The sequence below is a fragment of the Leptodactylus fuscus genome, chromosome 2 (genome assembly GCF_031893055.1).
Source record: "Leptodactylus fuscus isolate aLepFus1 chromosome 2, aLepFus1.hap2, whole genome shotgun sequence".
NCBI lineage: Eukaryota > Metazoa > Chordata > Amphibia > Anura > Leptodactylidae > Leptodactylus > Leptodactylus fuscus.
The window spans coordinates 255,601,103-255,889,460 of NC_134266.1; the positions used below are offsets into that span (position 1 = coordinate 255,601,103).

Here is a 288,358-nt window from a genome sequence, read left to right on the forward strand (position 1 = left end):
GAATCCTACCACAACAGGCCTAGCAGTCTTCACAAGGCCCCAAGTTGCCATGAGAACCCATGAGCAGAGCCCTCGTCCTCTGACTGACGTGCCACAGTCACTTTTGACCCTGAAGGGTTAAACGCTTGATCGTCGGTATCCCCATTAATGGACATTGGCTGCAGTTGCAGGACCCGCCATATTTGCTCTCCTGAACTATGCTGTACATGTATGCCAGATGCTGGGAAGGGGTTAAAGAGATCCTGTATTACTTATGAAATAATAAATGGGAAACATCTCTTCTTTGTCCTGTTCCTCTGTTATTCCTCCTAGAAATGTATAACTACATTGACAATTGGGTGTTACTAGTTGGAGAAGAATCATAGTAATAAGTGCAAACTGTGCAGGAAATGGAAACACCCAGTTGTCCATTTATACATTTCTAGGAGGAATAACAGAGGAACATTACGGGAAGAAAAGAAGCCCTAGAATTGGTATTTTATAGGAAATACAAGTATTTGCTGAAAAATCTTTTAGAGTCATAAGCTTATACAGTTCTTTCTAGGCTGCTGGGTAAGAATTTTTCTGCCACCCACAAATGGAACGCCGAACGTCTCGTGTAAAGACATTTCACTGCTGACTTGTTATGGGGTGTTTTATTTTTGGCCGGTGTGCACAGAGACAATGGTTGCATTCAGTCGGAACACTCAGAGACACCTGGAGGGGTGACAACACAAACATCTCACAAAGCTCTAGTTAGGTATATAGCAAGAAATGAGACATTACTATGAGGCTGCAGATAAATAGTGCCGCAATCCTGCGAGCAATATGCAAGTGCAGACTGAACCATGTCAGCTCAGCAATGTCATACATTTCATTCTCACGGCCTGGGGCCGATAAGGGAACTTGGAGAGATTCCAGCCTCACAGGCTAAGGTAGTTGGACATCGTACAAGAGCTAACATTGAGATCATGTTAAGGGGCTATCTAGTCCTGTGTACATGATACTCTTACATTGCACTAGGTTCACATTAGTTTTGTATCCTTATGCAAATGAGGCAGTTGGTGCACTGAGGGCGGGCCTTCAGCCCTGGGAGCTCTGCTCTTGCTGCTCCAGTAGGATAAGTGATGTCATAGCAGTGGAAAGACCATCTCTCCTTGCATGGGGTGGCACAGTAAGGAGATAGTAGAGGTCTGAATGGCAAGAGCACTGGAGTTTAAGACCTGACCACAGTGCACCAACTGAATCATTTGCATAAGAGTGCAATGCAGGGTGGTGACTGTTAAATATACATAGGGGAGGTGATAGACCCCCTTTAAATCAGGAGCTGAATAGTGTAGTATGAGAATGCTTTTAGTGAGCCCGGACAGTCTGATGTGTGGGATATCAGCGATGCCATCAGAGTCCGTTATCAGGCGGAACACAACATGTATGAGAAGATAACCTGACCACAATAAGAAAACCATAGCTTGGTTTTTGACCAGTCCCAGGCCATAGAACGTTCCTGCATTCGTGGTCATATTCATTGGCAATTGATTAAGACAAAAGATGTCACTACTAAAGTGGTTAGAGAAAATCTTTAATATTCAGCAAAATTTGTGATCATTTTTATTTGCAATAATGTTTAACTTTTAGTCTACAGATTTAAACATGGAAAAACCCTGTAATGAACGAGGCAGCAAAATCACATACCATTAAGGACTGGGCTTCACGAAGAGTTTCGACATGACTCCCATCATGAGAGCAAAAGATCACTGTATCACCCTGCGATTCCTTCACTCATGTTAGTGAATGGAATTGCATTGCAACCCCAAGGGTGCCATTCACTAACATGAGTGAAGAAATCACAAGGCAACATGGCGATCTTTCGGTTATGGTAGTCGCCATGCAGCTCTAAAAAAAACCGCAACATTTTGCAGCCACTGTGTAGTGGATTGCATTCTAGCAAATCCCATCCCCGCAGTGCAGGAAAATGCGCACTATGCACGTGATGCCATTTCCAAAACCGCTGGTGGTTTCCCTATAGGTATAATTAAAGCAGAAAACCTTTCAGTTAAAAAATTTGCAGGGAAAACCTCAATGTGTTGCCACCGCGGTTTTTCCCAAAGTCCTTTTTTGCTGCGGGACAATTCATGGGGCCTTAATCTCAAACTTCCACAGCTCAGACCAGTGAAGTTCATGGACTTCATGTTACTTTATTTGCACAATCTACATGTCAGAAAACTTCACCCGCATTATGTATACCGCAATGAATTCAGCCATGCAACACACAACCACTACATGTACGGACACTCATACACTGCCCAGTATACCTCTTAATATTGGGTCGGTCACCTTCGGGCTGTTACTTAGTAACCAGGGCACATGCTGAAATAAACTCAGTTAATTAAATCCCGGAACACCAAATGCAGATCTAATTAAGTGCAGCGTCCGGGAGCCGGTCATGTAGAAATAATGCCATTTGTCAGGGCTGCTGAATATAGTGCTGTGAAATTTGTGTTAGTCATTAAAGATTGCAGAAAATGGCAGATGCAATCCAGAAATACTAATTACTGGTACATTTTACATCTCTCGTGGCGTTACACCATGATCATCAGGAGCGTCTGCTGAAACGTAATTCTCAGGCACAATGCACAATCTTCCATCAGAAGACACTAAAAGCCATGATATAATTAGTTTCCTAGCAAGAAACCTTCAAGGTGGAATTAACGTGAAATTGAGAACTGCTTCTTATGTAATATAACAGTGATCGGCAGCAGAGCGCGGCGCACATATCACGACTGTGTACAACTACAGCCCTAATGCAACACCTATAGTTTGATGGGGCATTAACGTACCTCTGTATGTCTCAGATTTCATATGAAGCCATTCGGGCAGATTTATTATTATTCTATGCCAGTTTTCTGAAGTAAAAAGGTCACAAACTTCAGGTTTGCAACTTCTTAAACGCCAGTTGGGATATAAATCGTCGCCACTGATGGTTTTGCACCATCCACACCATTTTCTCAAAAAGGGGGCATAGTGAGGGCATACTGGGGACAGGGTTAAGGGTCATTGTTTAGCTGACTATAATGCAGACAGTTATATACAGTTTGGGAAATACGGCCCATGCATAGACTGGTATCCCTGGTGGACTTGGGGCACTGGAGGGAGACATTAAACTGTTGGGACAACTGGAGAAGGAATTTATACTGTGGAGACAACTGGAGAGGGACATTAAACTGTGGGGAACTGGGGAAACCGGAGGGGACGCTATACTGTGGGGGCAACTGGAAGGGAAATTAAATTGTGATGGTCAGTGGCGGATCCAGGGTTTGCGGGGCCCTGGGCAATTGACTTTGGCGGGGCCCTACGCGCAGCACGCCGCAGCAAATTAGGCCCCGCCCACTTTTATGTTGACTCCGCCCATTCTCATTCATTTTTCATGTGATTCCACACAGTATAATCCTCCTACAGTCACCCGTAAATTATATGTCCCCCCTCCATCTCTCCCCATTTTCATATACACCCTTCATCTACCCCTAGTTTCATGTCCCCCCCCCTCTATCTCTGTCCCCAGTTTCATGCCATTCTCCCCCTTTATCTGCCCACAGTTTCATGTCCCCCCCCCGTCTCTGCCCCAGTGTCATGCCGTTCTCCCCCCTTCATCTGCCCCAGTGTCATGCTGTTCTCCCCCCCTCTATCTGCCCCAGTGTCATGCTGTTCCCCCCCCTCCATCTGCCCCAGTGTCATGCTGTTCTCCCCCCTCCATCTGCCCCAGCGTCATACTGTTCTCACACACACTCACCTTTCGTCGTTCCCCCGCAGCTCTCTCCCTCATACACATATTGTAGGCGCGATGTGACGTCATCACATTGCGACTACAAATGCCGGAGCTCAGCGTTAAAACAGGAGCTGAGCTGTGACAGCTCCTGCTTTAAACGCCTATGTATTCAGCTCATCGGCGTCCGTAGGGACATGCTGACCCAGGACCGGCTCCAGGTTTTTATGGGCCCTTGGGCGACAGAGCCTCAGTAAAGGAGGCGGGGGAAGTCGAGACACTGTGCGTCGCAGATGAAGCGAGTGACGTCATGCAGGAGTGTGGCGTCACTAACGCCATACCTCCCAATTTTCAAAGAGTAGAAAGAGGGGTAAAATGTGCGGCGCGCTCTGTGCAAATCTGGCTCCACCCACTTTTATGTTGATTCCACCCATTCTCATTCATTTATCATGTGCTCCCACACAGTATAATCCTCCTAAAGTCACCCGTAAATTATATGCCCCCCCTCCATCTCTCCCCCAGTTTCATATACACCCTTCATCTGCCCCCAGTTTCATGTCCCCCCTCCATCTCTGTCCCCAGTTTCATCACGTTCTCCCCCTTCATCTGCCCACAGTTTAATGTCCCCCGTCTCTGCCCCAGTGTCATACTGTTCCTCCCTCCCCTTCATTTGCCCCCCAGTTTCTTTGGGCCCCCTCCATCTCTGTCCCCAGTTTCATGCCGTTCTCTCCCCACCCCTTCATCTTCCCCAGTGTCATGCTGTTCCCCCCTCCCCTTCATTTGCCCCCCAGTTTCTTTGGGCCCCCTCCATCTCTGTCCCCAGTTTCATGCCGTTCTCTCCCCACCCCCTTCATCTTCCCCAGTGTCATGCCGTTCCCCCCCCTCCCCTTCATTTGCCCCCCAGTTTCATGGGCCCCCTTCATTATGTTCCACCTTAATATTTGATACAAAACAAACACTTACACTCACCTTCTATCACTCACCTTCCATCGCTCCCCCGACGCTCCTCTCTCTCACTCCAGTCACATACGCGATGCAGGAGCTGTGACCTCAGCTCCTGCTTAGCTGCGGCCCGGCTTGCGTGTGTAAGCGTGATGTGATGACGTCATCGCGCCTACACACGCAAGCCGGGCCGGAGCTTTAAAGCAGGAGCTGAGCTCACAGCTCCTGCTTTAATCGCGATTCAGCTCATCGGCGGACGGACGCCGATGAGCTGAAATCGTGACAGGCAAGTGCTGGGGGGCCCCCCAGAGGCTCTGTGGGCCCCGGCACTTGCCCGACTATGCGGAGCTGACCGGGACCATTTTGTTAGGGCCGGGCCGCGGGGCCCCGCTAAGCGCGGGGCCCCGGGCGGTTGCCCGGCTCGCCCGGCCCTGGATCCGCCCCTGGTGATGGTAACTGGAGGGATTTTATATTGGAGGAGCAAATGGAGGGGACATTATACTTTGGGCGCACCAGGAGAGAGACTTTATACTGTGGGGGCAACTGGAGGAGACATTATACTGTAGCATACCTCCCAACCATCCCAGTTTCCACGGGATATTCACAATTGTGGTGACGTGTCCCGCGGTCCCGGTTGGCAGGAGGTATGTCCCAATTTCAACTCAAATCTGCGACTAAAGCAAGGAGCTGTCACAGCTCAACTCCTTGCTTTGCCGCGGCGCTCCAACTAGTGGCTGTGTAAGCGCGATGTGAGATGATGTCACATCGCGCTTACAACTCTGTGAGTGAAACTGCGGAGAGAGCGGCGGGGGAGCGAGGAAAAGTTACGGTAAGTATAAGTGGCTTTTTGTGTTAAAAATTGAGGTGGAACATAATGAAGGGGGTCCATGAAACTGGGGGCAGATGAAGGGGGGAACGGCATGAATCTGAGGGCAGAGATGGCGGGACATGAATCTGCGGGCAGAGATGGAGCGGGGTGGGCATGAAACGGGACAGAGATGGGGGGACATGAAACTGGGGGAGAGATGGAGGGGGGACATATAATTTATGGGTGACTGTAGGAGGATTATACTGTGTGGGGGCACATGAAAAAAATGAGAATGGGTGGAGTCAACATAAAAGTGGGCGGGGCTAAATTTGCAGCGTCACATGTTTTGTCCCTCTTTCGGTTCTTCAAAAGTTGGGGGATATGCTGTGGGTGCACCAGGAGAGGAAATTTATACTGTATGGGTAGCTGGGGGGGGGGGGGGGATATTACTGTGGGGGTAACTGGACGGAGACTTAATGTGGGGGACATTCTGTGTCTGGGCCACCATAGGGACATTATACTGTGCAGAGGCACAAAGAGATATGAATGGGAATGGACGGCGCCATAGTGTAAGCGTGCCGGACTTGAGGCGAGTCTCACTGCACACAAGTCGCCATGGCGCGCTCACGCGTTTCATCCCTCTTTCAGTCCTTTGATACTTAGCTGCGTCTACACTATTATATATTGGTCTACACACAAAGGCAGAAACTTCTGAATGTTTTCAAGTCTATGCTCATTTTCCAAACACATCTATATGTGCGAATAAAGTGGGACGGTGGCCCCATGGAATCAGGAATGGCAGTGGTCGTAGATATGGCAGAAAACATTTATTTAATTAAAAAAATATTTTTTTTTATTAAAAAACAAAACAAAAAACAGTATTTATAATGTGAATGTTACTTTTGTTCGTTTAAATAAAACTATCACGTTTTGAATACAAGAAAAAAATCTTGGCTTGTAAATCCAGAACTACAAGGAAATATCTTCTCATAGAAGAGCCGGGACCGTGCAGTCAGGGATCACGTGATCAGGACACGCCTGACTCATTAGCGACATCTACTGGCTAAACAGCTCCAGCGCAAGATCACTAGCCTAGAGCTGTGCGTGTCGTCACTTCCTGGAGGGTTCCGTTACTATGACAAGGAGACGCTGTAGGTTCAGTATGAGACTCTGTGATGGTTTCTTACATCCTCGTGACTTCTAAGCTGGGAAGGAAATCTTATAGGAAAGTGAGAGGAGCTGTAGTGGGTGTGTACAGGGCGGGGTGTGAGGAGCTGTAGTGGATGTGCACGGGGCGGGGTGTGAGGAGCTGTAGTGGGTGTGCACGGGGCGGGGTGTGAGGAGCTGTAGTGGGTGTGCACGGGGCGGGGTGTGAGGAGCTGTAGTGGGTGTACACGGGGCGGGGTGTGAGGAGCTGTAGTGGATGTGCACGGGGCGGGGTGTGAGGAGCTGTAGTGGATGTGCACGGGGCGGGGTGTGAGGAGCTGTAGTGGATGTGCACGGGGCGGGGTGTGAGGAGCTGTAGTGGATGTGCACGGGGCGGGGTGTGAGGAGTTGTAGTGGATGTGCACGGGGCGGGGTGTGAGGAGCTGTAGTGGATGTGCACGGGGCGGGGTGTGAGGAGCTGTAGTGGATGTGCACGGGGCGGGGTGTGAGGAGCTGTAGTGGATGTGCACGGGGCGGGGTGTGAGGAGCTGTAGTGGGTGTACACGGGGCGGGGTGTGAGGAGCTGTAGTGGGTGTGCACGGGGCGGGGTGTGAGGAGCTGTAGTGGGTGTGCACGGGGCGGGGTGTGAGGAGCTGTAGTGGGTGTGCACGGGGCGGGGTGTGAGGAGCTGTAGTGGGTGTGCACGGGGCGGGGTGTGAGGAGCTGTAGTGGATGTGCACGGGGCGGGGTGTGAGGAGCTGTAGTGGATGTGCACGGGGCGGGGTGTGAGGAGCTGTAGTGGGTGTGCACGGGGCGGGGTGTGAGGAGCTGTAGTGGATGTGCACGGGGCGGGGTGTGAGGAGCTGTAGTGGATGTGCACAGGGGCGGGGTGTGATGAGCTGTAGTGGATGTGCACGGGGCGGGGTGTGAGGAGCTGTAGTGGATGTGCACGGGGCGGGGTGTGAGGAGCTGTAGTGGATGTGCACGGGGCGGGGTGTGAGGAGCTGTAGTGGATGTGCACGGGGCGGGGTGTGAGGAGCTGTAGTGGATGTGCACGGGGCGGGGTGTGAGGAGCTGTAGTGGATGTGCACGGGGCGGGGTGTGAGGTCCTATAGATAAGACCCTGCTGTGTGATCTGGTGACCCAGACGCCATTATACTCATCAGGATGGGGCTGCTGAAGAGTCATCTTTAGAGTCTGGGTAAGGGTAACCCTGCACGTGACTGTCCTGCCATTGGGGATGGTTTGGGCACTCTTATGTACGGTGCAGTTGGACAAGGTGCATTACATGTCACCACTGAAGGGGGCGCTAGAGTTCCTGGTGATCTTGGAGTCAGTACCTAGAGTGTGACCCCCGGTTACCACTGCCAAATACGCTCCTAATCCTCTTATACCCTGGTGTAGGCCAGTTAGTGATATACAAGTGTATGCGTACAAGCCTTTGGGTGCAGCCAGGGATCACTGTCCATAGAACACGCGTGTATTGTCTGTACAAACCCTGTAATACTTGTATGTTTTCCTGCAGATCCACAGATATATGATGGAGGACGTGAGGGATCCAGGTGGCCATGTCATGGAACAAGACGAAGCAGCGCGAGTCATCCAGAAGGCTTTCCGCAGGATTTTAGTAGGTGTCTCCAGTAATGATGGCTGGGTACATGGTCATCATGTAGGGATGTCTCTTTCCTCACAATCCTCACTATTAACCAGGATAGAGAGACCCCCACTCTGGTAGACTCAGCCCAGCTATGTACATTGTTCCCAACAGTCCCAGGAAATGGGTAGGGAGGAGACCTGGTCAGCCATACAGGCAGTGGGTTTAGGTAAAGTTAAACGGGGTGTCTGACCCCTTTATAGTTCATCTTCTGGTATTGGAAGCTGCTGCACTGGATGGTATCGCATGCAGCACTGCTCCTGCCGAGACTACAATGCTGTTGTGAAGCTAACCTTAGGCCAGTTGCAGACGACTGTGGCCATGTTCAGAGTGCTATCTGTGTATTTCACTGACCCATTCATTTCTATGGGCCCGTACACATGACACGATTCCATGTGCGGGCTGACACTCCAGGTAGAATTAGATAGGACAGGTCCTATTCCTCTCCTACTTTGCGGTCCTTACGTCCATGGCTCCTATTTAATGCAAAGTATGCACACCAAAGACATACTGATAGGGAATGTAGACTGTGAGCCCTATATGGGACAGGGACCTGCAATATCTGTAAAGCGCTGCGGAATATGATGGCGCTATAGAAGTAAGCATAATAAATAATGCAAGGAGCTGTGGAAGAACGGCCCGAGTATGGGCGGTACAGGGAGGACATCCTTGTGTGCCACCCGTGCTTTTAATTCACGGCAGGCTGGTTGCAGCACGGTTACTTACTTATATAAGAGCGGAGCTGCACACACTGCCTGGCCATTTGCAGTTTCTGACACAGAGGCTCTTAGAACAGATGATCTGTATGGGGTCGAGATATCAGACCCTGACAGATGACATAACGATGACCAATGGATAGGTTATCAGTATGAAAATTCAATTTGGGGCCAAAACAACTCCTTTAACTTCCAAAGTAGGCAGTTTATGTGCTTTCCTGGGCAGGTCATGACTGCGGAGGGCTAGAGTGTCTCCAGACTATACATGGTCACCTAGTCACATGAATGGCCGCTGTGTAATATTATATGATGAATGCAGCTGTCAGGCCACTCATTTTATTTATTTATCTTAAGGATCAGATTGGACAACCCCTTTAATTCTAAATAAATGACCTGACCAAACTTTTATGAATAATTGAATCATTAACAATAATTACTGGTGCACCATTAGCCGAGGCCACCTTATGATCATCTAAGGCTACGGTCAGTGCGGCAACCTACATATATATTGTGCACCTAGCGGATGGGCGGGGCTTCAGCTGCGTGCGGTTGTCATTCTCTCCCTTAGTGACACATTTACACTATTATTATTATTGTTCTCTTTCTCCAAATTTTTTGATACTCCATATTTTGTTCCTGTAACATCCAATGATGTTTCAGAATCAGGTATCAAGTGCCTCACGGCTCAGCTTATTTCAGGACGTATTGTATGTTACTTGGGACACAAGATCTTAGGGTTACACCATACATAGGGCCACCTAGATGACAGAATGACAGCCCCCACTGCCAGGCCCCTACTATCTCGAATCTTTCCTAATATAGAAAAACCTATTTTATTATTCTCTTTTTCAACCTTTTTTTTTTCAGGACATGAATGTATTCAGATATTTTAAGAATCTCATCAGCTTCAAAGGCCAAGGGGATCCAAAACTTTTACTGAAGTGCATTAACCCCGCAGAGGTGAGGACCCAGTCCCCTGCTCTCAGCATAGTCATCCTCGCTGTTACTTCTGTATTGTCTTGTATTCTGTTGCTGGTAATCTATGACCTATTCTCTAAGGAACGCTGCGCTGAGCACACTTAGGAGGATGAAGCTGTTTCTGGCATTGGTTTCTAAGGCTGCTGCCAGGAACAGCAGATGTTTAGTGTTCTTGTAGTGTGTTTAGATATAGAAAGCGTCTTTATATATATAAGACCTATTATAGTCAGGAACACTGAGCGTACGGTGCGTAATTCTGTCTGCATCAGGAAGGTCTTGTTTGTTATTGTCCCGTGAGGATTCACTTGAACCCTCAGTAGTTCAGACTGGCACACTGTTTGTATACAGAACAGGCTGGATTTTATTCTGTTTGCATTCGGTCTCGATTGTAACTGAAATTACACTATAACATGATCAGTCTTGGTGAAAGAAAAGTACAACTATCACAATATCCATTATATTACAGTGCACAAAGGGGTATCCTGTATTAGACATTAGCTGGGTATACAAATCTGATCAGGTTGTCTCTAGCAGCTGAAAATCTCATCAACCTCCAACCCCTGGTATGGGTAATGCGCTGGGGCCATTCTCGGTTTAGGTCATTTCTATTGAAAGCCTTCTCTCTAAGTGTTTGGAAATCGCAGCGTTTCCGCTGTGGGTATTTTTCTGCAATGTGTGGAAGGGATTCACTAGAATTTGTAGCAGAAGAATAAGTTCAGGACTTGTTCTCCCATCCGAAAAGTAAATAAACTCCCAGCAATGGAAGCTGCTACACCTAACACAGGAGCCAAGTGCCTATGCATGTATATATATATCACTATCAGTACAGTAGAGGCTTGTGCTTAGTCTGCTTGTAGGGCTAGTTCACACGGGGCGCGGAATGGCGGGTTTTGGTCCTGATTCTGACGCAGGAAGCCGTGTCAAAATAGGACCAAAATGCGCCTGCCACGACTGTTGCGGCTTCTGACAGTCGCGGCTTCCCGCTCCGTATTAGGCCCAAATAAATGGGCCTAGTCCGGAGGGTGCTGCTGCGAGACGGACGCCGGGGGTGAATCAGCCACGGAATCCGCCTGAAGAAAGGGCAGCTCGCTAGTAAGTTAAGCTAGTGGTCTACATAGACCTCCATTGTGAGGGAGCGGATTCTGACGTGGATTCAGCGCCAAAACCCGCCCCCTCTTGCCCCATGTGAATGAGCCCTTATAAGTCTAGACATACAGCGCCACACATGTCCATGTGTTGCGTCAGGTATTGCAACTTGGCTCCATTAAAATTAATGTGGTTGAGCTGTAATGCCAGACACAGTTTTTAGGGCTCATTCACACGGAGTAAACGCTAGCTTATTCTGAACGTAAAACACGTTCAGAATCAGCGGCGTATAAAGCAGTTCCATTCGTTTCTATGGGAGCCGGCATACGAGCGCTCCCCATAGAAATGAATGGGCTGCTTCTTTCACTACGAGCACTCCCATTGAAGTGAATGGAAAGTGCCGGCGTGTACGGCTAGCTCTGCTCCTTCCTTCTGCCGGCTCCCATAGAAATGAATGGAACTGCTTTATACGCCGCTGATTCTGAACGTGTTTTATGTTCAGAATAAGCTGGCGTTTACTCTGTGTGAATGAGCCCTTAGAATAAAGCAGCCATGTTTTTGTAACCTTGGACAACCCCTTTAAGTGGCGATCTTGGTTGCTGACGGTAACAGATCAGATCATGTGTTTAGTGCATATGGTGCGATCGCTGGCTCCTGTCATTCACATTCAGCACCAAGGAGGAAAACTCGACGGGGAAACGCTGATGTACTTATGACCTTTACTTATTACAGTTTACAGAAACTAAGTGAGATTTATGGCTGTCACCCATAATGATAGGCTCTTATACCTGTAATAAGGGCTTTGTGTGAACTGGAAGGTGAAGCTGCAGGTTGGAGCCACATTACAGATCCTTCTACTGTAGGGGATTCAGTAAGGCTTGGAAATTGCAAATGGCCCTGACTCCCGTCACACGACCAATGGCTGTATCACCCTGCGCCACTGAGGCTGCTGCAACTGCAACTTCTAGTTGCAAAAAGCTCAATCCATGTGATTAAAAACCACAAAGTCAGGGTCCATTCACTTACATGGGTGAAAGAGTTGTAGGATGACATGGCGGCCTTTGCTTTCACAGTGGGAATAGCGGCCAAAGTTGCCGTATCGTCCTAGTCTAAATGGCATTAGGACAAATGTTCTCTTTAAAGGTTTGCAGCCCCTGAACCTGCAACATATGTTATGCTGTTGGTGCTTAGGGCCCCAAACTTGGTAAGCTCAGCCCCATCCATCATTTGGTTGCTGAGCCATAATACGTTGTAGTGCTGGGACTCCTTTCTGGTGACTCCCGGTGCTTGCATATTGCAAAGTTGAAGCCAAAGCCAATCCCCCCCCCCACTCCCCTGCACACACAGGGATACATTGCATGTCTACAACTGAAAATGCCGGACCAAAAAATTTGGAGTTGCAGCACTTTTTAGGCCAGCGTTTTTTTTAAGGCCACTGCAAACGGAGATTCTGGTGCAGATGTGAAAAGCATTATAAATCCACAATCGTATGATGGATAGGACTAAACTATCCAGATTTTGGGACCTAAACCCCTGCACATGCTGCCGAACTTTTTACTTGGTTGCACAAAACTAGAAAAATAAGTGTTTATATTTCTAGAAATAGCGCCTCTCTTCTTCATAGTCTGTAACTGGTATTGCAGCTCAGCTATATGGAAAGTAAATGGGCCCCGGTAATATCAGATCCATGGAGAGCAGCGATGCCCTTTCCTCTAACCACATAGAAACCATTTAGTGTAACAGCGCCCTCCAGTCTGGGCCGCTCCAGCTGTTGTAATATTGCCTTGTTCTCCATTGTACTTATAGGATACATGTAATGTTTTCCTTCTTCTTACAGGCTGGACTTATAGATGCAGCTGCTGGTGTACATGTCAGGTTCAGACTAGGAGGGGTAACTATTATTTTGATTTGACAATTTCACTATGGAGCATGCACAGTATACAATATACACAATATAGTAACCTGCAGCTTGAATACCCACCATGTAGAAACAGTACACATTATACTGAAATCCCCTCCTAGGAGTGAATACAGGAATGCCAGAATATGTTATTTGGGGTTTTCTGGCATTGTAGTATTGATAACTTGTCTTTAGGATAGGTCATCAATATCTGATCGGTGTGCGTGCAACACCAGGACCCCCACGGATCAGCTTATAAAAAGACCCAGAGTGAGTGATCGTCACTGAATACCAAACACAACACCATACATTCTGTAGAAGTAAGGGGAAATTAAGTTATGTATGTGGGGAGGGGGTACTTAAAATAAAGTTTGAGAAGAGCCCCTTATCTCTTCTAACCCTACAGAATATTGGACCTATAATCATCATGATGATAAAAAGTGGACGTGCAATTTTAAGGCTAAGGCGTCGCATTGGGTTATCCCCATAGACATATATAGGGAAAGCAGGAACGCAAACGCAACGGAAAAGCTTTTCTGCAGCATTTTATTTTTTCTACAGTGTTTTTAGCTGTAATTCACTTTGTGGGACGTTAGGTTAAATCAACACGCCTATCACCTACCCACAGAATAGATGATAAGGCCGGGTTCACACTGGGTTTTTTAGTCTGGAATTTGACGCGGAGGCCGCCTCAAATTCTGGACCAAAAAACGGGTAGCCGCGACTTGGATGCCAGTGCAGTGCAACGGTATCCAGTTGCAGCACTCCACTCCATTTTAGTCCAAATGAATGGGCCTAGTTGGGAGGGAGTGTCTTCAGGCGGATGTCCGGCCTCGGAATCCGCCTGAAGAAAGAGCATGTCACTTCTTTTTTCTGCGAGGAGTTTGTTCCCACTCGCGGAAAAAAGAAGCGACCGGCTCCCATTGATTTCGGATTGATGGCAGGTGAAATGCATTTTTTCGCAGCCTTTTTCACAGAAAGGAAACCTCTGCAGACTCTTCAATCCTATTCTACCTATAAGAAAACATCAGCATTTCCGTAGGTAATATTGGCATGCTGGGATTTACAAATATGCAACGTTTTTTTGGAAATTGCAGCATTTCTGCTGCAGGTATTTTTCTGCAATGTGTAGATTAGCCAGAATCCCATCCACTTTGCAGGTACAGTAAAATATCATGGCTGCATTTTCACAAAGTGGGGCCCTGGACTGAGCCATGAATATTTCTGGGGCTTGTGCTCATCATATCTACATTTTTATATATAACATTGCGCTGTATTTTTCTCAGAGCAGCAGTGTAGCGTATTATTTTGGCTGTGTATAGGGCAGATAAGATAATATTTCCTGTGTGATTGGTTATCTCATATCTGTAGTGATATACTGTATATAAGCTATCAGTCAGGTGACCACCTCCTCGCTTGCTGGCGACCATATCCTGCCCTGCTCTTATCATAACCAGCTGTATATCTTCTCCTATGTGGGATTAGCCTTCAGCTGGGTTTCTCAGCCTTGTGCTATCACATTTCTGACTATAACATCTTATCTGTAATAAAAGCTTATAGGAAAGCCGAATAAAATAGACACTTCCATGTGCCCTCTAATACTTAAAAGCAGAACTAAACATTCAGACCACTTTTGATTTTCCGCAGGATTTCTGTTATTATTAAATGTCGTAATAAATGTTATTAACCTCCTTTATGTGAATCCTACTTTTTTCACTTTCCCTTGCTTTGTACTGAGAGCTGTCCCTGAATCTCATTGTGTATGGAGTAGGGGGCTGTGTGAAATGAAGAGAAAATGAGGGTGGGGTTGGGGTCACTACAAATGGCTGTATAAATCACAGTCGGGATTAGGATATTTTTATCATATATATTATACAGCTGCTGACCTCGGATACTCATCTACCCCAGATCTCCGGTTCCAGCGTTGTGTCCTCTATTCCATCCCATGTCCACACTTACCAATCTGGACACGAGACAACTCAGGTGACTGCTGCAGCCAATCAATGACCTTAGTGGTCACATGCAGTGACATCGCCGATACCAAACAAGTGACCATTGAGGTCGATGATTGGCGGAAGCTGTCACCTCCAGACCATAATACCCATCCATATGCGTCATGACGCATATGGATGCAGGACCCAGTAATGTGACATCTGGCATGTCACGCAAGTAGGCCCCTAAGCCTTCCCGGAGATGTAAGTAACACTGTTTTTTATGTTCCCTCACCCCTCCTGGGCCTCCAATCATTATACTTGGGGGTCCGAGAAGACCCCCCCAAGTATAATAGTGCTTGTGGGGCCCATGGCACGGTAGTTACGCCCCTGTCTGGTTCCCAACCCCTGCTATAGCTATACCTCTCTGTGAGCGCCTACCTGCCATTGTTCTCACTGTGCATGAGACATCTGATATTATCACTACCAAGGTCTTACATATTTTTATTCATTGCTGTGACCAAGCCCAAGGTGTGGGACATACCAGAAATAACATTGTAGTATGCTTTAGAGATCTGTATACAGTTACATACACAGTAAGTCATATACAGTATACAGTTACATATACAGTAAGTCATATACAGTATATAGTCGTATACAGTTACATATACAGTAAGTCATATACAGTATATAGTCGTATACAGTTACATATGCAGTAAGTCATATACAGTATATAGTCGTATACAGTTACATATACAGTAAGTCATATACAGTATATAGTCGTATACAGTTACATATACAGTAAGTCATATACAGTATATAGTCGTATACAGTTATATATACAGTAAGTCATATACAGTATATAGTCGTATACAGTAAGTCATATACAGTATATAGTCGTATACAGTTACATATACAGTAAGTCATATACAGTATATAGTCGTATACAGTTACATATACAGTAAGTCATATACAGTATATAGTCGTATACAGTTCCATATACAGTAAGTCATATACAGTATATAGTCGTATACAGTTACATACACAGTAAGTCATACAGTATATAGTCGTATACAGTTCCATACACAGTAAGTCATATACAGTATATAGTCATATACAGTTACATATACAGTAAGTCATATACAGTATACAGTATATAGTTGTATACAGTAAGTCATTGGACATAAACATTAGTAAGGGTAAGACATTTGTGTTGCCGTATGTTGGAAAGACTCTATAGTAATATCCGATCTATCCCTAGTATCATTTCCACAACTTCTACTCAAGCTTAATGATTGATAATATAAATCTTAATAATAAGATGATAATTCTTGGTTTCCTGTGTATATCCAGACTAAATTCCCCCCCAACATATATTACAAGTTGTTCACTCACCGGCCGATTGTGGATATGTGCGCCAACAGCCCCAAGGATTACACCCAGCAATGTGTGAAACAACTGCTGCCGAAACAGATCCACAACCATGGGGCGATCCTCGAGCAAGACCGCCGCGGCTGGTACACGAGAGTGGAGAACAATGGCTGGAGGCTCCTGACACTCAGGGTAAGTAATAAGCCTAGAGGTGCCCCTACCTAGTACAAAAACAGTGGCCATCTATCTAATATATGTGGGGGTGCCCTGACTACACCCCATGGCAGATGATGGATCAGCTAGATTGGATTTCAGTCGCTTTTTTTACATCTCTCTATTAAGAACCTGTGCCCTGATCTGAACCAAGTGTATAAGGAGAAGTACCGGAGGAATATCTGACAGCCAAACAACCATTTGGCTAATCCAAATGCTCACACTCTGGAAAATGGTTTCTACCGTGTAAATTTCCGCGCAGCTAGCCACGACAGGATGCCGGTCCTGTGCATCAGCATCCCATTGCGGCATCCCGCTCCAGATTAGGCCCGAATGAATGGGCCTAATGAAGAGTGAGACTCGCGCTGCGGACGCCACGGCTGTCTCAGAAGAAGGGGCATGTTGCTAGCGGGGAAAAAAAACGCTAGTGGGAAAAAGAAGCGAGCAGCTCCCATTGAAGTGAATGGCAGCCTTTTTTGCAGGCGGATTTTGAGGCGGATTCCGCATTTATTTTAAATACTCCTTTAGTCATGCAGTAGAATACAGTACAGCTTCTGCGGGATCCTCAGTGAAAGCTGGCATATAAATTTAGGCTGGACATAGGCTTTCTTTTTGTGGTGATGAACTCAGGCAGATACGGCCTCAAAATCCTGACCAAAAACACGGCTCCTATTGAAATCAATGGGAACCGCTCAGGAGTTTTTTCCGGGAGCCGTCTCTTCCGGGTCACAGAAAAAGGAAGCAAGATGCTCATTCTTCAGGCCGAATCGCCTCGCAATTCGGCCTGTAGACACTCCCTCCTGCGGATTAGGCCCATTCATTGGGTCTAATCCGGAGCATAGTGTGTGGCTGGATGCCAGTGCAGTGCATCGGCTTTCAGACGCGGCTACCCGGTTTTTGGATTGGAATCTGAGGCAGCCTTAGCCTCATGTTCCGATCCAAAAACTTACCCTTACAATGGGGATCCATCCTGAAGCCTTTATCAGCAGTTACCTAATATCCAGTATCTCAATAGCAACCTGTACTGGCAAGAAAGATTCAGACCACAGAGCGGGTGAAGGGTCAGAGAGGCTGCTGTAATGTGCTGAGAGTGTCAGGAGGCTGCCCTGCACCATGGCCAATATCCGTCTACTGATAGTGATGAAATCTGTGCATATGTGTTCTTATATGTTATAGTAGAAGCGACACAGCACACATAATACACAGCAATACATGGAAGTTACCGGAAATACAGAGATATTGTACAGAAAAGTGTCAGCTCCTCACCTACCAATAATTGTTGTTTTCCTTCCTCTACCTGTAGAGGAAGAAAATGTCCAGGAAAACCTCATAGTCCTCTAAAACCAGGGGTGTAACTTAAGGGGGTGCAGTTGCATCAGGGCCCAGGAGCCTTAGGGGGCCCATAAGCACTGGCATCAGTATTGAGATTGCAGCTTCCATCTGGCCCATAAACCAAGGAGACCCACAGATTACCCCTAACCACACTAAGGGGGATTAAACTCCTTAGCACCCGTAACCATCATTATCAAGAATTCACTGTAGGGATGAGGTAGAGGGCCCCGGACCAAAGATCACACCGGGCCCACAAGACTTTAGTTACGCCACTTCCTAAAACACCCCTCTAGTTTAAAGCAGGCAATACAATTTAGATAACTGCTGACTGCTATTCTTCCAACCCATTATACATATATAACTGGAAAAAGTAGAGTAAGTTGATGCCGAACACCTCAAAGGGATCAGGCATATTAAAATCTAGTATGTCCAATCCTTCTTTCTCTCAACATCTGCTGTTGGGATGAGCTTGGATTATATGGCAGATTATATGGTAGACCGGTTCTGCTGGAATGAGAGATCAGCTGATGTGTATGACCACCCTATAACCATTAGTCGTGGAGGAGGGGGATGCGGCTGCAGTTATTGTCCTTTTGCTGTGAAACATGAGAGGAAGCAGATGTGAGGAGACATCAGGTTGGTTCAGAGTTGTAGACAAGCACTAGCGTCCACTCACATCATGCACAATAAAATGGTGCAGTACATGGAGGATCACAATCCACACCCTCAGGTCCGTGTTATCAGATACAGCTTGTGACTAGCAGACGGGCCCATGTATGCCAGAACTGTCCAGCTCATGTCTATGCTCCTATACCTTATCACTAATCCTTTCTCTGTCTCCTCAGCTCCCTAGAAGTCTAGATGAAGTGACTGCGGCCGAGAATAAGAAGAGGATCCCGTTCAGCCACAGCAAACTGCAGAGGAGACAGGAGCTTGTAAGAAAGCAGAAGCAAAGGAAGATCGACTGGCTGAGAAAGATGTGAGTAGATAGTGGACCTTATATGACCTTAAAGGGAATGTGTCACCAGGAAATCATCTGTTGTATAAACCAAATTTATATATTAAACATATATATATATATATATATATATATATTTTTTTTATTTAATTTTCCATGTCGCTATCTATATTTAAATAAAAGTACTATCCTGCAATTTTAACTCTGGCCACTAAGCCTAAGGCTAGTTTCACACTACCAAGTTTCACCTGTCCTTGTGTTGGCCGAATTTACCGCCCTGCACCTTTATGTCTGGAGGAGTCTTAGCAGTATAGTTATGTATGATACTAGCAGTCCCAGTGGTATATTGTATTATAACCACTATAGGAGTGTAGGTCACTGGGAAGCAGAGGCAGGGACTCCTAGGATCATAGATAACTAGACTGCTATACTGTGAATTCGGGTTAATAATAGACTGACACATGCCAATTTTTATTTGCAGCAGTCACTTCATTTACATTTACATTGCAATAGGAGATAATACCTCTATAGATAACACCACTGACCCATCAATGCATCCACTACTGATACTCATATTTAGGAGGGGAGGGCCAGAAAAAATGCATTTCTACTTACCTGTTCACTCGTACTACAGCTGTTCCTGCAACATGATGTCACTTTTTTTTTTTTTCTAGTCCTCCCCTCCTTCCTGCATATCATTTTTTTAATCTCGGGCAACCCCTTTCAGACATCTATATGCAGGAGGATTATGGCTACAAGACCCAGATCCCCTGCAATTCTACCGACATGTATCTTATCCTATCCTACTAATATTATAAAAAGTTTGTGTGTTTGGATGTTTGTTCCTCAATCATGCAAAAACGGCTGAATGGATTGGAATGAAATTTGGCACATAGATAGATTGTAACCTCGATTAACACATAGGCTACTTTTTATCCCGGTAAATGACACGGCTTCACAACTGTTATGAATTTATGTTCACATACTGTGTTACACTGCTCCTGCAGCAGCTTATCTCAGGTTCTGATAAAGCCAGGTCTGTTATCTCTCTATGTAAACTCTCAGCTAACCCTCTGTCCATTCTGTACATGTATTTACATATTATCTGATCTGCTCCAGGCAGTGCTGACACACTGGATAGGAAAATACCTTTAATCCAAAGATCCAAAGTGACAGTTTGCTACTTGTAAATATGCCGGGAAAAAGAAAATATAATTTGTTGCAAAATTCTAAAACACCAACAGCTATGAAGGGAGCCAGAAGTCACAGACTTCTCCTCAAGTGGAGCTGAGGGGGATCATTGGTGCCAACGACACACTCATTATATGGCATCCCAGCGAGTTACCATCGACGGCAGCAATTTGCTGAATATAGGCAGATCATTTATGCCAACAACACGCAGACGAAGTCACGGGCAGAGGGTAGTGGTCTATAAATTGCCCCGGGTCCCAACTGTGCAAAACTTGTGTTCCAGATATCGCCACCATGTGGCAGTCCATACTACGGCATACAGTCAGTGACTATGACTTTATCATTGGATCTGGTGCTTTACACTTACTTGCACAGCAGAGACCAGGGAATGAATATGCCAGGAAGAAGGGACACGCTATGTCCGGAAACACGTAGCCTTTTTCATGCGATATTTCTGACTGTCTACCTGATGTTGCTATGTAACATTTTTAATTGGAATTTACGAATAAAAGTTATGTCTTAAGAAAATCTTCATCGTGCTGCCTGGTGGAGCTGGATTTTTTTATCACTATTGGATTCTATTGCCTACTGGTTAAGTCCTGCCAGTTTCAGAGTCTCCCAGGAACACATCGTCTTTAATTATTTACATCTTATGGGTGAGCTGAGTCTTCTACTATCTATGTGTTCACTAATGCAACAAAAATCACCTGAAAAGAGTTGTTTTTTGCTGGGTCTCACCTGTACTGCAAAGGTTAAAATCCAGGTGTAAAACCTGCAGCAATAACTAACCTACAGATCACTGTACTGTGCGGGTTTAGTTGCAGAATACAGAATACAGATGACACCTCATCTCCAGTGGGTTACACGCCAGCAGATAACTTAGCACACACTGTGCTACCCGGGCCTAGGCCTAGCTCAGTGATACATGGGCAGTCTGGAGATTGAAGACCTACAGAAGCAGCTTTATAGTCATCTGAAAGAGACCTTGTCAGGTAAAGAGCGGATATTTGTACTGGAGTGTACCATGTAAAACTACAGGGTGTTTCTAAGGGAAGGTAATGTTTTCTGAAAATTCGGTCCTCTCTCACAAGTGTAATGACCTGCAGAGACCTGCTTCATGTCCCATTCTCCGAACCCCCCCAGCCTCTCCTGACCTGGTTAGGACTTCATGTGGCTGATACTGAAAATGTCAGAGCCAGCAAGGACCACAGAATGTACATAGAGCGCCACCTGGTGGATACAAACACTCATGTTCTAGGAGGCTTACATCAGACTAACTACATTCACAATGTAATATTAATATCTATCTATCTATCTATCTATCTATCTATCTATCTATCTATCTATCTCCTATCTATCTATCTTATATCTATCTATCTGTCTATCTATCCAGTGGCAACATTAGGGGCCCGGTGACAGCTGCTAGCGCTGCTATCATTATACTCGGGGGTCTTTTTGGACCCCCGAGTATAATGATTGGCGGACCGGGAGAGGTAAGAAACATAAAAAACATGTTACTTACCACTCCATGATCCTGCCAGGCCTCCTTTCTGACGTCTCTGATGTCACATGAACCCGGCCTGCGTCCCGGGTCATGTGACGTCTGACGTTGTTGAACAAGGACGGCAGCGGAGAAGACAGCGTAGGAGCCGGGGGACAGGTAAGAAACAGTAGTTTTTATATGTTTTTATTCCCCCGGGTCTCCGATTATTATACTCTGGGGTCTGAAAAGACCCCAGAGTATAATAATTGTTTATGGGTGTCCACAGTGGGACATAATACTGTGTGCAGGGGCCACTATGGGGGATAATACTGTGTGCAGGGGCCACTATAGGGTATAATACTGTGTGCAGGGGCCACTATGGGGATAATACTGTGTGCAGGGGCCACTATGGGGTATAATACTGTGTGCAGGGGCCACTGTGGGGAATAATACTGTGTGTAGGGGCCACTATGGGACATAATACTGTGTACAGGGGGCCACTATGGGGTATAATACTGTGTGCAGGGGCCACTATGGGGGATAATACTGTGTGCAGGGGCCACTATGGGACATAACACTGTGTGCAGGGGCCACTATGGGGGATAATACTGTGTGCAGGGGCAACTATGGGGGATAATACTGGGTGCAGGAGCAACTATGGGGGATAATACTGTGTGCAGGGGCCACTATGGGGGATAATACTGTGTGCAGGGGCCACTATGGGGGCTAATACTGTGTGCAGGGGCAACTATGGGGGATAATACTGGGTGCAGGAGCAACTATGGGGGATAATACTGTGTGCAGGAGCCACTATGGGGGATAATACTATGTGCAGGGGCAACTATGGGGGATAACACTGTGTGCAGGGGCCACTATGGGGGATAATACTATGTGCAGGGGCAACTATGGGGGATAATACTGTGTGCAGGGGCCACTATGGGGCATAATACTGTGTACAGGGGGCCACTATGGGGTATAATACTGTGTGCAGGGGCAACTATGGGGGATAATACTGGGTGCAGGAGCAACTATGGGGGATAACACTGTGTGCAGGAGCCACTATGGGGGATAATACTATGTGCAGGGGCAACTATGGGGGATAACACTGTGTGCAGGGGCCACTATGGGGGATAATACTATGTGCAGGGGCAACTATGGGGGATAATACTGTGTGCAGGGGCCACTATGGGGCATAATACTGTGTGCAGGGGCCACTATGGGGGATAATACTGTGTGCAGGGGCCACTATGGGGCATAATACTGTGTGCAGGGGCCACTATGGGGGATAATAGAACGCACAGGAATGTGTAGGAGGGGGTCGGTCGAGGTCGTTGGTGTGTGGGGGGGGCCCATGTCATAAGTTCGCCACGGGGCCCCGCCATTCCTAGTTACGCCACTCTATCTATCTATCTCCTATCTATCTATCTATCTATCTATCTATCTATCTATCTATCTATCTATCTATTATCTATCTATCTGTCTATCTATATCCTATCTATCTAGCTATCTATTTATTTATCTATCTATATATTTATCTATCTATCTATCTATCTATCATCTATCTATCTATCTGTATATTATCTATCTATCTCCTATCTATCTATCTATCTATCTATCTATCTATCTATCTATCTATCTATCTAGCTATCTATTTATCTATCTATATATTTATCTATCTATCTATCTATCTATCTATCTATCTATCTATCTATTATCTATCTATCTATATCCTATCTATCTATATCCTATCTATCTATCTATCTATCTATCTATCTATCTATCTATCTATATATTATCTATTATCTATCTATCTATTATCTATCTATATCTATCTATCTGTACATTATCTATCTCCTATCTATCTATCTATCTATCTATCTATCTATCTATCTATCTATCTATCTATCTATCTATGTATCTGTATATTATCTATTTCCTGTCTATCTATCTATCTATCTATCTATCTATCTCCTATCTATCTATCTATCTATCTATCTATCTATCTCCTATCTATCTATCTATCTATCTCCTATCTATCTATCTATCTATCTATCTATCTATCTATCTATCTATCTATCTCCTATCTATCTATCTCCTATCTATCTATCTCCTATCTATCTATCTATCTATCTATCTATCTATCTATCTATCTATCTATCTCCTATCTATCTATCTTTCTATCTTTCTATCTATCTATCTATCTATCTATCTATCTATCTATCTATCTATCGTATATATCCTATCTATCTATCTCCTATCTATCTATCTATCTATCTATCTATCTATCTATCTATCTATCTATCTATCTATCTCCTATCTATCTAGCTATCTATCTATCTCCTATCTATCTAGCTATCTATCTATCTCCTATCTATCTATCTATCTATCTATCTATCTATCTATCTCCTATCTATCTATCTCCTATCTATCTATCTATCTATCTATCTATCTATCTATCTATCTATCTATCTATCTATCTATCATATCCTTTTTCAAAGAGATGATGTTTTGTTCCCAGTAGTACAATATTCTTACCTTATTCCCTCCATTGGCAGAAGTTTTCTGGACATTATATACTGTCAGTGACATTACTCATTAAGTGCTTTATCTTCCATGTCGTCATCAGGTATTATGAAGGAAGTCTTCATGCGCAGACCACAGAACCTAACACTGCAGTCCTGGTCCAGCGAGCCACGCAGGGGGTCTTACAGTCGGTGGAGGAGCGGGGGATAGAGTCAGTCCTGGACTGGGAGGTGGACGAACTGCTGAACTGGACTAATGCCCTCAACTACGATGAGTAAGTATGGAGGTGTCAGTGATGTCCTGGTACGGCTCTACAGTGTCTGGTGTAATCTATAGGAAGTTCTTCTATGTCTGTGACCCTCCCTGTATAATATAACTATTAGAGCATATAGAAAGAGAGTGTGAAGATGAGACAATCCCTTTAGGATGCAGGATAGCCCAGCTCACGTCTGCAGCCTGTGTATCTGTAAGATAAGAGTGTATGTGACAGATATAATATGGATATAATGAAGATCCGCAGCTTGATCATAAAGCTGAATGGAGCCAAATAAATGGGGGAAGTGATGAGAGTACAGACAAGTGAGCTTAGTTCAGTGATGGCGGCTGTACGCTCACATGTCCACAGTGTCCCCTGGGATGCCACCATGTAGACAGCTGGATATCACCTTTGGGGTACTACTGCCCCCTCTCACTATAGCCCCCCCTGACAATGCTGTGTGCAGTTCCCTATAACAGCTGACAATAAGATGAGGATTTTAGTCAGCGTGCCAGAAGGAGAGAAATAATCGGAGTCCTGGGAACCCGAGCTGTGGCAATAAACAGAATATACTCCTAGAAAAGCTTGTTAGCAGAGGAAAAACCCGTGAGGACATCTGTGTTTACTCTGTGGCGGATACTACTCTGTGGCGGATACCTGTTATGTGCCGGAGAGATATCACAGAGCCGCGCTATATCCCTCTAGTAGTGCAGCCTTCATGTCTCGTACACCGTATACCTGTTTTACACCAGCAGATGGGTCTTCGTAATGAATCCTGGCCCCATTTAATGTCATGTGAAGCCAATTTCTGCTCTGTACACAATGTCCCCCAGACATCACTTGCAGTCTTTCCAAACATTGCGTCCCACATCTTGTTTTCTTCCTTGGATTATAAAGCTGAATGATTTCCTTTACTATGTCATGTCTCCTGTAAGTAAGTGGGACAGGCCTAAAGCGAGTCTAGGCACCATGGAACCATAGTCTCTTGTATAGTATGTAGAACTCGAACCTAAGCACTAGAGATGAGCGAGTAGTATTCAATAGAATACCTCCCCTGCATAGGTATTGGTGTAATCGGTGGAATACCAAGGGGTTAAATGCAGTAAAAATTTGATGCCCCTCCCACCTTCCCTGGCGCTTTTTTATATCAATAACTATGCAGGGTATTCAATCAATTATAAACGCTCATCTCTACTAAATACCTGTTTGTGTGTGTGTATATATGTGTATATATATATATATATATATATATATATATATATATATATATATATAGCTTTATTATAGGTCAGAAGGAGTGCGAGGACTTATGAGACCATGAGTGCCCTGTTAGGAACTCTAGGAAAGGGATATATAAATAAATCCTCCTTAGAAGAAAAGGAGAACTTGCTCTAGCACCACCTTTCAGAAAGTAGCTCCCTATAGATCAATGCCTGCTTTTCCTGAAATCTAGGCACATGCACTGGAATGAAAACTAAATCATAATATCTCATCCAAAAGGAAAAAGGACGCATCTGCAGCCTTCTATATTGGGGTTATTGCCGCTCATGAGCGTAAAGCAGGGTACTGGCTGGGTGAGAGGTCATAGATGTGGGTTAGACGGGGTACTACAGTATGTCTCATTAAAAAGATGTTTCAATGAGGCCACTTTGCAACCTACAGGGACTTATTAGATTGGGAATTCCCTGCTAAGAACTTAAGGAATATGCAAATAAGTATTCCTTGGTAGAAAAATGAAACTTTCTCTAGCACCACTTTTTCGAAGGAATCTCCCTATAGATCAATGGTATTCCTGAAATCTAGTGACATAATATGAATGTAACCAAAGAGGTCCTATTTGCATATTCCTTTCCCAGAATTCTTAGCAGGGCATTCATAGACTAATAAGTCCCTGTATATGGCAAGGTGGTCTCCAAGAGATAACTACATCTCTTTAAGGAGACAATTCCCCCTTCTGACCCATGTCTTCATGCAGTTGTACTCTTCCATTTCCACTGCAACTTGTGTGGATTTCAGTTTAGTCCCCAAGAGATGAGTGTACAGGGACGAAATTAGCCCTTTGGAGGAGGAGTCCTGGAAGTGATGGTACGGCCCCCGCAGAGCCCTGATCCTACTGCAGGGACCTGCCATGAGAATATAGGGCCCATAGCCCTTGTTGGAGACATGTAGCCCCTTGGATTTTACCCAGCAGTATCAGTGACCTCCGAATGGTTCTGAGTTACAATAATAAAGATGATATCTGGACAGAGGTGGCGCTGTGCTGAGATTTGGTAGTTGCGTTCAGGGCTTTAGGATGTGACTGGGGCCTACCTCTATAAGCAGCAATGCTGTAGCGCCTTCTTCTCTGAGATTTTGGTCATCCATGTAAGTTTGTCTATTTCTTATTCAGGTATATTAACAACTGGAAATCGATAGGCACCAGTAAGTCGTCCTGCGCGTTCACAGGTAAGGGATCTACTTCTGAATCCGCCGAGATCTTTAAAGTTAACGCTGCACAGAAAGGGTTTATATACACCAAGATACCAGGTCACTCCTGCCATAGGCTATAACCAAAGTCTCAAGTCACACGTGACAACACAAACTGTCTCCATCTTCTAGTGGCCATAACAGGCAGGGTTTGGTTCAAAGCAGACCTTTAAGAATGAGGCAGACATAACCTTAAAGGGGTTGTCTGGAACTATGATACTGTTATCTGCAGCCTCTTCATTACTTACCAAGCATAGCGCTGTACATTGTATAGTGGCTGTGCTTGGTATTGCAGCTCAGCCCCTTTCATGTGAATAGGACTGAGCAGCACCATGGCCATGTGCCAATGGATGTGACATCACTGGCCTGAAGAGGAAGTGGAGCTCAATAATATCATAGTCCTAGACTACCCCTTTAAAGGAACTGGACACTTTCTGATGAAATCCCTGTCTATGGGGTGATATGTAGACACTGGTCCCATACTGACCTCTTACCCTGGGTGAGTCCTTCTCTGCAGGTGCTAAAAGAAGTAACAGGAGACTCCACTGCCATGTTATACCTACACTGAATGCAGATGAGGACTCGAGGGAGGTCACTTGGGTAAATTCAGTGACTGTCACCATCCTGGGAGCAACATAAAGGGAAACTTCAACATGGCTGCTGCCATATGGAAATAGGAGCATTGTGTATGCATTACTCATCAGATTACTGGAATTTCAGATATTTCTTAAGGAAGTGGTCAACCCCTATATACAATCAGATAGGAGATAGATAGGAGATAGAGAGATAGATAGGAGATAGAGAGATAGATAGGAGATAGAGAGATAGATAGGAGATAGAGAGATAGATAGGAGATAGAGAGATAGATAGGAGATAGAGAGATAGATAGGAGATAGAGAGATAGATAGGAGATAGAGAGATAGATGATAGATAGATAGATTGGAGATGGAGATAGATAGATAGATAGATAGATAGGAGATAGATAGATAGGAGATAGATAGATAAGAGATAGATAGATAGATAAGAGATAGATAGATAGATAGATAGATAGATAGGAGATAGATAGATAGATAGATAGATAGATAGATAGGAGATAGATAGGAGATAGATAGATAGATAATAGATAGATAGGAGATAGATAGATAGATAGGAGATAGATAAGAAATAGATAAGAGATAGATAGATAGATAGATAGATGATAGATAGATAGATTGGAGATGGAGATAGATAGATAGATAGATAGGAGATAGATAGATAGGAGATAGATAGGAGATAGATAGATAGATAATAGATAGATAGGAGATAGATAGATAGATAGATAGGAGATAGATAAGAAATAGATAAGAGATAGATAGATAGATGATAGATAGATAGATTGGAGATGGAGATAGATTGGAGATGGAGATAGATAGATAGATAGATAGATAGATAGATAGATAGATAGATAGATAGATAGATAGATAGATAGGAGATAGATAGATGGTTAGGAGATAGATAGATAGATAGATAGATAGATAGATAGATAGATAGATAGATAGATAGGAGATAGATAGATAAGAGATAGATAGATAGGAGATAGATAATAGATAGATAGATAGATAGATAGATAGATAGATAGATAGATAGGAGATAGATAGATAGATAGATAGATAGATAGATAATAGATAGATAGGAGATAGATAGATAGATAGATAGATAGATAGATAGATAGATAGATAGATAGATAGGAGATAGATAAGAAATAGATAAGAGATAGATAGATAGATAGATAGATAGATAGATAGATAGATAGATTGGAGATAGATAGATAGATAGATAGATAGATAGATAGATAGATAGATAGGAGATAGATAGATGGTTAGGAGATAGATAGATAGATAGATAGGAGATAGATAGATGGTTAGGAGATAGATAGATAGATAGATAGATAGATAGATAGATAGATAGATAGATAGATAGATAGATAGATAGGAGATAGATAAGAAATAGATAAGAGATAGATAGATAGATAGATAGATAGATAGATAGATAGATAGATGATAGATAGATAGATTGGAGATGGAGATAGATAGATAGATAGATAGATAGATAGATAGATAGATAGATAGATAGATAGGAGATAGATAGATGGTTAGGAGATAGATAGATAGATAGATAGATAGGAGATAGATAGATAGGAGATAGATAGATAGATAGATAGATAGATAGGAGATAGATAATAGATAGATAGATAGATAGATAGATAGATAGGAGATAGATAGATAGATAGATAGATAGATAATAGATAGATAGATAGATAGATAGATAGATAGATAGATAGATAGATAGGAGATAGATAAGAAATAGATAAGAGATAGATAGATAGATAGATAGATAGATAGATAGATAGATAGATAGATAGGAGATAGATAAGAGATAGATAGATAGATAGATAGATAGATAGGAGATAGATAGATAGATAGATAGATAGATAGATAGATAGATAGATAATAGATAGATAGGAGATAGATAGATAGATAGATAGATAGATAGATAGATAGGAGATAGATAAGAGATAGATAGATAGATAGATAGATAGATAGATAGATAGATGATAGATAGATAGATTGGAGATGGAGATAGATAGATAGATAGATAGATAGATAGATAGATAGGAGATAGATAGATAGATAGATAGATAGATAGATAGGAGATAGATAGATAAGAGATAGATAGATAGGAGATAGATAGATAGTTGGATAGAGATCTAGATCTTTTTGACATGTGAATGAAGTCCATGTCCATTTCCAGCAGATGATACTGAAATAACTATCATTTTGTTGAGTCTTCCTTCTCTCGGAGACGTCGCTCTCTCCCCCTGGGATGACGTTCTCTGATACATTTGCAGTTTTCGTCTCCTGCAGGATATTTTGATCCATGGCGCTTAGTCTGCAGTGAAGCCGTTTTCTACAATGGATGAGATGTATAACTGGAGTTTGATTAAGTCGGACTCTTGGGGGAATAGGCTCCATTTTTATTCCCTTTATAACAGTGCAGAAAGTGTTGTTTATCTGTCCGACTTGTGAGCACGCCGCATACATCCAAGTATAGTAGCTAGGCAACCGGAGGACCGGGGAAGAAATGAGTAACGCGCTACTTGTGCATCGCACAGCCTGAATACAGGAAAATATGTGGAAATGCAAATAGGCAGGACTTCAGTGGCCACAAGGATCGCGGCGGCGGCGGCGTACCGCACATCACCTTCAGGTGAAGCAATGGCAATTTCATAGAAGTCAATTGTCCCATTTGCATCAGTTTTAATGGGTTCTTGTAGACCCGGCTCAGTTTCTGCAGGAGCCCAAGATCTGTTTATTGTATTAGTCTGATCATTAAAGGGGTTTCCAGGCTAAATAATTGATGAGGAGAGGTCATCCATTAAAGATCAGCAGGGGTCTGACACCCAGGGCCCCGGCCGATCAGCTGTGTGAGGAGAGTGCAGCATGAGCGCTTCAGCCCCCCAGTACTTACACAGCACTAAGCCGTACATTTGTACAGTGGCTGCTCTTAGCACTGCTACTCATCCTTATTCACTTGAATGGGACTGAGCTTTAATCAGGGCATATGAATGATGAATGTGATGTCACATGGCCAATGAAGTGGAAGTGGCACTCAGGGAACGCAGAGGCCACAAACCTATATATTGGTCTGCTCTATAACATGCCGCCTGCATTTTCCATGTGACAAACTCAGGCCCAGTTCACATCTGCGTTGGGGTTTCTGTTTAAAGAGGGTCCGCTTGGCAGGGGTGAACCATGGGGTTCTGCCACCTGAGGCAGATGTCAGAAAGCCGTCCCCCTCCTGGAGGAGGGGCGGAGCCGAGCAGAAGGGGGCAGGGCCGCATGGAGGGGCGGGGCCGAGCGGAGCGATAGTCTTTAGCAGGCAGAGAGCAGGCACGGAGAGGACCTGCTCTCTGCCTGAGCGTGAGGGGCGGCCGCTGGAGCAGTGCTGCTCCAGCGGCCTCCCCAATCAACCGCTCAGTGATGGTGACCCTAAGCCAGTCCAGGACAGCTTGTCCTGGACTGGCTTAGGTCAGCAAAAATGCCGCCCTCCCCGGGGCCCTGGCACAGCGCCGCCTGAAGCGGTCGCTTCAGGTCGCCTCATGGGAGGTGCGGCGCTACCGCTTGGGACCCCCCTGAATGGAAAACTAATCTGCTCAAAAAAAGTGGTTACCATCTGAATCCTGCGGACCTCATAAACTATAATGGGGTCTGCCAGGTTTCCGCCTGCTTTCCGTCAGTGAAGCAGAATGGGGAATGGGCACAGATGTGAAGCCACCCTGAGACTTCTATACAGGGAATCTATATGTGACAATACATGACTGTAATTCATTTGCAGGAACAACATTTGTGCGCTCTCCATACGATCTCTACGAGTTCTCACAGCGGTCCTCACCGGGCTTGTCCTCACTGGCCACCAGTATAGAAAATGCGGAATAATAATACAGATCTGAACCTGGGAAACTGAACATGGCAGTAGAGGGGCGAGGAGACCCCTTCTTCTTCGTTGTCATACTCTCAGATATCCAGACCACATTGTTCCATTTACAGAAGTTTTTATTATTAACAAAATCTACATTGCTGAAATAGATCTGACCAAATGTTTCCTTCTTATACATAATGAACGGACATGAGGAACCTACTGATACATAATACATCATAACATGAACTGAAAGTGTAGCGACAATACTAAAAAAACAAACAAACAAAAAATTTGCATAAACAGATAGTACAGATGAATATAAGAAACTTTGTAACATGTCTTATTAAGGAGATCTGTTTTCCTTTCCATTTATTAGGCTGTCAATCTATTTATTGCCTCGTTCTGTGCACTGGTAGCCTCTTATCTGTAGCATAGCGGTACTAAAAGAGATACCTGACTCACAAAGTAGCAGAGAGTAGCAGCAGCAGTATCCTCTCCCCCCTCCCTTCTTCATAGACTAATATGTACAAATAGCTCTTTAATAAACATATGGCAAAGTTTCTTATCTTTGCCTGTACTTTTCATTTATGATTTTTCTATTTTAGAATCGGAGGTACGCTTAAAGGGGTATGTCCATCTTCACAGTCTTTTTTGTTATTGCTCCAGTGCACCCAAGTTGGAAAATTATGAATTTCTTAATGAATGTCTTAAGCTCTTACAAAGACCAATGTGTCTCCATCGCAACATACAACAAACAATCTCTGTGTAGTCTTAGGGTAAGTTCACAAAGGGTTTTTGGTCAGGAACCTGAGGTGGAGGCCGCCTCATACGGATAGCTGTGATTGGATGCCGATGCAGTCGCGCACTCTGCTCTGGTTTAGGCCCAAATGAATGGACCTAGTCAGGAGGAGGGAGTGTCTTCAGGCCGATGTCGCGAGGCGAATCCACCTGAAAGAATGAGCATGTCACTTCTTTTTTCCAGGAGCCGGAACAAACGGCTCCCGGAACAAAAAGAACTGACATTGAAATCAATGGGAGCCGTCTTTTTGGTCAGGATTTTGAGGCGGATACGGCCTCCAAATCCTGACCGAAAACCCCCCGTACTCTGGAGACATACACCCTGCCATGTGTTGTCTATTACTTGTTACTGCAGCTTACCAAATGTATGGTATAAAAATGTATGGAAGGGTGTGTGACTGGAAGATCAGACTACATGGTGTTTTATGTAGTCTGTTTTCATGGCGACCTACTGGCCTACACATGAGCTGTAGACACAACATTGCAACAGACTGACAAGGCATCAGTTTTCTATTATAGATGTACTGGAGCAATTAAGAATTGCTAATGAAGATGGACGGGCCCTTTAAAGAATATTTTCTCATTAAAAAAAAAAAAAATAGTCAGAATTTTGGTTTTTTTGTCAACTTTTTACACCTATTTCAGCTACTAAAATGCCCTCCAATGTGAAGTTGGAAAGGATGGACTGCGCCAAAATTCTGTCCCCCACAGTAAGGGATGTGTTCCGCCTTCCATAGGATATGGGGGCTGGGGGTGTATTCGGGAAAGTGTGACCACCCCTGGGAAAATCCTAAATCCTTCTGGATCCCGACTGACTGGGAATAAATTCCACTTTACAGTTTATCATTTCAGAATTTACATAAAAAAAGAACAAACCGGGTCCTGGCAATGATGTGACGTTGTCATCAATGAAAATTCTAGTTATGGTGCAATTTCTACTTTGTATAGGAGGAGTGGGGAATGAGATATTTCACACTGGATACTGGAATACTGATATATTCCTGACCACTGGCGATGTGCACTATATAACAGGTCAGAAGGAACTGCTGCTTTTTTTTCAAGAAACAGCGCCACTCTTGACTATAGGCAGTGTAGAGTATTGCAGCTCATCCCTATTCAAGTGAATGGAACCAAGCTACAATGCCAGTCTTATCTATATTATCTATATGACACACAACCCGTAGACCCGTGTGGTGTTGTTTCTGGGGTGAAGGGGGTCCCGATTGGTTTTTATCTCACCTGAGACAACTCCTTTCACTTGGAACGTCTGCTGTATATGGGACCAGCACATACTGTGTCCTCTGGTGAAGGAATAGAACCCAGATTTGACCATTACACCCAGGCTTTCCAGCCAGGGAAGAGCTTGCTGAGATTTTTAGGATCCATGGCCTGCTGGATGAGAAGATTGACTTGTCCTTCTGCATTGAGCACCGTCCCCTCCTCCACTCCCTTCAGCTTCTCCTGGAGTCGCAAGAGGACACGTTCCGCCACTTTATTGAAGCTCTGGGTGTCATTACTTGAGAAGGAAAGGACAATGGTCAGCCATTGCAATGTACAATATTATACACTATTCTAGGTCAGGATGCGAGCGTGTGCTCCATGTGGACAATGACTATACCAAGCACAAGGTCATAATGACAAACCATTTTACACCCAAATATAAATTACAAATAATAGTCGGCTTATCTTTTACTGTCAGTTATATGGAGCCTTGAAAGTGATGTCTGCCTTATACAATGCCATAGTGTTAGAAGGGATCTCCAGAAATCATCTGTAATCTGTGCAAGACCCCAATGGTAAGCGTTCAGTGTGCCAGCCAATGCCCATTGCCTGTCTATATAATGCAAGAACAAACTGGATCCTCCAATGTGGCTAACAGAAAATATAAAACATACAGGTCCATGGACACCAAGTCTATAGAAGAAATACATTACCAGCTGTTCCTGTTGCACTCCGGGTCCTCAGGTAATGTTGCATTGAGCTCTGCTTCATCCTGCTGCAGGTACAGAGCTTTCAGAGGATTCATCGTCCAGTCAAACAAGGGGTCATAGAGCAGGACCTGCCAAAATGGACAGAGGTATCACCTATTGGGCGACATCTAAGACATAGTAGAGTATAATGGTACAAAGCAGGCAAATGGATACCATAGAATGGAAAATGAATACTAAAGCTGGCTTAAAGCCCAACTCTGAAGGAACCAACTAGTTGGGAAGGACTAACACAAACCTCAACAATGGTCAGCAGGGCATCCTGAGACCTTCTCATAACTTCCATGGTCTTCTCACAACATCTACCGTGGGAAAAATTTAGACCAAAAATTAAAGTTACAAATGTCCCCGATCATAATAATACACCTTAGTATATGATATATTGTCCAGAAAAATATAATTGGTCACTTTATTAATGAACTTTCAGACACCAGAGGAGATACCAAATGGCATGAGAGAATTCCAAATTAATATGTATTAAAATACATCAGTTGGTTTCAGTTGTCATCATATGAGTATCCGATACCTTCTGAAGACGCCCTCTACTCCAGTAATGCCCATGCCATCCACAATGTCCCGTGTTAACCGGAAAGGAACCGTCTCGGGTGTTGGAAGGATTTTTCCTTGCTCAAAGGCGACACCTACAAAACAAGATTCTTCCATCAGGACACTTCGCTATCAAGATACCTATCTCATGGGTGCTTTTAAAGAAGACCTTTCTCCACCTTCACCAATTCTAGGTCTTAGCATCTGTGACCTCCGCTGATTCCAGCACAGTTGGATTTTTTTCTCTAGCCCCCACCATTCCTGAACAACCAGCGTAGTTAGTTTTAATGCCTGAAATTTTTTTTTAAGCTCTGTAATGTCAGGAGGGCGGTGTCAAGCAGGGGGCATGATTCAGATCTTCAATCAAAGGCAGGTAGTGTCAGAGTACAGAATCACACCACTTGTCTGCTCCTGCCTGACACCACCCTCCTGACACTACAGAGACAAAATAGTATATCAGGCACCAAAACTAACAACACTTATTACTCATAAATGTTGAGGGCTAGACAAGAGTTGTGATTCTGAGATCTGACATTGGCTGCCTCTGATTGGGGCTCTGAATCACGCCCGCTGCCTGACACCGCCCACCTAACATTACAGAGTCTAACTAGCACATCAGGCAACAAAACTAACTGTGCTTGTTGCTCGGGAATGGTGGGGGCTAGAGAGAAAATTCCAACTGTGCTGGAATCAGTGAAGCATCGACTATTAATATATGCTAAGAACTAGAGTTGGTAGAGGTCCTCTTTAAAGGGGTTTTCAAATTCTTGATTACTGAAGACCTATAATGGGGCCAGAACATCACTATTAGATTGGTGTGGGGTGGACACCCAGCATCCCCAGTTATCAATTGGTTCTTCCCATCTTTGCACGGGTGTCTTCTGGGTACTCCAGTTTCCTCTAACATACCAAAACACATACTGGTAGGAAATGTAGCTTGTGAGCCCCCATATGGGACAGTGACTGACAATGTCTGTAAAGCCCTGCGGAATATGTTGGCGCTATACAAGAAAGGAAATAACTGGTTGGGTGAATACCACTTCTACTTCACAGGCCATGTGACTTCATGTTCATCAGCCACGGATGGACATATATACTGTAACAATAGTGCAATGAATTTCTTACTGACCTAAATCGATGTGAACAAGTTCCGCCGTCTCCTCATCTATGAGAATGTTCTGCACATGTCTGTCTCCAAGTCCAACTATGTAGCCAACTGAAAGCAAAGGAAAAAGTGACATGCATCCATTGGCCTCAATAGCCAAGGACTTCAGTGCTACAATGTAATGCAGACATTATACCTATGGACGATGTCGCAACACTGCGTGTGTAAGCCAAACGCTTCTCAAACCAAATGGCCGGATCTAAGAATTTCTCCATACAGAAGTAGCGGAAGACAGGGCGAAAATGTTCAGAGATGTCTAGGAATGTTTGATACTTATCTTCAAATCGAGCTCTCTGGACGTCCTACCAAAGGGTAAAAAAAAAATAACATTAGAATATTTTACCAATAAAAAAAGAAATTTATGAAGGGCCCTTTAGTGAACATCAATTATACAAACATTTACATCTGTATTGAAGCCTGAGGCTGCACCACTGACATCTGTAATGGTAACACAGTCCCTGTTTTCTGTCCAGGACAGAGACCTTGTGTGGATTTAAAGAGGACCTTTTTCCACCTCCACCAATTGATTCTGGAACACTTGTAATGTTTTCTCTAGTCTCCACATTCCTGAGTAATCAGTGCAGTTACTTTTGGTGCCTGATAGTGGGTGGTGTCAGGCAGGAGTAAGCAAGGGGGCGTGACATAGGACAATGTCAGAGCTCAGATCATGCATTTTACCTGCTCCTGCCTGACACCACCCACTTGATATTAGAGAGTCTAGTTATCATATCAGGCACCAAAATGAACAACACTGATAGCTCAGGAATGGTTATGGGTAGAGTAAAAATTCCAACAGTGAAGCTGAAGTTGGTGGAAGTGGTGAAAGATCTTTGTTAAAATCACCATTTCCATCAATATCTACATCCTAACAGGCTCTATCAGTGGATCGTATGTGAGGACGTTGATGTGAATGGTGTTTTGGGTCAGGAAGTAGCACCAATAGCACTGCACCCGGCAGGCTGCCATGAGAATCTGACAGTAGTGCAGCCTCGAGTGACTTGTTCACCATAGGTGACTTACACATTTACATAGACGTTACAAGAACTGACCGTCAATTTCCTCTGACAATGTAAACTGCTGTAGTCACCAGGCCGGTAACGTTTGTGCGCACCGTCTTCTGCATTCACCAAATATTCACCGATGGGGACTGTACCGGAGCACCACTCCAGTACGCCGCTCCTCTGAGATAATGGCACCACCTGACAACATAAAAGTGAGAGAGACAATGTTACCTGCTACTGACAATGGGAGCTGAATACAGAAAAGTGCCCCTAGTGGTGGCCAAAGACTACAGTTATGCACCTGGGGTTCAGGACATCGGTGCCCTATACCAAAAAGATGGAGATGCAATCTTTTATTGAAGCCTCTTAAGGGGAAGCTGTGGACGGACAACAATGTTTATGCCAATCTTTGAACATTTGTTTCACAGATCCGTGTATGATACGTTATTTTCACCTCAATGGGCAAATTGGAAGTGACCCACAAAAAATAGAGCATGTCCTATTCTTTTCACTGATCATGGACACCAGATGGCCAAAACACGCGGTCATGTAGATAAGCTTTCCCCAGCATGAGCTTGTCTTCTCAATTTTGAAGTCAGGAGCCAGAAGAAAAAAACACAAGGGACAAAGTGGAGGGGGTGTTTATATTTTTTAGATTGGAACACCACTTTTCAGAAAATTGGGCATGGCTTTGGCTTAGCAGAATAGTATATGATAATTCTCATAGCTGAGATAGTTTTGAGTTGGCAAGAGACGTGTAAAGAAGAAGCATATACCTTTAAACAACTCAACTGAATCTTGCTCTGCTGCAGAGATCAAGACTGGCAGATCTTGATAAACCTTTACTTAACAATGTCGCTGTTTTCTGCCTGAAACCCCTCCCTAAAGTTCCTCCCACTAGGAGTCTCCCTCAGTCCTAATTTACAAACACAAAACTGGAACAGGCCAGATGGTTATCGACACTCAACATATCCAACTACAGGTTCAAATATAAAAAATATATACCTTTATTAACACAATGTTAAAATTATATACATCAATATAGAGAAATACACATATACTGGACAGATGCAAAACACCGTATAAAACAGTACACATAGATGAATCTTAGTGAAATAGTATTGCACATATATATATATATATATATATATATAGTAAGATGAAGTACACCTGATGCAACCTCCACAAACAATTTATTAAATAATCACACTACCCGAATGCAGCTAAACTACTCTCCTGGTATTGACTAAGCATGTACATAGTCATAATATCCTGATTGCAGAAGGAACACTCTCCTTAATTCCACATAAAGTCAGAAAATGACCAATAATATGTATTTCCAAAGCAGGAACAGGGATAAACCCATGTTTACAACATATTGTCATCAGGGAGGCAGCCGCAGGTATAATGCACACATAATGTAAAATACAATAAGGATAGGTCTACATCAAGAGGAAATATGCCATCTTACCCATATAGAATCACTGTGATGTAAAGCAAGAACACCTAGTGTCTGTTTGTCAGCCCGACGCACGTTTCGGCACGCTAAGCCTTCTTCCGGGGGAGTCCCTTCTTCCAGGCGACCCCCGGAAGAAGGCTTAGCGTGCCGAAACGTACGTCGGGCTGACAAACAGACACTAGGTGTTCTTGCTTTACATCACAGTGATTCTATATGGGTAAGATGGCATATTTCCTCTTGATGTAGACCTATCCTTATTGTATTTTACATTATGTGTGCATTATACCTGCGGCTGCCTCCCTGATGACAATATGTTGTAAACATGGGTTTATCCCTGTTCTTGCTTTGGAAATACATATTATTGGTCATTTTCTGACTTTATGTGGAATTAAGGAGAGTGTTCTTTCTGCAATCAGGATATTTATGACTATATACATGCTTAGTCAATACCAGGAGAGTAGTTTAGCTGCATTCGGGTAGTGTGATTATTTAATAAATTGTTTGTGGAGGTTGCATCAGGTGTAGTTCATCTTAATATATATATATATATATATATATATATATATATATATATATATATATGTGCAATACTATTTCACTAAGATTCATCTATGTGTACTGTTTTATACGGTGTTTTGCATCTGTCCAGTATATGTGCATTTCTCTATATTGATGTATATAATTTTAACATTGTGTTAATAAAGGTATATATTTTTTATATTTGAACCTGTAGTTGGATATGTTGAGTGTCGATAACCATCTGGCCTGTTCCAGTTTTGTGTTTGTATATCTATGTTTGTGGTTTAAGACATGCTAGGTTTGAAGGGCTTAATGAGGGAGGGAGGTAGGATTGAATTATGATGGGTTATACCTATTCCTCCAATAGATGTGCTATACTTTTGGTATATTTATCAGTCCTAATTTGCTGTTCATTCCCTGTTACTTGGGAAGAGACTACAGGAGCGGGAGGGGCAGATCTCTCTTCACAGTCTTTACAAGTTTACATACAGCTTTGCTGCTCTGGGCTACCTGCCTGTAGACTGCTCAGAGAGGAGTCTGCAGCTTCTCACAGTGAGTGTAAGGAGAGTCTATCTACTTCTGACTAACTGCTTGTGTTATTGCTGATGGGATGTTAGTCAGACAGCAAGAAACTTCCTTTATTGTGCTGAGATCTTTCTTTTTCTATGTCAGGGATCTTTTTATTTGTCCAGGATCTCTTATATTAGGTTCTCTTCGGTTTTTCTCAGCTATTTGTTTGCTATTATACAGTTACTTCCAACAGAATTACATGTAAAGAAACCAGGAGTAGTAATAATGGAAGGTGGTAGAGAGTAAATTGCTCTGTATAGTAGATGCCCGCCATCTCAGAGAAAAATGTGCTGCAGCTATAATGTGGCTATAAGAAGCAGACGCCATGTATGAAGACTTATACACCCAGAGAACAGACCGTCTATCTGACCTCCTATCAGTATGGGGGGAAATCCACGCAAACATGGGGAAAACATACAAACTCCTTGCAGATTTTGCTCCTGGCCGGATTCGAAGCCAGAACTCCAGCGCTGCAAGGCTGCAGTGCTAACCACTGAGCCATCATGTTGCCCCTAGCAGGACCCTTTTGATGAAATCTCAGGTACCCTTTAACAGAACACTTGCTACGACTTTAGTACCATTTACAACATAACTAGTGGTTGATAAGACTCCTAGGACACTCGTAGCAATGGAGGATGCAGATATAATTGAATATAGTGATAGCTGGTGCCAGACGCAAGCAACGCCAATTACCATCACATTGATCACCGTAGAAGTTTGTCACCTTGTATCTGCGGATGGACAGCTTCCTCTTCCTGGTCTCGCTATCCCTCTGTAATAACGTATTACACATCTGGAACACCTGCTGCATCACGGCGTCTTGCCTCAGATCGTCCCGGCCCTGTCATTGAGATCAGAAGAAACATTCTCATCACTCTTCCTGCGTAGGAGAAGGCTAAGCCTCAATTAAATGCTATCATGGACATACTTATTTCTGAAAAACATTCTACAAAATTCTCCCTACGCAGCAAATCACGCTCCAGTGTCACATTTATTGCTTCTTAGGTCCGCAGCCAAATTTAATTCTCCGCCACTTGAGTTTTATGCTGACAAACCATTACCGCTTTCCCACAGTCTTCGAGTCTCTTAAATGCGTCTCTGTCAGTCCTTGTCTCATTTTAATGTTCGTGTCGAAGGAACGAAAAAAAAAAATTGCACTGTGTCAGCAATATGTAAATATGAGCCTAGGACAGGATGGCTGCGGGCCCGTCATAAGCCGCCCTTGTAAATATGACAGCTTTATACCGTCTCAGATCTCTCAAGTCTTATGAATATCAAACACTCCTTCAAGACCGGCTCCCGTCACAGTTGTTATCACAAGTGCGGTAAACAGCACAGAAATCTGCCAATATGGTCTTGCTAAATGGATTTTAACGGAGCTTTTCAGGCTAAAGATAGGTCACTACTAATATAAGACCTGTGGTGGTCTGACACCCGGCACCCCCGCCGATCAGCAGCTGATACACAGAGAGCTCAGCTCAGATTTTTTCATGAATACATTTAGAAGAGACACATCAACGGTGGATGGAGATTTCTGAAACTGAAACCTCACTCGGATATAGATTTAGCGGACTTATTTCATTTACGCAGGTTCAGGATGCGCGGCTATGTAGGTACCCGAGGACTAACACTATATTATACTTATATTCTTGTCCAGATTTCCCTTTGTCGTCTCCTACTCTAATTCTCCGTTGATATCTTTCATACAGCACACACAGGACAGGAGATCCTGCTCCATAACTCTCTCAGAAGCAGCAGCAGCATGGAGGATATTGTTCAGCAGTACTGAGTAGAATAAGGGTTTGTTCACACAGAAGAATTTGGAGCTGATTTTGAGATTCATTCAGTCTCAAATCATCTACAAATTCACATGCATGGCACTGCAAAATCAGCTTCAAATTCCAGCTGAAATGGGAGGCAATGATGGACACTTCTTACAGTATTTTCATCGTGTTGAAAAAACAAAAGTTCCTGCTGAATTGTAAGACCAATCAGATAGAAAACCCGCAGTGGTAGGCCCCTTGCAGACAAACATGGTGTGGGGCAGTGGGCGATCCTTGTATTTCACAGATAGCACACGGACTCATTCTTTTATTTATTTTTTTCCCTATCAGTATGTCTTTAGAGTATGGGAGGAAACCCACACGAACACGGGGAGAACATACAAACTCCTTGCAGATATTTTGTCCTTGGCAGGATTTGAACCCAGGACTCCAGTGCTGCCAGGCTGCAGTGCTAACCACTGAGCCACCGTGCTGCCTACACTGACGCATTCTTTTCTATGGGCCCGTACACATGACTGTGAATGTCACGGTTCCTATTTATTTAATGAAAGGACCCGCACAGTCATTTGCAACTAGCCTACGGCTGATGCTCGGCTTCAGTTTTCCAGTGTGGGTTCTACAGGGCTAGTATTTGGTGAGGAATCTACGGCGGTAGACCAACTCAAATTTCTCTTCAGATTCCTTCTATGTGAACAGCTCCTTACTGTGTATTCAGCCCTGGAGACAATAAAACACTTGGCATCTGCTCCACCTCCCCCCTTCATAGACTTATATGGGAAGCGTGTAATCTGATCCCTCAGTAAAGCTGATAATCTGTCTCGTTTCTAGAGACGGATTGCTGCAGTGTTTGTCACCTAGATAAAAAATTGATACAATATTAATATTACTTTCTACTATTGAAAAACAGACGTTTTCTTCCCCCTTTTTTCTACATTTATCCAGATTTTAACATTTGAATAAAGAAAACGCGTCCGTTTTTCAAATTTTTTAAATAATTAAAAAAAAAAAAGACAAAAATAAATCCCTCTGTATCACCAACAAAAGACCCAAATGTATTTGAATAACCCAAATGAAATGTGCCTTCAATTATACCCAAAAATCTGAACCAGGGACAATGGAGCGGTCATGAAGTTGTTCTCTAGTGTTGAGTGAGCAATACTCGATCGAATACCTCGCCGGCATAGGAATGCGTGTAATCGGCCGAACACCAAAGGGGTTAAACACTTTGAATATGTGATGCATTTAACCCCTCGGTGTTCGGCCGATTACACGCATTCCTATGCCGGTGAGGTATTCGATCGAATACTACTCGCTCAACACTATTGTTCTCGTGTTCTTTGTCTATTAATGTAACAAATTATTATTGTCCCTATTATCTGTAAATAAATTAATATTCAACTACCCACCGAGGATCCCGTCATAGAGACCACTGAAGACTATCAAGAACATGGAGGACCTCTGATCCCCTGGAGTAAACCCATCAGGACAATTCCGCTTTCCCTGGATGTTAATTCCTAACAAACTACACTTATTGTATCAGACACGGCTTCAATAAAACTTCTGTTTGCCAATAAAAATGTGCGAGCTAAAAGCTCAGATCCTGGCGAGCAGATCCGATGCCACTACCTTGACAAGCTGTCGTCTCTCCTTCCCGTCTGAGCCCACACAGTCAATTATTTTTGGAAGATTCAGACCCCCAGCCAAGCGGAACTCAGGCTTGAAGGATGTAATTGTCACCAAGTTTTCATACTTCCCGCTGGGATCAACCTGAATATGTGAGAGGAAAGAAACTCAGGAAATATCACCTGTCTTCTTACCAATTTACACTTGCGGCATAAGGATGAGACGTACGAGATGTCATCTCCATTGTGGGAAAGTGAATGTGACCATGTGTTAGATTTGACTTCGTGTGCTATATTACAGAAACTGCATGACTGAGAGAAATATGGAGGTTCTTTGTATCAGGCCACAGGGTTGTGTGGTTATGATGTAGGCCAGAGCCAGGGTGGACTTGATGTTTTTTTTTTTCTCCATCCACCCAGTTCGACCTAAAACCAATTTATTCCATAAATTAGGATTATTTTAGTAGTCTGAAATTCAGGGCTCCGCAGTGATACAGGGTGCAAGAGAAAAGTCATAGACATTGGGCATTTGTCACCTCAATTACCAACAATGTAATGTTCCTCTCTAGAGGACAACAGTGAGTTTACATAAGAAGGGCCTGTATGTTATTAGGTTTCTAGCCGGAGCAAAGCGGGAGGACCAATGCGGACCGCACAGTCTTCTAGCCTTAGACCCCCTCCTACCTTAAGTTCCATGGTCGGAATCACAACGTCCTTTAGGTTACTCAGTTTAGTGATGGGCTGGTCAGATGGGATGGGGATTCCTTCTGTGGTTCAGAAGACATGAAGATTACTACTTGATGTACACACGACAATGGACAGTCACATGCAGGGTGCTCTCCACTTACTGCGCTGATTTTTCCAGTTGCTGGCGTCCATGTTTGCCAGTATTATGTAGGCGTCACAAAGCCTCTCAACGTCTCGGACCATGTGAGGTCTTTGTTTCTTTATGGTGTTGACTATATTGCAAGCAGCTTCCATACGATCCTACAGGTATACACAATATGTTACACACACACTCATATTTGGGTTAGGGGTATAATTTCAAGTTGGGGGTATAATTTTGAGTCATCTGTGCTCCTCTGGTACATTTTGCAGCATTTACACTTCCCCTTTCTATCTCTGTCATGAAGCTTCCCGTCATTTCCATCCCATGTCAGTGCCCCCACATAGTAATTTTGCCTCCCTTGCCCACTTTTGTGCCAAAGCCTCCCCCACAGAATCCTTGTTTGACTGTATGCTGCTGACCAGCTTTTACCATGGAAGAGTCAGCTCTTTCCTTTCTGACAGTGGAAGGCTGAGTATCATAAATCCTCTTACTACAGTGCACCAGAGGGCACAGTCGTAAATTTATGATCTACAGCAGGGGTAGGGAACGTACGGCTCTCCAGCTGTTGCAAAACTACAACTCCCAGCATGCATACTTGCTCTGCTGTTCTTGGAAGTGAATGAAGCATGATGGGAGTTGTAGTTTCACAGCAGCTGGAGAGCCGAAGGTTCCCTACCCCTGATCTACAGACTGCCAGGCACTACAGGAAATCACAAAAATGATCAAAGAGAGTGACTGGTGGGGTCCCCTTCTAGGGACATTCCCTTCCCCTGTAAGCACCCCCCACACACATAGTAATCATGACCCCTTTTCTACCGCAGCTTCCCACACAGAATCTCTCTTTGACTACATGCCTCTGACCAACTGGGATTTTTTTCTTCTCCTTTCTGACGGTGGAAGGCTGTGTATCATAAATTTTCTTCACTTGTCTGCTGCAGTACATCAGAGGGCAGGGGCAATACATTTAGGACGTACAGAAGTCAGCATTCAAAGGAACTTTTAAAGAATATCAAAGAACTAACCGTAGAGGCTTCATTTCTACCCTGTTGTAATGCTGTGAGAATCTGCACTGACACTAAATGCCACCTATAAATGTAATAACCCAATTGGTCTTACAAGAGAGAATGTGAACGGGCAAAAATAAAAAATCTGGGCCAATGCGCATCACTGTGTGCGCTCCTGATGTGGGGCCGAGCTTGTAGCAGAATGGATTCAGATGACACTCAGTGACCTCCATTATACATTCACGCCTATGGCAGCTTTGGATTCGTTCTGTTCCTATGACACGGAGCAGGATAGGATCTACTCCATCATCATCCATAGAATACAATGAGATATAAATGATAATGGCGTGCACATGGATGTCACCCAAATGTATTCCACTGCTAACTCGGCCCCACATGGTAAGCCCGCTCTGTCGTTGTGCATGGGGTCTAAGCCCTGTTGTCTACATAGTCACATGGAGAATATAGTTCATAGATGGTATCATACATGGTGGCTTGGTCATGATGATAATATAAAGTCAGGTGAATGACATAACAGAAGATTCCCACCTCATCGGTCTGTGATATCTTCTTTGGGGCGTTCTTGGTCAGTCGCCCCCGTTTCGCTACCTCAGACTTCAGTAGGAGATCGTCTTTGTTGGCATTCGCCAAAGCCAGTATGATAAAGAGAGTGTGGTAAGGATGATCCAGCGAGGTCTGACTGATCACCTGTAAGCAATGGGGCAGGTCAGTGACTACATCAGGTGTACAGGGGTGTACAACAACCCCCCTTCCCTAGTGGTTTGCCCCATCACAACACTGTATAAGAACTCTCCAGCGACGTCTCCATCTTCTTCTGGGACGTCCTCTTTCTGAGTCTTCTTCCCGAGCTGGGTTCAAACCTCTAGGCCTTGGGCAGAGCCGACTGCGAATGCCTGCGGCCACATGAGAGATGGCCGTTTACACAGTAAGCGTCCATTTTATTGTGGCCTGTGGCCATGCGCAGTTGGGCTCTGCCTGAGGCTTAGAAGTTTGAACCCAGCGCCGGAAGAAGACTCGCAAAGAGGACGTTCCTGAAGAAGATGGAGACGTCGCTGGACAGTTCTCTTGCTGCATTGGGGACGCCCCCAGTGCTGCGAGATAACTCATTTGAATACCAAAGAAAACCCGTATTTCTACCGTTTTAGTGGTAGAATCCCTTTAAGATCCTTTTTGTCCTTCACTAGTCGGACCATTTGTACGTTCTGTGATACACCAGACGTATGGACTAACCCATAATAGGAGTGAACATAGTACCAGATAAATTTAGTATATTAGGTATCTGTAACCCTCGGCGTTCTTCATTTTCAATGATCATTTTATCTAAAATTCTTCACTTTATCTATTTTCTCCTCGGTTTTGTTTCCCATTACTTCTACCAGTTCACATTTCATGTTTCTTTCTGCTTCTGTCTCCTTATTACTTTGCATTCAGGTATCACCTCGCTGACTTGATCATTTTGCTCTTCTTCCCGTCGTCCCCATTGTCTTTATGTTCTGGCTCTGCCGTACGCGGCCCCCTCTAGTATTTGTCAGCAGAACTTCCCGGCCCATTTCTCTGCGCCTTGTTATTAGATATAATATGCTACGAGCAGGATCAGCAGAATGTCTATTATTCATTCTGCCATGTCCCACTTGTGTATTTCATGCTGGGCCCTTCCAAGACACCGTGTACTTCCTCACAATAAGCACATTAGCCATTACACGGGGACTGCGGACTCATCTACAATCTCATTACACATCTTACCTGTCCTGGATATTATCTCAATGGGGATGACTGTTATGTAAAATGTAATAAGAAGAGGAGATGACTGCGGACAAGTTACAAACTATACCACCGCCATCTCATTAAGCGACTCATTTATAGCTTCCCCAACACCTAGACGCCATAGAATTACATTATTCAGCACTTCATGGAAATCCTGTCTCCCCATCTTCTTGGTCCCCATGCGAGCGGCCAGCTGGTACATCAGAGGGAGGAACTTGTGGGAAGGAATCTTCTGGGAATCTTTCTAGAAGAGGAACATTACATTAAATATTAATAGTGTACGGCAAATGCTATATCCATTTTATGTAGGAGGGCTAAGGGAAAGAACGGGCTGTACATAGCCAAGTGGTCGGTTTTAATTTGATCCCTTGGTTGGCTGCAAAAATAAAATTTATATAAAACCCTAAAGTTCAGTGAGTTGGCAGTGGAGGAGTCGGATCTATTTGGTGCAGGATTTATTGTCCCATCACTCAACTATTGACCACAGTAAAAAATTGTCAATCATAGCCGGTGGCTGGAGGAGAAAGCCTGCATGGAACAGATCACTGGCTAAATGGGTAGTGGTCATCCGCTCTGATGGAGGGTGTGCGGCAGGGCATAAGGAGCTAATGGTGTTAAAGGGATGCTATCATTAAAAGTCTTTTTTTTTATCCCTAACACATATGAATAGCCGTAAGAAAGGTTATTCTTCTCCTACCTTTAGATGTCTTCTCCGTGCCGCCGTTCGGTAGAAATCCCGGTTTTCTTCAGCATGCAAATCAGTTCTCTTGCAGCACTGGGGGCGGGACCAAATGCTGTGAGAGAACTCTCCAGTGACGCCTCCATATTCTTCGGGAACAGCCTCTCTTCGCGTCTTCTTCCAACGTTATCTTCAAACTTCTAGACCTCAGGCAGCCGATTGTGAATGCCTGCCGGTCACAGGAAAATGGCCGCTTACAATACTGTGTAAGCGGCCATTTTCTTGTGGCAGGCAGGCAAGCGCAGTCGGCTTTGCCCTAGGCCTGAGGACTAGAAGTTTGAAGCCACTGCCGGAAGAAGACGCGAAGAGAGGCCGTTCCAGAAGAAGATGGAGGCGGTGCTGGAGATTTCTCTCGCAGCATTGGGGATGCCCCCTGTGCTGTTTGAGTGCTGGGGCCTGCCCCCAGTGCTGTGAGAGAATTCATTTGCATGCCGACGAAAACCGGATTATATACTGAATGGCGGCGTGGAGAAGAATAGCCTTTCTTAAGGCTATTCCTATGTGTTAGGGACAAAAAAAATGAGTTTTAATGATAGGATCCCTTTAAAGACACTTATGCCTAATCCATAGGACAGGGGATAAGTGTCCGATCACTGGACCAAAAGCCTTCTTGTAAATGTAGTATCAGTGCACTTGTGTGACCAGTGCTCCATTCACATCTATGGGGCTGTGGGCGCTGCCACACATTGCAGTTCCATAGATGTGAATTGTCCATGGGTGGTCTGGCCCCCCGTGATCGGATAAATCTACTAATATTCTTCTAGCCTGGGCATTTTGTCACATAGGTTTGCCTAATCTGATTTTTTTTTTTTTTTTTACTTTTCTATGCATTATAGCAAAGGGGGAGATCATTTGACTTTCACAGTCATTATTTTTATAATACATTTTTAGCAACTTTATTTTTTTTTTTCAGCTCCACTTTAGGGGACTTGAACCAGCGATCAATAGGTCACTTCTACCACTACTGTATTGAAGCCTATAGTAACATTCGTGTATAGCTACTGAAGCCTGCGATCTATAGACATAATGGAGATTGCGAACAGCTCTTGGCTATTTTTGTCCAGAACGGTAGCGAGCGTTTCCGACCACTTGTTCTGTTCAAACCAGGGTGTAAAACACCCCAGCCCTCATGGTTGGTGGGGTCGCATCGGTCAGACATGGGTACGTTTTTTTTGAACTTCTTGTGAGCGTAGAAATAACTTAATAGAATAGTGAGAATACATTTATGGCAGATACCTTCATGATACTGTTCACTTCAGGCAATCCAGAATTCTCCAACCATAGGGAGCATAGACGAAAAATCCACATGTCGTGCTCCTCCCCCGACACCAGGCAGCTGATGTAGTTCCTTATGGCCGTGCACAGAAAGTGTTTCCTGTCCTCCTTCAGAGCAGAAATCGCACATTCATCTAATTCCAGTTCTCGCTGAACCTTTATAGTGTATCTGACAGGTAAGAAAAGATCACAGCGGTGAGTAGTGACCAAGTAGAATAACGGGGTGTAGGAAATATTCATAAAGGGTTAATTTAGTAAGCAAGGTGAACTGGAGTCTAGGAAGGAAGGGAAGGAATTAAAGGGGTTATCCAGTGTCTAATACTGATGGCCTATCAATAATAAAATAAAGGTTCGACACTCGAGACCCCCGCAGACAATGCCGTAAGCTGCGCTGCTCACTCACCGTACACTCTATAGCGCCTGGTTTTGATACCGCAGACCTGTCCCATTATAGAGCAACGCTACAATTCCAAAACCCACCGCTACGAATCGTATGGCGCGTGAGCATGTAAACATTACTGGGAGCCATACTGTCCCCAAACTGCAAATGTGTGGGGGAGTCTCTGTTGTTGGACCCTCGCAGATCTAAACATAGTCTATCCTAAGCATGGGTCATCAATATTAGAAACTGGACAACCCCTTTAATGTCTACATCCCTAGTGGTCTAGGAGAAATAACTACATCTGGTTAACCAGGCGCACTGTTGGCCCAGGCATACCTCACGAGATGAATCTCCCAAGGACATACTCATACTTGCGTTATGTTACTCACCTCTCTTACACTCCAGTATTTATCCCTGTTCTCTTTGAGCCTCCTGGCTTACGTTAGGGACTGCTGAAACTAGGACACCAGAAATGACTACATCTCTATTGGCCCAAGCATACCTCACGAGATGAATCTCGCAAGGACTTACTCATACTTGCGTTACATTATATTACTCACCTCTCCTGCACTCCGGTATTTCTCCCTGTTCTCTTTGAGCCGTTTGGCTTACGTTAGTGACTGCTGAAACCAGTACGCCAGAAATAACTACATTTCTGTTGGCCCAGAAGGAGGAAAGGGGTTAAAGCCTAAATCCTTGGTGGTCTAGAAGAGGGAAGGGCTTAATGCCTATATCCATGATAATGCCTATATCCATTGGTGTGCATACATGAGGCACTGGCATCCTAATTACATCATGGAAGTCAGATTTGCATATTCTTCCCATGTTCCTTTGCACAATGGAGCGCTCATGGCTTAATAAGACTCCACACACCTAAATGGTGGTCTCTCCCTATGGAGTGACGACATCCCATCAACCCTGTCTAAGCCTCTCACCTCTGCCAGATCAGTCCTCTCTGCGCCAAGCTGATAAGATGCAAATACATCGACACAGCTGTCCTTGGCTAAGAGACTGTACCTGGTATAATCCCAACATCATTGCAAACAAAGGCCTCTGAGAAGGTCGGCATGATGTTAAAGGGAGCGCCCTCTATTGGATTGCTTGACTGAGACTCTGTCTTCCTAATTGCATCATGGAAGATAGACTTGCACATTTTCAGTCAGCGCCCTCTATTGGTGTGCACGCCTGAGGCACTGACATCCTAATTACATCATGGAAGACAGATTTGCATATTCTTCCCATATATCCATGGTAGTCTAGGACAGTGAAAGGGTTCATTTAAGTAACCCTGGTGGTCTAGAGCAGCAATCGGATAACATGAGCTTCTCTAGTGGTCAAGAACACTAAGTAGTTAATGTCAGCGTTGGTGGTCTAGGACAGTATGGGGCTCATCCTGACACTTAGCAAGAATTGTGCATAAATCCCGCCCAGCAATGTCTCCTCTGGTACATGAAGTTGAATGCATTGTATTAGTCTTTAGCTACCTGATATTCCCCTACACTGATCAGGAGATGACAGAGACAACAGAGCTATCCAGGTGGCGTCTCTAGAAGGCCCCATATAGGCCTCTGAGCAGTGTATTATGCTGTCAGTATACAATGTATGGCTTCCTGCAGTGCAACGCCAATTATTTTTAGAATACAAACCTTCCCTGCCATGCAGAATAGAAGGGTGTAAGCCTGGCCTAAACCATGAGGCCCATACAATCGGAAATAAATCTCTCCTTAACGTGACAAGACTCTATTATTTTATCTATCTAATCTAATGTTCCGCTATGTTACCCCCTCGCCTACTATCCGGAGCCCCCGGTGAGTGCAATTACATGCCGCAAGGCAGTCCCCGAAATCTGAGACCTTTATGTACTGCCGATACTGAGAGCTCAGCCGTAATGAGCAATTATTCCACAGCTCGGTGGTCCCAGCTAGAAGCGGACACCTAGTCTGCGCTCACAGGGACATGAATTAGGATTCTTATTACATGCCGCACACCACGGCCGGTGCCGGAGCAGCGGGCGCACAGATGTGCTCAGGTACCGTGTCTACAATAGAAGTTTACACACTTTATGGGGCATGTTATAGCTTTTCACAAAGACTATCAGTAAAATCCTCTCCTGCTGCACTCCAGTAATAGAGAGTGCACCGAATGATAGAAGACAATATGCAAGTGTATGCATGGCCGCTGTGCAGAGAGCTGGTCATCCCCTTTAACTTAAAGGGGAAAACTTCCTCCACGATGTGCTCGTACACTCGTCCATAGCAGCCCAATCTCTGCCGCAATCGCATGGGGACGGATAAAAAGGAAAGTATAAAATATATAAAAATATGTATATCCCTTAGCAAAGCCCACACAGTTCCTGGCCCCCGGCAGATCACGTGATCACCAAATCAGAAGTGGAGCGGCATCATGGCAGCTCCCATAGCTGTATACAAAGTGATCGGCAAGACAGAGACAACAATAAATTTGTCTATGGAAGGTCCGTCTGTTGTAACGTCCATGCTGGGGTAAGAAGGGATCGCCCGGACATATAGAACATTACCGAAGAGTTGCAACCTAAATGGCAGTGAATGTTTTATTTGGGCAGTGACTGCTTCAATCACTTGATCAGTGTGCCCCCTACAGACCATACAGTGGATTAGATGCTACTATATAGTCACCTGTTAGTCTGGACCTTGTGCTGTCGCATTAGCTCCACCTCCTCCTTGGCTTTCGCCAGTAACGCCTGCTTGTTTTCGAATTCGGAGGATTTCATGTAGTTATCGATTCGCTGGTACTGGGCGTCTGAGAATCGGGCAAGTGACAGGAAAGCCTTCATCCTCCCTTCCTGCAGGCGCTCACAGCTGCCGGTGCTGTAACTCTCCGCCACGTCCACTGCCTGCACAACAATAAACAAGGTCACCAGCGCCGGCAACGCTCAACTATCGATTATGAAATCTACACGGCCGCGCCATCTCTCTTATTATATTCTAGGATGGTACCATGGGTCTTTACCTGGTCATGAAATTTATACTGCAAGATTAGAACAAGGAGGCGATTCAATCCACAAAGGCGTCAATTCTAGAGTCTAGTGAGGAGCGGGGAATTTATTAAAGATCCAAGACACACAAAATACAATGGAATATCCTGACAGTGATATACTATGCTGTCTACAATCTGTCCCCTCCATGTATCTGTCCTACAAGATTTAGGACCTTCCCATACATACAGGAATTTTTTCCCCTGAAATGGGGTTATTGGCATGAGCCTCATGGGGTTTTTTGCCTTCCCCTGGATCAACACTGTAGGGGATTGTAGGGTTATAGATTGGACTTGATGGTCTGATGTCTTCCTCCAACCTCATCTACTATGTAACTTGTTTTCTATCAGCTCTATACATAATACGTATCCTGTATCCTGTAAACTTAAAGGGGCATTCTTATGTGAAAGGTATCCATAAGACAAGAGATAACGTGCAGACCCTCACCAGTCAAGGGAAAGGAAGGGGGTACTTTGTCTCCCATTCTGAATGGAGCGCTGGCTGGACAACTGGACTGAATCTTCGCCACTACCATTGGGATGAAAGGAGCGGTGCAGATACCACCAAACACCGCTCCATTCAGAATGGGGGACAAAACATCCCTGTTCTCCTCATCAGTGGGGTCTCAACAGTTTCAAGCTATTCCTCCCACCCCTATACAACATGCACACTTGGCTGGGTGAACGGCAGTAAGACGTTGCCAAACACTTCTGATGGCGGCTTTTTCTCTTCTAAAAATAGAAGGATTAGGCATGCTGAAATCCAACAGCCTGATCCTTCTGTCTCTTGACAACTTGTCCCCTCCATATACATTAGATGATCGACCGGTCAAGCTAAAGTCGGCATGTTCAACTGGCATTAAACCAAGGCGTATGGCCACGTATAACATGTAAGAAGATCCTACCTTCTCCAGATAGTTCTGCATAATAATTGTGGGACTCTCCAGACAGGTTTCTGCCAACCAATTCCCACATAACCTCAGACATTCGATATAGATCAGCTGAAGGCTGGGATCATTCGCAACCTGGAAACGAAACACGTACATAACTAGAGATGAGCGAACACTATTCGAAACAGCTGTTTCGAATAGCACGATCCCATAGAAATGAATGGATGTAGCCGGCAGGCGGGGGGTTAAGCGGCTGGCCGCTGGCAAAGTCGGCGTTTCGGCCGCTTCCATTCATTTCTATGGGAGCGTGCTATTCGAAACGGCTGTTTTGAATAGTGTTTGTTCACCTCTATACATAACAGAATAATGGACAACATTAAAGAGGTAGAGATCCAAAATAGGCTGGTTACGCCTAACACCTACATGTGTCTCAGGAGTGAATTACAAACACATGGCTGCTTTTTTCCAAAAACAGCGCCACACCTGTCCAGAAGTTATATGTGGTATTGCAGAGAAATTTCATTCATTTTGATAGAGGTGAACACTCATGGACAGGTGGCACTGTTTTTTAATCGAACCCCTAGAATGAAAATTCATTTATTTTTACTGTACAGTAAGAGTATATAGAGTCCCTGTCTGTAGATAGAGATGACCTGAACAAGGAATTACCGACCTCAAAGCTGTGGGTTTCCAATTTGTCCACCATTTGTCGGAGTAGACCCAAGGCCAGACTTTGCTCCTTTTTAGCCCAAAAGACTTGAGCTTCTTCAAGCTGCCACTCCGATACAAGAAATTGTGCAGTGTTATGTTGTTTGATCTGGAACATGGCCTTCTCTGGGAGCTGTGAGGGAAAGGTGACGGGAAATGTAAAATACATAGCGGTCGTATTATCACCTTCTGCTGGTGCGTTTGCTACATGTTCCGTCCATGCTCCAAACTAAGACTAAGCTACATGGCGGCTGCATTGAATCTATTGCTGCAACTGTAGCCAAACAGGTTGCATACACAAGCATCACAATGCCATGTGACTGCTAAGGTCCAATTACAGACCTCATCAGTCTCTGACATCATTCAGGAGGCCGGAAGAGGATGAAGACCCATGCCGGAGCCGAGGAGAGGTGAGTATGATTGTGATATGAGTATTTTTGTGTTTGCTCACCTCTCCTAATTGTCCTCTGGGGTATGAAGAGACCCCATAGTATAATAATAGCAGCTCTTGTTCGGACATTGTGGACAAATCTTGCAAGACAAATTTCACAAAGTTCGCCCAACACATACTTACCTCCTGTAGACACTCGTGTCCCACAACAAGTAGACAACTGTATAAACAGATGCCGATACAGTGGATTATGAGGTCGGATTATGGGGGCAAATGGGCAATTACTTGATGTTGGGCCCCAAGCTACAACCCAATACGCCCATATCATAATCCGCCTCTGGAGTGTGACTTGTAAAGGGGGAGTGCCATAACATTATCAATATTAATTGAGGTAAAATGCCCGATTAATTGCGGCCATTATTTCCCAGCTCTATTAGAAATTGGGGTTGCAGCACCCTCTGGCACTTTTTTCAGGGAATCATGGCGATCCTTTGGTCATATGCTAGGGGTCCTAGCTCCATGGTGCACGGTGGGTGTTCCGTGCACCCCCTTGTGTCATAGATATTACGCTAAGGGGTGCACGACACGCCCACTGTGCACCCTGGAGCTGATTTGCATATCGTATTCCACAGTAATTAACAAAAAAGTGGGGGTCTTTCTACTAACGATTAGCAGCACCTTTAAAAAGGCTATTCAGGCATATCTTTAGCTAAAAACATGAAAATCTAGTGATAGAACCCTTTTAAGGTTGTGTTCACGCTGCTCCTATACAACATAGTGCTGCATGCTCTGACGGATCCGGTTATAAACTATATTTCACAATGCAAAATAGTAAAACTAACCTGGGTGTTGTTGGCGAGCCTGGACACTCGGGATAACTCCACTAAATGTTTGGTGAGGATTTCATTCAGACAGTCTGGACTGGAGACGTTTTTCTCCAGCATCGTCTCAAGGATGACAGATCGAAGCGCAAGGACAGGCTCCTGGAAGCCAAAATCGCTGTCTTTAAGGAGCTGAGACTGCTGCTGCCACTTCATGTAGAGGTCATTTAGGAGGTGCTCAGTGAGGGGTCTGAAAGACAAAAACTAAGCTATGACCACATTGCATTAGATCATACGTTATTCTTAAAGTGTACCCGACCCGTCACCAAACCTTCCATAAATTAAAGGGGTTGTCCAAGAAGGTAAAGTTAAATGGATACTGATGACTTATCCACAGGACAGGTTATCAGTATAAGATCTCTGGGGTCTGACACCCAAACCCCGCACCGCTCAGCCACAAGTCATATACAAGGTAGAGCAGTTCTCCGCCCCAACCGCTATAGTGTAAAGAGCCGTAAGCTGTATACAGATATACACTTTATCACTCGAACTGGGGAACGGCAAACCTGCTCTTGTTGACTGAAATAAGAGCAGAGCTTCTGGCCATACACTTTGTATACAGCTTCCAGTAGCCAAATCAGCTGATCGGTGCGGGGTCCACGTATCCGATAGTTTATCACTTTCCATTTCCATCAGACAACCCCTTTATTACATTGTGTGTACATGAGTGACACTATATTGGCCATTATAGGACATATTTTGCATTATTTAGCAGTTTTCCCTTCTACATGTTATATCTGTAATTTGCAGTTCTCTCTGAGCTGGTGGGTAAAGACTAGCCGCCATACACCGCATACAGTACGTAAAGGAGAATCCGCTCTGTAACTGTCTCTTGCTCAGAAACAGTCCCAGGACTATGTAGGACATGTATAAGTACTGACTGTAATGACATGAATAAAGTGCTTTGGTTGTGATAGAAAGCTCCTGTTTAGTTCCAGTATCAGACTACGCCAAGGCTTTCTTCTCGTCTCGTGCACTTCCTGCTCCTTGTACAATTCATTTCTACAAACTTGTTGAAATGTTAGCGACCATTTAAGTCTGTGAGCTTTTGGCATACCTGGAAAACATCTGCCCAGCATTTGCTAATTCCCCAATGGCTTGCAGCCTGCACAGCGTGGGATACAGAGAATACACGGACTCCAGGCTGCCGCTACACAGATCCTCAACTTCTTTAACCCTATAGACAGAAAAAACATGTTGAGCAAGGACTATTTACATTCAGCCTGTATTAGACACTTCCTTCTAATATCATTGAATTTGTTGAGTTAGAGCTCCCCCTATAGGCCAAAGCATATTATATCAATGCACCGATGGCGAGGCATCAAAGTCCCATACGGCAACGGAAAGCAAATATAACTCGTCGGCAGCGTATTACTTTTGTATTTCTTAGGCTACATGCACATGACCGTCAGTTTTGTCAGTGTGCTGTCCATGGTTTTAACAGGTAGCCCACTGACCCATTCTTTTCTACGACCTCATACACATCAGTATGTGTTGGACTGGACACAAAACTCAGGACAAATCCTATACCTGTCCATTTTGTGGTTTGGGCTCATTCATTAAAGGGATCATTGGATACCTTTTTTTTCCTCGATAACACGTAGGAATAGCCTTAAGAAAGGCTATTCTTCTCCTACCTTTAGATGTTTTCTCTGCACCGCCGTTCAGTAGAAATCACGGTTTTCTTCAGTATGCAAATGAGTTCTCTCCCAGCACTGGGGGCGTCCCCAAATACTGCAAAAGAACCTCAAGTGCTGCCTCCATCTTCTTCTGGAACGCCCTCTCCCTGTATCTTCTTCTGTCCTGGGTTTCAATCTTCTAGGCATGCGCAGTCAGCTCTGCCATCGGGCCTTGGGCAGAGTCGACTGCGCATGCCCACAGCCACAAGAAAATGCTTGCTTACATAGTATGCGGCCATTTTCTTGTGGCCGCTTACACTGTAAGCTGGTGTAAGCGGCCATTTTCTTGTGGCCCTGAGCATGTGTGTGGACTGCACATGCCTAGAAGATTGAAACCCAGGACGGAAGAAGACGGAGGGAGAGGGCGTTCCAGAAGAAGATGGAGGTGGCGCTGGAGAGTTCTCTCGCAGTATTGGGGACGCCCCCAGTGCTGTTTGAGCGCTGGAGCCCGCCCCCAGTGCTGTGAGAGAACTCATTTGCATACAGAAGAAAATCCGGATTTCTACTGAACGGCAGCGCGGAGAAGACATCTAAAGGTAGGAGAAGAATAGTCTTTCTTAAGGCTATTCCTACGTGTTAGTCAGAAAAAAAAGGGAATCCAATGATAGAATCCCTTTAAAATGTATGGGTCCGTGGAGGTCACAGATGGACAAGGATACTATCAATGTGCAGCCTGTGCCATATTCTCACACACCCATACATGCAACAGGTGGCCCCGCTATGGACCAGCTGTTCGGATGTGCATCCGCTCTATCCTAAGGACAGGCCATTAATAAACAATTAATGGAAAAACCTCATTAATGCAATTTGTACAAAGGATATATAGACAATGAAAGGAAAATTCAAGGAAAAATACCTGGCAAACTTAATATGATCATGAAAAGTAGGGAATTCTTTGTCTCTTAGGGACTGTAACGCACAATACAGAGACTCGTGATAGCCCGGTCCTGCAGCGTCATTTCTAAGAAAAAAGGGAAGAAGATGAAGTTATACATAGGACAACTACAGACATGCAGTAGACATGACGTAACACGGGAAGGCCAGGCATTACTTATAGGGTGGGCTCTCATCCCACTTCATGTTCCGCCATGCTGCCTGAAAGTGGATCTCCTGCAGCTCGGCAAACCACTCGGGGTTCTCATGCTCCAGGCCCCGCAAGTAGGTGGACAGCATGTGGCACAAGCCGAAGTTCTGTAAGGCCTGAAAAACAATGTCATTGTGAAGAAGAGACAAAAACATAAAACCCAGAAAAAGAAAGGAAAGATATATATTAAGGCATCACTTCAGGTGAGACCCCAACCCAGCAATGCAAAATCTGCAACAGGAACCCATCACTATGTGGCAAGTATGTTAAAGAGAGTCTATCACCAGAAGCCAGCATATAAGCCCAGGTTTAGCTCCGCCCACCCAATAGTGTGATCCTATCAGAGAATGGCTCAAGGACCTGTGCTGATGTCATCACGGGTCCTTTAGTCTACTCTGAAACTAAATTCGTTCATAGTGGTCGTGAAGTTACGTAATTTACCGGGATATTTTAATCGGGGATCCAATCTATGTATGTGACAAATGTCAGCCAAATCTGTTCAGCTGTTTTTGCGTGATTGAGGAACAAACATCCAAACACACAAACATCCACATTTATAATATTAGTAGGATGATATTAAGACATTATATTGTCTGAAAGACCATTCCTCCAATAGTAATAGTCGTCTACTCGCAGTGCCCTTCTTTATCCTGATTTTCACCTTCTTTAATACTTCACTTCATCACAGTGACCTGTTTTTCTAGCATGTGTTGCTGTGTAAACAGGAGGTCTCTCTGCCAGACAGCTACCATATGATTTTACATTCATCAAAGTCCTACCCCCTGTCCTACCTCTTTTGTCCCAATGCCTCCCTGTTCCTCCTCTGCCCCTCACATCTCAATCTGCTCCCTTCTGCCCCCTCTCACATACCGCCCATAGTTCTCGCCTCTCTGTCACATCACCTCACCATGCTCCCATTACTTTCCCCAATATTATGAACAGCGATTGGTGCAGCTTCCAGGACCTTTAGTGATGTTATTTTCACAGTCTAAGGCCCTGGAAGTTGCATTTTATTATTATTTCTGGTACTAGACGTGGCTACAGGAGATAGATATGGGTGACAGCGTCCATTGTAGCATATTTTAATGAGGACCACCTTGCATTTTAATGAGGGGTGGGGTGTCACTTTAAGAATATGTTCTTAAAAACTGAATCTATCTATACCTAAGCTGGCCACACGCATTAGATGTATGTTGGCCAAACCTGACAACATAAGAAGAACCAGTCAGCCATCTAATATGTACACGTGGCCTCCTGACTGTCTCCTGATGAAACTTGTCAATGGTCAGCCATGATGGATTTCAACATACCAGATCTATTTGTTTTCCGGGAGAGCAGTCACTGTCTAAGGTGTCTAATAGAAAAATACTCCCCTCTCCACCTTGAGTCAAGTCTGGATATTTATGGAGGGATTGTAAGAGATTGCTATTCCGCCAACCTGTATCTCATTTGTATTACTAGTCACACACATATAAGGGGTAGAATTACTCTATTAAAAAGAACAAAAAGATGTCTGCCCACAAATACCTGCATGATGCCAGCCTGGCGTGTAGCTGGGGTTAGATTGGTCTCCAGGTCATAGGTAACCAAGGCTTTACCCCACATAGCTTCATGTTCATATGTTCGGATTCTGATGCAAAGAAAGAAACGCATGAACACAACATATCCTAGTCAGACAAGGAAGAAAAACAGCTGCAACAACCCAGCTTTACAAGAATCGGAGTATGAAAGTGTTTAGAGTAAACCTGCTCACTCTTCTGTTTTAGCAAATACTAGCATTCCCTATGGAATAGCAAATTTCCTCATAATTCTGTCCTGTTCGTCTGCTGTTCCTCCTGGACACGTATGAATAAACTAGCAACTGCCTGGTATTATGACACATTGCACTGATTAGACGGTATCACGCTGGGCAGGGCCCTCAACTGATAACACCAAGCTGTCAAGTTTCCCAAAAAATTCTAGGAAGAACAACAGAGGAACACCATGACACACAGATCAAGATGTTCCAGAACGGCTTATGGCTGTTTTAGTAAAGGAAGAACAAAGGTCTCTATAATCCTAGGATGCACTGCTCCACTGAATTCAGCACAGTTGGAATTGTTTCTCTAGCTCCCACCATTCCTGAGCAACCAGTGCATATCGTTTTAACACCCAATATGCTAATGAAGCTCTCTGTAAAGTGGGCAGTTCCAGACTTTCTACTACCTCTCAGGCCCACCCATCTTACTCTGGAGTCTGATAAGCATATCAGGCACTAATGTTGACAGCATCGATTGCTCAGGAATGGTGGGGACTAGAGAAAAAAGTATAACTGCACCAGAATCAGTGGAACGATGACCATCAAAGGGTGCAAAGCGTTGGCATTGGTAGTTCTTTAAATACTGGTCAAACCCCTATAAGTCAAAACTTCAGCTATGATGTATGTCTCACCTTGCAAGGGGATGAAGCATTTTTCCTCCTCCACATCCATACAAGCTGTCAGGCTCTCCAATACTTCTGTAAATGTCCATCATGAGATCCTAATACACACAAAATAAGAAAAATCTATCCGAAGTAGATTCCCATACAGATACTTCTCTGATACAAACTAAATTACACTTTTTTTCAATTTTTTATTTTATTCTTATGGTATTACTGACTCTATTTTCTATCTTTTTTTTTTCAAGATGGCGCTGCGTGAGTGGCAGCCTGATACACAGACTCCAAGCTGAGAATAACCTTATTTTTCCTTTCTTACTCTTTTTGTCTGTATCTTCAAGAATCCTCTAGACAAGTACCCTTGCACTATGAATAGCTATTTGGAATGGAAAAACCTGCGGACTATTTTGTCTTTTTGTCTATTGCTTATGCTTGGAAGATGCCTGCAGTCGGCTGAATGGAGTGTACATGTGGTGGCTTTGTTATAGCCTTGTTACCATCCCTCCACGAGCTAAGGGAAGCATGGACAACATGAGGCAGACAAAGCATGGAGAAGAAACTTGCATTAAATTGCAGACTCCTTCTTTCAAGGAAATGTTTTGGCGTCTAATGTTTAAGCTTGGAAGGTGCCTGCGGTTGGCTGACTGAAATTTCTTTTTCCTGTGGACACGTGGAGACTTTGGCTTCAGACTTCTTTGAGCGTACAGAACACATGACAGCAGTAAGAAGAAAGGAGGAGGGCTTGTGATAAAAGAAGGTACACTTTTGGGGGGGTATTTTTGTGGTTAAGGAACAATAGTGCTGATACGAGAAATTGAGCTATCAGATGTGAGCATGAGATCTCACTACCTGCCACAGGAACTACCACATGTTATTGTGATAGCTGCATATGTCCCTCACCTCTGCAAAAAGATGATTCTACCTGTTTACATGCTGTGCCCCCCTGCTTATGTCCTCCAACCATGGTCGAGCTGTATTATCAACATCACTTCGCACAGAGAACTAAATGATCCTGAAACTTTTTCTTTCTAGTTGCTATGACTCCTAGTATCTCTCTATCTGCCATGATCTTGTATGTGTTTTCTCTTGCTATATACTACTGTACTATCCATGATGCTGTATCACACTGAATTTCCCCACGGCGGGACTATTAAAGGATCTTATCTTATGTGTGCCCCCTTAAAGGGAGTGTCACCAGAACTCAGCACACCCACCTAGCCCCGCAGATAGATAGGTTAGGATGACCTGAATCATACAATGTTTTCCTTGTGAATTGCAGAGTTATTGCTAATTTTGTCAATATGCAAATTAACTCTTTGGAGCAATGAGGGTGTCACTACTTAACTTTTTGAAGCAATGACAATCCCCTTGCTGGTCCAAAGAGCTTTTTTGCATGTTGACAAAAACAGTGGTATCTCAGGGTCACTGTATGATTCAGATGAGCCTAACCTAGACCCTGTGTGCTGGGTCTCTGGGTTGGTATGCTGGATTCTGGAGACAAACTCTCGGTAAGAATCAGAATACTAAAGCAATGGTCAGAAGGCGGCAAAACGTCCCATGTCTGCATAGATTTACATTGAATACATGTGCAGACACTGGAGTGTTTGTAGTTTCATAGGATCATCATACGGTACATATACTATCAACTTAAGAATCCAATAATGTAGAAATACCTGCAAACTTATCCCAGTTTCCTCTTTGCTCCTCTCACTCATACTGACAATGGTCATGGTTTGACTCTCCTCTTCAAACTTGAGGGACTTACGTGCAGAGGACTTGCTCCTAAAAACACCAGCAGATTGAATAGTTTAAGAGGAAACCGGCTACAAGTAAGCCGTATACATAGCATATAACTAATAAGCCGAATTACAATGACAATTCAAGAAAGGAAAAATATTCTAACTGTGCCAGAATCGGCAGAGAAGCGACTAAACAGACATGGGAAGAATATGCAAATCTGTCTTCCATGATGTGACGATATCCCCTTAACCCTGTCTAAGCCTCTCATCTCTGCCAGATCAGTCCTCTCTGCGCCAAGCTGATGAGATGCAACAACATCAAAACAGCTGTCCTTGTCTGAAAGACTGTATCTGGTATAATCCCAACATAATTGCAAACAAAGGCCTCTGAGACGGTCGGCATGATGTTAAAGGGAGCGCCCTCTATAGGCTTGCTTGACTGAGACTCTGTATTCCTAATTACATCATGGAAGACAGACTTGCACATTCTCAGTCAGCGCCCTCTATTGGTGTGCATACTTGAGGCACTGACTTCCTAATTACATCATGGAAGTCAGATTTGCATATTCTTCCCATGTTCCTTTGCAGTGGAGCGCTCATGGCTTAATAAAACTCCACACACCTATATGGTGGTTCTCTCCCTATGGAGTGACAATATCCCCTAAAAACAGACAGTAAGAGTGGGACTTGATGCAGGTGGTGAAAGGTCCATTGTAAAATACATAAATGAGCACATGAGTAATATCGCCAACTACAACTATATTATAAAATAAAAAAAGATGTCAGTAGTGTATAACCCAACATTCTGGGAACAGACATGATTAGTCGCACCCAGAAGAACTTACTTAGCTTTTTGTTCTCCATCTAACTTGATCTTGTCTGCATAGATTTCAGTGTACAGCAGAGCAGTAAAGTGAGCGGCACAGGACTGTACTGCCATGGCAACTTCAAGGTAATTTAGATCAAGCCAGAAATTATCATCAAAGGCTGTTCCTTCCCCTGGCCTGAAATAAGAGGAGCACATAGTCTATTCTTAGGTAATATCAGAAGATGGTTAGTGAATGCAGTATTCGCTAATTTTCCTGTATAAAGTACGTACAGAAATAGCTCTATATAGTTATATATTTCAGCATACAACGTGAGGAGATATTTTTCAACATACCAAATATAAATATATATATCTCAAGTAACCCCTCTTACCGTCTTTGCTTCCTCAGATACTCTACAATACTGAGCATTGTTCTCCTAGACGCAATGTTCACTGTTCCACGGGTCAAGCCTTCCGATTCTGTTTTGGAAATTAACATAGGATTAATTCCTTCATCCTACGGCCATATAAAATCTAGAAATGTGCAATTTTTGATGGCAACCAAATATTACACATGAAAGTGGTGGTTTCTTGGATGGACGTCTCAACAGCAGTGCAATTACAGGGGACACAGTAAAGACTGAGCGCCATAGTCCCACCATATTATTCCCTTTGAGGCCTGCCTGTTCAATGCTACCTGTATATACCTATATTTAGTAACCTTCCCTGGTGGTGACAGCCTGGATAATATTATTTACCAAATCCAAGAAACAGAGCCCTTCCATATACAGATACCCTGCATCATGAAATGAATCAATACAGACGGATGGACATTTATTTCATAACAGCATAGCATACTTAAATGGTCACTACGTTTTCCAACAACTTAGTCTCATTTCGTAGAGAATGTGATTCTGGACCAAAATGTAATGCACTTTATTTCAAAATGTTGCCGTTTTCTGCCTGAACAAAACACTCTAAAGTTGCTCCCATAAGGAATCTCATTTCTAGTTAATTTGCTGTTCACTCCCTGTTACAAGGAAAGTTCCGTCCTTAGTTACCTTGAAACTGAAGATTGGTTCACAGTGATGGGGCTGGTTTTCTTCACACAGTGAATGGAGTGGGGAGGGCTTGGCCTCTCCTCTTAGCTTGTTCATGCCTGTACTTAGCTTTCTTTGAACACTGCCCAGAAAACATTCTGCAGCATTTCACAGCTTACAATGTTAGAAAAGTCTACTATGTATTTGTATTGTTTTAGTTGCATCATAAAATAGATTTGCAGTTCATTGTTCCTGAACTTCTTATATGATGTTCCCCTCGACTTTTCTCAGCTATGTGCTTGTTATTGTACAGTTACTCCTGGCAAAATGACATGTAAAGAAACCAGTAGTAGTAGTAATAATACATGGGGGGGAGGACTGTTCTGTAATGTACACACCTTCTGCATCAAGGAGAAAAGTAAAATGTGCTGCAGGCATAATGGGATATTAGCAACAGAAAAACTGATAGGACATCATTTATGAAGGTTTATACACCAGGGCAGGCTGCCCAGCAAGACCCCACACATATGACGCTGGCTCTGCAAAAGCAAGCATGCAAAAACTTGAGGCACCCCATGTACACAGCAAACATGTAAGAATGATATACGGCGTACCTGAGTCTGAACTTGCTGGAGTGGCGGATCGGCTGGAGGTCGGTGTAGGACGGCAGCATGATTTGAAAAACTCCTGGATATGCTTTGATAAAAGCGTCCGCCATGTGTTATCGGGGTCAGAAAGTAAGATATTATGTATGATATAAGGCAACATAGCCTGGCAGAAGTCAGCTTTGACCTAGAAAGTCCAGGGAAACAAAAATTACATATATGCATCATATGTAATATGGGAATATATAACAACAATTCTGAGGTGAATAGGGAATAAAGTGTTCAGGGTCCGACTACACATCATTGCTCCATTCATTTGGAGTACATAGGGGAGCTAGTGCCCCCCATACTCCTGAAAGCTGCAGGTCCACTATTCTTAGGACTGGAAAAAATTTGGGCAAAAAGTTGCAATGTAGTCAAGAAAATCAGTCCCGGTGACCTAGTCATAACAACAAGAAACTCATACCATGGATTCATAACTCACCTCACACATCGGTTCCAATAAAAGAAGAACCTCACTTCTCACTCCACTACTTTTAAGTAAAGCGCAAGTCAAGCTCTTGATCCAGTCCTCGTGGCTGCCATTTTGGGGAATCCATAAACTGTGATCATCCACACTTTGAAACAGACCATCTGTTTGATGCAGATCTTCTCCTTGAAGGACCTAAAAGGGTCAAGAGAGTTGTATGGACTTTTGTTTTTGGGAGAAGGGAATAACCTCTTTCCAGACACCTCTATAGGATAGGGTACACCGTCTACCAATAAGTATTTGGACCCCTGTGGTAGAATAGAAAAACACATTTCTTCCTATACAATAGTTGATTTAAAAAATCAACTTTATACCTACCCAGTGGCTATACTCAGGCCGCATGTGCAGATTTTTCAGTGAGGCCAAAGTAGTACCCCCTGGGTTCAGGGTCCAAGCTCCAGGAGCACTAGAGATCAAACTCACCTCTATGTAAGAATGAAGGATTCTTTTATTAATGTGGTCTCAAGCAGGAAAAAAACAGGGCTATGTGGGACATTAAGGATATATTCACACAGAGTTTTTTTGCAGGTGGATTTTGATGTCGAATTTTGATGTCCTATTGACTTCAATGGGAGCCGCTTGCTTATTTTCCACTAGCTATTAGCGGAAAAAAAGAAGCGACATGACCTATCTGTCACAGATTCCGCGGCTGAGTCAGCTCCAGTGTCTGCGGCTCGAGACATCGAGTGCAATGGCATCCTGTCGTGGTTAGCCACGCGGAAGTTCACAGGGTGGAAACCATTTTCCATCATGCGAACATACCCTTATATTCACACAGAGTTTTTAGCAAGCTGAAAAAATCTGTTTCAGGAATTAGGAAACTTTTTTTTTTTTTACAGTTCTTTGAGGCGTTTTTACTTTTTCTTGCTCCAGCATACGCATCAACCTGGAAACTTCTCTTTAAAAAAAAAGCTAGCAGTTTTTGCATAAACCGTGTCACGTTTTTTCCCTTCGGGAGCCTTCAAACGGAGTAGACGCGCTTGTATTTTTGCAAAATATACGTGTAAAAATAAGACTCCCATTGACTTCAATGACATTTTACAGGCGTATTTCTACACGTGTAAAAAAATATCATTGAAGTCAATGGGAGTCTTATTTTTACACGTGTATTCTGCAAAAATACACACGCGTTTACTCCGTGTGAAGGCTCCCTCAATGGGTTTTTCCAGGCAGATCCGCCTGCAGATAGGTCATGTCGCCTTTTTTCCCACTAGATGAAAAAAAAACATTAGAGGGAAAAAAAACTGCTAGTGACTCCCATTGACATAAATGAGAGGCGTTTTTTCAGCTGGATTTTGAGGCGGATTCTCTTCCGTGGGAGGTTTAATGTCCTAAATCGAGCTGATGGGTTCCCTTTAAGATTCATGGAGAACTTCTTTGCAATATACAAGAGCTCTCTTTCCGAAACAGAAAGGAAAACTGATCCTCTAGCACCACCTATTGTCCGAGCTTTGTCTCATATGGTAGGTGCTATTTCTCCCAATGTGTCTCCCCTTACACATGCATAGCTGTGTTTCCCAAAGGGTGAGGCGTTAACCACCTGACACACAAGCGATTGTGTATCCGAGCTGGGGGCCTAGTTTATCATGGAATGTACCCGGATGACATCCACTCGCTTTCCATGATGCGTTCACGTCTATGGAGCTGACTGATCCATTCCTAATCCCTAACAGGAGAATGTGAATTGTAATTGCAAATCCACACCATGACATAGAGCGCTCCATGACTAGCGCACAACTCGATTATCTTTACGTGCACCAGATTTTCCATTGCTGGCTGCAGCTGAATTTCACTTACCTTCTTTTTTGGAATACGGAACGGTTGCAGGTACACAAGCATGGGGTCGCCAACGTCTTTGTACAACTCCCAAAACTGACAACCAGTTTTTGTGGCCAAAATACTCTTCAAACAAGTAGCGGCGGCCGAGCGGACGTGGATACTAAAAAATAGATATGAAGGCGAGAAGGAAACTTCGTTTTAACCAGGGTGTCAGTGATGAGATATCGGCCCAAAAACAGCAAGCCGCAGGCTAGTCCCAGTCATTCAGAGTATTCTCTGGAGACAAATATTACTATATTAGCAGGACCCACATGTATGTTTAGATTAAAGGGGGTACAGCCTTACTTAAAGGGCTTTTCCAGGACTAGGATACTGAGCTGCACTTCCTCTTCTCATGAAGTTAGATTACCTCCTTTGGTCATATGGTCATGCTAGAGTTTAGCCCCATTAATTTGAATGGGACTGAGCTGCAGTGTAGCCATCTGACAAATGGACGTGATGTCACTTCTTTAGACATGGAAGTGGAGCTCGGTATCACAGTCCCAGAAATGCCCATTAAAGGGATCCTATCATTGGATACCCTTTATTTTCTGATTAACACGTAGGAATAGCCTTAAGAAAGGCTATTCTTCTCCTACCTTTAGATGTCTTCTCCGCGCCGCCATTCGGTAGAAATCCAGTTTCTTCTTTATGCAAATGAGTGCTGTCAGCACTGGGGGCGGTCCCCAGCACTCAAACAGCACTGGGGGCGTCCCCAATGCTGTGAGAGAAATCTCCAGCGACGCCTCTATCTTCGCCTGGAACGCCCTCTCCCTGTGTCTTCTTCCGTCCTGGGTTTCAATCTTCTAGGCCTCGGATACAGCCCACTGCGCATGCCCACAGGCCACAAGAAAATGGCCGCTTACACCAGCTTACAGTGTAAGTGGGCCACAAGAAAATGAACGCTTACACCAGTTTACTGAGTAAACGGCCATTTTCTAGTGGCCTGGGCATGTGCAGTCGGCTCTAAAGATTGAAATGCAGAACGGAAGAAGAAACGGAGAGGTCCAGAAAAAGATAGAAGCATCACTGAAGATTTCTCTCGCAGCATTGGGGACACCCCCCAGTGCTGTTTGAGTGCTGGGGACCGCCACCAGTGCTGCAAGAGAACTCATTTGCATACCGAAGAAAACGGGATTATATACCGAACGGCGGCATGGAGAAGACATCTAGAGGTAGGAGAAGAATAGCCTTTCTTCCTACATGTTAGGAAGAAAAAAGGGTATCCAATGATAGGATCCCTTTAAGTAAAGATGGCTTAGTCACCAGAGTGATGCAGTACTGGTAAACAAAAATGTAGTGACATATCCCTTTTATTTTATAATATGTTGCAGTTCCCTTTATTGACAGGATCAATGAAGGTCCCAGTGGTTGGACAATAACCAATCATAGTCCCTAACATACAATAATAATACAGAATATAACATAATTATAATACGGGAATATCCCTTTAAATATCTGAAATCATGGCGTCAATGGGATTATCCACCATCATAGTACAAGCAATAATCACACCCTGAACAGACGGATTATTACAAGGAAAACTAGTAGAGAGGAATCCGCCGATCTGTGAGTGTCAGTTTAATAGAGACGTAGCTCAGCATGGATGTGAATTATGGTATTTAGTGTGACACCAGCAGACTGCGGGGAGATACGCACCAGTGATCTGTCAGGGCATTATTTATTAATGTCAGGATAACAAGTACACACTGCAGCGCCTCGTCTTCAAAAACCTCCCCAGCTTTGCCATAGAGCAGCTCCTTCCTGTGCTGTAGTGCTATGGTGCAAAAGTCAATAGGTCCCAATTCTCCGAGGCAGCTCCCGACGGCTTCTGCAAACGACAGCGTGTAAGACAGTAGACGGTTACCATGTCAGGAATCCTAATAGAGTTTAATGAGACCCTATGGAATAGCAGAGCTGTAATGGCGGACTCAATGATCCGTGGACTCAGATGATGTTATTAACAGATGGGGAAGTTACCAGTAATGTGGATGGGAGGGGATTAACCCAAATTATCGCACGTATCATTTATGTAGAATAATTGTGTTTTCGCTGATGCAGCTTTTGTTGCTTTTATAGTCTTCTATGTATTGTCTTTATGGCATTGGACTCTTCTACAATCTGCAGATACTACTGCCCAGCTCAGTGGTCTTTGGATGGTGCAGGGGCAGATCCTCAATAATTGCATCTGCTGTGAAACAGACTAAGGGGGCATTCACACTACGTAACGCCAGCATGTATCACAGCCGTACACGCCGGCACTTCCCATTCACTTCAATGGGACTGCTCGCAGTGAAAGAAGCAGCCCATTCATTTCTATGGGGAGCGCTCGCATGCCGGCTCCCATAGAAATGAATGGGAAGTGTTCGGCAGCCCTGCTGTAACGCCGGCGTGTACGGCTATGATACACGCTGGCGTTACGTAGTGTGAATGCACCCTAAGGGTATGTTCACACGGAGGAAAAGGTGGTGGAAACCTTTTCCGCCGTGTGAACTTGCCATGATGGGATGCTGACGTAGCATCTGTATTCTGTTGCGGCATCTCGGTCCTGATTAGGTCCGAATGAATGAGCCTAAACAAGAGCATACCTCGAATCAGCCATGGGATCCGTGGTAAGATAGGGCATCTCGCTTCTTTTTTCCGCTAGCTAGTAGTCAATGGGAGCCATTTTTGCAGGCGGATACCATGTCAATATCCGTCTGCAAAAAACTCCGTGTGAACACACCCTATAGCTACATTCACATCTGTGCTGTGGTTTCCATCACTGGGTTCTGTCAGGGGACCTAAACAATGGAGACCCAGACCACTGAAACATCGAATACAGATGGACTATAATGGGATCTGCTGTAAAGTGGTGGAGAAAAAATTCCCCCATACAGGACTGTTCTCTCTGCCGATTTTTAGCGGTTTCGTCAGCAGAGTCTCCAACAGAGACTGATGCAGATGTGAACTTAGCCTAAGGCCACAGATAGCAGAAAAGCTGCATTTTTTATTGCAGATTTTTCTGTGATTTTTAGAGCCAAGCCAAGAGTGGATTTAAAGAGGACCTTTCATGGTTTGGGGCATATACGGTTTTATATACCGCTAGAAAGCTGACAGTGCGCTGAATTCAGTGCACTGTTGGCTTTCATGATCTGTGCCCTGGGTGAAGAGCTAGCGGTCCCGGTACCATAGGTCTTCACAGTCAGAAGGGCGTTACTGACAGTCAGTCAGGAACTTCCTTCTTCACAGCAGTGCCTATCACGCTGTACAGTGTGAGCGGGGAGGAGTGCTCCCCAGTACTCATCTATGGATGAGTATTATCAGGAAGGGGGCGTTCTTCCCCGGTCACACTGTGCAGCGCTATAGTCTCAGCTGTGATGAAGGACAGTCCTGACTGACTGTCAGAAACGCCCTTCTGACTGTGAAAGGCTACGGTACCGCTAGCTCTTTACCCGGGACACAGATCGGGAAAGCCGACAGTGCACTGAATGCAGCGCACTGTCGGCTTTCTAGCGGTATATAAAACCACCTGTGCCCCAACTCATGAAAGGTCCTCTTTAACAGAAGGGAGAAGTATAAGAACTTCCTTTATCTTTCCCAGCACTTGAAGCCACTTTTGGCTTTGGCCTCAAAAAACACAACAGCAAAATCTTCACCAAAAAAACGCAGCATTTTCACAATGTGTGGCTTCATCCTCGGACCTTATGCACATGACTATGCTGTTTTTCATGAACCAAACATCTTTAGATCAATTCAATAATGGCCATTTGATGGCTTTTCTAAAACCCATCTCTCTCTATGGGTCTATTCACATGCCAAACTACCAGGAGACAATGCACATACTCACCCAGTACATCTTTCCCATTATCCAGGTCAGCCGCATTCTTACTCAACTCTAAGAGACTCATCACCAGTTTCGGGATGACATTATTCTGAGGATTTCCTGCGTGGACACAATATTCCAGTTACTCTGAGTAAAGTCAATTCCCTGGACAATTTCCTGCATATCGCACAATACCTTGGAAGTTGCGCACAATCTCTTTCATCTCATCCTTGTGCTGCTGTAACTGTTTTCTTAAGTCATTCAGTCCTTCCAGTCGTGTAAGAGGAAGGGAATCGCAGACACTTACAGACAGAAAGTGATTGACTTCCTGGAGAGAAAACATTACCATTAGATACTGAGACGAGGAAACCTAAAATCTCAAAATATATCTCTGCAAAACGGAAGGTGCGCCCAAATTCAGTGCACTGCCAGCTTTGCAATGGTATATAACATGTCATATCATGAGAGGTCCTCTTTAAATTCGAGGAAGACGTCTCTGTTACTTTGGGACATTACCTCTATCAGGGAGAAGGCTCCTTTGCTGTATTTGATTTTCTGCTGAGTCTGACGCAGGTTCTTGAACAGGGGATGGTCAGGGAAGGGGTCCAGAAGTTTAATGGTGTGGTAGAGATTTTCATTGTCTTGGCTTTCGATTACCAGAAAGGACAGTAAGTCGCACACCTGTAGGTAAGTTACAGAAACACAGGGAATATTGTCATTTATATTGTGGTCGATGCCAACTTGCAAGAGCTGTAGCTGGGAAAAGTGAGAAGAGATGTGATGGTTTCCTCAATAATCTCATTGCTATATAAATCTGTACACCGTGAGCTCCCCCTGGTGGCCTCTGCGGACAGCCTGAAATTAACCAATTTAAGGTCCCTTGTAGATGACTGTGAGCTGCCCGCTGGCCGTGATCAAATATCTTCCGTGTACTGCCCGTGCACCGGCCGTGCTTCTGTAACTCCTAGTCATTGAATGAATGGGGCCATGGAAGCATGTCTGCAAAACCAGACAGGAATAAGACTTGTCCTGAGTTTTGCGGCCCGGACTGTTGACCGGACTGATCTGCGTAATACACGGTCATGTGGATTGGCCGACAGAAATGAATGGGTCAGTGTGCAATCCAGGAAAAACCCAAATAGCTCAATGACCTAGCACACAGTCGTCTGCAAGGAGGCTAAGGGTCTGTCCAAAATGTACCAATTTGTCTAACAAATGACCGAAAAACTAAAGCAGTGACAGTCACATGACTAAATAATCACTCCCATTCTGCCAATAGACTTTGCATTTCCTGGTCTGGTATGACACACAGGAATTGATCGTTTAGCCAATGACAGGCTGAGATAGGACACTGCTGCGGCCAATGATGGGCTGAGATAGGACACAGCTGCGGCCAATGATGGGCTGAGATAGGACACAGCTGCAGCCAATGATGGGCTGAGATAGGACACTGCTGCGGCCAATGACAGACTGAGATAGGACACTGCTGCAGCCAATGATGGGCTGAGATAGGACACAGCTGCAGCCAATGATGGGCTGAGATAGGACACTGCTGCGGCCAATGACAGACTGAGATAGGACACTGCTGCAGCCAATGATGGGCTGAGATAGGACACTGCTGCGGCCAATGACAGACTGAGATAGGACACTGCTGCGGCCAATGACAGACTGAGATAGGACACTCTGCGGGCAATGATAGGCTGAGATAGGACACTGCTGCGGCCAATGACAGGCGGAGATAGGACACTGCTGCGGGCAATGACGGGCTGAGATAGGACACTGCTGCGGGCAATGATGGGCTGAGATAGGACACTGCTGCGGCCAATGATGGGCTGAGATAGGACACTGCTGCGGCCAATGATGGGCTGAGATAGGACACTGCTGCGGCCAATGATGGGCTGAGATAGGACACTGCTGCGGCCAATGATGGGCTGAGATAGGACACTGCTGCGGCCAATGATGGGCTGAGATAGGACACTGCTGCGGCCAATGATGGGCTGAGATAGGACACTGCTGCGGCCAATGATGGGCTGAGATAGGACACTGCTGCGGCCAATGACAGACTGAGATAGGACACTGCTGCGGCCAATGACAGACTGAGATAGGACACTGCTGCGGCCAATGACAGACTGAGATAGGACACTGCTGCGGGCAATGATAGGCTGAGATAGGACACTGCTGCGGCCAATGACAGGCGGAGATAGGACACTGCTGCGGCCAATGACAGACTGAGATAGGACACTGCTGCGGGCAATGACAGACTGAGATAGGACACTGCTGCGGCTAATGATGGGCTGAGATAGGACACTGCTGTGGCCACTGACATATTTTTGCAACATAGGGCCCCACCAAAAAGGATTTTCTGGTCTCTTTAACCCCTTCATCTTGCTAAACCACCAAGAAATTAGGTATTACCCCACAACCACCTTAGACCTCTACAATTGTTACTGTTAACTTCAAGGATCAGAATAACAGTAAACTTTAGCAGCGATGTGAACTTACATATACACAAAATTGGAACAAGATTTTACCTGCTCTTGAACTTCTGTCTGACAATTTGCCAGAGGGATGAGACTTCCCACAATGACGTGCAGATGGCTCTCCAGTGCATCCTTACAGTAAGTGACGGCCACTCTACACACCCGATGTAACAGGTCGAGACACAGCAGAGTGCTGCGAGTGCAAACATCACTGCTAGGGCAAATAACTCTACAATAAGAAACAAGAAAAATAACGCTAACAGGTACTGCTGAACAAGGCCGGGGCTACACATTGACCGCAACACAAACTTAATGCAAACCTCCAATTATACAACGACTTTATATAAACGAATAGTACAGGTGAAGAGAAGAAACTTTGTAATGTATCTTATTAATGAAATTGGTTTCCTTCACCACTTTTTAGGCTCCTCTCCTCCTGTTTATCTAACTTTTTAGCCCAAAATATAGAAGTCTATGGAGACGAGAGGGGGCAGAAAGCGGCAGATGCCAGTAGATTCATTACCTCAGTCTGTGCAGTGCTGGAATCTTACCTTGAAATAAAGCAGTGTCAAAAAATGTACCCTCACTTAGTATAGCAGAGCTTAGTAGTTACTTGTGTGTCTTTTTCAGCAGCCTTCTACTTTCTCCATACACTTCAGTGTAAAAAGTAACTCAGCTCGATAAGTGGAGAAGGAAACAGATTTCTTTAACAAGATGTATTGCAGAGTTTCTTATAGTCATCTTTACAATCCATTTCAGAATAGTTGTTTTACAATTGGAGGTATACTCTAAATGGGTTGTCCAGGATTTTTTCTTATCGCCTATTCTCAAGATAGGCCATAAATATATGATAGATAGGGAGGGTGACACCCAGCCCCTGGACCGATCATCTGTACAGAGTGAATATACTTCTTAAGTGTCAAAGTGCAATTTTGTTGCCAAAAAAAACAACTCTTAAAGGGATTTTATCATTGGGAAAACTCATTTTTAACTAAGCATATATTTGCATAGCCTTTAGAAAGGCTATTACAGACATACCTTTTGTTTGTTAATCCTCCCAGCCGTTTTTGCATTAGCCCGCTTTTATTGATATGCAAATTAGCCAATAACGAGCACCGGAAGTTCAGTGAGCACTGTCTGCTGTGTGTACACAGGGGGAGGTGAGAGCAGGGAGGCTGGAGAGTCAACATCATCACCAGCAGCCTCCCTATAGACTGACAGTAGAGTCTTGGGCAGCTACAAAAACCATAAACTCTGTACACAAGGAATTCCAGACAGCCTTGCTAGGTTTGTTAGAAAACCAGGCATTGATCTATAGGGAGTTACCTTTCAAAAGATAGCACTAGAGTGAGTTTTACTTTTTTTTTAAATTCAACTTTGTATATTCATTTCCCAGAATTCCTAGTACTCTGTAAGACTCCACAACACAAGAAAAAGGATCTGATCTACTCTACACACAAATACACATCACAAGTATCAAAAACATACCTGCTATTAATATGGTGGATCAAGGTGTAGATGACGTCTCTGAGGACAAAGGCCCACGCTCCACCTAAGCCATCTTTAATTTCCGCCAATACGAGATTAACAAACAGATGGTAAATGATGAGAATACGATGCTTTTTGTGGATATTGTTGCTTTCTGCAGCCTGTTTGCATATGGACAGCAATATCTTTTGGAAGGCGTCCTAGAAAAAAAATACATAATCAGGCACACCGGGATCCTTTTTGTAAAATCCACTAGGCTATGTTCAGTTGTAGCGGATTAGCTGCGGAATTGGGGTGCAGATTCCTTTCAAGGCCTCAATCATGTATAGGGATAACAATCTGCACAGAAGTTGTAGTATCCTGCGGATTGTGTACTTACAGGAGTTTTCGAGAGAATGGCTATAAGACTTTTCTGCTTGCTCTTGTGACAACTGCTTATATAATTTAATGTCGCTTTTATCACGGAAGAAGAAAAATATGGAGGGTTCGGAGCTGGATCCAGTTCTCTAGAGAAAAGAAACAAAAGATTCAGAAGTTTATTTAAGATTATGAGACTACTTACAAGGAAGACACAGGTAATAAAAGATTTGACCAACGTTACTAGCCACTAAATAGGAGGTGAGGTGTGAAATATTATTACCAGAATACTCCTTTAAGTCTAAGGCTGTGTTCACACGGAGGAATTTGCTGCGGATTTCGCCCCTGAATCCGGAGCAGATTCTTCCCATATCCACCTGCCATTGTTTTCAATAGGAGGCAGAGATAGCAGCAACGTGCGGAAATAAAAGCGTCCTGCTTGATATTGCCCCGGATTCCGTGGTTGATTCCACTGCTGGGTTCACAGCTCGAGACTCCCTCCTGATTAGGCCCATTCATCTGGGATGATAAATTATGGTCTGGGAGAAAACCTCAAAAACTTCCCTAAATAAGGTTATCCCTATAAAAGTGATTTGATAGACTAAAGTGTTTGAAAACCCCTCAAATGTTTTGTATTAGTTAAAATATTTAGAAAGTTTTTCTTTTTTAAAGGGGACCTTTCACCACCTCCACCAACTTCACCTCTTAGCACCCTTCAATAGTCACTGCTCCACTGATTCCAGAACAGTTGGAATTTTTTCTCTAGCCCCCACTATTCCTGAGCAATCAATTCTGCTAGTCTCAGCACAGTTATGCTCTCTGCGGCCGGGTGGGCGGTCCTAGGCTGAAGCAGCTAGTCAGGGACCGCCCACCTGTTATTAGAGAACATCATTGTGAAGCAACTACAGAAATGATTGCTCAGGAATGGTGGGGGCTAGAGAAAAAAATCCAACTGTATCGGTATCAGCAGAGCGGAGCCTATTGAAGGATGCAAAGAGTTGTATTTGGTGGAGGTGGTGAAAGGTTCTCTTAAAGTGAAAAATAAGTGAAAGTGAAATAAGTGAAAAATCAGCTAGTCTGCTCCTGGCTCACACTGACTGAATGGGAGAGTTGGGAAGTGTTTTATGAGGCTGATTTTTCAATATGTTGGACAATGTCCCTATAGGATAATGTGCAACCTAAATTCACACCAACCCATTGCATGAAGGGATTGTGCGGCTAACCCTCTGTCCCATCAGATTTACCTTGTGTACTGCAGAATCCCTCCCCCGCTTGCTTCTCCGTCACTTGGCGGCTCATGTAAAGTCATCAGTAACTCCACAACAATGTCTGGCAGATTCCTCTGAAATAAGTTGTCTATTTGCTACAAAGAATACGTAACACATTTCATTTATTAGAATACAAGTTGTATTTCTTTGTATTCGGCGTAGCCAAAAACTATTATAAACTGATCTATTATACTGCAAAGTTCTTTTAACGTGGCATAAAGGAGACAGATGGCAACAAGTTCTGGACTTTGAGACTTTCTGAAGTAATAGGAGAAACTATTACAGTAAATAAATACCTCTGTCCCTAAACAGTTGTCATCTCGCAGCAAATCATAGACCTTCGATGCAACTTCCCTATTGGTCTTCTCACTGTCACTGGAACATTCTGATGTAAAATATGGTAAGATATGCACTAAAATTCTAGGGAAACAATCAGCAAGCAGGACCTTCCAGTCTTCTTCAATGCACTGAGCCATAGACTTGATTTCATCAAACTCACTTCTTATGGCTAGAGGTGGAATTAAGACTTTGTAGCATGATCTGTATTGAGGAGAAGAAAGGTCATAAAGGTCAAGAGAGAGAAGTATTTATCTAAGAAACAGACAAATCTAAGACAGATAGATATGAGGTAGATAGATAGATAGATAGATAGATAGGAGATGGATAGATAGGAGATAGATAGATAGATAGATAGATAGATAGATAGATAGATAGATAGATAGATAGATAGATAGATAGATAGGATAGGAGATAGATAGATAGATAGATAGATAGATAGATAGATAGATAGATAGATAGATAGATAGATAGATAGATAGATAGATAGACTATGTGTTAACTGTTACTAACCTGTAGAAATCTCGGAGATTGGGGTAATCTAACAAAGTATAAGGGAACGTTGACACCTTGTATTCTGGTTGCTTCATTCTAAGCCACTCAAAAACCAAGTAATCTAAATGTGAGGTCATGAAGTCTTTCATATTTCTGTATCCCAGGGTGGTAGAAACTTTTTCTAAAACCTGTGTGTATGGAGAGATGTCACCTCATTGTTGGCATAAATATACACAAATAACATACAGGGGCATTTCCATCTCCCACAGGATATACTAGAAATCCCTTATAGAATCGGATCCCATTACAGGGACTTGCTTATATCTTGGGTTACCCATCCCCTACCCAGTATGAATTAAGATGTGACTGTGCAGGCGGTTTTCTCTATTAACATATATAGGACTTCAGAGAAGAGCTGACCTGAGAGAGCCACTCGTCTGGCCCCTCTCTATGATATGGGGGTCTTTTGGCTTCTACTAAATTGTTTTAGTAAATATTTGTATCAGAACAGAATAATTCTGGATCATCTGTTGGTAAAGTTCACAACTAGGTCTCCTGGGTCCCATTTCCTACTTATATCAGGTCAGTCATCGTGTTAGTTTTGTGTATATATTACCTGCTGTTGTACTTGGTACTATGTATGTATATATGAATGCGCCCTTCTCCCTAAGATACAGTACATTAACCCTTTGAGATGACTTACCTTCTTGATATGCTGAGGATCCAGGTTATTTTGTTTCACAGACTGACATATAGCAAATAGAGCCTGCTTCTCACACACCGGGCTGGAGAACAGGATCACAGAGACCAACATAAGAAGTGTAGAGTTTCTGTTATACTTCTCATCGGGAAGATCCTCTGGGTCCTGACCACTGCGAGACTGAACAGAAGGAGATAGTGAAAAGGACAGAAGAGCTGTATTCACAAAATAAGTAAAAGCATCAACTAGAAAAATTATTGAATTACAAACAAATCCTGCGTGTAGTCAGATCCCTCCTTCATATGTAGTTAGATCCTGAAATCATATGTAGTCTGATCCTGAAGTCACATATAGTCTGATCCTGACATCATATACAGTCTGATCCTGACGTCATATACAGTCTGATCCTGACGTCATATATAGTCTGATCCTGACGTCATATACAGTCTGATCCTGACGTCATATGCAGTCTGATCCTGACATCACATATAGTCTGATCCTGACCTCATATGAAGTCTGATTCTAAAGTCATATGTAGTCTGATCATGAAGTCATGTAGTCTGATCCTGACATCATATGTAGTCTGATCCTGACATCATATGTAGTTAGATCCTGACGTCATATACAGTCTGATCCTGACGTCATATACAGTCTGATCCTGACGTCATATATAGTCTGATCCTGACGTCATATACAGTCTGATCCTGACGTCATATACAGTCTGATCCTGACGTCATATACAGTCTGATCCTGACGTCATATATAGTCTGATCCTGACGTCATATATAGTCTGATCCTGACGTCATATATAGTCTGATCCTGACGTCATATATAGTCTGATCCTGACGTCATATATAGTCTGATCCTGACGTCATATACAGTCTGATCCTGACGTCATATATAGTCTGATCCTGACGTCATATATAGTCTGATCCTGACGTCATATATAGTCTAATCCTGACGTCATATACAGTCTGATCCTGACGTCATATACAGTCTGATCCTGACGTCATATATAGTCTGATCCTGACGTCATATATAGTCTGATCCTGACGTCATATATAGTCTGATCCTGACGTCATATATAGTCTGATCCTGACGTCATATATAGTCTGATCCTGACGTCATATATAGTCTGATCCTGACGTCATATACAGTCTGATCCTGACGTCATATACAGTCTGATCCTGACATCATATATAGTCTGATCCTGACGTCATATATAGTCTGATCCTGACGTCATATACAGTCTGATCCTGACGTCATATATAGTCTGATCCTGACATCATATATAGTCTGATCCTGACGTCACCTATAGTCTGATCCTGACGTCATATATAGTCTGATCCTGACGTCATATACAGTCTGATCCTGACATCATATATAGTCTGATCCTGACCTCATATGAAGTCTGATTCTAAAGTCATATGTAGTCTGATCATGAAGTCATATGTAGCCTGATCCTGACATCATATGTAGCCTGATCCTGACATCATATACAGTCTGATCCTGATGTCATGTAGTCTGATCCTGCAGTCATATGTTACTTCCATCTGATTCTTCTAAGCATTCTGACATGTTAAATGAGCATCAGCCAAACCTAGCAACTTTGACCAAACCAGCCAATCCTTTATGGTTGGGTATTGGGGGCTCAGGAGGAACAAGTGTCAGCCAAGCACTCCTATGGTGTATTGTCAATTTCATTAAAGTCAGCAGAAAATATAGGAAGTGGAATAAAACATGACTCCAGGATCAGACTACACTATATACAAAATAGATAGATAGAGATAGATAGATAGATAAATAGATAGATAGATAGGTGATAGATAGATAGATAGATAGATAGATAGATAGATAGATAGATAGATAGATAGGTGATAGATAGATAGATAGATAGATAGATAGGAGATAGGTAGATAGACTAATGGATGAATACCAGGTAGCACATTCCCTCTTGGACCTTCATGTAGACATTATTAAAACCCTTCTGCTGCATCTTGAGGGGGAGAGCCTGAGACGTCACATCCTGGAAGAGCCTGGTAATAAGTCATATAAGAGATGTTATTGCAGGACAGTGGGGCACCATAGATAATTCTCTCTACATAGCAGCTAACAGTACTCCCTTCTTCAATGGCCCTTTCTCCCTGACACAAGGAATCCATGAGATCAGCTAGAACAAAGCATGACTGCTAAAGCTCAAGCCATACTGCTTACTTAAAGGGAACCTTTCACGACCTCCACCAATTTCAGTTCTTAGCATCTGTTAATAGCTGCTTCTCCACTGATTCCTGCACAATTGGAATTTTCTCTCTAGTCCCCACTATTCCTGAGCAACAAGACTAGTTAGTTTTGGTGCTATTTACCGTATTTTTCAGACTATAAGACGCACCTAGGTTTTAGAGGAGGAAAATAGGGAAAAAAAATTTTGAAGCAAAAACTGGTAAAATATTTAATATATGGGAGTTGTAGTTTTGCAACAGCTGCAAGGCCACATTGACAGGTGACCCTGCAGCTGTACGGGGACGCATAGAGCGTTTTTTTTGCGGGGCCAGCTGTACTTTTTAGTTATACCATTTTGGGGGATATCTATTGCTTAGATCACCTTGTATTGAAAAAAAAAGAGGAGGTGATTTAGAACTTTTATTTATTTCATATTTTTAAAGCTTTTTTTTTTTTTTTTTTTACTATTTTATTTCCCCCCGGGGGCTTGAACCTGCGGTCACTTGATCGTAAGTCCCATAGACGGCAATACAACTGTATTGCCGTCTATAGGACATTCTGTGTATTAGTATTATGGCTGGTCATAGACCCAGCCGCAATACTAATATATAGCAGTGACAGGCCCGGGAGCTTCATTAGGCTCCTGGCTGTCACCCGAACAGGTCGGCGCCTGCAACTTTACAGGTACGGGGCCGGTGGGGACCGGGGAGAAGGGGCCGCTGATACTGACCCGGCATCCGCTGTACTAGAGAGGCGGATGCCGGGGAGGGATAGACGCCGGGGCCTGAGACATCGCTACGATCCTCTCCCCTGCATGAAGCCAGCGGCGGGGGCACGGAGGAGCCCCTGCCGCTGCTGGCTTCATGCGGGGCAGAGGAGCGCAGCGATGTCGCAGGCCCCGGCACCTGTAATGGCGTCTATCACTTACCGGCTTCCGCCTCTCTATTACAGCGGATGCCAGGCGCCACCTTCAGACTATAAGACACACCCTTCTTTTCCCCAAAAATTTTGGGGAAAAAAAGTGCGTCTTATAGTCCGAAAAATACGGTAAGCTCTGTAATGTCAGGTGGGCGGTGTCAGGCAGGGGGCGTGATTCAGAGGTTCAATCAGAGGCAGCCAGTGTCAGAGCTCAGAATCACACCCCTTGTCTGCTCCTGCCTGACACCGCCCCCCTGACAGTACCGAGCCTGAATAGTATATCAGGCACCAAAACTAACAGCATTGACTACTCAGGAACAGTGGGGGCTAGAGAAAAAATTCCAACTGTGCTGGAATCAGTGGAGCAGTGACTATTAAATGATACAAAGAATGACATGCTATAAAAGTAAATAAGTAACAAACTATACGTCTAAATATACAATATTAATAATTATAAAGTAAAATTATAAATAATGATCATTCTATTTTGAAGCTGGAATTGGAGTCAGTTAGGCTAACAATTCTACCTGTTGGCAGCCTGGGCAGCTAGCATACGGACTTGCTGGTGGGTATCTGCAAGGAACTCTGCGAATGCATCTCTTACAGAAAGATCTGTCTCTCCCACACTGAGGATGGCCCACTTGTTCTGAGGGTCAACCTGTAACACAAACCATGCAAGAAGTAGTCATTAAAATAAAAAAACGTGTACTACTGCCCTAAACGTTCCCTATAGCATTTAAAGGTAAGTCCCTCATGTCACTGGGAGAGCCATAGATCACTGAGCTCTGTACTCTGGGTCTCTGGTACCCCTATGGAAATAAGTGGAGTGGTGTGCATGCTGCCCATCCCCCGTACCCTGATTGTTCAGAATCCTACTGATTTGTACGTCATATAACTTAATAAAATAGGAAAACCCCTTTAACTCTGTACCTCTATTAGAGTCTTCATACAGTTGACAAGTGCCACGCGGACCATTGCTGTATATTTTCCATCCTTGGTCAAATGCCTAAGGACAATAGGAATAGTATAAAATAGATGGAAATCAACCTGTGATAACAAATAACTTCATGTCCGCACGCTGTTTGGGACACCTACCAGAAAGCGTGGATGACATTTAGGAGCTGGCCCTCTGCGTCAGACGTCTCCTCTGTGTCCTCTTCATTCTGCCCCAAACACCTTATAAGAGGAAGGAGACTTCTGAGAATGCTGGCACATACCTCCTGGTCTCGCCTGTAGGTGGAGCAGACATTTCTACAAGAGGAGTAAGAACAATGGAGGTTAAAGGGGTATTCCCAAGACGCTTGTTCACTAACCTGCAGGCTGTTGTGCTCTCTTCACTTCCTGCTTTTCTCGGCACATTGGTGGGCAGGGTTTCACTTGCACAAGATTGGTTGTAAATGAATTACCACAGTGTGAAGATGGTATAGCAGAGCTGGATTTGAGTCAGCTTGCATTACATACAGAGGTAACTCCCTATCTCAGCCCTTATCAGCCAAATTCAATTAAACCGACTGATAAGAGCTCAGAAATCTCGGAGCTCTCACCTCCCTTATCTGAGAAGCTCCGCTACTTATCAGACACAAACAGCTCAGAGCTGCTCCCAGCCCCTCCTGAGAGCAGGCAGCTACATCACCTGACAAATGAGCAGATAATCCCAAGGGCCATAGAAATGGAGTGTAAACAATGAAGTGAATAAATTAAGATAGCGGCCAAACAAAGCAGTTTTGATAAAGCAATGCATTTAGGAAAAGTCTTAAATCCATATAAACTAGCAGGATGTGATGGGACAACCCCTTTAAGGGGTGTACCCAGATATCATAGGACCCCATGATGAGCCCCTTCCTGTAATAATTCTGACGAATTTGCTGCTCTGTTGCAGAGTCACCGCTCTTGTTCTCCACGCTGGTCTGTATTGCCGACACTGCAGGATGACATCACGTGACTCCGGATCCATACAATCACTATGGCTTGTGACTGGTGACGTCATCCTGCAATGCTGAGAACACGGACTAGTGAGGAGAACAGGGGCTGCCGCTCTGCAATGGACGAGCTGAGTATAGCTATATTTTGTTAGAACTGCCCCCACTACTAGGGAAACGTTACCTTCTCTGTATGACCCCTTTTATGATAATACTACCTGCAGCCACCAATAGGAGGCACTCCGTGCATGGGAATTTGTACAGTTACCACTCAATGAAAACTGTAGACATCCCCTTATAGTGAGCACTAATAATGGTGGTGGCAGGAAAATGCCTGGACTATATGTAGGGAAGCAAGAGTTTAGCATTGTGCCCTCTCACTATGGGCACCATAGCCGTTGTGTGAGCTACCTCCTAGGCAATCTAAGGGATCCAATATACAGACTGCCAGGCAGGCTCGATGCATATGGTTCTGTCATGTGCGTGATGAACTAAAGGTCAAGCTAGATGGGAAAAACTTACGGAAGAGATTTCAGCACAATGTTAATGTCATCTATAGGCAGAGCAGCATCTTTCACTGGCAGGTCATTCAGCAGCTGTAAGAACTGCAACAACAGAAAGGAAAATGTAAGAAATATTAAAAAGTTTAGTGAAACCATTATTCTGATCTGCTAAATTAACATTTCCGGTCATCATTTTAGTAAAGCATAACTAAACTTTGGGACAACTTTGGATTTTCTGCCAGCATTTGTGTCATTAATACATTTTGTAATATACTTTATTAACACATTGTGTCTCCTTTCTGTGAAATCCTGCATTTTTCACTCATCCCCTGGCTTCTGTATTGAAAGCCTTTATAGTGATATATGCTGTTTGCTGAGAGGTAGCACTCTCGTCTTACCATACGGAGATGCAACGGTTTGTTCGTATCTAATGAGGTATCAATGAGATTCAAGAGTCTTCTCCTTATGTCAGAAGGTCTGAAATTCACATTATGACTTATGGCAGCAGATGCACAGAAGCATAGTAACTGCAGTGTCTGGGACAGCACCATCTCAGGTTTGGTCAAATGTTCCTCTGATAATGGACTCACGGCACCTAGAGCGATAAAAAGAAAACATCACTATGTTACCATCCAAACACCTAGCAATGACCTACCAAGCATGTCGCAATGCTATACATCTATTATCTCTCTATAGCAAAAAGATTTTGCAGTCCAAAAATATTGATGAAGATTGGCCATTAAAGTCAGATTGGTGGGGGTCTGAAACCTGGTACACCGATACACACAGAATGGAGACGGTAGCAGACAGCTCCGTTCTCTCTCTAGTGGCTGAACTGAGTCACTGCAGTTTGGTTCGTATTCAAGTGAATGAGAGCTGAGCTGCAGTACCTGTTCTGACCACTACAAAGAGAACGGAGCTGTCCACTTCCTGCTTTATTCTCTTTGTATCAGATGCGGAGACTAGTTGATCGATGGGGATGCCGGGTTTCAGACCCCATTAATCTAATAATGGTGACCAATCTGGTCATCAATAATTTTAGCCAGAAAAATCTCTTTAATCGATGTGCTCCCTGACTTATCATTATTGTTGAACCCAATAATGATCTCTTACACCTGTCAACTGTGGTGTGAATAGAGCCTTACGTGTCTTGTGTTTGGCAGGAATAATCTGATTTTCGGTTTTCATGGGTTTAGAAGGTGACAGATTTCCTACCAGTAATATTCTGTAGTTCTCCACCCTCTATATTTTCGGTGGCTTCGGTAGAAGAGTGGTCATCAAAGAAGTCTGAATCTCCTTGGTCATCTATATCCATTCTTGCCTCCTGTCTGTCTGTATCCATGGGATCTCCATCCATGCCCTCAGCTACGTTGCCGTTGTTGCTCACCTGTAAATGCATTCATATTTTTGAACACATATTAGATTATTGTTTTATTATTTAACAATGTATACTGTTTTTGTAATAGTTTTTATTTTTATTAACAACCATATGGCCTTGGCAGCTTGCATTTAATGCAATACCTAGCAAGCTGCAGAATGCCATTCACTAGCAAATCAGACAACTCAATATCTAACCCCTTTCCTTTCCTAAACGTTCTTCTAAATTTAGATTTGATCATAAATCAGCTCAGAAGATCGTTCAGGAGAGGAGACCAAGCAGTAAGACAACCGGTCCAGTCTGATAGATTTACTAGTGAATGGCATTCTGCAGCGCGCAATGTAGTGTATATACATGCTGGCTACAAACAATGGTCCAAATTTTTTAATAAAAACGATTTGACAAAATTTAATTCTTTGCCAAAAAGATCTGTTGGTAAAATTTCATCCAGATGTGAACTACAGATAACGTGAAACAATTGCACACAATTCCTTTGCAAGGAAACATTGAGGCGGAGTTCAGACGGGGTATTTTGGTCCGGAATTTGAGGCTGAGGACGCCTCACATTCCGGATCAAAAAATCAGTAGCTGCGACTGGATGCCGATGCACTGCAATCGCGCACTCCGCTCCGAATTAGGCCCAAATGAATGGGCCTAGTCGGGAGGGAGTGTCGTGAGGCAAATCCGCCTGAAGAATGAGCATGTCACTTCTTTGTTCCGGGAGCCAGAACAAACCGCTCCCGGAAAAAAAGAGCTGACCGGCTCCCATTAATTTCAATAGGAGCCATTTTTTTGGTCAGGATTTTGAGGTGGATTCCGCCTCAAAATCTTGACCAAAATACCCCATCTGAACCCAATCTGAAGGTTGCATGACCAAAAGTTGCTGTGAATCCCTAGTTTTATAAAAAAAAATGTAAAAGCTAACAATGAGACAAAGAATATAGGCTAAAAATCGTAGTTTAGATAGAATAAGATAAGTATAATATAACTAAGTTAACTTACTAAGTGCCGACATATTTCACACAAATCTGTTAACATTCTTGGTGTTAGGAGGCGAAGAAACAGATCTGTAGAGAATCGAGCAGGACCCATCTAGAAATACATAAGCAATAGTGTAGTAAGCGGTGTAAGCAGTAACTTGCATTATACCGGATACATATATGTGCACTGAATTCAGCGCACTGTAGTCGGCTTTGGTGCCCGAGGATATGAAAGGTCGTCTTTAAATACTGAAGACGCATTCACCATAAGCATTACCTTTGTGCAGTTGCAGACGCAGTTCAGACATTGGGACATCAAAGCTCCCAGTGATACAATTTTGAGTTCCTCACTTAGTTTTCCCTTTAATATGGAAGTGCTCTCGCCGGCACACTGCATCAACAGCTGGAAAGAAGAAGCATAAGTTAAAATTTAGCAAAATAATCTTTCACCATACTTGCCACCATCTAGATGTGAATTTCAGGGCGACCTGGCACCCACAAAAATTTATTGAGTTGTCACATCCCACTCCTTTTAGTTTGCCACACCCCTATTTGTTTTTGTTTTTTTTAGGGACAGTGTCACATATGATATAACTGGATGATTTGCCCTTTTACACGGTCACCACTTTAAAGAGGGCCTTTCATGGTTTGGGGCACAGGCAGTTCCATATACTGCTGGAAAGCCGACAGTGCGCTGAATTCAGTGCACTATCGACTTTCCCGATCTGTGCCCCAGGTAAAGAGCTTTCGGTCCTGGTACCGTAGCTCTTCACAGTCAGAAGGGCGTTCCTGACAGTCAGTCAAGTACATCCTTCTGCACAACAGGGCCTATCGCGCTGTACTGTGTGAGCGGGGAGGAACGCCCCCTCCCCTCCTGATAATACTCATCTATGGACGAACACTGTGTTCAGAGAGAGGGAGGTGTTCCTCCCCGCTCACACTGTACAGCGCGATAGGCGCTGCTTTGAAGAAGGACGTACCTGACTGACTGTCAGGAACGCCCTTCTGACTGTAAAGAGCTACGGTATCGGGACCGAAAGCTCTTTACTCGGGGCACAGATTGGGAAAGCTGACAGTGCGCTGAATTCAGCGCACTGTCAGCTTTCCAGCATTATATAGAACTGCCTGTGCCCCAAACCATGAAAGGTCCTCTTTAAGTAAGAGCCTTGACAGACAGATATGTTCTCTCGCAGCACTGGGGGTGTTCTGAATGCTGCGAGAGAACTCTCCAGCGCCGCCTTCAGGAACGTCCTTCTCTTCACGTCTTCTTCCAGAGCTGGGTTCAAACTTCTAGGCCTCGGGCAGAGCCGACTGTGCATGCCCAGAGGCCACAAGAAAATGGCCGCTTACTTACTGTGTAAGCGGCCATTTTTCTACCGAATGGCGGCGCAGAAAAGACATCTAAAGGTAGGAGAAGAATAGCCTTTCTTAAGGCTATCCCTGCATGTGATTGACAAAAAAATTTGATTTTAACAGTAGAATCCCTTTAAATCAGTTCTTACTATAAGCAAAAATATAACATAGGTGTTTTGTTTTATGTTTAAAGATATGACTATCCATATAAAAAAAAATAAAATCTTGTAACCTTCCAGTCTTCCTGGTGGCCAACCTGGGGCCACAGTAGGCTGATACTTCATTTTTCTGCAGCTGACTTTACAGCTTTTCTGGATAGACTGTAACAGAGTCATCTCATTATAATTTCCCATACACAATCTACAAGTTGATAAATCTATAATTGCTAGGGGTTCAATTACTGGGACCCCCACCAATTTTTCTATTATTCTACCCTATCTAGGCCTTTAGCAGAACAAACACCCTGCCATTCAACAATGAACTGACTCTGCTCCTTCTGTCCCAGTCTGCCCAGGAAAGCAGAAAAATGAAACATTACATATCATGTTATTGTAGGTGCTTAAGCAGCCAGTGTAAAAACTGGAATATTCAATTTTTCTAATATATTTGTCACATACAAAACCAACAATACAAATAAAAATATATTTAAAATTTTTAAAAAATATATATATATCAGTTTCTAATGAAGCTTTCCCTTTAATCCTTCCTCTCTCAGTACGTGCAATTTTGCAACCAACAAGCAAATATTTTTGTCTATTTTCAGAAATTACTAGTTTGGTGGGGCCTTCATGCGCCTAAATGACCACCTACCTTGGCCTTCTGGAAGAGACTGGACTGGCAGGCCTCATCTTCACTGATGACTTGTGCATGGCAGTAACACGCTAACACTCCAGTCAAGAGACTCGCACATCGGACTAAGGATTCAGGAGGTGTAGTCTAGGTTAATCCAAAAAGAAGACTATAAAGATAGCATTCACATGCAGATTTTAATGCATTGATCTTGAGAATACATCAGTCCTGGCCCTTCTGCAGGCGGCCCCTCCATCAACCACTGAAACGGGTTATCACATGTCCTTTTAATACTGATGGCCCATCCCAATATCAGATGTAGGTCACCAGTGTCAAAAGAACAAGGAGTCCTGGATATTCCCTTTAAGAATCAGGCTATCGTTGGGTTTCAAGACCACACAACATTTGCGTATGAATATGCGCATTTGCATATGAATACATAAAATGCGACATATGCGATTTGCATATGAATACATAAAATATATGTATATATATATATATATATATATTTATTATGAATAAAATGCAGATTTTAATGAAAATGGAGCTGCAATGCAGAATAAGAAAGACATCTTTGGAAAGCATAATGTGTAGAAGCCGACCTACAAGGTACTGTTATTAGTCTGATACTGTTCTGTTTCCTGCTGACAGACTCCCTTTAAGTCAAGGTGAAGAACTGGGTTAAAGACAATGGATGATATAGAGACCCTTATAGAAAACCAAGGAAAAAAGAAAGCAAACACCAATATGCAAAACAAAAACTCGCAGACCTTTTAGCACCAAGTAAGCGTAAGTAGAAGAACTACACACAATAGCCTCTTATACCTCTGAGGAATAGCTGTTGAGTAGCTGCTCGGAGACGGTCAGTAAATCGAGCTCCAGCTTCTTCCTGAGACCCTGATGCACAGTGAGACAAGGGGAGATCTTTTCTTGAAAAGTTGCAGAATCCGGCCGACCTGATAATATGTTCATGTCATTAAAAGAGGAGACAAGATAGAGTTCTTCAGTATCTGAGAAGACAGCTGGGTCACTTCCTTTTTGATGGTGTGAGCTGAAGAGAAAAAATAATAGACCCGATGTATAAGTAGTTAACAGCAACAATGAACTTTACAATGAGAAATTGACCGTGACTGTTACTTGACGCAACAGAGAGTTAACCGAGACTGTTTATGTGTTGAAAAGACACTGTATATTAGTATAAAAAACAAAAAACTTGCAAGTCTTCAGTAGGTGATACCTTTTTTAATGGCTAACTCATAATGATGACAGAATATAACATTTCAAAGCTTCCTGGCTTCTTCTTCAGATATATCTAAAAACACTTTCTAAAGGCTGCATATTTATGTATAACAGGACACAAAGGGATAGGACACATAGGGATAGGATTTCAGGAGGGCGGGGGAAAAGGCTAAATTACTTTACTATATATGCAAATAAAAACAAATAAACAATTCCCAGTTCCCAGGTTCTTTATCTTTATGGCTGTCTTAGTTCAGTGATTTGTATAGAATGACATGAACCCATGTGAGACATTCATTCCATTATCCAGAGTTTTAAATAGGGTCATGCACTTGTATTTATGAATCAGTCGCTGTATATTAGTAACAGTCACATAAAAATACAGAAAGTAAACACATCATAAATCATCTTAAGGGCGGATTCCTACTGTGCCCGGTCTCCACTTTGTGGGTTTCCTTCTTCTGCCCGAGAAACTGGACAGGAAACGGAAACCGGCAGTCAATGTCCTCTCCGCAGCAAAACCATTTTTTTTTTTTTTTTTTTAACCAAACACAAAGTCCTGCATGTCTGGTTAAAAAGACTGTATCACCGCGGAGAGGCACAAAATGCTCACGGGCGGACACTTTGCGATCCCATTCAAGTGACTGGGTTTGAAAACGGACTGCCGTTTTCCATCTCCTGTCCAGTTTCTTGGGCAGACGACAGAAACCCACAAAGCGGAGACCGGGCGCCGGTGTAAACTCGCCCTATTTTTATGCATTTCTACTCACCACTCCAAAAAACTTCCGAAATAGTCCATAGCAGCGCTGGAATTCTTCATGGTGAGGCTAACAAGAGATTTCTGAAAGGATGGCTGGGAAAAGTACCTGAGGATGGAAATAAGCAGATAACCAGTCAATGGCGTAAGCAGAGCACCGGGGCTCACACTTGTATGTGACAGAAGGTAAACAAAGAGATACTTTAGATACTACTAAAAATCTGTCTAAGAGCTAGTAAAGGTGTATGGCCTAATCTCATGCTCAGCTATATAATACACTGCTGTACTATTCTGGTACGGTCAGCCTTTATGGTCAAGACCTGGAGACCAAGCAAAGTAAATGCTGAACATTCAGCTAACAACTGTCAAAGGTTGTACAGCCATCCTAAGTTAGAAGCAGCAGGATAACCATCTATGTGAAGGAATTACACAGACTCTACCGCAACAAGATTATTTTTAAGAACGTACTACATTGCTTATTACCACTCACTGGTTTATTAAAGGGGTGTGCTCAGTGACGTCCTCCATGTCATCATCTAGATGACCAAACAGTAACCACTTGATGACTTCTTCCTTCAGCAATCTTTTACCGCCATTGCCGTCATGTGACTGTAGCTCCAGTTTTGATGTAAGATGATCAGGGACAACGCAGGAGGTGAGGGCCAAACACAAGCACTGCACTGCGGAGCTATAAGAGATGAATACAGTAAGAGAGTATATGTACGTTTTAGTCTATAATCTTAACGCATTTCACAAACCTTCCAATATTAGTCAAGGGATACAAGTGTAGGGACACATAAAAATCACTGAGGGCAATGAAACTAAAATGATATATAACTATAGGGCTGGACAGAACTGGGGAACACATGGGCCTCTGGGATCATTACTGAGGTATGGTGGGTGGCACTGAAGTATTAACTGCTTATAGGAAAGTGTATGTGAGAAGATAGAAGAAAAGGGTGAGGAAGCAATGGCTGACTACAAGAAGGGATGGATATGTGTAAGATAAAAGATTTCCTTATGCCCAATTTCACTCTGGAGCTGGCACCTAGACCTCCTTAACCAGGCTTTGTACCCTAGCCTTCAGGGATTCTGTGTCATTTGGCCTACCTAATCCATAGCCCTGGTTAGAAGTATTATTAACTGAAGCTACCTAGATGGTTTGCCAGCAGATCCTGAGAAAATCTTCCAGAAATCCCTGTCTGCAAGCACGAGACCTCCTTGTAAGATGATGCCGAGTAATGCAAAGCTGTCCACCTCAGTCTGCGGAGAACTTAAACTACGCAAAGTAACGGCCCAGATTTTTGTCCAAAGCTTCTGTAGATCAGATTTCGGGGTGACTGTCACTTCTTTCTTTTGCTTCTGGCAAAGTGCAACCTCCTTCAAACATCTCAGCACGAATGTTGCTTTCTCTCCTCGTCTCTGCTCTGTCAGGAGCTGGTGAAGGACGGAGAGTAATGGCGTCAGCTCGCTGCTTGGTAGGCTCATTGGATGCCGTGCTATCAGACAGGCCGCAATCTGTAACCTTGGGGGGAAAAAAATGGCAAAAATAGAATTGAGCAACATTCCTAACGAAAATTTTTGTCAATGATAGAAAAGTTATAAAAACAATTCCCAGGTTACAGGTTCACTACAATACACAACTGATGCAATATAGACTGAAGATGACACTTACCATGGAATCACATCAAAATCATTCTTGGATTTCTGAAGTTTATCACGGACTACTTCCCAACCCAGTTCTATTCTCCTTCGCTTGCTTGGGGCCCCACTGTCTCTCTGGGTCACAGCAAAAGATGCCTGTGTGATTTCCAAGATGCGGGTGTCTTCTGTAAAAAGCTGAGAAGCAAAATGTTGTTATTGAGATTTGTATTTAAAGGGATTCTACCATTAAAATAAAATTTTTTCTCCCTACCACGTAGGAATAGCCTTAAGAAAGGCTATTCTTCTCCACGCCTCCATACGGTAGAAATCCCGGTTTTCGTCTGTATGCAAATTAGTTCTCTTGCAGCACTGGGGGCGTCCCCAATGCTGCGAGAGAACTCTCCAGCGCCGCCTCCATCTTCTTCAGGAACGGCCTCTCTGCACGTCTTCTTCCGGAGCTAGGTTTCAATCTTCTAGGCCTCGGGCCGAGCCGACTGTGCATGCCCGGGCAAAGAAAATGGCTGCTTACACAGTGAGCTGTGTAAGCGGCCATTTTCTTGTGGCCTTTGGGCATGCGCAGTCAGCTCTGCCCGACGCCTAGAAGTTTGAACCTTGCTCTAGAAGAAGATGTGCAGAGAGGCCGTTCCTGAAGAAGATGGAGGCGGTGCTGGAGATTTCTGTCGCAGCATTGGAGACGGCCCCATTGCTGTTTGAACACTGGAGCCCGCCCCCAGTGCTGCAAGAGAACTCATTTGCATACAGACAAAAAACGGGATTTCTACCAAACGGCAGTGCGGAGAAGACATTTAAAGGTAGAAGAAGAATAGCCTTTCTTAAGGCTATTCCTATGTGTTAGTCAGAAAAAATGTGATTTTAATGGTAGAATTCCTTTAATACCAATAAGTACCTACAGATTTAAAGGGATTGTCCGAGACCTCAGCAAATTAGGTCGTCATATTCGCTTTATCTGGGTCTCGGAAAACCCCTTTAAAGAGGAACTTTCATGTCTTCTCAGGTAGGGAGTGTTTTATCAGTATCTTCCCCCGTTGCAGATATATCGGTGATGTTAGAGTCACACATCGGTACAGAATAACATATAGTAAAACATTACCTGATGACAAATGTCTGCCATTAATTCCACTAAATTCTCCTTGACGGCAATGTTTCGAGATCCAGAAGAGTATTTCCCTCTGCTGCCGATCTGACTGATCTCACCCATCAGGGTATCATACAAATTGTACAGGTTGCGCTGCCACTTATCACCATCGAATGCATAGGCACCTGAGGAGCAATAAAATGTTACAGTCAATCCCTTAGACCAGGGGTCCTCAAACTTTTTAAATAGTGGGCCGGAGGCAGAGCAAATCGCACAGACATCAGGAGCGGTGCCCTCCAATAGTTAAAGTGAAGTGCGCTCCATGGCCTGGCCCGAGCTCCCCAGGAACTTCATTATAAATGCACGCCTGCCGGCGTTGTCGGCGGGGCCAGACAGAAGTGCTTGGCAGGCTGCATGTGGCCCTCGGGCCGCAGTTTGAGGACCCCTGCCTTAGACTGTCAATAAGATAATCAATGGATGCTACTCAGATAATACTTACATAGTATATATTTTTTTATAGACATAGCAGAGTTGAATAGGCTATGTTACAATAAGAACTCTCTGAATTCATAGACTGCAATGGAGCACGATTACTAAGACTGGCGTTTCATATGCCGCTCTTAATAAAGGCCCCAACTGGTGCGGGGCGTTCCTGATTTATCACAAGGCTCTTAATAATTCAGGAGCGTGTCTGTGCACTTGTTTGGAAATCTAGCTATAATAAATATGTCAGGCCGAGGCGTCCCAACCCCCTCCACCCTCTTTGCAGAGAGTGGTGAGAAAGGGGCAAAATGGGGAATCAAGTATTTCTATTCCAAAAGGAACAGATTCCCAGCTATGGACAGCGCTGTTTCGGCCTATTGGGCCATCCTCAGCATACTGAAACAGCACTGTCCATAGCTGGGAATCTATTCCTTTTGGAATAGAAATACTAATTTGGCAATTAAATCCGCATCATGATATTAGACTTTATAACTGAGTCATGCATGATGTTAAGGAGGCTGCCCCCTAGAGGGCAGCGTACAGAGTGCACTGTTCTCCTAATTACATCCTGGAGAATAGATTTGCATATTTTTTACCCAGAATCCCTAGCGGAGCAGGAATGACTTGTAAGTCTCCGTACTGCCTATGTAGGCACACACTCTCCCTGATATATACTGGATTATGTATAAAACCAGACTGTGTTAGAACAGCAGTATTTCGGAGTATCGCACCTTCCTCTACAGTTTTGGCTCCCCTTGGGTGATGGATGTGCAGCATCAATCGAAAGAACTCCACAATCTCTTCTTTCAGGGCATCTTTAGGCCTCTGCTGGGTCCATACACGCAGCACTATGGGGAAGACGTCTTCCCCCAGTTTACACACCCTCATGCGGTAATTCAAGGAAGCTGTGGTGAGGAATATGTTCAGAGCAGCAAAGATCTGGTCCAAGCCGGGAAGGTTTCTCTCGTCTCTAAAAACATACAATGTACACATGAAACTTAAAGGAGTTGTTCCATCACAAGGATCCTATCTATACTGCTTGTTAATGTGGATGTAAGACTTTTCCTAAATACATTGCTTCAGCAAAACTGCTTTGTTTGTCCACTATCTTACTTTATTCACTTCTTTGTGGCCCTGACTTAGCTGCACATGAGTCAAGTGATGTATCTGCTGCTCTCAGGGGGGAGGGAGGAGGGGCTAAGTGCACGGGAGCCAGCCTGTGTATCTAGCTATTCCTGTGTCTACACCACGTGACCTAGCTTCCTGTTAGCAGATAGGGGAGAGGAGCTGTTTTCATTTCTTCTGTTCTCCCAGTTATCAGGCTAGCTACTTCAATTGTGTTCATTATGGCAGAGACAGGCAGTCTCTGTATGTAACACAGAATGGAGATGCTGCTGCCTGTACTTCATAGTCCAATATGGGCGGGCGGAGCTACACACTAATTTGGGGGCGGAGCTAAACGGCAGGTTGCATGTGAAACCCCGCCCACCAAATGATGCAACAAAACAGGAAGAAAGAAGATTTTTCAGCAGTGAAGACTGGTGAGTATGCGACGTGGGAATACCCCTTTCACATAAAAAGTGTCTGACAATTAAAGGAGTAATTCACATCTGTTGATCACTACAGCTCAGTCCCATTCATGTGAATGGGACTGAGCTATAGCAATGAACGTGATGTCGCTTCTAGAGAAGAACAAAACAGCCATGTTTTCTAATCCTGGATAACCCCTTTAAATGATGTTGTTACAGATTTACCTATTCGTTTTTTGTATACGAACTTTGTTTTATAAAACATTTCTCTGTGTTTTTTCCCATATAATAGACAGTCACCTGACCCGCTGCATCACCGCAGAGAAGAAGCTGAAGAACTTGGAGTGCATGCCCTCGGTCTGCAGGCAGCTGCCCCTGGTTAGCGTCTGGACTATACGAGCCACCAGCAGACGGTTTATCGCACTGTTTGGTCTCAGGTACAATGTACAGTAAATGCTCAACAACTCTGCAATGCAAAAATAAAACACGACAAAATAATTGCATCACATTTTCCATCCTAAAGCTGGCCATACAAGGGTCAGAGGTACCTGCTAATACCAGCAAGATTGATAGATGATCTTATGTGTATGGGAGCCTTCCAAATCGCCATCAATGGCAGATGTCTCAGTATAAGAAGGATCATGCAGGATCCAACATGTCCGATCACCGCCTATGGTTCAGCTATCTTTATGACCATGTAAATGTAGGGTAAAGTGACTTGTCTTCACTGTGTTGCAATCTAACTGCTTACAAACTATAACTCCCATCACGATGCATCTGCAGATTTGGTGCTTCCTTTAAAGGGGTTCCCTGGGTTTTGTTAAATGGGATTGGCCACAATATTTTAGTACGGGGAAGGCAAAAAACAAAACATACTCACCTATCCCCAGTGCTCTGGTGTCCTACGCTGCTGTCCAGTCCCACAGTGCCCGGGGGTCTGTCCCCGACGCAAGGCCCCAGATTGGCCTCAGCAATCATGGGCGTCGGGACCTTCCGACCCAAAAACCCTAGCACAATGCGGAGACCAGACAGCAGCCTGAGATCCCGAAGCACCAGGGACAGTATGTTTTGTTTTTTTTTTCACCATCCCTAGCCTCCTGCCGCAATACTAAAATATTGTGGACAAACCCCTATCCTTAAAATAGGTCATCAGTTGAAAATCAGAGGAATTCTGACACCCCAGACCACATGGATCAGCTGTTTGAAGTAGTGGTGGTGCTCTCAGACACTACACAGGCCTTCTAACATCATGTCATGTGGCCTGTTTGCAGCTCAGTCCCATTCAAATGAATGCGCTAAGCTACAATACGAAGCACAACTCCTATACCAATGCACAGCGCTGAGCTTAGTTTTCTGTGAAAAGGTTGTAGCCCTTAGCTGAGCACTGATGTCTTTTCAAACAGCTGATCAGCGAGGGGCCCGGCCAAGGTCATCCCTGAAATCCACTATGTATACATTTATTGCACTGACACACACATACCCGTCCATTGCTGCGGGGTGATTTCACACCAGTACTTCCGCACTGTAAGAATATCTTTCAGAAGGATGCTGCTGTAGTCGGCCCCATAAGCCGCGCACGTCGTGGAGTCTTTCACAGTGTCAGTCACGTGAAGTAAAAGCTCTGTACATTTTAACCGTGGCGCTCCTGGAGATATGAGACAGAGTGATTGGTAGAGTCACTGGATATACAATTTAGAATAGTCACCGCTCCTTAGAGAGGGCCTCTACTAACTCAAACTCTTTCAATAGTTACTGCTCCATCGTCTCTGGCAAAGTTGGAATTTTTTCTCTCTCCCCCACCGTTCCTGAGCTATTGGTGCTGTTGTTTTCTGCACCAAATATCCTAATAAGGATCTTTACTGTCAAGTGGGCAGTCCTGGGCACAAACAGACAGATAGAGGGGCCACACGGTGGCTCAGTGGTTAGCACTGCAGCCTTGCAGCGCTGGGTCCTGGTGTTCAAATCCCGCCAAGGGCAAAAAACCATCTGCAAGGAGTTTGTATGTTCTCCCCGTGTTTGCATGGATTTCCATCCCATATTCCAAAGACATATTGATAGGGAAAAAAAAAAAAGTACATTGTGAGCTCTATGTGGGGCTCACAATCTACATTTAAAAAAAAAAACAAAAACAAAAAAAAAAAAACAGACAGATAGGGCCCGTCCACCTTATAGTAGAGAGCATATTGGTCGCTGAATGGAACAGCATCAATTGCTCAGGAAAGGTGGGGGCTAGAGAAAAAAATTCCAATTGTGCCAGTCATTGAAAGATGCAAAGAGTTAGAGTTGGTAGAGGTGGGAAAAGTGACACTAAATCATACAGCAATTGGAGCTATGGTGTGCCAATCCAAGTGTCTGAAGGACACACACAGTTACACCAGATATTATTACATAAGCAAAAGCACTGATGCCCAATATTAAAACATAACATTTATTAATTCCTATATAAAATACCTTGATCCCTTATAAAATATCCTTGTGTAAGGACAACAGATAGTCAAGCTTTCAGACTCAGCACATGAGTATTATTCTTTCCTCACCCATGTAGCAAAGCCCAACCGTCTATCAGATGTAATAAATAGAAACGGTCTTACCAGGTCTAGTCGCCGGCAGGAGTACTGTGGACAAAGGGTTAATTCAGGAATTAACCTTGTGATGATAATTCAGGAATTAACCCTTTGTCCACAGTACTCCTGCCGGCGACTAGACCTGGTAAGACCGTTTCTATTTATTACATCTGATAGACGGTTGGGCTTTGCTACATGGGTGAGGAAAGAATAATACTCATGTGCTGAGTCTGAAAGCTTGACTATCTGTTGTCCTTACACAAGGATATTTTATAAGGGATCAAGGTATTTTATATAGGAATTAATAAATGAAAAGTGACACTACTAAACTAGTGCTAGACAACAGACCTGTGGATAGTTCTAACTTCATCAACTCTAACTCCTTGCATTGTTTGATAGTTACTACTCGACTGAAACGGTGACGACCACAGAAAAAATAGATGTCTACTGAAGGATGCAAAACTTTGGCGTTGGTCGAGGTGGTGAAAGGTCCTCTATAAGAGATTACCAGGCCTCCAGTTTAGCACTCTCTGCAGTAGACTATGCACCCCAAGTTGTACAGACATGTAATATTACAAGCGCAGACCTCTAGGGGGCCCCAGTGTACAGTAATAAGGTATTGGTCACTTACTTTTATTTGCACACCGAATGAAATATTTAACCAGACTGCTGATTTCTTGCATTTTCTTCTGTCGAGCGGCTTGTGTTGACTGGGAGACATTTGGTTTTGCAGATTTAAGGCTTTCGGTCTCCTTGAATATATATTTCTGTAGGAACCTGTCAAATGCAGAAGATGTAGTATATGTAATGCCAATATCTTACTATATGTCACTTAGAGGTTAGATGAACACTCTGTATAGCAGAATGGAGATCTGATCTGTATGAGCGCTCGCTGCTGTGGTGGACCCAGACACATCCCTGTATTATGTGGATGGATATTCATTTGCAGCTGCCAATATCAAGCCAAAGGTGATTTCTTCCATTGTTAACAGATCACCAGGGATCAGATACGTCGGACACGCAGTAATCAGTCTGTTTCAGTTACGCTAGGTTTACATTAGGGTGGTCTCTGTCGTTTGACTATGATGGGGTCCAACTAAAATTGTCAGAGAAAAAAGTCCTCCATTTTTTTTCCAAAGTTTTCTACAATGGAGTGGACTCACAGATGTGAGCCCAAACTTGTATCTCCAATAAATAATAAATAAATAAACCCTAACCCGAAAATAAGTCCTACCTTGATTTGGCAGGGTTTTTGGAGTAGCCTTGAAATATAAGCCCTACTCCAAAAATAAGCCCTATTTATAGTCAGCACCTCCAGCCATAGCTTATGTCACGAGACGGAAAATAGGCATACCGTGGCTTCCAACCATCCTGGACAAGTGAACCGCTAACTCCCGCCATAGCAGGACAATATTCGCTCACCCACTCTTGAGACCCGCCTCCCGGGTCCCGCCACCACTATATTGTGGGCTTGGCTACCTAAGTGCCATCCCCGATTGCTCCCACAGATGTAGGCACTCCAATACCCCTTCGCGTAAAGGAAATACATGGAGATAAATGTGATGAGATAAAGCATAAATATGTGATTGTTGTGCAAGGAAAAAAAAATAAGACCAACCCCAATAATAAGCCCTAGCCCTCAGAGAAAAAAATAATATAAGACCCTGTCTTATTTTCGGAGTAATAAGGGTAAAAAGGTTGTCTCAATGGGACAAAGCTCTATTTTTCAGGATTTCAATATTGATGATCAATCCTCAGGATAGGCCGCTCATATCAGATAAGTGACGGTTGACTCTTTGCTCCCTTGCTGATCAGCTGTAATGTGAAGAAGCCTCTTAAAGGTCAGGTACAGGTACATGTTGCTCTATCCCATTCCCTTGAATGGTGTGGAGCTGCAATAAGCAGATTGATAGAGATGGTGGGAGTCAGTCCAGACCGCAGATACCACATCCCAATCCAATAGCAACCACTTGACCTGCATAAAGTAAGAGCTGCCAACAAAGCTGCAGCATTTGTGTGATATCAGATGCAACAAAGTTTCTACACGTATCTGTGTATTTGGTAAATCCAAGGTAACAGTTCAGACTGCAAATGTATAATGTCACACACTGCATCACTTATTATCTATCAGATGAAGAATCACTGACCTGAATACAGTATCCCAGTTCAGCTGTTTACCGTGGCGGGCGTCAGAGTTGCGATCTAACTGCTGGACAGTCTCCTGATCTCGCAGCAGACGCTTAAACTTATCAATTTCTTTCTAAAATGCCAACAAATTATATTAAAGGAAAACTGAAATATTCTTGATATGCAAAGACAACGTCATAAGAAACAACGTCATTGCTCAAACTAAGCAGTCGCACAAGGATTTTGTCTATTCTTTCCTAAAGCAGATTTTAAGGGTACCTGAGATATCTGTGGGGTCCTCCTGAGCAATCTGTTCCCTGGCTGGAGAAGTCTTCACACATGGTGTCATATCAGTTTATCTGCTGTTAATAACCCCATTATGGCTGCAGCACACATTACTTTTCTCCCTGAGGCTGGCGAGTACAATAAGGAGCAGTCTGCCCCCCCTTCCTCTATCCATTATTACTACTACTGGTTCAAGGAGCAGTCTGCCCACCCTTCCTCTATCCATTATTACTACTACTGGTTCTTTACATGTAATCCTGCAAGGACTAACTGTAAAATAGCAAACAAATAGCTGAGAAAAGCCTAAGTGACTATAATATAGGATACCCAGGGACACTGGACTGCAAATCCAGGTTCTGGTGCAGCTAAAAGGATCCCTGACACAGAAAAAGAGAAATATGGGCGCAAACAGGAAAGCTGCTTGTTGTCTATAACTAATGTCCTATTAGCAGTAACAGAAGCAGTCACAAGTATACAGAGGTACAGAGTAACCTTTCCTTACATTATAGTGTAGTGTCGCAATGAGAAATCGTTTTGGCACCGCTATCACTACACTGTCAAAAGGGCAGCCACTACAAGGATTTACCCCCACTACCAACACCACTTTCCCTAACAATACAAAGCTATGGAACACTACTGTCAAAATCTCAAATTCTGCCAAGCACTGATTGGGAAATACTGTATTAGAACACCTAAAAACACGTGGACACCATACCCGTCTTTCCGTGGCCTTGTCGGTTTCCAGCTGCCGGCAACAGAGCAAGAGCTCGTGTAAAGCGAGACTCATGGTGCTGCAATTTCATGTGTTGTGGAGCAGCCTGGAGGAGCAGCACCAACTAAAAATAAGACAGAAAACAGTGCCTTAGCGTACATGAGACTTAGAATTAAAAAAGCGCCATAAAACCTGAATCACAAACCATCAGAAAGAGCAAAATGTATCCAACTCAGATACTCTACTCATGACCTGCTTTTTCATGTTCGCGAACCAAAAATACAGGGACATTGTCTCAGCCCCACCAGCCCTACTGTAGATTTTATAAGGCCCGATTTCCATCTGCGTTTGGTTACCTAAGGAAAGCCACAGATCCCATAGACTATAATGGGGTCCGTGTGGTTTCCATATGAAAAACGCGGAGAGGGAAACGGAAGGGCCCGAATGCAGATGTGAACTGGGTGTTAGTGTTTACAGTGCTCTAAAAAAATATACATATAATAAAGAGAACAGACTCCATGTTTGCAAATTATCCCTTTATTGTTAAACTAGGCTCTGCCCGCGAGTTGTTGTTGGCGTGATCCGCTTATATTTAGCCAATTGCTGCTGTCTATGATCCTGCTACCGGGTCTCAGCTCTGCTACATCTTTGCATAAGCACAGCATACTCAGCTCTGCCTAAGCTCGGCTACATCTGGCAATTTGGATTACAGGGGTTTTCTTATGTCCATGTCTCAGCAGCTTCTGTGTTAGAAACGGCTGATCGGATGTTGCTGAAATTTGCCACAGTCCCCCCAATCAGAGCCTGAACCCCACATAACCCCATCTTACTCACACAAACTCTACACCCCATATACTCCTCTTGCCCACACACAGCCTGCATGTTCTTTACTCTTCTGACCTTCCATGAGACTCCATTTTCAGCAGCTTCCACATTGTCTGGTTCAATACTATATAGCTCCGTCCACACAGTAGAGTGATACTATCCGAGAACGGCTCAAGGACCTTTGATGATGTCATCACGGGTCCTTTAGTCTAGTATGAACATAAGGTTGTTCATAGCGGTCGTGAAGCCATGTGATTTCCCGGGATAAAAAGGAGCCTATATTTTAATCCAGGTTACAAACTACCTACATGCCAAATTTCAGGCAAATCTGTTCAGCTGTTTTTTGCGTGATTGCGGAACAATTTTTGCGTGATTGCGGAACAAACATCCAAACACACAAACTTTCACATTTATAATATTAATAGGATAGGATAGGATAGTAGGATAGGATAGGATAGGATAGGATGTACAACACACTGCAAGACCAGGCCCCCTCCCTGGTAGCTTGCAATATTATATGGTGAAGCAAAGCCCAAAAATCATTGCGCTCTATGATAGGACAATTGTCACATTGTAAGGCACACACAGCAAAATGCATTCTCTTACGCACGGCCTCCGGGCTGACACTGGCTCATGTCTACGGCCAAATAACTGCAATATATAAGCATGAGTCACAGAGCAAACAGGGATACAGCAGCAGGATCACCCCCCTCCTTGGATGGATCCCAACACAATTCACACTCCAGCAATAGAAACACAGAATACAGCGTCAGATAAAAGTCAAGAAGTCGCTCATTCTACATTTTCCTCTCCTAATGTGCTTTCAATACTAAAACAGTGCCACTTTTGGCTACAGGTTATGCGCAGTACTGCAGCTATTCCCCATTCCTTTCTCAATCCCTCCCCACTGCAGACAATTCTTGTGTTTTCAAGCTTGTTTATTTACCCTGCCTTCCCAAAATCAGAATATTTTATTATTTGGTCACCATAGCTGTTTGAGGACTTGGTTTTTGTTGGACAAGCTGTATTTTTTAACAAAATAATTTAATGTTCTTCAAAAACTGTAAAAAAAATATATATTTGTAGGGAGGAGTGGGAACAAGGGTGGCCTGGGGGAGCCCATATTTGTCAAGTGAACTGAATTTGCTGGAACTGTCCTGATTTTTCGGAAACGTTCCCAGCAGATCTGTCATGTCTCAGTAACGTTAGGTTCTCACTACCGTTTGGGTTTCCGTCCTTTGGGTCTGCTTAAAAAGACTATAATGGATATAGACTATAATGGAATCTGCTGGGTGTGGCGACTGGATGCCGGTGCACTGCATCGGCATCCCGTCGCAGCTAACCGTGCGCAAGTGTTCACATGTGGGAATGCGAATTCAGCCGTGTGAACATACCTTATAGGGGTGCATTGCTGTCATTCGTCACAGGATGACAGCAATGGACATTAACTGTAGAAGAGCAACGAATACAGAAAGACCCCCCTTCGTGTTCCTTCTACTGACTCTAATGTAAACAACATGGCGGACACTTTCTTCTGTCATGTTTGTTAACTTTTGTAACAGTTCTGCATGCAGGATTTTTTTTTTCCATTGGAAAAACATGACAGAATAAAGCTTCTATTGTGTTTTTATATGTGGGTGAATGTAGACGGAAAACCCCATGGATGGGGCTCCATTTATATCTGTCATTTAATGTCCGTTGCTCTCATCCTGCGAGCATTGCAAATATAGGTAGAATAATACAGCACTACTCCTTTAATTCACAGCATCGCCAAAGTGGTCACCATACAGGCCTAACCTTAATCTCATCCACCGCCGGCATGTTTGAAGTGACATCCGCTTAGGCTGAGTTTTTTTGGACTGGATTTTGACGCGGAGGCCTCCTCAGAATCCGCCTCGAATAAAAAGCCAGTACAGTGCACTGGCATCCAGTTGCAGCATTCCGCTCCGGATTAGGCCCGAAGGAATGGACCTAGTCTGGAGTCAGAATCCGGTCCAAAAAACTCTGTGTGAACTCAGCCTTAGATTACGCTTATGCTTGCCATATATTGCAAATTTTATAATCTGCTGAATCTTCTGTGGATTTTACCCAATGCTCAAGGTGAAATCTACAGAAAAATTGGCTACTAGGCAACAGACTAAACCTATGCGGACCCCAACCCCATCATATAAATAGGGGTCCATATACAGTATATGATACTCTGTACTGACCTATATGTATATATCCTTTCCTATCCTATTCCTATTCTAAATTGAAAAAACCCATTGGCTCCCGAAAACTACTATTATAAATGTGAAAGTTTGTGTGTTTGGATGTTTGTTCCTCAATCACACAAAAACTGCTGAACGGGTTTGAATGAAATTTGGCACATACATAGTTTGTAACCTTGATTAATACATTGGCTACTTTTTATCCCGGTAAATTACATGTCTTCACGACTGTTATGAATTTATGTTCACATACTATATTACACTGCTCCTGCAGCAGCTTATCTCAGGTTCTGACAAAGCCAGGTCTGTTATCTCTCTGTGTAAACAATCAGCTAACCCTCAGTCCATTGTGTACATGCATTTGCATATTATCTGATCTGCTCCAGGCAGTGCTGACACACTGGATGGAAAAGCCCCTTTAATCCAAATCGGCAGTTTGCTAATTTTAAACATGCCGGGAAAAAGAAAATACAATTTGTTGCAAAATTCTAAAACAACGGCAGCTATGAAGAAAGCCAGAAGTCACAGACTTCTCCTCAAGAGGAGCTGAAGGGGATCATCGGCGCCAACAACACGCTCATTATATGGCATCCCAGCGAGCTGTGAGATGCCGAAACAATCACGGGCACAGCGCGGAGAGTACAGCAGCAGGACAGGTTGACAGCTGCCAAAACGCCGGAGCAGGCAGATCATCAACGCCAACCACACGCTCATTATATGGCGTCCCAGCAAGCTGCTGAGATGCCGGAACAATGACAGGCACGGTGTGAGGAACAAGTTCAGCAGCAGGACAGCTTGAGAGCTGCCGAAACCCCGGAGCAGGTGAACTATCAATTTGCTGAATATAGGCGGATCATCGACGCCAACAACACGCAGACAAAGTCACGGGCAGAGGCTAGTATAACATAAGTGCTTAAAGAGAGTCTACCAACATCAAAATGGCAAGGAAGTAGCAGTCGGGGACTAACCAGGATTGCTGAGACTTCTAGTTCCACACGAGTTACCTCCATAAGGCAGTGCACACTATATTCCTCTTTTTCGCAGTGCGATGAACATACCCCAGTAGTTTCGGCTCAATGCCTGGTAATTGCTAGTATAGTATATGTAATCCAGTATACATGCCATTGATGGGAATAACCCCATGACAGTTCTGCTAAACAATCATCACATACAACAAACACACAACATTACACAGTAACACATGACCATGTGACAGAGTAAACAACAACTTCCAAACTTCCCTGCCCGCTGAGATACAGCTGCAGCACTGCATGTATAGATTTTACGACAGACGTGCATTTACGGCTTGTCTGGCACAGGTAGGGTACCCCCTGTTTTGGGTAAGGCCCCCCTGTCCCGTCCCCTATATTACCTGCTCTCTATCCCGCAGATTCCCCAGTCTCCTCCACGCTGACTGCTGTGTCACACACAAAGCCCTCCGCCACTTTCACTTTCTCTTCCGTCCAGCAGGTGGCGCTCGGTCTCCTGTATGATGTCTGCAGCTCGGTGAGGCCTTAGTGTATGTCATATATACTGTACAACGTCATCTATCTATATATACAGATATCCTCCTATATAATATACACAGTTATATCTGCCCTACAATGTATTCTGTATACCATAAACACTGACAGCCCTGTAATACACATCTATCTCTGTCACATGGCTTATTACTAGTAAGAAATGGCAACAATTTGACAAATCCAATGCAAAAATATTCAATATTTTCCAGTACCTGAGTATGTTTCTTAGCCATCTATAGTCTTTATTTACTGCTTAGATGTCTTTCATTTATATCCGAGTCTGGGAAAGCTGGGTGACAACTACTTTGGCTATCTGTATATCTCGCAAGGGTCTGCTGGGACCCCCACAAAATAGGAGAACAGGGGGCCACAAGTGAATGGAGTTCTCAGTGAGTGTATTCAGACACTGTATAGTTGTCAAATGTCCTGAATTTACTGGGACAGTCCAACATTTAGGAAGTCACCATAAATCTGAATATTTGATAATAAGATTTCTATCAGGTCTCATGCATGACATATTTAGGGGATATGTTACTGTACATAAAGTTTGTTGGGTATTGGCATGTTTGCACTGTGTATCCCCAGGGTTAGGCCCATTGCAGACGACCGTGTGCTGCCAGCAAGCCGTGAATTAAACTTTTGACATGCCCCCCCCCCCCCCGACCGACATCGACACCGAAGACCTCGACCGACCCCCTCCTTCACATTCCTGCGTGCTCTATTATGCCCCATAGTGGCCCCTGCACACAGTATTATGTCCCATAGTGGCCCCTGCACACAGTATTATCCCCCATAGTGGCCCCTTCACACAGTATTATGCCCCATAGTGGCCCCTGCACACAGTATTTTCCCCCATAGTGGCCCCTCCGCACAGTATTATTCCCCATAGTGGCCCCTGCACACAGTATTATTTCCATAGTGGCCCCTGCACACAGTATTATCCCCCATAGTGGCCTCTGCACACAGTATTATCCCCCATAGTGGCCCCTGCAGACAGTATTATGTCCCATAGTGGGCTGATCCGAACAGTACTCACTCATCTCTATTACTCACCTACCTCCCAGCTCCTACGCTGTCGGCCTCCGAAGTAGTCCATCTTCAATGACGTCAGACATCACATGACCCGATACACAGGCCGGGGTTATGAGACGTCAGACGACTCGGCCGAGAGGTAAGTAACAGTGTTTTTTATGTTTCTTACCTCTCCCGGGACGCCGATCATTATACTCAGGTGTCCGAAAAGACCCCCGAGTAAAATGATAGCAGCGGTAGCGGCTGTCACCGGGCCCCTAATGTCCCGGGCCCTGTGGCAGCTGCCTCTGCTGCTATGGCGGTAGTTACGCCACTGCCCATGTGCCACCTGTGCACCAGCCGTGCTTCTGCAGCCCCTTTCAATAAATGAGTAGGAGCCACAGAAGCAGGGCTGCAATATAGGACATGAATAGGACTTGTTCTATATTTTGCGGCCCAGATTGTCGGCCCGCACACATGATTGTGTAATTCAGAATCGTGTGTATGGGCTCATAGAATGAAATGCACCAACTAAGTATCAATGTATAAATAACACAAAGAATTCTTTTGATTTTAAATCTAAATTTATTACTACAAAAATGTTTTTAATTGTAAAAAATATTGGTATCAGGAAAACAAACACATAAAAACATTTAAAAACACACAACAAGAGTGGAGGTCGCACTGGACTGAGCAGCTCCAGCAGGTGTATAATCTGCTAGTGGTGTAGGGGATGAGAACAGCCGCAATAAATGTGTGTATAGAGAGGCCCAGTATTTAGTATATATAAATGGAAATAGGCTCCTATTTCCCACAGTATCACAAGATCAGGGCACTTAATTGAAAAAAATATATCTGTAGCATTGCAAAAATCATACCCCTATCACCACTATATAGTAAGAGCATATAAGGTAACAGAACCAATGTAAAGTTACACACACATGCCAGTATTACATAAGCCAACATACATAGGACAAAATGTGGAGCATATACATGAATCACTGCTCACCAGCTGCGACCTCCACTCTGAGCCCCGACGGACCGTTTCGCCCCTGCTTCTTCTTCTTTGTTGTTGTTGTCATAGAATGAAATGGTTCAGTATGCTATCTGGAAATACAGGGATAGCACACTGATCTCGGCCATGGTCATCTGCAATGAGGGCTTAGACTAAGGCCCCACGTTGCAGAAAAGCTTTTTGTTGCACAACACAGCTTTTTCTGTCTTATGTTAGGTTCACACTAGCGCTTGTTCTCCGGTTCATTGGGAGACCTGAACCACAGAGAGGTGAACAGCGGTTACACAGACCTTGGCTGACCCCATTGACTATAATGGAGTCCGTTGGGTGTTTGTTGTTTTAAAATTGAAGGCGGCTTTGAAAAAAAGTTGTCCATGCAGGAATTTTTTCTCTGCTGATTTTCAGTGGACTCTGATGCAGATGTGAACCTAGCCTCGGGGTAAGTTTGCACAGGGTTTTTTGGGCCGGATTTTGACGCGGAGGCCGCCTCAGAATCCGGTCCAAAAAATGGCTAGCCGCGACTGCACTGCACCGGCATCCAGTTGCGGCATTCTGCTCCAGATTAGGCCCAAATGAATGGGCCTATTTGGGATGGAGTCTTTGCATCACGGAATCCGCAGCAAGAAAGGGCAAGTCACCACAAAACCGCTAGCGGAAAAAAGAAGTGAACGGTTCCCATTGAAGTCAAGGGGAGGCATTTTTTGGAGCCGGATTCTGCATCAAAATCCGGCCCAAAAAACTCTGTGTGAACTTATCCTAACTCAAGAGCCTTGGCAAAGGTCACATTGACCGAAACATTACACTGACATTTTTTGGATGGCCAGTAAAGTTTGGTTTGTAGTCACCTACATAAGTGTCAATCATTTTTTGCTTATTGAATACGGATTGAGCCCCTTTCTGTGCACCAGACTGATATTGTGATCTGAGTGATGTATCATTAGTGTTTAATGGATCCATAAAAAAACAGAAGCCGCATCACAAGTCAAACATATGTTTATTTATCTCACTTATATAGTGTCGTCATATCCTACAGCGCTTTACAGACATTGTGGCCGCTGTCCCATATCGGGCTCACAATCTACATTCCCTATCAGTATATCTTTGTAGTGTGGGAGAAAACCAGAATAGCCGGAGGAAACACGCAAACACGGGGAGAACATACAAACTCAATACACGTTTTCCATAGTCAATAGACATGATTCCCATTGTTGCACCTCCTATATTAAATATGCCTGCTGTGGTAAAAGGAGATAAGGTGTTGAAAGAGGACAATAATCTATGGCGGGTGATACCACTGCATAACAGAGCATCTGATGGACATGTGAACAAAGCTGGATGGGGTATTCCCATATAGGGCATTTATGGCATTTCTACAAGACATTAAGAGTTCCCGTGTCTCAAAAGGAGAGATAGCCGCACACATGCAGGTCTCTCCATCTCTTGGCTACAGTGAAGGTAGAGATGACCAATCATGCATGGGTCTCTGTATTCACTTGTACTGGTATAAGTATTCCCACCTCTGGGATCGCATGTATTCTGAAAACTAGAGTCTCCTGAACCTGAAATAATGATGTGAGATGGTCAATCGTACATTGGTACTTGGACTGGAGTTCGTATACAGGTATTTACATCTCAGACATTAATAACATATACATACAATATGACATAAATTCCAGGTATTCCTACTTCTGCGAACCATAACTATCTGAAGAATGGCTTCAAGTATTTTTGGACCTCCATGACAAGAGACTGAAGAGACCGACATACACATGGCCATCTCTTCCTTTGCTGTGTCCGCAAAACTGGGGGTTAGAGGACCCCCTATACTCAATAAATGTTGGACCTGTTTAAGATTTTTTTTTTTTTTTTTTTTAGTGTGGGCCTTTCCTAGTGTTGAACTGCAGTCAGTGAGTATTCCTGCTATATACCATTAATATTGCCCAACCCGTGTTCTCCGTTCACTCAATGACCTAAGACATACATCTTCCATTATCAGAACCTCCCACGCTCGTGTACAAGACTTCTCCCGAGCTGCACCACTTCTCTGGAATGCTCTACCCCGGACTATCAGATTAACTCCCAATTTCTACAGTTTCAAGCGGAAACTAAAGACGCATCTTTTCACACAGGCCTATCACAATTACTAATGTAAACCCTTCTGTACTGTAATTAGAATCCCCAAAATTAACCCTCCTCTGTCCCCACTCCCACATTACCCCACATGATATGATGCCGTTTCAGGCTAACTTTATATGTCCAGGCACCATACATATGTTAAAGGACACGACTGCTGACGGCTCATACAGTTTTGTTTTGTAATGACAGTAACCTCTATTACAAAATTGTCTGACCACTGTATAAGCAATATCACCCCTGCTGCCTCTTGTGTCACCCCCTCTACTTCATAGATTGTAAGCTCTTGCGAGCAGGGCCCTCAGTCCCATTGTGTGATGTGACTATCGCTTTGCAATGTATCATTTTATCTGTACTTGAACCCTACAAACTGTACAGTGCTGTGGAATATGCATACCTCCCAACTGTCCCGATTTCCACGGGACATTCACAATTTCGGTGTCCTGTCTCGCGTTCCCAGTCGGCAGGAGGTATGTCCCGGTTTCAACTCAGCTCCTGCCTTACCGCTGCGCTCCGACTTCTGCATGTGTAGGCGCAATGTGATGACGTCACATCGCGTCTACAACTATGTGAGTGACCAGGGAGAGAGCTGCGGGGGGGTGGGGGTGGGGGGGTGTTGGAAGGAGAGTATCAGTGGTTTTTTTGTGTTAAACATTGAGGGGAACATAATGAAGGGGACCATGAAACTGTAAGCAGATGAAGGGGGGGGGGACGGCATGAATCTGGGGGCAGAGATGGAGGGACGTGAATCTGGGGGCAGAGATAGAGGTACAATGATCTGGGGGCAGAGATGGGGGACATGAAACTGGGGGCAGAGATAGAGGTACAATGATCTGGGGGCAGAGATGTTTGGACATGAATCTGGGGGCAGAGATGTTTGGACATGAATCTGGGGGAAGAGATGGGGGGACATGAATCTGGGGGCAGAGATGGAGGGGACATGAATCTGGGGGCAGAGATGGAGGGGACATGAATCTGGGGGCAGAGATGGGGGACATGAATCTGGAGGCAGAGATAGAGGGGACATGAATCTGGAGGAAGAGATGGGAGACATGAATCTGGAGGCAGAGATAGAGGGGACATGAACCTAGGGGCAGAGATGGAGGGGACATGAAACTGGGGCAGAGATGGGGGACATGAATCTGAGGGCAGAGATGGAGGGACATGAATCTGGGGGCAGAGATGGAGGGGGGGACATATAATGAAAAATGAATGAGAATGGGCGGAGTCAACATAAAAGTGGATGGATCTAAATTTGCTTAGCGCACCGCACATTTTGTCCCGCTTTCTACTCTTCATAAGTTGATAGGTATGGAATATGTTGGCGCTATATAAATAATATTTATTATTATTATAGTATGAACATAACATATGCGGATAATAATAAATAACACCATATTAATAACAATATATGTATATATACACACACATATATACACACATATAATACACATATACAGCTATATAGATATCTATATACAGCTTCTAGCTAAGGATTCTGTTCTGAGCGGAACTCTCTTGCCGCTGCTCTCATCCGGAACTGTTGTGGCGGTGCCGGGCGGGGGAAGTGTTCCAGGGTTGCACCGCACAGCAGCGCGGGAGAAGCCGTGCACGGAGGAGGGGTTGGGGCTGAGCGCTGAGTTTGGTGAAGGCTCCGGGCAGTGTCTGCCGTCTCGGATGCCCCTCTGCAGGGGTCGCCATGCTTCTGCCGTCCGATATCGCCCGGCTGGTGTTGGGTGAGTCCTCACTGTTAGGGCCACAGACAGGAGTGCGCGTCTCGTTACCCACAGGCCTCCCCGCCATTACGTATGTTTGTATACAGGTCACCTGTCATTTCCTCTGTGTACATGGTGACCCTGTGTGATTGTATACAGAGGCATTGTATGGCCTGTGGCTCTCCAGCTGATGTGCAACTACAACTCCCAGCATGTACAGACAGCCATAGGACTGCAGGCTGCATGTTATTGTTGTGCCTATATATAGGGGTATATATGTTATATATGTTGTATATAGGGGTATATGTGTTATGTTAGTACAGAATTTCTATTTTAGAACTTTGAGAGACTTCGGGAAAATGTTTACAATTTTTCTTTGCCTGGTACCCTGCCGCTGCCTTCTCCCCCCGCCTGGCACCCTGCCGCTGCCTTCTCCCCCTGCCTGGCACCCTGCCGCTGCCTTCTCCCCCTGCCTGGCACCCTGCCGCTGCCTTCTCCCCCTGCCTGGCACCCTGCCGCTGCCTTCTCCCCCTGCCTGGCACCCTGCCGCTGCCTTCTCCCCCTGCCTGGCACCCTGCCGCTGCCTTCTCCCCCTGCCTGGCACCCTGCCGCTGCCTTCTCCCCCTGCCTGGCACCCTGCCGCTGCCTTCTCCCCCTGCCTGGCACCCTGCCGCTGCCTTCTCCCCCTGCCTGGCACCCTGCCGCTGCCTTCTCCCCCTGCCTGGCACCCTGCCGCTGCCTTCTCCCCCTGCCTGGCACCCTGCCGCTGCCTTCTCCCCCTGCCTGGCACCCTGCCGCTGCCTTCTCCCCCTGCCTGGCACCCTGCCGCTGCCTTCTCCCCCTGCCTGGCACCCTGCCGCTGCCTTCTCCCCCTGCCTGGCACCCTGCCGCTGCCTTCTCCCCCTGCCTGGCACCCTGCCGCTGCCTTCTCCCCCTGCCTGGCACCCTGCCGTTGCCTTCTCCCCCTGCCTGGCACCCTGCCGTTGCCTTCTCCCCCTGCCTGGCACCCTGCCGTTGCCTTCTCCCCCGGCCTGCTACCCTGCCGCTGCCTTCTCCCCCTGCCTGGCACCCTGCCGCTGCCTTCTCCCCCTGCCTGGCACCCTGCCGTTGCCTTCTCCCCCTGCCTGGCACCCTGCCGTTGCCTTCTCCCCCTGCCTGGCACCCTGCCGCTGCCTTCTCCCCCTGCCTGGCACCCTGCCGTTGCCTTCTCCCCCTGCCTGGCACCCTGCCGCTGCCTTCTCCCCCTGCCTGGCACCCTGCCGTTGCCTTCTCCCCCTGCCTGGCACCCTGCCGTTGCCTTCTCCCCCTGCCTGGCACCCTGCCGCTGCCTTCTCCCCCTGCCTGGCACCCTGCCGTTGCCTTCTCCCCCTGCCTGGCACCCTGCCGCTGCCTTCTCCCCCTGCCTGGCACCCTGCCGTTGCCTTCTCCCCCTGCCTGGCACCCTGCCGTTGCCTTCTCCCCCTGCCTGGCACCCTGCCGTTGCCTTCTCCCCCTGCCTGGCACCCTGCCGTTGCCTTCTCCCCCGGCCTGCTACCCTGCCGCTGCCTTCTCCCCCTGCCTGGCACCCTGCCGCTGCCTTCTCCCCCTGCCTGGCACCCTGCCGTTGCCTTCTCCCCCTGCCTGGCACCCTGCCGTTGCCTTCTCCCCCTGCCTGGCACCCTGCCGCTGCCTTCTCCCCCTGCCTGGCACCCTGCCGTTGCCTTCTCCCCCTGCCTGGCACCCTGCCGCTGCCTTCTCCCCCTGCCTGGCACCCTGCCGCTGCCTTCTCCCCCTGCCTGGCACCCTGCCGCTGCCTTCTCCCCCTGCCTGGCACCCTGCCGCTGCCTTCTCCCCCTGCCTGGCACCCTGCCGCTGCCTTCTCCCCCTGCCTGGCACCCTGCCGCTGCCTTCTCCCCCTGCCTGGCACCCTGCCGCTGCCTTCTCCCCCTGCCTGGCACCCTGCCGCTGCCTTCTCCCCCTGCCTGGCACCCTGCCGCTGCCTTCTCCCCCTGCCTGGCACCCTGCCGCTGCCTTCTCCCCCTGCCTGGCACCCTGCCGCTGCCTTCTCCCCCTGCCTGGCACCCTGCCGTTGCCTTCTCCCCCTGCCTGGCACCCTGCCGTTGCCTTCTCCCCCTGCCTGGCACCCTGCCGTTGCCTTCTCCCCCGGCCTGCTACCCTGCCGCTGCCTTCTCCCCCTGCCTGGCACCCTGCCGCTGCCTTCTCCCCCTGCCTGGCACCCTGCCGTTGCCTTCTCCCCCTGCCTGGCACCCTGCCGTTGCCTTCTCCCCCTGCCTGGCACCCTGCCGCTGCCTTCTCCCCCTGCCTGGCACCCTGCCGTTGCCTTCTCCCCCTGCCTGGCACCCTGCCGCTGCCTTCTCCCCCTGCCTGGCACCCTGCCGCTGCCTTCTCCCCCTGCCTGGCACCCTGCCGCTGCCTTCTCCCCCTGCCTGGCACCCTGCCGTTGCCTTCTCCCCCTGCCTGGCACCCTGCCGTTGCCTTCTCCCCCTGCCTGGCACCCTGCCGTTGCCTTCTCCCCCCGCTTGGTACCCTGCCGCTGCCTTCTCCCCCCGCTTGGTACCCTGCCGCTGCCTTCTCCCCCCGCTTGGTACCCTGCCGCTGCCTTCTCCCCCCGCTTGGTACCCTGCCGCTGCCTTCTCCCCCCGCTTGGTACCCTGCCGCTGCCTTCTCTCCCCGCTTGGTACCCTGCCGCTGCCTTCTCCCCCCGCTTGGTACCCTGCCGCTGCCTTCTCCCCCCGCTTGGTACCCTGCCGCTGCCTTCTCCCCCCGCTTGGTACCCTGCCGCTGCCTTCTCCCCCCGCTTGGTACCCTGCCGCTGCCTTCTCCCCCCGCTTGGTACCCTGCCGCTGCCTTCTCCCCCCGCTTGGTACCCTGCCGCTGCCTTCTCCCCCCGCCTGGTACCCTGCCGCTGCCTTCTCCCCCCGCCTGGTACCCTGCCGCTGCCTTCTTTCCTGCCTGGTACCCTGCCGCTGCCTTCTCCCCCCGCCTGGTACCCTGCCGCTGCCTTCTCCCCCCGCCTGGTACCCTGCCGCTGCCTTCTCCCCCCGCCTGGTACCCTGCCGCTGCCTTCTTTCCTGCCTGATACCCTGCCGCTGTCTTCTCCCCCTGCCTTCTCCCCTTGCCTGATACCCTGCGCTGTTTCTTGATGATGCCACCATTAATTATTCTATATAATGTACTGGGAAGCAGGAAAAAAAATCAGAATGGGGTGACTTTGAAGAAAAAATGCATTTCTGCGACTTTCTTACAGGCTTTGGTTTTACGGCGTTGACTGTGCAGCCAAAATTACATGTCCCCTGTGTTCTGTGTTTCGGTACCATTCCGGGGATACCAAATTTATATGGTTTTATTTACATTTTAACCCCTTAAAAAAAAATCCAAAACTGTGTTAAAAAATTTTTTTCTAAAAGTCGCCATATTCCGACGGCCGTAACTTTTTTTATACTTCCATGTACGGGGATACATAGGGAGTCTTTTTTTGCGGGGCCAGGTGTATTTTTCAGTTCTACTATTTTCGGGAAATGTTATTGCTTTGATCACTTTTTATCCGAATCAAAACGGCGGTTTTGTCACTTTTGACTTTTTTCCCGCTATGGCGTTTACCTACAGGAAAAATATTTTTATAGATTTGTCGAGCGGGCGATTTCGGACACAGGAATACCTAACATGTATGTGTTTCACAGTATTTAACTACTTTTATATGCGTTCTAGGGAAAGAGGGGGGATTTGAATTTTACAAGGCTCCCGACTGTCATGGAATCGTAACGTTGGCCCTGGAGCTTGCTCCAGGCACCAGCGATCACCGGCAAAATGGCGCCTTTGACCGCGGCGCCAGAGGAGTTAATGCCTCCGATCCGTCTGGGGACCGATCGGAGACTTTAGCGCCAGTTGTCTACTGCGTAAAGCAGTAGACACCCGGCATGCGCCGTACTATTACGGCAAATGTCGGGAAAGGGTTAAAGTGGATATCTAGTCAGAATGAACTTCTGTAAGGTCACAGGGTGAAGTCGGTGACCTCATAAATTGTCCAACCCCTGCTTTATGTAATATGGGGGATAGAACACCCCGTTCTCCTGACCAGCGGCGGTCTCTATGGTCGGACCCTAATGATCTGACCCTAATGATGGGAAACCCCTTTAATTGGGTCCATATCATAAAAGAATTGGCAGTATGCTGTGAAGATTTGTAGCCAATGCCATGACAAATAGTTGCCGCTACTTCTGCCCGACCTTTGTGTATCTCACACAGGAGCAGTTTCTGGGAATCTTGGCTGTGTAACATCCTAAGGCTTCACTTCCGATAGATTCCTTGTCCTCGCTCTTAATCGTCTTCTGTATTTTCTCTTCTATTTGGCTACACATCCATTGCTTGTCTTTTTCAATTGTAGTCTGTTTTTTGCTTTTCCCAATGATGATGTGGTTTTTTTTTGGTTTTTTTTAGGTTATCTACAGCAAGAGAAACTGACCTCTACCTGCCAATCCTTCATTGCGGAGAGTCCGAACCTTAAAGAGTATGCAGAACATCATACAGAAGATGGCAACATTCCAGGATGCTTGCTGGTAAAGAAATGGATTGTGTGTTATTTTGTTTGCTGATCTGCATAGAGCAGGATCACTAGAAGATGCTGTAATTGGTTTTCCCGTTCTGTGCCCCGGTGAAGAGCTATCGGTGCTGGTACCGTAGCCCTTCACTGTCAGAAGGGGGTTTCTGGCAGTCAGTCAGGAATGCCCTTCCTCATAGTAGCGTCTATTGCCCTGTACTGTGAGAGGGGGCATTGCTTATTGCCCAGCCATGACGCTGAGCGGTGAAGAACGCCCCCTCAGTACTCGTCCATGGACTCTACTATCAGGAGGGGAGGGCGCATTCCTCCCCGCTCTCACAGTACAGCGCTATAGGTGCTACTGTGAGGAAGGACGTTCCGGACAGACTGTCAGAAACTCCCTTCTGACACTGAAGAGCTATGGTACCAGCACAGAACGAGAAAGCTGATAGTGCGCTGAATTCAGCACACTGTCGTCTTTCTAGCAGTATATAAAACCGCATGTGCCCTGGGAGGTGAAAGGTCCTCTTTAAAGTGAGCCCCCCCCCCCCCCCCCCCCCGGATGATTGACAGCCTCCTATATACACAGCCCGATACAGGGAAAAGTGTCAGTCTGTCTGTCTGTCTGTGGCCAAGGTAATGAAGTCTCTCTGTCTCCTATACTCCTGAGACCTGGACTGTCAGGCTTTGTGCACGTCTGCCTCGCTCTCTCCATCACAGTGTCTGCCTGAAAATTGGTAGAGGCAAAATCCCTGCACAGAGAACTTGTTTCTATACTGGTTTCAGTTTTAAAATATTGACCCCATTATACTCCGTGTCATACTACGTGTGTTTCCGCTGTCCACCTCTCTATTGTTCTGGTACTCGGATGGACCAGTGCAACAAAGATGCAACACACTTGCGTGAACCAGCGTCGGGGTCTAAGATGCCGAATTACTGCGTCACCCCACAGGGCTGCTATCTAGAACTGTAATGATGATGGGACAGTACGCCCATGGCGACTCTCAGCCTCATAGAGAACTTATATTGTCAGTCTGAAATGTGGATGGTATTTTCCACCCTGTAAATGCCTGTGCTCAGCAAGTCCTAGAATGTACTCGGCTCTTTAGCCCCGTCAGTAAGTAGTCTTGGAAGTAAACCTAAGGCAGTTTGCTAATTCTTAACACTAAGCTGTCTTGGACTGTATTATTAGTCATTTTATGTTCTCTCTTTTTCAGTCTCTCTTTGGAAAAAACCTGACTACAATTCTAAATGAATACATAACCATGAAAGCAAAGGGTGAGTGGATTTGATGAAACTCCTATAGCTTCGTGCCGCTAGAATATTTGCTAGAAGTCTGTATTTGCCTCCGAAGTTGAGCCGTTCTACGGATTCATTTATCTTGTGTATTGTACTTTGGCAATACTGGTTAATATTCTGAAAATCCCCTGCCGTTCCGGTTGAGAGCAGAGCCTAGAATTGGGGTCAATGTATTCCTCAGTGGATATCTTCAAGGAGCGATCTGTAGATGAACCTGCAGCATCCAACGTTATTGTAGGTTGCAGGCTGTCGGACAAGTAACGCAATGTAGTTACAAGCTTGACTTTTGTGTACAGAGAAAACTACAACTACAGCATGCTGGGAGTTGTAGTTTCACAGCAGCCGAAGTTTGCCGATCCCTCTCATAGTTCATTGTTTAACCTATCAAACTGAATTTCTTGTCCAGAGAATGAAGCAGAAGTGCCATTCATGATGTCCTCTCTGTGGAAGAAGCTTGACGTCACGCTGTCCCAGATCAGGTATACTCCTATGTTGTTCCGATTGATCTTGATCATATACACTGTCCAAAAAGCAGTGACATTTCATTCAAATGATTTCTTCACCTGTCAGGTCCATGCAAGAGTCGTCAGCTTTTAACAACAATCAAAGAGGTGAGTGAGGAGTGTAATTGTTAACGTTACTAAGAGGATTCTTCTAGACACAGAATTAAGGATATGGCTGAGGGTCTGGCTGCTGGGACCCCATATGGTCAGGAGACGAGGGGGTCTGAGTCCCCCTTGTGAAGGCGCAGTAGTGTACATGTATGACCACCGCTCCAATGACTTGTTTTGGACTTATGGATAGTCCTCTGCTAATGCCATACAAGTAAATGGAGCTGCCGTCAGACGTGGGCTACTGTTCCATTCACACAGTGATTTTGGGCATCCCTTTTCCAGGCTTCCAGCGCTTGAGTCCCCTGCCATCAGACCCTTATCCTTTCTCCTGTGGATAGCAGAATATGAGCATAAAACTTGTTCTGTAACTTCTATACTAACCCTTAGCGCAGCAGCACAAATCTCTCCCCTTTCCTGAGCTCTGTATCCTTTCCATGGGATTTCAGATACATGGGAAGTGTAGCACTCCTTGGATCGGCAAGAAGGGGGCTCTTCAATTTTGGCTAATAGAGGCCGCCCCCTTTCTATGACCTCCATAGTCACTAATAGGACGTATACAAATGGGGCGGTCTAACCAATATTATGTATTCCGGCTCTTAAAGTCTTGGCTTATTTCCCAGCTATGCTCTTTCTTGCTTCTCTCACTAAACTGCACAGACTTGGACTTTTTTCCCCTCTTTCTTTAGATTCAATATTGTAAGGTTTTTCATCTACTATAACTTTCTTTTAATGACTCCACAGCGCGCACAAGAAAGGCGATAAATGACCGATTACGACAGAGAATGCTGACCTCCCCTCTGGCTGTTTCAGGTTCTCCGACCTCACACCCTGTGATACATCAGACATCTACACCAATAATGGCTACTCAGTATATTTTGAGACCTCTTCACCCACCAGGTGCCTTACAGCCCATCACCAGCTCTTCTTTTGGAGGAGAGTCTATTGTACAAAACAGTAACTCTACTTCCATCAGCAGTGAGTGCATTCATCTCTATATAGCACAAGCCATTCATTTATTCTATGGTTGATACCAAAATTCTTTATTTATTCTATTCTTTTCATGACTTGGCTAAGTGCTAAAAGTTTATTCACTGTAGTAGCCGTCTCTATACTTTTTCTGCTCTGTCATGTTTAAGATGTTGAGAAACAGTGTAAGTCTTGGTTCACATCTGCGTTTGTATTCCGTCCGAGGGAGTCCGCATGGGCAACCCCTGAACAGAATACCAAATGCACCTGCAAGCGCTGTGCAGTAAAAGCACATCCTATAGACTGTAATGGGGTCCATGTGCTTGCTGCCAGATCTCCGCACAGATCATGCGGACAGGAAAGTACTTCACAATCTACTCTCCTGTCCACATGATTCGTGCGGGCAGCACGCGGCAAGCACACGGACCCCATTATAGTCTATGGGGTCCGTGTGCTGTTACTGCACACCACTTGCAATTTCGTTTGGTAGTCTATTCAGGGGGTGCCCATGTGGAATACCAACGCAGATGTGAACCAACCCTAAGTCAAAGTGGTTGGCCCATGGAAAGCCACAGGCTAAATGTCAAACTGCTGGGACTCTGCACCAAACGCAAAAATAGGGTTCCTGGGTCACGTGTGCAAAGTATATGTGACTGGTGGAAATTTCCGAGCTTCATGTTCGGCTTTCTCCATTTGTCCCATAGATATTGAATGAAGTATTGGTCACCGCCGCTCTATTCGATCTATAGGAACTAATGAAGATAGCCAAAAGCCATTCTTTATTTTCACCAGTCCCATACACTTTGAATGGAGTGGTAGTGGGCATGCATATTCATACAGGACAAGGGTCCCTGCTGTTTGTGAGCAGTGAGACTCCCAACAACCGTACAGTTCTCACTTCTCCTGGTTTGTGACACAGCCCATGGTTAGCTGTCATGGAATTTTTTCTGATGGCGAATTCCTTTAGTTGCCCTCAATAAGAATATACTCACATAGGGCAGAAATTATTGCACCTGAACGTATTGTTCGTCATCTGGAAGGGCTTGTCTTGATGGCATGTGGGTTTTTCATTTGTATAAAGGTGACCTTGAAATGTCTGCGTCATATTTGCTGCATGTGACTATATAGTAGCCATAGTCTCTTACCAGCATTCTGTTGATGTGCAGATTACAATACTGTCCCTCTACTTTTTTTTTTTAATACATAGATTAAATTCCTAGCCCCTTCAGTACAGGCCACACTGAAGTATAATGACGGGTGTGTCATTTACTGTAACTCCCAAATTGGTTCCCCAACTGGTCATGTGACCAACAGACAGACCTGCCAATTTACACAGCAGCCTGAACCCACTTTTACTGTGTAAGTCTATGAAATCCTGGGTGTCACACTGCCATAGACTTACATTGAAATTGGGGACTTGCAGCTAATGTGTAAACCGTCAAAAACTAGAGTGGGGTTTTAAAGGGGCTCTATCACTAGATTTTTGTGTTTTAGCTAAAGATATGCCTGAATAGCCTTTAAAAAGTCTATTCGGGTGCTGCTAATTGTTTGTAGAAAGCCCCCCGCTTTTGTAAATTACCATGGAAATTGATATGCAAATGAGCTCCAGGGTGCACAGTGGGCATTCCATGCACCCCCTTGCGTCATACCTTCTGTACACCCACCTCTGCCTCCAAGCCCTTCTCCTCCTGCTTATTCACCGCCTCCATCATCGGTGGTTTCTATTGAAATCACGCGCGTGCGCAGTAGCGCTCCCTCCAACGTGCTACTGTGCACACTCCAGCGCCATTTTCCCGTAGAGAACATTGTGATATGGAGCATGTGCGCGCCGGAGGGAGCGCTACTGCGCACGCGCGTGACTTCAATAGAAACCGACGACGACGACGGAGGCGGTGAATAAGCAGGAGGAGGAGGGCTTGGAGGTAGCAGTGGGCATCCAGAAGGTATGACGCAAGGGGGTGCACGGAACGCCCACCGTGCACCCTGGAGCTCATTTGCATATTGATTTCCACGGTAATTAACAAACGGGGGGTCTTTCTATAAACAATTAGCAGCACCTGAATAGCCTTTTTAAAGGTTATTCATTCATATCTTTAGCTAAAACGCGAAAATTTAGTGATAAGAGCTCCTTTCATGTCAGAGGGATACTTGGATCAGTCTGAACTGGAGCTCTGATGCAAATGCGCACACACCGCAGATCTTTGTATCCGGAAGCTGAAATCTCAGGCTTTGCCTTGTAATTATAGGTTGCAATTATTTACACATCAATGGAAATTTGTAACTATGAATATGTGCACATTGGAGACCATATACACCGCCTAGCCATACATGTACTAGTTGTCAGTGACAAAGCAACTCTGCACTTTCATATTTTCAGAGATTTTTATCCGGGTTCTGAATTTGTGTGTTACCAGTTTTACCAATGTGGCACATATGACCTATATGAGTAACAGTAGGTAGCATTACTGTGTATTAGCCATTTGTTGTTCATTCTGGCCTAGTTGAGGAACCCGCACAAAGCAGTTCATCCATCTGTACCCAAAGAAAGCCCGCACCTACAGCCACCGCTTCTCCTATGAGACGAAAGCAGTAAGTTCGGTTTATCCTAATTTTGTGATTAGTTCTTTTTAATGCGAATGTATTGTAGGTGATTAATATGTTATGTCATTAATCTGTATTGTTGTAGAGACATTCAGCGGAGGAGAAGAGCAGCACCAATGAGCGCAACTGCAGTCACATTAGATGGAGCCATGACTGAAGATGTCGATACCCTTCAAGCTATCATTGACAATGACTTCCCTGTAAGTAAATTACATTGCTCCTTTTCAATAGCTAAAGAGAGTAAGGCTTGGTTCACACCTGCGCCCCGGGTCTTAGCTTTCAGGTTTCCGTCTTCTGCCCGGGAAACTGGACAGGAGACGGAAACCGGCAGTCAGTGTTCAAACCCATTCATTTGAATGGATTTGCAAAGTGTCCGCTTGTGAGCGTTTTGTGCTCTCTGCGGCGAAACCATTTTCTTTTTAACCGGACACAAAGTTGGACATGCAGGACTATGTGTCCGGTTAAAAAAAAAAAAAAAAAAAAAAAAAAAGCTGTTTCACCACGGAGACCACAAAAAGCTCACGGGTGGACACTGACTGTCGGCAGAAGATGGAAACCTAAAAGCGGAGATCGGGGCGCAGATGTGAACCCGCCCTTAGTTATAAAATGTGATTGGATCACGTATATGCCGACAGTCGTACTAAAAGTTGGCTCCGTGTTAAAGATTTGTGATGACTTTGATTTTTACATCCAGCAAATGGTGATCGAAAATGCCAGGGAGAAGATCTTGAGCAATAAGAGTCTTCAGGAGAAGCTGGCAGAGAATATCAACAAGTTTCTTGGAAGGTAAGACTTGCTCTACACATCCTGCTTATTGTGACCTCAAGGAATCCTACTCACATTTATATGTCTATACAAAGTTAAAGAGGACCTTTCATCAGATCGGGCACAGGCAGTTCCATATACTGCTGGAAAGCTGACAGTGCACTGAATTCAGCGCACTATCGGCTTTCCCAATCTGTGACCGGTGTAAAGCGCTATCGGTACTGTAGCGCTTTACAGTCAGAAGGGCGTTTCTGACACTTAGCCAGGGACGCCCTTCTGCCCAGCAGCGCCTATCGCGCTGTACTGTAAGACTGGGGAGGAACGCCCCCTCCCCTCCTGATAATACTCGTCTATGGACGAACTGTGTGAGCAGAGGGAGGGGGCGTTCCTCCCCGCTCACACTGATAATGTAGATTGTAATGTACATTTTTCCCTATCAGTATGTTTTTGGAGTATGGGAGGAAATCCACACAAACACGGGGAGAGAGTACAAACTTCTTGCAGGATGTTGTCCTTGGCAGGATTCGAACCCAGGACTCCAGTGCTGCATGGTTGCAGTGCTAAACACTGAGCCACCATGTTGCCCCCGGCATAATCTTTTATTTGATATAATACAAATTTGCTCAATTTTTTTTCCAAGTCATTTGGCGCATAAATTCTCTAGTATATTGGTATAATGTAGAATTTTTTTACACCATAGAAGCATTTATAGTTGCCCAGTATTCACACCATGTTATATCTCTCCCTCAGTGAGTCGGCAGCACAGAGTACCAAACAGGCAGATGGAGCGACAGCAGAGCAGGACACCTCCATTGATGAGATCCTCGGCCTCCAGGTAACTTGGTGACTACTGTCTCTGCTCGGCAAGACTTTTCATTATTTAGTTTTTGTTTGCAATCGGTTTACTTAGGTTTTCCCATTGCTATGCGCTCCTTTTTTCCCTAGGCTATGTCTACAGTGAAGGGGCATCATCACTGTTATAAAGGTGAATCCTCTTCACTGCTAACGTTAAGATGCCAAAAACATTTTTCTTTTGAAGGACAGAATAGACTTGGGTTACATGGCGTTTGGCCTTGTCGCTCTCCTTCATCAATGCAAATGAATTGAATTGCATTGTAACCCTGAGGGTGCTGTGACTTCTCGTTGCAAAAAGATCGAGCATTGCCTGTTTTTTGGAGGGTATTTCAAGTCACAGTTGCAGCCCCCTCTGAGTTACAATTAGGGTAAGTTCACACAGGGTTTTTTTAGTCAAGATTTTGAGGCCGTATCCACCTCAAAATCCTGACCAAAAAGACGGCTCCCATTGATTTCAATGGGAGCCGGTCAGTTCTTTTTACCAGGAGCAGTATGTTCCGGCTTCCTGGAGAAAAGAAGCGACATGCTCATTCTTTCAGGTGGATTCGCCTCGCGACAGCCGCCTGAAGACACTCTCTCCCAACTAGACCCATTCATTTGGGCTTAATCCAGAGCGGAGTGCGCAACTGGATGCCAGTGCATCACAGCGGCATCAAGTCACAGCTACCCGTATTTTGGTCCAGAACCTCAGGTTCCAGGCCGAAAAAAATCGTGTGAACTTACCCTTAGAGTCCCTTCACTTATGTTAGTGAAGGAGTTTCCGGCCACGCTCTAGCCTAAAGCAAACTTTGCTGGATTCAGTAGCTTCTTCCTGTTATGGATGTCAATAATAATTTACATATTTCCTACATTGTGGTGGTGATGTCTCGTTCAGTGTGTAGAAGTCTATATGGCAATTTCATATGAATTTTCAATGATTTTATTTTTGTGTTTCTTCTCAGGGAGGAGAGATACACATGTCTGAGGAGGCCATCCATGATATTCTAACACAAACAGAATTAGATCCTGACTTTCAGGAACTCTATGACTTGTTTGCATGCGGTAAGTTTTTACGGTGTATATTTACCCCCAAAGGCATTGATGCAGTTTGCTGTGATGACTCCACAGCAGTATATAGAGACGGTTGTATCTCTTTACTTGGCCTCTTGCATACTCAACATATTGTCTAATAAATGCTTTTCAGTTACATCCAAGGCTCCAAAGGTGGCAACCCGAGAGTCTACATCCAGTAATATTGATCCGAAGAACGTAACTGAAAAGGGGAAAAGACCAGAAGCTGTGGAGAGAGTGCTGGATGCTGAAGGTGACGAGTTTTTGTTTTTGCAGAATTTAGGCAGCGTATCTATTGGTATAGATATTTTTTGTGGTTACTGTTGCCAGCCACGATGATCCACTTATATTTAGCCTATTGCTGCTGTCCATAATCCCCCTGCTCCCATGTCTCGGCTCTGCTACATCTGTGCATATGGACAGCATACTCAGCTCTGCCTAAGCTCTGCCTAAGCTCTGCTACATCTGGCAATTTGGATTACAGGAGTTTTCTTATGTCAGTGTCTGAGCAGCTTCTGTGTTAGAAACGGCTGATCGGATGTTGCTGAAATTTGCCACAGTGCTCCATCAGAGCCTGAACCCCACATTCCACCGTTTTACTCACACAAACTCTACACCCCATATACTCCTGTTGCCCACACACGGCCTGCATGTTCTCTACTGTCCTGACCTTCCATCCATTTTCAGCAGCTTCCACACTGTCCGGTACAGTACTATATAGTTCCACCCACAAAATAGCATGTAGCTCCGCCCACACAATAGTGTGATCCTATCCGAAAACAGCTCAAGGACCTTTGATGACGTCATCAAGGGGCCTTGATTCTAGTCCTGCTAATCCTACTAATATTATGTTTGTTCCTCGATCACGCAAAAACGGCTGAACGGATTTGCCTGAAATTTGGCACATAGATAGATTGTCACCTGGTTTGAAACATAGGCTACTTTCTATACCCGGAAATCACATGGCTTCACGACCGCTATGAAAAAATTTATGTTCAACTAGACTCAAGACCCCTTGATGACGTCATCAAAGGTCCTTGAGCTGTTCTCGGATAGGAAGCCATGTGATTTTCGGGGATAGAAAGTAGCCTATGTTTCCATCCAGGTGACAATCTATGTATGTGCCAAATTTCAGGCAAATCCGTTCAGCCGTTTTTGCGTGATTGAGGAACAAACATCCAAACACACAAACTACTTAGTAGGAAGGATATTATAGTAGGAAGTATTAATAGGATAGGATTAGTAGGATAGGATATCAAAGAGTGTCCATGTAATTCTACATCTGTCTTACGATTTCATACAAGCACAGATAGACATTTGCACGCATAGCCAAAACTAATTGAAATGTTTCTTCCACTAGATTCTACTGAAGGGCCTAAGAAAAGTGAAGTCCCATCAAAAGGAAAGGAAAGTATCTCGCCTGGGAAATCCTTGGAGGACCAGACTTCCCAATCTCCTTGCACTTCCCAGCAAGCAAGTGCAAATGAAAAGTCGACTTTAGAGAATCAAACCTCATCTTGTGACGACCAGAACAGCGTTTTCGCTCCTACAGAGAGCCCAGAATGTGAAATAGTAATGGACACTAGCACAGATTTACCAGGGATGGATGCGGTGGACTCCTCACGGGAACAAGATACTGAAATCAAGAACTTATCGCCTTCGAAGGACGTTTCCACATGTGCGTCCCAAGCAGCCGAGAAAAGTTCACCTCCAAAGACAGATGGATCAATGTCAATAGGTACCGAGTCTCCGAGGACTGTGAATAAGGAGCCAAAAGACATAGCAAGCACTGAAGTGACCATTGATGTGACCCCTTCGGATACCAATAAAAGTGAGCCTGTTACTCCACCATCTTCGAAAGCGTTAGGGACTCCGCGGAAAGAAAAGAACGGTCAAGCAACGATCAGCTCAAAACAGAGTCCTTCAAGTCATCCCTGTCATGTCAGCACCCAGCACGTAAATGTAGCCGAAATGGTAGCCTCAAAGGAACGGACCCCGCCGAGTGCAGCCGTTCATATCGAATTTCCCGCACAGGTCGTTGTGGCATCTGAGACTGCTACCCCTTGTAGTTCTGTCCCAATTCCTAGCCAAACCATTATGGAAGACTCGAGTATCGTAATGCTCAACATCCTTACAGAAGATCTGTCAGACGATACAGAATTACATAACGCTGTAGACAGTATACACGCAGAGAACTATGCTGCTATTATATTGTCACCTGTGGTGAAAAGTCAGAAAGCCATTCCAATCCAGGACAATGCCATCATAGATCTTACAGATTCACCCCTTGCAGCAACTCAGTCCAGCGATGGCTCCGTAAGTGTGAACGCCTTAAGTGGTGACTGTACGGTTTATTCAGTCTCTGGCCCTTCTAACAGCTCTGCAGAAAGTGGTATCATACAGATCGTGCCGGTGACCAGCTCTACGTTTACCCCAAGCGGGAACATTTACATCAACAGTGGCTCAGCCATGCCGTCTAATATCGTGATGCTGTCTAATAGTTCTGCCTCCAGCCAAAAACAGCCAGGGATTTTTCAGACTCCTCCCCGACCTGGCAGCGTGTACACGGTTGGACAGACTGTGTCACCAAAGCTTTCTCAAGGTGCGTGATACTGTTATATGCATGATCTAAACGGGTTTCCCTGTCTTGTTAAAGGGATCCTATCATTAAAACTCAATTTTTTTGTCCCTAACACGTAGGAATAGCCTTAAGAAAGGCTATTCCTCTCTTACCTTTAGATGTCTTTTCCACGCCGCCGTTCGGTAGGAATGATAGTTTTCTTCGGTATGCAAATGAGTTCTCTCACAGCACTGGGGGAGGTCCTCAGTGCTCAAACAGCACTGGGGGCGTCCCCAATGCTGCGAGAGAACTCTCCAGCGCCGCCTCCATCTTCTTCAGGAACGCCCTCTCCCTGTGTCTTCTTCCATCCTGGGTTTCAATCTTCTAGGCCTCGGGCAGAGCCGACTGTGCATGCCCTTGGCCACAAGAAAATGGCCGCTTACTGAGTAAACGGCCTCTCCTCGTGTCTTCTTCCAGTGCTGGGGGTCACAAATTAATAGGCACACGCATGTGCAGTGCCCAAGGCCTGATGGCAGAGCTGACTGCACCTGCGTAGAAGTTTGATGCCCAGCACCGGAAGAAGACGCAGAGAGAGGCTGTTCCAGAACAAGATGGAGGCAGCGCTGGATATTTCTCTCGGAGAATTGGGGACGCCCCCAGTGCTGCGAGAGAACTCATTTGCATACAGATGAAAACCGGGATTTCTACCGAACGGCGGCGCGGAGAAGACATCTAAAGGTAGGAGAAGAATAGTCTTTCTTAAGGCTATTCCTACGTGTTAGTCAGAAAAAAACAAAAAACACTTTAACGATAGGATCCCTTTAATAGCTGTCATTGGTTTAGGTAGATTACACTCGGTCACTCAACTAATTTCAATGACCAAGACTAACGCCGCCATTTTGAGCAATTTAGCTGAAATTATTTCATTTTGACTAGTAAACCCATTTTTAGTCTTCTGGGCAAATAGAATTGGAAAGGGCTTCTTTTTTTTTTTTTTTTTTGGTGCTCCAGAGATGTCAGGGACCCCCTATGTGGCCATTACTGGCTTCAGTGGTCATATATTATAGTCTCTTATGTAATCCTAAATACCTCCTTTAGCTAGTATTCTGTATATACTCCATATAATCTCTGTCTTCTTTCAGGCTCCACCATTATACTCGCCTCTCCTGTCCAGCCTGTCTTGCAGGGAGTTATGGGCATGTTCCCGGTGTCTCTCGTTGGTCAGAGCGGTAGCACTTTCAATGCGCCATCTCACCAGGTAATAACTAAGACGTTAGTAAAACACTGGTCCTTCCACTGACCACTAATTCCATATCATTCCATATCAATTAGTGGTCACTGAGGATGTGCTTTTCTTCATCACTGAGGATGTGTTCTAGTTAATGTAGTTATTATCCCAGGGATCCTCCTGTTTAGCAAGCATTGTGCATAAATCCTATTAGGCTTCATCAACTTTTATTAATGAGGACCTTTCATGGTTTGGGGCACAGGCAGTTCTATATACTGCTGGAAAGCCGATCTGTGCCCCGGGTAAAGAGCTATCGGTCCCGGTACCGTAGCTCTTCACAGTCAGAAGGGCGTTCCTGACAGTCACTCAGGTACGTCCTTCTCCATAGCAGCGCCTATCGCTCTGTACAGTGTGAGCGGGGAGGAACACCCCCCTCCCCTCCTGATAATACTAGTCTATGGGCGAGCGCTGTGAGCAGAGGGAGGGGGCGTTCCTCCCCGCTCACACAGTACAGCGCGATAGGTGCTGCTGTGGAGAAGGACGTACCTGACTGACTGTCAGGAACGCCCTTCTGACTATAAAGAGCTACGGTACCGGGACCGATAGCTCTTTACCCGGGGCACAGATCGGGAAAGCCAATAGTGCGCTGAATTCAGTGCACTGTCAGCTTTCCAGCAGTATATAGAACTGCCTGTGCCCAAATCGGTGAAAGGTCCTCTTTAAAGTTTTTCAAATGTATAACATCAAAGGATGAAACAAAATGTAAAACAGGAAGCTGTGTAGCCGCATATTGCAGGACTAACTAGGGCCGCAGACCCAGAAAACAAGTCAGTCAAGAAGGTGCAGTTCAGGCTCTCGCAATAATACAAAAGAGAGAAAGGGCCGGAGCCTTCAAGGAGGGATTCCTGAGAACTGTTACTCCCAGGGGAACAGGTGTGACTAGGAAGAGGGAGACACACAGACGAGGGAGGCAACAGAGGGGAGAGAATGAGGGACATTAGAGCTGAAAGTAGTAACAGAAACGTATCCCAAGTTATCCGGAGCTCAAGAGAAAGAGCTAGCAAAGTCAGTCAACTCCTGGAACACCTCCATGGCCGCCGGAGGGCATCACACCCAGAGGAGTCAGTGGAATCTGCCGCTACTAGCAGCTCCATACTCCATATGTGGAGGAACTCCTGGAGCCACTCCTGGCCACCAGTGCCTAGGGGTGACTGTCCTAGTGGCCGCAAGGAGGTGTCGCAGGAGGTCACCCCTGACTGTTTTGTATTAATCCAGTACAAGTGAAAGGGAGGCCAACTGGGGGGAGGGCACTACCACTGACCTTAAAATAGAGGTCAAAAACAGACTTCCAGAATGGTCAAATGACTACCAGGTCCAAATTTTAAAATCAATCCTATTATTAGAATAGCAGCGGTATCAGATTGGGCAGTAGAGAATGTGTACACGAGGCCTGTACACATGGATTGGCATGATTTCTTATATAAAAATATATATTTTGTAGCTCTTGCACGTGCCTGTATCCAAGCCTATAATCCCGAAGCTGCCATTGCCGAGGTCTCAGAAACTTGCTCCAGTCAAAACAAGTGCAAATCCGGGTATGTATTTGGCGTGTTTGGATTCCTGTATCAGCAGGGACCTTCTGTGTCATCCTGTAAGTGATGTTCAGCTTTATTCTCTGCTATGAGATCTCATTTCTGCTTCTCAAACACTTCCCAGGTACGGGGCAGGTTTATTATGCCTTGTATGCCAGTTTTCGGGTATGCCAGGCATTCAAAGTCACAAACTGGGTTTCTCGTGACTGTATTTTTGCTTACTTTTGAGTAGCTGTGCTGCATGGTTTCCGTAGCTCCAGTTCACCTCAATCTATGGAAACTGTTTAGGGCGGGTTCACACCTGCGCCCGGTCTCCGCTTAGCAGGTTCCCGTCTTCTTCCCGAGAAACTGGATAGGAGACAGAAACCGCCAGTCACTTTGCAAATCCATTCACTTGAATGGGTTTGCAAAGAGTAACCCGTGAGCGTCTTCTGGTCTCCGCGGCAAAACCGGGATTTTTTTTTTTTTAAAGTCGGACATGCAGGACTTTGTGTCCGGTTAAAAAAAAATTAAAAAATCCCGGTTTCTGCCGCGGAGACCAGAAGACGCTCACGGGCGGACACTGACTGACTGTTTCCGTCTCCTGACCAGCTTCTCCGGCAGAAGACGGAAACCCACAAAGCAGAGACCGGGGCGCAGGTGTGAACCCGCCCTTAGAACGCTGTTTCTGTAAGTTACTCCTGTGTAGTCGTGGCTTTTGGGTAGTTATGCCCATTTCAGGAATAACCCTTTAACGAATTTCTAAATCCGAGTGTCTGATACCTCCCAGTCATGTCTAATATACGTTGCGCTTCCTCTTCCAATCCAGGCAAACCATTATCCAGCTCGGCCGCCGACCCCTCAAGCGGATCGTCCAGTTTGGTTGTACAAAGGTCGGCACTTGGGTAATACGGACAGATTCACTGTGACGGGTCAGGTTGAATTTATTAATGTTTTTTTTTTTCTTTTGGTGATATATAGGTTAGGAAATGAAGGGAAAAAGTCTGAATCGGAGCCACTAAATAAAGCCAATGACACCGCTCCTCCAGACAGCGCCAACGCACCGTCCAAAGAAGCAGAAGCCCATAGGAGGGTCCTGTGCTTTGATGGAGCCTTGTCAGCCAAATCCAAATTAGCTTCTCCATCCTGCTCCAATTCCAAAAGTCCAAGAACTGATAGACACGAGGCTGTCCCAAATGTGGCCTCCTCTTTAGGAAGCGTCTCTTCATCCAGATCGAATCTGCCAAAAGAAAATAAAAAAAATGAAAATGTCGCTCCTCCTCCTGTAGTGAAGAATCCGAAAGCAGCCACTGCATCTGCAAAGGATCAGCCGGCGGAGCAGAGACCCGTAACATCAAGTGGGGGCACTTTGGGCAACAAGGAGAACGTTCTGCAGGTAGAGACGGGACATCAGAGGCCGATGCAGGCGGAGAAGAGGAGCAATGCTCAGGAAAGCGAAAAGAACGCCAAACGGCCCCAGGAAACCAGTAAGAAACCAACGTCTTTACCAAATATCCTGAGGAGGACACCACAAAAAGTGGCCTCAGAAAGAGTCTGCCCCACTAGTCCTCTGGTCAAGCAAGCCAGCCACTTACTACAGGACATGCATTTTCAGAGTCCACCTTCAAAACAATCCTCTCAGGGAGATTTGCCTATTCCGTCCACCCCAGGAATTGGATTGGAAGAGAAACCGTCAGATACTCAAGGGGACCAGGCAAGGACCCCAACATGCAAGCGTTACAATGAAGATGGTGGAACCCCAAAACCAATGTTTCCACCTGCAACGCCCGAGCTTCCCACTTGCAGCCCTGCCAGCGAGGCCGGTAGTGAGAACAGTGTCAACATGGCCGCTCATACGTTAATGATACTGTCACGCGCTTCCCTTGCAAAGTCCACTGGTAACACTCCTCTAAAGGACAACACCCAGCAAATAAAATCCTGCAAGAGCGCTTCTAAAAAGAGAAAGCTTGAAGATACCGAAGAATTTCAGAGACCGACGAATAAGAAAGAACAGATAAGCCCGTCATCTTCACAGAAAAAAAAGAGAGCAAAGGTAACAATTTAGGAGATGAGATTGGGGGGCAACACGGTGGCTCAGTGGTTAGCACTGCAATGACCAGGCGCAATAGTAATGTATAGAATCTCTCATAAAATAGAGAAGAAAAAAAAAGCTTTAAAAAAAATTAAATTAAAAAATTAAAATAAATAAAAGTTGTAAATCCCTCCTTTGCCTAGAATACATGTAAAAGTAGAAAATGACTGTGACACACAAACTCATTAGGTATCCCTGTGTCTGACAGTGCCCGGTCTACTGAATATAGGGGATCTGTAGTGCTCCTGTTCTGTTGGGAAGGGGTTAATAGGAGCACTGCAGATCCCCTATATACAGCCAGACTGAATTCCAAGTGGGGGGGGGAATCCCAGTCCTCAAGCTCAGGGAAGGGGCAGACAGACAACCAAAACACCTCCTCCCCTTCCCCAGCAACTACTGCACCCAAAAACTCCGACCATTTTAATTTTTGAAATTTTCCAGTAGCTGCTGCATTTCCCCCCTCGGCTTATACTCGAGTCAATACGTTTTCCCAGTTTTTTGTGGTAAAATTAGGGGGGTCGGCTTATATTCGGGTCGGCTTATACTCGAGTATATACGGTATGTGAAAAGTAACAACAAGTTTCTTATTCGGAGAGAGTGACAGAACACATTTCAGTTTTTTACAAATGTAACTTTTTTTTTTGCCCCTCTCTTGCAGAAAAATCGGAAGAAGAGCATGGACAGTTTCCCAGCCGGAATGGACGTGGATAAATTTTTAATGTCCCTCCATTACGACGAGTAATATGAAGTAGAAGAATAAGTGCACAATGTACCTTAGAGCCGTTATTATGGGATATGTAAAGATGTACAAATACGTGTGTAAATAATGGGCCCGGGGGTCGCCTCCTCTGTGGGGTTTTGTAATTTAATATTAAAGCACTTGCTGCGTGGCTTTGCTTTTTCTAAACTGTAAATACTTGGATAACGTGTGACATCGCTTCTGATCTCCGCACACAATCCACTTGTAAATTTGAGATATTTTTGTTGCTTTATCCAGCTTTAAGTTGTGTTTTTATATGGCCGGGCAGTTCTGGTTTTACAGCCTCTTATTAAAAATAAGTCTGCTGATTAATTTCTGTGAAGATGATTCTTGATTCTCCAGACCCCTCAAACGCACTACCCAAACGCATTGGCGAGTGGTGTGCAGTGAAACCACACAGACCCCATAGACTATAATGGGGTCCATGTGCTTGCCGCCAGATCTCCGAAGGTAGCGTGCAGACATGAAAGTAGTTCACAATCTACTTTCCTGTCCGCATGATTCATGCAGAGATCTTGTGGCAAGCACACGGACCCCATTATAGTCTATGGGGTCTGTGTGCTTTCACTTCACACCACTCACCAATGCATTCGGGTTTCCCAAATGGATTAACAAATACAGATGTGAACTGACCAAAAAAAAAAAAGCCTACCACTGATGTAAATATTTCTTTCTTGTAGACAAACCCCAATTCTGATAACATGGACAGTCCGTTTGAATCTTAAATAGATTCATTGGAGGACTAGTGTGAACAAGGGAGTAAAAAATGATGTGCTGCTACCCTGTGGGTGGGAGAAAGGGGGCCATAGATAGGGGATTATATATTGTGTGGGGGCCATAAAAACAGAAGATATGACACAGTCAAACTAGATTTTTATTGTTTTTTTTTCTGAATTTTGACACATGAACAATTGGTTAACAAAACCTTTTATCTGTGGGAAAGACCTGGACTAAATTCAACGGGACTCTGACGTGGACAACGGCCCTAACTCACGGGATTTTTCTGTGTTTGCTCCCACTGATCCATGTGTGGGACGGAGTTACAAAAATTCCCACCTCTGAGCCTTGTTCATCCGTCAGGTCACTCAAAAGGAGAAGTCAATGAGGAGTCCAACCAGTGAGCACAGATTATATGAATGCGGCTTCAACAACACGCTCATTATCTGCTGAGATGCTGGAACAATCACAGGCACGGTGCGAGGAACAAGTTTAGCAGCAGGACAGCTTAAAGGGATTCTACCATTAAACTACCTTTTTTTCTAATTACCACGTCGGAATAGCCTTAAGAAAGGCTATTCGTCTCCTACCTTTAGACGTGGTTTCCGCCGCGCCGTTCTGTAGAAATACCGTTTTTAACAAGTATGCAAATGAGCTCTCCGCAGCAATGAGGGCGGGCCCCAGTGCTGAAACACCGATGAGCGCATCCCCATTGCTGCCCAGAGCTCTTTCCTGCGCCGCCTCCTTCTTCTGCAGCAACTCCGCCTCTTCTGGCTTCTCTTGCTCTTGTAGTTCTATACAGGAGCATAGAGAGGCCACCCCAAAATGGCCGCCGGCCAGTTCCTGTATTGAACTGCAAGAGCGGCTACCCCAAAATGGCCGCCGGCCGGCTCCTGTATTGAACTGCAAGAGTGGCTACCCAAAAATGGCTGGCGGCCAGCAGCCATTTTTGGGTAGCTGCTCTTGCAGTTCAATACAGGAGGCGGCCATTTTTGGGTGGCCTCTCTATGCTCCTGTATAGAACTAAAAGAGCAAGTGAAGCCAGAAGAGGCGGAGTTGCTGCAGAAGAAGGAGGCGGCGCAGGAAAGAGCTCTCGGGCAGCAATGGGGATGCGCTCATGGGCCTTTCAGCGCTGGGGACCGCCCTCATTGCTGCGGAGAGATCATTTGCATATCGGTTAAAACCGGTATTTCTATGGAACGGCGCGGCAGAGACCACGTCTAAAGGTAGGAGATGAATAGCCTTTCTTAAGGCTATTCCAACGTGGTAATTAGAAAAAAAAGTAGTTTAATGGTAGAATCCCTTTAAGAGCTGCCGGAGCAGGCAAACTATGGACGGCAGCAATTTGCTGAATATAGGCGGATCATCGATGCCAACAACACGCAGGCAGAGGGTAGTATAGTTATGTGTCTCCATGGTTATAGACTACAAATACACTCTGAAAGTAGTCTGGTCCTGGACGCATGTGCTAGGTGAATATACAACATAAGACAATAACCTACTGTCAGGTCTAACATGTAATATCCTTTGTGATATTTGCTTTGCCATCCCAACTAAAAGCAGCCAAAAAATAACAATGCAGTGTATTCAGGATAGGAATAGATGCGACGTATCTTATCTCACCAGGACTTTACAAAACCAAAGTGATGGAAAGTGAGGCTGTACTATAATAACCATGTATTAGTCACAATAAAAAGCTCCACTGATCTCACCAATACACGGGACCCATGACACGGCCTCATGATAGCCACCAATGGTCATGCCACACATCTAAAATACAGCCGGCAAGGGCCACCAAGTGCTATACATCAGTGGTTACAACTTGGGTCTTTAAATACAGATCAATCAATCAAGGGTTTGACAGATCTTGCCAAGGTTAGTTGATAGAGATGAGTGAACACTGTTCGGATCAGCCGATCCGAACAGCACGCTCGCATAGAAATGAATGGAAACACCTATGACGCCGGCTGCCGGCAATGTCAGCGTCACAGGTGCTTCCATTCATTTCTATGGGTGCGTGCTGTTCGGATCGGCTGATCCAAACAGTGTTCGCTCATCTCTATTAGTTGACACTTCATCCAGGTATAGGAGTTAAGGTCGAAGTACAAACGCCAACTGTAAAGTGATCCATGATGTCTGGTCCTATCGCTTCTATAGACCTGCCCTGTGTCTCTGAAGTGACTCCCTGACAAGGCTGGTACCTAGACTTTGTCCTATAGGAATAACTTAAAAGGGTTGTCCCATCACAAGGCTCCTATCTATACTGCTAGTTTATGTGGATTTAAGACTTTTCCTAAATACATTGCTTTATCAAAACTGCTTTGTTTGGCCGCTATTTATTCACTTCATTGTTTACACTCAGTTTCTATGGCGCTTGGGATTATCTGCTCATTTGTCAAGTGATGTAGCTGCCTGCTATCGGGGGGGAGGGGCTGGGAGCAGCTCTGAGCTGTTTGTGTCTGATAAGTAGCGGAGCTTCTCAGATAGGGGAGGTGAGAGCTCCGGGATCTCTGAGCTCTTATCAGTCGGTTTAATTGAATTTGGCTGATAAGGGCTGAGATAGGGAGTCCTTACCTCTGTATGTAATGCAAACTGACTCAAATTCAGCTCTGCTACATCAGCTTCACACTGTGGTAATTCATTTACAACCAATCCCGTGCAAGTGAAACCCCACCCACCTATGTGCCGAGAAAAGCAGGAAGTGAAGAGAGCACAACAGCCTGCAGGTTAGTGAACAAGCGTCATGGGAATACCCCTTTAAGCACATTTAGGGCTGTTTCTATAGGACAAATACTGGGGACTGCTCTTGTCACGGTGTCCGGGAAGGAACATTGGGTCTCAGGGAGAAGTGAATGGAGCCAGGGGTGGATTAACACTGCCATGGCCCCCACCGGGCCAAAGTTTTATGGTCCTTTAGGATTCAGCATCAAAATCCTCACCAAAAAAACTCAGTGTGAACTGACCCTTGAATGGTCTGACTACCAGCTGAATGATCCTTTATAGGAATGCTCATTCTCTATCAATTCCCAGTGCTAGGTTGGATCCGTACATTGCACGTGCCATACATACAACAAATCCAGGGATCAGATGAATGTAGCTTAAGGCAATTCACCGAAAGAGCAGCAGCAGGTGCAGACCAACCCCACTAGGATGCCGCCATCTTCCTTATGGAAAGACTAGTCTGCCTTTATTTATAAACTCATGTAAATTGTCTTCTGCCATTGAGAAATTTGGTCAAGCATGGGCTGCCGTCCCAAAAAGTCCAGATTATAATGTGTTACTAGATAGAGACATTGAAGGCAGTGCTTTAGCTTCCGGTCCTCCTTTATGCTGAACTGTCCTCGTGGTGATTGTACTAGGACTCAAGTGTCAGCCAACCTCGCTCAGATCAGATCTGTACAGCTGACGGGATAGGACTTCATTCAATACTTTATAATCAACTTATCTCTGTTGAAGGGCCCAAGCTGTGGCCATTTGTACAGCTCATCTACAGACGTGGTGGCCAAGACCAACACTACAGGACGCGACTAGACTGAAGGAAGTGTCTTGTGCCTTCCCCTACCTGCCATGGACTGTCTATAGGTAGTGTGTTTTTGCGTCTTCACCCTACCAACCATGCCCACCAAGAGGTAGAGTCTTCCCTTACTGGCTATGGACTGATTGAAGGTAACATCTTGGGCCTTCCCATACTGCTTGTACTGCAGAAAGGTAGCATCTTGTACCTTCCCTTACTTACTTATTATGGATCACCTGAAGGTAGTGTCTTGTACCGCACAGAGTTAGCGTCTTGTACCTTCCTCTACCAGCTTGGAGCGTCTTGTGTCTTCCCCTACTGGCCATGGAGCAACAGAAGGATCCATCTTGCTCCTTCACTCGCCAATAAAATTGAAAAGAGACACCGAGCGCACTAAGGGCTCGTTCACATCTGCGTCCGGTCTCCGTTCTGCAGGTTTCCGTTTCCTGCACAAAACAGGGGCAGGAGACGGAAACCTGCTGGCATGTTTCAATCCTATTCATTTGAATTGGCTTGAAAAGTCTCCGGCCGTGAGCGTTTTATGCGCTCCGCGGCGAAACCGTTTTTTTTTTTTAACCAGACACAGAGTCGGACATGCAGGACTTTGTTTCCGGTTTAAAAAAAAAACAGTTTCGCCGTGGAGCGCATGAAACGCTCACCGCCGCTCAAGGCCGGACTCAGCATGATAGTTTTCCGTCTTTTGCATGCAGAAGACAGAAACCTGAGAACGGAGACCGGACGCTGGTGTGAACCCAGCGTCAGTGTAGTAGTACATAAGGATGTTATGTATGTGAAGAAATAACCAGATGGCCTCTCACCTTGCGGAGTTGTGAGTAGATCACAACACTCTGGATTGCTTTGATTCCTGGATTGGATTGTAGATAGTATAATGTCCTGGTGAGAGCGGCAGTGGTTCAATCTGCATGCACCAGAAAAGCGGGAAGTACAATGGACGGCAGCAAGGACTGGAGGTCCTTAGTAGAAGATCCACGCTCTCTGATCGTGAAGGTGAGACACAGGCCAAGGAATTCATCTGGCCCGACGTGATCTTGTTATTTTACACTTGTCCACAGCCCGAAACGCGTTGTGCCATACTGTTTTTAACCTACCTCAGTAAAAGGTTCTACAACTGAATTCCTTGGCCAGTGTCTCATCTTCACGACCAGAGAGCACGGATCTTCTGCTACAGACCTCCGGGCCTTCATCTCAAATAAAATTATAAACATTTATGGAGGTTTGGGGTAAATTCTTTCCATACAGCGAATCCTCTACAAGGCGCTCCCCTCGAACACCTCCTACACAGACACACCCCTTACTGTACCCAGGAGATAAGAGAAGGAGGGCCGTCTGTTCAAATGTCATTTTATTAAATAAACTGTAAGAATAAAGTTATTGCAGAGAGTTGTAGGAAAATGCAGGATAGTTCATATAGACAGCTCCACACTTACAGTTATAGAAGTCTGGCCTATGTTACTTGTATTGTGAATGGCTTCTTATGGCAAGTAGAAAAAGTTTGCTTTTTTTGACCCCCAATACAGCACCCCTCCTGTAAACAGGCCGTGACTGGTACTGCAGCTCAGTATCATTCACACAGCCCATTGATAAGAGGAGCGCGGGATAGCAGGTGATGCTGTAGTTTGAGGACATGTACAGATTCATTATATATATATATATATATATATATATATATATATATATATATGTGTGTGTGTATTACCGTATTTTTCGGACTATAAGACGCACTTTTTTTTCCCCAAAATTTTTTGGGAAAAGAAGGGTGCGTCTTATAGTCTGAAGGTGGCGCCTGGCATCCGCTGTACTAGAGAGGCGGATGCCGGGGAGGGATAGACGCCGGGGCCTGAGACATCGCTGCGCTCCTCTGCCCTGCATGAAGTCAGCAGCGGGAGGAGTGATGCTATTCTGCTCCTCCGTCCCCCTGCCGCTGGCTTCATGCAGGGCAGAGGAGCGCAGCGATGTCTCAGGCCCCGACACCTGTGCTGGCGTCTATCCCTCCCCGGCATCCACCTCTCTAGTACAGCGGATGCCGGGTCAGTATCCGTGGCCCCTTCTCCCCCGGGGCCGGTCCCCACCGGCCCCGTACCTGTAAAGTTGCAGGCCGGCTCCTGCGCGGCGATATCGCAGGAGCCGACCTGTTCGGGTGACAGCCGGGAGCCTAATGAGGCTCCCAGGCCTGTCACTGCTATATATTAGTATTGCGGCTGGTCTCTATGACCAGCCGTAATACTAATAGACAGAATGTCCCATAGACGGCAATACAGTTGTATTGCCGTCTATGGGACTTGCGATCAAGTGACCGCAGGTTCAAGCCCCCCGGGGGGGGGGAATAAAATAGTAAAAAAAAAAAAAAAAAAAAAAAAAAAAGCTTTAAATATATGAAATAAATAAAAGTTCTAAATCACCTCCTGTTTTTTTTTTTTTTTCAATACAAGGTGATCTAAGCAATAGATATCCCCCAAAATGGTATAACTAAAAAGTACAGCTGGCCCCGCAAAAAAAACACTCTATGCGTCCCCGTACAGCTGCAGGGTCACCGGTCAATGTAGCCTTGCAGCTATTGCAAAACTACAACTCCCATATATTAAATATTTTACCAGTTTTTGCTTCAAAATTTTTTTCCCCTATTTTCCTCCTCTAAAACCTAAAGGTGCGTCTTATAGTCCGAAAAATACAGTATATACTCCAGTCACTATACGGTATATAGTCCAGTCAGACCGTATACACTCAGATACAGCGGAGATTTCTATAAATCCATACTAGAGTACATGTCCTCTGTAAGGCCTAGTGCACACGGCAAATACAGCTCAGATAGCAGGACCCCCAGCTTCATAGTGATCTATGATACGAGCCGTCCCTGCCATCCCACAGCGCTACTGTATATAGTATCATAGATCAGTATTATATGGAGAGTCCTGGTCTCTGAACCTGATTCAGGCTGGGAAATGCAGCTAAAATATGGTCTGGATTTTCCGCACTGTATTCTGCTCATGTGCACAGGCCTCTAGAAAATCCCAGTCCCAGGTACAACTGACGTCTTGCAGAGCCAGAGCTTTCTAGACTGATAAGCTTGAGAAATGGTATAAAGGATTCCTTAAGTGTAACAGACACAATCCTTGTGCGTGGACTGCGGGCTGATATTTGGCGTACGGTTCTATAGCTTCTCGATCAGAATCGCTGAGGCGCCTCCTCCGCCATTACAGATACCGGCAACACCGAACTGTCCCTTCTTCAGTGCGTGGGCCATGTGTCCGACGATTCTAGCGCCCGACATCCTACAGGGGAAAGAAGGAAAAGTGGTCAAAGAAAGAAATATAGGGAAGAGCAACAGGACAGCTTCTATTTCTGGAAGTTATGACACGATAGGAGATGCAGTCACTTGTTAATACATAGAGGTCCAATGGCAGGGACCTGCAGCCTTCAGAAAATTACCTAAAGGGGTTGTCCAGATTCTGACCAATGTGGAGAGACATATTAAGGTTTGTATAATGGAAAGTTGTACAATTTTCCAATATATTTTCTGTATCAAGTCCTTACAGTTTTCTAGATCTCTGCTGGATGTCATTCATTTTGTTTAATCCCAGTGGATAAAAATCAGAGCATGGTCATGTGATGTACGGCCCATGGTCATGTGATGGAGACACAGGTGCACCGCACAGGAATCAGACATTTGCCTGGTAACGAGCCGTCCTGTACGTCATTGAAGATGGCCGACATCAACAGGGACTGTACCAGAGCCCAGGAGAAGGTAAGTAACAGTGTCCGTGGTCTCCGATTATTATATTCTGAGGTCTAAAAAGACTATGTTACTATGGGGCCTAATACTGTGTGCAGGAGCCACTATGGGGTACAATACCGTGTGCAGGGGCCACTATGGGGGATAATACCGTGTGTAGGGGCCACTATGGGGTACAATACCGTGTGAAGGGGCCACTATGGGGTACAATACCGTGTGCAGGGGCCACTATGGGGGATAATACTGTGTGCAGGGGCCGCTATGGGGGATAATACTGTGTGCAGGGGCCACTATGGGGGATAATACTGTGTGCAGGGGCCACTATGGGGGATAATACTGTGTGCAGGGGCCACTATGGGGGATAATACTGTGTACAGGGGCCACTATGGGGGATAATACTGTGTGCAGGGGCCACTATGGGGGATAATACTGTGTGCAGGGGCCACTATGGGGGATAATACTGTGTGCAGGGGCCACTATGGGGCATAATATTATGTGCATGTAAGGACTGGCTAGGCAGTAGATATCTCTATAACATATTATACATACCCAATGGGGTGGCCCAGAGACACGGCTCCTCCGTTGACATTGACCTTTGCTGGGTCGATATCCAACATTTTGATATTGGCCAATACAACAACACTGAAGGCCTCATTGAGCTCCCACATGGTAATATCTTCCTTCTTCAGTCCAGCAGCGCTCAGCACCTGTATATAACACCAAGACACTGTACTCAGCAGAGTCACACAGACAGAGGTCTACAACCCTTTTTGGGACAGAATCAAACAATAGATTAATAGTGACATCTTGTGCCAGTCCTCTGCCACTTCCCAGGTTGCCCACCAGCCCCTGGCCAGACATGTGACCTTGCAGCCAGTCAGTCAGTAGTCACCATTGGGTGTACAGTTCTTACAAGCTGTGTTGTACTAACCTGCAGGTCACAACCGTATTCACATTTATTACTGACATTGTGTAGCCCCATCAGGATGGGGTGGAATTGGAGAAAACGACTCGTCAGCAGCCGTCATATTTAGACCCCCAACATTCACTATAATAGTACGGCAGTAGTTGCCACTAGGGGGGGCTTATTGCATACTGCTAATGCATTAAACAATACACTGCAAATGCCCTCTAGTGGCGGCTTAAGGAGACTGAATTATAACAACCTGTCAAATGGAGAGTGGCATGAAATCTGCAGAAGCTGAATAGATCTATAGCTTTGTAGGGAAATATTCTGTATCTGTATAACTTGTCATCTAGCCAAGGAGGCAGGGCTATCAGCGACTGACAACCCCCAGCTCTCCGTGTAGGAATAATCGTCTAGTCATGGAGGAGGTCTAAAGTAAAGACGGATTCTTACCTTAGGAATAGCATAAGCAGGTGCAATAGGGAAGTCAATGGGGTCCACAGCAGAGTCAGCAAACGCTGTACAAGAGGGGAAAAAACAAAAACGTATGAATGAGAAGACCTAAGAATGAATACAGGTCAACTGGACATGAATATAAAAAAAAAGGAGACATAAATTTTATACATCTGATAAAATCCCTTTAATCCAGCACTAGATATCCTGTAAAGCCATTTTTGAGGCTACAAACTCTACAGGATATTATTAGATCACGCTGGTACCAAATGGGAATATTTTACGTTTAGGATTTTTTTTTCTTTAACCCCTTAAGGACACAGCCCAAAAGTATGTTAAGGACCAGGCCTGTTTTTTCAAAATTGACATGTGTCACTTTAAATGGCAATAACTTTGAGACGCTTTAACTTACACAAGTGATTTTGAGAATGTTTTCTCGTAACACATTATACTTCATGTTAGTGGTAAACACTAATCAATATTTTTGTACTTACTTATTAAAAAAATAGGAAATTTGATGGAAATTTGGAAAAAATTGCAATTTTCAAAATGTGAAATTCTCTGTTTTTCAGGCAGATAGTTATACCACCCAAATACAGTAATAAATATTATCTCCCATATCTCTGCTTTATATCGGCATCATCTTTTGATTGTCTTTTAATTTATTTTGAACGTTACAAGGCTTACAAGTGTAACAGCGATTTTCCAGATTTACAAGAAATTTAACTATGTTTGTTTTGTTTGTTTGTTTTACACACTTTATTTTTATTTTATTTTTTTTAAACTTTTTTACATTTGTGCTGTAAGCACACTAGAACCTGCGATCAGAGAGGATCACTGGTTCTATACTAGCTACAGACTGTAATACACGTGTATTGCAGTCTATAGAGGAAGCTAGCTATGCAGATGCATAGACTAGCTTCCACTCGTCCTGGCATCCAAGGGGTTAACCCTCCCCCCATCGGAGCTCGCTCCGATGGAGGGAGGGATTAAGGAGCAGCGTGTAGCTGTAAATTACAGCTCACACAGACTCCTGATGCTGCCGGCAGACTGCTTTATAGCCCGGCCAAACCCCTAGGGTGCCATAATCACTATGGATCATGGCACCTTAAGGGTTAAACAGTGGGTGGGTGGGTGGGTGGGGGGGGGGGGGTCGGTGCAATCACCGTCCCTGCTGCTACAGGGGAAGCCTGGCTGTCAGATACAGCCGGCCTCCCGTGGAGATCGCACGGGCTCTGCTTCTGAGCCCGTGCAATCTCAATCACGTACAGGTACGTGGGAATGCAGGAACTAACCACATTTCCTGACGTACAGGTACGTGATTTAGCGTTAAGGGGTTAAATTACACAAAACTTAAATCCAAGTTTGGGCTTTTAAATTTGTATTGAATGTGGTGTCCAATCTGATTGTGGCGTTAAAAGGGTTAAAGACGGAGCGCAGAGGTTGCTGTGATCCCTGCTGTAAGAGCAGGGCTGTGGCTGGGTACTATAGAGGTTCACACGTCCCCGAACACAAGGGCGCACTTGCTGCACCAGTGTGATCAGGAGCGACTGTAACTGCTGGCCGATCACATGACCACTCTCAACTTGATCATCAAGAGGTTAATATACATTCCAAAGGCCATAGAGAGTATCTGGTTACAAATATGTAACATTTAAGGAATTTATAGTCATTTTTCACTGAATTACAAGCAAGTATAAAACCTAAAAATAGTCTGCAGCCAAGGTGATGATTTCATGGTGCCGAATACAGAGCCACGTACCTACGATCCGCGCCAGGGGCTTGACTTTGAGCTTGTCTGCGGCCTCTGCCGTCATGAGAACCAAGGCTGCCGCCCCATCGTTCAGTGTGCTGGCATTGGCTGCGGTCACGGTGCCTGGGGAAGAGGGTGAAATGGTCATACGACTGCATTCTGCTGCAATGTTAGCCCCACATAGGGGGCGCACTCGGTCACGTGTGTGGGGTCCGTCAGGCCAAGAAGCGGCGGTCTATGCTGAAGCCTATGGAATGGCACTGCAGCTGTAAATGGAACCAGGAGACAAGCTGGGACCCCTCCCAATAGAATATCCTAAAGGTCACCAATATTAGTAAGAGGAGAACCCCTTCATGGGTTCGGGGGCTTCAATATGTCACACGTACACCAGCATTCCTCACCATTGTCTTTTTGGAAAACAGTCTTGAGTTTTGAAAACTTGCTGAAATCCACCCGCTTGTACTCCTCGTCCTCCTGCACCACAAGGTCCGGCTTCCCTGCAAGACAGAATTTGGAGATTTCCATTTCACCAGGTTCAAAATAAGAGACACCTTATCTGTCACTGCTTTGTGTGTTATAGAGTCATAAACTAAAGCAAGTTACACCCCACACATAGGATAGAGGATAACCTGTAGATGAATGGGGTCCAACTGCTCAGACCCCCACTCATCTGGAGAGCTCGTTCTTAATGGAGTGGTCAGACAGTGTGTGCAAGGCCCCATTCATGTCAATGGGCTCACCAGACACAACCAGGCCCTGCACATGCTGCCCAGCCATCTCTGCATTCAGAACAAAGGACAAAAGCCCTCCCCCATTTTCCTGACCAGTGAAGGTTTGAGTGGTTGGACCCCCCCTGATCTGCAAGTTATCCCCTGTCCTATGGATAAAGGATAACCACTTTAATGTTTAAAGGGGGTATTTTTGATTCTGATAACCTATCCCATAGGTAGGTCACTGGTATTAGTTCAGTGGAGGTCCAATCAGTGGTTCCAGAATCTACACAGGGGAGGAGTCAGCAGCAGAAGGCTCCGCCCCCTGTATAGTGATGGTGCTGAGTACTGCAGCTCCGCTCTCAGACTCTGACGGCCTCGATAAACCTAAACCGTGCGCAAACTGCAGAAAGAATTCAGAAATGAATAACAGATTGTCACGGAGATCTTCCGGGTTATTTGTACCTTTTTGTGGAATAGACACCGGTACAATTTCGTTTGCTATTAACCCAGACTCCCAGGCGGCTTTACTTCTGGTGTAAGAGCTGATGGCGTACTGGTCTTGTTCTTCCCGCCCAATGCTCAACTTCTTTGCTGTGTTTTCTGCACAGTTTCCCTGTAATAACATAGGACAGAATGAGTTTAGTAGTTTATAGGGCTGCCCCACAGTTCTACATTTATTAGCCAAAATTTATACACACATTCTATATAATTTTTAATATTTAGGAATTTTTTTTTCGCTTGTAAACATTGCTCTTAAATGCTTGTTATAGCGCCCCCTGGTTCTCTTTTGATTCCCTTGCAGAATGGCCAGCAGCACTGGACATATTGGGTGGACATTCTGAGAAGGACAGAACTGAACACTAGAGGGAGCTATAATAAGTAGGTGATATCTAGTTAATGGGAGCTTGTCCCCCTGAATTCAATGTATTACGACGTACCATATGGAATTTATTGTAGACGTCAGTAAGTCCATCTTTGACAATGAGATCTTCCAGTCTCACTCCGCCATATGGGGTGGCTCCTCTGGTCATACAATAAGGTACATTAGACATGCTCTCCATCCCGCCAGCTACCATCACATTCTGTGGACAAAAAGTTACACAGTAGCATCCGATTAGAATTGGGGTATAAGAATTTAGGGCAGGGGTGCCCAATACGTCGATCGCAAAGGACGTATGGGTCGATCTCGGGATGCAGCCAGGGATCCCCAGTGTCTGCTTGTTCACAATGCAGGCTGAGAGTCATTTCCGGACACTGGCAGGAGAGGCTGCTGCAGCCCCAGCCTGCCAGTGTCCAGAGCTAACTCTCAGCCTCCGCTGTGAACAAGCAGACACCGAGGATCCCTGGGCAGCCACAGAACGCCGCTGTCTCCTGCTCTCACGCTCCACCCGACCCCGCCCACAGGCCCGCCCCCGCCCACAAGAAGTGGGTAGTAGATCTTTTGCCTTGGTCAGTTTATAAAGTAGCTCACATGCTGAAAAAGTGTGAGCACCCCTGATTTAGGGTATAAGGGTAAATTTATATGGTTGGCCCCGACATGCACCAATTGCTAGGACACACCTGTACTTTCCACAACCACTATTTGCCGGCCTGCACTTGTACTGTTGCTATTGCCAGCAATAGCCCATGCTGGAAGGACCAATGCCACACCATGTAGGGACCCCCTAAAAGTCATCACATCCTATTGATTTCAAACCCATATAATGACAATGAAGGTCTAAAGGGCCAACCACACACTGATATGACATAAGGAGAAAACAAGGCGCTGACAGGTTGTCTTTCATCTGCCTGATCCTATTGCTGCCCAGAGATAAGCGGCATCCATTACCTGGCAGCTGCTGATCTCCCTGTTCTCTATAAGGCAGATTAGTAGAGATGAGAGAGTACTGTTCGGATCAGCCGATCCGAACAGCACGCTCCATAGAAATGAATGGATGCACCTGGTACTTCCGCTTTGACGGCGGCCGGCCGCTTAACCCCCCACGTGCCAGCTATGTTCATTCATTTCTATGCGAGCGTGCTGTTCGGATCGGCTGATCCGAACAGTACTCGCTCATCTCTACAGATTAGGACAAGGAGCCCTCTATGTTCTCACCTGGTGTCCGCACATGAGGCCCTGTGCCGCTAACATAATGGACTTCATCCCAGAGGCGCAGACTTTGTTCACAGTGGTGGTGGGGGTAGAGATCTGCAGACCTGAAATCAGGCAAAAGAATTAAAGGGGGACAGAAAATTATTTCACATGATCATATAAAGGGAACATATAAAGAGATTACGCCTAGACCTTATACCTGCGCCGAGGGTGGCCTGTCGGGTTGGTGCCTGTCCCTGCCCTGCCTGCAGGACATTGCCCATGTACACCTCATTGACCGCCTCTGCAGGAATACCTGAAAACAGCCGAAAAACAAAGTGACCCCTCGCTCATCTACAACCTTACAGATGGCATCTGATATAGGGAAATACAGCTCTGTACACACCGGCTCTATCTACTGCTGCTTTAATGGCCACAGAGCCGAGTTTTGTGGCAGGAAGAGACGACAGAGACCCCTGGAAGGATCCTATGGGGGTCCGCACTGCACTTGCAATTACCACTTCCTGCAGACAAAAAAATAATTTTTTAATACATATATTCTATATTTCCCCCAGGTCCCCTTAATAAGACTATATTCGAATGTGGTCTCATCTTCCCATAAAGCAGGACCCTGCAGATACGTTTACGTGTCTCATGAACACCTGACGTACAATATAAAATACTTACATTTAGGGATCGCTGCGAGGCGTATGATCGGTGCGAGTATTTCAGCGCCTGGACAGGGAACAAATAGTGGATTATAAATACAGTATATAACACAGGAGCAATGCAACATGGAAAAGAAAGACCTGTGATATTAAAGGGGTACTCCTGCCTAATAGAGTACCTGTGCTGGAGTATAGGAGCCACAGAACGGAGGGGCTGCAGTGCTCATGAAATCCCCTTCATTCACCCCTGGATTGTAATACACCCCCTAAGGGGATCCTTGATGTAACCAGGGGAGGGGGTAAGACACCCCATATTTTGTGGACTTGCCCTAAACCCCAATCTTTTTGGAGAATCACTTCCTCGTTTAGCGATTTTACTCTCACTTTTTTCTCCTCCATCTGAGCGGTGTTCCTTTGAAATCCTACTGGGTGCCGATCATACCCCACCTGATGAACACCGCCAGGGTATCTATAGCAGCTTTGGGACCTTTTTTTTTTGCCCCTGGTACTCATATCCCAGGGATCAGTGTTTTTCTTTTGTATTGTTCTGTTCTACATGTAAAAAAAAAAATAAAAATAAATAACACCCCCCCCCCCCCCCTTCAAGACTGAGCCTTTAATTAGGCGGCTGCCCCTATTAACTCTTATTGTGCTGAGTGCAACAACAGACAGAACTGCAATCTGATAACATGTGGATAAAGCAGCAGGAGGCGGCACGATCCCAAGAAACAAGAATTTGGCACCCAGTACTGTAATGGCAGGACAGCTTCCAAGTCACATGTAGGCAGATACTGCTATAGCGTGCACCAGGGCGTGCAGATACATTACATAACCTCTAGTCTTTCCCAAGGACTTACACAGCAACTTGGACTCAGACAATCATGAAGTTGCCCTCTAACCCCCGACGTCTAGTCACAAAAACAATAAACAAGGCTCAATCTCATTGTGAGTAGAAGTTGCAAATGCTGCAAAACCACTGCATTCACTAACATACAAGGTCACCGGGAGGCCTAGTGATCTTCGGTCAGGTGATGGCCCAAGCCGCCATGTAGAGATGTCAGAGACCGTTCATATCAAAACGTGGCCACAAGTGATCTGGTATTGTCACCGCTGTAGAGGAAGCGTAATATTACATAGCACCCATACAGACCAGTTACCGTCCATGTAGTGCAAGTGAGTCCTGAGTCTGTCAGAACACAGCAGCCTTGTGGCTCACAAAATAGGAGAGGTCTTTAAGAGGGTTGTCATGCAATATATCTGTAGGACAAGCCATCAAGTATATGGCTAAGTAAGTACAGGCAAGCAGAGGCGGACACCCAGTGCCTGATATATACTACAACACTACTATTACTGGGGCCCATTCAGTGGCGTAACTAGGAATGGCGGGGCCCCGTGGCGAACTTTTGACATGGGGCCCCCCCGACACCGAAGATCTCGACCGAGTCCCTCCTACGCATTCCTGCGCGCTCTATTATGTTCCATAGTGGCCCCTGCATACAGTATTATACCCAATAGTGGCCCCTGCACACAGTATTATGTCCCTTAGTGGCCCCTGCACACAGTATTATACCCAATAGTGGCCCCTGCACACAGTATTATGTCCCTTAGTGGCCCCTACAGGACTAAATACTGTCACGTCACCCGCTGACCGCTATACCAGGACAAATTGTGGATAAAAAATCTGGCCCTGTGCATTACAATTTAGTAACTCAATGTGCCTCATATTAATAGCAGTTAACCCCATCATCTCCCTCACATTAACCCCTGTAAGCCTCACCATAAGAGTTACTGATATGTGAGAGACATGGAGGTAATAATAAAGTATCTTCATTATTATTACCCCCATATGTCTCACATATCAGTAACTCTTATGGTGAGGCAAACAGGGGTTAATGTGAGGGAGATGATGGGGTTAACTGCTATTACTATGAGGCACATGGAGTTACTAAAACACAAGTAATCCCCCCAAATGCCTGATATTAATAAGTAACCCCAGTACGTACCTGTGTAGCTTTAGTTTCACTTTCCTTCTTCCTTTCTTCCTCCAGTGCAGACGGCAGGAGCTCGGCAGGGATAAGCCCCGCCTCCTCCTCTCATTGGTGGGCAGAGGACAGCAGAGAAAGGGAGGGGGAGAGAGGGAGAGCGTCCTGCAGCGCTGACAGGAGCCAGAGCTGCAGCTCCTGTGTCTCAGCCGTTGCTGCAGCTTCGGGGCCCCCTGTTGGTGGAAAGTATTCCACCAACAGGGGGCCCCGATCATTATACTCGGGGGTCCGAAAAGACCTCCGAGCATAATGATAGCAGCTGTCACCGGGCCCCTAATGTCCCGGGCCCTGTGGCAGCTGCTACCGCTGCGATGGTGGTAGTTACGCCACTGGGCCCATTATAGAGGTTACACCCCCTGTAAAGGACAGCTTATTCTACTGTATATGACATGTATCCGCTACACATCAGACATAGATCTGTCAGGAGAATGGCGGCCAAGACAGCAGGAGACAAACCTCTGCGCCAAGTGATCTTTGTACCATGTAGTACGCCGCATGGTTACTGCCCATACAAGGATCAGCCTATATAACAGAGACTTTGTATTATTGATATCTTCCATGGTCAGATTTATGGCCCACGATCAATATTCTGTGTAAAGGAAGAAAAACCTTTCCTCGTGGGTTGAGGCCCCAAACGTACTTCAAGGGCTGATGTGCCCCTTAGAGGGTATTATAGCAGTGTAGAGAACATTCCCATTTGCAGCAGTTTTTTTTTTTTCCCCAGGAAAATCAGGACGCTTAAAGGGATTGTCCGGCCCCGATACCGGACCCCGCGCAGATCATCTTTTCTATCAGCCTCTGGTTGCCAAAAGCTGCTTACACACAGGCAGAGCGTGCAATGCTGCACCTATAGAGTAACAGGAACGGTGTTGCAGTACTGGGAACCACCACTAGGCAGTGGACGGGGCTGCACGGCTCCTACTACTTGTACAATAGCAGCTCTGCATGCACCGGCCGTCCACTAGCAACTCCCGGCACCCACAGGCTGCTAGAACCGATGATCTGCTAGGGGTCCGGGTGTCCTGGAGATAGCTCAGCAGTGTGAAAGTTCGATCTGTGAGCTGGACAACCCCTGTAAGGCTGAGGCTCCACGTTGCAGAAAAGCAGCTTATTTTGTTGCAGATTTTGCTGCGGTTTTTTGAGCCAATATCAGGAGAGGATTGAGCAGAAGGGAGAAGTATAAGAAGCTTCCTATAGGTTTCCCATTCCTTTTGTAGCCATTCTTGACTTTGGCTTCAAAAACTGCAACAGAAAAGTTTCACACAAAGCTGCCTGTGGCCAACCCACTGCAATCTGCCACATGTGAATGTGACCTAAACACCCTGTCGTTGTTCCGCTATGACCTTGCACTAGGGACGTGCTCCAACACAAACTTTGTGAGTGAGCAATAGCCCCCCCAGGCCCAAGTCACACCCCATAGCAGTCAACATAACAGGATGTTCCCAAAAAAAAGCGAGAGAAACCAAACTGGCCCAAAGTCACATCCTACGACTACATGAGCCCCCGATAGGCACCTAGTAATAGACAAGGACACCAAATTGTAGGAAGAGTCCTCTGCACCGTCACTATGAGGCCACTTACACATACAGGTCTTTAGGGGGCATGGGAGGGGGGGGGGGGGGGGTCCTACAAGTCTTTAGGGGGGATGGGGGGTCCTACAAGTCTTTAGGGGGGATGGGGGGGTCCTACAAGTCTTTAGGGGGGATGGGGGGGTCCTACAAGTCTTTAGGGGGGATGGGGGGTCCTACAAGTCTTTAGGGGGGATGGGGGGGTCCTACAAGTCTTTAGGGGGGATGGGGGGGGGGGTCCTACAAGTCTTTAGGGGGGATGGGGGGGTCCTACAAGTCTTCTTGCAGATCAGTGATTACAGACGACATACGGACATGATATTGAGGAACACGTAGACAGTATCCAGCGACTGTCGGGTGCAGACACTGTCGGCCATATTGGATCCAGTACACTGGGGCGCTCTGACAAAAAAGTTGTGAAACATACAAAAAGTGGCAGAAAAAAAATTCTTGCATTAATCTTATTGCAAGAATCTTAATATTTGTGTGTCCACAGCCTGCACCGTGATAACGTAGTACAGGGCCATTGATGCATTATGGATCTGGGCGCAGCAGAACCCCCTAATTCTCCCCATTGTCTCCCCAGGGGGCACTGAGGCCCCAATATACTATCCATGGACCCCATTATTACACCCCTGAGCAGCAATAACCACATAGCAGTGACTCCGCCCTCTGCACCCCCCCGCACTGCAGACCCTACAAGGGCACCCGAGGCTTGTCACATTGCCAGCAGCGGCCTGTTCACCACAGACGAGGCCCAGAGTGTGAGGCGCCTGTGATACGGTGCAGGCTGCAGGGAGATGCGGCGCGGACACTCACCCGGGAGGCGCTGGAGGAGAGGCGGGCGGCGGGGCGCGGGAGACAGAAGGCCATGGTCACACTGACGGCTGTCACAGCGCGAGTCACCTCTACTACTGCCAGCGAACAACGCCTACTGAACCCACCAATCACCGCCCGCACACTGCTCTGCCCTCGCATCCTATTGGTGAAAGACTTCATGGAGGCGTGTCTACAGGGCAACGAGAAGGGGACTGGCGGAAGTTTGGTGGTCGCCACGGAGATGTTATGTCTGAGCCGCCATATTTAGTCCTGGAAAACCTTGACCATGAATGAATGAATGGGGGGGAGGGACTGATCACCACGTGATATATATACAGTATATATATATAGTGTTATCATATGACTGATGGGACATATATAAAATCCACAGGGCGCTGTACATGTCATTCTCTGCCCTGGATCTGTCACCCCCTACCCACTGACTTATAATGGGAATCACTAGGTTAAGTTGTGGTGTCCATTGTATCGTCGACAAGGATAATAATCTATATTGTGCCATTATTACCATACCTCCCAACCGTCCAGATTTCCGCGGGACATTCACGATTCCGGTAACATGTCCCGCGGTCCCGGTTGGAGGGAAGTATGTCCCGATTTTACTCAGATCTGCGTCTGGAGGACGCAGATCTGAGTTGAATACATACGCGACTAAAGCAAGGAGCTGTCGCAGATCAGCTCCTTGCTTTGCTGCTGCCGGCTACTGGCTGTGTAGACGCGATGTGATGATGTCACATCGCACCTACAACTTATTATTACTACCATCAAATATAAAAGAATTTGCAACAGAACATCCTAAAGGAAGAGGTGCAATCGAAGCCTTGAAGGGGATGTACCACCTGGGTAGGGATCCGCCACTCACATCCCCACCAACTATGTGAATAGGGGTCAGGGTCCCCCCCATCCTGACTGTAGTAGTCATTCGACCTTGCACCGCCAATTATTTTTCTATGGGAGTGCCTTGATGACCTAAACATAGGGGAGAACTTCCAAAATTAGTTACAGAAATGGGAGTCCCTGCTCGGCTTTCTTTAGCGCCCCCATGCTTGTGCATGACCTGCAATGAATCTTGGCCTTGAGCCACCTGAACTTGGAAAGAAATGACTCCTGAGAAGTTCGGCCATCTGTAATACTGAGATGGGAATACTCCAACAACTTTCCTCTTTGGATCATTGGAGGAGTCCATTCCTCATTTATTTATTTTAGGTTTAATGGGGGAAATCTATCATTAGGAGGATTTTTAAAGTCAGTTTTATTGGAATCTAAGTTGCTGGTATTAACTGTTGGGTGATGTTTGGTAGTTTAGGTACATCTGCAGTGGCGTAGCTAAAGTCATGTGGGTCCTTTCCATTAACAATATGTATAGTGCTCGGGAAACAAGGTAATTTCCAGCTGAGCCCCTGCACTAGTATTGGTCCGCCATGTTCCCAGCATCATGTAATTTTATGTTATCGGACAAACTAGTGCTGAATGCTGTTATATCCAGTTTTTATTGGGCAGATCTAAGACAGGAGGCTCCAAAATGTTCAGATGAGGACGTACCCTAAAACACAGTCCCTCAGTAGTGACACAGACAGTCGCTGGCATCAGTTGCAGCTATTACCTCTCTGTATGCCCTGGTCTGCCAAGATGGACGCCTTCTCTGCTCCTCTGGGACGCTTGAGCCCCATCTCATTGTTTGAAAATGGCGCGGGCGGTGGGCTCTGTCATTTATGGTTGTTGGAAGAGAGGAGGTCCTGAAGCCCGCATTATTTGATTGGGCATAGGATCCGTGCTAGTCTGGGCCCTGGTGGGCTACCTGACTCAGATGTGAACAGTAAGTCAATGGGGCTACAGTCTTCATGACTTGAACTGGATGGGCAGGAGCGGACTGAGGCCCTATGCTCAAGGGGAGCTACGATGCTCCATTCTGAGGATTATAGAACGGATCCTGTCCTGCTCAGTGACATTGTAACCTCCAATTGAAATCAATGGGGGGGGGAAGTCATCTGAGTGCATTCTGCTATAAAACCGTACCCCTCTCGGCCTGCTTGGTTATGTGCAAGAGGCCTGACTTGTGGTGCTGCCTGCTTCTCTAGAATTCATTGGTGTGGGCGCCATGAAATTCTTTGCCTACCAATAAAGGCCACTTGAGTGGCAGAACATCCGTTTCCATGCCCCATGACACATCTGCTCCGCTGGCGGTGGTTTGTAATTGGTGAATACGGTTGGACTGGGGTTGGCATCAGCCTTCTTCTATAGAGCTGCGACTGGGAGCCCGACGCCAGGACTGCCCCAATGGGCATGAAAGCACAACATAGAAAAGAAGTAACGCTGGATATCAATAGACTTTAAACTTTTTATTTTATTCTGAAGGAAAATAAATTATACAACTTAAAAAATAAACTTGAAAAATTGCGCAGTACGTCTCTGCACCGCCACGCAGACCTGCTTCATGTCACTGCACAGCATTAGCCATCAGTTTTATAGCGGCACACATTCACATCTATACCGTATAAAGTCACAATCCAAAAATAGCTCAACACTCCAGACTACACATAGCGCGCAGACAAAGAAAGCAATGGCGTTGCTGAGGTCACCTGGGAACCGTTTACAAAGTCTCGGACAGAAAATACAATCTATCAAAGAAAACATTCTGTAAAATAGGTGAACCTGCCTAACCGAGAGTGAAAAATTCGGCAGCGTGAAATGACAATGGTCTGTGTGAAAGGTGGGCGAGTGGTGAGGAGTCAAAAAGTTCCATCAGTTTCAGAGCAAATAAAGTGGAAGACAAATGGAAACTACTGCGGGATTCTGGGGGGTGCTGGGAATAAACAATTCAATATTATTGAGGCTTGGGGTGCAAAAATAACAAAAAAATTAATATCCTAAATTAGAAATCCCCACATAATCCGAAATGACAAGGTGGTCAGTGACGTAATGTGAGGTTATGAAGTGTATACACGGACCATAATTCTCATGGTTTTAGGGCTGGTTCACACGGGGGCAAGGAGGTGGATTTTGACAACGGATTTCGCCTCAAAATCCGCCTCCATACAATGGTGGTCTATGGAGACCACTAGCGAGCTGCCCTTTCTTCAGGCAGATTCCACATTTCGCTGAGCCACGGCTTCCACCTGGCGGCAGCAACCTCCGGACTCGGCCCATTCATTTGAGCCGACTCCGGAGGGGGAAGCCGCGACTGCGACAGTCATGGCAGGCGGGCTTTGACCAGACAGTGATGCGGCTCCCCGCGTCACTCTCAGTGCCAAAATCCACCCCACCCCGTGTGAACGAGCCATCATACTATTCTTAGGCTGAGGCCCCACATTGCGGAAACGCAGCTTATTTTTGTTGCGGTTTTTTGAGCCAGGAATTGATTGAGCAGGAGGTAGAAGTATAAGAACTTCCTAGATATTTCCTATTCCTCCTGAAGCCATTCTTAGATTTGGCTCAAAAAACTGCAGCAAAATATGCAAAAAAAAAAAAAAAAAAAAGCTGCGTTTCTGCAACGTGGCACCTGAGATTTACTTCCGGACTCCTTATAAGTGCCCATATAGATTTACAGCTGTGTTGTAGAGAATCACATTACAGCCAATAAAAATAGATCCACAGGGCAACACGGTGGCTTAGTAGCTAACACTGCAGCCCTGGAGTCCTGGGTTTGAATCTTGACAAGGACAAAAAAAAAATCTGCGAGGAGTTTGTATGTTCTCCCCATGTTTGTATGGATTTCCTCCCATACTCCAAAAACAAACTGATAGTGAAAAATGTACATTGTGATCCCTATATGGATCCCTGCCACAATATGGTGAATCCAAAGTACTGCTTGTCTAGAGGCCACCATACATAGAAGAAGAATAGTTATATCACAGATCCCAGCCGCTCTGCTCAAGTGACAAGATTATAAAAAACAAAACAAAAACCTTCCTATCAATAATAGTCACAAGAACCTGCTTGAAATTTGTCCCTTTGTAGACTTTGACTAAGAAGAAAGGACGTCTCTGACAATTCGGGCTGCCCCGTTTTCAGATCTCTGGTGGATACCATGACAGTAGGGTACATGTGTGTTACTTACATATAATATAGGGTTCCTAATTTTTGTACAATCCGTGTGTTTCTACCACTATAAGATCCCCATTATAATGTGACTTAGTCATTGCTTTTCTACCTGCAAAATGGCGGGCAAAATGTAATTTGGGGAAACACTTCATTGATATGTCCCACATGCTAAAGGACTTTCCTGGGGAATCTTTGTTACTTCCCGGGCCGGCGCTCTCCCCTGTGTGCTGGTTCCAATCACAAAATCCTGATTTTCATGAAAATGGAGCTGCAATGCAAAATAACTTTGGAAAGTGTAGAAGCCCTACAAGGTAATGCTATTTGTTTTTTACCCATTTTCTGCTGCCAGACTCCCTTTAAGGTCAACACCCCACTTTGTGGAAAAGCTGCCTTTCTTGTAGATTTTGCAGCATTTTTTTTTTTTAGCCAAACCCAGGAACAGCTACAAAAGAAATGGGAAATACAAGGAAAGTTCTTATACGTCTACGATTTACAAAAAGGGTTTTATATTGATGGCCTATCCCTAGGATAGGCAAAGATCAGATCGGCAAGAGTTTGGGTGCATTCACACTGAGTAAACGCTAGCTTATTTTGTAGAGTTAAATTACACTTGTAAATTTTGCTATCCCATTGACTTCAATGACATTTTACAGGCGTATTTTTACAGGCGTATTTTTTACAGGCGTATTTTTACACTTGTAAAAAAATATCATTGAAGTCAATGGGATAGCAAAATTTACAAGTGTAATTTTACTCTACAAAATAAGCTAGCGTTTACTCAGTGTGAATGCACCCTTTGGCTTCTGGAACTCTCTGTTGTGCCTACAGAAGGGGCCGCAGCCTCCTCTTAGTAACTACCACATCCATCAGTCATTCTTGTGCAGCCGTCACAGGGTCCTACGGAGATGAAGGGTCTTTCTGACCATTCAGGTTGGGAAGCAAAATGCCCTTATTCTTGTCATCAGTGGGGCCCCCAGCAGTCCCATAAGGGTAGAAGTTGTTTTTGGTGTGACAACACTTTTAGAAGTGGCTTTCGGCCCCAAATTGAGTTTTTATACTGATGACCTATCTATAGTAAAGGTCATCAGTATGTGATCGGTTGGGTTGGACACCAAGACCCCTACAGATCATCTGTTGCAGCCACCTACACGTGGTGGAAGCTACTAGTGCAGTATAATAGGAGCAGTGCATCATATAGCGGTTCCGCCGGGCAACTGCAGCGCCCATCCCCATGACCTGAATGGAGTGGGTCCTTTAGCACTCTACAACCACTAACACCTTGAACACCCAGAGGCTGCAGCAACAGCTGATCTGTATGGGGTCCAGGGGCCTCAGCAGGAATACTCTATTAGGGGCTGAAAAACAACCACTATGGAATGGAGGAAGCATCAATATCAGACTAGATCTTGGCCTTATATCATATCTGGTTACTGTAGGATCTGATAATAAAATGCAAAAATTCTAGGACACTTTCATGCACCTCAAGGTTTTTATTGTACAGCTGAAAAGTCAATAAAACTAAAAGGTCAACATGAGAAAGACTGGACAGAATCTTGCACGTTTTATACACAGGATCACATTCAATCTTGTACGGTGCTCTGTACAGGGTTACCGCAGCTCAGTGCATTGTACATTCACATCTCATTGTGTGCGGGAACCGTTCGGGAAGGATTGCTGAGTTTCAGTCATGATGCCTAGGTGAATGGTGCCAATGCGGTCAGGGGGCATCTCCACTAAACCAGTCACACAGAGCCCAAAGTTGGCATCAGAGGGTTTTGTTACATTACTCATAGGGCCAATTGATAGTAAGATGATCAGTAATACAATTTAGAAACAGATCTCTACATAGTGAGATATACAAGTATGGTGCCAACAAGGCTGAAGGGACCTGGGTCTGCAAATTGTGCTGCTTTTTTGGAGCCCGAGCCACAAGTGGATTTAGTAGAAGGGCAAGTTCACACAGAGGAAAATGAACAGGAAATCCTCTTCATTTTCTGCCCAAGGGCTACCTGCAATGGGATGTCGCTACAGGGCACTGAAAATCTGCTACTGTTTAGGTGAATCAGCAGGGAGGCTCGAGACGCAGGATCCGCGACAAGATCAAGACGGACGCTTATTTATTCAGCATCCTGCTGCGATCTCTGCTTCCCCTTTAAAACAATCTGACGCAGATTCAGGCCCGGCAAATTCCTCCATGTGAACTTACCCTCGGAGCTTCCTTTAGATTTCCTATTGTTTATGAAGAATCTCTTGGTTTTGGGTAAAAAAAAGTGCAGCAAAATTGCAACAAAAAAAAAAAAGTGCAGCTATTTCACAACGACGTGTGGTTTCAGGTTAAGGGTGGAGTCACACCTGCAGTTTTTGCAGCTAATGCCTGAGATGGCTCTAGCAGAAAGGAGAATTACTAAAAAAATATAAAAAAATTTAAATAAATAAAATTGGCTAAAAAAATTTAAGCAATTTTAAGCAGAAAATCTCACTGTAAGGCCTCGCTTCGTATTTCACATTTCTTTTGAATTCAATTCTGGCTTTAGTATATATATAAAAAAAAAGCTTCTCCTAATAAATGCATTGTGTGAAACCGCCCTTAGAGTAAGTTCACCAGAGTCTCTTGTAGAGGCAAAAACAATTGCCTCCTAAGGGTCACTGTACAGAGAGTTTTTTGGTGCCAAAAAACTCTGTGTGCACTGACCCTAAGTCTCCCATTCATTTCAATGGAAGTCTGGAGCAATTTTTTTTCCTCCAGGTGATTTTTCAGCTAGAGGAAAAAAAGAAGCGTCATGACTAGAGATGAGTGAGTAGTATTTGGTTGAATACTATTAAGGTTGAGCGATCCGGATCGGAAAAGATCGGATTATGATCGGCGATTGAGTAAATTTCATGATCGCGATCAAAATTCCGACCTGATCTTTTCCAGCAGGATCGAAGTCGGAGATTTTTATCAAGATCGGCTCAACCCTCAAGTGACTTTTCCCATAGAGAAGCATTGACTAGGGTTAAGGATTGGGATTGTAAAAGATCGGATCCCGATCGACGATCGAGCAAATTTCACGATCGTGGTCGGCTGGAAAATGATCGGAAATCGGATTTTTGAAATCGATCCTGAAATCTCAAGATCGGCTCAACCCTAAATACTATGTTTATTCGATCGAAAACTATGGTAATCGAATTACTCGTACTCGGTCGAATACCACGCGGTAAACGAATACTACTCGCCCATCTCTAGTCATGATCCATCTTCAGGGTCAGTGCGCACGGAGTTTTTTAGCGCTGATTTTGAAGCTGAATCTGCATCAAAATTAGCCTCCCAATAGAGTTCTATTGGAAGGCTTTTTTTGGAGGCGGATTTAGCGTCAAAATCAGCGCCAAAAAACTCAGTGCGCACTGATTCTCAGATCTTCAGGGGGATACAGCCTTGCAATACTCACTGAAATGAGTGGAAGGTCGACAAAAAACTCTATTGACTTCAATGGGCAGAATCCGCCTGAAGATGGCTCATGATGTTTTTTGTTCTCCTCTAGCTGGAAAAAAAATTAGCTAAAAAGGAAAAAATATGAAAATATGAACTTGCTTACACTCCTACATAATGACATCACGGCTTTGGTGCAGAAACCCAGGACGAGTTCGTACCCCAAGCTGTTATTAGATCAGGTATACCTTTCTTATAACCTAGACGTCACTTCTGCTCCTCCTGTTTGATGACAGGAGCACATCTGGGGGGGGTCCTAATTTTGGGAGGCAGATCAATAGCATATAGAATAGACCACGACATCACTAAACTACTGGAATACTACAGTGTAACTCCAGTTTCAGATGGCGGTAACATGGCCGCTTAAAGGGGTTGGTCTCCGATAAAAATATCAATTTACTCTGGTAGATTGGGCAAAACAGAGCATGTTTTTTAACGTAAAAGTAAAAATAACAAAACACCCCTCTATCTTGCTATTAAATGCTTATTTTGGCGCCACCTTGTGTTCATTTGATTTCTTTTCAAAGTGTCCACCTAATCTGCTCAGTGCTGATGGTCACACATGCCCATCAGCCAAATTCTCCTATACACATCCGCCTATTGTACAGGACCTTTCACGTCCTCATAGATGTACGGTATTATATACCGCCAGAGCATAAATAAGCGCACTGTCGGCTTTCCCGATACGATCTCTGGTGCAGGAGATATCGGTGCTGTTAGTTTTGGCACCAATATCTCTGCCCGTTGTCAGAAAGACAGGCCTTACAGCTCAGCGTCATCGTTGGACTTGTCACATTAGGAGGGGGGAATAAAAAATACATAAGACAACAGGGGGCGCCATAACAAGTACGTAAGGGCAATACTTAGACAAGGGAATACTCATAAAAATATTGTTCTGTTCCTTTCTATGATGCAGAGTAAATTATTAGTTGTGGATCAAACCCTTTAACAGCCGAAGTATGGCGGAAGACTCAGACCCCCTGCAAACCATAGAGGTCAAACATGTATGGGACCGACCATGATGGGAATTGTCAGTAGGGATCAATAGACTTGGAGTTTGGTCCTGTATTATTGCTCACCTGAAACTGGTCTTAGGCGGAAGACACAAGTCGAGTTTCTGTTGCATTTTTGGTGCAGATTTTGCTGCATTTTTAGAAGGCAAATCAGGAGGGAATATTATAGCCAATTCAGTAATTTAAGCTTTTTCTGTATACGGTGAAACCTCTCCAACACAACTACCCGAAAGTGTATAAAAAAGTATCCTCTGAAGAGGCGGGCGTCTAAAAGAAGATGGTTAGTACGGAACACTGAAAATCCATTACAGAAATTATGGGAAAAAATTAGCAAAAAACCCCCCTTCAAAACAAAGCAAAACAATGTTTTCCTGCAATGTGTGGCCCCAGCCTTTAATCGGGATCACACCTGCAAAATGTAAGCCAAAGTCAGAAGTGGCTCAAGTAGGAAGGAAAGAAGGGAAAAAAAAGAAGGAAAAAAAAGCAGCAAAATCTGTGCAAAAATTAAAGAATTAGCAACAAATCCTCACAGGGTCTTCAGCTGGTAAGATTACTCTGAGGGATTTACAGCAGATAATCAGACCAATTCAGCCTCAAAATCAGCTCCTGCATCATCTTGCCTGGATTTTCTCAAATAAATCACTGTTGAAACCCGGGTATAAGGCTTTTGGGTAGGATCCACAGGACTGGCTTTTGGAGAGGATTTTAAAAGGGATTCTATCAATAAAATGCAATTTTTTTTCTGACTAACACATAGGAATAGCCTTAAGAAAGGCTATTCGTCTCCTACCTTTTGATGTCTTCTCCGCACCGCCGTTCCGTAGAAACCCTGGTTTTCTTCGGTATGCAAATGAGCTCTCACAGCACTGGGGGCAGCCCCAGCGCTCAAACAGCACTGGATGCGTCCCCAATGCTGCGAGAGAACTCTTCAGCGACGCCTCCATCTTCTTCTGGAACGGCCTCTTCACGCGCATGTGGGCTCTGCCATTTGGCCTCGAGCAGAGACAACTGCACACGTGGGCGGCCTTTTTTTGTGTGGCCATTTACGCAAGCATGCACAGTACACTCTGTACTCCGTTGAACTACAGGAGTGTACTGCACATGCTCGCGTAAATGGCCACAAACAAACGGCTGCCAGAACGTGAAGTCGGCCCTGCCCGAAGCCCGATGGCAGAGCCCACTTGCGCATGTATACAAGTTTAACTCCCAGTGCCGGAAGAAGACGTGTGAAGAGGCTATTCCAGAAGATAGAGGTGTCGCTGGAGATTTCTCTGGCAGCATTGATGACACCCCCAGTGCTGCGAGAGAACTCATTTGCATACCAAAGCAAACGTGATTTGTACCGAACGGTGGCACAGAGAAGACATTTAAAGGTAGGAGAGTAATAGGCTTTCTTAAGGTTATTCCTACATGTTAGTCAGAAACAAATTGCATTTTAATGATAGGATCCCTTTAAGGTGGAAGACTGGGGCAGAGTTTGCAGCAGGATTCAGTGACATCTGAGGACATTCTGAGATGCGTTCATGTCTATGGGGGGCTTCCAATCCGTTCTCGATGACACAGTTGATTATAAATTACTCCACATCATCAGAACGGATTGGAAGCCTCCATAGATATTAACGCATTAAAGATGTCACTATGAGTGTCCCACTGCAAACTCGGCCCCACACATGTATACTCGGCCTTAGTCTGATCCACGTCTTTGCCCACCGCGAATATCTACAGCTTATAGCAACCCGCGTACTACAGTTCCTACACACAGAGAACTAGATAGCGCTGTCATGTACGGCCCTTCTGTGCACAACTCCACATACAAACCTTCATTTTTATGTAAAAGATTTCATTCAACATAAACATATACTTACTGCTCACGTGAAGCTAAAGGGCCCGATTCGTGTTCAGGGGGGCTAAAAATAAAATTGCCTTGAATTTCTGGAATAACTGTGCAGAAGAGACGTAAAACTATATAAAAATATCAGGTGCAAATATTTAATTTATTCGATATACATCCTAGAGCTGATTGTGTTGGCTTTATGAAAATCATGATTATGTACAAACACGCACATATATATACACACACATACATATGTACAATATATATACAGCCATATGCATATATATACACACATATGTGTGGGTATATGGGGAAAATTAATACACAATATATATCTAGATACATGAGAATATATCTAGACATATGTATATACAGATGCATACATATACAATACAGTCTCTTTGATGGCAGTCTCTGCTGTAGGAGGCCTTCAACACAAGAAAGGATCCTAGAAAAAAGGGGGACGTGTCGCTGACCTACTTCGTTTTTTGCTCATGAGTATTAAATTTTTGCTTTTCGTTTCAGTAACTGGTCAGCGCTGGTTGGGTTACGTTTTCGGTACTGGTCATACACCTTCAATAGCCGCCATCATTCACCTTTACTCCTCCCGATTGTCCCCATATACATCCACGCTCGGCCGAGTGTGCATGTCTTCTCAATAGGGAGAAGGAATTAAGCTGCCGCCAGACAGGTGTGATGGCAGCGCGTCCATAAGCATTGGGTAGACCGAGAGCCGACATGTCCAATCTTTCCTGTGGGTGAGAGTCGGGACACCACCATACACACATGATGGTCGACTAGTCCCACCAAAAATGGAGGATAATGTGTAAGTCACCTTAAATCTACCATTGGCATGAGGAGAGCGATCATGACACTAGCCAGCCTTTGCAATGTACCCTTCAATGGATCGCACCGTTAAAAATGTATACAAAATTTAAAGAGGACCAGTTTGCACCCCTGACATGTCTGTTTTAGTAAATCTCTCAGGAATTCTAATTCGGAAATATTTTCTTAAAATTTTGCCTTGTGCCGTTCCTCTGTTATTCCTCCTGGAAACACATGTATATGTCAGGAGATATAATAACACAGTTACCAATTATAGTATATACTTCTAGGAGGAGTAACAGAGGGAAGGGAGAACTTGCAGTGGAATGCAGTTGGTTGACCCTTGGAGAGACATCCGAGTGCACTCTAGATTGGGGAACACAAGCATTACAAGGGAGTAAAGGGATCCTATCAGAGAAATCACATTTTTTCTCGGTCACACGTAGGAATAGCCTTAAGAAAGGCTATTCTTCTCCTACCTTTAGATGTCTTCTCCACGCCGCCGTTCGGAAGAAATCCTGGTTTTCGTCTGTATGCAAATGAGTTATCGCGCAGCATTGGGGGCGGTCCCCAGCGCTCAAACAGCACTGGAGGCATCCCCAATGCTGCAAGAGAAATCTCCAGCGACGCCTGCATTTTCTTGAGGAATGGCCTCTCCCCCTGTGTCTTCTTCCGAAGCTGGGTTTCAATCTTCTAGGCCTCAGGCAGAGCTGACTGCGCATACCCATGGCCACAAGAAAATGGCAACTTACACCAGCTGTGGCCCACAGATGCGCAGTCAGCTCTGCCCAAGGCCTAGAAGATTGAAACCCAAGACAGAAAAAGAAGGAAGGAGAGGTCGTTCCAGGCAAGACAGAGGCGGCGCTGGAGAATTCTCTCGCACTATTGGGGACGCCCCCAGTGCTGCGAGAGAACTCATTTGCATACTGAAAAGAACACGAATTTCTACCGAATGGCGGCGTGGAGAGGACATCTAAAGGTAGGAGAAGAATAGCCTTTCTTAAGGCTATTCCTATGTGTGATCGAGAAAAAAAATGTGATTTTAATGATAGGATCCCTTTAAACTTTAGGGTTCTATCAGTGCTATGTGTCAGGGTTCCGGATTGGTTCCGACTCCCGGTCATGTGATTGGAACCAAGACCTGACTCAATCAACCTCCTTACTCTCCTGTGTTTACTTGTACCATGGAAACTGCCCCAAGAGTACAGGTAATACTAGTGACCATGGGAGAGGAGGCAAAACGCAGATCAATTGGGGCGTTGGTTCTGATCATGTGACCCTGAATCAAAACCAGCACGGCCAGAACCTACCTTAGAAATAGGCAAAATGTAGTCCCTGGATATCCCCCTCTAACTAAAACAGACCTTTCAGGAGAGGGAACGGATCGTCTTCCAAATATTTCCACTAAATAATACAAACCTCTGCGAAATGAACGATATGCATAAAAGAGTCACAAAAGTTGTGCAGGAGAGAACGGCAGCCATTAAATTAATGCAAGATTTTTGACGTGAAAGTGCGATTTTTTTTGGGGGGTGGGGATTTTTTTTTTTAAAGTCTAACAGTAACAGAAATGAATCAGTGCATGAAATGTGATAATCCCCTCCCCAGACAGGGGGAAAAAAAAAAATTAAAAAATAATACTAATGCTTTATGGTTCAAAAAAACAAAAAAAAAGACGACTCTACTTTACAAGCTCACAAGTTCTTCCAAAAACAATTTTTTTTTTCCCATTAAAACAGCATGCTGGTAAAAGCGATGTGAGAGATGCTGTCATGCTGGCAGAATGACATTGGCAATATTTTTTTTCGTCCTTTAGTAAGGTAAGGCAGGGGGGGACTGTAATATTTATGCAATACAAAAGTTCCGCAGTGAGTTTGCTTTTCGCATAAATATTCGAGTTGGCCTGCTCCAGCACTCACGTCATCCGGATAGGTCAGGCAGGCCCCAGAGATTATGCCATGTAGATGAAGGTGTTGATATCGGACTCGTCTCTTCGGATGTATTTGTGTTCTATAAGCCATTCAATTTGTTCTTTTATCATTTTTTTCTGTGGCAAAAACATGTTTTTCAAAATTTCTACAAGTTCCGTCTGGAGCTGGGCGTTGGTGATTTTCTTCCTCATCTTCATGATCTGAATGATGGCCTCCTGGAGAGAGAGAAGCGTGCGGCTTTTAGGATTGACATGAAATATAAAACTGGAATACGCTCTTAGTTCTACTAAGTGATGACACATTTCAAGGGCATGTCCTCAGCTGACTGATCTCTATAAAGCAGGGGTGGGGCGCAGTACCGCCCCCGAGCAAGCGCTATGTAGAAATTGGCAACAAAGACACATTTAAAGGGATCCTATCATTAACACGTAGGAATAGCCTTAAGAAAGACTATTCTTCTCCTACCTTTAGATCTCTTCTTCGCGCCGCCATTCGGTAGAAATCCCGGTTTTCTTCGGTATGCAAATGAGTTCTCTCGCAGCAGTGGGGGTGTCCCCAATGCTGCGAGAGAACTTTCCAGCGCCGCCTCCATCTTCATCAGGAACAGCCCCTCCCTGTGTCTTCTTCCAGCGCTGGCTTCAAGCTTCTAGGTATCGGGCAGAGCCGACTGCTCATGCCCGCCAGGTGTAAGCAGCCATTTTCTTGTGGTTGCTTACACAGTAAGCGGCCACAAGAAAATGGCCATGCACATGTGCAGTCGGCTCTGCCCAAGGCCTAATGGCAGACCTGACTGCGTATGCGTAGAAGCTTGACCCCCAGTGCCAGAAGAAGACGCGTGAATAAACACCCCTCACATTTCCTGTCCAAAACTCTTAGCAACATGATCAGCGCTGTTCTGCCCCCACGTACCTGTGTCCTCAGTATCCGCAGCTGCACAATGCCTTCATTTTCCTCCTCCCTCATCCTCTCCGTGGTCAGCTGTAAGCGGCCGATCAAATTGATCTTCCCTCTTTTCTGAACTTTTCCATTTTTTCTACAAGAAACCAAAGTCAGGATTGTGAAGAGGAGTCACATAGAGGTAACAGCATGGAGGATCACTCCTGTAGCTCTGACACTTGTTGTGTCTCCCACAGACTGTTCTTCTCTGGCAGCAGGATTCTCCCAATGTTGCGGCATTTATTTTTCAGCTTGCTTAAAGAGGACCTTTCATGGTCCGTGGCACAGGCAGTTCTATATACTGCTGGAAAGCCGACAATGGCTTTCCCGATCTGTGCCCTGGGTAAAGAGCTATCGGTCCCAGTACCGTAGCTTTTCACTGTCAGAAGGGCGTTCTTGACAGCCTATCGCGCTGTACAGTGTGAGCGGGGAGGAACGCCCCCTCCCTCTTCTCACAGTGCTCGTCTATAGACGAGTACTATCAGGAGGGGAGGGGGCGTTCCTCCCCGCTCACACTGTACGGCACGATAGGCACTGCTGTGCAGAAGGACGTACCTGACTGACTGTCAGGAACGCCCTTCTGACTGTAAAGAGCTATGGTACCGGGACCGATAGCTCTTCACCCGGGGCACAGATCGGGAAAGCTGACAGTTTGCTGAATTCAGAGCACTGTTGGCTTTCCAGCGGTATATAGAACTGCCTGTGCCCCAAACAATGAAAGGTCCTCTTTAAGCCGAGATGCTTTACAGTGGATGTAAATGTGTGTACGTCATGCTTTCAGTGGTGTGAAATATGTCTAATGGCTAATGACTAATTTAAGGGGGTTATCTAGTTTCTAACATTGATGGGCGATCCTTAGGAAATCTATGGCACAGGGCTGCAGTACCCACACTTTCTGCTGTACAATAAGTGGGCCATGCAGCTTGCGGTATGTAAACATATCCTCATAGGCCTATAAGTCCAGCTTCTCATCACTCCTTATAGTTGTGTGATGCATCAGCACTGCGTAACATGGGCAGCTAGAGACTGTACTATATCTACCTGCTGGGGCAGTCCAATTCTCCTTCTCTCTATATTCTCCTAATATAAGAAACTAGAAATCTATAGTTAGAGGTCAGCTCCATCTACATAGTTGTGTCACATGAACAGTTAGTTACTTAAAAAAAAAAAAAAAAAAAAAGGTTGGCAGTAGGAGGCGGATTTTGACAGCGGATTTCACCTCAAAATCCGCCTCCATACAATGGTGGTCTATGGAGACCACTTGCGTTCTTTTTTTCCGCTAGCGGCTGCCCTTTCTTCAGGCGGCTTCCGCGGAAGTGTTTAACGGGTCTATATATTATCTGCAATTATGGACCAGTGGATAATATATTACAAGCAACTACAATTGTGCGCATGAAGCCTTACAGTATTTTTGAATGAAAAGAACGTCATTGTGCCTATTCCTCTGACAAGTAAAATATCATAGGAAGGATCGCTTTGCAACAGTGATGCAGAGCTTACTGGGAGAACAAACAGTGCTTTTGTCCACGATGATCGACATGTAACCAACTTATACCGTACAGCGGCCATTGGTGCTGCTGTGTACCTGCCAGTACAACGTAAGCTGGATGATGGCGGGCGCTATTACTTTACACATTAGGCAAGTCTTTTTTCTTATTTGCAGCATTCTCCTAGAATCACATGTTGTAATTTTAGATAAGACGGTCAGGAGGGTTTGATCTAAACAATTGTTGTCATGCAGACATTGAAGAGTTGGTCTAATATAACATCACACGTTTTCCTTCTGTTATTTATGACAATGCCCAACCCTCCATTGCAGTACTTACATTAAGCTGAACTCCTGGTTCACAGAGAACAAGGTACCTTCAGCGAAGTCTTTTGGAGAGTTAACTTGTGGTTCATAGGACAGAACTTGTCTTTTCAATTTGGGAAAGGCTACTAGTGACTGAATGAAGAGAAAAGATCAGTGTTAGACACAAGGCCATTCTAGACAAAAGGAAAGAGTTACTAATAAAGCACAAGAAGAAACAAGAACGTACCCAGAGAGTCCTCCTCAGCTCCGCGTCGGGTAATTCTGTGGCTAACTTAAGATTCTCAAAACTGATTTTTTCTTTAGGCCTTTGATTCCAAGCAAATAAAACCGCAAGCTGAAACGTGGTCACCTCCAGGTCGTACTGTCCTACCTCGTTCTTAAACGTTATCTGCAAAGTTATAGAACGCTATTTAGTGGTATTACATAGAACTGTCAGACAGGACACCCTATATTTAATGGGGGCCTAAATAGTAAAGGGAGGTGGCCGAGAAAACTAACCATTACAATTCTCCTGTTGTGTGCCTAGTGCTGGCCTCGGTGACATTACATCCATAGTGATGTGACAACTTATAGACAAGGCAGCTGCAGGCCACGGTGACATTACACCAATAGTCACACAGAGTACCGGTGCACTCCCTATAGCCATGCTCCTGAGCTTAATAAGATTTTGCAGGACTTCTACACTGATGACGTATCCTTAGGAATAGTCCTCAATATCTGATTCATGGGGTCCAAAGCCCTTCAGCTGGTTGTAGAGTCTGCAAGTTTCACGCGAAGTGATGCGGCCTCTGCACAGAATACTAAGCATGGTGCAAAACATCATGTAACTGTTCTTGGGATTACAGCTCAGCCGCATTCAATCGGCCGATGAACATGACCTTATAAGAACTGTAGAGCAGTGGGAGTTATACATGTTAGGCCCCTACCAATCATATCCTGATGACATATCCCAAGGATATGTTGCTGATATACAAGTTCTATAAAACCCTGTTAAGCCCTCAGCACTGCCGCTGTACACAACTCTCTGCCTCCCTGCACATTTAATAGCCGCTGTGCTCGGTATTGCAGCTGACAAAGCCAGCACACTGAAGCCCCTTCAATCTGCAGATCCATAGGGTGGACAGACCAACAAAATTGAAAAAACCCTCTTAAAAGGGATTCTACCATTAAAACCTCTTTTTTTGTGGATAAGACGTCGGAATAGCCTTTAGAAAGGCTATTCGTCTCTTACCTTTATATGTGATCTCCGGCGCGCCGTTTCTTAGAAATGCCTGTTTTTACCGGTATGCAAATTAGTTCTCTGGCAGCGCTGGGGGTGGGCCCCACTGCTGCTCGAGAACACGATCCTGTGACGCCTCTATCTTTGGCTGGATCCTCCCATTCTCTGTCGTCTTCCTCCTGCGTCACCTCCGACGCCTGCGCAGTTGGCTCTGCCAGTGAGACACCAGCAGAGCCGAGTGCAAATGCCGACCGGCAGCCATTTTTGGGAGGCCGCTCTTGCTCTTGTAGTTCAATGCAGGAGCGGCCTCCCAAAAATGGCTGCCGGTCAGCATTTGCACTCGGCTCTGCTGGTGTCTCACTGGCAGAGCCAACTGCGCAGGCGTTGGAGGTGACGCAGGAGGGAGACGACAGAGAAGGGAAGGATCCAGCCGAAGATAGAGGCGTCGCAGGATCGTGTTCTCAAGCAGCAGTGGGGACGCCCCCATTGCATTTTCAGCGCTGGGGCCCACCCCCATCGTTGTGAGAGAACCAATTTGCATACCAGTAAATAACGGTATTTCTAAGGAACGGCGGAGATCACATCTAAAGGTGAGAGACAGATAATCTTTCTAAAGACTATTCCAACGTCTTATCCACAAAAAAAAAAAAAAAAAAAGGTTTTAATGGTAGAATCCCTTTAAGTAAAACATTTTGGAAATTCCATATAGACCTTTGGCAGGAGGACACACAGATGCTGGAGGTAGTCTTCTATCATTACATACTTACAATGCCATTTGACATCAAATGGTGCCAGTGCAGTTTTCTTCCGCTGTGGTTTTTCTTGTAGAATTCCTCCACTTCAGGAATAAGGTCTTCCAGCTCAGTGGGTAAGGATACAAAGACTTTCTCAGAGCTTCTTGACCAAGCACCAGCATTTAGAATTTTAATATTCACAGAATCAGCTGAAATAACAAAGGGTTACAATAATGGAGACAAGAAAGCAGGTTTAAGACTAAGATCCCATCTACATTGGAGACTACGCCACAGAAACCGCCAGAGAGAAAAAACCTGCACAGAGGGCTTTTCTCGCCACCGCTTTCGGCATGGGGTCTGCTGGTGTCCATGGGTAACTGCTGTTTTAGTGGTCTGGGTCTACGTTGTTTGGGAGAGCCCAAGACAGATGGGAACCTAGCCCAATACACTGGCAAATACTGGAGATCTGATGTTGGTTGCAAATAAGGATCAATGGGGCATAATGGATAGTGTCACTACGGTAGCATCTCCTGTATAGTATATCACTATAGCCATTGTATTTGTATGGTCACTGTGATTTGTACGTTATGTAGCCGCCATATTTACCAACTGAACACTACTGTAGTTTGTAACGTGACAAAGTGTGGTCAAGTGTGTCAATGCCAACAATCACAGGCTGGACATCGCTCAAACATCTCCTACCTGGAAGTGCTAATTTATTATTTTTATGCATTTCCTTAAAAGCCTGATTTAAGTCTTCAGAAACTTTAATGTCTTGGAACATTCGAGCCAGTTTGTTGACATAATCTGCTGGCATGCCGACTTCCTGCAGAGAAAACATGACAAATCTGTAATAAAACAATAAATCTTTGGATGTAATAACACATTTATTACAGAATCGACGATCTAAATGACAAATCCGGTCTCCATGAAGCAGAGATAAAGAATGTAGCGGCATGCGTCATATAAACTTTATGGGGAGTGAAAAGCACTTACAGTATAGAGTGCCAAGATGAAGATACATGGGAGTGGAAATGTGCCGAAAAAATAAAAGCAATACTGGAATACCCTTGTCTTAAGATAACGCCCCCTGTCCGAACATCCTATAAGGAGTTACAGATGTCAGAGAGATCAGTGCAGGGGCTGGTGCCGCATTGTAGGAGTATATAAGCAACTCACATTCCAGCAGATTTGAGCCGTCTTACTTGGATAATCATTCACTTCAATGGTCACCATGCAGTTCCACATTATAAACTGCAGGGGGCACTGCAGGAGAAGTGCCTACATGGGCGCAATTTCTACCAGCCAATTATACATGACACAGTTGGTACAGGCAATGGGAACACTCCTGCCACAAATGCTATAGAGACCAAACAACCTGGCGTACTCCCAACATACACATCCGATAGAAGGCTCATATATCGCTTTGTGAACACCACCCAACGCTGGACAATTCTGGTAAAACTGGGTGATAATGTTTTTGGGACTTCAGCAGACTTGGATGACCGTGTCTGTGTTTACCCTTAGGAGGCGCTGCCATCAGACAACATGACCAATTAACGTCAGAACTTCTATGGCTAAAGGGGCTTTCCGGGCAAAAAAATGATTTCTAAAAAAGGTCTGTTAGAGCTATTAATGGGTTAATAAGGGCACACAAATACCCTTAGCAGTGTTTTAAGTGATTTCTGGCTTTCTCTGGGAGCTCCTGGTGTCCTCTGCATTTGTTTACGTGGTAGCTTCCTGCTGTCTTAGGGTGCATTCACACTACGGAACGCCAGCGTGTATCACAGCCGTACACGCCGGCGTTACAGCAGGGCTGCCGGACACTTCCCATTCATTTCTATGGGAGCCGGCATGCGAGCGCTCCCCATAGAAATGAATGGAAAAAAGCAGTCCATTCATTTCTATGGGGAGCACTCGCATGCCGGCTCCCATAGAAATGAATGGGAAGTGTCCGGCAGCCCTGCTGTAACGCCGGCGGCGTGTACGGCTGTGATACACGCTGGTGTTCCGTAGTGTGAATGCACCCTTAGCCTACAACTACCATGATGCATTGCAGTTCACTCAGATCCCCCCCCTTACACCCCCCCCTCCCGTTTCCCTAGCTAGCCTGCAGACCACAAGCCCCATCTAGATACCTAATTTAATCCCCCAACACCCATACTTACCTGTCTTCTCGTCCTGGAGATGACTTTGAGGTGCCTCTGTCCCCTCTTCTGACTCTTCCCCTGGGATCCAAAAGCGCATGCGCAATAGAATGCTGGCAGAAGCCACGCATGCACAATAGAACGCCGGCAGAAGCCACGCCTGTGCAATAGAACGCCAACAGAAGCCACGCATGTGCAATAGAACGCCGACAGAAGCCACGCATGTGCAATAGAACGCCGACAGAAGCCACGCATGTGCAATAGAACGCCGGCAGAAGCCACGCATGTGCAATAGAACGCCGGCAGAAGCCACACTTGCACAATACAACGCCGGCAGAAGCCACGCATGGGCAATAGAACGCCGGAAGAAGCCACGCATGGGCAATAGAACGCCGGAAGAAGCCATGCATGGGCAATAGAACGCCGGCAGAAGCCACGCATGCGCAATAAAACACCGGCAGAAGCCACGTTTCCCTTGTGAAGGAAGTGACGGCCAGCAGAAGAGGAAAATCAGGCATATGGGTAAATATAATTTTTTTTTTTTTTTTTAAAGGGAGCATATTAGAAATTATAGCAGGGAGGGGATTTAGTATAAGGGTCAAGTTTTAATTTATCCCAGAAAACCCCTTTAATTGCAGCTCGCTCCTTGAAGTGTGAAAAGGATATGCAAATGTCAAGGCTATGGCCTGCTGTGAGGAAGCCTAAGAAAAAACGCTGAGCCTTGCCTACCACAAGCAAGCTGTGTCTCAGGCTGGAGTGTAAGTGATATTTTATCTTACCCTGAGCCATTCAACCATGTTCTCCTCAATTTCACTGTCAGCAGATATGTCCAGGATGAGACGTCTGGTAAGGTGAGCTTTGTGGTATCTCATGAAGACGTCTTTGTTCTGAACATATTTTAGCACCAGCAGCTGGAAGAAGCAGAAACGTCATAGTTATAAGTAATCCATACAAAAAAAATAAATAAATAAAATTATTTATATAAAATAAAATTTGCAGTAGAAAGGAAGGATTCTGCTATAGAGTACACGGCCTCAGGATTTTCAGGCTAGATATCAGTGTAGCCGGCAGTGTCTGTTCTTTTAGGATTGGGGTGCTTTGTGGTTGTTACGTTTATTATGTGACTAATAGCATGGCTTTCATTCCCAGTGACTTGAGTGTGTTCATGAAGAGTAGCATTATTTCTGGCCACTATATCCATTTCTTCTACATTATGTAACAGTATTCCCCCTTGCAAGCTCTGTCTGCAGGTTTAATCTAGTTGCCATACAATGCACACAGTGCACAGAGAAGAATTTGTTCAGTAGTGGTCCCAGAACAAATTCAGCCTATACAGAGAAGTACTAACCTGTACCGATGTGAATAAAGCACTTGGGATGTGATACAAATCTCCTATTTAACTCCAGCATAACACTACAATCTGTTTCTCTTGCTCTCTAAGGCCTCGTTCACATCAGCGTTGGTATTCCGTCGGGGGAAGACCAAATACAATTTACTTTCCTGCCCACATGATTCGTGCGTGCAACGCGCAGCAAGCACATGAACCAGGGCCGGCGTCAGCGCACGGCATAGTCGGGCAAGTGCCGGGGCCCTCAGAGCCTCTGGGGGCCCCCCGGCACTTGCCCACCCCAGCACTTGCCTGTCCCGATTTCAGCTCATCGGCGTCCGTCGGACACCGATGAGCTGAATACATAGGCGAATAAAGCAGGAGCTGTCACAGCTCAGCTCCTGCTTTAACACTGCACTCCTGCTTCTGCATTTGTAGGCGCGATGTGATGACGTCACATCGGCCTACAACTATATGAGTGGAGTGAGAGCGGCGGGGGAGCATTGGAAGGTGAGTGTTTGTGTTAAACATTAAGGTGAAACATAATGAAGGGGGTCCATGAAACTGAGGGCAAATGGAGGGGGAGGAGAACGGCATGACACTGGGGCAGATGAACGGGGGGGGGAGAATGGCATGACACTGGGGCAGATGAACGGGGGGGAGAGGATGATGGCATGACACTGGGGCAGGTGAAGAAGGGGGGGGGGGAGAACGGCATGAAACTGGGGACAGAGATGGAGGTGGTTGACATGAAACTGGGGGCAGAGGAAGGGTGTATATGAAGCTGGGGGAGAGATGGAGGGGGGCATATAATTTATGGGTGACTGTAGGAGGATTATACTGTGTGGGAGCACATGAAAAATGAATGAGAATGGGCGGAGTCAACATAAAAGCGTGCGGAGCTAAATTTGCCGCGGCACGCAGAATGTGCCGCACATTTCTTTCTACTCTTCAAAAAGTTAGGAGGTATGGTGGGGCCCACTGAGGCTCTATCGCCCAAGGGCCCATAAAAACCTGGAGCAGGCCCTGACATGGACCCTATTATAGTCTGTGGGGTCCATGCGCTTTCACTGCACAGTGCTTGCCGTTGCGTTCGGTATTCCTTTCGGGGGATCCCCATGCGGACTCCCCCGAACGGAATACCAAAAGCAGATGTGAACGAAGGGTAACCCTGGCTGACTCCTACAGACGTGTAATCTGAGTCATGTGAACTGAAATCTGCCTTGATACTGATACAGCAGAATTTTCATCCTCAATTTGGTTTAGTAGATGGAAAGGGAGAAGGGAAAGAAACCAAGAGCTGAAAGAAGCATTCCTCTCTGATAAGAACGATTACAACGTTTCTGACAATTGCCTGTACTATTCATTTATGGAATCTTTGATGAAACTATAAAGTGAACCCCCTCCCCCAGAAAAAAAAAAGCTCCAAACAAATGCTTAACTGCATCTTACCACTTCCTTCAACTTGGCTTCAATTTCTTCAGAAGTCAGTTTTTTACTGAGCGGAGTTTTCCGTAACAACATATCACAGTAGTTAGCGAGTAATTCGGGACACTTTGATTCTGGCTGTGTTTTCAATCCCACCCTATAAAAACAAAAAACACAAAAAAAAAAGAAGAAAAAAGTTGATTTTACAGCTTGGGTGGATCATACAGAGGAAATTTTCCCAATTGAAGCCGAATTTTTCCACTTGACCAAATTCAGGGGATATTTTTCTGCCTTCCATTTACCTCAATGGGAGTTATGAGGCAGAATCCACCTGAAGATCGAGCATGAGGTTTATTTTTTCCCCTATCTGAAAAAAAATCAGTGTCTGCCCCCCACCACCCCAATTAGTACGATTAGAAGCGGGGGTCAGGCAGAATTCGGCACTTATGGTATTTTGGTATTGTTAGATCCCTGTCAAACTGATATTAATGACTTATCCTAAGAATAGGTCGTCAATATATCTTAGTCCCAAAAAACCCTTTAATAAAACCACCACCAGACCTCACTTAGTGTCCAGAGACATAACATTTTACAGTAAAACTTTACCCTTTCTGCTTCAGTGGCAGCTCCAGCTTAAATATTGTAGCATCATTCACCACAGCCTTATATGCCTGAAATACATACAACAAAATAAAATCAATACAAATGCAAGATACTGAATATTTTGCCTTTTTTTCTGCACCTGAAGATGGCGCTAGGCAGCCTGCAAGCATTTTATTCATTATTAGAGATGAGCGAACACTGTTCGGATCAGCCGATCCGAACAGCACGCTCCCATAGAAATGAATGGAAGCACCTGTGATGCTGACTTTGCCGGCAGCCGGCGTCACAGGTGCTTCCATTCATTTCTATGGGTGCATGCTGTTCGGATCGGCTGATCCAAACAGTGTTCGCTCATCTCTATTCATTATCCCTATATTATTGTGGTAAAACGTTAATAGCTATGAACAGTACTAGGCACAGAGTAGATAACAGGAACTGGGCAGAACAGGAAGTCTGTGGAGTGTAATTTCAGCCAATAGCAGCAGAGCAGGAAGTGATGTCATAGGGGCAGTAACACACAGCAGAAGTTATGGTATTCCTTAAAGTTCCATAATTTTGCTCTCCCTCCCATCTGTACAATTAAGCAGGTTTGGGGATAGTCTGTCACCAAGATAACCGGTCACCATGAAAATGCTGTGTAATATGCAGGAAGGATGATATAGAGCAGGAGGAGCAGAGCCATTTTATATACAGTTTTTGCGAAAGGACTCTGCGTAACCTGTCATTTATTTCCCAGTTGTGTCTATGTCAAAATAGAGTCCAGTGGGCGGTCCTAACAGTGACCTACAGGTAATCACTTTTAGAACCGCCCATTGGACTCGGTACTTCTTCTTGGCATACAAATTGAGAAATAAATATAAATGACAAGTTATACTGAAGCTTTTACCATAAAACTATATATTATTTTGCTCATTTCCTCCCGTTCTATAACACGTTACCTGCGAATTACATAGCATTGGGGAAATGGCTCATAGCTAGAATGCATTTCCCACTTCGTCTACGCCAGATTTCTACTCAGAAGCGTCATTTCTATTGCAAACTGCAGACACACAAGTTATATCCAATGTGCCCCATAGTGTATACAACAACTAAAAACATTTGGGGACCAGATTGAAAGAATTGACAAAAACTTGCCTTGTCCCGAGCGGTAAGAAACCTCGGATCATCTTGAAATGCTTCTTTAACTAATTTGCTAAACCTATTAAACAAGGTGAGTAATTGTTCTACGTATTTCTCCGAATCCTTGTAAAAGAAAAGACAAAAACAGTCATAGAAATATTCCACCGCACATTAGTTTTGCTCCCCTAGATTCTAAGATCACAGAAACACAAATGCAGCTTATTCTCCATCCACAATTGTTCTAACCTTGACATTACAGGAATTAGCAGCGGATACTCACTGTAGTAATGGTTTCTGCAGCTGCCACCATATCGGCTAATCCCGCGCTCACAATGTGTTCTTCCAAGTCTTTTAACATTGGCTCGATTCCATTAGGAACTTTATCCATCAAGGAAAACATTAAATGCAATTCTAAAAATAAGTCAAAAGGAGACTCATCATATAGAGGGCACTGCAGACGGACATTTTATGGGACAGACTGTAGACAGTAGGTCATGTGACAGAGTTGGAGCAGCTGCCATCTGCAAATGTAATGAATGGTGTGCGGGGACTGGGGTGTACATTGGCCATATTACTCCCAGGCCAATAAGTCTTGAATTTGGAATAAAGCCTTTTTTTTTTTCTTTTTTTTTTTTTTTTTTATAATAATCTACTACCGGTCTATGAATGTCATTATACAGTCCAGGTCACACACAGGTCTGACCCCAACACTATGGCACTTGACACACGTGTACGGCTGCTTTGTCTTTGTAGTTCCACTTACTTTCCGTTTCATTGCGCTTGATCATCCCTTGGCACTCGGCTAAAATAGTCTCTTTGAAGGACGTTACAAGGGCGTTCACACAACACTCCATCAGCTGTCAGGTCAAACATAGAAGTTACTATTCTAAACAATTAGGTTTTTACAACATTTTGCACAACAAAAATAGAATATCGCAAAAACTGTTTTTTTTTTTTTTTTTCTGGCTTCCAAACCCCATAATTTTAGTTTTCCCTTCACAGGACCATATGAGGGCATAAGGTTTGCGGGACAAAATTGCTTTTCATAACGGTACAATGTACTGGGAAGTAAGAAAAAAATTGAGAATGGGGTGGAATTGGAGAAAGTGGATTTGTGCGACTTTCTTATGTGGTTCCTTTTCACGTCGTTCACTTTGTAGGTAAAATGCCTTGTCACTTGTATACTATTTTGGTACTATTCAGGGGATACCTAATTTACCGTATATACTCGAGTATAAGCCGACCTTTTCAGAACATTTTTCATGCTCTCCTCGGCTTATACACGAGTCAGGGTGCATGGAGCACAGAAAACTGGAAGGACCTGGAAGGGGGAGGTCCTTTAGTGCTACTGCTCTGTGATTGGCTTGTCATGAGGTCACGTGACTGTGATGTCATCAAAGGTCCTGTAGCCAGGGTCGGACTGGCCCGCCGGAGCACCCGACTATATAGAAGCACTGGTCAGGGGCCCGATCGGGATGTCAGAGGGTGGTTCGGGCCCCTGTCCAGTGCATTTGCATTGATAAACTGAGCGATGCTGCTAGTGGCAGGGGCTGGAACAGTAAGCTCGGGGCCCCAGGCTGCTGGCAGCGCTGTAATGAATAAAGAAGCACGGCTCCCAGGGCCCCGACACTTACACAGAGGCCTCCTGCCAGTGCAATCTTAGGAAGCGATCTCTCTGCAAGCCGGGACTTTCCCCCCTCCCCCTCCTCTTCAGAGTGAGTCATCACTTACATCGGCCCGTGTGGGGACAGAGGAGTCTGCTGCTGCTGCTTCACAAATGTGAGTATATTTTTTTCTTTTTTTTTGGTAAAATGTAATGTTTAATATGTATGTGTGTACATTTGTTTAACCCTTAAGTCCTATCATGGTGTCTATCATACACCATTACCATACACATATCACTATGATAGACACCATGATAGTACTTAAGGGTTGAAGCATGTGTCTTGTATACTGTGTGAGGACTGTATGTTTGTATACAGGTATGTGTGTGTATATACAGTATGCTATAATAATGTGTGAGTGTATGTATATATGTTAGTATATATGGTATATGAAGGTATATAAATGTGTATATGCTAGATATAGATAGATAGGAGATTAGATAGATAGATAGGAGATAGATGGATAGGGAGATAGATAGATAGATAGATAGATAGATAGATAGATAGATAGGAGATAGATGGATAGGGAGATAGATAGATAGATACATGTATGTATATATATATATATGTGTGTGTGTGTGTGTGTGTGTGTGTGTGTGTGTGTGTGTGTGTGTGTGTGTGTGAGTATATATGAATGTATATGTATGAGTGTGTAGGTACATGTTGCAGTTTTTGGAAATCGCAGCACTTATACCTATGGAAACACCTACAGTGTCCCTATAGGTATAATGGAAGCAGAAAGTCCTGAGAGGAAACCTCTGTAGAGTTTCTGCAAAAAGCGCTGCAGGAAAACTGACATGTTGCCGCCGGGGGTTTTCCTGCAGCGCTTTTTTGCTGCGGGACGCTGTGTTAGGTCTTATCCTTATAGTATAATGTACAGTATATTGAGATGTTAAGGAGGAGCTCTTACCACCTGGGGCACATGCGGTTTTATATACCGCTAGAAAGCAGACAGTGCGCTGAATTCAGTGCAGCTTTCCTGTTCTGTGCCCCCGGTGAAGAGCTATCGGTCCCGGTACTGTAGCTCTTCACTGTCAGAAGGGCGTTTCTTACAGTCAGTCAGGAACATCCTTCTTCCCAGCAGCGCCTATTGTGCTGTACTATGAGATCGGGGAGGAACGCCCCCTCCCCTCCTGATAATGCTCATCCATAGACGTGTACTGGGGGGAGGTAGCGTTCCTCACCGCTCAACATCATCACTAGGCGGTAAGCAACGCCCCCTCACACAGTACAACGCAATAGACGCTACTGTGAGGAAGGGCGTTACTGATTGACTGTCAGGAACGCCCTTCTGACAGTGAAGAGCCACGGTACCGGCACCGATAGCTCTTCACCCGGGGCACAGAACGTGAAAGCTGCACTGAATTCAGCACACTGTCGGCTTTCTAGCGGTGTATTAAACCGCATGTGCCCCAAATGGTGAAAGGTCCTCTTTAAGGATTAGACGCAACAGTGAGACGCAGTGTTTTTCATTGAGCTTTTGTCCCCAGCTCCCCACTATCCTCCTGCCTGTGTCTGTTCAGTCTCATGGCCTTATTTCTGGAAATCCTGTATCTAATTGGTTTCAGTGGTCCCATGAGGTGCAGGACTCCCAGCAAGGAGGCGCCGGCACAAGACTAAATGGACACTGGCGGCGGACAATGGAGCAATGGGGACAGGTGAAGGCACTTTTTATTTTTTTATTTTACACCTCCCGCCAGGCACATGGGTTGATCCAATTCCTGGACAAATCTTTAAAGGATTTATCCATCTTTGTAATATTGATGGTCTGTCCTTAGGATAGGCCGTCAATATTACATCTGTGATGATACAACAGCCTGGACCTCTGCAGACTAGCTCTTCCAGGACAGCGCGGCTACAGGTAATGGTAACATTTCTAGGAGCTGCGCTGTTCACTTTCCATACAGAGTGTAGCAGTAGGTTTAGGTAGTGTGTTGTTGCACATTGTATGGCGGGAGAGCAGCATGGCTCCCGAGATGGTATTACCTTTAGCTGCCCTATCTCGGTATCGCTGGTCTGCAGGGTCCTAGTGGTGGGCCCCTAGAAATAATTCCACTGGTGGGCCCTAGACACCCCAGTCCGACCCTGCCTGTAGCCACTGGTATGTAACATCTGCAGATAAGGTTGAGGCTAAATCCTAGTAGCTCCGCCCACACCAGAGTCCGATCACATGGTCATGACGTCATCAGAGGTCCTTTAGCACACTAGGATTTAGCATCTACCCTGCAGATGAGTGGCCAGGATTCATTGTGTCTTATAGAAGATGTCTGTTGTATGGAGGAGAGGAAGCTCCAGTAACGTGACACACAAGGACCTTCCTTTAGTTACTCTGCCTATTAATGTCAGGCATTTGGGGTTATTAATTTAGTTTCAGTAACTCTATGTGCCTCACATTAATAGCATTTAACCCCATCATGTCCCTCATATTAACCCCTGTGTGCCCCATATAAGGGTTACTAATATGTGAGACACATGAGGGTACTAATGAAGGACCTTAATTATGAAGATACCTCATTATTACCTCCATATGTCCCACATATCAGTAACTCTTATGTGAGGCACACAGGGGGTTAATGTGAGGGACATGATGGGGTTAACTGCTATTACTATGATCCCCATGGAGTTACTAAGCTGTAATGCACATGACCAGATTTTTTATCTGCAATGGTGGATTTCCCCCCCCCAGGCTTATACTCGAGTCAATAAGTTTTCCCAGTTTTTTGTAAAGTAATTTTTGGTAAAATTAGGGGTCTCTGCTTATATTCGGGTCGGCTTATACTCAAGTATATACGGTACATAGTTTTATTCACATTTTAACCCCTTAATAAAAATCCAAAACTTTGCCAATATTTTTTTTTTCCCCAGAAAGTCACCGTATTCTGACACCCTTAACGTATTATATTTCTGTGCACAGGGATGCACATGGCGCCTTTATTGCAGGGGCCAGATGTACTTTTTAGTTATGCCATTTCGGCTTTGATCACTTTTTATTAATTTTTTTTTTTCAGAGCCGAAACCGCAAAAAGACACAAAAAAACGGTGGTTCAGTACTTTTGATTTTATTTTTTTTCTAGCTATGGCATTGATTGTACGGGTAAAATATTTTTAGAAAAATTTTGTACACTGGGTGTTTTTGGACACAAGGATACCTAATGTGTAGGTGTTTAACTGTAATTTGTAACAATTGCATATATTCTAGGGAAAGGGGGGGAGGGGGCATTTAAACTTTTAGTTCTTTTTATTTAATTTTTTTTAATTCTTATATTTGTTAGACCCCATAGGGGTCTTGAACCCCAGGGAATCTGATCACTAATGCTGTGCATTACAGTGTTTAAGCATTGCAAAATATTGCCATTTGTATGACCGGCTGCATAAAGCAGTTTACCATACAAATGTATGGCAGACAGGCCTGGGAGCTTTCAATAGGCTCCCGGCTGTCACAGCAACAAGGTTTCGGCCCTGGACCTCACTCCGGGAGGAGGGTGATCCCTGGCAAAATGGCGGCAACCAGGCGCCGCGGTTGCACCAGGGGCTTTAACGACTCTCCAGGCACTGACCGCGGACATTAGTGCAAGGTCTCTGCAGGAGCTGAGCGGCCGCCATATTTAAAGAGTAGTAGTACGGTGGATGTCAGGAAGGGTTAAAGGGCTGTAACCACTGCCCCATCTTATATCACTTAGTGACTGTAGGTGGACAAAAGAAAAACATAAAAATAAAGACATTTTTCTCTCCCCCTCTCTTGCACACTTTCCTGGAAGTAGCATTATTACAAATGTATGTGCACACTCACGGCCTGCACAGAGTTACACTCCCGCCTGGTCTCCAAGTACCGCACGGCCCTCTTCTCTTCTTCTTTAAGTTTAGCATCTGCCTGTACAGAGTGAAACCGCCATTAGAAACTGGAGGAGCGAACGGCTTGTGTATAGACACTTTTCTATTGTTATCTTACATATTTCATGTAGTTTTGTACGCCATTTTGCTGCAGGTAAGAAGGGGCTTGGGTCCGGTAAAACCTCTCTGTGGAATCTAAGTAGGCTTTCTCAAAGTTATCTCGATAGATCTGGAGTTTGTCTTCTGGGTTTGAGCAAAGGTTAACTGTAAAGCGAATACACAAGAAATGTGACAAAGTAAATTAGAACATTTCTGAAGAAAAGGAGAGGACCAAGTCAAATAGTGGTATACAAGACTGGTTTATGGTCATAAAGTAACGGGGTTGTATCGGTTATGGATGGACTAATCCTATAGATGTCCCGATACACTGACCACTGTCATGTGACAGATGTTCTTTAAAGGGAGTCTGTCACCAGAACTCCACAGACTGATAGGCCCTGTGCTAGAATCCATTTTCTTTCCCCATTTGTCTATTGCCAGCGGCAATCTGTATACTGTTACTCCCTATATAACTATATAACAGAGAGCATCATCTTTCCCATTACACCACTGTTCTATTGTGTAAAATTCATAAGCTATATCTGTCTGAAGTGACTCCCCCTCCCCCAGCCTCTGTTTCCCTGCATTATACACGATCTCTCTCTCCCCAGGTATATTCCGATCTTCATTAAAGGAGTACTCCCATTTCAAGTATCATAATTCAGACTTGTAGCTGAAGCTAACAGAAGTGTTTTACCCAATACATTGCTTTATCTATCTTGCTCTGTTTGGCAGATACAGTTACATTTCTCCCCTTATTCTTTACAGCAGGTTGCCTAGGTTGTCGTCCTGCTCTCAGGCTGAGATGATGACTCCTGGCCTCTATATTCTCTTCCGTCACTCTCACTGCATACAGCTTTCAGTTTGCGAGCAGCGATAAGGACTAGATAAGTTTTTTGAGTCTCTGATGTGCATGTAAATCCTGAGATATCGGAGCAGGAGAAAGCAGGACCTCCGTGCAAGAATGAGCTGAAAACCCGGAAGAGGAGACAGCAGGACAACTCAAATGCTGAGATGAGAAAATCTTTTTAGGCTAAGGACCCACGAGAAATGCAGCTTTTTTTGTTGCAGATTTTGCTGCAGTTTTTTGAGCCAAAGCAAAGAATGGCTACAGAGTGAATGGGAAATATATAGGATGTTCTTATAGTTCTCCCTTCTGCTCAGCCCAGTCCTGGCTGTGTCTCCAAATCTGCAACATAGGAAGCTGCGTTTCCGCAACATGGGACCTCAGCCTTAGGGCCGCTTCACATGGCATAAGCGCGCCACTCATTTAAACATGTATACACATGTCTGAGCGCAGCGCTTCAAAACAGAGCCCACTGAAATCAATGGGCTCTGTTTTGAAGTGCGGCGCTCGGACACGTGTATAAATGAGCGGCGCGCTTAGGGCTAGTTCATACGGGGACATAGAGGAGGATTTTGACAGCGGAATCCACATCATAATCTTCCGCCATACAATGTTAGTCTATGTAGACTGCTAGCAGAGAAAAAGAAGCGACATGACCTTTCTTCAGGCTTTTTCCGCCTGAAGAAAGCAATAGAAGTGAATGGGAGGCGAAAACCGTGCGTTTTTTTGCAAAAATAAGCGACGCTTTTTTTTTTGCAAAAAAACGCATGGAAAAAAAAAACGCAACGCGGTTTTTTCAGCCCATTTACTTTACAGGAGGGGAAAACAGCCTGGCTTTTTTTTTTTTTTTAAAGCTGTTTTTTTTAAAAAAAAAAGCTCCAAAAAAAGCTTCCTAATTCGGAAGCTTTTTTTTCTGGTGCCAAAATAAGCCACACGTAATTTACGTGTGAACTAACCCTTACACCGTGTGAAGGGGCCCTTAGACTAAGGTCACATATTGCAGAAATGCAGCTTTTACTGCGGTTTTTTGAGCCAAAGTCAAGAATGGCTACAAAAGGAATGTGAAATACATAGTAATTGCTTATACGTCTCTTATACTTGTGCTCAATCCACTTCTGGTTTTGGCTCATAAAAAAACAAAACAAAACTGCGTTTCCGCAGCGTGGGGCCTCAGAAAATCAAAAATTATCAACGTGCAAACTTTCCAATAAATGTAAATAAAATAGGCAAAAAATAGAACATTGAAAAGCTAATAAAGTATAAGCACATGCCACTCTCCCCCCAAAAATACATACTTCACTGAGCCCACAGGCATTATACTAATCATCCTGCCCGACATGAAGGCTCAGGCCACACGACCAGTAACTGCAGTGGCTTGCAAAGCAACCTGCAGGTGAACCTTAGGAGGTACTACCGAATTTTCAGTGTTTTTTTGCAGCATTGGCCTGCAGCAGTACACACTGAAGGAAACTCAGCAGTGTGTATATTGTGTGACTCTGTGTCTGCATGGGTTTCAATGATGTAAACATTCGGATTTCAATAGACGGTGTGAGGCTTACCATAGGATTCTCGAACGCCAATGACTAGTTGGGAATCAAACGCCTCCCCTAATCTCTCGGCATGCACCAGCTTCATTGCACTATCCTGGAGTCGATTTTTAATATTAGAAAATATAGATTCATTCCAGGTATCCAACATTAGCTGCAGAGGAAGATGAGACACAAGATTAAAAGACAACCTACAGTAACAAAATATAGAACTATGTTCAATTAAAGGTTCAGCTCTCAGTCACGTGATCCCCTCTCACTCCGGTACGAAACAACAGCGTGATATGGAGCGAGGCCTACCTTCCTAACAATACTGTCTTCCACATTTGATTTCTTGTTGCTTCCTTGTTTACCCATTAAAGTGATTTCTAGTTGACAGAAGGGTTTGGGTAAGATGTCGCACTGTGTGAAGAACTTGCGCCATTCTACGATATAAGCTTTAAGTAACGCGGTGTCATCCTGATGACTCAATACTCTCTGGAACGGCAAAAAAATACACCTTTATGTTATTCAAAAAATATCAGCGCAGGTTACAGCCTTACAGCAACATTTGTGGTATAAAAGAGAACGTGTCGCCAAGTACAAGATGCTAAAATCACATACCTCCTATGATGGCCGCTATAGGTGCCTCAATAAATGGGCTTTTAAAAAACAAACAACACCCCTTCAAAGATATGGCCCCTGGAAGGTTCTAGGTAAATTAGCATTAAAGGGGTATTCCCATCACGTTTGTTCACCAACCTGCAGGCTGTGTGCTCTCTTCACTTCCTGGTTTTCTCAGCACATTGGTGGGCGGGGTTTCACTTGCTCTGCTATCTGCTATGTTTGCAGTCAGTAATGAGGGATTAGTTGTAAATGAATTACCACAGTATGAAGCTGATGTAGCAGAGCTGGATTTGGTCAGTTTGCATTACATACAAAGGTAACGGACTCCCTATCTCAGCCCTTATCAGCCAAATTCAATTAAACCGACTGATAAGTGGAAGAGCAGGAGATAAGCGCTCAGAAATCCCAGAGCTCTCACCTCCCCCCCCCCATCTGAGGAGCTCCGTTACTTGTCTGTGGCAGAGACATACACAGCTCAGAGCTGCTCCCAGCACTCAGCCCTTCCCTCCCTCCCCCCCTGAGAGGAGGACCTACCTCACTTGGGAACTGAGCAGATAAGCCTGTGGTCATAGAAATGCAGTGTAAACAATGAAGTGAATAAATTAAGATAGCGGCCAAACAAAGCAGTTTTGATAAAGCAATGTATTTAGAAAAAGTCTTATATCCACATAAACTAGCAGTATAGATAGGTTCCTTGCTATGGGACAACCCCTTTAAGGGAGTGTTCACATTACCCTTGTTAGTGTCTGTTGCTGGCATCTGATACAAAATGTTAACAATGGACAATAACAGATCTGTCATAAAATCTGATTGATTTCAATGGGATTTTATCTGTTGTCCGTTTTCACCAAATCTGTCACATGTCCATTACGTCACAGGATATAATGTAGGATGAAGGACTTTTGTGTCCCTTCAAAATAACAAACAATATATTTTTTTTAACATTAATGTCTATGACTATTTGACGGACGTCCATTATTACCGTCTGTTTTTTTTTTTTTTGGCGCAGAAATAAAATAGACAGTATATAAACGTACATTAACAGGTACTAACTGATGTTAAAGTGTCCATTTTGTTTACCTGATCCATTAAAGAGGACCTTTTTTAACGTACTCGGGCACACGTGGTGTAATATACCGCTAGAATGCCGACGGCTTTCCCGTTCTGTGCCGGTATTGTAGCTTTTCGGTATCAGAAGGGCGTTTCTCACAGACTGTCAGGAACGCCTCTCCTCACAGTAGCGTTTATTGCGCTGTATTGTGAGAGGGGGCGTCCCTTACTGCCCAGACATGACCCTGAGCGGTGAGGTACGCCCCTCAGTACTCGTCTATGGATGAGTACTGTAAGGAGTAGGGACCTCACCAGTATCATTCAAATCAATAGAAGCCGAGCTGCAGTAACCTCTAGCTGCCACTATACAGTGGATGGAGCTGTTCGCTTCCAGGTCTAGTACTGTGCCACGGATACAGATGATCAGTATGGCTGTAAGGCCTACAATATCACATTGGTGTTAGTCAGCCCTGAAGATAGGTCATGAAAAATTTCCCTGCAAAATATGATTTTATTTGATAAAACATAGTAAATCGACTACTTACAGCTTGAGCTTGCTTGATAAAATCTAGAATATCTTCCTTTAGAGCCTGATGAATTTTAGCCGGACCTTTATCATCCCATAGGCATACTGCATGCACATCACTGTAACACAAAGACAAGGCAATGTTTAAGCGGACGGGCTCTCCATCTTTTGGGTTCCCATTTGGACCTGAAAGCTAGTGTGACCCTAGCGTAAGATTTAATTTAAAAAAAAAAAAAAAAAAAAGATATATATTTATACAAACACATATACACCATATACTAAAATTATTAACTCGGCTCCAGTAAAGGATAGCAAAAAACCTTTTTTTTAAGGTTTTTAAGGGCGTATATTGTCAGCAGTGCTTAGCCAGGTTATAGGAGTCGGCAGCTCGAATTTCCGTAGATGGTTTTTACATCACAGAACGTTTTGCATGCACCTAATAGCGTTACTACTTACTGTGCACAATTTAGAGAGATTAGAACATTCCTTCAGAATTAAGATCATCCGGGTAGAAAAGTTTCTCAGTTAATATTCTTAACCGGTGAAGGACACGGCCTATAAGTTTCTTATGGACCAGGCCTCAATTTTCAAAACTGGCATGTGTCACTTTATAAATGGAAACAACACTATTTGGCTTTGGGAGGGCAGCTTTTGCTGCAATAGTTTTCAGGTGCCATGTCACATTTGCAGAGTCCCTGAAGTACTAGTACAATGGAAACCCCTCAAAAGTAACCCCTATTTTAGAAACTACACTATTCAATGAATTTCTCAAGGGGTATTAGCATTTTGAGCCTAACAGAGGTTAACAATTAACCTGAATACACGGCTGACTTCCTGACAACATGGCAGGATCAACTAGGTACTGGGGCTTCTAGCAGCCTGCGGTCACTGGCCAGACCCCGGGCTGCAGAAAATATGTCAGAGGCACCCCCCATTCTCGCCTGGGGGATTTTGCATAGTGGAACCCCTTAGATGCTGCAGTCCTGTTTGACCGCAGGATCGAAGGGATTAAAACCCCCAATTGGAGTTATGAGTTATGGAGCCAGTTACAGTTAACACCCGCTTCTGATCTATCTCAGTGTCTCTGAAGTGCCGTCCGTAAATTTACAATTCAGAGGACTACAGAGACCAGGACCACGACCACTGGCTGTAAATTTACGGTCAGTGGTCCATAACTGGTTAAAGGGATTCTACCACTAAAACACTTTTTTTTCTAGTTTAAAAAGGCTATTCGTCTCTTACCTGTGGAAGTGCTCTCCGCCGCGCCGTTCGTTCAAAATACCGGTTTGTACCGGTATGCTAATGAGTTCTCTCGCAGCGATGGGGGCGTCCCCATTGCAGCTCGAAAACCGACCGCAGCGCCGCCTCTCTGGTCTTCGGTGTCCTCCCCTTGCTTCTTCAGCGTACTGTCGGACGCCTGCGCAGTACGCTCTGTTCGGCGAAGATTGCCGAACGTACTGCGCATGCGCGAAATTGCGGTCCCAGCCATAGTGCATAGTGCACTTTCGCGCATGCGCAGTACGTTCGGCAATCTTCGCCGAACAGAGAGCATACTGCGCAGGCGTCCAACAGACGCTGAAGAGGCAAGGGGAGGACACCGAAGACCAGAGAGGCGGCGCTGCGGTCAGTTTTCGAGCTGCAATGGGGATGCCCCCATCGCTGCTCCTGCGATGGGGACGCCCCCATCGCTGCGAGAGAACTCATTAGCATACCGGTACAAACCGGTATTTTGAACGAACGGCGCGGCGGAGAGCACTTCCACAGGTAAGAGACGAATAGCCTTTTTAAAGGCTATTCCGATGTGGTAACTAGAAAAAAAAGTGTGTAAATGGTAGAATCCCTTTAATCTAACCTGTTTCACATTCTGTAGATTTTTTTTTTTAATTCTATTTTCCATACGTTATGGGGTCGGCCATCTTGCCTGAGCTGCTGTTATTAGTATTTGGAAAGGTGCGTTACAGAAGCCACATAGACATGATAGCCTGGAGGTGAGATGCTTAGATATGCCGTGTAACCTGTGTCGGGAAAGGGAGCAGATACACTGTGACATCACCTATGGTGAATACAGATCTCTATGTCATGTATATAGGTGATACTTGTCATGGTAGTCCTGCCTGTCCTGATAAGGAGATGACTGCTGAAAAAACATCTTCTGAAAACAGGGTCTATCAGACTATTATTAGGAGAAGTTGTCATAGTGAAATGGCAAGATATATATATATTTTTATACACAGTGATATCGAAAATAAAAGAAATACCACCAAAATGACAAGAAGTTAAAATAAATTTTCAAAAATTTTCATTTATTTGAGGATACTTTCCCTATAGGGGTAGAGTACAACATAAAATCAACCAAGTTACTTTTTTACATGTATAGCTACCTGGACACTGCAACTAGGGCTTATTTTTGATAAGGGGGCTTATATTTCAAGTATTCTGCAAAAATCTTGAAAAAATCATGCTAGGGATTATTTTTGGGGTAGGTCTTATTTATGGAGAAACCAGGTAGGTACAGCAACAAGATTCCAGAGATTCTTGGTTTGTTTGGTTGCGTTGTATGCATAGACACAAGTCCGGGGGGCATTGTAATGAGGATCCTGCCCTAGCCACCTCCATGACAAGTGAATGGAGCAGAACTCCCCAGTGAAACCAAGGCAGGACAGACGACATGTGGAGATCAACCCAGCGCCTTCTGTTGATACCCCCTCGGCCTGCGCACATGGTCGTGAGCATGAGGCCTAAAAGAGTTCTGTACATCCTGCACCCCTAATTTTTTTTTAAACTCGTTTTATTGAAAAGTGCATAACAGAACACATAATACAGTGGAAAGCAATAAAATGTAAGCACAAATAAACAGAAAGAAAAATTACACACGAACAGAAATAAGCCACAACATCATCTCCCTCCGTCCCCAAACCCCACCTACACAGTTGAAAGCAGAAAATCACATACGAGTCCCACAAAATGAAACAGTATCAAGAAAGGGGGGAGCCGTGAACCCATCAGGTACAGGCCGCCCCTTACGGAGAGAAGGCATCAATAGCCGAGCGCATTGAAGGGGCAGAAAATAGGGTCATGGGGGAGTCATACCAGGCACCCCAAACTTTAGAAAACTTCTGGGGACAGCCTCTCTCTTTATATATGATCTAATTAAACGGAAGAACCGCATTAACTAGTTTTCGCCACTGGGAAACGGATGGGGATCTAGGGGCCATCCATCGCAAGGCAATGGCTTTCCTCGCATAGAACAAGCTTTCCTGAAGGAAAATACAGGTGTGATGCTGCCATAACTCCTCCTCCAACACACCGAATAGGCATATTTCGGGAGAGAATGGAACAGGACGGTTCAGGACATCCGACAGGAGGTCCACCCCCCCCCCCCCTCCAAAAGGCCTGGATAATCGGGCAGCCCCACAGCAGATGCCAAAAGTCTGCACGGGGTCACGAACACCTAAGACAATTACGGCCAGACAGCCGACCCATCCGGTGTAACCGGACTGGGGTCAGATAACATTGGTGCAAAATGAAAATCTGAATCAATTTGTTGTTAGTCGAGGGTGAGACATGAAAAGGAGATTCCAAAACCTCCTGTAATGTCTCCTCCGTCAGCTCCTGCACCTTTAATTTTAGTAATTTTAGCCTCAAACCTGAATTTTTATGACAAATAAAGACAGTAAACAGTTTTATAATGTCAGTTGTCATAGTCGTCCTCCCGTAATAGATCACACAGACGCGGGATAAAACTGCTTTCCATCTTCATCTAGGAGTGACAATGTGTTAAAAACTACAGAAGCCGTCACTCACTAGCTTAGTTCTGATCCGCGAGACTGAGAACATTGTGACCCGAGATCATAGAAGAGATAGAACGAAACTCACACCCACAAAGGGGACGAGGAGAACACTTTACATATGTATCAAAGTGTATATTTATTTCTGTTTTCTCTCTTTTCCTTTTTAAGAAAAATTTACCGTATATACTGGAGTATAAGCCGACCTGAATATAAGCCGACCCCCCCTAATTTTACCACAAAAAACTGGGAAAACTCATTGACTCGAGTATAAGCCGAGGGGGGGGGGGGGGGGTGAATGCAGCAGCTACTGGAGAATTTCAAAAATTAAAATGGATACCAATAATAGTACATTAGCTGAGTGGGTTACTGATATGTGAGAGACATGGAGGTAATAATTATTACATTAAACATTATTAAGGCACTTTATTATTACCTTCATATGTCTCACATACTAGTAACCCTTATATGGGTCACACAGGGGTTAATGCGAGGGACATGATGGGGTTAACTGCAATTAATGTGAGGCACATGGAGTTACTGAAACTAAATTAATAACCCCAAATGCCTGACATTAATAGGAATTGTATCCCCAGTATGTACCTGTGTGTTTTACTGTATCAGCTCTCCTGGATGCAGACACAGGAGCAGGGACCGGCCGCCTCCTGGGTGTGTCCTATATCATTACCGTAGCAACCACTGAAGGACACTCCCCCCCTTACTTAATTTATGCAGGTCCTTGCAGTCCTGTGCTGCCTGACTCGAGTATAAGCCGAGGGGGCTTTTCAGCACAAAAACTGTGGGAAAAAGTCGGCTTATACTCGAGTATATACGGTAACTTGGAAATAATAATAAATAAAACGTAAAATCACCCTAAAAATCTAGAAATCAGAAGGAATTTTACACTTAAAGTCTAAGACTCTATGCATGCGAAATGGAGAAACAGGGATACTTACGAGAACAGATCAAACCACTGCTGCTTCGTGACGGATTCTTGGCGTAAGAGCTTCAGAACGATAGGTCTCATGAAATCCCATTTGTCCTCAAACTGCAGGGAACCTTTATTCTGAGAATAAAGACAGTATAATGTTATAAATCTATCCATTCAGATTTGCGAGGACATACACCTAGACCTCAGGGTCTATACATACGGTGATTTTTGTGTATGGTATCTGACATATTCCTCTGATTTGTGGCACTGTATAGCCTTGCAGCGGCTTAGGTCAGCCATAACTTCCCATATTTAAAAACCCCAACCCCATGTCCCCAAATAAACCACAAAAAACAACAAAAAAACAAAAAAAAACAAAACAAAAACACACCCACCTTCCACATGGTCGGCTTACACTAGTATTGAGAAATTTTGTTCCCCATTAAAATATGCAGAGAGAAAAATCCTGTAAGACATTTTGGTTGAAAACTGTGGGTAACTGCTTTTTAATCAGATAGGGTTTCCAAATGGACCCGAAGAACAGAAACCCAATGCCAGTGTTAGGCGCTGTTCACAAGGGGAGCGGATTGGCGGATTTTGGCCCAGAGAGTGATGCGGGAAGCCATGTCACAAAAGGGTCAAAATGCGCCTGCCACAACTGTCGCGGCTTCCCCCTCTGGAGTAGGCTCAAATGAATGGGCCAAGCCCGGTGGGTGCTGCCGCAAGGTGGATGCTGGGGCTGAATCAGCCGCGGAATCTGCCGGAAGAAAGGACAGCTCGCTTCCTTTTTCCATGAGCCGGAACATACCCTGCACGGAAAAATGTAAACTGACGGTCTCCATAGACCTCCATTGTGAGGGGGTGGATTGTGACGTGGATTCAGCGCCAAAATCCAACCCCCTCTTGCCCCGTGTGAATGGGGCATTACAGGTATCAACATTTCGCAACTACAATCATTTTTTTCAAAAATAGGAAAATTGAGCTTTTGCAACTAGAAAATTTGGGCTTAGTTTATTTTTCATCTTAGTTTCATAGTACATGGGTTTTCCAGGTTGAGAGCAGTTTTTAATACCGATGACGTAGCCTCACAACAGATCATATATCTCTATATCATTAGAGGTCTGACACCTGGATTCAGCGCACTGTCAGCTCTCCCGTTGTGTGCCCCGGGAAAGAGATATCGGTGTAATTACCAATAGCTCTTCACCATCAGAAGTGTGTTCCTGACAGTATTGTCGCAGTGCTATACTGTCAGAGGGGGCCTTCCTTACTGCACAGCCATGACTTTGAGCGGTGAGGAATGACGCCCCCTTCCCCATCCTGACAGTACTCATCCTTAGACTAGTATTGGGGGGCATTTGCAAGGAATACCCCCTCTGACAGTATACCACTATGAACAGTACTGTCAGGATGGACGTTCCCAGCTAGACTGTCAGTAACGCCCTTCTGACTGTGAAGAGCTATGGTACCGGCACCACTAGCTCTTCACCCGGGACACGACAACAGTGCACTGAATTCAGCGTACCGTCGGCTTTCTAGCGGTATATAAAACCACATGTGCCTTAGGGCATGAAAGGTCCGTCTTTAATGGAACCAATTTGCATATTGACCAAAATTGAGGAACTGATTCACAATAGGTAAAAATACTGTTTGATTCAGGTAACCCTAACCTATGCACCTAAGGGGCTGGGTTGATATGTTGGGTTTTGGTCACAAATTCCCTTTAATACTTTCGGAATAAGGTCCCACATAGCGGGGCAAAACAGCACGGTAGAAACGCGTGGTGTTTTGTCCTGCAGGGCTTTTCACAGAAGAGGTTTCTGCTTCCATTATGTCTATAGGAAAACCACCGACATTTCCGTAGGTATAATTGATGGTTGTGTAAATGGCGGCATTTTCTCTGAGTATTTTTCTGCAATGTATGGATAGGATTTGCTTGAATACCATTCACTTTGCAGCAACTGTAAAATGTTTAGGTTTTTGGCATTTATGCCACGTGGAGCCCCGGCCTTAAACGGAGTCTGTCAGCAGTAAACTGGTGATAAACTGAATGGCATTACCTTGTAGAGCCGATTCTACAGTGCCCATATATTCCTCTGTTATTTAGCTTTGGAGCGCCTTATGTTTTATTCATATGCAGGGATCCTATCATTAAAGAGGACCTTTCACCATATCTGGGCACATGCAGTGTTATATACTGCCAGAAAGCTGACAGTGCGCTGAATTCAGCGCACTGTCGGCTTTCCCGATCCGTGCCCGGTGTAAAGCGCTATCGGTCCCGGTACCGTAGCGCTTTACAGTCAGAAGGGCGTTTCTGACCATTAGCCAGAGACGTCCTTCTGCCTCGCGGCGCCAATCGCGCTGTGCTGTGGAGCCGGGAGGAACTCCCCCTCCCCTCCTGATAATACTCGTCTATGGACGAGCTGTGTGAGCAGAGGGAGGGGGCGTTACTCCCGACTCCACAGCACAGCGCGATTGGCGCCACGAGGCAGAAGGACGTCTCTGGCTAATGGTCAGAAACGTCCTTCTGACCATAGAAGAGCTACGGTACCGGGCCGTAAGTTCTTCACACCGGGCACACATCGGGAAAGCCGACAGTGCGCTGAATTCAGCGCACTGTCAGCTTTCTGGCAGTATATAGAACTGCCTGTGCCCGGATATGGTGAAAGGTCCTCTTTAAAGGGATTCTATCATTTAAACCCTTTTTTTTGTCGCTGACACGTCAGAATAGCCTTAAGAAAGGCTATTCTTTTCCTACCTTTATAAGTCGTCTCCGACCCGCCATTCGGTGAAAAATCAGTTTTTTTATCGGTATGTTGCCAGAGAACTCTCCAGCGCCACCTCCATCTTCTTCAGGACCGTCTTCTTCACTGCGTCTTCTTCCAGTGGTGTCTTCTAACTTCTAGGCCTCGGGCAAGCCGTCTGCATATGCCCGCCGGCCACAAGAAAAATGGCCGCTTACACAGTATTGGAAGCGGCCATTTTCTCGTGGCCGGCAGGCATGCGCAGTCTGCTTGCCCTAGGCCTAGAAGTTAGAAGACACTACCGGAAGAAGACACGGTGAAGAGGATGATCCTGTAGAAGATGGAGGCTTCGCTGGAGAGTTCTCTGGCAGCATTGGGGACGCCCCCAGTGCTGCGAGAGAACTCATTTGAATACTGAGAAAAAACTGATTTTTTACCGAATGGCGGGTCGGAGACAACTTATAAAGGTAGGAGACGAATAGCCTTTCTTAAGGCTATTCCGATGTGTCAATGACAAAAAAATGATTTAAATGGTAGAATCCCTTTAAAATGTATTTTTTTTCTGACTAACACGTAGCAATAGCCTTAAGAAAAGTTATTCTTCTCCTACCTCTGTCTTTACCGCGACGCTGTTTTGTAGAAATCCCAGTTTTCTTCGGTATGCAAAGGAGTTCTCTCGCAGCACTAGGGGCGTCCCCAATGCTGCGAGAGAACTCTCCAGTGACGCCTCCATCTTCTTCTGGAATGCCCTCTCCCTGTGTCTTCTTCCGTCCTCGGTTTCAATCTTCTACGCCTCGGGCAGTGCTGACTGCGCATGCCCGGGCCACAAGAAAATGGCCGCTTACAAAGTAAGTTGGTGTAAGCGGCCATTTTCTTGTGGCCCGGGCATGCGGATCTGCCAAAGGCCTAGATTTCAACCCAGGACGTAAGAAGACACAGGGAGAGGCAGTTCCAGACGAAGATAGAGGCGGCGCTGGAGAGTTCTCTCACAGCATTGGGGATGTCCCCAGTGCTGCATTGAACGCATTTGCATACAGAAGTAAACTGATTTCTACCGAACGGTTGTGTGGAGAAGACATCTAAAGGTAGGAGAAGAATAGCCTTTCTTAAGACTATTCCTACGTGTTAGTAAAAAAAAAAAAAAGGTTATCCAATGATAGGATCCCTTTAAGGATGTGTCTTCGTTTATTTGGGCTTCAGTCCGAGCTCTCGATTCCCGAACAAATCCGAAGAATAAAACAGCGATTTCCATGAAAATGGGGTGCCAAAGCTGAACAACAGAGGAATATGGGAAACTGTAGAATCCGCTCTACAAGGTACACGGATTAGGATTTTAACTATTTTCCTACTGACAGACTCCCTCTACTTATAATGCAAATATAAAAAAAAATAAAAAACATTAAAAGTCATCAATAAAACTTTTCCCATCAAGAAACTTTTAAGTGTCAAATATCAAATCTGCTTGGACATGAAATGTGTGAAGCAGGAACCAGACAGCAAATAGCTGAGCCCCGCATAGTCTCTGCTATAAATAAGTGCCGGCGGCCGCTCGCTTACAGTATTACCTCACATGTGTCACCCACCTAACATGTGGCGTATCTGATCTTTGTGGGTAGACACACAAGTGTTTAGTAGCTGCTACTTGAGAGAATACAGTTAAGAGACTAAGACTAAGGTTCACGTCTGCGTAGGAGTCTCCGCCACAGATTCCACCGAATATCAGCAGAGAGAACAGTCCTTGAAGACTCTTCACATCCAACGTATATCTCTGACATAAGCCATTGTATAGGCACACACAGTAATGGAGAACTCAGCAGACAGGGCCAAACCACAAACCTGACATTTACTTTACACCGAACTCCTATGAAAGTGAATATACAGCAAATTATGAGTCCAATTAATTATAGAATATTAATAACTGCACAATTAGAAGTAATTAAAGGGATTCTACCACCAAACTATCTTTTTTTCTAATTATCACGTCGGAATAGCCTTAAGAAAGGCTATTCGTCTCTTACCTTTAGACGTGGTCTCCGCGGCGCCGTTCCTTAGAAATACCGGTTTTAACCGGTATGCGGATGATTTCTCCGCAGCAATGAGGGCAGGTCCCAGCGCTCAAACGGCGATGGGGACGTCCCCACTGCTGCCCGAGAGCCTTTTCCAGCGACACCTCCATCTTCAGCTGCAACCCCGCCTCTTCCGTCTTCCATCTCGGTCCAACTTCCGACGCCTGCACAGTATGCTCCTGTATTGAACTACAAGAGCAAGAGCGGCCTCCCAAAAATGGCCGCCAGCCATTTTTGGGAGGCCACTCTTTCTCTTGTAGTTCAATACAGGAGCGCACTGTGCAGGCGTTGGAAGTTGAACTGACAGAAGAGGCGGGCGGCTCTTGGGCAGAAGTGGGGACTCCCCCATCGCTGTTTGAGCGCTGGGGCCCGCCCTCATTGCTGCGGAAAACTCATTTGCATACCGGTTAAAACCGGTATTTCTAAGCAACGGCGCAGCGGAGACCACGTCTAAAGGTAAGAGATGAATAGGCTTTCTTAAGGCTATTCCGACGTGGTAATTAGAAAAAATGTTCGTTTAGTGGTAGAATCCCTTTAATCATTTTGTTTTGAAGCCAGAGGTGGTAACTTTTTCCCCCACACCACAGCTCTTAAATGGGTTGTCCAGGCTAAAATGTTATTTATTAATTAGATTGTAGAGGTGAAGAACCTCCCTCCCCCCCACACTCACCTGTCCCCAGTGCACAGGTCCAGTCCAGTCCTGCAGCCCCATTGTTAAAGTACCCGCCTCATGTGACGACTGAGACAAATCAGTGGTCTCAGCAGAAGAGAAGCGGCACATCAAAGATGGCGAAAAATTCAACAGCAAGTAGGAAGATGAGCTGCGGGACTGGGCCAACCTGGGCTGACACCGGAGCATCGGGGGACAAGGGAGTAGGATTTCTATTTTTCTCAGCTTGCAGTCATTCATTTTGCTTATTCCTGGTGGATAAAAATCAGTCCATAGTCATGTGATATACGGCCCATGGTCACGTGATAAGCACACAGGTACACAGCTCGTTTCTGGAGATGAGAGAGTAGTATTCGATCGAGTAGGTATTAGATAGAATACTACGGTATTCGAAATACTCATTCGAATACTACTCCTATTCACAGTAAAGATTCGATTCAGAACCAGCATTGATTGGCCAAATGCTATACAGTGTATAGCATTCGGCAAATCAACGCTGGTTCTGCAGCAGGCTCTTCTGTGCTAGTCGGGAGAGCTGGCAGCTTGCGGGTATGCGGGAGTGGACTTTTTCTCATAGGAATGCATTGACCAGCGTTGATTGGCCAGTGTACAGCATTTGGCCAATCAACGCTGGTTCTGCCAGAGGCTCATCTGTGACGAGGCGGAGTCTAAGATCAAACCACAATAGAGACTGCTGTGGTCCGATCTTAGACTCCGCCTCTTCACAGTCGAGCCTCCGGCAGAACCAGCGTTGATTGGCCGAATGCTGTACACTGTATAGCATTCGGCCAATCAATGCTGGTTCTGCAGGATGAGTAAGTTCACATTAGCGCTTGCCTCCCGTCCGGAGGACCCCCCCCAACGGAATATCAGCGCAACTGCAAGCACTGTGCAGTTCAAGCGCACGGACCCGTTATAATCTATGGGGTCCATGCACTTTAACTGCACAGCGCTCCTCCTAAACACTCTCCCCCTGCTATTCGTGGACTTGGAGACTCTCCTTTAGTCAAATAGTGGTTTCCCCTTTTTCCCAAAGACTGTAATGGGAATCGATATTCGATCGAGTAGAAGAATATTGAGGCTCTAAAAAAATAAAAATAAATAAATAAATTTCACTACTCGCTCATCTCTACTCGTTACCAGTCAGATGTCTGATTACTGTACAGTGGCTAAAACAAGCTGTGCACCTGTGTGCTCATCACATGACCATGGACTGATTTTTGTACACTGGGGGTAAGGAGTATGTCTGACAGCGTATAGGAAAATTGTACAACTTTTGCCTCCTAATATTGGACTGAAACTGGACAACCCCTTTAGGATTTTCACAAACTGCCATTTTGCCTATAGAGGCACACCTCAAACATAGAGCTGTTCATAACATAAAAAAATTAAATAAAAGAACCTGCAAGATGCCTGCACTGTGGCCAACTCTTCTGCCTTCTGTCAGGATAATAAGGGCCTATGAATCCATTTGCTGGCCTTTCCTAGCATGGACCCAGGACACAGACAGTACGCACAGCCTACAGGGCTATAGGTGCTACTGTAAGGAAGGACGTTTCTCACTGACTGTCAGGAATGCCCTGCTAACGGTGAAGATCTACGGTACCGGGACCGCTAGCTCTTCACCCGGGGCACAGAACGGGAAAGCCGAATACCGCTTTCTAGCTCTTGTGCCCCAGGAGATGAAAGGTCCTCTTTAAAGTATAAAAAATGATGAAGGCTATTGTGACTGCCTGAATGACGGAGACCCGTGTGCAGATGTGAACATAGCCTAAGCAATAAAAAAAATAACTAAAAGTGCAGCAAATGTGTTAATCATTATTTTAGGCCATGTTCACACTAGCTCCTTCCATAGGATCAGATCCACAGACTAAAAAGCTGACAGAATGACAAATGCAGACGAAGCCCCCTTGTCGGCCGCCACCAACTCTAATGTTAGACACGAGATGGAAGCTTTCTTCTGTCTTGTATATTTATTTTTCAAAGAGAAGAAAAAATCCTTCCGTCAAAAAACAAAACAAAAAACGAGACGAGAACACAAGGCAAGGCCAGGCTCTGTCACTCAAAAAAGAGACGGGTAGGACACGGCTGCTTGGAGCAATGAAGCCGCCCTCAGTGCTCCAGATTGCTCATTTGCACATTGCATATAATGGAGGGATGAATTTTCTTGGAAAAAAAAGGTGTTCTATTCATCTGAGCCTGAGCTAACTAACTGTATTGCTGGTATAATGTGCTTCACCCTGGTGACAGACTCATAATGGAGGAGGACACCCAATAGTCACCACACATCATTATATTCATGTACTTGTGTAATGGTGGCATTGGACAGTTTACATGTAAAGAGGTCCCAAGAACATGCCTGAACGGTGACACGCCAGGAAAGACGCCAAGTCATTGCACCAACCGGTTACTGACAAAAATACTGGAGTAACGGCGGCAGAACAAAATAACAGAGGAACGAGAGACTAAATAGAGCTTTACTATAGAGGACCTTTCATGTCCTCAGGCACTCGCGGTTTTATATACCGCTAGAAAGCCAACAGCATGGTGAATTCAGCGCACTGTCGGCTTTCCCGTTATGTGCCCCCGGGCTGGAGATATTGGTGAGGTTATCGATGTCTGCCCACTGTCAGAAGGGCGTTCCTGACAGTCCTCATCCTTAGCCCTGTACTGGGGACGTTCCTCACTACTCAGCACCATGGCTGGAAGGTAAGGAACGTCCCCACTGACAAGACAGGTCTATGGATGAGTACTGTCAGGAGCGTCTTTCTGACAGTGGGCAGAGATGGGTGCTGAAACTAACGGCATCAATATCTGCAGCCCAGGGGAACATAACAGGAAAGCAAACAGTGCACTGAATTTATATAAAAACAACATGTGCAGGAGGACATGAAACGTCCTCTTTAATTGCATTGTTAGGGCGGGTTCACATCTGCACCTCAGTCTCCGCTTTGTGGATTTCCATCTTCTGCCCAAGAAGCTGGACAGGAACAGGAAACCTGGCAGTCAGTGTCTGCCCGTGAGTGTCTTCTGGTCTCCGTGGCAAAACCAGTTTTTTTTTTTTAACCGGGCAAAAAGTCCTGTATCGTCAGACAGGCACAAGACGCTCATGGGCGGACAGTTTGCAAACCCACTCAAATGAATGGGTTTGAAAACTGACTGCCGGTTTCCGTCTCCTGTCCAGTTTCTCGGGCAGAAGACTCAAACCTGCAAATTGGAGACCCGCCCTTAATGGGGTCTCTCATTAGGACAACTTCTTAGGGTATATCCACATGACAGATACAATGTGGACCTTCACTTTCTCAGCTGAATATAGTGATAGGCTGCAGTGTTGTTGCAGTGGTGCAGCTTCTCTATATACACAGAGCAGCAGAGACAGCAGGGCTGTGGAGTTGGAATCGGGAATCTGTCTGATCATGGTTGTCAGTCGTTTATGGAGAGGTCAGAGTCAGGCTGAAGAATAATAGAGGAGTTAGATTTTGCCCTAAGTGATGGGAGCCATGGCACAAGAGCAGCTGGGAGAAAGATTGTTTTTATTTTTAGGCTTCCTCTGCTATAGACAAAAAGACAATCACAGACAACCCCTTTACCCTTTCCTGACATCTCCCGTATTACTACGGTCAGCCACTAAGCTCCTGTATCGCGCAGGAGAGATCAGTTGACACGTGTGAGATATATATATCTCTATCTATCTATCTATCTATCTATCTATCTATCTATCTATCTATCTATCATAGAGTAAAGGCATATCCCAGCAATATGCTGTCACTTTATAAGATGAGAGGACCCCATATATAGCCAGGCAAGGCCACTTATCCTGCTCAGGTTTCTGAGAAAACTGTGACAACCAATAAAGGTCATCCTGACAATTTCAAGGGGTTGTTCAGGAATTGGACAAACCCAAGAGACGGCCAGGGATTTTGGAAAGCTGCATGACAAAATATTTTTGAATGCCTTGTCTAAAAATTGGACAAATCCCAAAGGAGTTTGGGGAAAGGTGTAACATAAAAAAAGGAATCATACTCGCTTTCCCCCAGTGCTCCTGTGTCCCCCGCCACCAATGGGCATGCAGGAAAGGACCTAGTGGCATATATATAATATAGCCACCATTGAGGCCTCTACGGTCAAGTGCGGAGCAGAATTTCCTATGGTGAAGGCACGGCACAAACCTGAGTAGATAACAGTGGACAAGAGAGATCCGGCCACTGGGTAGTAGGATTTATTTTTTATGTTACACTTTCACCCCCTCCTCTGGGATTTGTCCAATTCCTCGACAACCCCAATAAAATGTGTTGTCATACAGATTTCCAAGACTCTTAAAAGGGGTTGTCAAATTCCTCATAAGGGCCGCAGAGCTTGTGCAAACACGATGACCTCTTCACTGTTTCACGGCAGATGTAAGAGCAGTCTCCTCCCATATTAATGAATTGTATGGGCTGTAAAAAAAAAAAAAGTCCCAGTGTCACCCAACAAGGGGGCATCTTACTAGGATTACCAACTAGACCGTCAACTCAATATAACCAGTCACATGATCACACCAACCAATAGCTGTAGGACAGAGTGATACAGTAGTTAGCACTGTTGCCTTGTGGTGCTACAGTCACGGGTTCGAATCACATCCATGAGACCGTAAGAGACACCTACATCTGTAAAGCACTGCGGAATATGTTGGCGCTATATAAGCAAGCAAAATATTTCATCCACAGACCGGTGATGTCCTTTGACATTATACAGAGCAGTCATAACGTGTAGGTCACTGATGATGCCACGTGACTGCATATAAGGTATATGTCCCCTCTGTCACGTGACTGCATATAAGGCACTACGTCCCCTGTCACGTGACTGCATATAAGGTATATGTCCCCTCTGTCACGTGACTGCATATAAGGTATATGTCCCCTCTGTCATGTGACTGCATATAAGGTATATGTCCCCTCTGTCACGTGACTGCATATAAGGCACTACGTCCCCTGTCACGTGACTGCATATAAGGTATATGTCCCCTCTGTCACGTGACTGCATATAAGGTATATGTCCCCTCTGTCATGTGACTGCATATAAGGTATATGTCCCCTCTGTCACGTGACTGCATATAAGGTGCTATGTCCCCTCTGTCATGTGACTGCATATAAGGTATATGTCCCCTCTGTCACGTGACTGCATATAAGGCACTACGTCCGCTCTGTCACGTGACTGCATATAAGGTACTATGTCTCCTCTGTCACGTGACTGCATATAAGGTATATGTCCCCTCTGTCACGTGACTGCATATAAGGCACTACGTCCGCTCTGTCACGTGACTGCATATAAGGTACTATGTCTCCTCTGTCACGTGACTGCATATAAGGTATATGTCCCCTCTGTCACGTGACTGCATATAAGGTATATGTCCCCTCTGTCACGTGACTGCATATAAGGTATATGTCCCCTCTGTCACGTGACTGCATATAAGGTATATGTCCCCATTGCCATGTGACTGCATATAAGGTATATGTCCCCTCTGTCATGTGACTGCATATAAGGTATATGTCCCCTCTGTCATGTGACTGCATATAAGGTATATGTCCCCTCTGTCATGTGACTGCATATAAGGTATATGTCCCCATTGCCATATGACTGCATATAAGGCACTATGTCCCCTCAGACACATGACTGCATATAAGGTATATGTCCCCTCTGTCATGTGACTGCATATAAGGTATATGTCCCCATTGCCATGTGACTGCATATAAGGTATATGTCCCCATTGCCATGTGACTGCATATAAGGTATATGTCCCCTCTGTCACGTGACTGCATATAAGGTATATGTCCCCTCTGTCACGTGACTGCATATAAGGTATATGTCCCCATTGCCATGTGACTGCATATAAGGTATATGTCCCCTCTGTCACGTGACTGCATATAAGGTATATGTCCCCTCTGTCACGTGACTGCATATAAGGTATATGTCCCCATTGCCATGTGACTGCATATAAGGCACTATGTCCCCTCAGACACATGACTGCATATAAGGTATATGTCCCCTCTGTCATGTGACTGCATATAAGGTATATGTCCCCATTGCCATGTGACTGCACAGTATACAAAGGTGTTATATCACTGATGATGTCATAACCGCACTGTTCTATGGTGTCACACTATTATATCCTGCCAGAAACATCACAAGGCTCTTCTCATTTCATTGGACTGACTGGGGTGAGAAAAACTCCAGAAGCGTTTTCTAGATGTTTATTTGGATAAAATCTTTCATAGATTCCCATTCAGAACCGTGGCCAAGTTACTATTAGTGATAGAATAGTGTGAACACTCCCCTAGGCTCGCTCCCTGTATTGCACTGCCAGTGTTATGGCTGTCATGTGCTATACATATCCCCAGTATTGGTAGAGTTGTACCTGGCAGCCGTTACTGTGAGCAGTGACAGGCAGGAGGCCATGGCTCTCAGGGATACAGGCAGGCTGCACTCCTCACACGTCCATGGGCAGCTCCAGTCACAGTTACCTGTGTGCACGACTCAGGCCATTGCCCCTGCCAGTGACAGCAGCCGGGTATGTACATGACAGCCCCGGGGGTGAGGGGCAGCTCTGCACTGAAGGCCGCCGCTATCACAACCCCCCCTCAGACTACAAAACATGTTCACACCCCGGCCATGGGGGAGCGCCAAGGTACAGCAAGGGGGGAGGGCTCCTTACCTTTAACAGATGAGACGTCGCCATGTTCCCTGAACTTGTCCTCCCGCCGGATCCCGCGAGATCTCCTTCTGCTCACGTCACATCCCGCGAGATCTCCAGAGGCTTCGCCGCTAGTCGGGTCACATGACTTCCGAGGACGCGAGCGGGAGAGCTAAGCGCTGCCAATCACGATAACTCCTCTCCCTATTGGTCAGGCTTGGCCTTAAGGGGCGGGAACAGAATGTATAAATAGTTCAAACCACTGTTTGCGCGGCATTACTGCTCAGACTGGGCGGAGGGGTGGGATGTGTGAGGGGAGACTTGTGAGGGGAGACTTGTGAGGGGAGACTTGTGAGGGGAGACTTGTGAGGGGAGACTTGTGAGGGGAGACTTGTGAGGGGAGACTTGTGAGGGGAGACTAGTCAGTCATAGCGTGCAATAATCTAATAGAGCTGTAGTTGTCACACAGGCGACCACAAAGGCTGGTGTAGCCCATATGAATGGCCTCAAGTCAAAAATGGAGGCGCTTGTACAATTAGGGTGCAGTACTAAAGCTGAGCTGTAGTTTCCCCCACCTGAGGTGTGACTGAAAATCCTGGGCACCAATGCAAAATCTGATATGGGGCCCCTACTAACCTTGTGTCAGGGGGACCCCTCACAGTCCAGGGCCCAGAAGCCACTGCTGCGCCCCCTATAGATAATCCCAGATCCGGGGCGAAGATTTATTTCGCTGCTCCTCGTCTATCTACATACAGGTGGCTCCTGTTTCTGCCCCCTCCCTCTAGCTACACCCCTGACTAGACAGGTGTATGATAATAATAATACATTTTATTTCTATAGCGCCAACATATTCCGCAGCGCTGTACAATTTGTAGGGTTCAAATACAGACAGAAAGATACATTACAAAGAAAGTCATTTCACACAATGGGACTGAGGTCCCTGCTTGCAAGAGCTTACAATCTATGAGGTAGAGGGGGTGACACAAGAGGTAGCAGGGGCGGCATTGCTTATACAGAGGTCAGACAATTTATGTTTTAGGCTTTATTCACGTGACAGGGCATAATGGCTGTGTACGGGGGCGTTCACGCGCCTGTTTTCTACACTGACTGTCAAAAGGGTCTGGGGGGAAAAAAAAAATCCTATTAAGTAGACCTAAAAACGTATGTTACGCTGCTTTCTAATGGCCTGTTTTGTGGGCTGTAAAATCGATTTTGGACAACTTAGTGAAAAGCAGATGGAACCAACATCACACTTTTGGTTAGACAAATAGAGAAAAATCCCATAAAACACTACAATCCCCCGTCGGTCCAAGAAGAAAACATACGTGTGACTTGCTCCATTGTGTGCTGTATTTTTAAAGTGTTAAAGGGACCTTTAGTCTGAGACTGGTAGCGGTCAATGCCTTGGTCTGCCATACTTTGGTCATGGCTTAACAAAATCCCATACATGAATCAATAAAAATATCTAGCTAAATGCAGCCAAAATCAGGCATATCCTGATAGCGTCATCATTACCGTGTAGCAATTCCATAGTCAGGAATAAATGGCAGGATCAAAAAGATCTGAATACACAGGGAAAGTCTGAAATACTTGCAACACAGAAGATTGGCTGCACCTATATTGATATGGCGTAAAACACAAAGTGGTTTTACATATCCAATAAAATATATCCAAGGAAGAAGGCAGCACTCTGTAGTTTTCATAAAAAACAATAGTTTATTCCATGTGCATAGGCAACATTTCAGCTCTGGTGAGTCTTTGTCAAGCAAAGTGCATGTGCACACAGGGTAGTTTATATATCAAGTGAATATACAATTGCAATTTACATTCAATCAAATATAAGTGATAGAAAATATAGCGGTAGAACAAAACATGAGTATGATGTGGGTGCAATGAGCACCTGCATATAAAATCGTATTTCCTATTTTTTGGCCGTTTTTCACACATCACTCAGACTAAAGCCTGTGAAGGAATGATGAAAAGCTGCCATGTAAAACATTCATCTGATCAGGGTTTTTTTTTCAGTTTCGTGTGGATATAGCTTTAGTCTATAGTATGAGCAGGGTCTTGCACGACAAACCTAATTTTATAAATTCCATTCATAATAGTAGTTTTAGCAAATCCTGACAGACGCAGCGTTTATCCTTGCTTGGACAGAGAGGGTGTGTTATGTGGCAGATTGGTTATTCATAATGATAGTGCTTTTTTTTTCTTCTTCACTTTGAAGAATTTTTTATATCTATCTATCTATCTATCTATCTATCTATCTATCTATCTATCTATCTATCTATCTCATAGTACACAACAATGGTAAATGTGAAGATTCAAGAATACAATGGTATAGTAGCTTGTACTAGCTTCATATAAGAGCCAATGTTGACGTGAAAAAACAGGCCATAGATCAGAGCCCAGGACTTCAAAAGGTGGGGTTCACCCCATGTAAGCCAACAGCATGAACAGACTGATCATTAAAGCTAATATTTGACTCCTGTAATTGTAAAACATGCTTCATAGTACACGACAATGGTAAACGTGAAGATTCAAGAATACAATGGTACAGTAGCTTGTACTAACTTTATAGAAGAGCCAATGTTGAAATGCAATAGAAGAATGGAAGAAAAACAAAATGAGGGTGAAGTTTTGGGAGGGAGGTATAAACGGAGCCGGGAAAGAGGTGTTTTACTATACCTAGTTATCAATGTGATCCCAATAGATGATAGATTTGCAGAACGTTTAGTCCTTTGCTCAAAGCAATGTGCAGATGTGTGGATGCAGTGGAGAATCAAATCCTCCCTTCTCCATTCACAGTTTGGAGACCGTACAGACCCTGCACTCAGTCTTGCTTTTTTGGATGGTATCTATGGATAATCCTTACCTAGCAATAGAGAACTACAAATTAGAAGGGAGACTTGTAGAGGGAGGACCTTTAGTTTTCCCAGGCAGAAAGAAGCAACATTAAGTGTATTACATTTTATTCCAGAATCACGTTTGAGATGAGGCTAAGTTGTCTGAATAGTTCTGGATTTGTAAGGTTTTCTATTGTTAATACCTTATAAGATATCCAAGAACATACTGAGAATGGATTTTATACTTCCAACTAAGATAAATTTTCCTAGCTAAGTGCATAATTAGATTTTTCATTGATACAATACTATAAGCTATGCCTACATCAGTCCCTAAAATACACACCAAAGGGTTTACTGGAATTTTGTCCTTTTTAACCCCTTGCCGACATCTGCCGTAATAGTACGGCGCTGCCGGGAAGGACTTCCCGCAAACCGTCGTCGTACTATGGCGGCTGCATAGTGCGCACAAAGAACCTGTGTGCGCACCATGCCCTGCGAGTGTCATACGTAACATAACGGGTCCGATCGCGGGTGTTAACCCCTGAGATGCCGGTGGTCAAACATGACCACCGGCATCTCAGGGGTTTAGGAATATTATGGTGCCGATCGGCACTGTGCTGGTGTTGGTAATTGGCAGCCCAGGGTCTGATCAGTGACCATGTGTCTGCCCCATGCCGTCCCCTCCACGTACCTGGTTGGTCCTGCCGAAAAAGAAGCTGTCAGCCCCGTGCGTCTACACGTGTGTAACACGTGTATTGCAGCGTACATCTAGTGAAGCAGAGTTCAGCAGATCGCTGCTTCAATCCCCCATGGGGACAGAAAAAAAAAGTTATAAAAAAAGATTAACCCCTTCCCAACATGCGCCATAATAGTACGGCGCGTGTCGGGTCTGTAACTATGGCAACCGCCCGGGAGCCGGGCGGCCGTCATAGCCGCCGGGTGTCTACTGCTTTAAGCAGTAGACAACCGGCTCTAATGCCTCCGATCGGTCCCTGGACCGATCGGAGGCATTAACCCCTCCGGCGCTGCTGTCAAAGGCGCCGGAGGCGCCATCTTCCCGGCGGCGCATGGGCGCCGCCATTTTGGCAGGGATCGCCGGCTCCTGGAGCATGCTCCAGGGCCGACCCCCCGTTGCCATGACAGCCGGGAGCCTTGTTAAGGGCTCCCAGCCAGTCTGCAAATTCTCTCTTTTGCAGGCTGGTGTATACAGCCTGCAAAAGAGATGATGATTTTTTGCAATGCATTAGCATTGTAATGCATTGCATTAGTGATCAGACCCCCTGGGGTTCAACACCCCTAGGGGGTCTAATAAATGCAAAAAAAAAATAAAAAAAAAAAGTAAAAAAAAATATAAAAAAATATAAAAAGTATTAAAAGTTCAAATCACCCCCCTTTCCCTAGAACAAATATAAAAGTAGTTAAAAACTGTGAAACACATACATGTTAGGTATCCCCGCGTCCGAAATCGCCCGCTCTACAAATCTATAAAAATATTTTTCCTGTTCGGTAAACGCCGTAGCAGGAAAAATAGTCAAAAGTGCCAAACCGCCGTTTTTTCACTTTTTTAATTCTGATAAATATTTGAATAAAAAGTGATCAAAGCAATAACATTTCCCGAAAATGGTAGAACTAAAAAGTACACCCGGCCCCGCAAAAAAAGACGCCCTATACATCCCCGTACACCTATGTATAAAAAAGTTACGGCCGTCGGAATATGGCGACTTTTAGAAAAAAAATTTTTTAACACCGTTTTGGAATTTTTTTTAGGGGTCAAAATGTAAATAAAACCATATAAATTTGGTATCCCTGGAGCCGTACCGAAACACAGAATACAGGGGACATGTCATTTTGGCTGCACAGTGAACGCCGTAAAACCAAAGCCCGTAAGAAAGTTGCAGAAATGCATTTTTTCTTCAAATCCACCCCATTCTGAATTTTTTTCCTGCTTCCCAGTACATTCTATAGAATAATTAATGGTGGCATCATGAAGAAAAAATTGTCCCGCAAAAATTAAGACCTCATATGACTCTGGGAGCGGAGAAATAAAAAAGTTATGGGGTTTAGAAGGAGGGGAGTCAAAAACGAAAAACGAAAATCAAAAAATGCCATCGGCGGGAAGGGGTTAAAGAAGAATAGAAAAAACATTACATATTTGGTATCACCGCGTCCGTAATAACCTGAACCATAAAATTAAAACGTTATTTAACCCGAACGGTGAACAATAAAAAAAAAAGTAGAAAAACGCTCAAAATAATGATTATTCACCACCTTTCCCTTATCAAATGGTTAGATGAAAACCAAAATGGTACCAATAAAAAGCAGAGGTCATCCCGCAAAAAATAAGCCCTCAACCAGCTCTGTCTAGCAAAAAATAAAAATGTTATGCCTTTCAGAAGATGGCAATGCAAAAATAATAGATTTTTTCCCTAAATTGAATTTTATTCTGCACAAATAGCAATACATTAAAAAATCATATAAATGAGGTATCGCCGTAACCGTACCGACCCGCAGAATAAAGGTAACATGTTACTTATGCTGTGTGTTGCATGGGGGGAAAAAATGCTAAAAAGCAATGCCAGAATTGATGTTTCCTTTTACATCCCACCCAGAAAGAGTTAATAAAATGTAGTCAATAAGTTACAGGCCCCAAAATGGCGGCATTGAAAAGTACATCTAATACCGCAAACACCAAGCCCTCATATGGCCACATTGCCAGAAAATATAAATCTAGCTTGTACAATGTGAAGACAAAAACCCTAATAGTCACCAAATCATTAGGACATAAGTGGCTGCGACTAGAAGGAAATGTATATGCTGTGCGAGCGTTTTCAGGGGACCCCCCATATTTAGAGCTTATGAGAGATAATACACCAGCGCTGACCCCCCAGAATGCCCCTCTTCCCCGTCCGCGTCATAGGAGCTGGTGGGAAAATAGAATGGGATTTGGTGTACCCAATTTACTCCGCACAGCTTACATATTCACCTCGGGGTTACTAATGCTACTACATCACTTGATAAATTCTTTGAGGGGTGCGGTTTTCAAAATGGGGTCACTTTCTAGAGGTTTCCACTGTTTTGACTCCTCAAGCGCTTTGTAAATGTGACATGGTTCCTGAAACTGATCACAGCCAGATCTGCCTTCTAAAAGCTCCTTGGCGCCTTCCCTCCTGCGTCTCGCTGTGCGTCCATATATTAGTTTACACCCACAAGTGGGGTGCTATGGTAGTCGGGAGAACTTGCCTAACAAATTGTGGGATGCATTTTCTCCTTTATCCCCTTGTGAATGTGCAAATTCTAGGGCTAAACGGAAATATTAGTAAAATAAAATCAAATTTGAAAATTTCACCTCCATTTTGTCTTAATTCCTGTTAAGCACTTGTAGGGTTAAATTACTCGGTATATGTTGTTTTGGCTTATTTAAGGGGTGCAGTTTTGAAAATGGGGTGATTTATGGGGGGCTTTAATACAAGGGTCTTTCAAAACCCCTTCATAACTGGATTAGTCCCTTTAAAAAATGGGTTTTGGAAATTTCTTGAAAATTTTGAATATTGTTGTTTCACTTGAAAACCTTCTAATGTCCGTAAAAAATAAAAGGGTGACTAAAGTTTGATGCCGCCATAAAGCAGAGATCTGGGACATGAGATTTATGATATAATTTTGGCGGTCTGACTATCTGTATGCTATGCACATCATTTCAAACTTTATAAAATGCATATTTTACGAAATTTCCTGATTTTTCATAATTAAACACAACATATAAACCAAAATTTACTACTAACACGAAGTACAATGTGTTACGAAAAAACAGTCTCAAAATCACTTTGGTAAGTTAAAGCGTTCCAAAGTTATTACTGCATAAAGTGACACGTCCGTTTTAGAAAATCGAGCTTGGTCAGGAAGTCAAAAAGTGCCATCGGCGGGAAGGGGTTAAATATCACAGGTCCTGGCTGTATTTTGCAAAATAGTGATCGGGTGCTGCAGAGGAGCAGGAGTACAGAGGAAAACTAACTTTCATAACCCTGTATCAAATTCACATGCCCAGTTTTTCCCTCCTACATTCCCACAGTCCCTGGTACCCTATGTTTACATGATGTCTTGTCAGTTTAAATTCTTCACTTTATGTAAGCTGATTATGTACTGCTCAAACAGCACACCACACAAGCACCACCATGTGGCCAAAACCTGGAATCTGTTTATGAACAGACCTATCCACCAGTTATAGAACTGGTAGACTGTTTCAGGGATTGTCGGCTGCTATTTACATCTGCATACATCTTTACATGCTGCTTTCCAGTACATAGACACAGGTTAGTCAATGTAATTTTGATTTTCAGGGCTGAGACAAATTCCTAAAACTCTCCCTTTGTGTCATGCCACTGGATCAGTAGCGAATCCACAAATCGACAAGTAACGTCCAATGCAGATATTCCTGAGAACACCTTGGTTTCCTCCCACCAGCTAAGGTACAGCTTGGCGTATATGGGGGCCCCATTGCTGTACCCCTCATCTAGTGGAAGGTCACCCTTTGAATAACTTTTCTAGAATACACCTAAGCAGCTGTAGGAACAGATGATTGTGGGATTGCATGAACGTCCTCCTTGACCACAAGAAATATTCAGTAGCATAGCAGCCTTGATCGTGGGGGATTGATGAATACAGTGCCTCCACACCATGGCTAAATACACAACATCCTCTAGGGCAGTGATGGCCAAACTTTTGACTTCAGTGTCAAAATTTGTAAAACAAAAAAAACCTTGAGCGGTGTCAAATCTAGAAGTTATTTTTAATATATAGTGTTAATGAAGCTAAAGCAAATTCTTTATTGTAGAATTTCATTGCTAAATCTTATCTTCAATTGAAGGTTGGAATTTCGTACAAAGACCTTGGTCCAGCCGTCTGCTGCTGACAGGCAACTGTGAGACATGGTTCTAGTGTTCCCAGCTGTCTAGATGCTAGTCTGCTGTAAATTTAGTTTCACAGGCCAATGCCTTAAATCCCTAACAACCAACTTTGCTAACGGAGGAAAGATGGCTGCCATTCACATAGCACTCTATGAAGCAGGAGAGATGCGTGCTCAGCTGGAAGCAGAGTTGCCCAGCCTCTGCAAGTTGTCAGCATGTCACCACTGACATGTGTGCCATCAGTTAGCCGTCAGGGCTTTAGGGTGATACCCTCCAACTTATTTAGGATGTCCATAGTATATCTGGTGTGAGAGCTCAAACCCATAATAAATGGCCTCAAAACGGTCTAGATATACACTGTTTTGGGTGAGACTGTTAATTCCAGATACTATGGGATGTCCTTTAAGAGGGGACAATCTCTTTTGGATCTTTGGGAAGATGTATAACGAGGCCATGGATGGATCGATATCAAGATCCATCAGGTCTTTGTCAATCAGCCCTCTAATATACAGTCCTATGAAAAAGTTTGGGCACCCCTATTAATCTTAATCATTTTTAGTTCTAAATATTTTGGTATTTGCAGCAGCCATTTCAGTTTGATATATCTAATAACTGATGGACACAGTAATATTTCAGGATTGAAATGAGGTTTATTGTACTAACAGAAAATGTGCAATATGCATTAAACCAAAATTTGACCGGTGCAAAAGTATGGGCACCTCAACAGAAAAGTGACATTAATATTTAGTACATCCTCCTTTTGCAAAGATAACAGCCTCTAGTCGCTTCCTGTAGCTTTTAATCAGATCCTGGATAAAGGTATTTTGGACAAACAGTTCAAGTTCAGTTAGGGTGCATGCACACTACGTAACGCCGGGCGTGTATGAGAGCCGTACACGCCGGCGTTACAGCAGACTGCCGAACACTTCCCATTCACTTCAATGGGAGCGCTCGTAACAGCGGCGTTTACGAGCGCTCCCATTGAAGTGAATGGGAAGTGCTCGGCAGCCCTGCTGTAACGCCGGCGTGTACGGCTCTCATACACGCCCGGCGTTACGTAGTGTGCATGCACCCTTAAGTTAGATGGTGGCCGAGCATGGACAACCCGCTTCAAATCATCCCACAGATGTTCAATGATATTCAGGTCTGGGGACTGGGATGGCCATTCCAGAACATTGTAATTGTTCCTCTGCATGAATGCCTGAGGATTTGGAGCGGTGTTTTGGATCATTGTCTTGCTGAAATATCTATCCCCGGCGTAACTTCAACTTCGTCACTGATTCTTGAACATTATTCTCAAGAATCTGCTGATACTGAGTGGAATCCATGCGACCCTCAACTTTAACAAGATTCCCGATGCCGGCATTGGCCACACAGCCCCAAAGCATGATGGAACCTCCACCAAATTTTACAGTGGGTAGCATGTGTTTTTCTTGGAATGCTGTTTCTTTTTGGACGCTATGCATAACGCCTTTTTTTATAACCAAACAACTCAATTTTTGTTTCCAAAATGAAGCTGCCTTGTCCAAATGTGCTTTTTCATACCTCAGGCAACTGTATTTGTGGCGTACGTGCAGAAACGGCTTCTTTCTCATCACTCTCCCATACAGCTTTTATTTGTGCAAAGTGCGCTGTATAGTTGACCGATGCACAGTGACACCATCTGCAGCAAGATGATGCTGCAGCTCTTTGGAGGTGGTCTGTGGATTGTCCTTGACTGTTCTCACCATTCTTCTTCTCTGCCTTTCTGATATTTTTCTTGGCCTGCCACTTCTGGGCTTAACAAGAACTGTCCCTGTGGTCTTCCATTTCCTTACTATGTTCCTCACAGTGGAAACTGACAGGTTAAATCTCTGAGACAACGTTTTGTATCCTTCCCCTGAACAACTATGTTGAACAATCTTTGTTTTCAGATCATTTGAGAGCGGGCTGTCCATGTTCGGCGACCATCAAACTTAACTGAACTTGAATTGTTTTGTAGAAAGAAATGGTCCAAAATACCTTCATCCAGGATCCAGGAACTGATTAAAAGCTACAGGAAGCGACTAGAGGCTGTTATCTTTGCAAAAGGAGGATCTACTAAATATTAACCCCTTAGCGACCCTTGACGTAACTGTACGTCATGGATCGCATGGGGATGTATGGAGCGAGCTCACACGCTGAGCTCGCTCCATACACGGCAGATGCCGGCTGTATAATACAGCCAGGACCTGCCACTAACAGCAGCGGTCGGTGCCCGAGCCGATCGCTGCTGTTAACCCTTTACACACTGCGGTCAAACGTGACCGCAGTGTGTAAACGGCGCCGGCGGCATGGGCGCCGCCATGTTTTGCCGATCGCCGCCCTCCTGAACGTCACATGAGGGCGGTGATCGGTTGCTATGACAGCCGGAAGCCTATTGAAGGCTTCCAGGCTTGTCTCTGCCCGAGATCTATTAGACGAGGCCAGAGGCATCGTCTAATAGAAGTGCTGCGATTCTGCTATTCACTGCAGTACTGTAGTATTGCAGTGAATAGTATGAGTGATCAGACTCCCTAGGTTTCAAGGTACCTAAGGGGTCTGATCATAAATGTAACAGAAGAAAAAAAAAAGTTTTTAAAAGTATTAAAAAAATTAAAAAAATATAAAAGTTCAAATCACCCCCCTTTCCCTAGATTAGCTATAAAAGTAATTAAAGAACATTAAACATAAACATATTAGGTATCCCTGCGCTCCAAAATGCCCGAACTATTAGAATATTAAAACATTTATCCCGTACTGCGAACGGCGTTGCGGCAAAAAAAATAAAAACAGCCAAAAAGCGTTTTTTTCAACACTTTGCCTCCTATAAAAAATTGAATAAAAAGTGATCAAACCATCAGATCTTTCCCCAAATGGTATCAATAGAAACGTCATCTTGTCCCGCATAAAAAGACACCACAACCAGCTCCATACATGGAAATATGAAAAAGTTACAGGTGTTAGAACATGATGACACAAAATTTTTTTTCTATTTTGCAAAGTTTATCATTTTTTTAAAAGTATCAAAACATTTCAAATACTATATAAATTTGGTATCACCGCGTTCGTACTGACACGTAGAACACAGGTAACATGTCATTTGTACCAAACAGTGAACGCTGTAAAAATTAAACCCATAAGAAAATGGCGCAAATGCATTTTTTCTCCAATTGCGCCTCATTCTGAATTTTTTTCCAGCTTCCCAGTACATTGCACAGCATATTGAATGAAGCCATTACAAAGTACAATTTGTCCCGCAAACAATAAGCCATCATGTGACTCTGTGAACTGAAAAATGAAAAAGTTATGGCTCTTGAAATGTGAGGAGGGAAAAACGAAAATGCGAAACCAAAAAATGGCCGGGTCCTTAAGGGGTTAATGTCACTTTTCTGTTGAGGTGCCCATATTTTTGCACCGGTCAAATTTTGGTTTAATGCATATTGCGCATTTTCTGTTAGTACAATAAACCTCATTTCAATCCTGAAATATTACTGTGTCCATCAGTTATTAGATATATAAACTGAAATGGCTGTTATAAACACCAAAATATTTAGAACTAAAAATGATTAAGATTAATAGGGGTGCCCAAACTTTTTCATAGGACTGTAAGCATCAATGAGTATTTTACTTTGGCTCCATTGGAAACCTAATCTGCTTAAAGTAGTTTAGACTATAATGGGGTCTGCCGGGTTTCTGATAGAGTAGGGCGGAAAATGCAGCGAGAAGTCGTGCTTGCAGGACCTTTCTCAACATTTTAAGGAGGAATGGGGAACGGAATCCCAGATTGCAGACCAGGCGTGATCATCCTGCAGTAAAGACACTAGGTGCATCTGTATGTGTGTGTAGGATTATAATTAAACAAAAAACTTGATAGTCTTCACTAGTTGATACCTTTTTAATGGCTAACTAATAATGATGACAGATTACAACGTTTCGAAGCTCTCGGCTTCTTCAGGTATATCTAAAAACAATTTCTGAAGGATGCATATTTATGTACAAGAGGGACACATAGGAATAGAATTCTAGAAGGGAGGGTAGAAGAAGGTTATTGGTTATATAATTAAACAATTCATCAGCTTGTAATGTTCTTATCAGTTCACAGAATGTCTTTATGGCTGGCAGTCTCAGTTCAGTGATTCCTGTAGGATGCCATAAACCCATGTGAGAGATTCATCCCTTTCTCAAGAGTGTCAAACAAGGTCATAAACTTATACTCATAAATCCGTCTGTTTCCTGGATTTAAAATTCCCTCTTAAAACCAAAATTTTCATATCATTGGTGATATTATGATCTTCACTGCTGAAATGTTTTGACACGGGAAGGTCCATTCTTTGTTCTCTAATTGCATGGCGATGTGAGTTCATCCGCATTCTAAGCTTCTGGCCTGTCTCTACAACATACAGATTTTCAGTGGAACATTTGGTGCATATTATTAAATACACTACATTAGGTGTGTTACAGGTGAATGTACCTGGGATACCTCAGGAATATGGTTAGCAGCTCACTGCCACCTCCAACTAACACGGGAACATTTCCATGTGGACAAAAAAGGTGCAAAACCTGCTCTCATACACTGACACCGACAAGATAAAGATACCAAATTCTAACAGAGAATATAAAATCCCAGGTACGTTCACCTGTAACACGGTACAAAGACAAACATTTTCCTTATACTAGGATTATAATTGTGAGAAGGTGGCCATTCCCACCCTGAATGTGCACCCAATCACCATTACAATTGGTGAAGCCTCGCGTAAACCTAGTGCTGCTTGGTCCTTGTATACATAAATATGATGGAGTCCATGAACTGAACTGTTGGCCCTGTAAAAGTATTCACTGATGTATTGATCTGCAGTCTTATGGGATGGGGTCCTACTGCAATCCAGTACTCCAATCCCAATCTTGGAGTAATTTAACCAAAACCTCGCGGATGAGCTATTATTGACATAGCTGGATTGAAGGGAGGAAGCTTTATGGAGTTGGTTAGCAGATATGCAAGAAGCCAGGTCTCATATGAGACGGAGGAAGCCATTAGGAAATATTTCAGGGGAGAGCTTAATGACAGAGACGTATGCAAGATGCAAGGGGTGAAACGTGAAATGTGCAGTTGCTAGAAACTTTTGTGAAGAGGCTAAGAAAATGAGTCAATGTGAGTGGAAGGAGCGTTTAATTTGCTATTGGGAGCCCCGGCTGGTAAGACTCACTATGGATCATGAAGCCATTACTACCTAGGAAAGATTCATGGCTAAACAGAAATCAACTGTACACATTTGCTATTAGCTACAGTACAAATTTAGTCTGGAAATACACCAGATTTATCACAGTGACACTGGATAATAAGTATGGAGGATCATTATACTGACTAGGCTGCGTTTGTACCAGACACATTTTTGGAGTATCATGGCACATTTTAAGCTACGCTCCAGTGTTGGGCTTGTCAAATTCTATTCCTACTTAGATACACCATGTTTACGACAGGGTCTAGACCTATCCACAATAGTAAATCCGGACCAGTGTATGTTTTGCTTTCCATTAGGAGCATGTCAATTATGAACTTGCTATGGACAAGGTTTAACTTCAGCAACAGCTCCCACATTCAAAGGTAGATAATCAAGATTTTACTGTAGCATATTCTATGCTATATTTATCTGTGCTTTCTTTGTTCACTGCCGTCACCTTCTTTGGATATCGTGGTGAACAGATTACATATTTCATCTTCAGATCAACCAGTAGTTACATGTCCAAACACAGTTAGAAACAATGGTGCCTTGTACACGGGTGCGGGGTGGTGTGTGTATTCTGGGCTGTATTTACAATTCAGTGGAATATTTGCAGTTCTAATGAATAATCTAACGTTCCACTAGGCTGTACCATTCTGGTTTACACCCCAGTGCACCATTTTGGCTATATAAATGCCTAGTATTATGTTACTATTCATGAAGAACCATAATAACATAGGCTGAAAATAACTATCAAAGGAGTTTATTAAAGCGACAGGCGGGAACGTCATGGAAACATTGATGGGTTCTAATCATCAGCCCTTTTGGATGTCCTATAGACACCTTGGCTTTCTGCAGAAAAGTTTAAGAATGTAGGACACTATGCAAATAGCATGCATACTCAGCAGGGCACTATAGACCGTCAACTGCAATTGACATACCCCTTGAAGTAGTGACTGAAATACTTTCATGCAGTGAAGTCAAAGTAGTAATGTTCCGTCACTCGGCGTATTAGCAAAGGTGCTCAGAAAGGCTTCTCACAGCCATGTAACGATATAATCAATCAATATAACATTAGTAATTCGAAATCCATGTGTATCAAACAAAAGGCAGTGTTTAAATGTATATATGTGTATATATATATATATATATATATATATATATATATATGGAATATACATATTACATACAGATCACATACATAAATGCAAAACATACATTACAAATGACTAGAGGAATGGTGCCCAGCTTGCTAATACAGGGATCAAAGACTGTACAGAAACACCTAAACAATATTACTGGATGAAGAGAAGATGAGCAGCCATAGTTTGGAAGCCGTGTGGTAAATATGATTAAAATGATTCAAAAAATAATTTAATCACAATTGACTGTGTAGTGGGGACAGGGCTATTGGCGGTGCGTCTGTGGTAAGATATCTAAATACCCAAAATTTACAGACTTTCCAGTTTACACTGTCTAAATAAACAACCCCCAGATATTGTCATGGAGTCTCACATTATCAGAAGCCTGAATTCCCATAAGCAACTGACATAGTGGTAAGGGTTGGACGGGAAAGCAAATGTGAACAAATCCCTTCAGTCCACTCGCTGCTGCATGCTCCAATAAAGCATTCACCCTGCCACCTTAATGAACCTGCTCCTCTACGCGTTTCATAGCCCTATTTCAGACCTACTCATCATCATCTCCCTTCCCCATAGTGTCATGCAGCCTCCTATGTTAAGTCCCATCTATCGGACCTCTCAGGGATCTTCTTAGAGAGAGATGCGATTGTTAATTTATCCCCGACAAAGCAGACCAGTGTTGCCATTTACTGCATGTCCGCATTGACAAGTGTCAGTGTTCCAATTCTCTGTTCGGCACGCATTAACTGATTCGATTTATTATCCCATTACGTACTGACAGATTCCTGCTATATTTAACGGATCCACAACTCTTTATCCTTGTTGGTTATAAGTGTCCATTGAGGCTGCGACCATCTCTAGCAAATGCATCTTGTCTGCCCTGGACCTACATATCCAAATCGGTCCTACAAATTCATTTCAATGCGCTAGTTAGTCCCTAGTGGTCCTTTCAATTTCATAGATGTTGATTCTGGACATTCGCCCTAAATACCATAAAAAAATGGTCTCCAAAAAGCTTCTCTAATCGCATAGTCTGCTCAGGGCCTATACATAGACTAAGATCCTCATCCATTCATCGCAATATAGCAATTGGATTTTACCTCCAATGGGTCTAAAGAGGACCCAAATAAGATCCAAAATTTATATGGACTACGATCCATATTCCTGGGCTAATGGCTCAGTGGATCATAGTTCCTGTTGATCATGTTATAATTTGTCTATGATATGCTTCATGTTAATTAAATGCATCGTAGCCACCAAGTCTGCATTTGTCTAAATATTTGTGCGTGCATCTACATAGTATACAAATTCAAGAAAAAATGAAAGACGGGACTGCAGCTTACCACATGCGTAGATTGTTTTCGGAGGTGCCAAACCGAGCCTCTGGACCAGGGCTAGGGAACGTACGGCTCTCCAGCTGTTGCAAAACTACAACTCCCAGCATGCATACTTGCTCTGCTGTTCTTGGAACTCACATGGAAGTGAATGGAGCATGCTGGGAGTTGTAGTTTCACAGCAGCTGGAGAGCCGAAGGTTCCCTACCCCTGCTCTGGACCCAGGAGGAGATTCATCAAGAGTAGAATAAACAGAAAAAAAGGTTTGCGACACTCCTCTAGGATAAAATTCCAAGTCTTTAATTCAATCCATTAAAACCAAATACATACACAGAAAAAAGTGAAGAAGAAAAAATGAAAAAGTGTAAGCGGTAAAAAACGCTAACGCGTTTCGGGGTGGACTAACCCCTTAATCATAGCGTGTATACCAAGACAAATGTGCATTTATACTTCACTAAATGGCGGAGCAGGCCGTTGTGAATCATTACGCTAATTATTATGTAATTGTCAATAAAGTTTGTTGGGAAAAGAAAAACACTGATATCGATCTTTAATTGTTATTAATGCCGAAATATTTCATAAAACATATAAGTTTGAGTCTATATCTCGGCAATACTAAAGGAAGAGAAATAGAAATAGGGCGCACAGAAATAAAATAGCAACCACTTTTACCACCGCTCTATTGAGTTATATGCAAACCATATATAGACATAAAAAGTAATACAAAGTGATAATCAAATATTCATTCTATTATGGTAAACAAATTCAATGAACACAGCAGCATAATAAACACCCCGTGTCTATGATCACTCACTGTAAGTACGGACCCGTCAGTTCTATTTCCGGATCACGTGACATGTATGAACCAATCACAATTTGGTACTCCCCCAATGAAGTTCATTCACAAGGAATGATAATACGTCATCCCAAAAGGAGGAGAAAGAGGAAGGACACGTGATGCAATACTGGTAGCTTAGACCAGTGATTTTCAACCTTTTTTGAGCCGCGGCACACTTTTTACACTTAAAAAATCCCGGGACACACCACCAACCAAAATTGCACAAAATGACACTAGAACAGTACATATTATACATATAGTTAATAATATAGATTCTAAATGTATTTATACTCAGTGTGAAACCTGGGCCTGTTTTGATGAACACAAAAGGGATATCCTGGCAGGAATGGTGGAAAGACACACACAAAGCTCTTCCTCAACAGTTCAGTCTCTCCCTGTTTTTAGTTTTTATCACAGTCAAGCTTGAGAAGCCCAGCTCACATAGATATGTGGTTGAAAATGGGAGCAATGTCAAAATAGCTTTGTTGGCCAGAATAGGGAACTCCTTGGCAACAGATAACCAAAAACTGTCCAAAGGAAGATTAGCTTTAAACCGCGATCTTGCTTCAGTTCAATGAGTTCCTCTTGCTCCTTTAAAGTCATGTCCTTTCCAGCAACGGATAATGAGCTGTATGGGTCCCTAACCCAGTCAAGGCATTCTGTGAAGGCTGAAGAGAAATAAAACGACAACTTCTCCTCAAGAGTTTTCAAATGTCTGCCAATCACCTCGCACATTGCAGCAGTGTTGCCATCATGCAGTTTCTCGGTGAGCGGGAACATCTGAAGGTTGCCACCCTGCACATGTTGTTGCCAGAGCTGCACCTTTAAACGGAATCCGTTCATTTTATCAGTGCTTGTAAGCAGGTTTTCATTTCGGCCTTGCATCCGTGTGTTCAGTTCATTCAGATATTGAAATATATCAGCCAGGTATGCCAGTAAATACTAAAACATAGCTTTTACTAATATTTGTTTAAAATTGGCCTAAATAAATTAACACAATTGCAGTATGACTGCACTATTATCAGGCAACAATTAGTATTTTTATTGCCTTCCCTATACAGTCATCTACAAAATAACTTTTTCCCATAAGTAGATCTCAAATAGTTTGTTGAGAACCACACAGTTTACCCCTTGATATCTGGGTACTAACAAATGCAGAGACCAGAGACCCAGTTGATCAGGTAGCAATCAACATCTCCCACCAGGTGAATGAAAGCTCTGTGGTCTATTTACTACATATGCAAGGCTGGCTGTGGCACAACAGGTCCCAGCCAGACCTTAAATAGCTCCATTCATCACAACGTATGCAGTGATGTTCACATATGCTGCTAGGTATTTCTATATTGTGGAGCCTGGATTTAGCATTGCATCCACAGTATACCAGTAATAAGGTCTGGAGCACTTCCTATCACTGCAGCCTAGCCACAAGCCATAGTTTCATCTCTCCCTGTGTAGTGTTAGTCAAACTGTCTACCCTACAGCCTCATAGGAGCCCAGATACAGCACAGCCCCAGGGTTATTTAGTCTGCAATTTCTCTGCTATATTAAGTTACCAGGTCCGCCCCATTTGCTTTAGAGGTCCCTGGTTTCCCCTCTACGTGGCGTTTCGCTAGGGTAACTAGCTCATCAGGAGGATATTGTTATGGGAAGTGATGTCTCTGCAGTTAAAACTACAATTCCCGTGCCCCTGATGGTGGGACACGGTACCTCTGTACTGCCAGCGTGCGCGCCGACTAGCTCAAGGATTTAAGACAAAGGCCCCACCTCCCGGTCCGCCCACCAATGACGTGGCGTGTTCCTATTGGGCACGTCTCCTGTGACATCCGGCTGCCTCCCGGGGGTGTCAACCATGTACTGAGTGCTCATAAAATCCATTGCAAGGCTGGCTGTGGCACAACAGGTCCCAGCCAGACCTTAAATAGCTCCATTCATCACAACGTTCTGTAGTGATGTTCACATATGCTGCTAGGTATTTCTATATTGTGGAGCCTGTATTTATCATTGCATCCACAGTATACCAGGCTGCTAAAATGGTTTTCAACTTAACCTCAGACACTAGTTAAAGGGGGATATATATACACATAACATTGTTTGATACCTTATGATAACAGTATCATGCAGGCATTGTTTTATTATTGCCTACTACAGTCAACAATATATATATAATATACCAACACCCATTATGTATTTTTATGCATGACCTATGATTATCCAAATGTCATGCATCATAATAACATTAGCTCGGACTCGTCCATGTCTGACCCCTCATACATAATCATGAGGGTCATCAATTATTTCAGTGGAGGATTCAGAGCAGTTTTAAAATCCCCTATTCTCTGTCTCTTTTCCTGTAATTTCTGAGCTACTAACCAAGCCCCTTTTCCTGGGCCAGTTATATATGGCCAATAGGTCCGTAAAGCTGAGCGTGATCTTTATTAACATATGATCCCATAATGCAACATATATAAAATCCCCTTATATGAAGCAACTAAAGTTAATATTTTCATTTAAACCGTTAGGGGAGAGACTTTTAAGTCTATAGGTCCACTCTGCCTCTTTTTGCAGAATCTTTTTGTCCCAATCCCCTCCCCTCGGGTGGGCTCTGATCACTTCTAACCCCTGGAAGGATACCTCCTCCATGTTGCCACTATGGTACTCCCACATATGTCTGCTTAAAGGGCGATCATCCTTGCGTCTTATGTTGCCAATATGGTCCAAAATCCGCCGACAAAACTTACGCTTGGTTTTACCCACATAATTTTTTGGACAACCACACGTTGCCATGTACACTAGGCCAGCTTTTTTTTTTTTTCAAATCCCCCCCTCTCGAGGGCAATGAAACACGTTCTAAACCATAAAACCGCAATGTTTGAACGCTCCCTTGGTGAAACATCGAAAAATGCCTAGAGGCTCCAGACATTAGAAGCGGGATTTTTACTGCTATCCCGGATGTGCTCTAAAATCCTAGTACCCAGTTGTCTGGATGTGCACCCTATATAATCCATGTTACACAGTGAACATTTGATACAATAAATAACCGATTCCGTTTTACAATTAATTGGTTGTTTAATTTTGTGTCTATATCCATCTGTAGAGCTAACTACCTCCTTAGTATCTGATGTAAATTTGCATACTCTGCATTTGGGAAAACCAAAACCACATTTTGAAAAACCAGTGTTGAGTGAGTTATGATTACTATTTTTGAGTGGAGGTAAGCAACTAGGTGATAAATCGTTAGCCAGAGTTTTGGCTCTTTTAAAGACGAAACTCACTCCGTTATTAAGGATGTCATTGGTAATAGGATCAATGGCTAAAATAGAAAGATTTTTCTTAACAATAGTTTTAATTTCGTTGAATTGTGGACTATATCTAGTCGAAAAGACAAGTTTATTGTTAATGTTGTTTCCCTTAAACTCATTATTTTTATCTTGCAATAATTCGTTCCGATTTTTTGTTTCCACTGCTTTTTCAGCTCTTTCCAACATCCAGTTGGGATAATCTCTGTTTTAATCGGGAAAAAGTTTCTTTACTTTTGATTTTGAAATCAAGTGGGTCACTACATGCTCTGTTTAATCGTGTGATTTCTCCAATAGGAATACTTTTAATGGTGTGCTTGGGGTGTGAACTGTTAGCTTTAAGTATGGAATTGCCTGCACTCTCCTTCCTAAACAGGGACGTGATGACATTACCCCTCTCCACCGAGCCCACCAATGTCAAATCTAAAATATTAATACTGTGAAAATTATGTAAAAAAGTAAATTTTAAACCAAAAGGATTCTTGTGCAAAAATTGTATGAACTCTGGTATGGGCGCTACATCTCCAAACCACACTATAAGTATGTCGTCGATGTAGCACCCATACCAGAGCAAATGAGGAAGAAAAAAATTAGAATCAACAAAAATATACTGCTCCTCCCAATAGGACATTAAGAGGTTGGCTAATGAAGGGGAAAACGGAGCGCCCATGGGCGCTCCACAGATCTGGAGAAAAAATAAATCTTTAAACATAAAAAAATTGTGTGTTAACAAAAAAGAAGTAACAGATAATATGTATTCAATGGTGGGCTCGGTGAATGCACTATACTTGTATAAGTGGAAGGCAAGTGCCTCCAAAGCTGCTGGATGGGGAATGCTGGGATATAGGGAACATACGTCACAGCTAAGCCAGCTGCAATTCTCACTCCACGTAAAGTTTCTGAAACTTTTTAAAACCTCCCGACTGTCAACCAATGGTTGTAGTATACTATCTAACCACCCACCAAGATGCTCACATAAGGAATTATTACTAGAGATAATGGGCCTAAAGGGTGGGGGCCGAGTTTCCTTATGAATTTTAGGTAACCCGTAAAATACGGGAATACTAGGTGTTTGATTGTATAGGAACTCTGCCTCAAGCTGACTAAATACACCTATGGAAACCCCCTCCTCAATAAGGAAATGAAGCTCAAGTTTGAATTTGTCTATGGGGTTAAATGTGAGCTGTTTATATGTTGTTGCATCATTAAGTATTTTAAAACCGCTTTCTTCATAATCGCTCCTATTGAGTACAACCGTCTTCCCCCCCTTTGTCAGCTTTTTTTATAACGATAGTGTCTAAACTTAGTAATTCCTGTAAAGCATTATACTCTCCTCTAGTTAAATTTTTGTTTGTTTTTTTTTTTGGAGGAAACAGGTCTACTGGAGTTTTTTAATTTGAGGAGGTCCTCTTCCCTTTTTTGTTGAAAAAGGTAATAACTAGAATCCCTTGATTGCAAAGGGTAAAATTTGGTATTCGTACGGTGAACTACCGTGCTATCAACACTTTTAGGTTCTACATTAGCTTCATATTCAACATCAATGAGACCTTGAGTAACAACATGTTCTTGAACTAGACTACTAAGGGGAAGAGAGTATGGGACTTTTAGGGACATATTCAGACACAGCATTTTCGGTCGGTAAAGAGGCTGGAGCTGTATTTTCCACCGTAGTGGTGTCTGTGGAGAAAAAATGCTTTCTGATGGTAAGTGTCCGTATAAATTTGTTAATGTCCAAGATGGTTTCAAACAAATCAAAGTCTTTTGTTGGAGTCCCTTTTCCAGGACATTAACTTGATTTTGCGATAACTTGACAGAAGACAGATTTATGACACTAGACTCCGACTGTAAACTGCTAGATTTTATTTCTTGGAGGTCATTTTTGATCTTCTGCTTTGCATTTTTCTTGCTTCTCCTAGTTCTTCTTCCTCCTCCTCGCTCCTGTGAGGAGCCCGCCGATAGTTTTTTGACCGGTAAGTTCTGGTATGTTGGCTATCAAATGAGGTATCCGTAAATTCAGAAGAAGTACTCCCACTAAATCTGGAGTTAAAGTTTGATCTGAATCCCGTGAAGAATCAAAAGAAACTCTACGTCTGTACAGATGTTTGGCATCTCCCTTTGAATAACTCTTAAGTATGGGTTTAAGAAAAGATGTAGATGTAGAATGCGGTTTTCTTTAGACAAAACCCATTTGGTAATCCTGTGTGTCTTTCGAATTTCTTCTTTTTTTGAGACATGATTTTCTCTTCCAAAAGCTCAATTTTTTTTCTCTTTTCTCTTCTAGAGATTTTAAATGTGAGGATAATTGGATTTTGGTCAGCTGTTCCTGATTAACTTTCAATTCCTCTTGTATTTTAACGATCTTTTTGTTTTCATATTCTACTATTAAGCCCATTAATTTCAAAGAACAATTGCTCAGAATGTTGTTCCAGCTCTCGAGAAATACATCATCATACACATGGGTTGGCATTTTTTGTAGCCTTAAACCTCTTGGTATCATGTCTTTTTGGACAGAGTAGTGTAGTCCCAAAATATTCTCATTTCCTGGCTACGGAGTTTCTCTCTCTTTCTTAATAATTCTTTAGCTTGGGCTGTATCATCATTGTTATCAATACCAGGCTGACCAAACACCAAAGCAATCTTATCAGTCCTATTTTCCCCCATAATGATGTATGAAAAATGACCAATATATTGCTTCCGTGGTTAAATAACAGTCCAAACAAACAAAGACTTGGAATTTTATCCTAGAGGAGTGTCGCAAACCTTTTTTCTGTTTATAGTATACAAATGTTAATTAAATGCATTATAGCCACCAAGTCTGTATTTGCCTCAATATTTATGCATCTACATCATGAGAACGAAGTTGTCCACTTTCTATGGTAGGCTTCAGCTAGTTTGTATAGACTAACTGGTGCTCCTTCATGGATACCCATCCTGAATAATGTCATTATCATCTCCACATATAGTTCTGAATATGCTTGATGACCTGTTAATCATGCTTCATAAATGCATCGTGTAACCTACACTTATTAACCCCTTAAGGACCCGGCCATTTTTTGGTTTCGCATTTTCGTTTTTCCCTCCTCACATTTCAAGAGCCATAACTTTTTCATTTTTCAGTTCACAGAGTCACATGATGGCTTATTGTTTGCGGGACAAATTGTACTTTGTAATGGCACCATTCAATATGCTGTGCAATGTACTGGGAAGCTGGAAAAAAATTCAGAATGAGGCGCAATTGGAGAAAAAATGCATTTGCGCCATTTTCTTATGGGTTTAATTTTTACAGCGTTCACTGTTTGGTACAAATGACATGTTACCTGTGTTCTACGTGTCAGTACGAACGCGGTGATACCAAATTTATATAGTATTTGAAATGTTTTGATACTTTTAAAAAAATGATAAACTTTGCAAAATAGAAAAAAAATTGTGTCATCATGTTCTAACACCTGTAACTTTTTCATATTTCCATGTATGGAGCTGGTTGTGGTGTCTTTTTATGCGGGACAAGATGACGTTTCTATTGATACCATTTGGGGAAAGATCTGATGGTTTGATCACTTTTTATTCAATTTTTTATAGGAAGCAAAGTGTTGAAAAAAACGCTTTTTGGCGGTTTTTATTTTTTTTGCCGCTACGCCGTTCGCAGTACGGGATAAATGTTTTAATATTCTAATAGTTCGGGCATTTTGGAGCGCGGGGATACCTAATATGTTTATGTTTAATGTTCTTTAATTACTTTTATAGCTAATCTAGGGAAAGGGGGGTGATTTGAACTTTTATATTTTTTTTTATTTTTTTAATACTTTTAAAAACTTTTTTTTCTTCTGTTACATTTATGATCAGACCCCTTAGGTACCTTGAAACCTAGGGGGTATGATCGCTCATACTATTCACTGCAATACTACAGTATTGCAGTGAATAGCAAAATCGCAGCACTTCTATTAGACGATGCCTCTGGCATTGTCTAATAGATCTAGTGCAGAGACAAGCCTGGAAGCCTTCAATAGGCTTCCGGCTGTCATAGCAACCGATCACCACCCTCATGTGACGTTCAGGAGGGCGGCGATCGGCAAAACATGGCGGCGCCCATGCCGCCGGCGCCGTTTACACACTGCGGTCACGTTTGACCGCAGTGTGTAAAGGGTTAACAGCAGCGATCGGCTCGGGCACCGACCGCTGCTGTTATTGGCAGGTCCTGGCTGTATGATACAGCCGGCATCTGCCGTGTATGGAGCGAGCTCAGCGTGTGAGCTCGCTCCATACATCCCCATGCGACCCATGACGTACAGTTACGTCAAGGGTCGCTAAGGGGTTAAATAGTCATATTGTTAGATCATATTGATACCTTGTATCCTTCCAGACCTCATGATGTACAGTCTGGACTAAGGAGGCCATATTTAAGAAGCCATAAATTGCATAATATATACTATGGTGGATAAAATGTCTCTTTGAGGGAGCACTGTCCTCATACGATATTTCAACTGTACAAACCATATCCGTCATGCTTACTACCTATTGTTGACTAAATGAAGCAGGTAAACCCAATGTTCTCATTGAGGCCCTGTGGACTAAGGGACTTCAACCTATAAATCCAGGCAGCCTCCGTTTGTAGTATTTTTTGATTCAAATCCCCGCCTCTCGGATTGGGTCTCACGATCTCTACACCCTGAAAGTGAATTGCCTTAATGTCCCCATCATGGAACTCCCATATGTTTCGGCTCAGGGGTCTATCCTCCCTACGTCTCACATTGCCAGCATGATCTAATATCCGGCGTGTCAATTGACGTGATGTTTTTCCGACATAATTTTTGGGGCAGCTGCATGTGGCAACATATACGAGACCTTCGCTTGCACAGTTGATAAAACTCCAAATTTCATATGTCAGATTCGTGCTCACACTCCTAAATGTGGGGCCAGGTTTAATCAACTCACAGGCCTTGCATTTGCCACAACGAAATGTACCATTGGGGACATTTTTATTCAACCACGTAGTGTTCTGGATTGGTGTGAGATGACTGTGGACCAACCTATCTTTTAGATTTTTACCTCTTCGAAAAGTAATGGAAGGTGTGTCAGATATGAATTTCTCAATGTCTGAATCAAGTTTCAGAACATCCCAGTGGGATGCCAAGATGGAACTCACATTTTTGTGTAGATGGTCGTACGTGCCGATCACTCTCAATTGATCATTTTTAGCATCTTTGAGACGGGGATTTAATAAGGTTGCCCTATTCTGATTTTGTGCAAACTGATAGGATATGGATAGGACATCATCAGGATAACCGCGTGCTCTAAAGCGGATTGATAGGTCCCTTGATGCTGCCTGGAAGTCAACAAACGAAGAACAATTGTGTTTCATCCCCAGATATTGCCCTTTGGGAATGCCCCTTTTTAAGGGGAGGGGATGATGACTATCCCATGTTAGCAAGTTGTTGGTGGCAGTCTTTTTTCTGAAGATTTGAGTTGACACACTGCCCATATCATCGATTTTTATATTGAGATCCAGAAATGTCAGCTCATGTTTATCAATGCTAGATGTAAATTTCAGATTCAAGGCATTCCTGTTCAGTGTGTCAACAAACTCATGAAACTGTGACTCAGTACCCGACCAAAAGATGAGGATATCGTCGATGTACCTGAGCCAAACATGGACCATAGAGGTCCACGTCTCCATGTTCTCCAAGAAAACAAACCGCTCCTCCCACCAGCCTAAATACAAATTTGCGAGTGTAGGCGCAGCGGGACTGCCCATCGCAGTCCCGACTGACTGGAGGAAGGAGCGGCTGTCATATGTAAAATAATTACGCGTAAGTATGAACTCAAGTAGGTCCAACACAAACTGACTATGCTGAGCATATTGGCTCCCCCGTGTCTCCAAGAAGCGCCCTACAGCCCCACACCCCTTGTCATGGGGTATGGAGCTGTAGAGCGCCTCAACGTCCAGGCTCGCAATCAGCATACCCGCTGGAAAGGTCATATCATCCAGTCTTCTAAGCACGTCCATCATGTCTCTTACAAATGACTGCAATGAGAACACGAAATGTCTTAGGACTCTATCCACATAAATGCTGATGTTGGTGGAAATACTATTAATACCCGATACAATAGGCCTCCCTTTTAGGGGGAACACCCCCTTATGTAATTTCGGGAGGCAATAAAACGTCGGTATAACTGTATTTTTTGGTTGTAGAAAGGCCCATTCATTGTGAGAAATAACCCCATCGTTTAAGGCTTTATCCAGTAACGTGACCAATTCAGCCATAAAGACCTTTGTTGGGTCTTCCTTCAGTATACGATAGGCTAGGGCAGTGATGGCGAACCTTTAGGAGACCGAGTGCCCAAACTGCAACGCGAAACCCGATAATGTATTGCAAAGTGCCAACACACCAATTTAACCTTAATACTGACGTTTTATTTTGGAAAAAACAATGCATACATTAACATCTTTGGTCTTAAAAGAAAAACACAACAAGGCCCAATTAACACAACCGTAGTCATGTTTGCTGTCTGCAAGAGATGCCCAATTTCTTTGCACTCAAACACCAGACCGCAAAAGAACAGGACGTGTGAACAGCCCCAATAAACTGTCTGCAATCGCAGATTCACAATGGTGGACAGCTACAGACCCTCAAAATACAGTCGTGTTAATAGGGTTTAACAGAATTTTCAATAATACAAACAACTTTATACTGTAATGTAAAAGATTGGATTTGGCATAACTTTTGAACAATTAATGTGATCTTTGCTGTTGCATGCATGCTGATAACTTGTCTATTCTTGGTTCATACTTTGTAAGTTTGAGAGCAACGCATGCAGCACTCAGGTCATCTGTCAGTCTATTTCTGGTGTCAGATTTGATGTAATTCAAAGCTGAAAACAACTGCTCACAAGCATAAGATGATCCAAACAAAGAAAGGAAAGCAATCCCAAGTGTTTTCATTGACTTAAAATTAATTGGAAGAGAATTCCACACTTTAAGGATTTCATTTTCAGAACTAACTGCGCTGTCCATTGTCATTCCTTCTATTTTCTCGAGTGTTTCACGCTGGTCATGGAATTTATTTTTCCAGATAGAGCTTTCTTGAAATTCCAATAGCTCCATTTCCAGGTTTTCTAAATCTAACCAGTGTACACACGAAAGATCAAGTTCTTCAAATTTGGTTTTATCTGGAGACGTAAGAAAACACAGGGTTGTCTCCATCTTGCGGAACTGTAAAAATCTGTTACTAAAATTCTCCTTTGCAGCTGATACAATGTTAGAAAATTCCTGGTAGACTTCCTGATGGCTTGTAGGATTGTCTGCAAAAGTTGTAGAATTTTCTAAATGCATTTTTAGATTTGGAAAATATTTCAGTTGCCCACTTTCAAGGTCTCTTTCAAAAACCTGCAGTTTTCTCTCAAATGTTTTGATATCACAAAACATCCTTTCTGCCGTTTTCCCTACACCTTGCAGTTGTTTGTTCAGTACATTGAAGTGAAGTGTAAAATCGGTAAAAAACATGAGGTTGGTAAGCCAGACTATATCCATGAGCTGTGGATATTCCTCCCCTTTTTCACTCATAAACAGCCTAATTTCATCCAAGCAGGCTACAAATCGCTCCAAGACTTGACCTCTGCTTAGCCACCGGACATTATTGTACATGAGCAAGCAATTATACTGTGCATGAACCTCTTCAAGAAGTGCTTCAAACTGTCGACAATTCAGAGCACGAGCCATGATGTAATTCACCATTTTTGTGACATCTTTGAGGACATCATCAAATTTTTTGCTGCTTTCCCTTGCACAAAGAGCTTCTTGATGTATAATGCAATGAAACTGACTTGATGTTTTACTTCTTTAACAAAGAACTGTACAAAACCAGATGTTACCCCCACCATAGAAGGTGCCCCATCACTAGTAACCGAAACCACTTTTTCTGGTCTTATGTCTTGAGACAAAAAAGTCTCCATCACAGCATTGTAGATATCTATCCCTTGTGTTCTTTTAGGCAAAGATACCAGTTTCACCAGCTCTTCTCTCATGATGTCACCAACAGCATAACGCAAAATTATTGCTAGCCTTGCATGATTATTTATATCTGTGCTTTCATCCAAGCACATGGAGTAACAGGCTGCCTTCTGTAAGTCAGTGGTGAGCTGCTGACTAACATCACTTGTCATGCGCTGAACTCGATCTTTAACAGTATTTCTGCTAAGTGGCATTTCAGAGATGCGTTGAACAATTTTATCCTTGTTTGGGAAATCATGAAAAAGAGAATTACTTCCTGATAACATGGCCACTTTGAAAACATCCCCATCAGATAGCGGCTTACCATGTTTTACTAGGCACAGTGAAATTTGAAAACTGGCAGCTGTCAGGTAATTGGTTCGAGAAAGATAGTTGCAAAAACTAAGAGACTGGGAATTATATTTCTGCAATTTCCCTTCAAGAAACTCTTTTCTTTCAGTCTCGCTAAGTTTGGCAACATTTTTGTGGTTGGTGTCAAAATGACGTCTGACACTTGACGTTCGACACACAACGCTCTCATTACACAGAATACATAACGCTTTCACATTGCGTTCAGTAACTCCAAATGACTGTGTCCAGCCCTCTTGGAATGATCTTCCACTATCGGTTTTTGTTTTTTTTGCTGAACTCATTTTTGGGTGTTCAAGATTTGGAGTCTACAAAAACATAAAATTAAAAAAAAAAAAAAAAAAAAAAAAAAAAAAATGAAGCACCCACTATAAATCTATCCCTATCAGAATAACTAACACTATTAGATATTCCCTGAACCAACAGTCTATTAGGCTGAGTTCACACAGTTTTTTTGGTCATGAATTTGCCTCAAATTCAGCCTCCAAAACAAGCTTTTTTTGAGGCGGATTCCTGACCAAATTCATGACCAAAAAACTGTGTGAACTCAGCCTAAGTGAGTTATGGTGATTAGAACAATCCAATACTCACAGCTACCACTGTTGTTATCATTATTTAACTTGTTAAACCACCATCAGTGTGCTTTCTGATAATTCCACCACACAGCAACTGGACAATACTACCATACTTATACGAAAATGTACAAACAACTATACACAGACCAACATTGATACCAGTATACAAGGGCCAAATAATAACCAGAAACACATTACCAGCCCACAGGGACTGATTAATACTACCATACTTATATGAAACAATGTACAATTATACACAGACCAACATTGACAATAATACCAGTATACAAGGGCCAAATAATAGCGGCGCACCAGAAACACATTACCATCACACAGTGACTGACTAATACAAAATACTGTTATTGAGTATACCCAATGTAAATACCAGCACTACACAGGATGAGCATAACATATAAAGGATTGCAGTTATATCCAGTGACTCACAGGTGATGTATTTTCTAATCAGAGTCGTCCTCTTTCCTTTTCCGTCTGTCTGACTTCTTCCAGTCAAGACACGTCTCTTCAGCATCTGCCAGACAAATATCTTAGGTTCCAAACAGATATGTTGCTAGGTAGGCATAATATGCTCCACAGTGGCTGCCACACAGTACAATATGCCGCACTGTTGTCCCCTCCACAGTATTATAGTCTTCACAATGGGCCTCCACACAGTAGTAAATGCTCCACAGTAAACCCCTCCCCAGTATTAGGTGCTCCACCACAGCATTATATGCTCCACTGTGGGTCCCGCACATATTATATTCTCCACTGCTGGCCCCCACACATATTATATGCCCCACCTGTGGCCCCCCACACACATTATATGCCCCCACACACATTATATGCCCCACTGCTGGCCCCCACACACATTATATGCCCCATTGCTGGCCCCCACACATATTATATACCCCATTGCTGTCCCCCACACATTATATGCTCCACATGTGGCCCCTACACACATTACATGCTCCACCTGTAGCCCCCACACATATTATATACCCCACTGCACAGCTGTGGCCCCCACTCAGCAGTTTAAAATACTTACCTGATGGCGGCAGTCCCACGAAGAGCGTCCGCGTCCTCCTGCTACAGGCGCTGATGACGTCATCACGCCGGCGTAGGGGCAGAGGTTATACACTCTGCAAGCAGTGTAGCACGCGGCCTACACTGTGTGTGGAAATGCGCACACAGCTGAAAGCAGCGGCGATCGCTCACTAACGGGGAATCCTGTACCGGATTCCCTGTTAGTGAGTGATCTTGGCGACGGTACGCGTGCCAGCAGAGAGGGCTCTGTGTGCCCTCTCTGGCACGCGTGCCATAGGTTCGCCATCACTGGGCTAGGGGGTAATTCAAAATATCCTAACACATGATCTTATATTTTTCACGATCCATAATAACGATATTGCCCCCCTTGTCTGAAGGCTTTATGACTATGGATACGTCACTTTCCAGTTCTTTTAATGCCCTAAGTTGTTTCTTGGTGAGGTTATTACGAATGGGAGGAGCCCAGGTTCAGCCAGGTCCCTAACAAGTAGCTGTTCGAAGATGTCTATCACCCTAGTGTCAAACATGGGGGATTTTTTCGATTTTTCGGTTTAAATTGGTATGTTTTATTACTCCTCCCAGTCCTTCCTCCCACAAGTTTTCCAAAATTGCCAAGTCTGGAAGATCTTCTTGATTTATGCCCAATTCTCTACATTTATTCTCATCTGATATCTGCATGAATTTGGCCCATCGAAGTTTGTGCGTGAATAGCATGATGTCCTTCACCCATCCAAATTCATTAAACTTAGATGTGGGCACAAACGAGAGTCCCTTCCTTAACACCTCTTCCTCAGCTAGTGTAATTGTACGTGTAGAGAGATTAAAAATCTGTAAATCTTGATTATTAGACTCAATCATATTAGGTTGCTCAAGAGGTATTATAGAGTTGGCATTTGGGCTCGACTGATCGACTATTTCTCTGCAGTGGTCTGTTTCAGAGGTATCTATCAGACATGGAGGCTTACGATTCAGCGCTAGGATGGATTGGTGCCTATGCCCTATTTTCTTTAAAATCATTTAGGTCTCTCTGATACTGATGTTTTCTATTTTTAATCATTGCAGTGTATCTTTCGATGTTAGTTTGTAGATTCCTTTCTAATCTATCATATTTTGGTTCACTGCTATGTCTTTGCTTTTTGTATAATTTCCTTTAGAGTTGTCATACGTTTCGCTAGCGCTGCCTCTTCTTCTCCTACTAGAAGTTTCATTAGCTTGATTGAGCTAGTGGTAATCTCTTCCTCCCATTTTTTCATAAAGGGGGCTGTTCTTAATCTTTCTAGAGGTAATGTGGTATTTCTAAGACCCCTAGGGACTATATTGTTTTCAATATATTTTCCAAGACCCTGTATTTCCCACCAACACCTAATATACACTCACCGGCCACTTTATTAGGTACACCATGCTAGTAACGGGTTGGACCCCCTTTTGCCTTCAGAACTGCCTCAATTCTTCGTGGCATAGATTCAACAAGGTGCTGGAAGCATTCCTCAGAGATTTTGGTCCATATTGACATGATGGCATCACACAGTTGCCGCAGATTTGTCGGCTGCACATCCATGATGCGAATCTCCCGTTCCACCACATCCCAAAGATGCTCTATTGGATTGAGATCTGGTGACTGTGGAGGCCATTGGAGTACAGTGAACTCATTGTCATGTTCAAGAAACCAGTCTGAGATGATTCCAGCTTTATGACATGGCATTGCATTATCCTGCTGAAAGTAGCCATCAGATGTTGGGTACATTGTGGTCATAAAGGGATGGACATGGTCAGCAACAATACTCAGGTAGGCTTTGGCGTTGCAACGATGCTCAATTGGTACCAAGGGGCCCAAAGAGTGCCAAGAAAATATTCCCCACACCATGACACCACCACCACCAGCCTGAACCGTTGATATAAGGCAGGATGGATCCATGCTTTCATGTTGTTGACGCCAAATTCTGACCCTACCATCCGAATGTCGCAGCAGAAATCGAGACTCATCAGACCAGGCAACGTTTTTCCAATCTTCAATTGTCCAATTTCGATGAGCTTGTGCAAATTGTAGCCTCAGTTTCCTGTTCTTAGCTGAAAGGAGTGGCACCCGGTGTGGTCTTCTGCTGCTGTAGCCCATCTGCCTCAAAGTTCGACATACTGTGCGTTCAGAGATGCTCTTCTGGCTACCTTGGTTGTAACGGGTGGCTATTTGAGTCACTGTTGCCTTTCTATCAGCTCGAACCAGTCTGGCCATTCTCCTCTGACCTCTGGCATCAACAACGCATTTCCGCCCACAGAACTGCCGCTCACTGGATGTTTTTTCTTTTTCGGACCATTCTCTGTAAACCCTAGAGATGGTTGTGCGTGAAAATCCCAGTAGATCAGCAGTTTCTGAAATACTCAGACCAGCCCTTCTGGCACCAACAACCATGCCACGTTCAAAGGCACTCAAATCACCTTTCTTCCCCATACTGATGCTCGGTTTGAATTGCAGGAGATTGTCTTGACCATGTCTACATGCCTAAATGCACTGAGTTGCCGCCATGTGATTGGCTGATTAGAAATTAAGTGTTAACGAGCAGTTGGACAGGTGTACCTAATAAAGTGGCTGGTGAGTGTATTCCCTATAGGACTTAGTCAACACCTTTAAAGGTCATTTTGATTGACATAGGCTGCTCACTTGTGGGTAGTTCGTTTTCAGAAAAAACATTTGTTGCTTCCTCCAGCCACTTGCTGGAATTCTGACATCTAATACACTGTTTTTTTTTTCTATCAATATATTGTAGTCCATATGGACATTCCACCAAATAAATCACAAATGAGGTGGAACAATCCATGTGGAAGTTGATCGGGAAAGATTTGTCAATGGAGTTGCTGCGTGTATAGGTGATGTTGTGATTGATACATTCACATTATTTACAGCGAACATGGCTGCACTTATAGCTGCCCTTTTCAGCAACTGCATTTATTGTGGCATGGTTAGTGTGGACAAACTTCAGTCTACTTGGAGCGATCATATTCTAAATATTCTGTGCTCTCCTGAATGTTATATTGGGTTTATTAGGGAGTACATACCTCAAATACTGGTCACTTAATAAGATATGCCAATGTTTGGAAAGGATGTTGCGAATACTATTATGAGCTCCATTATAAGTGGTCAGTGTTCTGTCCCCATATGAAGGTGTAACTAATAGTGGCCGTGTGACTCTCCTACCTTCGGATCCAAGCAGTGGAGCAGACCGGACCGGCAGCAGCTCAAGATAGATGGATTCAAACGTAGACACGATAATATGATGAACCAACGTGGCTTTATTTGACCCAAGAACAGCGACAAGCAATAATACATTACTGTATCACGTATATGCGATTTTAATTGGAACGCACCTGCGCTCTATACTTGTTGCCGACCTGGTGTCAATTGTTTAATAAAACGAAACAGTGGCTGAAGTAACTCTCGACTGTCAGCTAATGTTTTTAAGGATGAAATTTCACTTCTATGGAAAAGGCCAAATGAATAACCAACGTCCCTGTCAGAGCTGGTCCACCTTGGACTTGCGGATGCAAACCTTTAGCATCTGGGAACCAACAACTACAATCCCTCTGGGCAAGAACTACTTGCCAAAACCAGATCTTTGAGATGCAGAGAATGCCAGTGCGAACACAGCTCAGGACAATGCAGCTTCCCACAGTTCTGAACATACTGCCGGCACCACGGCCAACAACCTCAAAAATAAGCTGAAGGAAATGATGGTTGTCTCCTCCACACTTCACCTTCTTCCACTTCTTCAGGATTTGATGAATCACAATGTACTTCTTGATATCGGGCAAACCATGCATCTTGAGGAAGTAAGTAATCCAGGAGAGGCTTTTAGTGGCCACATCAGCCGAAGCACCTTTGTTCTTCAACTGCGGTAAGAAATCTAAACAGACTTGGAATAAAGACTCCTCATTAAAGGGGCTCTATCATTGTAATAATGTAATTTGTGATATTCATATGCACCTTTTTAAAGGCTATTCAGCTGCTGCTGGTTTTTTAAAAGACCCCCCCCCCTTTTTATTACATAGCCGTAAAACTGATATGTAAATGAGCCTGTCCGTGCACCCTGGGAGTTCACCCAAGCCACCATGCACCACCCTGCGTCATACTTTTTAAACCGTCCCCTCTTAAGCTTGTGCTCCGATAATTCCTCCTCCTCCGTCCCTGTAGCTGCCTCCATTTATGGAAATCTCGCTCCTGTGCATTGAAATGTTGGGCATGTGCAGTAATGCTCCCTTCTGAGCGCTATTGCGCATGCCCGAGCGCCATTTTCTTGTGGACAGTGAAAGAAAGCTCCCCAAAAAAATGGCGTTCGGGTATGCGCAGTAGCGCTCAGCAGGGAGTGTTACTGCGCATGCCTGACATTTCAATGATTTATATTTGTTTGTTTACACTGTTACTGGTGGTAGAGTAAAGTTTTTCAATCATTAGCATCTATTTTTTAGCTCTTTCTAGAGATCACTTGGGGTAGCCTCTGTCCCTGAGCCTTTGACACACTGTTTGAATATTATATGCTTGTGTCTCAGAACACATCCTTGTCATACACTTCATTTCTCCTACTGGCACTGACTTAAGTGTGTCCCAGGTGTGAGCTAGTTGTATGTAACATAGTATTACCTGCTTCATCTTTGTGGAATAGATCTAATGACACCCTATTCCTTTCTCTATCCCCTATTATCGTAACATCCAAAAAATTAACCCTGGAGTTCTACAAATGAAAAGTGAATTTGAGGTTATTATTGGCATTAATGTAGTCCTCAAACCATGGTATGAGTTCTTTATCACCTGATCAAACCAACAGCAGGTCGTCTATGTATCTTCCATACCATTGTATGTAAGATTGATCTGGATTACTGTTGTAAATCCTAGCTAAAGAAGGGGAGAAGCGAGCCCCCATAGGAGCTCCACATATTTGAAGGTAGAACACCCCATTAAACATAGATATGCTTCTACAGAACCTATGACCTCTATAATAAACTCTCATAATTCCTCAGTAAATTGAGAATACCTATAAAGGTGAGGAGACGATGCTTGTACTGCTATATCATGCGGTATACACGAGTAAAGTGAACAGATGTCACATGTAAGCCACAAGTATTCCACACTCCACTCCAAAGCCATCAAATATTCTCAAAACTTCTTTAGTATCCCTAAGAAAACCAGGAGTGCGAGATACGAGGCTGTAAAAGGTGATCCACCATTTGCATATTTTCTCAGTGATCCAATTCATGATGGGTCTGAGTGGTGTATTTTTGGGAGTCTGTCAAAAATGAGTGTTATGGGATGCTAACTTCAAATACTTCGCCTGCTTTTATGTGAATCCCCAAATTGACACCTTCTGAAATACTAGAATTCAAAATACTAGAAAAAGCTGTGGTAGGAGCAAGACTGAATTTTCTCATTGAGAATTCTCAAAACCCTACTATAATAATCCCTCTTGTCCATATCAGCTTGTCTGATTACAATCCGATCGTTCTGTTGTAACAGTTTAAAACTTTCCTTTCTTTGAAACTTTTTAATTGTCAGAGTATGAAAGGATGTATCAAATAATTTGACCAAATCCCTCGCAACCATTATTTGGAACGAATCCAATACTGGAACCCTAGATACTGTTGGATAAAGATAAGGGTTATTCATATTAACGTCCACTTGATAAGCTCAAATAGGTTCTGTAAATTGCAAGTACTGAAGGTTAATCAAACATTACTTTTGCTGCCTGTGGTGGACTATAGAAAGGCGCCTCCATCCATAAAAAAATGGAGTTTACATGCTACTAGCTTCACACTATGAGCGCACAAACATATACAATACACAAAACAGCTCTTAAGAATGTCTTACTGTATTACTTCAGTATCGGATCAACAACACGGCATTAACAATTAAAATAACATCACACATCTTGCCAGGTGAAACTTCAAGGTCTTCGACCAACTTGTTAAATAACTACAAAAGAGACAACAGAATACAAAAAACTATTGCAATGCTTCTTACAAAGTGTCCCCTAAAATTAGCTGTAATCTATGGGGAAATCTGACCTCAATGACTTTTTATAATTCCAAAAAGGACAGGTCCTCCAGAGCAAAAGACCCACCCTCATGCCAAAAGATGTAGGAACTCCAATGACGAGAGGAATCCGTGCTTCTTCAGGAAAATTCAATGCTTTATTGAATGCTCATACACAACGCGTTTCGGAGACCGCATCTCCTTTTTTCAAATGTAGATGAGACAGAACCCAAAAGATGAGGATCCTAAAAGGTCCACTGTGACAAAGGATGCTCCAAGGATGCACAACAGCCATGAAAGATGTATCACAATCTGCATCTTAGAGAAAATGCTAAGACAAACTTACTCAAGATTATGAAGTAGAACGTCTCTTTTCATCCATTTCTATAAACTGAAAACCAACCTTTCCTCTGTACACTCATTTGAAACGAAAACTTTGGGACTTGAGAACGGCAGAGACTCAAATGGAACTTAACCAGAAACTTGAGTAAGAAATTTAAACAATGGTTGCTCTGCAGGCCTCTTGAGATGCAAATGTGTGAATTGCATCATTTAAGTCTAACTTATAAGCAAGTTTGTGCTCCATTGAGATTGTTGCTAATCCAAGAAGTCGCTCCTGTGAATTTTAGGTAAGTTTTTAGAAATTTCAACTTCGAGAAACTACTTTCACCACTAACTAACCACTAACTAACTGGTAGTGAAAGAAGACTTCTGAGAACACATTGCTATGTTGTCTAAAATGCAAAAAGCGATCAACAGATGGTATGGCACAATGAAGGATCTGATTAAAGAACCCCACTTTAAATAAATGTGTAGGATCTCTTATCTGTTCATCATGTGGCTCATCAAACGGTCTCTTCCTGCGACAGATTGCACCTTCGTCCGCGGGTGGAAAGTTTCCATCAAACGAAAATTAATTCAGATTCTTCTAATAGTTGCATTGCACCAGAAATATCCAACTCAAATGTCCTGAAGTTTTTTATTTGTGATGTTAATTTCAAATAAGATATCATACCACATAACTAGCCCACACAAAAATCTAGTTACACATGTTTTTCTGGAGGCCCCTAACCTTTTGCAACGGTTTTAGAACGAGCAGCTCCTTCTAAGGTACAGTCATCCATAACTTCCACAAGGGCTTCTTCAATCGTCAAAATTTGGTTGCGGGCAGCCTTCACTGCATCTACATGGCTCTCCCATCTGTTGCTACATAACGGTTTCAATGAAAGTGATAGGTGTGATGCTACAAGGTTATTTTTAAGAATAGTCCATCCATTAGTGGAGGAGGAGAAAAAGATGAAAAGGCTTTGGAATGTTAAAGAACTCCCCAGCTTCATGATGCTGCATTGGAGACCAGGTTTAGTTTGCGAGCAGCAAGGAACATAGAAGGCCTGTGGGTTTTTGTTGCATACAAGCTTGCCATGAATTCTACCTTTCATGTTGGAGCCATTGTTATAATCTTGCCTTCGCAGGTCTTCAATACCAATACCATTTTCTTCAAGGCATTGTAAAAGGACTTTTGTCATGCCTGCTCCTATTGAGTCATCTGTTTCTATGAACTCTAAAGTTATTTTCAAGACTCTCAAAAGGGAAAAATTGAGAATCACAGTGCACTTACATGACCTTCTGGGTCCAACATTCCTTCACATGTGTCACGGAATTAGGACGGTGGATGCCCGGATCAAATTTTCCATCGGCTTGGAATGAGTCAAGATATGTATCAAAGGAGGAGTCCAGCACTGCAACAGAATACGTAAAACTTAACCTTTAATTTCACCAAAATTAAAATCCTTGGCAGGTATGAATTCCGTTGTTTGAATAAAGTGTAACATAGTATCTCATTCATATATATAAGATAAGATCCTTTAATAGTCCCACATTGGGGAAATTTCAGTATGTTACAACAGCATAGTAATACAGATACAGGATAATACACAGTAATAATTTACAGACGTAGACACACATATGCTGAGAAGAGAAGATATACTAGGAGTCCATAGCAGCTAAGGAACAGAAGAAGAAAGAAGGAAGACTTCATAGTCATAATCATTAGTTTCCTGTGCGGAGTGATCTTCGCTTGATCTGATGTAGATTATACAGCCTGGTGGCGGTTGGAAGGAAGGACCTGCGATAGCTCCTTCTCACACTTGGGGTGGAGCAGACAGTCACTTACAGTGCTGCCAAGTTCCATCAAGGTCCCATACATAGGGTGGGATTTGTTCTCCCGCATGGAGGTCACCACAGACAGTATCCTTCTGTCACCCACCACCTGTACTGGGTCCAGGGGGCTCCCCAGGACAGAGCTGGCCCTTCTGCTCAGCCTGTCAAGTCTATTTCTGTCCCTGGTTGATATACAGGGTGGTCCATAAGTCCCGCACCACCCCTATAAAATGAGAACCGCGTGAAATTTAGTAACCAAATGTCATGATATATGGTTTGGCAGTGGGGGAAAAACTTTTAGGCTATGTTACCGAGTTGGCGGCCATCTTGAAATCCGCCATCTTGGATGCAACTGTACTTTTTCAAATGGGAAGGGCGTGTTGTGATGCATCAAATCGATAGAGAATTTGATGAGGAATTCAAAGGTGTGACATCTTTATTCCTTGACATGTTATTGACATTTTTGTGTTTGTTACAGGTTGGTGACATGGCGCAATTGGCGCTCAAGTTAACACAGGAGGAGAGGGTAGAGATTGTGCTGATATCAGGTGAGCGGAGTCATCGTGTTATCGCTACTGATTTAAATGCTCGCCACTCAACCAGACCACTCATTTCCCATACCACAGTCGGCCACCTGTTAACCAAGTTTCGCCAGACGGGGTCTTGGTTTTGACATATCTTTATTCCTTGACATGTTATTGACATTTTTGTGTGGTATGACTCTCTCACGCAGCTCACAGAATGTGCTCAAAATGTTGTCCATTGTTTTGAATCGTCAATGCAATTCTCTTCTCCCAGTCCCGATGCACTGCACGTAACACATCAGTGGTAATGCTTTGAAAGGCCTCAATGATTCGCTGTTCCAGGTGTTCCACGTTGTGGATTTTCAATGCATAAACCAATGCCTTCAAGTGACCCCACAAATAAAAGTCCAATGGGGTCAGATCAGGTGAACGTGGGGGCCACTCCACTGGCCCACGATGACCGATCCATTTCCCAGGGAATTGTTCGTCCAGGAATTCACGAACGTTACATCCATAATGGGGAGGTGTACCATCTTGTTGGTAAAATTCAGGAAAGGTGCCTTGTTCCGTGCACAGTGAAGGAAACACATCATCCCGGAGCAATTCCAGATACCCCGCAGCATTAAGATTACCCCTGATGACGAATGGGCCCACTATCTTTGTAGCCCAAATACCACACCATGATTTTCTGTTTACCAACTAACTTTGAGGGATCTGTCCAATGTGGGTTACTATCCGACCAATAGCGGTGGTTTTGCTTGTTCACTTCCCCATTCACATAAAAGTTCGCCTCATCACTGAAAAGGACCTTGTGGGTGAACTCTGGATCGTGCTGCAATTTCTGGTCACCCATTGCGCAAATTCAACTCGCCGGTCGGGGTCATCTTCATTTAGATGCTGCAGCAACTGGATCTTGTAAGGATGCCAGTGCTCTGTGCTTAAGCCTAAAAGTTTTTCCCCCACTGCCAAACCATATATCATGACATTTGGTTACTAAATTTCACGCGGTTCTCATTTTATAGGGGTGGTGCGGGACTTATGGCCTACCCTGTACTGCTCCCCCAGCAGGCCACACCGAAAAAGATGGCTGAAACAACCACAGAGTTGATAAAGGCCCTAAGAAGTGTCCCCTGGACTCTGAAGGCCCTCAGCATCCTGAGCAGGTAGTCTGCTGTGGCCCTTTCTGTGCAGCGCCTCCAGGTGATCAGCCCAGTCTAGTTTATTATTGAGGCGCACACCCAGATACTCACCTCACCATCACATCAAGAAAAAACGTCCAACGTACGTTTTGCCCTTGCCACAGGGCTTCGTCCAGGGACATTAATCTGTTGTGTGTAATGGCTTTTTATACCTCTTAAATGTCCGCCCCAACTGGAAGTAAGATGGCTGCTGCCATCAATGTAAATATATCCTTTATTGGTGGGTCTCGGACATTGATCCCATATAAATATACAATATACATATCAATAAAGATGACATACCGACATCTAAAGGGCATATCCTCCCATCTACGCATAACAATGTAATGCAAGTAAGTTTAATTGTTGGTGCGGGTAACGGGCTATATCGGCCAACTGAGCATGCGCGAGATAACATCCCGCGATACTATACTTCCACACGTACATCTCCCCGCGCATGCGCATATCCAATTCTCGCGATATTACGCTTCCTCCGGCCCATCACTATCCACACTATAATTACATTAGTCCCGCCCGGAACTGCACCTCTCTGACACATATTTTTTGTAAGTGGATGTACGAACACATCCACCACCGATCATCAATAAAAGATTCATTCAAGGTAAAATACCCTGTGAAAAATAAGTGCTAAACTAACACCTAAAAGGTCCATCTTGTGAAAACGCATTATAAACGCCTGAATGTGAACATGTATCTATTCAAATGATGCAAGAATCTGCAAACATTACAAAAAATTATCTAAACAGCACAAATAGTGGTGAACTCAATATATTCAATATATAAAGCACGATGGATGAGCTAAAACAGTGCAAAGTGAAAAAGAGAGTGCGCAGTGCGACGTGAATAAAGTGAAAATATCAATAACTATCGATTTCAATATAAACCCAATGCACAATATAGATAAAGAGATTTTAATTTAATTCAAGTACCATATAGTGAGTAAATTTTCTCTTTGAGGTGTGTAAAAGATTCTATATATATACAATATATACATATATACAATTTATTGTGAGGACACCATACAATGGGCCATAAGGGGCCATTAAGAGCTTCTATAACTCAAGCAGGTACCGCAGAGCAAATCGTTTTAGAGGAAGGGGGCAAAACTTATATTTTTGTTAAGGCCGCATGGTTGCACTGTTCTTAGTGTATATATCCAGCGGCTCTCCATCTGTGCGAGCCTTCTTTTCCAGTTTCCTGCCCTCACCCCAATCTGTACCTGATCAATTGCCTATATCTAGAAACCAAAAACAAGACCCCAAAAGTACAAAACAACCTAGTCTCAAAACAAATGTAAATATATTTTTAAAGCAACTTGAGACACAAACTATAAAAATTGTATAACTTTATTAATAAATATCACATCAAACAATACATAAACAGACAAGGGAGACACACATTTATTAATAAAGTTATACAATTTTTATAGTTTGTGTCTCAAGTTGCTTTAAAAATACAATTGCCTATATCTGTAACTTCGAGGGATCTGATTCATGATAGATATGAAAATGCCTCAGAATAGTTTTGAGTTGGTCAACATCAGTTGCATCCTTACTATTCTGAATCCCCAACACGTGTTCCCTCACTCTATGTCTTAGCTCACGTAGATGAGGTTGCACGGACAGGTTGCGAAGTAATTACCCCCGCAGATTGACAATTCAAACTTTTCCTAATATTAAATACCTTGGTTTGATCAGAGTTTCAGAAGGTGTCTGCCATGTTAATATTTGTGCATGCCACACATTTACCACAAGGTTTACATCCTAGTTTTGGCCCCTGGGATGTTAATGTTTTCTGTCCTGACATACCCTGAAAATGGCTCCGAACCATTATATCTCGCAAATTCTTGGCTTTCCTATATGTAATGGAGGGAGTAGAAGTCAAATATTGTTTAAGAACGGGGTCCTTTAAAAGAATCCCCCAGTGTTTCCTAAGGACTGACCTCTGTCTTGACCATTGTGATGTGTAGGTTGTAATAAAACGGACCCGATTATTCCCGTCCCTCTCATTTCTCCGTCTCTTTTTCTTTATCTTCAATAATTCCATCCATTTACTCGTTCTTGCCCTTAGATACCCTCTGGATATACATCTTTCATTATACCCTCTATTTTTAAATCTGGAGCGTAAATCCGCCGCCGATTTTTCAAAGGAGACATCTGTAGAACAGATTCTCCTTCCTCTAAGGAATTGACCGGTTGGGATATTCTTCACCAGATGTCTAGGGTGTGCTGATCTAAAATGGAGTAGAGTTGACTGATGTGGTTTTTCAAAAGAGATCAGTGTATATAAAGCCATCCCCACCCACTGTTAACAAAATGTCTAGAAATTCAATACTTTCCCGACTGTATTTCCAGGTGAGTTTAATGTTTTTGTTATTATTAAGATGACCCATAAACTGCTCAAGTTCCTCGGATGTACCTTGCCAGATGAACAGCACATCATCGATGTAGCACCACCAATATTGGACATGTTCTACAAGTGGAATGGGTTCTGTTAGGAAAATCTGTCTTTCCCATAATCCCAAAAAGATATTTGCATGCCGCCCCCATAGCCATACCTTGAAGCTGTAAAAAGAAAAATCTATCAAACGTAAAAAAATTATGAGTCAAAATAAACTTAAATAATTCCAACAAAAATCTTCCAAACTCTACCTCCACGTCTGACATCTCAAGGATGCCTATATATTGGGAACCCGGTGAAAAAACGTTAGGCTACGACTAAGGGGATCAACACGTCTCCAAAACGCATCAGCTAGACGTTTTCTCAATATAAAAGAATCGATCTATTTAAAATCCATATTTCATGAGATGTTATGTTGGTGAAATTAAAGGTTAAGTTTTAAGGATTCTGTTGCGGTGCAGGACTCACTTCACTTCACTGTAACACAAGGTAGCATTAAGGTAGCTTGTTCTTTATGACTTCTATCAGGAGTGAAGTCCTAAATTATAGAAAAGTATTTCCCTGCACATAATCAAGAATCAAGTTCCACTTCCAAGATAGTGAATGTGGATGCTATGGTTGATTATTCACTTGGTGTTTTTCAAGAACCGAATCACATTCAGCTATTGCCTCCACAAATTTGAGGAAGTTGCCGCTGTTCGCTTCTTCAGGCTTCTGTGATCTCCCATTGTTCTGATTAGAACAAGGAACCTTTTTAAGATATTTTACCAATGCAGAGTTTGAGAGGCAATAATTTTTGTATATTCAATTGTTAAACTTCGCCTCAGTCTGATTTTTTCCATTTGAGGAAAGCTGTGTCATGGTATATTGTCTTTACATGCCAAATTTCGAGAAATGGTTTTCCAAGAAATGGTTTTGGACTTAAAAGTTCATCTCGTGTTTTATTTTCAAGTTTCAATTTCGCTCTTCTTAACATCCAATTTGGATATTGTCTAGCTTTTAGACGTTTGCACAACTCTGTGCTATTTTTCTTATAGTCTGTCTCCCGACTACATGCTCTTTTAGCACGGGTAAATTCCCCCACGGGGATGCCCTTGATTGTTGACTTAGGATGACAGCTACTGGCTTTTAATATCGTGTTGCCTGATGACGGTTTTCTGTAGAGGTTAGTGATAACTTCACCCTTTTCACTGTCTCCTGTGCTAGAGGTAATTAGAGCTACAGTTAAAGACCATCTAAATTGCCATCCAAATTGTCATTTAGGTTATTTATTTCTTGTATATACAGGACAGGAGTAAATATTTAAATCTATAAATTATAAAGTTGATAGAATGATTATAACAATGGGTGACATGAATATAATAATATAACAATTTAAAAGGATTTGCAATCAGCTATAAGATCATATTCTCTTGGAAAATAGCCTGACCAGGTACGGTCCCCCTCTTCTGAATATGCAGAGGGTCATTTAAAAATGTGGCTTACTATACTAGGCCATGATTGGGCAATTTACATCATGTGACCCCGGTGTGGTATACCGGGCTATAATTGGTCAATACATATCACGTGACCCGGAACTAGTGAGATCCGTAGGTGTATGATAAGTCTGAATAAACATAGGATACTACGTATATAGCTCCCGCGCAAGATCAGAATAAGTAATGGTAAGTTGAGTTTATTTACTTACTCACACTCCGTGGATGTAAGATTCATAGAGTTTATATAAATTTGTTTCATACATGTTTTGAAAAGAGTTGGTTTCAAACAAACTTTATTAAATAGGAAAATTTGAACAAATGTCATATACTTGATTAGTTCATTAATCACAGCTGATAATAGAGGCATATAAAGCCAACCCAGTATAGCTTCTCCAGAGCATATTCTCTTGTAGCCATGCTATGAATAAGGGATTATAAACGTCCCGAAACGTGTCAGCTGAGAGCTGCGATTTTTTATCGTCTGTCCACGATGTATTTTTCTTCTTTTCTTCTTTTGCACCGTTACCTATATTTTTAATCTGTAAATGGAATAAAAGCTAAGTTTTACGGAAGCCGGATGTAGAGGACTCCTACTACTTTCTTCATTACTAATCAAGCTTTGTAAGTCCCAAAGCTCGGGTCTCACACTCCGAAGCATTCCAAGCCATATGGTGAGTTAACCATTACAACATTACCTGTAGTCACATAAATACCTTGTTTTAATTCTTCTTTAATTTCATCATATTTTGACAAAACTTCAGAGTTTTTGTCCATGTTGTCAAAATCTGTAGAAAATATAGGAAAAAACCCAGAGGACAATTGAACACCTGTATGATAAATGTAATAACTAATTTGTGAAATAACTAGACTTTTTTTGTTATAGGAAAACTAGGACTTTACTGTGAAACACACACACACATTCAGTGTCCCTTTGTCCAAAATCACAATGTTACAAACTTCGAAAAATATTTATCCTTTACAAAAAAAAAAAATAATAATCGCAGAAATTGCTGAACTTCAGTTTTTTTCACGGTTTTGCCTCTGATAAAAAATTAAATAACAGGCTTTCGTTACGTGATGGGGCCAAGAATGGGTACAAAAGGAATGTATAATATATAGGAAACACTTACACTTCTACCTTCTGCTCAATCCACTTCTGGTTTAGGCTCAAAAGGTGCAGCAAAATCCGCAATATAACAAAGCAGTGTTTCCGCAATGTGGGGCCTTAGGCTAAGGCCCCACATTGCGGAAACACAGCTTTTTTTGTTGCAGATTTTGTTGCAGTTTTTTTGAGCCAAAGCCAAGGAAGTTCTTATATTTCTCCCTTCTGCTCTATCCACTCCTGTCTTTGGCTCAAAAAAACACAACAAAATCTGCAACAAAAAAAGCTGCGTTTCCGCAACGTGGGCCTTAGGCTGGGGCCCCCCGGGCTGGAAACGCCGCAATTTACCCGCAGCGGAGATGCTGCGGGTAAAATCGCGGCGTCATACAGTATCAGCAAAGTGGATGGGATTCATGCGAATCCCTTGCCCACTTTGCGGAGAAGATCACAGCGCGGACATGCTGCCATTTGCAAAGCCGTTGCAGCATGTCAATTATATCTACAGAAACGTTGACGGCTTTCCCGTAGATATAATAGGAAGAGAAAGTCCGCAGAGGAAAACTCTGCGCACTTTCTCTTAAAAGCGCTGCGGAGAGAATCGCAATGCGATCTTGCAGCGGTTCTTCCCGCAGCACTTTAGAGCTGCGGATCGTAGCCTTAATAAGATTTTTTGTAGAACTTTGTGCTATAAATAAAAATTTAAAAAAAAAACGAAAAGTGAAAAACCGGCCCAATTTCCTTCATCTTTTGTTTATATTTTCCCAGATTTTCCCAGATATAGAAAATAAATAAAGAATATGTAAAAATAAAACAAAAAAAATAAAGCCCTAGTGTATATAGGACTGAAAAAAAGGCGCTGAGTAATGCAAATGATAAAAAATGTTAGATCTCAAAACCACATTCAAAAAATAAAAATAAAGATTAGAGATGAGCGAACAGTAAAATGTTCGAGGTTCGATATTCGTTTCGAGTGGCCCCTCAATGTTCGACTACTCGAATCGAATATCGAATCCTATTATAGTCTATGGGGGGAAAATGCTCGTTTCAGGGGTAGACAACGTTCGATCAAATTATACTTACCAAGTCCACGAGTGAGGGTCGGGCTGGATCCTCCAAGAAGTCTTCTCCGTGCAGCTTCCCCGCGGCGTCTTCCGGCTCTTCATTCACTCTGCCAGGCATTGGGCCTGGGCAGAGCCGACTGCGCATTGTAGGCGATAGGTCCATTTCGCCTCCTGCTGTAACAGTTTTCGGTCCTGATCCCCACCACGTATGGAAGGCTTAACTACCTCTATGCCCTGGAAGGATAAAACCCTCACCATTATGTTCCTCCCAGAGATGCCTACTAATTGGTTGGTCCTCCTTGCGGTTGACATATCCAACATGTTCCAGGATTCTACGCCTCAACTCTCTTGAGGTTTTACCAACATAGTTTTTACCGCAACCGCAGGTGGCCAAATAGACAACCCCGCTGCTTTTACAGTTGATACAATCCCTGATGGTGTAGGACTTGCCTGTTTTTGCACTCTGGAATACATCCCCCTTCTTCACATACTGGCAGGCTTTACAGCCACCGCACTTGAACATGCCTCTGGGAATTGAACTATTTCTCTCCTGATGTGGCCCCAGATGGCTATGCACAAGATGATCCTTAATATTCCTACCCCTGCTGAATGTGATTGAGGGCCTTGTGGTGAGAAGAGGGTTAATATCATCATCCAATTGTAAGATTCTCCAATAATTATTGATGATACCTCTGACCTCCCCATGCTTACTGTCATATGTGCCAATGAGCCTAATGGATCTATCCTCCTCCCTTTTAACATTGGGTATCAATAATTCTTTTTGATCCAAAGAAGCGGCATGATCAAAACCCGCCTTAATGATGTTATGCGGATAGCCCCTACGTTTAAACTGCTCAACTAAGTCCATCGCTTTTAAATTAAATTCCCCTTCATCAGAACAGTTCCTCCTCATCCTCAAAAACTGCCCCTTGGGGATGCCCTTCTTCATGGGCTGCGGATGGAAACTCTCCCACCTCAATAAACTATTCGTCGATGTGGGTTTGCGGTAAACGGTTGAACTAAGCGTGCCTCCTTCATTGATTTTGATGTGTAAGTCCAGAAAATTAATCTCTGATGTATTTCTGATGTAAATCTCAAATTAATCCTGTTCTCATTTAGTACTTCCACAAAGAACTGAAACTGAGATGATGTGCCTCCCCAAAAAATCAGAATATCGTCAATGTAACGGAGCCATAAAATTGTGCTCCGTCCACCAATCCATAGCGTCTGTGAAGACTAATCGCTCCTCCCACCAGCCCAGGAAGAGATTGGCATAAGTGGAGGCCACTGGGCTCCCCTGAGCTTGGTGGAAGAAGCGCCCGTTGAAGACAAAATAGTTCCTCTCCAAAACAAATCTGAGGAGGCGAAGAACAAAGTTGTTTTGAGCCGCCAGCTGATTCCTCCTCTGTTCTAGGAAGTACTGTACAGCCCCGTACCCCAATTCATGGGGCACGGAGCTGTATGTGCTGGCTTGTATGTTATGTCTGAGTCTGATCTCTGACTGAGTCACAAGTCTATCAGGTCTCATCTGAGCTTCTCAGCCTGCAGCTCCTATATACATTGTATCTTCTACTCCTGAGTGTGAGCAGGGGCTCTGTAATCCTGGCCAGTCATTAGGAGGAGTCCATTTTGGACCTAGTCCTAACCAACAAAGAGCACATGGTTGAGGGACTACGGGTAGCAGGGACACTGGGATTCAGCGATCATGCTATACTTGAGTTTGGGGTTGCAAGAAGAAGAAGACCTGAGAAGACACAGACTTCAAGGCTCGACTTTAGCAGGGCAGACTTCAAGAGCCTGAAGGCAAGGGTTAGCAGAATTCCATGGTGCAAAATTCTTAAGCACAAAAATGCACATGAAGGGTGGGAAATCTTCCGTAGGGAAATCATTAAAGCACAGGAACTAACAATACCTAGAAGGAAGAAAAATGGGAAGCACCTAAAAATATCAGGATGGATGACCAAAAAATTACATAACCTGCTAAAAAGGAAAAAGGAAACCTACAAAAAGCGGAAGATGGGAACTATACCTAAGGAAGAGTACACAGCAGTCTGCAGACTCTGCAAGACAAGCATCAAAGGAGCTAAGGCTGAACACGAATTGAAGCTTGCAAAAGAGGCAAAGAGTAAGGTAAAAGGATTTTGGGGATATGTTAAAAGCAAAAGAAAAGTGAAGGAGACCATTGGAGTCCTGAAGAATGACAAAGGAGAAACAGTTAACATGGTGGAACAGCAGGTGGAGCTACTAAATTCATATTTTGTATCCGTCTTCTCCCAAGAAACTAATGGCAATATCGACATTAATGGTGATGGAGATGAGGGGAAGGAGGACTCCAAGCTGACTATAAGCGAAGGTCTGGTAAGAGAGCACTTAGCCAAGTTACAGGAAACCAAGTCCCCAGGACCAGATGATTTACACCCTAGAGTCCTGAAAGAGATAGCAGAGGAAATAACAGAACCCCTTGCTATAATCTTCGGTAAGTCATGGGAAACAGGAGTGGTCCCTTTAGATTGGAAAAGGGCAAATGTTGTCCCCATCTACAATAAGGGGAAAAGGGACGATCCAGGAAATTACAGGCCGGTAAGTCTGACCTCGATAGCAGGAAAAATCTTTGAGCAAATTGTCAAGGAACATTTACTTCGGTACCTGGATGGGAAGGCATTAATTAACCAGAGCCAGCACGGCTTTATGACCAATAAATCTTGTCAGACTAACCTGATTTCCTTCTACAACAAAATCACTGAATGGTTGGACCAAGGGAATGCCGTGGACATAGTATATCTTGACTTCAGTAAGGCATTTGATAAAGTATCACATAACCTTCTTATTGAAAAAATGATTAAGTATGGCTTTGACAAAAAATCAGTTAGGTGGATTCACAACTGGCTTAATGATCGGGCACAACGAGTAATACTAAATGGCTACACATCGAACTGGAAGAAAGTCAAAAGCGGGGTGCCGCAGGGCTCTGTTCTGGGCCCAGTACTTTTTAATATCTTTATAAATGATCTGGACGATGGAATTATTGAGGAACTCATAGAATTTGCAGATGATACGAAGATAGGAGGAATAGCCAACACTAGAGAGGACAGAGAGTGTATTCAAAAGGACTTAGACACACTGGAACAATGGGCGGAGGCGAACAAAATGGTATTTAACAGGGACAAATGCAAAGTTCTACATCTGGGTAACAGAAATGTAAAAAACATATATAGTATGGGAGGAATAGAACTAAGTGATAGCATAGGGTAAAAGGACCTGGGCATAATAGTAGATCACAAATTCAACATGAGCCAACAGTGCGGTGCTGCTGCAAAAAAGGCTAATAAAATTCTGGGATGTATTAAGACAAGCATTGAATGTAGATCAAGAGAGGTCATTATTCCGCTGTCCTCTTCCCTGGTCAGACCACACCTGGAATACTGTGTACAGTTCTGGGCGCCTCAATTCAAGAAAGACATCGATATATTGGAGCAAGTCCAGAGAAGAGCAACCAAAATGGTGGAAGGTCTGCAAACCATGTCCTATGAGGAGCGGCTAAAAGAACTGGGATTGTTTAGTTTGCAGAAGAGAAGGCTGAGGGGAGATTTAATAGCAGTCTACAAATATCTGAAAGGTAGTCACAGTGCAGAGGGATCTCCCCTATTCTCATTAGCACAAGGAAGTACAAGAAGCAATGGGATGAAACTAAAGGGAAAGAGATACAGATTAGACATTAGGAAAAACTTTCTGACAGTGAGGGTAGTGAGAGAGTGGAATAGGCTGCCACGGGAGGTGGTGGGCGCTCCATCAATGGAAATCTTCAAGCGGAAACTGGATAAACATATAGCTGGGATGATTTAGGAAAACCTGCACTCGCAGGGGGTTGGACCCGATGGCCCTTGAGGTCCTTTCCAACTCTACCATAAGAAGAAATAGTGTATGTGTTTCCTAGCTGACTGCTGACACGTGACTCAGTCACAGATGAGTCAGGAATCATCTGATTTTTTTCAACCAGCCCACAAACTGCAGTGTGAATGGGACCTGTTCAGATGCCATTTATTATGCTGTGGCAGTAAATTAGCACAGTTTAGCCACTGACAAATTAGTAGATAACCCAGAGGGATTAGATCATTGTGCCTACAGCCTAACTACAGCAAAGTTTCACTTATTTCAGGGGGTTCAACACTCCCATTAGTAGCATCCGTTGCGAGCATCCATTACAAAATGTTGCTGTGCATTACAGTTAAAAATTGCATTGATTTCACTGGGATTTGATATGTTGTCCATTAGTGTCCTTTTAGCTGAGAGAATAACGTGGGGGGCAAGACTGTAGTGTCTGTTCAATGTAATGGAGAAGCACAAACATTTACCAGCCATTAGTTTTTCATCATATGCATAGAAAGAACAGAAGAAAATAATCACAAAAAAAGACAGTATAAAAAACGGACACATTGACATCAGTTACTGTCTGTTTTGATAGGTGTCCATTTTTTTTTATTTTTTTTTTACAGACCCTATCAGAACAGACAGCCAACAGTGAACAAGCCCTAAGGGAGCAGGAATTAGGAAGTATTTATGATAAGTAACCTGGTGATGCAATGAAATGATTCTTCTGCCAGTATTGTGAGGACTGGAGTCTGAAGCTTCTGTAAACTACACTTATATAGGGGGTGGAGCTCATCTGTTGGCCAATCAGAAACTGCATATGTTAAGTGTTTAAATAATCATAGAGTCAAGTGTCAGAGTCAGGTGTCAGTCAGGTGTCAGACAAATCAGAAGTCAGGTATCAGAGCTGTAAATTAGCATTAATCTGATGTTTGACTCTGATATCTGAGGATGTCCTAATATGGACACTGTAGTGTTTTTAGTAACCAAACCTGTTGAGTAATCATGCATATCACGTGCACATTTCTTTTTCTTAATCTGTAGTTCCAGGGTTTCAAATTTCTTGGAAACTTCAGAATTCATTTCCTTAAATATTTTTGTGGTTTTGATTGGTTCAAACAGTTTTAATAAATTCTGAATGTTAATCGTAATTTCTTATGTTCATACTTGGTAATAAGACGCATCAATTTGATAGACAAAATATCATTTCAAGAATGAAAGAAGGAAACTTTGTTTTATACGAAGACCTCTGGGAATCATTTTCTTTTGAATATATTGTTCCAGAGTTGTGGAATCCCTAAATAACTTGAGTTCTTGTATAAGAAGTTTTTCCCATTTATGAAAAAGAATATTATGATCATGATCCACATTAGAATCCAATGGTGCATCAGCACCAAACACCTGGGCAACCTTTGTACATCAGCCATTGCCTTTCTAAAAGCTCTTGGTTAGGCCTTTCTCTTCAATAATGTCTTTGGTCAAATCTTCTGTTATCCTTTGTTACTTTGGAAATCTAAAGGACAAGAGTTGCTTTGGACCATTCAAAACAAGAAATTCTCCTAACGTTTATTTGGCCACAAACCAAGATGTTGTAGATGTGAATCACTAAATTCTGAGTGTGCTTCAGATGGTGACCATTTCCCACTAACAAACATCATTGAATCAAATTGACATCAAATGAATACGTGAATAAAGAAAATTGATTTACATATGCATAAAAAGTATACAAATCTTGTTTCTCTATGATGAATCCAAATATAATGTGAATACTTGACATAGAGGAATGAGGTATTTATAACTGATATCGGTCCTGGTAGATGTTCTACATAAATCTTAAGTATTAATGGAGCCAAAAGATTGGCATTGGATATACAGTATATGCTTCTATACACCACAAACACGAAATGCTATATAAAAAGAGAAAAGAAGAAAAAAATGAGAAAAAATAATAAAATATATACTAAAAACAGGGTTAAAATGTTAAAAAATATTATATGTACTCAGAAAAATGAGCCATAAGGAAGATAACAAACTGCAATGATATATAAATTTAAAGAAAAGAGGCAAAATTGAGATTTTCATTCAAACCTTTTGGCTGAAGTGTGTCCAAAACAAATATCCATCGAGATTCTTTCTGAGCAAGGAGTTGACGACAGTTTCCTGATCGGGGACCAACAGACACCTGGTCTATTGCACGTATTCTCAAAAGAGAGGCATCTGAATTATGACATCATTTAAAATGTTTCGGGAGAGACTTCAGTGATGGAGTGTCGATGTTTTTTGCATTTTGGATGTCAATTACGTGTTCTAGGATTCTTTTTTAGAATTCTCTACTTGTAAGTCCTATGTAAATAAAACCACAGAGGCAAAGTACTAAATAAATCACGCCAGATTGACAGTGAAGAGAATGGTGAATTTTATATGATCGAGATTTATCTGAATTCCAAAATTCTTTGCTTGTATCCACATTGGGACAGGCAACACATTTGTCACAAGGTTTACATCCTAAATCAGGTGCCGAAGCACCAAAAATCCGTGGTTGTGGAACTGGAACATAGTGACTCCGTACTAAGGTGTCTTTGAGGTTTTTTGATCTTCTATAGGTAATGTTTGGACGAATGTTTACATAATTTTTTAAAATCGGATCTTGAGTTAACACATTCCAATGTTTGTGGAGGATTTGACTCATGACATTGGGAATTAAAATTAGTTATAAAACGTACATTGGAGGGTTCTGATGGTTTAACACTGTTTTTTACAATTTCTCTGCGATTGGACGATAAAGCCCTTTTAAATAAATTCCTCACCATAGCCGCGATCTCGGAAGCGACAACTTAAATCAAATGATGACTATATGAAAGACTCATCTGTTGAACATATCCTACGCGCTCTCAGGAACTGTCTGGTAGGTATATTATGGACTAGATGTCTTGGGTGGGCTGTCTGAAAATGCAATCAAGAATTAGTTGCAGTGTTTTTCCAGAATAACTCTGTATACTACCATGATGCACAACTTTTAATTTGACATCTAGAAAATCAATCTCTTGTCGACTGTATTTATATGTAAGAAAAATACTTTTGTTGCTTGAATTCAAGCAATTTACAAAACTTTCCATTTCCTGGGTGGTACCCTGCCAAATTATAAAAATATCATCAATGAACCTCTCCCAGACCTGGACTTGGTCAATCCCTGGGGGAGGCTCAGTGAGAAAGATGGAGCATTCCCACAGCTCCAGGAAAAGGTTCACATATGGGGGTGCACAAGACTCCCCCATCTTGGAAAATTTCTGTCCTTGGTCACAAGTTTCTGATGTCTTCTACCTCTGGTAGCAGACAGGAGGGACCCTTCACCTTCCCCCCCCTCCCCGGCCTCTGATCTTCTTGTTATGGCGGCAGGGGGTTAAATGCAGAGATCAGCACAGCGGAAGGTAAGTATAGGAAGAATCTATAGTTTTTAGGCCTCATCTCCAAGATTGATCAGGGATGTGGCCTAAAAACTACAGATTTAGGCCACAAGGCATTCCAAGCTGGCGGCTGTCACTATTCAATGAATATTGAAAATCGCCGGACTGGGGTCGGGTAATGGCCGGTCCATGGATGTTCACTGGTTGTCAGCTAACATAGCTGACAACCCGGTGAATTTCAGCACTGATAGGGTTAAAACCTATCCTGACTGCCCGACGTAATTTTACTACAGGGCAGTCAGGAAGGACCTGTCAGTGCCAATGTAATTTTACTATGGGCCGGTCATTAAGGGGTTAAATAATGAAAAACCATATACTTTTAGATGCCCCCTATGCAATGCTAAAAATGCTGGTTTGATTCCTGTTGTTTCCAGTCAGATCAATCTCCACAAACCAAAGACTATGACATCCAACTCTTCTCCACATGGCCACTGCCGTCAATCATTAACCTCACCAGTTACATATACATGACCTATACGTCACCTGCTGTAATATATGCTGTTCATGCACACCACTGCTGCGGTCAGTAATTGGCGGACGTGATCACATGACAAAGGTATTGCCAACTCGGTCCTTCTTCCAAACTCCATTAATAACCTGAAATAAAGAATCAACACCTTCTTTGGATTATTTGGCCACAGCAGCCATTTTATGAAATAAAATAACATAAATAATATAACCAAGTGCAAAAATTTCCCACACCCAACGAACCCAACCAAAAATACAGTAAACACCCCACATGTTTACCCCAGCCTTTACCCGTAAACCACTAACCGTTAACGGAGGTCCTCGAGGCCCCAAATCCCATATAACGTCTCTTTTAGCACCGGCAACGTTACCCCCAGCCGTTTCATACCAGCTCAGAGGTAACAACTTCTTATAGCACCTTGGTGCTTGTTCCGTTCCCTTGGTCAAACAGGCCAACCCCTTAAGAACCCGACAGCCACATTCCACCTAAATCTGCTAATGGTTTTGGGGAGTCTAGCCCCTACTATGGGGCCCTCCCCCACCAAGAGCATTTCCAAATAAACCAACCTCGAGGACCTCCACCGCCAAGGCCACTGTAACAATAGCCACCCCCAAATTCACAGTCCCATAGTTCAAGAAAAAAGAGGGTGGGGGCTTGCTTCACCGCCCTTAGTACACTTTAAACATAAACCACCAGGCATAGGATATTATCAAAAATAAGAATAATTTTATTAGAATAAAATAACATATACTTCAGACAAAACATATAAGACAAATGAGATGTACGGGAGAACTGAACCACCTAAGAAGGCACAAATGGGTAATGGCAATGGTGAACGTATATGGCATCATATAACAGGCAAAAACAGACTGTGCCCAGTACGTATATATGTAAGGGTGCATGCACACTACGTAACGCCGGGCGTGTATGAGAGCCGTACACGCCGGCATTACGGCAGACTGCCGAACACTTCCCATTCACTTCAATGGGAGCGCTCGTAACAGCGGCGTTTACGAGCGCTCCCATTGAAGTGAATGGGAAGTGTTCGGCAGCCCTGCTGTAACGCCGGCGTGTACGGCTCTCATACACGCCCGGCGTTACTCAGTGTGCATGCACCCTAAGAGGTATATGGGTAGGATCAAATAAATAGTAAAATTGCAGTAAATGTATTTCTAATGAGTAAGACCCACACATAACCAACCAATGAAACAAGGCAAGGTACAGACTTAGCCTGATAAAGATATAATAACATAGATTCCGTTACGCCATACCAAAACGTGCCCACGACCCGATGCGTGTTTCGCCCAACAGGGCTTTGTCAAGGGATAAGGGAACAGGCTATCATGGGGGTATTTATACTTAAAATTATAACCAGCTGTGTCAATTACCTTTGTCAGGTTTACACACCAATCGTGCGCCCGCCATATACTCGCAGCTACTAGCTACGCCCACCGTACTGTGCTAAAAAAGAAAATGGCTGCCGTGTATGAATCTGCGCATGCGCGAGTCGGAAAAGCCAGCCGCTAGAGGTAAAAATGTATGTCAGGCATTCAAAAAATGGCCGCCGGTCCACGCATGCGCGTAAATGCGATAAACAAATGACAGATACATAATAGACGGCGCGGCATAGAATAAATTGCAGTACAGACAAAAACCTACTAAGGGCTCGTTCACATCAGCGTTGTCCACTCCGTAGTTCAGGTTTCCGTTTCCTGCTTAAAACAGAGGCACGAGACGGAAACCTGCAGGAGTCTTTCTCACCCATTCATTTGAATGGGTGAGAAAGATGTGCGGCGGTGAGCGTTTTAGGCTCTCTGCCGCGAAACTGGGTTTTATAATCCAGACACAGAGTCGGACATGCAGTACTCTGTGTCCAGATTAAAAAATCCGGTTTCGCGGCGGAGAGCATAAAACGCTCACCACCGCTCACGGCCGGACCCGTTCTGAGCTTTCCGACTTCTGGCATGCAGAAGACGGAAAGCTCAGAACGGACAGATGAACGCAGGTGTGAACCTAGCATAAGTCGAACCAAGAGATGGCCCTATTCGATGAAATTACACTCTCATGGCAGTATAAAAAGTCAACATTATCTAAGAATATAAAAATACTATTACGCCCCCATGCGTCCTAATTCAAATATAGTCAATTACTAAGAGAACTTGCACAACTAAGAGAACATGCACATATAAAAATTCTTAAGTACAATAATCAGTGCATATATCAGACAACCAAATTTGGTTGATAGTAGTGAACAAATTAATTATATATATATTATATTTAATAAATAATAAAAGTGCATGGTGCAAAAAATAAAAGTGCGCAATGTGAGTGATAGCCGAAAAAGTGAAAAAATTTAAAAATATGTGTATAAGGAAATCCATACATACATAAATATGTATACAAATCGACAAGGGCAGATATCAAAGCATTAATTGGAACTTAATCCATATATCAGCGACACAATGATATAACTCAGACAATAAGAATAGACATCAGAGCCAAAAGAACATCAATATGTGCATATGTATACAAGTCGGCAAGGGCAAATATCAGAGCATTAATTAGATTTTAATCCATATATCAGCTGTGCGATAATATAGTTCAGGCGATGAAAATGGGCGCCGGGACCAAAAACCTGCAAAGAGAATGAAGCTGGAAACAATAACTAATATCTGGACATACAAACAACATGACAGACAACAAATTCAACATTAAAATAACGCTAATGTTCGAACAACAGATCCAGAGTGAAGAGACATAATTCGATAATGGTAACTATATCCACAAATGTTTATAAAAAAGGAGAAAAACTAATATTTTCATTAAGACCCATTGGCTGAACAGTTTTAAGATGGTAAATCCAGCGGCTCTCTTTTTGTGCCAATAATTTTCTCCAGTTTCCCATGCAAGGTCCAGGGACCACTTGATCAATAGCCCTGAACCACAATGAGGTTGCATCAGAATTATGAAACAGCTTAAAGTGTTTCGGAATAGTTGTAAGAGAATCAGTATCCCCAACATCTCTGGCATTGATTATACCTAGGACATGTTCCCTAAAGCGACGGCGAAATTCCCGGGAAGTCATGCCCACGTACATTAAATTACAAGGGCAGATGGCACAATATATGACCCCTGTGGATAAACAATTGAGGGGGAGCCTGATGTTATAGGTCCGCTCACCAGTTGAGTCCAAAAACGTGTCCACTTTATCTACATTAGCACAGGCCACACAGTGGCCACATGGTCTGCACCCCGGTTTCTGGCCATGTGTGCTAATGGTACGTTGAATTGAGCCACCCTCAAAATGGCTCCTGACCAAGGCATAAGATAAGATAATCCTTTAATAGTCCCACATTGGGGAAATTTCAGCATGTTACAGCAGCATAGTAATACAGATACAGGATAATACACAGTAATATATTACAGACGTAGACACGCATAAGCTGAGAAGAGAAGATATACTAGGAGTCCATAGCAGCTAAGTAAGAGAAGAAAGAAGGAAGACTTCATAGTCATAATCATTAGTTCTCTGTGCGGAGTGTCTTTGCTAGGTCTGATGTAGATTATACAGCCTGGTCGCGGTTGGGAGGAAGGACCTGCGATAGCGCTCCTTCTCACACTTGGGGTGAAGCAGACGGTCACTTACAGTGCTGCCAAGTCCCATCAGGGTCCCATACATGGGGTGGGATTTGTTCTCCCGCATGGAGGTCATCACAGACAGTATCCTTCTGTCACCCACCACCTGTACTGGGTCCAGGGGGCTCCCCAGGACAGAGCTGGCCCTTCTAATCAGCCTGTCAAGTCTATTTCTGTCCCTGGTTGATATACTGCTCCCCCAGCAGGCCACACCGAAAAAGATGGCTGAGGCAACCACAGAGTTGAAGAAGGCCCTAAGAAGTGTCCCCTGGACTCCGAAGGCCCTCAGCCTCCTGAGCAGGTAGAGTCTGCTGTGGCCCTTTCTGTGCAGCGCCTCCAGGTGATCAGCCCAGTCTAGTTTATTGTTGAGGATCACGCCTAGATACTTATAGGTCCTGACTATCTCAATACATGTCCCTTGGATCTCCACTGGGGTCGGAGCACCTCTCCGTTTACTAAAGTCCACCACCATCTCCTTGGTCTTCCCAGCATTAATCCTGAGCTGGTTCTGCTCTCACCATTCAACAAAATCCCGGTTTAAGTCTCTGTATTCCCTATCGTCGCCATCAGTGATAAGGCCTACTATTGCAGAGTCATCGGAGTACTTCTGTAAGTAACAGCTGGATGAGTTGTGCCTAAAGTCAGCAGTGTACAGTGAAGAGAAATGGGGCAAGAACTGTACCTTGTGGTGCCCCCGTACTACAGATCACAGTGTCAGACACACCGTCTTGGGCTCTCACATACTGAGGGCGGGTTGTCAGGTAGTCTAGGATCCAGTTGGACAGGTGATGGTCCACTCCACCAAGATTCAGCTTCTCCCTCAGTAGCCCTGGCTGAATGGTGTTGAACACACTGGAGAAATCAAAGAACATTATTCTCACAGTGTTCCCGGGTTTCTCCAGGTGAGAGAGAGCTCTATGAAGAAGGTGGATGATGGCGTCATCCACCCCAATGCCTGGCCGATAGGCAAACTGGAGGGGGTCCAGAGCGGAGCTCACTAGGAGGCGTAGGTGTGTCAGGACCAATCTCTCTAGGATCTTCATCAGGTGGGATGTCAGTGCTACAGGTCGGTAGTCATTGTAGCCCATCGGGTTGGGTTTCTTTGGGACTGGTACCACGCAAGATGTTTTGCACAGTTGAGGTACCACTCCCAGCTATAGACTCATATTGTACATGTGCGTAATAATTCCACCTAGCTGGTCACTGCACATTTTAAGAACTCTAGCGCTTATACCATCAGGTCCTCCCGCTTTGTCTGCTTTAATCTTCTTCATTTCCTTACACACTAGAGACTCCTGCAGGGTCAGATAATCATATTGCAGTTTACCACCGGTCGGTGGGGGTTGGGTCTTGGTGTGTGAGGAGAGGGGGGTTGGCTGACATGCTGGTCCAAGGGTTTGGACGTACACTGTTCGGCACTCCGTAGTGTTTTGAGGACTGAACTTTAGCTTCACTCGTTCATTTCTCTGTCCTGCCTATCTAACCACTTGTTATTATTAGTGTGGTATGAATGTGACTGAGTCACTAGTCTTAGTGACTGTTCCCCTGATGGGTTAATATATACATATGCCCATGTGTTTATGTGTGCGGTTTATTAGCAACCTTGTTATTTACCCCTGATGAGTGTGTGTGTTACTGTCATTTATGCACCACGAAACATGCATGTCGGTATGTCATCTTGAGTTGTAATTAACTCCTTATAGCACATTTTCTCAAATCTTTGTCCAGGAGGGCGTGTATAGGGACATCCCAATACCAGGGTAAGGTTCCGGACGGGGCACTGGCTACTTAGGGAGGTGACCCCGTGTTAGGCCTAGGGGTATACAGCTTCCTCCCTGTCTTACAGTCTAGGGACACTTTTCTTTATTGTCTCAAACACTTTCATCAGGACGGAGACTTCTTCCCTGGATTGTTTTTAAAGAAGTTCCAGGTCATCCACTACAAATAGGTGAGTCATCAATTGGTTTAATTTCCTTTTGGGACCGCCGTGTCCAGATAGGTGGTGATTGAGTTGGACTTATTGTCTTATGTGGGTATTTCTCGTGTATTTATGTATCTTAGTATTTTAACTGGCTTATTAAAGGTTATGTTTTATTAGTCCCATTATTCCAATTGCTCCTTTTTGGATTACATGTAGTGTGGCGAGCATAGTGCTTATTTTGACTTTAGTTGTTGTATATTAAAGCAGTCCCTTAGAGACTCGACACTTCCCTCTGACCAAATTTTCACTGTACAGGTAACCGCCGGTTCTCTGCGCACCAGTGGAGTGTATGTGGGTTGCAGATGTACCAGGCTGTGATCTGATCTGCCTAGGGGCGGTAGGGCAGATGAGTTATATGCATCCCTTACATTGGCAAAGAGCAAGTCCAGTGTTTTGTTGTCTCTTGTATGGCAGGTTACATACTGTGTGAAGCCTGGTAGAGTGGATGCTGGAGAGACATGGTTGAAATCTCCCGACACTAGGAGCAGGGTATGGGGGTGAGATGATTGCAGCTCGCTCACAGCAGCATGGAGGACTTCACAGGCAGCATCAGTTTTTGCAGAGGGGTGGAAGACATAGGCAGCTAGTACGATAACATGTGATAGTTCCCTTGGCAGGTAATAAGGTCTCATGCTCACAGCTAGTTCAATGTCTTTTCCACACGATTGTTTCTTAACTACAATATGTCCTGGATTACACCATCTCTCATTCACAAACATTGCAAGCCCTCCTCCTTTTTGCTTACCGCTCTCCAGCGTCCTGTCCGCACGAAGAAGTTTGAAGCCCTCCACGGAGGCAAGTGTGTCCGGAGTGATTTCAGTAAGCCAAGTCTCTGTAAACAGCATCATACTGCACTCACGAAACTCCTGTTGATGTCTGGTCAGTGCTGTCAGTTCATCCATCTTATTTACAATTGATCTCACATTCCCCATAATGATGGATGGAATCAAGTGCATTTTGCGTTTTTTTCCTTCGCGTTTCAGTATGCCGGCTCGTTTTCCACGTTTTCTTATTAGTTCGTGGGGGATGGTGAGAGCATGCTTGCCCTGTAGCTTGTCCTGCAGCATGCTTCTAAGGTGTAATAGTGTCTCCTTAGTGTAGACCAGTCTTCCTTGTATGTGTGGAGGCATACCTCAGACAAAAGGCTCAAAAAGGATTTCTTTAAAAGTGTTTCTGCATCAAATTCCAGCCCACGGTAAGTTCTTATACTAATGTTTCTTATAGTAATAGAAAAGAAGTGAAGAAAAAGGACGGGATAGAGAAAGATCAGTTTAGTTTGTAGCAGCTGTAACACAGGCAGCCACACAAAGGCAGGCGCCTATGTCCAGTTAGATCCTTGCCCGTCTGATAGTTGGAGAATGACCCAAATATTGTTTCAAGACCGGATCTAATTGTAAAATACCCCAATATTTCTTTAAAATGGCCCGTTGTCTCCCCCAATGAGAATTGTAAGTGGTAATGAATCTAACCTGAGAAGATGAAGAGGCCGATGTCCTAGAATATTCTTTCCTATTCTTGTTCCTAAGGAGGGTCATTCGATTGGCAGAATTCGCTCAACTATATCCGCGTTTGATGGTTTGCATATCGTATCCTCTAGCCAAAAAGCGTCGCTCCAAATCATTTGCTGCCAGTTCAAAAGATTCATTGTAGAACATACCCTACGGGCTCGTAAGAACTGTCCGGTTGGAATATTTCGAACCAGTGGTCGGGGATGCGCAGAGCTGTAGTGAAGCAGAGAATTAGTTACTGTAGGTTTACGGTATAAATCAGTATTGATGTAACCATTTTCGTCAACGGTGAGTTTAATATCAAGGAATTCAACTGTGTGGCGACTATATGACCACGTGACATGAATATTTCTGTCGTGATTGAGGTGTTCCATAAATCTTCCTAGATCCTGTATGGATCCCTGCCAAATAAACAAAATGTCATCAATATAGCGCCACCAGTGTTGTACATGATCCACCAAAGGGATTGGATCAGATGAAAATATGATCCTCTCCCACAGCCCCAGGGAAATGTTGGCATATGAGGGCACACAAGCCGCCGGAGCTGTAGGTAGGTGGAGCCCTCAAAAAGAAAAAAATTGTGCATGAGCACAAATCTAAGTAAACGTAATAAAAACTCACCAAGGAGTTTATCCACACTGGACATCTCCAAGAATGGTTTGACCGCGGATAAGCCATCATCATGGCGAATTGAGGTGTATAACGCCTCTATATCACAGGTGACCAAGTACATATTGTCTTCCAGGTGTACCCCATCCACTTTAAGGAGGATGTCGGAGGAATCCCTAATATAGGAGAGAAGGGTTTCCACAAGTGGTTTGAGGTGATGGTCAACAAATTTACATGCAGGATCACATAAGCTCCCTATCCCCGAAACTATGGGCCTACCTGGTGGGCACTCCCGGTTCTTATGTAGTTTAGGTAACATGTAGAAGGTTGAACAAATGGGGAATTCAGGTAACAAATAAGTCGATTGTGTCTGGGACGTATTTCTCAGCTGTCTCAGAGCCTCCTTCCTATACATATTTTTTGGCCATATCACCACGTTTCCACCTTTATCAGATGGTTTAATGATAACCTCTGTCATAGAGGATAACTCACCTATTGCTTTCCTCTGATCCCTTGTGATATTGTGACCATTGATGGTTTGTGGAATCCTTTCAAATTCACGGGTCACCATTTGTACAAACATGTCAATGTGACGTGCCGTATTAAATGCTGGAAATCTCGTGGATTTAGGAATAATGGATTGTGGAAAAAGTTTTATCCCTGATGGATCCTGTTCATCTAATAGAGATTGCAACGTATCAACCGCCTGTTGGTCCTCAAATGTGGTTAAAACTCCCTGTGACTCATCCTTATGAAATATCTTTTTGAAGAACAATTTCCTTGCAAACAAATGAAGATCCTTCACTGCTGTAAAGCAATTAAATCTGTTAGATGGTGCGAAATTCAAACCATGTTTTAATACATCCAGTTGTGACTTAGTCAGAGCAATATTTGATAAATTAATAACTTGTAATGAATCTGTTATAACTCACCTCAGATCCGATATTGTGGAAGGTTTTCTTTTTCGAATTACCCTCTATACCTTTTTTTAAAAATATCAAAATCATTAGAGCTCAATTTCTTCTGCAAATCGGATTCAAGACGTTTAATATCTGCAGCTAATTCATCCAGCGTTTTGGAATTTTGTTCAATGATTAATTGCATAAGTTCACAGCTACATCGATTACAAATTTCCTCCCACTTTTTCAAAAAATCTTGGTTATCAATGCCAAATGAGGAGAACACTTGTACTCTCAAACCTCTCGGAATAAGCTGTTTTGAGATATAGTTACCGAGTGATGCTCTATTCCACCATATTTTTGTACGGCGGTGCAATAGTTGTTTCAGATTATGTCTCGATTCACGGGTGGTTCTTTGATCTGTTGTTTCAGTGGGTGGATCAGTTCCCCCGAAGACAGTGTCTATTTGAGACTCCCAAGAGGCAACCCTGGCCTCATAATCCATTTTGATATATGGAGATGAACTGTAAAACAGGAAAATCAATATTGTATAAACTACCACATAAAGGTAGAACATCTGGTGTATATTAAGTACACTTTAAACATAAACCACCAGACAACAAAACATATAAGACAAATGAGATGTATGGGAGAACTGAACCACCTAAGAAGGCACAAATGGGTAATGGCAATGGTGATCGTATATAGCATCATTTACGCGCATGCGTGGAGCAGCGGCCATTTTTTGAAAGCCTGACATACATTTTTACCTCTAGCGGCTGGCTTTTCCGACTCGCGCATGTGCAGATTCATACACGGCAGCCATTTTCTTTTTTAGCACAGTACGGTGGGCGTATCTAGTAGCTGTGAGTATATGGCGGGCGCACGATTGGTGTGTAAACCTGACAAAGGTAATTAAGTATAAATACCCCCATGATAGCCTGTTCCCTTATCCCTTGACAAAGCCCTGTTGGGCAAAACGCGCGTCGGGTCGTGGGCACGTTTTGGTATGGCGTAATGGTATCTATGTTATTATATCTTTATCAGGCTAAGTCTGTACCTTGCCTTGTTTCATTGGTTGGTTATGTGTGGGTCTTACTCAGAAAGAAAGATTATGAATGATAATCTGTTTTCCCTTAGCCCAAACAGCAGCACAACTGGGGTATTCCTGCCCCTAATGAGCTGTTAGGACAGGTGGAATTTTTAATTACCTAACAGCTTTTGACCCCTATAAGAGGCCGGAAGACATGCTACTCCCTTGTGTTAGTAACAAGTATGATATACAGAGAGCAATTTATGCCAAGAGCTACACACACATACACAAAATCTGTACAATAGCACCTCTTAGGGAGGGAGCCTTGTGCTGCTGTTTGGGCTAAGGGAAAACAGATTATCATTCATAATCTTTCTTTCCCCCTACGCCCAACAGCAGCACAACTGGGGATTTAGCAAGTATTATCTCCCCTAGGGCGGGACCTCCTGGCAGGCTGATGCCAAGACGGAGTGCCCAAATGCTGTAGCATCGGCCGTACGCCAGTCCAATCTGTAGTGTTTGGCAAAAGTCAGCTGTGAGCTCCAAGAGGCTGCAGCACATATCTGCTCTAGAGAGAGGAACCGTGTTTCTGCCCATGATGTTGCCACTGATCGGGTGGCATGAGCTCGTAGGAAATCTGGAACAGGAAGATTCTGAGCCCATAGGGAACAGCTGATAGCTTCTCTGATCCATCTAGACAGGGTTACCTTTGATGCTTTAGCGCCTCTATTGTGGCCAAACACATTAACCAGAAGATTCTCTGATCTTCGGAACGGTGCTGTACGGTCCAGGTAGATACGTAGTTCTCTTACCAGATCCAGTGTGTGTAGCTTCTCCTCCTGCTCAGTGGCAGGGGAGGGAAAGAAACCCGGTAGGGTGATCACTTGATTGGTGTTCTGAAGTGTGGATACCTTCGGCAAGAATCCTGGGACGAACCTTAGCTGTACTCTGTCAGGAAAGAAAGTTATGAAAGGTTCGGAGGCTGCTAGAGCCTGCAATTCGCCAACCCTCTTGGCGGAGGTTATTGCCAACAGAAAGGTCACTTTAAATGACAGGTACTTCCAGTCCACTTCAGATAATGGTTCGAAGGGGGGCGCACATAGCCCTTGTAGAACCGCGGCCAGGTCCCACCTGGAGACAGGGGGCCGTACCTGGGGGCGGAGCCTGGCAGCCCCCCTAAGGAACTGTTTGACAAGAGGATCTTGTGATAACCCTGTCTCCAGGAGAGCAGATAGAGCTGACACTTGAATCTTGAGGGTGGCAGGTGCTAGTCCTCTCTCCAGGCCGTTCTGTAAGAACTCTAGGACTGCATCTCTGTCTGGATCGCGGTGGCTGCCTGTGCACCAATCTTGGAATATCCGGGCGATCCTTTGGTAGCTCTGATTGGTTGCTTCTGCTCTTGAATAGGCTAAGGTACTTAGCACTCCCTGGGACAATCCTCTGTCTGCGCGTATGGCGCGGTTAGCCTCCAGGCAGTGAGGTTGAATTTGTCTAGGCCCAGGCACGGCCGACTGTTCAGTGACACCAGGTTCCTGACTGGTGGAAGCCTCCAGTAGTTCCCCCGACTCATAAGGATAAGGTCGGTGAACCATGCCCCTTTTTGGCCAGAACGGCATGATCACTATTGCCGAAGTCTGGTCCTGCCTGAGTTTCGCCAATACCTTCGGTATCATCGGGATGGGAGGGAACACCTATGCCAGTTCGAACCTCCATGGTATTGACAGGGCATCCACAGCCAAAGGGTTGTCTTCCCGGTACAGGGAGCAAAACCTTTCTACTTTGGCATTGTGTTGGGTGGCCATCAGATCCACCTTGGGGAGACCCCACCTCCTGGTCAGGTAGTGGAAGATGTCCTGATTGAGGGACCATTCGCCTGCGGTCGGCCGGCCTCTGCTGAGTTGATCCGCTAGGATGTTCAGGCGGCCCTGGATATGTACCGCGGACAGCTGGGAGAGGTTTCGTTCTGCCCAGGAGAAGATCAGGTTGGTGACTTGCATGAGCGAGGGGGACCTGGTTCCTCCCTGCTTGTTGATATAGTGGACTGTTGTCAGATTGTCTGATCTTACTTTGACCGCTTTCCCTCGTAGAAGTGGTGCAAATGACAGAAGGGCTCGATGAACTGTGGTAAGCTCGTGCCAGTTGGATGAGTGCGTCCTCTCCCGCTGATTCCATGTACCTTGAACCGGGGTCTCCCCCAGATGAGCTCCCCAGCCTGTGAGGGAGGCATCTGTAGTCAACAGGGTCCAGGCGGGCTGGACCGAGGACTTCCCATCTCGCAGATGGGTCCACCAGGGCAAGGTTTGCCGGGTGCTGATGGTTAACTGGATTGGCTTCTGTAAACCTGAAGGACTGTGATTCCAGACTCTCAAGATCTCGTTCTGTAGAGGGCGCATATGCCATAGGGCCCAAGGAACTGCATCTAGGGCAGCGGACATCAATCCAAGGACCTTCATAGCCGTCCTGATGGTGACCTTCCGTGTGGAAGACAAATGATGTGCTGCCCGAGCAATTTTCCTTTTGCGAGGAGAGGGTAGAGAGACCGTCATGTTGAGAGTCTAGAATAAGTCCCAGGAACTGAACTCGTGTTGATGGCACCATCACTGACTTCTGCCAGTTTACCAGCCACCCCAGCTTGTCTAGTAGAGCTACGACGGTCTGCACCTCCTTTGAATGAGCCTTCAGAAGCCAGTCGTCCAGGTACGGGACTATGAATATGCCTTGAAGGCGCAGGGCAGCAGCGACCGGAGCTATAACCTTTGTGAAGGTGTGGGGGGCGGAGGATATGCCGAACGGGAGGGCTGCGAACTGGAAGTGCGCCTCTTTCCCTTGTATGTCTACGGCAATCCTTAGGAACTTTCGGTGTGCCAGAAAGATGGGTACGTGGAGGTAGGCGTCCTTCAGGTCCAGAGTGACGAAGTGATCTCCAGGGTGCATGAAAGGTAGTACTGATCTTATGGTTTCCATGCGAAACCGCAGCCTGCGGATGAAGTGATTCAGATACCTGAGATCGATGATCATACGCCACTCGCCTGATGGCTTGGGGACCAAGAAGACTGGAGAGTAGACGCCTGTGCCTTGCTCTGCGCGAGGAACCATCTCTAGCGCGGCCTTGTCCACGTACTCCTGAAACAATCTCTCCAGATGAAGTTGTTTGGGGCCCTGAAGAGGGCGGGTTCTTACCATCTTCTCTGGCGGCTGGGAAACAAAATTAATTTTATAGCCTTCCTGGATCGTCTGGATGACCCAGGGGTCCCGAATATTCTGCCGCCAGGCCTCCACATAGTGGGAAAGACGACCGCCCACCCCAGGGGAGGGGGGGTAGGAAGGGGGGGGTGTACTGAGAGGGAATTAGAAGGGGGCATTCTTACGGCCACGAGTTGAGCCCCGACCTCTTCCTCTCCTGGATCGCCGCTGGCCTCTGGTGCCTCTCCGGGTGCCTCTTCCTCGAAAGGAGGTACTCCGACCTTCAAGGGGCTGTGGCAGGTTCTTGCCCTTGGAGTCGGCCCAGCCTTCCATGATGTGGTCGAGCTCCCTTCCGAACAGCCGTCCGGGCTCAAAGGGGAGACCACAGAGGCTATTTTTGGAAGTAAGGTCAGCCTTGCAGGGCTTCAGCCATAGGGGTCGGCGAGCCACAGTAGCCAGTGCCATGGATCTAGCCGCCAGACGGGTCTGAAAATGGGTAGCCTCTGTCAGGTGATCCACCAACAGCGTGATGTTGGACACTGCCGCGAGGAGATCATCACGATCCACGCCAGAATCGATGTCCTTGGCCAGGGATGACAGTTCTGCGCGTAAGCCAGTTGCTACCTCATTCGCGACCATGCCCAAAGAGGCCTGGGCAGAGGCGGACGAATATACACGCCAAAAAAATCCTTCGACTCGGCGATCCATGGGGTCCCTGAGGCCCGAGCCGTCCTCTGATGGAAGGATGGAGTGCCTTGATAACTTGGCCACGGCGACGTCCACCTTTGGTGGGGGACCCCACGCCTTTAGTTGACTTTCAGAGACGGGAAAAAGTGCCTTGAAGCGTGTGGATGGCGCAAAAGATCTCTCCGGGTGCCTCCATTCGCCCTCCATCAGGCGGAGCATCTCCGAAGAGGGCCTGAAGGTACGAGACCTACGGCTAGAGCCTTCCCCGCCTTCCCGGTCTCTGATTCTTAGGGTCTTGAATACTCTGGACATTTTGTCCAGGGGAAAAATCTCCTTCTCCTCCTCCGTACTAGAAGACGACTCCACATCCCTGAGGCGCAGCTTTTCCAGAGGCGGCAGGGACAATTCACAATCCAGCTGTGGCCTCTTGGCCAGGGAGACGGCTTCCATCCTTTTCATGGAGTCCTGGACGTACCCCTTCACCCAGGAAACCATCTCTCGCATGGGAGTTGTTTCAACAGAGGGGGCCCTGCACCCCTGACAGAACCGATATTGGGAGTCATCAGGCAGCGGCACTCTACAAGAAGCGCACGCCAGATGCTTCCTTTTGGAAGCAGCCTTCCTTCTAGGAGGAACAGTGGAGGAAGAAGACATTCTGAGGAGGAAGAAAAGGATACACTAACTACTTACTGCCCCCAGGGATGCAACTCCCCAACCTCCCTCCCCCCCCCCCCGGCCATGTCCACCAAACCTTAGTCAATGAAGACAGCTCTCCAGCAATGAAATGACCAGGGAGCTTCACCAACTGATGTGCTTGCAACCGGAGCGACAAGCACTACAAGGGCTACAACGGAGCCAGAATCTCCATGAGAAAAGGGGAGGGGGGAAGACGGGGGCAATGCTCGTGTCTAGGGGTTATTCTCTTTCCGTCCGCCGCGAGACCCGCGCACTGCGCATGCGCGGCGGACCCGAGGAACCTGAGAAAGGTTCCTAGGTCTAGCGTTCCTATACCCGGGGAAAGCTCCGACCCGGCGCGCCAGCCAGACAGGAGCGCGCACGAGCCGGCAGGGTCCCCGCTGGGAGAAGAGGACCCCTGCTGAAAAAAGAAGAGGATGTCCAAGAAAAAGATCTTCCGCTGTCAGGTACGGATGGGGGAGAGTAGTGGACCCCTATAGGAGGTCAGAACACCTGCTCCCCCCCTGACCACCTGTCTTGTCCCACAGGACAGAAAAAAACACAAGGGAGGAGCATGTCTTCCGGCCTCTTATAGGGATCAAAAGCTGTTAGTTAATTAAAAATTCCACCTGTCCTAACAGCTCATTAGGGGCAGGAATACCCCAGTTGTGCTGCTGTTGGGCGTAGGGGGAAATACATTTACTGCAATTTTACTATTTGATCCTACCCATATACCTCTTCCATATATACGTACTGGGCACAGTCTGTTTTTGCCTGTTATATGATGCTATATACGTTCACCATTGCCATTACCCATTTGTGCCTTCTTAGGTGGTTCAGTTCTCCCGTACATCTCATTTGTCTTGTATGTTTTGTCTGAAGTACATGTTATTTTATTCTAATAAAATTATTCTTATTTTTGATAATATCTTATGCCTGGTGGTTTATCTTTAAAGTGTACTTAATATACACCAGATGTTCTACCTTTATGTGGTAGTTTATACAATATTGATTCACCGCCCTTAGCTTAAATACCCCCTCACCCACTTAACTCCACCTCTCCTTCAACCCAGCCTCCTGTACTAATGGCCAATTGACCCCTACCGTGCCACCATCTTAAGCTATTATACCCTCGTGTCACCCCTTGTTATGCAGGCTCTGATACTTGTTTACGTGTCAGAATGAGCGGCACGTTACTCTGTGGGAACGGAGTCTTAAAGTGCCTGTTTTGGGCTGGTTTAGGTCAGTCAAAATGCCGCCCCCAACTGACAAAATAGCGCCACCCAAGGTGGCCACCACACTTCTCCTCATTAGAGGTGCGCTCCTGAGTGTGGAGGCAGCTAAAGTTGATGTTGGACCGCCGTTCTGAACCCTCTGCTGCTGAAAACCAGGCGCGGTGGTGGCTGAAGCTGACGCGGGAGCATCCCCATCCTTCTGTAGAAGATCTTCCAGCCATGCCTGCCCTTCTTGAGCAATCCTGACATGAATAAGGCTCATTAGGTCGTCCTCCTTGATGTTGTTCCTGCTGCCAGACTGCGAAAGAATTCACAGAAGTTGCCAAAAGACCTTAATGAAAAAGTGATGTTGTTTAGAGATGAGCGAACACTAAAATGTTCGAGGTTCGAAATCCGATTCGAACAGCCGCTCACTGTTCGACTGTTCGAACGGGTTTCAAACCCCATTATAGTCTATGGGGAACATATACTCGTTAAGGGGGAAACCCAAATCCGTCTCAGGAAGGTCACCAAGTCCACTATGACACCACAGGAAATGATGACAACACCCTGGAATGACACTGGGACAGCAGGGGAAGCATGTCTGGGGGCATCTAACACACCCAAGTCCCTGTATTACCCCACTATCACACACTTTACACACTCAATACCACCTCTCAGACAGTGGAAAAACACCTTGAAACATTCTTTCTTTCTGGAAGTGAGTACAGCCTGTCACCCAGCAGTGTATTTGGCCCTTGTAGTGAGTTGAGGTTGGCACCAGCATTGTTTTTGAAAATCAGGGTGGATTGAGCCTCTAACCAGCAGAGTTTTGGGAAATCAGGGTGGAGGGAGCCTAGTAGGAGCAGAACTGTGCAACGCTTATGGTGGATGAGTATGAGGATGCAGAGGAGTAATAGGAGAGGTTGAGCACAGACAGGGAGTTTCATGTTGGGGTGCTTTACACAGGTGGGCACGAAAATGAAGGCTCTATCCAGTGGTGGTTCATTTTTATCAAAGTGAGCCGGTCAGCACTGTCAGCTGACAGCCGGCTGCGCTTGTCAGTGATGATGCCACCGGCTGCACTGAACACCCTCTCAGATAGGACGCTGGCGGCAGGACAGGACAGCACCTCCAAGGCATATAGGGCAAGTTCAAGCCACAGGTCCAACTTCGACACCCAATACGTGTAGGGCGCAGAGGGATCGGAGAGGACAGGGCTGTGGTCGGAAAGGTATTCCCGCAACATGCGCCTATACTTCTCACACCTGGTGACACTAGGACCCTCAGTGGCGGCACTTTGGCGAGGGCATGCCATCAAGGTGTCCCAGACCTTAGATAGTGCCCCCCTTGTGTTTGTGGACCGGGAAGCACTTGGTTGCCTCATGGAGGAACTGTCCTCTCTGCCGCCAACGTCACTTGCTGGAAACATCTCCATCATATTCTGCACCAACTGTTTGTGGCAAGCATTGATGCGATTGGCCCTCCCCTCTACCGGAATAAAAGAGGAGATGTTGTTTTTATACCGGGGGTCAAGGATAGCAAAGATCCAGTACTGGTTGTCCTCCATTATTTTGACAATACGCTTGTCAGTTGTAAAGCACCCCAACATGAAGTCAGCCATGTCTGCCACAGTGTTAGTTGGCATGACTCCTCTGGCCCCACTGGAAAGTTCAGTCTCCATTTCCTCCTCATCCTCCCTTTCTACCCATCCGCGCCGCAACAATGGGACGATTCGAAGTTGCCCAGTAGCCTCCTGTATCACCATCACATCATCGGACAACTCTTCTTCCTCCTCCTCCTCCTCCATTAAACGCTGTGAAGCGGACAGATGTGTGGACCTACTCTCCAGCTGTGACGGACCTGCTGCTATCCCTGACTCCTCTGTGTGATCTGAGTTATCCCTGATGTCAATGAGGGATTCTCGCAGCACACACAAGAGCGGGATTGTAAGGCTCACCATCGCATCTTCAGAGCTCACCCGCTTTGTGGACTCCTCAAACACCCTTAGTATGTCACAAAGGTCTCCCATCCATGGCCACTCATGGCTAAGAAACTGAGGCAGCTGACTTTGTGGCACCCTAGGGTTTTGTAGCTGGTATTCCATCAAAGGTCTCTGCTGCTCAACCACTCTGCTCAACATGTGATAAGTTGAGTTCCAGTGTGTGGGGACGTCGCACAAAAGCCAGTGTTGGAGCAGGTGTTGCTGGAGTGTTTTTAAGCTAGCAGCAGCTACTGTCGACTTGCGAAAGTGGGCGCACATGTGCCACACTTTCACCAGTAGCTCAGGGACATTTGGGTAGCTCTTTAAAAAACGTTGCACCACTAGGTTAAAGACGTGGGCCAGGCATGGAACATGTTGTAGTCCAGCAAGCTCCAGAGCTGCTACCAGGTTCCGGCCGTTATCACAAACGACCATGCCTGGGCCCAGGTGCAGCGGCTCAAACCATATTGCCGTCTCATCGAGGAGGGCATCCCTCACCTCGGAGGCAGTGTGCTGTCTGTCCCCCAAGCTGATCAGCTTCAGCACGGCCTGCTGACATCTACCAACGCCAGTACTGCAACGTTTCCAGCTCGTAGCTGGGGTCAATCTAACAGCGGCGGTGGAGGAGGAGGGTGTTGTTCCCGTGTCCCTGCCAGGAATGTTAGGCGGGGAGACGAGGTAGACCGGCCCAGTTTGTGAAGCAGTCCCAGCCTCAACTACACTCACCCAGTGTGCCGTCAGTGAAATGTAGCGTCCCTGTCCATGCGTCGGTGGTCAAGTGGACCTTTGTGCAAAGCGCAGAACTAAGGGCCCGCCTGATGTTGAGTGACACATGCTGGTGCAAGGCGGGGACGGCAGACTGGGAGAAGTAGGGACGGCATAGCGAGGTGCCGCACTTGCCATCAGGTCCAGGAAGGCGGGAGTTTCAACAAGACGGAACACCAACATCTCCTGGGCCAGCAGTTTAGCGATGTTGGCGTTCAAGGCTTGCGCGTGTGGGTGGTTAGCGGTGTATTTCTGCTGGCGCTCAAATGTCTGAGAGATGGTGGGTTGGTGTAAAGAAGCGCCTTATGGTGCAGGAGAAGGAGATAAGACAGGAACAGGGGAGGATGAGGGAGAAGTCAACAAAGTGGTGGATGATGGGGTGTCCTGGCTCGTCCTCTGGACTGCATCGCCAGCACTGTGAGCAGTGGGAGAGGCAGTGGCGTCAACGGCGGGCGAAGTTTGTCCTGCAGTTGCTCTCTGCCACTGACTCCAGTGCTTGGATTCCAAACGATGGCGCATTGAAATGGTGGACAGGTTGCTCTTCTCAGAGCCCCTTCTCAATTTCGAGAGGCAAATTGTGCAAACACTATATCTGTCCTTGGCGCATTCCTTGAAAAAACTCCACACCTTCGAGAAACGTGCCCTCGAGGTGGGAGTTTTTCTGGGCTGGGTACAAAAGGGAACAACTTGGAACATTCCGGGTGTGGCCTGGCTTCGGCGAAGCAGCTGACCTCTGCCTCTGGACATGCCTCTGCCTCTAGCTACCCTTTTTGGTGCTGCACCTGCCTCAACATCGACACTACTTTCCCCGCTTGACATCACCCCTGTCCAGGTCAGGTCAGTGTCCTCGTCGTCCACCACCACCTCTTCCAACTCCTCTCTCACCTCCTCCTCCTGCACAACGCTCATGGCAACTGGCTGCCCTCACGGCAATTGTGTCTCATCATCGTCGATGAGGGTGGGTTGCTGGTCATCCTCCACCAAATCGACAGGAGATGGAGGAGGCTCCAGTGTTTGAGCATCTGGACACAGAAACTCGTCTGGTACAGTGTTGGCCAAAAGTATTGGCACCCCTGCAATTCTGTCAGATAATACTCAGTTTCTTCCAGAAAATGATTGCAAGCACAAACTCTTTGGTATTAATATCCTCATTTATTTTGCTTGCAATGAAAAAAAACACAAAAGAGAATGAAAAAAAAGTCAAATCATTGATCATTTTACACAAAACTCCAAAAATGGGCCGGACAAAAGTATTGGCACTGTAGAATGGTATAATCGAGATGGATTGGCAACACTCTGATGTCCAAATAAAAATTACCTTTTATTCCATAATATAAAAAAAAATACAAAAATGACAAAGGATAAAGAAAAGGACAAAAAAGGATGTATTAAAAAACGCCTACGCGTTTCGGAACCCTTAGTTCATTAATCATGGCATATACTATTGAACAAGCAGGTAAGTAACTTTCCAACCCATGTGTTGGTTGTAATCTATTTATGCAAATTCGTTACCAGTGTCTTTAAAGGTATAAACTAATATGCGTTATTTCTCTGAATAAAAGTTTTTCTACCATAACTTATTTTATCCTGGAAATTTTCCTCTTCTGTATCATTTAATAAAAACCTTTTCACGGAAGAGATCTTTCTACTTCTTTGTTTTGTTCTTGTTACTAAAGTGTATTATTTATATTCGTTTTTCAAAAAGAGTAACATATCCATAATAGGGGAATATACACACTGTCTGTTAATATCCACAAGCCTAATTCAAGAAGATGACACTTAAACACCGGAACTGTATTAGTTCTAAATGTTTTAACATACTGTATACACATAACTATATGTTACAATCAATTCATCTTTTTTTGAATGGAACCACATGATCTACTAGAGCCAATCAAGAAAAACTCTCATACTATAGCCCAATCATTCAAAAGGAATGTTGAAACCACGTGGTGCAACACTACCAATGAGATGTCACGGTGTGTAATTCTATTTGGATAGTAAGAAGTGTCTCGGGGGGAAAATTCTATTCCAGATAAGTACCGTATTTTTCGGACTATAAGACGCACTTTTTTTCCTCCCAATATGGGAGGAAAATGTGTGTGCGTCTTATAGTCCGAATGCAGCGTCTGTGTCCCGTCTGTGAGAATCAAAAGGAGAGCAGCACGGTGCCTGCCTGCTCTGCCCCTCCTTCCCTGTCTGTGTCGCGTGTTTGCAGGAGCGAGATATGAGAGGCAGGGAAGTAGGGGCGGGCCAGACAGGTGAAGGAAGCGTGGTTTCAAGCTTGCCGAGAAAACCACGCCTCCTTCTCCCGTCTGGCCCGCCCCTCCTTCACTGCCTCTCAGATCTGGCTCCTGCAATGATGCCACACAGACAGGGAAGGAGGGGCGGGCCAAACGGGAGGAGGAGGCGTGGTTTTCTCGGCAAGCTTGAAACCACGCCTCCTTCACCCGTCTGGCCCGCCCCTACTTCCCTGCCTGTGTGGCTTCATTGTCGGAGCAAGATCTGAGAGGCAGTGAAGGAGGGACGAGCCAGACAGGTGAAAGAGGCGTGTTTTCAAGTTTGCTTAGAAAATCACACCTCCTTCACCCGTCTGGCCCGCCCCTTTTTCTCCTTGCATAGCTTCACTGCAGGGTGTCTCTTTCCATCCATGGATGAGATTAGATAGAATAGATAGATAGGAGATAGATAGATAGATAGATAGATAGATAGATAGATAGATAGATAGGAGATAGATAGATAGACAGACAGATAGATAGATTAGATAGATATGTTCAAATCACCCTCATATCCCTAGAATACATATAAAACAAAAACATTACTGTGAAACACATACACATTTGGTATCCCTGTGTCCGAAAGCCCCCGGTTCTATTTACATTGGTGAAATATTATATTATTAGGTTATTAAATATTTCACCAATTTTTTTTTCCTTAAAATTTTTTTTTCCCTATTTTCCTCCTCTAAAACCTTAGTGCGTCTTATGGTCCGGTGCGTCTTATAGTCCGAAAAATACGGTATGCATTATATTTGAATATACATATACGACTACTACGTATATCGATCTACCTGTCTGTATATAATTCCTGTCTACTTTTTATCTCTCCAAAATGAAGGCATTGTATATTTTTTACAGTAGCTAAAAGAAATTATCCACCAACTAAAGTTGGCAAAAAATTACACTACCTTAGAAGATTTTCCACATAAATTAGTTTTTTAGATATTTCTATTCAAACATTGGTACTTAAGACTCTAAGAGACAACGGAATATCCAGATATGAGATGTAATATTTAAGGGCATATTGACACATATAATATAATACACGTCAATGTATATATATAATAAATCATTTCTCATTCTTTACCATTTGGGAATCTGGAATTAAATCTGAGAATCCAATATGCCTCTTTTTCTAATAGTTTCTTTTTTCTGTCCCCTCCTCTTTGAGTTTTTTTAACCTGTTCAATACCACAAATTTTCATTGTTTCAAAATTTCCAACATGTTTTAACACAAAGTGTTTACTGGCACCTGAACAATTTTCCATACATAGTTTTCCAATGTCGGCAATGTGTTCTGCAATACGTGTTTTTAAACTTCTTGTGGTGCAACCTATATAGTCAACTTCACAAGCAGTACATTTTATACAGTAAACCAGGTAACTTGAGTTGCAATTCATATATGACTGTATATTTTTCTTAATCTTTGATGTATAACCATTAACTGCTTCTGTTTTAAACACATACTTGCATACAGTACATCGATTACCACCACACTTGTGAAACCCCTTATTTCTTAACCAACAAGTTGCCTGATTAGAGGATGATGAAAAACTGCTGGGCAATAACATATTCCCCAGTGATTTCCCTTTCTTTGCTACGAACAAAACCCCCTGTTGCAAGATTTTATTAGTAGTTTCATCTATACCTAATATTGGTAGATTTCTTTTAATTTCCACAATTTGATTATATTGTAGACTAAACAGGGTAGAAAAAACTATTTTTTCATTTGCAGTATCTTTAATGGGAGAGCTTTCTAATAACATTTTACGATCTTTTTTCTCTATAGCAACTTTAGCTCTCTCAAGCATCCATTCTGGATAGTCCCTTTCTCTCAAACGATCTAGGGTTTCATTTGCTATCCGTTTATTATCTTCTTGAGATGTACATGATCTCTTTGTCCGGATTAATTCACCCAAAGGAATACTTTTTATTGTATGCTTTGGGTGACAGCTATTGGCACGAAGGATGGTATTGCCTGCTGTACTCTTTCTGTACAAACTAGTGGTGATTTTGCCCAATTCGATGTTGCCAGTAAGTGTAATATTGAGGAAATCAACAGATATTTGATCCACTGTGTGTGTAAAACTGAGGTTCAACTCATTATGGTTTAGATACCTTAGAAAATCCGGTATGGGCGCTACATCTCCGGTCCAAATAATTAATCCATCATCGATGTAACGCCCATACCAGTGAAGATAAGCACAAAAAGGATTCTGAGAACAAAAGATAAATTTCTCCTCCCAAAAAGCCATGTACAGGTTGGCTAAGGAGGGTGAAAACGGAGCGCCCATCGGCATGTTTGCAAATAAAACACATTATCAAAAAGAAAAAAAATTATGTGTAAGCAAATATTTGGTAACCTCCAGTATGTACTCACAGAGTGGCTCAGTAAATTCGCTGTATCTATACAGATGATAGGCTAAAGCTTCAATCGCCCTGTTTTGTGGTATCCTAGGGTAAAGACTTTGGACATCAAAAGTAATCCATGTGAATTCAGGGTTCCAAACATGATCATCTAAACTTCTAACTACTTCTCTGCTATCCTTTATAAAGCCAGAAGTTCGTGAAACTAACGGCTTTAATATTGAATCCAGCCACATAGCTAAATGCTCATTGAGGGAGTTATTCCGAGAGATGATGGGACGTAAGGGTGGGGGATTAACCCCTTTATGAATTTTGGGGAGTCCATAAAAAAATCGCCAAACTTGGGTTATTATTTAATAAATATGTAGCTTCTTTTTCTGAAAAACCCCCCAGAGAAATTCCCTCCTCTACTAAATTATTCAAAGATGTAGTAAAATATTCTGTAGGGTCCCCTTTTAGTTTGCTATATGTTTTACTGTCTTCCAATATTTCTAAACAGCTTTCTCTATATTTTTCTTTATCTAACACCACTACCACAATATTTTGCACATGTATCAGTTGCGAGCATCAGTTTCTCTGCGGCGTGATGCACACAAGCCGGAGGGAAACTGATGCTAGAACGGATCCCGTAGTTTTCTATGGGATCTATTCCTGTTCAAAGCACTTGATTTTTTGCGCCATATTAAAAAACACTCCTTGCAACGTTTTTCGATCCGGCACCGTAACAGTGAAGCCGGATATAGCCGTATCCATTCTTCTACAGCCTAATAAATACATACTAAAATAAATTATATAGAAATAAAAACTGGGAGACTGTTACCCCACCAAGGCAATGACTGAGTCAAGGCCCCCAAAGCACCACAGGCCTTTTCTATTATATTCTGCATACCCACATTGGAGATGTACTCCATCCCCTCTATAAAGCTCAAAGTGCCCATAACCAAAACTACCTAGGCATGGCAGAAATTTCTCCAAAGACTTATTAACCCTCTTCCTAATTTTATTCAAAAACATGTTTCCTGACCCCGTCCAGGGATAATTTCTGAAAAAAACTAAAACTGAGTCAGGAAACATGCACTTCAACAAAGAAAAATCTTTCTTCATATCCCACATTAATTCTACTGTTTTCATTTTACCAATATCATTAGCCCCATGAAGTATAGTCACATTTGGACTAAGCTACAAAACACAACTTATTAGTTTCTACAAGAACATTTTTCCATCTCGTACCCCTAAATCCACCCCAAAATATCTTCTTATTAGAATTACTATCAAAAGCCAGATTGTCAGTGTATACTCGCCTTTGGGCCCTATCGTGGGCCCAATGGAGGAAATAATGACTAATCAGCCATATAATTAATTGGTCACCTAAAAAGATCAGCAAAAAACTAAATAGCAGTTCAGGCCTCACATATAACGTAAACCAGCAGCAATATCAATGTGTAGAATCTCCCATAAAATAGTGGGGGGAAAAAAAGAAGCTATAAAAAAATTAAAAGTTGTAAATCCCTCTTTTCCCTAGAATAGACACAAAAGTAGAAAATGACTGTGAAGCACAAACACATTAGGTATCCCTGTGTCTGACCGGTCTACTGAATATAGGAGATCTGCTCCTATTAACCCCTTTCCGACGGAACAGGAGCACTGCAGATCCCCTATATTCAGCCAGGCTGAACTCCAAGTGGGGGAAGAAAAAAAACAGTCTTCAAGTTCAGGGAAGAGGCAGACAGACAACCAGAACACCCCCTCCCCTTCCCCAGCACCTACTGCACCCCAATGACCAAAATGACACATTGATCTGTGTGCATAAATATTGGTTTATTCCTTGCTTGTGCCAAAAGTCTGTCACATGATCCTTTCAGCCAATGGCATCCGCTAATGCCTCTTCTAGATTTTCCCCCTCCCTCCTAGGAGAATGTGCGGTTCCTTCAGTAGTGAGTTGGGGCCTGTGCTAAGACAGAGCAGACTCACCTCATCATGTCTCCCATCAGGGGATGAGCCCCTCAGACTTCTACTCTGCACCTCCAGCTGCCAAGTCCTCTCCAGTAGCCCTAGCTGAGGTGTTTATAAAGAGGTTGTATCCAAAGATCAAGCCTAGCCAAACCTACTAACCCCTGATCCTGAGGACAACCTGTGCTGGATTGCTGCTGTGTACAGAAATTTCTTGTGATTCCTTATAAGACTTGGACAAGCTTCTCTCCTGTCATTCAGTTCACGCCAGAAGAGCATCTTCCTACAGTTATTTCATACCTAGAGGGGATAATCCTATGTCAGGGCCCCTTTGCATACTCCAGGCCTTTAATAGTTCTGCCAGCCTGGGCTCCATACAGTCTATATCCACATGTGTGCAACTGCATTTCCACGCTGAGCCAAGGCGTGAAGGCTCTCTCTGCCTTGTTACTTGGACTGTGTATTCCTTAAGTCATCACCTCTAACAACCAAGTATATTGCCTGCTCCAAGCAGAAATTACTATAGGAGAGTGTGAACAGACTATTGCACGTATCTTCCATTTCTGCACCGACTGTGGTTACATCTAAAGTGACTTTTCCTCTGTACATCTATGTCTGGATTACAGTTGTTTTATACACAATCCTTCAGTAAAGAACTGTTACCTGGTTTACTCCAACCTTGTGTCCAGAAGTCAATTGCCTGCACATTGCACACGGGTATTCCAGAAGAATCTAGGGTTGTGGACACCAGAAACACATATATTCTGCCACGTGACCTTACATACCCAGCCAGCCTAAACAGTGTTACCCCTGGGTACCACACTTCAACAAAAAATAACCAGAAATAGACTGCTGCCCAGGTAATTTAAGAAAAAATGAAATAGCTAATACTTTATGTATTGAAGAATAGGAGAAATTATTTTCAATCAATCACAAATTTCAGGATCAGCCTCCAAATCTATGTGACGCATATGACGTAAATGAAGCCAATCTCTCCATGCAGCTGAATAGTCAGCCCATGTTCTTTCGCTAGTGAACCTTTTAGGAAACTCCTTATCCCATATAATCTGCCTCAGATGCCCTGGGCACGGTATTCCAATTGCCTCAACCTCTGGCACCAATTCCCAAAACTTTACTAGCTGCAAGCGAGACGGAATCAGCAGTGTTATTGGAAATGGAAAAAAAATCGAATATCCAGCAACCGCAGTTTAAAATTTTTTTTTTCTTTATTTAATGCAATTAAAATATACAAGGACAGCAAACCAACATTCCCAATGAAAAAATTGTTTTGGCTTGGCGCCGGCTTACGCATTTCAGGACCGCAGTCCCTTAGTCATAGCCTGACTGCCAGACAAAAAAGCACTTCCTTATATACATCAAGTGACCTACGTTATACACATGGAATCAATTAACCTCAACCTCCCCTGATCACATGCATGAGAATTAAAACAACATGATAGATAAAAAAAACAACAAGCCATTATTTAATACTTAATTTTTTTCAAATAAACTAAATACATTACTAAATACATTTAGAGTAATACATGCTAATAGTTGAGATCAACCAGTGGTAGGTAAATGATTGTTGATATTTATTTTGTAGTTTACTTACCTGGAGTTTGTTTGGATCTTCTTTGTCGAGTATGTGAGTATCTCCTGTAATTGCATATGTATACTTTAGGTCTGGTTAGGTTTTTAGCTTACTTTGATATATAGGTGCGAGTCTATTACTGTCATTACGATCATTTGGTATGTGTTCTAGTTATTGACCGCGCATGTGCAGTTTCTGTCTATGATGTGACCAGCGCCATTTTTGTTAAGGGCAACAGGATATAATATCCCGATTCATAGATGCACTAATGTCATGTTCCGCTTACTAATATCATCTATTTTGGTGGGATCTTATGTTGTACGGATCCATCGTGATTTAGGAAGGTAGGAGTGTATGGACATGTGAAGGTGTGGATTATGGACATGTATGCTTGTGTGACAACTGTGACGTTTACCTTTGCAATTTTGGTGTTGGATGCGGTATTCCTGTAGTGTTTAGTATGAGTATTCAATCAAGGTTAATGAATGCACATGTATTTATGCGTCCATATACAAAAAATCTTTTTTCTATAAGTAATTCATTATGGGTTTTTTCATGACATATATATGATATCATGCGATTATCCGACAGTTTATTTGAAAAAAATTAAGTATTAAATAATGGCTTGTTTTTTATCTATCATGTTGTTTTAATTCTCATGCATGTGATCAGGGGAGGTTGAGGTTAATTGATTCCATGTGTATAACGTAGGTCACTTGATGTATATAAGGAAGTGCTTTTTTGTCTGGCAGTCAGGCTATGACTAAGGGACTGCGGTCCTGAAACGCGTAAGCCGGCGCCAAGCCAAAACAATTTTTTCATTGGGAATGTTGGTTTGCCGTCCTTGTATATTTTAATTGCATTAAATAAAGAAAGAAACATTTTTTTTTTAAACTGCGGTTGCTGGATATTCGATTTTTTTCCATTTTGGATTGCTCCGGGCCGACGGAGTTACTTCATCCGTGCACCTTTTTCATCATCGTCAAGATTGTGAGTCAGTATTTGTCTTTGTTTTTCTTTTTCAAATATGGACAATTGAAAAATATACAATTTTTGTTTCTTGTATCGAGCTGTGTTTTTCCCTGTACCCCCTTCCTCCCTTTTTTATAAGTGTTATTGGAAATACCTGGAACTTGATGTGTTTTCAGCCAAATATTCCACTGCAGGCAGCATAAAACTAAATGACGTAATAGCTTCACTACTAACCTAGACTTAGATGACAAGGTGTTTACTGCCTTTATTATCCGAATGAAACAGTCCTTTTGTTCCTAAAGTAACAACCCCAGATTACTATGGCAAACAGAATGGAAAATAACTCTAAAAACACTATATTGCTATTAACCTTACTGATGATCCAAGACTTCGGCCATTTTTCTGCTGAACACAGACCCTGCCGATAGGCCCTATAACCAATGCTACCTGCAGCATCTGTAAAAAGGGCCATATAATTTCTTTCATTTTAAAGCAACAACCTCTTTATGTTCATTTATTGATTTTCAATTCTCTACTCACAAGCAGCCAGTACCAAGGAACTCGGGGGCATCAAAACCCTTATAAAAACCATTAAAAAATTAAATGAGCTTTTTGATACTTGTTCCTTGGTTGCTGCTGAGCTTATTGTGAATTTCTTTTGAAACAATTAGCCATGCGGGGTGGGTACTCCCCAAAAATGAACAGTCGTGTTTATAGCTACAGTTTTGAAACCATTTACAGGTTGACTCCTAGATAACACACCCCCTTTCTCATAGTGTTCTGAGTGGGAGTTGTCTGACTAGAAGGAGCCGAGCGTTGCGGTAACATTAAATTGATCCATAGGCCCACATCTTTAACCCCCATTTCTCATAAATTACGATAGGCTTCCAGAATTATATCAATGTGCTGGAAAAGATCAGATCATAAATGCGGATGATGCTCTCCCAGCACAGAGGAGGAAAAACCAAAAGCCTGGAGACAATTATTAAACGACCTAGACAGCTCCGTTCCCATCCTTCTCTACCTTACCATCCTTCTTGTCACTATGTATTAATTGATCTTTAGAAATGGTAATAAAGTTAATAATGCAATGAATTCTTGTTACCAAATCCACTCTAACAGTGAGCAGTAAATGGAAACCGAAGGCTGAGTTCATATGGATTTTTTTGGTCAGGAAAAATCCACTTAGTAAAATTCGTGTGGCGTTTTTTGGCAGGATTTTTCAGGCATTTTTTAAACATGGCCATGCGTTATCTTCCTAAAAACGTATTGCGGTTTTTGTCAATTCCGCATCCAAAAACTGCGAGGTGGATCTCTGCCTCCCATTGACTTGCATTGATTTTTTTCAGGTGGAATCCGAGTGGGAACAATCTGCTTGAGGAAAAAGGAACCCATTGAATTCAATGGCAGGCGGGTTTTTTGAACCGGATTTTGACGCAGATTCCACGTCAAAATCCTGACAAAAAACCCTTTGTGAACTGGTCTTAATTCAGGTAACTAAATTATCCAGGTTGGCATGCTCGGTTCTGCTGACAAGACTCCCTTTTATTTAACTGTTGAGTTATACCTGCAGTCAAAATGACTGTATGGAATCTTGGGGCCACCTGCAGTGGTCACGCAATAGTTAAAATCATTCAGCAGTACTACAATATGTGACATTGTAGCCCTGGCCTAAAACTGAATAAGCTATTATAGCGGAAGAAAATCTGTATAACATTATACATGACTTACCACAGTGTCACCATAAGCCTTTCTTTGGGTGAAATAGTTCTTCTGCAATGGGACAAAAAAAACCTGATACTGATGCAACTCGCATATGCGAACCTATCCTTATTTTTTATTATTTTTTTAAATTATCTTATCTGTAATGAAGCGATGTGATAAGGTTCCAGAAAAAATAAATAATACAAATAATTAACACAACTGTACATTTCTGCAAATATTAAAACTTTGACCTATGAGATAGGAGACTGACTATAGCTAAGAGAAGATATTTCCATATAGATGAAGTATAATTGAAACCATTAACATACAGGAAACTTTCACTTGTTCTGTCATGTTTGCAGCTATTGCTTTTGTTCTTGCACAAGTCTGAATAATTACGTTGCATTATTTGCTAACTAGAAAAAACACTGTACTGTGTGAGCCCTTAATCCAATCTCCATATCTTGGAATAGTTACAGAATGTCAACCTGGTTAGGACAGTTAATGATTCAGCAGCTCATTATAAAGTGTAAGTCGCACTTTCAGCGCTTTTAGCCTTTGACACGTGTACGAGCGCTGCAGTCACTTCAGCTGCCACCTGCGAAGAAGATCTGACACCAATATGGACTTAATAAACACTCACGAGAGTTCTCTACAGCTCGAGCCTAGAAGGAGCCGCGTCAAGGATGCCATGTGGAAGGTGAAAAAAAAAGTTTTCAACTGGTATGTAGAATATTTTTGGTTATATCTAATGTGCAGGGTAAGCCAAAGAAAAGAATATAATGTAGAACCTTGAAATCCTAAATCAACCAGGAATAGGAATAAAACTGCTTATCATGGAAGATATTGGCAGTTGTGGAGGTCTTGTGCTTTAGGATAAACTTCCTATTACCGGTATACTATTGTAGAGACATATCTAGGGTCAGTGAGTTGTACAGTGTAGGCTTCAATCTCCATTCAATACTAGTATGGCGGATGCCGGGTGTTTAAAGATGGCGGTGGCTCGGGAGGCCGCCATAGTCGCCAGGTGTCTGCTGTTTTAATCTACCAAGGCACCTGGGAATTGCCGACACCTGTTGTATGTATTCTATCTAATGCAGTATGGAATCATGGTTTGCAAAAAATATGGTCATGTGCATGTACCTATAGAAATGAATAGGTCAGTGTGCTACCTGACAAACAAGAATAGCACACGGATCTCGCCCACGGTTGTCTTCAAGGGGCCTTGAAAACTGGCATGAGCTATACCTGAAATATATACTTGTCCTTGACTGGCACAATCTTTCATTTTGGCGCATGAGACTTCCTGCAGTGCGCCCAATCTATTAAGAAGTTGGAGCCCGTTAATAAAACCGATGCATTTTGTGCTAGCAGGGGAATAGGTTAGGACTGGTAAGAAATGTGAATAGATCTACAGCCTTGCACTGATTTTACTCCAGCACACAGATATGTTATAGGTTGGACTTGATGGACCTGTGTCTTCTTCCAACCTCATCTACTATGTCACTGTTTTTCATGGTCGTGTATAAGGTCTTTATGATTTCAGAGGGATCTAGACTCTTAATTGTTTGCTTTATTATTTCCATCTAATAGGCAGGCTAACAAGCTTATATATTAACCCTGGCAAAGACTTGAGCTGCTCTTTTGGAGAATTGTTCTTGCCGTAAGGTTTATTTCTAATGTAACAACAATTATTAACAATTTCTTGGAACTTTTTGTTTTTAACTTTCTTACATTCTAAGGAAGTCTTTCTTAGAATTGTCACTGTTCAGACCGGGGTCACATGCGGCAGGGTTTTCCTAAAATCTGTTGCCATAAAAGCGATTAGAAATGGGGTGAATTTTATTTCAGCTGCAATCCTGAAGGATATTGCCATTGGTCTTCTGCGGGTTTCAACCTTAGTTTGCATAGATTGGAACCCACGAGATAAAACTGCAGCATAAAACGACAGCATTTTTCTCTGTGAACTTTCTGCCCCCATTATCTATCTGTGAACTTTCTGCCCCCATTATCTATAGGGGAAGACTAGTATTTCCGCAGGTAGAATTGACATGCTGAGCTTTCAAAAACACATCAGCCAGAATTCCATCCACTTTGCAGGTACAGGTACTGTAAAACCCAGTAGGGTTTTTGTTTTTTTGCAACATTGGGCCCCCGCCTAAAAGGGGTTTTCTGGAACTTTGATATCGATGGCCTGACCTACAATCATTAATATAAGATTGGTGGGGTCCAGTTTTGCCTGATCCATCACACAACAGACATTAGCATCGCCAGGTGGACCCCACTGACTATTATAATTATTATAAATCCATGAGGTTCTGTTAAGGTGTCTATGATAGGAAAATTAGCACTGCATTTATCTAGGACGCATTCAAAATACTAGTGAAACCAAATTTAATTAGTCAAGGGTTGTGTTTGTATGAATTTTCTAAATGCAAAACTCCCTATACTCAACATATTGCACACTTAATAGGGTATTCCCATCACAAGGATCTTATTTATAGTGCTAGTTTATGTAATATCAAGATTTTTTCTCAATATCTTCTTGCATTTCGAAGTTACTAATGGGGTGGAAGGTCCTTAGCTGCTGAGAGTAAGGTTTCTCCACTCAGGAATCTACCTGCCACTGACATCTCAAACGGGGCAGGCGCGTGTGCGAGTAACAGCCAGTAGGGGGCTGACTAAACAAATAAGGTAATACATTAACAAGTAGTAGTCAAGTAAATGACTCAGTCTGTCGGTCTCTCTCTGTATACATCTCAGAGACAGACGAACGCTGTCTCTCTCTGTGGTCTGTCTGCATCTCAGAGAAATAGAAAGAGACAAATTGTGTCTGAGACTGAGCGACAAGGAGACAGAGAAAAACACACACACTGTCTCAGAGACAGTGTTACGGTTCTGCCTATATATATTTAAATTAAAATGTGAACGGCAGAACCCTTTAGACTGCTCTGGTAACTGCAGTCGAGGTCCACAGGCTTCAGAGGGCAGCCGATTGTCTGAACAAAGCCTTAGTCACGACTGCCAGTTAGCGGCACTGGACAGTCAAGATTTGTACGATTCAGTGTGCACAGACTGCAACAAAAGTCTCCACCAGTTCAACTGCACTGGGGAATAGCGTCTGTGATACAGTGTGAACAGACTGCAACAAGGATCACCAGTTTAACTGCACTGGATAAACCCACCTGCGAGTAGGTGCTACAGGTGCAGGCTGCTAGGGGTTAAATGTCACCCCTGATCAGCAACACAAACAAAGAGGTCAGTGGCTCACAGACCCCTAGTATTTAGAACTGAAAGGAATAGAGTGCCAGGGCACAGGCTAACACAGAGACCAAACCTGCTGACAGCACCGCGGGCTGGAACAGCGACCTACTGCTCCAAAGCCCTAGTGTACAGCTGCCAGTTCAGGAGCATTACAGGTCTTACTGGCAATACCCAGAACTTCTGTCATTAACAATTTCCAGTCAACGTGTGAGCCCTGGGTGGTGGCAAACTCAAACTATATAAAGGGAAGTCCCTGCTCAGCAGGGCGGTGGCCATGACTTCACCGATCATGCTCAGTATGGGCAAAATGGGACTTAGCCTCTGAGCGGCTCCAAAAGGTCCGAGCATGCTCAGTAGAGGAAAAAAGGTACTTAGTCCCTAGACGCCTCACTGACGAGGGCGAGAGTCGGGTTGACCTGCAGGTGGCACCGTGCGCTGGGACGGAAGCCTGCGGGACCCCATTCTAATAGACAGAAACAGTGAGAAAGATTGAGCTGTCTGTAGCGGTCTCTCTCTGTATCCCTGTCTCCGTCACAGAGAGAGAGACTGTGTCTTCTTTTCTCTAGTTTGTCTACATCTCAGAGAGATCAATTTCTGCATCATACAAAATATTGACCCACCCTAGGTATGGACAGTACGTTACAGCATTCTGTAGGACTACATTAAGGTTCTGTGCAGTACACTAATATTAGGCATGGTTTTCTGGAGAATGTAGCAGCACCATCAGAACCCTGCCCACAGTATGTTTCATAATGCAGAACCCTCTTTTCTATAAACATGAAAACCTAAAATACCTTTAGTTTATTTCTAGCCGTAGCCATCTGACTTTCATCTGTTTATAGTCACATATTGGAATATCTGTAATAACTGGTGAACTCTGGAAATATTCTGCGGTGCCCATAATTATAGAAGGCAAATTGGAGGCTTTCATTTAGGTTACATTGCTCTCTTTGCTCTACATTGCTCCTTTTTATGGCTTATTTTGTGGTTTTTATTTACCTGGCGGCCATAGACGGGTAGATTACCCAATGCTATGGTCAGTGTTGCATTGAATATTTTATGTATGACATGTTGGAAACATTTTCTGTTTTATTGTCAGTCTCCAAATCTAAATATAATGAGCACTTTGACAGCAGTTTACTGTTTACTAAGCGCATGATATACGGATGTGTAATAAAGTGCCACCCGTGTTTGAATGGAGGACAAGGATACTGGGAGCAGCTTGGGCTTGACAGCAGATAAAACGATCCTCTCTACTGATAGTAGGATAGATGGCTACGGCCTGTTTGTCATGTGTGCATGCCCTCATATAACTACTGC

The 288,358-nt window shown here is 44.2% G+C and overlaps 5 protein-coding genes and 1 long non-coding RNA gene across 7 annotated transcripts in view; 2 read left to right on the top strand and 4 right to left on the bottom strand.

Annotated features, from left to right (window-relative positions):
- Positions 1-6,566: 6,566 nt before the first annotated feature.
- Positions 6,567-31,770, top strand: C2H11orf65 (chromosome 2 C11orf65 homolog). The gene is made up of 9 exons (XM_075266148.1): positions 6,567-6,640; positions 8,161-8,262; positions 9,873-9,965; positions 12,907-12,960; positions 16,254-16,463; positions 18,662-18,795; positions 24,075-24,245; positions 26,617-26,672; positions 31,068-31,770. Exons 2-9 carry the CDS (start codon positions 8,173-8,175, stop codon positions 31,166-31,168), a joined length of 909 nt encoding a protein of 302 aa, XP_075122249.1. The 5' UTR covers positions 6,567-6,640; positions 8,161-8,172; the 3' UTR covers positions 31,169-31,770.
- A 165-nt stretch (positions 31,771-31,935) lies between these two features.
- ATM (ATM serine/threonine kinase) lies at positions 31,936-104,101 on the bottom strand. Its single transcript, XM_075266101.1, has 63 exons — positions 104,052-104,101; positions 99,648-99,768; positions 98,668-98,780; positions 97,152-97,297; positions 95,437-95,601; positions 94,257-94,422; positions 93,159-93,397; positions 91,960-92,129; positions 90,880-91,043; positions 90,358-90,729; positions 89,695-89,892; positions 89,218-89,313; positions 88,034-88,259; positions 87,230-87,355; positions 85,344-85,469; positions 85,089-85,178; positions 83,924-84,095; positions 83,107-83,303; positions 82,728-82,810; positions 81,382-81,537; positions 81,217-81,292; positions 80,814-80,944; positions 79,085-79,184; positions 77,152-77,328; positions 76,467-76,636; positions 75,914-76,157; positions 75,594-75,712; positions 74,372-74,498; positions 73,993-74,192; positions 72,556-72,733; positions 70,541-70,705; positions 70,220-70,352; positions 70,049-70,144; positions 67,879-68,050; positions 66,199-66,340; positions 64,357-64,536; positions 63,882-64,059; positions 62,620-62,707; positions 62,265-62,423; positions 61,354-61,462; positions 59,693-59,781; positions 58,790-58,892; positions 57,230-57,378; positions 57,035-57,139; positions 55,557-55,676; positions 54,461-54,689; positions 53,193-53,360; positions 52,535-52,654; positions 51,272-51,489; positions 48,197-48,404; positions 46,352-46,465; positions 44,986-45,144; positions 43,452-43,590; positions 43,288-43,370; positions 42,608-42,748; positions 39,922-40,038; positions 36,698-36,847; positions 35,785-35,950; positions 35,613-35,699; positions 34,464-34,578; positions 34,176-34,239; positions 33,884-34,008; positions 31,936-33,465 (listed from the first exon to the last, which is right to left on the bottom strand). The coding sequence occupies exons 2-63, from the start codon at positions 99,717-99,719 to the stop codon at positions 33,282-33,284; spliced, it is 9,174 nt and encodes a 3,057-aa protein (XP_075122202.1). The 5' UTR covers positions 99,720-99,768; positions 104,052-104,101; the 3' UTR covers positions 31,936-33,281.
- A 5,850-nt stretch (positions 104,102-109,951) lies between these two features.
- Positions 109,952-131,253, top strand: NPAT (nuclear protein, coactivator of histone transcription). Of its 2 annotated transcripts, none has more exons than XM_075266081.1 (18): positions 109,952-110,097; positions 114,514-114,632; positions 115,831-115,891; positions 116,319-116,391; positions 116,483-116,523; positions 117,268-117,501; positions 119,994-120,081; positions 120,179-120,293; positions 120,788-120,879; positions 121,609-121,693; positions 122,655-122,754; positions 122,897-123,016; positions 124,124-125,365; positions 126,466-126,581; positions 128,053-128,146; positions 128,952-129,015; positions 129,104-130,175; positions 130,873-131,253. In XM_075266081.1, exons 1-18 carry the CDS (start codon positions 110,061-110,063, stop codon positions 130,954-130,956), a joined length of 3,837 nt encoding a protein of 1,278 aa, XP_075122182.1. In that variant the 5' UTR covers positions 109,952-110,060; the 3' UTR covers positions 130,957-131,253. The 2 variants fall into 2 exon arrangements, with proteins under 2 accessions (XP_075122182.1, XP_075122183.1); XM_075266082.1 differs by having other exon boundaries at positions 117,337-117,501.
- Positions 131,254-137,190: 5,937 nt separating this feature from the next.
- ACAT1 (acetyl-CoA acetyltransferase 1) lies at positions 137,191-150,045 on the bottom strand. Its single transcript, XM_075266136.1, has 12 exons — positions 149,951-150,045; positions 145,541-145,588; positions 145,260-145,377; positions 145,074-145,169; positions 144,878-144,978; positions 143,721-143,864; positions 143,245-143,395; positions 142,471-142,566; positions 142,079-142,192; positions 140,317-140,381; positions 139,506-139,663; positions 137,191-138,495 (listed from the first exon to the last, which is right to left on the bottom strand). The coding sequence occupies exons 1-12, from the start codon at positions 150,002-150,004 to the stop codon at positions 138,375-138,377; spliced, it is 1,266 nt and encodes a 421-aa protein (XP_075122237.1). The 5' UTR covers positions 150,005-150,045; the 3' UTR covers positions 137,191-138,374.
- A 9,661-nt stretch (positions 150,046-159,706) lies between these two features.
- Positions 159,707-201,525, bottom strand: CUL5 (cullin 5). The gene is made up of 19 exons (XM_075266121.1): positions 201,468-201,525; positions 189,322-189,431; positions 184,597-184,696; positions 182,696-182,872; positions 182,408-182,549; positions 180,021-180,166; positions 179,862-179,942; positions 175,171-175,264; positions 174,688-174,818; positions 174,423-174,530; positions 173,292-173,356; positions 172,710-172,842; positions 170,710-170,841; positions 168,486-168,609; positions 167,817-167,992; positions 166,057-166,218; positions 165,844-165,962; positions 163,991-164,114; positions 159,707-163,296 (listed from the first exon to the last, which is right to left on the bottom strand). Exons 1-19 carry the CDS (start codon positions 201,489-201,491, stop codon positions 163,102-163,104), a joined length of 2,343 nt encoding a protein of 780 aa, XP_075122222.1. The 5' UTR covers positions 201,492-201,525; the 3' UTR covers positions 159,707-163,101.
- A 43,607-nt stretch (positions 201,526-245,132) lies between these two features.
- Positions 245,133-288,358, bottom strand: part of LOC142196012 (uncharacterized) — a 119,609-nt gene continuing 76,383 nt past the window's right edge. The window contains exons 4-6 of the long non-coding RNA XR_012715119.1: positions 254,752-254,865; positions 245,488-245,559; positions 245,133-245,313 (exon numbers count right to left, since the gene is read on the bottom strand). This is a non-coding gene — a long non-coding RNA (uncharacterized LOC142196012). The remainder of the gene's footprint in view (positions 245,314-245,487; positions 245,560-254,751; positions 254,866-288,358) is intronic.

What these genes read in the sequence shown, in the direction of transcription:
- C2H11orf65 (XM_075266148.1), top strand. Translation starts at nt 8,173, where the DNA reads ATGATGGAGGACGTGAGGGATCCAGGTGGCCATGTCATGGAACAAGAC. An exon ending in AATGCCCTCAACTACGATGA is followed by an intron (nt 24,246 to 26,616) that starts GTAAGTATGGAG and finishes TTTCTTATTCAG; the next exon opens with GTATATTAACAACTGGAAAT. An exon ending in GTCGTCCTGCGCGTTCACAG is followed by an intron (nt 26,673 to 31,067) that starts GTAAGGGATCTA and finishes ATTCATTTGCAG; the next exon opens with GAACAACATTTGTGCGCTCT.
- ATM (XM_075266101.1), bottom strand. Translation starts at nt 99,719, where the DNA reads ATGAGTCTCGCTTTACACGAGCTCTTGCTCTGTTGCCGGCAGCTGGAA. An exon ending in GATGAGAGCCCACCCTATAA is followed by an intron (nt 57,140 to 57,229) that starts GTAATGCCTGGC and finishes CTTTTTTCTTAG; the next exon opens with AAATGACGCTGCAGGACCGG. An exon ending in AGAGACGACAGCTTGTCAAG is followed by an intron (nt 40,039 to 42,607) that starts GTAGTGGCATCG and finishes TCTCAATGACAG; the next exon opens with GGCCGGGACGATCTGAGGCA.
- NPAT (XM_075266081.1), top strand. Translation starts at nt 110,061, where the DNA reads ATGCTTCTGCCGTCCGATATCGCCCGGCTGGTGTTGG. An exon ending in ACATTCCAGGATGCTTGCTG is followed by an intron (nt 114,633 to 115,830) that starts GTAAAGAAATGG and finishes TCTCTTTTTCAG; the next exon opens with TCTCTCTTTGGAAAAAACCT. An exon ending in ATCAACAAGTTTCTTGGAAG is followed by an intron (nt 120,880 to 121,608) that starts GTAAGACTTGCT and finishes TCTCTCCCTCAG; the next exon opens with TGAGTCGGCAGCACAGAGTA.
- ACAT1 (XM_075266136.1), bottom strand. Translation starts at nt 150,004, where the DNA reads ATGGCCTTCTGTCTCCCGCGCCCCGCCGCCCGCCTCTCCTCCAGCGCC. An exon ending in TCTACAATAAATTCCATATG is followed by an intron (nt 143,396 to 143,720) that starts GTACGTCGTAAT and finishes ATGTTATTACAG; the next exon opens with GGAAACTGTGCAGAAAACAC. An exon ending in GCCCCTGGCGCGGATCGTAG is followed by an intron (nt 140,382 to 142,078) that starts GTACGTGGCTCT and finishes CCTCTTGTACAG; the next exon opens with CGTTTGCTGACTCTGCTGTG.
- CUL5 (XM_075266121.1), bottom strand. Translation starts at nt 201,491, where the DNA reads ATGGCGACGTCTCATCTGTTAAAG. An exon ending in CTGCAGAAACCATTACTACA is followed by an intron (nt 174,531 to 174,687) that starts GTGAGTATCCGC and finishes TTCTTTTACAAG; the next exon opens with GATTCGGAGAAATACGTAGA. An exon ending in TAATAAATTAGCACTTCCAG is followed by an intron (nt 167,993 to 168,485) that starts GTAGGAGATGTT and finishes TTGTTATTTCAG; the next exon opens with CTGATTCTGTGAATATTAAA.